Below are 247,963 nucleotides of genomic sequence, written 5' to 3'. Positions count from 1 at the left end.
ACATTATGCCTGTACAAATTACCAGAAATAAGTCCCCAGGTTAAAGTTCTGCCTTTGCCCTCAGCCAGCTTGTGTTTGTAGTGCACCTGGCTGCTGCTCCAGAACTGAGTCCTGAAGTGCAGAGCCAGCCTGGATGCCGTAGAGATCTACACATGTTGGCTCTTAAGATGCAATTAATAAGGTGTCAGATTTATATACAAGCTACAGATTTGGAATTTTTTAAAGGAATAGATGTTGGACATTGATAAATACCTGGCTATTCCCCCTCTTTCTGCCTTTGTACTGCTGAACAATTCCTAGTAATCTCTGTTGTGAAACACATGGCTAATGAATCCATTAAGTACCAGCGAGTTGCTGGTGGGTGTGGCAATCCAATTGGTTAGGCTTAGGAATGGCTGCCCTATGCTTCCTTGCCTTAAGTGTAGTGCTGCAGCATGTTCCCCTTCTTCCACAGTCCTACAGGCAGACCTGTTTTTCATTGTATTTTCTTCTTGTGGAAGTGAGATAGGGCAAACACTGAGAATTAAACCAGTAAACACTGTGTTGAGTGAGAATGGTTGGTGGGTTTTTTCATATAGGAGGTTGAAAGATGTCCATGTCTTTAATAAGTGGAAGTTAACATATGGAGTTAAAATCCTTCACTGTTTGGGAAAGTGGATGGTGAAGAACTACAGGCTTCTGTATTGAGGAAGTAAAAGCTCCTTAGAAAGCAGAAACACCTCAAGTTGAAACTGGAAGAGTTGTACATCAGGGAAATAGTCACTGCCATATTGGCAGACTGCATTCTCAGGATTTTTAAAATGAAATTGTTCTGTTCAGACTCATTATTTTGGTATTGCCTTATATGACAAATGGCAATTGGACAAGAAAACATGGGGCCTTTTCACTTACAGGTAACAAGGAAGAATATATTGTCTCTTATGGCCTACCTAATAATCTCCTATTCACAATAAAATCCTCCCATGGTCCTCTATCATAGGACCAACTCCTGTGTCTAAGTATTTTTAAGTGTAGACAATAGGAGAAGAAAATATTCAAGTAGACCCCAAATTTTAGCTGCTCTGTATGGTAACCAGGGGAGGGGTTGACTGCAAGAAGCACACTTGATTTCAGAGAAAGCTGTGGGGGATGAAGCCTGCTGAAAGAGAAGTGTGCTTTTTCCAGCTGCCTATAACTGAAGTAAATGGATTTCCCATGAAATCACATCTCCTGATAGGAGTAGCTGGGCATTTCTGAACAACCAGGGAACAGGGATAAAATGATTGTCCCAGCCAGAAGACAAAAAGTAGGATATGCCACTTCTCACAGCTATTCTGCACAACTTGGATCTCTAAGAGTTGGGAGGGAGGCAAGATGGAAGAAGTGGGTGTTCCTGTTAAAAACATCATATATCTTATTTGCCTGTTTCTTAAGAAAGAAGATGCAATTATCTCATGGGCATTTATGTCCTTATTTAGAAGTGCTTATATGACAGAATGAATAAATTGTTTTGAGCACAATGAATCCAGGTAGTAATTTTCTAATAGTATGTTGATTTTGCTTCAGTTGTATAGTGCATTTAAAAACAAAAACCAGCTGACGTACAGCAACATGGTTGGGCGCAGTCAGTAGAAACCAGAGCAACTGCATGGTCTTAATATTTGCAGTGGTCTTGAACAGAGGTGTGTCTCAGCAGAAGGACACAGTGGGACTTGTGGGATCAGCTGCCTCAGGGTGACAGCCAGTGTGATTCTCTGTATCTCCAGAAGTGTCATAAGTGGATCTTGAATGACAAATACATGGAAACATTCCAAAAATGCTAGCAAATAGGCACAGGATTTCTAATTTCATCCCTGAACGATGTTTATTTCTAAAATACCCAAACCATAATAAAATAATGGAGTAAAAATTCCTTCTCCATTATATATCTGCTGGCAGGTAGTGTAGCATTAGGTAGTTTTAAAATCCTTTGGAAGGTACTTCCTAGAGAGCAGTACACAAATTTCAGAATAAATGAGAGCCAACAATATGCCACTTTTAATAATAGTACTATACCAAAATAATTTTTAAAACAATATTCAGCTTTTCCAGTTGTTAGAGAAGTGGTGTAGATGTAGACCCCTGCTTGTTACTATATTCATGCATATTTATCAAGTAACTACAGTAAGTGACAGTATTGGTCAAAGCATCACCACTTCTTTTTTCTTTTTTTTTTTTCTTTTCACATGATGTACAGCAAATTATCATAATAGGCTAGAAAAAGACTAATGTTGCTTTCTTGGAGTGCTGTGGGTGAAGAGCTTCTTACCCCTACACCATCTCACACCATGAATATGAATGTGCATGTGTGTGGGAATAGTTACAGCATAACTGAGCTACTGTAACAACAAAGAGAAAAGCAGGGACGTAAAGATGAAGTTACCTGTCTTTTCCAATAAGTTTTTTTCAAAGGCAACACCATGGGGAAAGATCATCAGTGATCTATATCATTATTACACCTCTAACTGAGGGCAATGGATGGCAATTATATAAATTAATGCCGTAACTGTAATAGCCTGGCCATTAGCACCAGACTCATGCTGGAACAGCAGTATTCTTTTTCAGGCTGGTGAATCATGGAATCATTTATACTGGAAAACACCTCCTGAGATCATCTAATCCAACTGTTAGCCCAGCACTGCCAAGTCCACCACCAAACCATGTCCCTGAGTGCCGCATCTACAAGTCTTTTAAATACCTGTAGGTATTAAAATGGTGACTTCACCACTTCCCTGAGGAGCCTGTTCCAATGCCTGACCACCCTTTTGGTGAAGATGTTTTTCCTAATATCAAATCTAAACCTCCTCTGGCACACTTGAGGACATTTCCTCTTGTCCCATGCCTTGTTACTTGAGAGAAGTGACTGACCCCCACATTGGTACAATATCCTTTCAGGTTATAGAGAGCAATAAGGTCCCCTCTGAACCTCCTCAGGGCTAGGATGTTGTTGGCCTTCTTGACCACCTGAGCACCCACTGGCCCCTGTCATGCCAGAGCATGTTTAGCCACTGTCAGCCAGCACACCCAGGTCCTTTAGTGGCAGGCAGATTTCCAGCCACTCTGCCCCCAGGAGTGCCTTGGGTTGTTGTAATCCAGGCCTAGGAAGCCAGAAAAGCTGTAAAAAGGGGAATTAAAGGGTGGCTGGGATTGAAAGGAATGGCTACAGGTCATCTGGTCCAACACCCCTGACCAAGCAAGGTCACCTAGTGCCAGATGCTGAGGACAAAGTCCAGATGGCTTTTGATATCTTTAAGGAATGAGACTGTACAAGGTCCCTGGGCAACCTGTTCCAAGGCTGTCACCCCCACAGTCAACAAGTGTTTCCTGAAGTTCTGTGTTGCAGTTGCCCATTTCCTCTGGTCCTGTCACTGGACACCATTGAAAATAGTCTGGTTCCATCATTATACCCTCCCTTCAAATATTTATACACATTGGAGAGATCTCCTCTGAGCTTTCTCTTTTCTAGGCTGATCAGTTCCAGCTCCCTCAACCTTTCCTCATAGGAGAGATGCTCCAGTCCCTTCATCACCTTTGTGGCCCTTTGTATGACTCTCTTCAGCACGGCCATAGCTGGGGAGCCCAGAACTTGGACACAGCACATGTGGCCGCACACCAGGTGTGGCTTCATTAGTGCTGAGCAGAGAGCACCTTCCTGACCTGGGACCACTCCTCCCAATGCAGTGACAGCACAAGAATAAGGGTAATTCTTGCTAAAAATAGCCATCTAAGAACCAGATCTGAACATCTGTGATCCAAAGACCTTACCCAAGGTCTGAATGTTAGAAGTAGTAATTGAAGGCTTGTTTGCTGCTAGGTTGGTTTCCCAACTAACTCTATTTGAGACAACAACCACTTTGGGGGCTGAGTGTTCCACATGGTGTGTTTTGGACAATAAACTGTCACTGCTGGCGAACAGTAGTTGCTCTAGTTGTCTTTAAAATATAGGTTTTGGATCCCTCATCCAAAGGCCTTGTAATTGCTGGGTAAAGGCAATCTATCACAGAAATGGTAAATCCACTTTGCCAGCAGGAAAAGACAGGACATGTGTCCTTACATACACACATCACGGCATGTGTATTCACACACACCATTCCTTTTTCTTGCTTACAATAGAGCAACTTCCTTTTCCTCCACTTTGGAAAGGTTCCATTGTCTTTGTCAAGTCCATGACCACCTACCCAGCTGGTCTTCTTCAGACACTATCCTATAAGGATATCTTTAGGTAATAAGGTAATATAAGGTAATCTTTAGGAGGTAGGCTCATTAGCAGCCACAGCCACAGCTCCTTGGCATCTCCTCTTCATGCTCCATGAGAAAAGGATTGTGGGCACATCTCTTCATGAAAGTGACATGCTGCTGCAATCTGAGGCCAGGCAGAACGGAAGAATTGAAGAAACATAAAAACAGACTAGAAATAGAATATTAGTTTGACAGTTCATTGAAAAAATGTCTGAATAATAACTGGAGAATTTCCAAAAATTATGATGGGAGGGGAAAAAAGAACTACAGGCACATAGCACAGAACATTCTGAGGTAACACTGTCAGCACGATAAGAATGAGAATTGTTTCAACACTACAAAGAATTTAAATTTTATGCTGCTTTGCTTAAAAAATATTCACCTATATACAGTATTTTAAAAGCCTGTACTAACATTCCTGTAGTATGTAGGCCAGTTCAAAAGGCATAATTTATATTGTTTTGCAATGTGTAGAAATGTTAGTATTGCAGTACTTGTGAGTCAAGTACAATCTATCACTGCAAGAGGGACCCCTTCTGCTTTATGTATTATCTTGATCTTCTTTTTCAATTCTAGTCCAGAGAGCATCAGAAGACTCTTCTCATCTCACGTGTGTTCTTAATGGAGGATTTTTAGAGGGATCTGTAAATAGATAGGACAGATTTTAAATGGGTATTTTGGATGCAGTTCTATAGCAGGGATGCTGCATTTATCTGCTACCCTTGATATATACATATACATACATATATTGGTTGTGCTCTGCAGCCCTTCAGTAAAAAGTCAGAATATACAGCAGACAAATTTAGCCTGACTGAGGCTGCTAGGAAAAGGCATGCAAAGTACCTTAGCATGGAAACAGAACAAAAGGTTAATTAAAAGTTGCAGATCTAATAATACAGAAAAACGGGTTTTACAAAAAGCAGAATATGAGCATGAGATCTTTGAGCACTTTCAACGACCCATTTTCAAAACTGGATAGGTGAATTGCTCTTACAACAGTGACCTGATTCTAAGTTAAGAAGGGAGAAAAAAAAAAATAAAGCAAGGTTCAGCCATTTATCACTTTTCTGACAAAGTTCGGGTACTAAGTCTCTTTGTTATTCAGGTGTATAAAACACCATGCATAGGATTTAAATCAAAACACATAATGGAAGACATGGATCAAGTCGTCTTTCTTTGTGATTTCACAAGTTAGTGAACAAAAATATCAAACTCAAGTCTGTTTTGCAACGTGACTGTTTTTAACATCACAGGCTTTGCAAATTTAGCAATCTAAAAACAGGTTACATGTCCAGCCACATAATTTATTTATAGCTACGACTCTAAAGTAACTTAAGTGCTTTTCATTATATGCTTGGTCCCTGTTGCCACTGTGACAAATCCCATTCCTCTCTGTGCCTATGCTAGCAGTCCAGTTATGCCAATGCTGGTTCACTTCTTTATTTTTTGTCCCCATTTTTAAACCTCTTGATAATGATCAGATCTTTTCATGTTTACATACTTACCTCTGGCTATCTTGCTGGGATATGTTTTCTGAAAGGGTTTGAATTCATCAGGTGGGGGGAAATCTTCCACAGAATGGAAAGTAAATTTTGATTCAAAGTCATCTGGGAAATTTCAGGGAAATAAACATCAGTTGCTGCTAGAGAGAAACTTCAAAACCAAAAAAACCCCAACCAACCCAATAATGTTCCCGCAAGTAATTTCAATTAAAAATGCTGGCTTATTTTCTTATTTTCCCCTGGACTTGATAGTGGCTCATTCCATATAAACCATCTTGGTGAGTACTTCTGTGAGCCATCCAAGTTTTTTGCCCTGATTGCAATCACTGCCTACTATTAAAACTGAAGTTAAGCTTCTGGCTGCTGTTCCAATTATCTGCATTGATGGTATTGTGGTAATAGAGGTATTCCTTAGTAGTTTTCAAGACGTAGCTGTAAACAAAGATAAATTGCCAATTCATCAGACCACAAAAATAATTCTTAGTAGTCTTTGCCCAATAGTAGTGAAGTCTCTAAATGTTCATGATTTGGTTTTAAGAATGGTAATATAAGCACTCTATGGGAACTTTTCATATTTTTAAATAACTTTGCATGCTTTCCTTTTCTGCTGACTGAATTCAAATCCTTTGTGAAAAAGCCTTAATTTTCTATCATTATATAAGGTTGTACAAAAGCATTTCTATTATAATACCCTGTCATTGCTAGGACAAGGTCTTGAGTGAGCTTTTGAGGTCTGAGACACACACACAGGCTTTTCTACTAAAAATATTAACTAAAGCCAAGAGATGTAATTTAATGATATTACCAATGATGTGCATATTTCCATTTTTAAGTGGTGTGTAGGGGTCATGAGCTGTAGCCCAGGCTGAGACTCCAGACTTGCTTGTAAGTTCAGTTGTTGGGGATCTTGCTGGCGGCTGTGGCGGTGTGACCAGCTTCCCAGCACCAGTTCCTTTAAAAAAACCCCAGGAAACCAGCATATAAACATCATCATGACTTAAACCAAACAGTAAACAACACACAGAAGCAGAGGGGGTGTAGAAAGACTGTAGTATTTGGGGCAAACATACCCATAGCCAAGCCTGACCAAAGATTTGTAGCATTAAGTATTAAATTCAAGTCACTATTGGAATTGGCTGGGGCTTTCCATTTCCAGTTCTAAGGAAAGTATGACATTCTGAAGTGTAGTTTTGTCCCCATCTGCAAGGGAAGATTATCCTTCCATTTTCACAAGAACAAGCAGTCTCTTTAAACAAAGGAAATCAACAAGACAGCCACACTAGGGGGTATGTCTAAAAGAAAATTTCCTGACACTTTGGCAGCTATGCAATGGAACTACCATTAGTCTTGTGTGTTTCACTGAGGAGTTGCAAGGGCCATCCAAGTCTACATCTGGAAGACCTGCCACAGGAGCTGTGTGAGGGGGAGGGAGCCCAAGGTCTCCAAGTCAGCAGCCTCTCAAAGGTGCTTATCCTCCTACATGACAAGGGACAGGCAGGGTAATTTTATGGAAAATGTACAAATTGTACCATGAGAAATGGGCATCTCGACATAGTTACAGTTCATCAGAGAGTTCTGAGCAGCATTAATCACCACCAAAGGCACCTGATCTGCTGCACTTACATGGCCTTTCCCCTGGCTCTCAAAGGGAACTAGTAATCTTTCTCCTGACATGCGGCTGCTAAAGGGTACAGAACATTCTCTTTCAGATGTTCCCTGTTAAGTAGCTGTCTCCATTTCTGAAACCCACACAGATCTAGACTAATCTTTTTTATTATTTTCGTTGCAGTAGAAGAGTCTAGTAAAATTTCCTTCTGTCATCTACTCAAGGAAATACAGGATAATACCCCTCTTCCCAACTAGATGGAGAAACCTTTGGCCCAACCACCTTGATCACAGGAAGCACTGTCTGCTTCTCTTTGTTGAACAGCAGAGGGCTGCAGCCAAATTAGCTTTTGCTCACCTGTGGCAGCTGCCCCATATCTGTGTCATTATCTGCTGTACTGTTTCAAATATTGCCAATATTGCTCCTGCATGGGTACAGCTGTAGAAGGATGTCCTGGACAGCTGCTGACCTGGCAGACGCCATGGTGTGTACTTTGCTCCCCCACCAGAGCACTGCTGCAGACACACCAAGGCCAACACAAAAGCGAGAAGCAGCCCAGTGGTCCTGAGACTTTGCCTCCACTGATCAGCACGTCACTTTCCAAGAGTGGCAGCTTGAACTGTAAGTCATGTATGCCTGGTGCCAAGAGCTGCCTGAATATCTGAAAAAGCTGGATGTTTTGGGTGTTCATCACAAGCTGTGCAATCTACAGGTATTCCTGCCCTGTGTGTTCTGCATCCCTGCCCCTCTATGCTCTCCAGTCACCAGCGCAATAGAATGGTTTGGATTGGAAGGGGGCCTTAAAGAGCTCAGTCATTTTCAAGGTCCCGTTCCAACCCAAATAATTCTGTGATTTTCGCAGCTAGCCGCAGGGAGGGAAAAGCCTCCTCCCTTCCTTCAGAGGTGCCGCTCTCACCTGCGCCTCGGCCGGGCCTCTTCTTCCTGGTCTCCAGCACGGCGGCGGGCTGCGGGGGGCCGGGGGTGGGTGGGAGCGGCAGCGACTGGATGTTGCTTGGCTTATGGAACTGGGACAGCACGTGGGGAGACTTGGGGGGCAGCGGAGGGGGCAGGTCGGCAGCGCTGAAAGCCGCGCTGGGAGGAAAGGAGAGCCTGTTCGGGGGCTGGGCGTGTGGCGGCGGCGGCGGCGCGGGAGGGGGACAGTCCCTGCCTTCGGGCGCGGCGGCCGCTGAGGCCTCGGGAGCCCGGCCCGGCGGCCCGCAGGGCGGCAGCGGGGGAGGAGGAGGCGGCGGGGGCGGCTGTGGGTGCGGAGCGCCGGCCTGAGCCTTGGCGGGTTTGTCGGCCTGAGGCGGAGGGAGCGGGGGAGCAGCGGCGGGGGCGGCCCCCTTGGCAGGGCGATCGGGCGGCGGGGGCACGGCGGGCGGGGGCGGGAAGGTGAGGGAAGGCTTGCTGGAGGCGGGGGGCGGTGGAGGCGGGGCGGGCAGGCTGGGCCGCCCGGGGCCGGCTCCCGCCGCGCCTCGGGACGGGCCGGGAGGCTCCGGTGGGGCCGCGGCCCTCGGCCCCTCGGCCGGCTGCGAGGAGCTGCTGCTCGCCTTGGCAGCGGCGCTGCTCGGCGGTGCGGAGGGTCTGGGGGATGCCGCTCGGACTCCGGAGGGCGGCCCTGGCCTCCCTGCTGGAAAACGTACCACATGTTACACACCGGGATTGCGCTCCCGCTCCTCACACCGAACATCGGCAAGGGCGAGCTCTTCATCCTCCCCTCCCCAGTGGATACCCGGAGGGATTAAATTCATTCACCCCGAACGACTCATATCCAACAGGTTGCCCACGCTGTAAAGGGGCTTAGGAGGTGATGTATTCCAGTGGGCACTGGGGATTTTGCTTAGTTATATGAGGACATGCTGAAAGACCCTGCTTCCCTCCCTGTTCCTCAGCTTCTGCAGAATGAAACAGTTTAAGGAGAAGGAACTTTTCTCCAGAGTCTGGGGCTCTTCACACCATCCTCATCTTGCATGGTACAGCCTGCTGGGCATTGAGAGTCCTAGTGAAAAGTGAAATAAACACGAGCGGTTTGACACACGTCAACCAGCAGCCTTTAAGTTAAGTACTTGCTTAGGATCAAAAAATTCACACAAATGTTACAGAAACCTCAACTCCATGGATAACAGCCAAGTTTTTAAAAGCGATGCCTCAAAGGCTTTCTGGAAGGCACAGGTTCTGGTATTTCCTTTTTAACAGCAAATGCCTGAAGACTCTTGAACTTACAAAATGTCTTTTCCTGAGTAAATGTCAAGGATCTATCACAAAGCAAGATGTCAAAAAAGGCATCTCATCCGACACTCACACAGTCTGATAGGCATGGCTGTAGTTTTAAGAACAACTGAAAGTAGTTACTGCCACTGGAGTTATGACAAAAGCCCCATCATATACAGTGCTGTGCATCTTTGGCTTGCCTTTTGGGAGCAAAAAACCTTCAGGTAAAGCCAAGTTGTGTCTTTCCCTGCAAAAACTTACTTTGCTCTATGCTGCCTGAGCAGGCACCAGCTGCTCAACAGTGCCAGAGGTCATTACTGTGACTATAAAAGTCATCCCTCATTTGATGCTGGCACTTCTTGAGGTGAAAGCAGCAGTGGGGCTCCCACATGTGCGTTCCTCTTGTCATTGTGAAGCAACAATACCCTTCTTTTTCAGGTCAGTACAAATTACCTTGCTGGATCAAAGCTATACTTGGTAAAATCCAGAGGGCAAAAATCTTAAATATGAATATTTAAAGTAATACACAAGACTGTAATACCATATAATTATACACTAGTGGAGAGAAGGTAGTATGACTTTGCCATTTGTGCTGAAACTGATAAGCTCAGATTTCAAGACTGTATTCAAGACACAGTTAAAAGTTTTCATTAAAATAATGTAAAAAGCTCAGTTAGAGATCTATTTAATCTCTTTCTTACCAAGTGTGGAAATAGCTTTTTATTTACATTTTAAGGAATAAGGCACCTGAGATCTAGAAGGGTGGCTTCAATCACACTATTAATTGAGCCCTCCATGGTCACATGATGAAATAAACAGAAAAAAACCTCAAACCAATAAAAATCAATCAGTAAAGTTAATCCCAAAGTACTTTCATCCCAAATTTCTGCCCACCCAGCTATGCTTTCATACAAATGAAACCCTTACCTGTCATGTCCCTCTGGCCTGCTGGTCTGAGAACTGGAAAGCCACCAGCAAATAAACCTCCCAGAGGCTGCTGAGAGCCACCTTTATTAACAGCTGGGCTACCTCCATCTCTGTTAGCTCCTTTGGGTTCTGTTAAAAAGAATGAAAAACCCAGGTACATAAGAAAATAATTTCATCCTTGCCCTGAGACTGCTAAGGCTTGGTGCCAACAAACAGCCAAGGCCACACTTCTCCCTGTACTGTTACTACAGGGAATGCCATCCCTCTCTGACCTGTACCTTGGAGCACAGCACCCTCTGGTGCTCTTCAATCTCACACAAGTCATGACACCAAGAAGTAGTTGTGTCAGGCCTAATACTGAATTTACATTTCCAGAAATTTTCAGCATTTTTTTGTCCTTTTAATCTCATAAAGAACAATTCTTCTGCTAGAGCTAACAATTCCCACAATTATTTTATTGCAATGCTCTCAAGGATTTAATAATTCACTATTTATTTTGGAACAAGGGATGCCTGTTAAGATGATAACCAACTGGAGACTAACCATGAAGTGTAAGTCATATAAGTCATTGATTTCAGAGCAGGATGCACGTTTAGAAAGTGTCCCCTCTCTTCATCCTAAAGCCATACGATGATGCAGACCTTTGCTGACCTTCAAACCCGTCCTTCAGTTTGAAACTGTCCATCTGACCCACACCCGAGATGCCAGCAAAGCTCCCCCAGGGCCTTACTGTGGAGCACACACTCAGTGTGTGGAGCACACACTCACTTTGAATCTGAGGAGCATACACTCACTTTCAGTCTGTGGAGCACACACTCACTTTCAGTCTGTGGAGCACACACTCACTTTCAGTCTGTGGAGCACACACTCACTTTCAGTCTGTGGAGCACACACTCACTTTCAATCTGTGGAGCACTGCGGTCGTTGATTTGAGTCACTTTCCTTAGGCGAGTTCCCTGCTGGATATCAGCCAAGAGTGCGCTTCGTGCTTTTTGGTCTTCCTTTCGCAGTTTTGGTATCTCTGAGCTTGCCTGTTGACGATAAGAGCTTTAGATGTGAGGTACAGACAAAAATGCACGTTTAGAAAGGATACACAAGCAAACATGGGGTAGAAGATTTGAAATAAGCCCTCCTTGGCAGCTGTCACTCCCAAGCCTTTGAGTTGAATCAAAAGGAACAGCATTTGGTTGTGCAGGAGGCAGGAAAGCTGAAAGTTTAAATATAACACAAATCTAATACTAGATGGGCTAATACTGTCGAAAGCAAATTAGGAGGCATGCTTAAATTAAATATGACCTCATTTGGCCATTTATGGCTTCTGTCCCACAACTCCAGCTCCAACTGCTTTTGTCAGCTCTTACAATGCTATTTACAGTGCTTTACAGAAAAAATTTATATATCAAATTATAATAAATGTGTTTTATCCACTTTTCTTAGGAAAAGAGATGGATAAATGCATGCTGCATTTATATTTGAATGTGATCATTAACTTATTTAGACTGTCTCTGTACTGGAGGTTAACACCAGTTTAAGTAGAATATCTTTAGACTAATACAATTATGTTTTAGTAAGATTTCTATCCTAACCAAGCACGGTAAATGTAAAGTCAGGTTGCAGTTTAAAATTTTGTAATAAACAAACAAAATTTATTCTTTATTCTTACTTCTTCAAGTTTCTTGTGATATATATGTTAGAAAACCATGTATTAAAAAAAGAAGGATGTTTCACTTTTTAAAAGCAGACAATAAACAGCAAAGCTGTTATTCTTAAACCTATTGCAATTAACAGAGCAATCTAATAGAGGAGAATCTTCACATGAGAGGAGCAATGTTCTGCTTGCTTCCAAAATTCCCAGAGATTAAGTAACTCCCTGAAGACAACGAGTACCACAAATGTTTCCATAGCCCTTAATTTTAGCATCATAGTTGTAATAATGCAGAACATACTGTCACACTTGAAAACCCCCTCAAAAACAATTCAGCTTGGTAATGGCATTCTGAAAGCAAAGCAGAAACTTGAAGATACTTAACCAGCTGCTGAATTAATATTATGTCTAATTCGCTAATCCCAAGTGAAGAATTCTGTCGGAATAATATTCTTCGTGGTTATTTTTGTACTTGCTAAAATAATCCAAACCCCGGCAGCGGGATTTGCCGCGCCCCGCTAGATGGAGCTCCAGACCGCCGCTAACGCCGCCGCATTCCCGAGCCGTGATGTAAAAACTCGGAATTATAGCCTGGCTGATACGTAACCGCGTGTTATTTTAAAATGTTAGGAAAACCCCCACTCTGTTACATTTTCCTCGTTTGAAACAGAGCTGCCTGCCCTCATACTTGCAGAACAGGGAGTCCCACTGACCATTACAAGGCCCCAGAAGAACTGCCCCTGTCAGCGGTGTTTAGACCATGTACCAGCCACAAACCATTCCCACTCGCCTTCTCTGGAAACTGACAGTACTTACTGTGAAAAATGGAAATACCATAACTGGAACAAGGGTGATCCCCTTCCTCACAAAAGCTCTTTACCACTATCTTCAACTTCTTGTCTCTCTCCCACTAATGACTTTGCTGCAGCAGGACTAGCAGGATCTAGAGGGATCTGATCAAGAGCTATGTTTAAAATTAGATCCAGCAGCTGTCTTTCATTTCCGGGTTCAAGTGTCCATCTATTATGCCAGTTGTCCACTTCACCTGCCAGATCTACTTGTCTGGGCAGACAGGCTATTGGAATATAAAGTCTTGATGTCCAGACAGCTATTAGGCTAAAATAACCCACTTGTGGCAACTTGTGGCAAGTGACCCGTGACTTGATATCAATGTAACACAAGCAAGATAAAAACCTGTCACATAAAAAAAGCAGGAATATTGTTCTGCCATTCCATAATGCAGTGTAACAAGCTGCCTCTCTCTTACAACAGATTCCCTCACTCCAAGTGTAACTCCATCATCCCATGCCCCAGCTGTTTCTTCTTCCTCCTCCTGTACATAAGAGATACAATCTTCCGTGCCCAGCCTGATGGAATTGGATGATTGATTAGCTGCCGAGTAGCCTTATATGGATTCTCTTTTTCCATTACAAAGTCAAGATGATCTGGCATGTAGTGTTGCCTGGTTGCACAGTGGTCAGAGCTCCTTTGGATTTCTTGTTTGCCGCCTGCACTCCCAAGGCCAGTGATAATCCTTGCCAAGAATCGTTTGTAAGTATCTCACCCACTCATCTACTGGTGTCCAGAATTTGCAGATTCCTGGGTTTACCATATTGTTTTTGGAGAGAACCTTCCTTTCTTTGATGAAGAGATAGATCTTGGATTCACGCTCATGCTGTGCTTGCAATCCACAGCACAAGCACAGATCATAAACATGTAAGTTCTGCATCAAGAAAAAAACTGAAAGAGGCTGTCAGATCTTCAGCCCTGATCACATGCAATAGAAGTGTTTCAGTAGGAAGACAAATACATTTTAAGTCACAGAAGGAAAACAGCTGCAAGACAAAAGATGTAATTCTTAGGCTACTTTCTACCCCACCATCTGCAGGGCAGCCTCCTTTATTTACAAAAAGAGAAACATCTCAGTATTTCAATGACAATCAGAAGGGAAGTGGAGAAGAATGTGAAGATCATTTGTTTTATCAGATGCCAGAGCTGCCTCAGGTAGCACAGAGTGAAATTAAATTCCATACTTTATTTACAGGAATGGGTAAGGGAACGGTGGGTTCTCATTACCTTAGCAACCACTAGGTTATTCTGCTACTATTTCAGACACAAAGAGCGTCACGTTCAGTACATACTTAGAAACAGAATGGAACAAACCACACATGTAAATAGCCTGAACATAAGAATTACTTCCTTTTCATCACGCCCAACTCCACCACGTTTTGTCTTCAGTGTCCTAAGTTACACACTCGGCTATGATATGCAGTGAAGTATTGGACTGATGTTTAGGCTATCTGTAAGATCTTCAAAATACCTGTAAATAGGAAAATACCATCAAATCATATTTTTAGAGTGATAGTTCAGACTGTAAGTCATCAATGTTGGAAATAAGCATTTCAGAATTTGAAGCTGGTAACTTAGACCAGTGGAGATATGAATGAGGACATTATGAATATAGAGAGAGATCTAAATCACTGCAGCTTGAGACCGTTTGAAAAGAACAAACCAAAACATGTTTCCCCACTGTTGAGGTAGAGGAGGGAAAGAAGGAAAAAAAGTGCACAATATAAAAATGTCAAATGTAAAAACTGAAAGTGACCTGATTACAAATAATGGTCATATCTCTGAAACTAAAGCCTGCATTCCAAGTCCCACAAGCCTGGACCTGGAAGGGGGCTCCAGCAGCAAGGCTGAATTAACAAGTTATGGCAAGGAGGGATGGTACACTCCTCCAATATAGCTCATCCTTTCAGAAAAAACAGTGTGAGCCAAACTGGAATTACAAGCTCAGTTCTGGTCTCCAGATTTTTAAAATTACATTGTAGAAACCTGTAGGTGCAAAAGAGCCAAAGCAGTGCTCAAAACTCCGGAGGAACAGATTTCAGCTCAGATTTCAACAGCTCCCTTTGGACTGTCAGCCCTGAAGTCTATCTGAGGGGTGGTCTGCCTGCACACGACAACCTGTACTGGGAAAGGTGGTGAGGACTCAGACAGCAGAAACAGGCATTTGGTGAATTAACTTAAATTGCAAACAGACAAGCTGCAGACAGCAGCAGATTATCAATCTCTTGATAATACTTAGATCAAGCATGGATCCTCTCTGGCAGAAGTGTTTTTTGTGAAGCACGAGTGAGGAGGTCCTGTGCAGAGCTATTCGGTGATGTGCAGTACCCTGTGGTGGAGGGAGCACAGCCAGTGGTTTGTAACAGCTTCTTCCTGTTGGGAGTTCTGCCAAAGTGGATTGTTCAGTTTAGAAGGACAGCTCTCTATTTTACCACTTTATGTACACGGACCACTCCAGGTTTGACCCTGAATAACTACAAGCTTAACACCCTAAATTGAGTTGTATCAGACAAATTAAGAACTGAGAGACTTTTTCTAGGGAAAACTGACTGAAATGCACAGCAATGAGCTCCATTTCTGGGTACACTCTGCTGTGATATTTGCATGAATGTCACTTTACATCCTGCAAGACAGATGGGAGCATGGACCTACCCTCCCAGCTCCTATGATACTTAAAATATTTAAGAGATGTACGTGCTCAGATATTAAAGTGATGTAAAGCAGAAGGCATCAACCATTTGAAAATGTTTATATTAATACTAATTATAATCTTCAGATTTTAAAGAGTACCCCTGCACACAGAAAAGGGGAAATCCTCTGGACTCTGGACAGGTAGTTCAGTCACAGTTCTTACATACTGTCCCATAAATGGCTTGTATTTACTCTGCTTTTAAATATGCTCTTTAATACATTTTTAAAGTACTTCAGGGTAATACAGATCTACATAAACAGAACAGCTGCAGGAAAAATGTGCCTCTAGCCTTCTGTATAACACAATAGCCAGGCAGTCATGGGCCTTTCTTTCAGAGTAAACCCATCAGGTGATGTGAAAAGATTATCCAGATGTGAAAAACTCTGAATTAGATAGGAGAGGTAAGTAAGATAAAATAAAGCATTATTTCATCCAAAGGCACAACATACTTTTACTCAGAGAACTTAGATTCCCTCTCCTGGTCACATTTTATAGAAACACACCTGTGAAAAAATTATTTATCTGAACCAGATAAAAACCTAAAACAAAAAAAGTCAAAATATATTTAGCTTTTCCCTAATTATTTTGTGAGACATATAATGATAAAATTAAAGACCAATCAATAGATTTGACACCAGAATTTTATTATGAGCAGAAGGAGAGCTCTCTCTTTTGCTGACAATATAAATTATTTCTATACATCTGGTGGCAATTAACCTTCCTCTCTTCCATTACCAGTTTTTCCTCCCATAGACAAAACCCTCTAGATTCAATGCAGAGGTCAAGCACAGGTAATTGGCAGAAGGCATAAACAGCATATATTTTAGTGAAAAAAGAGTTTGAGGACACTCCTTGCTTTCTCATTTTTCTCTGCCATGCTCTGTGTAGCCAAACCTACACAGATCCAGGCTGATACAAGTGATTTTCACCATTGCAGCACGAAGCATATCAGGTTTGGCTTTTAAGGAGGGGAAAGACAGTGCAGCAAGATCAAGACTGAGCAGAAAGCTCTAGGATAAAGGATATTTGATCACAGAGACAACTATTTATGGAGGGAAAAAAAAAAAAAAGTCCCTGAGCCAGTCCTGGCCTTCTCTGGCATCCAATCTGTCATGATTCACAGACCCAACTTAAACTAAAAAATGAAAGAGAAAAAGCCTACAAACCTGGCAATGGATAATTAAAACCAGCCTCTAAAACAGCAGGTAGGGCAAAACAAGCAAGAGCTGTGGAGGCATTGCAGTCAGTAATGTGGTAGTGCTAGGTCTGGTCAAAGAAAATATTTGTCAACAATGAGAGACAACTAAAACATCTGAACCTTAAATAAAGGATGTATAAAGCACGAAGAAAGAGCAGAAACCACTGGAAATATAACAAAATTCTCTCAATATTATTTCTATATTAACAATAACTGAAATTCTGGTGTAAACAAATACTGATTTTTCAGGAAAGAGGTCAAAAAAGGTGAACCTGGCTGTCTAATGCAGTATGTGTGTCATATCAGAGATAGCTGAGGATATGAGAGAAAAACACAGCTTGTTTATGGTTGATAAGCCATCTGAGAAAGGATGATGAGTGTTCTTACCACCCATATGGCACCACAAGACTTTCCAAGCAGGAGAGAATGAAGGGAGAGATGATGACTGGCTTCCTGTCCAGCCATAAATCTACTTGTTTGAAGGAGAGCCAGGCACTGAGTTGGTGCTCACAACAGTCTGGAACGGCACAGATCTTGAATAAGGGGCCTCAAAGGGCATGAGTCTGTTAAAATACCCTGCTGGGACCACTGATGATAAAAAAGAGTGACCAAGAACAGGAGAGACCTGCTTGCAGGCAGCTTACTCTATAGCTTCCTTCCACTTAACCACAAGCTGCTGACCACAACTGTTCCATAAAAAGATTCCTGTAACTATCAGGACTAAGGTATTTAAATGAATTCAGCTCCTCAAAGACTGCATCCTTTTCAAAGGCAGAACCGACAGAAAAGAAAGTAATATTGCCAGTAAGATGCCAGAAAAGTCTAACAAACTACAATGTCATAATTTTTTATTAAAAGAATTAGGTTGTTTTGGAACAAAGTAAAACATGGAAGTTGACCAGAAATCTCACTATAAACTGACCAGCATATCTTCCTTGACACGGCACAGGATTATAAAAGTCATCTATACAGTCATGCCCAGCATGGAATCTGAAATCCCAGAGGAATCTGGAACTTGATTCCAAGATCAGTGCACTATTACTAGTTTCCAATTATGCCAGGAGTTAATGATTTTACATTTGCAGCAGAAACAGTTTGCCCAGCAGACAAGAGCATTGCTTTTACAAAGAATTCTCAAACCAGCAGCTAAAAAATGTCCACCAGGAATGTGCCAAGCAAAGCAGTAGCACAAAAAGAAGGAGCTTATAAAAATAATAAGCCTAGTTTCCAGCACATCACCAACAGGAGTAACACAGAGAAAAAACATTGCCATCCTTCTTGTATTTTCATTACATATGCATCAGGTGTGGTTTCACTCATGCATTGTCAAATACAAAATAAAATAATCAAAATAATCCCCCCTTCCAGTTTAAGAAAAAATCCAGCGAGTCTCAACAACAAAGTAGATTTCTTCTTTTATTTTAGATATTTTAAACTGCTTGTTTCTAAAGAAACTTGGGAGATCTGGTACCTGACAGTTTTGGTTCTGCTCACAAGAGAGTTCCGACCTCTGATTTAAAGCTTTTTAATTATGGAAGACCTCACCACAGTGCAAGACTCTGCCTGCACAGTCACTTGCAAGATCAGAGCCACTTCTTGTGTTTCTGCTGTGTAGCATAGGACAAACCTAATTAATTCTTGGCACCTGGTCTGCCTGGGCAAACGTGGCACTCTCTCAGCCTTCTAGCAAGCTGAGCTTCAAATGCTTCCCATGCGAGGGGTCACTCTCCAGCCAACTTTTCTGAGGGAACCCACACGAGGGGACCTGCCAAATAGCTTCCTGGCAGCTAATGAAATCATTGTTTCAAGAGAATGGCAGGACCAGCACTCGACAATTCCACCTACACCCCGCTCAGTACTGATTAAGCGTGATCTCAGTCTCCATCGCACCAAGTTCTGCCGTCTGAACCTGCCCGGCTGAAAAGGTCATCGAGCAATGTGTGTACTTAGATAGGCTGTGTCTACACCGGCCTTGTTCCTCAGCTCCCAGCTAGGGAAGTAGTGCAGAAGTTGCTAGAGATCTCTTCCTGACAATGTAGCCACCGCCCAGTCCTGGCTTTATTCCCAAATCCTGAGGTCTCTCAGTGTTAGCAGAGCCTGCAGTGCCTGCGCTGCACCTGCTTGGAGCTACCACCACACACAGCAGCAGGGAACAGAGCACAAAAACCAGCGCAGCAGGAGCAACCTTCTTCTAAATCTGTGTTCCCAGTGCTCATCTCAAACACCACCAGAAATCAATGCTACTGCACCCAATAAACCCTCTGCACCTCATGCTGGCACTGCTGTATCAGAAAATATAAAATGTTGTATACTAATGGGTTCAATTGCTCCTGCCTCAAATGGAGCAGTGGGCTTATTCACTAGAGCATACTTAAGGTTTTCCAGCATGAGTTGCTAGATTTCTGTACCTGAATACAAAAAAAGCAACAGAATCAGTTGGATCATTTATACCTGCTGAGCTTTTCTGTGGGTATTTAACTTTCTGACACCCACATTTTAAATGTAAATTCTGACTGTTCTTTCACTAAAAGAAAACATGCAGTAACAGAACCCACCGAAATGGAGGCAGTATAAAATTTAAACTACTCTAATTGTGTTTCCCAGCAGTACAGAAAAATCCAAGTCAAATACAAAAAAATAACCTGAGATCGGCTTAAAAAATTTTTTTGAACATCATCATTTAATTCCTAATTTTTTTCTTGGGATTCAAAGTCACATGATTGTTTCTGCATCAATGAAAAGAAAGAGAAAAGTCTTACATAAACAAGAAAATCTGAGGCCCTGGGATTGCAGTGAAAATGTCAAACAGTACAAGGCTGAAAACATGAATCAGTATCCCTTATTTTGTCTGGAACAAAGCACTTCAAAATTTCAGCTGTGCTTTGTCCAGCCTTTAGCACAGTTTGTATGGTCAGTCGGTCACCAAGATTACCAAGCCTGCACTTTCTCTCACTCTGTTGTGTTTTACCTATCAGCAATAAATATTGTGTTTTAGTATCTCCTGGCCTGGAGACTCCATGACTAAAGTACTAAATATGATCTTATATATCAGATCAAATAAAATTTTAATAAACATTTTCCTATATATTTTGCAATTGGCACCCTGCACAATTCTCTTCCTTCAGTATTACACTTGCATGTCTAGGGGTCTGAATAAAAACTTGAGAGATTACTTTAATTTTTACAAAAAATAATTAGCAAGCATGACCAAAAATTTATGCATATGAGTGCTTATATGTGCACATTCTCTCATACTATATTTGGTAAGACCAAATCAAAATACCATAATTCATCATTATCTTCAGCCAAGATGTTTTACATATGTTGTTTGTTCTCCTTCCAAAGAACAGTAGTGCTAAATGTCATAGGAGCAAAACCAACTCCCACACAACTTCAGATGAGCACTGCAGCTCTCTGAATTTCTTGGGAAGGCTGAAGGAAACAGCTCAGCAAGGTTTTCAATCAAAAAACTGCATGAAGGAGGGGAAAAAAACCATCCCCCCAAAGAAAACTATCAGGTGATGTTTTTCTGAACCTTAGAAATCCTTCTTCTGTGTAAATTATGCTTTTATCACAGCATTATATCATGAGGGATTGCTTTTCTGAGTTTTCTATTATAAGAGTAGAAAATAAGACGAGAATGACAAACTTGGTAAACACTGACAGGTTTATCTACAACAGCAATTCTGTTCTTACTTTTTTTTAAATTTTAATTAAATAAGAATCAAATAATCATTAAGATTCATCTACATGCTAATCTAGCCTTCATCATTATTTCAAGTCTCACATTTCTATCACCAAAGTAAGCATATTACTTTCTCCTCCTGCTATCCTAGTTTCTAGTGTGCCACTAGGCAGCAAATAAACACCTGGTGCTACTTTATGAGCTTTAATCATCTGAACCATTGTGATTTTGGGGGTTAATTTCTATGCTAAGACTTTAATCATAACAATTCTAAAGAGAACAGAAGTATTTTCTTAAACTCCACAAACATGTGAATCATTAAGCAAACATCTCTGAGTAAGGTACAATCCAGCAGGGCTGCATCCACACTTCCCCCAATATGAACATTTTAATAGGTGATGACTGATCTTAACATTACAAATTCATATATACCAAGGCTACACAGCAGCAAGCAGCCCTCACTGCATGTAATAAGTGAACAGCGTTTATCAAAGCAAAATTCTCTCTTGATCCTTTTCTAGGGAAATTAAGTAGAGAAAAAATTTAATCAGTCAGTGGTGACACCTACTCCAGAAAATATGACAAACCAAAACCAACCTTGTTGCCTCATATGCCAATCTTAAAGGCAAGAGTGGTAAAAAAATTAGAAGGGGAATAAAATGAAGTTTTTCATGAGCAGAAAACTTAAAAAAAACCCAAGCCCACCACCCTCTTCCCCAAGACCACCAAGAAAATCTCAATTTAAAAACCCCACTCTACATGACATGCCCATAAATTAAAAGAACTTTAGAACAAACACCCTATGCCTCCTGTCTAAGTGTGCTTAGTTAAGGTGTAGAGGAAAAGGGAACAAGAAGAGAAGTGAATTCTGTAAGCCAGTTCCAGAAAGCACATCAGGGCACAATTTTATTCTACTCACCCCACTCATCTTTATGACCCCCAGAAGGCAGGCATTTGAAGACATGCTCAATTAATCTAATTAGCTATGTCTACATTTTGACTCAGCCACCTACATCTGCTGCAGCAGACACTCCACCATTCCCTCCTGAGAGATCCAGGAATTTGTTTCCTTTTCAGTTTGCTCTAACAGCCAGTAGCTTTTTGGCTGTTGGGCACAGGTGGCTCCTAGCATATCCTAAATGCAATCTCCCAATCACTTTGTATTGCTTTGTAACAACTTTTGTGAACAAAATTCAGTACAAGTACTTACAGAATATCAGCCAGTCCGAAAGTCTTAGAAAACAGTAGGAACAAGGCCAAAAACCACTAGGAAAGAGCTTTCTTCTTCCTTAAGAAGGAGTTAACAGGACAAAAAGCTATGTGCCAACAGTGATTAGAACTTCCATGAAGAAAGGACTGCAAAATTGTTTAGAATCAAGGCTCACAATATTCACAAAGAAAACGGGCAGAGAAAAAGATAATGTGGTGACTACTTCTGCTAAAAATCTCTTGATAGTGAAAGCAAGAGAAAAGTACAGTTCTCATCCATAACTAGAAAAAGACAAGTCTATGGTACCCCTGCAATAGCATAGTGAAAAATGGCAGGATTCTAAAACCCCCATCTACACACAAATACCTTTTGTTTAACATAAATCACCTAAGTTAAACTAGTGGCTCACCCGCATATCAATAGCAAAATAAAAACCTAACTTTTAATTGCTAACATGCAAATCTTACTCTGATTTAATCATACCAGTATAATAAAAATCACTGTGCTGTTTACTCTGGAACTTTTCCAGCTGTTGGCCAAATAATAACTTATTTGCTTTGAAGGTTTTCCTTAAAGCTATATGCCTGTTAAAATTTTTCCTTCTTCCATCCTCCAACTGTAGATCTAACAGCTGTAAAAACAGCTGGGCTGTTTAGCAACCATAAAAGACAAATGCCAATTTCTAGAAAAGGGCTTTCTAGTAAAAGAAAATAGGGTCTGTAGCAAGTTTCTGCAGACCCCCCCAACTCTAAGATTTTACTCTGTAACTTGGCACCAGCTGGAGAGCTTCCTCTTACTCTGCTTCTGCTGAACTCACCAGGCAAACTCCTGATCCTGTCTCTCATTCAGTTTTGACAGGGAAAAATCATTTTGCTCTTGAGAGAAAACATTGTCCTTCCATGCTATTTTATTAATTGGGTTGATTCATATACTCTTTTTAGTATCAAAACTTATTAAAAGCAAGGCTTCAATATTTGACATTAACTAGAAACACATCTAGTATGTATCATGCCACTGAGATTGAACTGACTCTAAATTCTGCATGTCTTATACAGAGATCACCCCATTTGAAACAGAATGATCCAACTACAATATGAAAATATGCCTTCTTTTATCAAAACGCTATCATGGTAGTGGGTTTAGTAATCCCTAGGGGAACTTTTAGCTTTCTCAAGTCATTTACAATTGGCCTATGTTAGAGGAGTCTAAAAATGTCTCTAGATACTTTGCTGATCTAAATTTATTAGGATAAGAACATTTGTAGCTTCTGTTGACTTTAATTGCAGTTGTGAGCATTAAGCTGCTTACAATATGCAGCCCACTTATTTCAGCATCTAAGTATAGGTTGTGTACCAGCCCAGAAGAATTGCTAATTGGAAACACTGCTCATGGTGCCAAAGCTGAAACTGAATGCTGAAAAGAATCAAACACTGCTTATTTCATTTGCTGTCTTTATCCTCCTCCTCTTCATCTCCACAACTCACGGGGAGTTTTACGAAATGGTTCAGCCTGTAAAGTAGCAGAGAGAAACTTGCAAGAAAACCTCCTTCTGGAAAAAAAGATAAAGTAGGAGCATTATGAATAATACCAAACAAAATCAATCAACCTTCCTGGGAATAAAACAGGCAGAGATGCAAGGGAATATAAGGGAGAAATGTTGTTTTTTAAAAAAATAGACTTGAAGTACATTTGAAGTACATTTGAAGTACCATGTATTGTTTTGCTACAGAGACTAACATACTCTGCAAATAGACACAGCAGTGACAGAAAAATATATGAAAAAAAGTCAGGAGAGATTTTATGACTTGAACAAAATCATGCCAGGTTCCACTCTTTCAAAAAAAGTCCAAGAATTTAAATGCAGAAACAGGTTATGACCAACTGATCACAGACTTCAAGGAATTAAACAGATTTTACCTGGTGAAATAATCGATTGTGAAGGTATGAAAATGTATTACCCTGAAAGTTCACCCAGAGCATCCTCCTCTTATTGCAAACATGCTGGCAAGGCACATGTTCTACTTCATGACACACACAGTAATGATCTGTTACAAGCCGTAACTGTTCCTGCACATGTACAAAAGAATATTGTGCTGTATCCCCAGGGAGACACTGTGTACTAGAAAGGGCAAAATGTACAGCTCAACACTGTGAGTCTTAATAGGAGCTGTAAGAAAAAGGATGAAGAAATTAATACTTACCATCTGTACATTACCAATACAAAAATGAATTCCCTTTGGCTGGAAAAGTATTCACAAATGCTAAATTCTCATTATATGCACTCTAATCATCTCAAAACTTTTTGATCATGCACTCCTAGCAGTAACAAAATTTTCGAGCACACACCCCAAGATACATAGGTTTATTTCTTTATAAAGTATACATGTGTATGACTAAAGTTCCAGTATTTTCATTCCACACGCCAATGGATCATCTCACACAGCCCACTTTGGAGACCTCTGCTATAATGAACAGAAGAACCAGTGCCAGCAAAACAAACATCTGCCTGAGATATTTGTGATGAATATCCATGCCAAAATCCTGTGGGCTCTGAGCTGGCTAAGCTAAGCTTTTGATCGTAGAAATGAAAAGTCACTCTTACCAGTGGTGGTGGTGGTGGTGGAGGGGGCCCTGCAGAAGGTGGTGGTGGAGGGGGCCCTCCAGAAGAAGGTGGTGGAGGTGGTGGAGGAGGAGGTGGCGGCGGCGGCGGTGGCACAGGCATCTGCTTGGATTTCTAGCTTCACACAGTTGAGAAAAATATAGCCAGTCTATGTCCTTGAGACAGGAGGAGAAGGAAGGGAGGAGAAGGAAAAGTGGAGGAATAAAAAGAAAAAACAGAGAGGAATGTGTTTATACACTGCAAGCTGAAGATGGGCCAAATATCAAGCTCTCAGCAGACTGAAGACTTTTATACTGCACGGCTTCCAAAGGTACAGTACGAACAGTCTCATTACAGTTATGATGACAACATACATCTAAAGAGCAAGCTCACAGATCTGGACCAGTGCCATGAGTACCAAATGCATAGACACTGGCCTGTCCAACTATTACAACTTGCAGGAACCTAGCCCATAGCCTTGAAATGCAATTCTGCAGAGAACAAATCATCGTCGACCACATGTAGACAATCCTGCTGGGACAAAAACTCTGTTGACTTTAAGCCAGAGGTTTGCTGCTCTAAGGAGAGAGTAAGGGACTTTTTAAGGTTTGGTGGACTTAATGTTTAAAGAAGAAAAAAAGAGGAACAAAACCCCTCATGATTTAGTAACAAATAAAGAAAAAATTCTACAAATTAATGCTTCTATTACCAAATGGTATCATATCAAGGATCAGACATCTCAAGTGTTAAAGTCGTGTCTTTCCTGCCATTTTTAAATGTTAATTTTCACAATTCTTTAGCAATACTCTGACAAAAAGGTGCATATCTTCCAACAAAAGCTATATGCTTTTTCTTTAAATCTTTTGCAGAATGACAGTGCATCACTCACTGATTTTCATACCTAACTGAGCCCTTGCATGACTCAGTCATCATTAAAGTTAACTAGAAAACCCTGTATTTCATTAGTAAGTTTGCAAATGGAAGTACTAGGCGGTGCCAAAGAGAGAGCCCTCTGCAAGCCATACTTGAAATCTTCTTTTGATAGTGACACTTGGATAAATGCTCCAAACACATCTAGTTTTACATCTTGTTCTACATCCATCATGTCACTATTATTTTCTGAGGTTTTTCAATGTCATATGAAACAGCGTCAAAAGGCCTACAATAAAAAAAAATATGTCATATGCTTTGTCTTTTCTTTCTGCAAGCCTTTATTTTAACTAGAAATTACATTGGCTTCTCACATTTACTCTTTATACATCTCTCTAGGCCCTAATTTGTTTCCCTGACTCCTGAAAGGTCTTGAAAACATTTTTCACATTTTAATGTTTTACTAGAAATCGATGTTAAGTTGAAAATACCACCATTCCCAGATCCTATTCCCCTTGCTTCTCCCATCATTTTTAAAAGCAGGCACTCCACGCTTTCCCAGAATTGTCTGTGTAGGGAGGAGGCACCACAATTAAGTCTGGAAACGTTCAGCAGAGAAGATAACATGGAAATGAGGCAAGTTAGAGTCTTGAGTGGAATATCTGGCTATTTTGCTAGAGGGTTAGATTGAAAGAGGCAGTGAAATTTAAACGTACATGCAGACTTGTTCACTAGTGTTCATGAACAATATCCAAATAACATCTGAATATTTTTCTCCTTTTTTATCTTGTAAAATACTTAGTGAGAGATCAGTCAAAAATGAAATACACAGAGCCTCTGAAAAACACACTTTCTCCCTTGAGAGATTGCTGTGCAAAGGGCTGGCATATCAAATCACCCTGATCTGTAACAGCATTGGTTACAATCACTTTAATAATCTCTTAATGAAGCTTTCCAAGAAAGCTGGCATTACAGCATCTCCACCATTCCACCCTCATTGTTGCCCTATTCAAAAACCCATTATCAGAAGATATCTCTTTTCCTCAATTAAGCCATTCAAAAACATGGACATAAGGAGAATGAGTCTTCCCTGCTAATAATATGTTTCGGGTTAGTGTCTTCCTACCCTGCAATACAGGCCTTTTGTCTTCATTAAGGATTTGGAATTGGAAATATGCTCTTAGTCAAATTAGGAAAAAAAAATACAACCCACGCTCCTGTGGCAGACCACATGAATGGCAGCAGGAGGTAGAGCACATTGGAGGCAAGCAGCAGTGGGAGAAAGGAAATGGGAATCAGCTCCTGCTATTTAAAAGTCACAATCTGAAATGCCATCAGATGACTTTTCTATCTGCCTCTCCACCAGTCCCTGTCCTGGCACCTGTTCCTCCAAACGATGCAGCCTAAATTCAAGGACTAGAAACTGTGTGACCATCTACTAAAATTCAGTGCAGAGGAAGGGTTCACCATGTATCCCACTCCCATATCCTCCTGTCCAGTGGCAGCAAGGAAAAATGCATTCTGTGGAGCTATTACGCACAGCCCTTGAATGAAATACTGGAGACATCATATAGCTTTCCTCCCATGATGTTTCAAACCCTCTACAAATCAACCATCTTTCAGAAAAACCTGCTAACGTGTCTTCTTTTGTCTCTTACCGCAAATTCAGAAGCTCGATGTCCTGACCTTGGCATCCTTTTGTGTAAACATTAAATCTCATGGTTTTTATTTCAGCACTATTACAGGGTAATACCTACACAATGAGGAACCATTTTCCACACAGGGGCTCTATTTGTTCAAGAGGGCTTTGAAAGGAGCGCTGCCATCTCACGAGTAGACAATGTATGCTGATAAAGGCAGGAATCTTCAAGCTAATTTATGATAAAAAACATTTGGCTCTTAACATTTAGTCATACCTGCAGAACCTACACTTTTTAATATGTAGGACTGGCTATGATAACCTCTTTTGTATTATTGCAACCATACCATGTGGACTGTATTGAAAGAAAATTATGGAGAAGGCTGCAACTCTTTGAGTATATCCACACACATTACTTGGAGGCCTCTTTTCATTGGTTAAAGGCTGTATTTAATTTGCCTCTCCCCTCATTATGTTTTATATTTTATATATACATATATACAAACACATATATATATTTATATATATATATATATATGCATATAAACTATGGTCAGTAATTTCACACAATAGCTTCAGAACATGCCACGTTTATGGATTTTCACATAATAATCTAAATAAGTTCTGAATTAAAAACAAAAAAAGGAGTATCACATTGATCAGTTCTAGTGTCTGCTAAGAGCCAGGCAAGAGGGAAATGCTACAAGGGATCTCTAAGGCACATGTGCCCTTTCTCCATTCCTCTAAATATACATATCTATAATTGGAAAAGAGGGGTCGAACTATCCCTGAGGGACAGAAATAAAAAGATACAGTTTAAAAGGCTGGCAATAGGTGTAGGGGAGAAGCCTATATGATTAACCTCAGTTTCCTAAGGCAAGCAGCAAGGTAAATCTTACCTTGACTTAAATATCACAGAAGAGAATCAAGCCCAACAACTGTAGAATTTATTGCAAAAGAAAGAGAAGAAAATACCAAACACTGACTTTTCTAGTCCACCTCCCTACCAAAGCAAGGTTGTACATTTTTTTTAGTGCTTTCTGAAGTCTAATTTTAGGTGTCCCAAATAATGTGGCTTTTATTATTTCCCTTGGGAAGCTCTTTCCCAGTCAAATAACTCTTTTAGTTCAGATTGCCTGACACACAGCCTAATTTCTCCTGCTCTTAGTTTGATCCCATTTGCACTCCACTGCAGATGACTCTACCTTGTTCCAAGCAAAATAGTTTTTCCTACTGCTCAGCATCAGCTTTGTGGAATATAAGCACTGTATATATAATTCAAAAGTACACTTGCAAAGACTTGCTATACTTTTTGAGTTCTTTTACTTCTCACAAGGCAGTGAACTTCTCATCAGTCAGAGAAGATTATTACTCTTCTCTGATCTCAAAACAATTGGTCTTCTTTTGTTCTTTAGGTAAGGATAATTCTGAACCTGGTAATTTCAGGTGTCACAGATTGTTCTTTGCATATTCCCACTGTGTGTGCTTGAATAGCAGCTCAGTTTAGAACAAGACTGCGGCCATCAATGTAAGAACTCAAGCTCCAGATTTCTGAAGACCCAAAATAAAGTCTTCACCCAGACTTTAATTTGAAGTGTCAGACAAGACAGAGGAGGTGCAGATCTTTCTTCTTCAGGGACTGATCTCTCAATCTTGTGCTAGATTTGCCTGTGGGAAACTCAAAATCTTTGCCTGAGCTTTTCTGTAGCTTTGATCTCACTTTATCTAGCTACCAGACATGCACAAACTCTGATCCAAGTGCTTCTCAAAGGTCTCCTCCTGAAGTGTCACTGCCACAGCCTCAGTGCAAGGCTCATACTAAAACAAAATCCTGCTAGGAGCAGAGAGCTGCACGAAGAAACAGTGGATTTTGGACAGCAGCTCACACATCTCCTGCCACACTGACATTCAGCAGAACCACCACAGGTGTGCCTGCAAAGATTATTCTAAAATACCTTCACCCATCAAGGAAAGGGAAGGCACGAAACAGCTGTACCTTCAATTTAGTACAACGTCTAGAAGGGGAAAAGACAGAGGTGAAAAAAATCACAATTATTTAAATGTGCATAATACGCATTTATGCATGAAAACAACTCTAAATAGGGGTATTTTTAAAATGGCCAGTGTCCTTAAGTATTTAGGTGGTATAGTCATTAACATGAAACAACACAGAGAGAATTGAAAATCTGACACTTATAATCAAATTGGAGAAAGAACTGCAAAATAACAGATGCATTACTACTGGATTTGCATTTGCTGCAGCTGCACATTCTGAAGTAGGTAACTAGCTTTGGGGAAATGTACAGGTTTTCTTCCTTCAAAGGAAAGGCTGGGGTAGATATTTCAAAGGTGTGTAGGAGAGCTTATCTGTAATATTGGTCTTACTTTCTTGATTAAAAACTGAAGAAAAAAAGTAGACCACAAACTGGGTTTATCTTTTAATCAACTTTTATGTGATCAAACATGATTTCCTGATTAACTGTACTGTTCTGAGTTGTAGCTTTTAAGTCTTTATATTTCAACAGAAAAGTCAAATAATTTCAAAAATACCTGTGAAAAAACAGTAGCAAAAGCATCTGTTCAATTTCCGTGATCTCAAAAGTAGACAATTTGTGTAATTGTGCACCCATCTTCTCCTGTGAAACATCACTGAACAACAAGTGAAACCACTGGTATGAGATCTTCACAGATCTTTTAAAGACAGTACAATACATGAAGCTAGAGGGAAGATTAAAAACAGAGAAGAGTAGATGTGTGTTACACAGATCTACTTTCCTGCTATCACTATCACACAACTGGATTCTAATTTTAAGAGAATCAAATAATTTGACATTTAAGCATTGGATGTTACAATTTTTTTTCTTCTTTTAGAGTGTGAATGACTTTTTGTCTTTAAAGAACTAAACAAGAAAGAATCAAGGTAGACCCTCTGAATATCCTTTTCACTCTGCAATGATAATCCCATTCACAAAATAATTGATAGTCTCTTCTGCATATGAGATATTTAAAAAGTCTGCAGAAGTGTCAAATGGTTGGAACCTTCATTTTGAGAAGGAAAGCAAATACCCATACACATACCCATCTTACTATATATATATTAAGACTTTCACATGTATATTCCCACAGCTGACTAAGAAAACTCCAGCCTTTCTCCATCTCCTAACAGTTGCACACCTGAATTGTGTACAGCTTGAGAGAAATTTCTGCTCTCAGTCACCATTTACACCACTGCAACTTTAGGCAGAATCTGACTTTTTCAATTCCATTGGAATGTGCAAACCTTAATGAAGGGCTTTTTCTCCATCAAATACCTGATGAAACACTTCTAAGCAGCATTTATCTTCTACAGGGTCTGTAGGATTGTCTCACAGCACATAGCAGTATCCTGAACTTAAGCCAAGAACTGTAAGTTCCCTTTAGCTTGGACTATTTCCACCAGGCTTTATGCAGTTAAGGGCTGCAACCCCTTTCTGCCTGAAAAAAAACACAACACTCAGCATGACTCTTATTCTGTCAGAAGCCTGATAAAATTGCCACAAACTGTCCAGTGCTGACCCAGCAGGGACCACAGGAATTTGAAGACGCCTTGCTTCCATGTGTGCTGTGGGCAGATCTCTGCTGGGTTCCCAGTGGTGCTGAGGCCAGAAATTACAGTGTCATGCCCTGACAAACCTCCCTTCAGAGGCGAAGCTGCGCAGATGACTTCACATCCCTACATATGACTATTTCAGGGTGTAGCTTCCTCTGCTCCATGGGGACCTGTCATAAAAGACTGATTGTAAGGGAGCAGAATAAGAGAATTAATCATCTTCTTTTAAATAAGGAGTAAGAGAGAAGAACAACACATACCAAGAAGAAATATGTTGTGCCTACAGTAGTGTTAACCTGAAGTTAGAGAGTCAAAAGACAAATGAGGTAAATTAGAAGTAATTAGGACCTGCACAAAGACGTAACTTTTCAAAGGAAACAATTTATACAAAAGGTTTCCTTGAAATTAATACTGCATCATCCACACAAAGAGAGACATGGCTTGTTTCTCTGCCAGATATACAAACAATGGTGAATTTGATATACAGTCATTAGCAAAGTTAATCATTGGCCTAAGCTAAAGAAAGTGCAGCTCAGTAGACATTCAAGGTCATGGCCACATTCTGCAGACAACTGTTTACTCTTATGCTCCTCAAGAGTATCAGTGTGAGCAGCACGTGATGTCTCTCCTTAGGGGTAAACTGATGTTTCAGGTTAACATTTGCAAGTTTTGCAGCCTCAGCTAAGAAGCTAATTGTATGTTTTCACATAATTATTAATGATCTATTCCTTTACAGTTATTCATATCTTTATTGACTGTCATTTTTATAATACAGAGTTATTTGAAAAGCATAGCTGTACCTAGAATGATTTCTGCAAAAAAAATTCCAAACATTGTTTAACCAATTCCCTTACCAGAAGAAAGCTTTGCTTTCTAATTAAGTAGTTAGCATCAAAATGGAAAATGCAAACAAGGCAGTATTCAGCATCTTGCTCTTCTATATTTGCTACAGACATCTCAAACTTGGTTTTAAAATGCCAGTCAAGTGAGAATTTGTAAACGTGGGTATCGGAAGATTAAAGGACTTTATAAATCTAGTTCTTAAATAATTCTGAAATTTTCACTTTCAACCACATGATATTTTATCAGAGGTCCTATTTTCACAGCTTTACATCTTAAAAAGATAAATTTATAGAAACCTGCATGGGTGCTGTGTCAGGCTGATAGCTATGAGCTTAAAAAACAGTCTAATACTGGCAATGTAAGAAAAATAAATTTTGCAATTCAACATGCACCATGCTTTCCTACAGTACAGCTGAGGCCACAGCATCGACTGTGGTCACTGTATGTGCTAAGGACAATTGTCTTTCACAAGGGATGCAAAACACAATGATCTGATCACCTGCAGGAATAAGTTGTCAGGCAAATCCTTACCTCAAAGAAAGAATGGGAAGATTTGATCCCGGTTTTCAGAGAAATTGTGATTACCTAATTTCCATTCCAGTGATAAAAATGTTAGCCCTGATGCCCTAACAAATTAAACTATAACTTCTGAACATTTATTCTCACTTTCATGCTGTTTTCTGTCAATCCTGTTGAAGGTGCTGTCCCACTTCAGTGACATAATTGATAGCTTCATCTCAGATGTTCTTTACACCAGAGTAAGGCTTCCTTTACTTATAAATACATAACTATAAACACCAATATTATTAAAAAAGCCTGGGTACTGTTGCTACCATAACATTGCATTTGCTATTTTAACTAACTCATTGTTCTGAAAAAATAACATGCTATATGTTCTTATTCTCCCGTAAGTGCCAGAGCTGATATCAAACTTCCTAAGTGCATAAAGGTGTAAATATGCTTTCTTGTACAGAAAATTGTTAGCTGTTTTTAAAGGCAGTGCACAAAGTATCTAGCTCCAATCTTACATCCAGGTACTCAGAACAATGATTTTACTTTGTACAGTGAACAGCAATTTGCAGTCATTTGCAATTGCAACAACAACAACAAAAAAACATGACAAAATTTGTTTTGATTTGTAGGCCTAGTTCTGAATTTCTAATAAAACAAAGTGTTGAGAAAATAACCCATGAATTTATTAAATTGAAGTTTCAGCCCTTTGACTCATTAAAGGTCTTCATTTGTAATTCCTTGGGAAAGGCATTATATTTAGCGAGGAAATTGTGATTGATACCTACCTGTACACATGGCATAAGCAATGAACATCAGGGATTCAAAACTACTCAACTAACTTCGCTGCCTGATGAAGAAAGAAAATGATTCTAGGGATTAAATGGCAATAGAAAATTTTCTGCATTTGTATCCATCATAGACACAAAGGAGAAAAGTGGTTTTCTTTGAACAGCTCCCAAGTAAACTTTCAGAGCAATCAGTATCTGCTCCCATCAGACCAAGCAGTTTAAAGATGAGGACTCACTTGTTTCCATGAATTCTAGTGTCAAGTTTTATGCTGGCTTTGGTCTTCAGCTTTCACATTAACCAGCCTGGATCTGCTCCATCCTCTCTCTTTATTTCACTTTGTGAATATCTCTCCCCTTTCCTAATGGTTTACCAATCTCTTCATTCCCACCCTCCACTTTGCCCTGCTCACCATTCACTGCACCTGCTGCCTGCTGTTGATGCAAGGCAAGGCAAGAAGAGGAATTTCCTTTAAAAGGCAGAGTTGTCTGCCCTGAGGAAAGAACCACTACTCATGGAGCAAGAGTAAGTAACTCTGCATGATGATACTAAAGGCTCAGCACAGGCTACTAGTACTTAGAAAAACAGAAGAAATGCAAAGCTAGGCTAATCCAGCTCTGGAAAAATCCAGAAAATGTGATTCTAGGAGATAGCAGGATGTATATCCTGACTAGGACTGTCAGTATGTATTAGTGCAAATGTACAAAGCCCCATCTGATGGATTGCATAAAAGATTGAAGTATTGGAGAAAAACAAGCAGGTCCGTGCAGAGGAAAGGAGCAAAGTAACCACAGCATACTTACTCATTTTGCAACTACTCCAAGCCTTTGCAGTTCTTGGTACAGTCTGTTCAGAGCAAGCCCAAGTACCCCCACATGGGACTGCATCATTTATCCTACTGTTAAATCAATGTAAACTCATGATCACTTGATCCAAGAATATTTTGTACAATCCGCTTTTGCATAATTTCCTTGCTACTTAGTCATTTCACGGCTAAAAAAGGCTTTCATTCTGCATTAAATGCCCTGTTAGGCCCCACATCTATCACTCACACAGTACATTACAGATGTAGTCTCCACCCCCTCTGCCAATTTACTAATCTAGGGGCTAATCCATATCTCTCTCTCTCTTTTATTTTTTTTAATGCCAAATTTTCCTTTGTTTTCAGTAGAAGTGAGATCAGTTCTTTGGGGTTTAACTCTGAAAATACTCCAAGAAACATGATCAACAGAAGAAACATCACCAATGTGTTAGGCTGCTCACACTCACACAACTGACCAATAAAAGCAACTTTGTCCAAATCCCAGGCAGAATTTGACAGATATTTTTGCAGTGATTTACATATCCCCAGGAGAAGCAAACATTCCCTCTGAAAATGAGTTGCTAAAATCCCAGTCTGTTTTCCTGGTATGTAAGCTTGGCTTGCCTTTTATGTGCCTCATGATTTTCTTTATGCATCTACTCACCTAACACAGCAGATCTATAGATGTTGAACAGATGCAGTGTTATTTATTTTCTTCTTTAGTATATAAAAAATGCGTAACTGACTTGGATAAAAGCCAAAAGCCTGTCAGGACTATTTTATACACATCAGTAGTGTTGCTGCATACATACTTTTCTTGTACACAAACTATGCCAGTTAGGAAAGCAGTAATATAATAGCTTTAAAACAATAGAGTATGAAAGAAGAACGAAAGACCTCAAGACCTCCTTTGTGATGCAGCACCATATTCTGTTCTCCCCTTTTTTTGTTTTTGTTGTTGTTGGGTTTTTTGTCTGTTTTGGGGGGGGTGTTTGTTTGCTTGTTTTGTGTTTTTTTGGGGTCTTTTGTTTTGTTTTGTTACTTATAATGAAAAGAGGAAAACATGATATAGTAACTAGAAAAAGTTAAATGGTACAGCAGTCATTTAGAGACCTGTGTATGGCTCGTGAAAGGGACCAACACAAAGGGGTTACTATCTCTAAACCTATTCATTCACTTCATTCATTTTACCCCTCTCTTATGAATGAAGCAGAAGCACTGTAATTTCCAGCCAACACTTCCATTTATCAAGGCAGGCACGGCAGTTGCCACCAGTGTAAATGGAGGATATAGAATATCCATTACACAGAAGCTGCAGAGCAGACACAGTTTGTTTAGTTTTCTTAGACACTTGTAAGAGCAGGGTCAACACTGAGCAAGCGCTTTCATGCTGAGTTTTCTGTTCTTAAGCTTACTGAACTTAACCATGTAGGGACTTTTGGCCCAGTTTCCCCCCACTTTTCACTTTAACACCTAAACTGTAGCTGTAGCACAGCTGCTGTGTTGCTCTGCTCTGCCTGGGCTGGCTGAAGAGTGACACCATTCACACCACAGAGTGTTATATATCTATTTCTAACAACAGTGAAAGATGACACAAGGTCAATGCAAAGAAGAATTAGGCTCTCCATGCATGATCTTATTGAGAGAGAGATATTTCTGGTACCGAAATCTGTTTCAGCTGTTGTTTCAATTACCACAGCATGAAAACATGCTTTTTGCATCTTGTGAAAATCTTTTAGCTGTTTCACATTCTTTCAAAGCGATCAATAGGCAGCTTTACAGCTGTCATGTATGTAATACTGAATGAGTCCACTTCACTATACTCAGAAGTCAAATTAAGGTGGGTATATTAAAAAAATGCAATTTTGTCTAAAAATACAGATTCTTTCTTTCCAATGTGGAAGCTTCGAGGACATTTTTTTTTTCTGTTTGCAAATATAACATTCTTTTATATCTCTGTTCATCCTGGCTACAAAGCCGCTAGACAACCCTGATGCAGAATGACCACAGATAAAAAAAGCAACTGTGAAGTACCATTAAGGTTTTGCTACTATAAGCCCGTTTCAGAAAGCTTCAGTCTTTCAAAGACAGTAACTACTTTGTGTAAGAACACAGACTAATTGAGGAAGATCTATAAGAACAGTGTTAAAGGCAGTCCAGAAAGCTGCATCTCAAAACTGCATAGCAGCCACTGGTAACTCAGTGTAATGTGAGTACTAAAGACTTCTAGATAAAAGACTTTACTAGAGATCACACTTGATTATTATGATTATTTAGATACTAGTGTAATTTCATTACACTCTGAAAAAGATAAGAATCTTTATTCTGGTGCAGCAGAGCCTAATATCATTTCCCCAGAGCTTCAACTTTTCATCTGTGATCTCATTTATTAAAACTTAAATGAACTGAATAAAATACCTGCATAATAATGCAGAAGATGCTCATACACATGCAGGATCAGTAACTTACAGGGCAAGAAAACTGAGCTGATCCTGTCCAGTCTCACCTACTTTGCATGACTGAACAGAACTTGTCCCAGTCCTAGAGCACAGAGAAGAAAAGCTTTCAAAAAAGCAAATGCTTCTGAAAAAAACAATATAATTCTTATAGGTGAGTTGTAACTTACAAACAAAGCGATTTGATAGCAGTCTTTCCACTGTTTTGTTCCTCTTTGGAGCTGAAATATTTTAAAATAGTAATATTAAACTTTTTAATACTTAATAAAAGGGGGTTTTTTTAATACATATGTGTGTTATTCTAGTAGAATGTGTTATTCTACTTTGGAGTTCTCAACCTCTCTTCCTTAAAATGTGCAAATATTTTTCTATTTGTTATGACTAAGATATTATTTTCTGTTCAAGATCTTCTTTTCAGAGGACAACGAGTTTCCCAAAATACTGACCTCATCAAGCAATAAAATTACTAAGTATAAAGATCATCTATTAGCATCTGGCTCTATCCTGTTAGGACATTCAATGAAAACTGCTGACTTTTATGGATTGCTGAGATGTGGCAGTGCTATGTTTTGATTTACTGTTAAAAACAAACTATCTAAATACTTTCTCCAAGTTCGGATTTAGTAGTCATTATGTACATACTCCAAACACTGACTGTGCATTCCCCTACTGCAGTAACACAAATTGAGATGTTACAGGATCTTTATTTATATTTCCTCTTGTAGGTGTGGAAGGAGTGAGAGAAAAAAAAAAGAGGAAGTTGCTTTGTATGATATGATTTGATAAATACAGTCATGTGTTGCCCTTTCCAGTGAAGTACAATCACAGAATCTGAATTTCAAGTGCATCTCAATCATTTTCAGGCATAGATCCAAACCAGCAATAACTTGAGCACTGCAGCTAATGAATTAAACATTGGATCTGCCCCTAAGCAACCAAAGTCTGTATGCAAAGCTGGTCAAACTATTTATATACCCCTGTCTTTAAAGAATATATATCCTTTATTTTAAAAAGACAAATAAAAGAAGTTTCATACTTAAATTGCGAGCTCCATTCCCTAACCCGCATCTTCTACAGGAAAAACATCAACTCCCACAGCATTCTTTTTGGTTATGAGTCTAACCCACATTTTGTCATCATCACCTACAGCAAAACAGCCAAAGCAGTCTATCAATTAAAAAAAAAACTACACTTACGAAATCTGCTTTAAGGGTCCCACAGTGAGCTCCTCATATGTTATCTCGCACATGGAAGGCGGTACCTGACAGCAAAGCAGGCTCAACCTTTCCACCGCACGCAGGGCAATGTCCCGTACGAGCCGTGGGTGGCAGCAGCGTCTGCACCGCCTGCGCATTCCAGCCGGGACACGGTTTTGGGTCACAGGTTCACGCAGTGAGCGGGAACCATCCCCAAGCACACAAGTGCCTAACAAGTGTCCCAGCTCCGACTGCCCTCACGCAATAAAGTTGTATTTCTTTCCTCGAGCATCTGCCCTGCGGCTTGTCCTGCAGTACAAAGCGCGCGAACTGAAGATGTTAACCCTCATCGCACAAACACACGCCGTGAAATAAACAGGAGCTTGTCCTGCATATACAGATGGAGAAGCTGAAAACACTGATTGTATCAGGAAGCACTTCAAGGACTTGATTCATGCAGCGTGCACAGTAACAGTTATCACTGCTATCGCAATTTCAGCAATATGTCACTGTGTGAATCAGCAGGAGCACTTGCAGACTTTAGCCCATAAATCCAGACTGCCCCAAGACCGTTCTGTGTGGAAATCATGAAATTTTATCTTATATCAGTGTTTCCTCTCCTAAATCAGACTTATTTCGCTATCTTTCATAAATCTTGCTTGGTAATATTCCACTTTCAGGTCCTAAGGCACGCTGGTCTCATGTGTCCTCCCTATTCTCAAACTCCTGAATTTCTTGAGCGACACAAGCCCAGCCCCCCTCCACAAGCCCAGAGATGCAGGCTGTCACAGAACCCATCATCCCTATGCCTTTGCAAATCCTGAGCATATCCCAAGAGTAATAAAAAATCTGCATGTTACCCTTTACCAACACATTCCCTGTCGCGCTGTATTGGCGCCAACAGGCTGATGCGAAAGTCACTAGATTTAGTCTCAATTTCCTCCATGTCAATTATTATTAGATCTTTAAGAACTTCTTTCCAACATTTCTCCAGCATTCCCTCTCCAATATGTACATAAGTAATATGTACACTGCACTTTTCACAATCGCTCAGCCCCGTTTTCTCGGCTGACCTGTGCCAGCACATCTACTTCAAGGACGAGAACTAGGTAAAAACCCCCAAACTTCTCGGCACGCACCGCCGCCGGAAAACAACCCTTGTTCCCGTGCTCGACAAAAGCGAGGAGCAGCACCGCGCACAGCCCGTGCCTGACCTCCGCCGCGCTTCCTTCTCCGCCGCCGGGAGCGCTCCCACCGCGGGCCCCGTGCCCTGGGACTCGGCACCAGCTCTGCCCGCCGAGCCGCTCTGCGCCGGCGGCACCGGGGCCGCCCCGGCCGCGGACCCCGAGGGGAGGCGGTGCCGCGCCCCCGCCCGCCGCTCCCCGGGGCTGTGAGGGGGTCCCCCGGCCCCGCCGCCGCTCCCCGGGGCTGTGAGGGGGTCCCCCGGCCCCGCCGCCGCTCCCCAGCGCGCCCACCTGCTCGGCGCCGGTGCCGTCGGGGCCGCGGCGGCTCCTCCCGGGCAGAGGGCGCCAGGTACGGCGGGCGGGGGGCGGGGAAAGGAGCGCAGGGATCTCGGGATCCGGAGGGGAAAAAGCCCGCCCCGGTCTTCACCGAGGCATAAAAATAAATATATATTTTTGAAAGTAGTAATTTAACACACATGCACACGCGGACTCACCCCGCCCACCCGCGGGCCCCACTTTCCATCCCCGCCCCGGGAAAGCGCGGCGGCTTTGCTGCCAGGGTGATGTCCAGCTGCAGCCTGGAGCACCCTCCCACACGCTGGTGCCTCGGCAGAGCCAAAGCTATTTTTAAAAGCTCAGGTGGATGCCGCTATACTGCCCCATTGCGCGGAAAAGAGATGGCACTACCCTATCCCCCTGCAGAAACACTTCCACCTGCCAAACCACTTCTGCCCTGCGGGCCTTGCACTTGGAACTGGCTGGGCGCCCTTGGATTTTGTACCCCTGATTGTGCACTAGAAGCATCTGGAAAAAAAATAATCTTGTTTTCTTCTGGATTTATTCCAAGGCTGCTTGTAGATAGGAAGACTAAGGTCATGTCCTAATGAGCCTCACATGTTTCTGTCAGGGCAAGGGAGTTGCAGTGGAGCAGCCTCCCAGACAGCTGGAGGAATGGGGCACCCTGGGTTTGTCATGCACGAGTGTCTCAGGAATGAGGATGCTGATGAGTAACTTAAAAATCATAATGTGGGCTCTGGTCTGCCAAGCAGCCTTTTTATGGTGCTTTTAGGTGGCTGAGAGGCAGGCCCATCTTCGCTGGATTTCTCTGGAAAACCTGCTTAGCTGAAGAAATGTAAAATGGTGGTTTTTATTGCCTTGCTTGCTTTTAAAGCAGTCCAAACAAATCAGCGTCACTCGGACCTGAATGATGGCAATGTCAGCCTAAGATGGGCAGAAAGTCAACAGTGGGCTCTTGTGGCACTTCTGCTCATCAGGGCAAGGGCACAAAAATCATTGCTCTAGATCTCCAAGTCCTATCTGTCCAGAGGTGTGAGTTTGATTTATTATTCTGAAAATACCCTCCTGATTGCTTGCCAGACTAAATAATTTTCAGTCTTAGTTATCTGCCCCAGTTGCTTCCACAGTGGTCAGGGAGCTCTAAACCCATTTCCGGCTGGCCAGCAGTTTGAACTTCAAAACACAGAAAAAAGACAAAAGGGTCATAGGTAGTGCTCCAGAAAAATCAAAATGTCAGCATTTACTTTGAAAAAAAATAATATAATACCATACTTGAACACTGCTTTCATTATTCATGCAAATTAGTCTCAGCTGAGACTTGATTTTAGTTTGCTAATGCTAAAATGAACTTTGTCCACCTTTTGGATTAGCTAGAAAAAGAACTTCAGAGGAACAATCTGCAAGGGCTGCAGGAAGAAACTGGTTTTGTCCTGTTTCTGTGACTTTTCTTTCATTTAGTTTCTTTCACTTCCCAAAAGGGTCCACATAATGACTGCAGAATTTGTCCAGTGCAGCAGCAACCATTTCTCTCTGTGGGGCTGGACTGACCCAGTCCAAAGGTTGCACACTGGACTGGTCTGAAATAATCAGCTTTTTCTGTAGGTCACAGTTTGCTCACATCCAAAACACTGCAGGAGATACCACTGCCTCTTGGCTAGTTACAGAAACTTGTCACGCATTATATTTCATTCAGAGAATCCTACTGGATTGCATGCCTAGGAGTTATGGAAGTCTCCCCTTTCTGTTTTGTCTTTGGGAGATGTAAATGAAATGGAAAAAGGAAAGAGGTGTTCCCTTTCCAATGCTGAATTGGAAGGAAGGCACTTCTGGAGCACATGATGGCAGTGGAAGAGGCCAAGGACTTCTGCACAAACTTCAAGGAGTTCTGTGAAGGCCAGTGCACTGAAGCACTCATTTCTTCTGGTTGTCCACATGTAATCCTCCTCCTCCTCCTGCTTGTCTTCCTCCCACTGTATCCAAGATCACAGAAAAGGTAATGCAGCAGGGACAAAACTGGCCCTGCATTATCATATAGGATGTGCTTTTCCTGGGTTTTATTACCACTTTAAGATTGTTTGAAGTGTATTAAATACTGAAAATTTGCCTCAAACATATTTGTAGCTAACATTGATATGTTTTACAATGCATAGCCATAAATGCGGTTTTATTTCCCATACATTCTGCCTGCATAACTATTAAAATTATGTTGTATATCGCAATTATATTTTTACTCTTGACAAATACTTTTTAATATGGATCAAACAATATATTCATTTCTTTAGAAAAAGAGAATCTCTGTATATGTCTTAGACTTGGGCTAGTGGTTCTCTGTAGTTCCTTGGTACCATTTTACAAGCAACTGTAAGGGTTATTTTGGGTTTTGTCACAGGTTGGGAACATGTCTCTGAGTTAATCTGGAGAAGATTTTCTTAGTGGCTGTGCAACATAACAGCCCTGACCTGTAATCTTTGTATTCCAGACAAACAGCTGGTGCTTTTCTCCTACGTTTCTTTCCTTTGCTGTGGCCTGCAGAGCTGAACCCCAGCTGAAGGTGTCTTCAACCTTGTCAGACTTAATGAGAAATGTCACACCCTTTCCATTTCTTGTCCTGGCCTTTATGCCAAAAGTCAAAATCATTCTTAAACATAACAAAAGTGTAGTCTAACAAGAGTACAAATGAATGTCAGGATAAATCTAACCTAAAACAGGAAGAAGCAGAATCTCTACCTTCTATACAAAGAAGTCATGGCCATTAAAGACAGGAGAGATGTGAATGGCTGTGGTGAGCTGCTACAGTATCTGATGGAGACTGAGGGAAATTTAATTTTGATTAATCAATTTTTACCACAAACAAATGAAAATTAGAAAAAAACCCCACATATAACTTTATAGGAGTTTCCTCTCCTTCATAACTTCTTCAGTACTAGATGATGATCATTCTTAGCAAAGATATCATTGACCGTCTTAGTTAAAAATACCTTTCTACACTAGAAATGTGTTCATGACACTGTCTTCTTAAAGACTTGTCAAAATCCCACACAAGAAAATGAAAAATACCTGAAATAAATGAAATCAATGAAACAGAGAAATGTGTCCCAAACAGAGAAAAAACCAGAACTATTTGGCACGGTTACTGATTTTGAGAACAACAATCTGTGAGGCTTTGTTGGCATGTGTCAACATAAATAGTTGCCAAAGAAGTGCTTATACTTATCCTAAGTGCTTACACTTCTTTTCCCCTCCAGACAATATAAGAAAAAGCTGAAAATCTTCTTACAGCATTTGTGCCCTAGTGTTTTGAATAAGAAGCACATGTAGGGCTTTCTCGTCACCACTGAATACTAATAAAAAATACATAACTTTAACACACAAATGAATAACCACTTTGATCAAGGCTAAATATACCTCAAAAAACCACAAATTAGTTAGTATTTATTTGCCTTTGTTTATGCATGCATTTGTAAAATATAATAAAAATACCCAGAGGTCAAAGTGAATAATACAAAAAATAGGTTTTGAATAAAAATGCATGAAACTTACAAGCTTAAGAGCAAAAATGAAAAGTTTCTTCCTTTCAGGGTGCCATTTGATTACATTTCTTGATAGCTTTCAGCATCTGAAAATTGTTACAATAATAGCAATGGTCTCAGCCATTGTGTTTGATGACTTTGTTAGCTTTAGAGCTAATACAATTAACAGAGACATTCTCATGCCTGAACAGAGATATTCCCATATATTTGTCTCCAAATATTTACCTTTCCATTGTTATTGCTACAAATAAAGTGCTTTCCATAGAGAATTAATAATAGCTCAAAACTTTAATTTTCTCTAATACATTTTAGCAATAAATTCCTAAAAGTGCATGAATTTCTTGCTACAGAACAATGGAGCCATGTTTACAAGTGCGGTATAGACAGCAATATTGGGGAAAGCTGTAGACAAACAATTAGTAGAGATGATTTCCCTAGAGAGGGATATGAGTGTTTACTTTTTTTTTTTTTTTCTGTGTTTTTAATCCAAATCCTAAACCCTTACTCCTGATCTTGTTGAGCAAGCTGTTTGCTGAGTTCATTGGAAATGATGTCTAAGTACATTACATTCAGGCTCCTAGTAAATAATTAGTACCCAATATCAATTCTTTCTCTAATTGTATTTCTTCTGCTTATTTCTGTTTGTGCTGTGGGATGTCTTAAAAAGTATCTCCTAGGAAAAAAAAAAACTTTGAATTTTCCTCGGTACTTGGTTCTGCCATTCATTTTCTGCATGACCTCTGTGAAAGTACTTAATCACTTTTAGTAGTGTGAGTGGAACAAGAATGCATTCATTAATATTTGTGAGGCTGCCAGATACTATGCTGTTGCAAGCATTTACAGTACCTTAAAAAAGCATTATAATTGCACTATCCAGCTGGTTAATGTTTATCCAGTTACTGAGCAGCTAAACAAAAAGCAGAGAGGCAGACCTACTGTTTGCTCTCATCGGTATTGAATTTGAAGGGAATTTTTCCATGTTAAAGCTGTGGAGTTAGGCAGTAGATGAAATACCATTAGCAGGCCTCTGTGGAGAATAATGAGCTGAAAGCATGCCCGGTGCTAGTCTGCAATTAGGGTGAAAAGTGAAATAGGGCAAGAATCAGAATACCATTCCGGGCTCTCACTTTTCAGAGCGTGCCCTTTTCATCCCCACCAGGGGGAGCCGACTTGAAGTTAATAATTAGGAGGCACAAATAGCGTGTGTGAAGAAGGTGCTTTCCTTTGCCGCTTTCTTGAAATAGAAAGATACTTTGTGATCTTTGCAAGACTTTGCCCACTCCCCGGCTCCCCCTTCCTTCCTTCCCTCCCGCCCCCCGAAATTCCTTTTGCTTCAACTATCACATTGTAGCAGAGAAGCAGCATGAGTGTTTTTCTACATTCCGGCCTATTATTCTGAACACTTCTGTTTTTAAGCATTGATGCCAAGTACAAGATTTAGCTCAGAGTTTACCTAGAACACCAAGTAGAAGTCTCCTACATCATGGCATGCACAGCTATTAATGCTGCATGTGCAGCTCAGGGTAGTCAAAGTGCAGTGAGAATCCACATCAGTTCATCTCGAGTACAAGTGACCAGATTGTCCTTACAGCTCCTGACGGTAACTCAGGCATAATTCTGTTCTCAGCAAATTATTGTACTTCCTTGTACTCTGCCTCTGGGGTGCTCCTCTTCTCTGTGTAGTTAACCTCCAGTCAAACCTGAAATACTGTTCAACTCTGCAGTCCTTAAAACCATGCTCATACGGAGGGGCCAGTCTGTGTTGTTGGATAGCAGGAGGCATGCAGGCAGCAGGCCTCATGATTTGTTTGCATAAGCAAATTTTCAGCTCTAACACATAGATATATTATTGAGAATCCTTCAGAGTTCCTTCAAAGTAATAATTTGGCCCTTTGTGTCCAAAGAAAATTATAGCCTTGTTTGAAACTAAGATTTCTCTTTTGAAACTGAGAAATTCTTGACTGTGAGGGTGGTGAGGCAATTCAACAAGTTGCCCAGAGAAGTCTTCAATGGCACACGGGGTGTGACTCTGAGGAACCTGGTCTAGTGAGAGGTCCCTACTCATGACAGGGGTTGGTACACAATGATCTTTAAGATCTCTTCCCACCCAAGCCATTCTATGATGTAAATAAAATGTTATTAAATGCCTGTTAGGCATTTCAGCACTTAACAACAAAATCTGAAATTTTATGTTCTGCTGCAGATGAAAAACATTCATGTAATGCCTATAGGAACAAGTGGTCTCACACATATTCTTTAAAAGTGGTGGGATCAACCATTTAATATATGTTTAAAAGCATATTTCTCTTTGAGATGTAGTTGCTGTCTCTCCCAGCCCACTTACAGTACTTTAGATTCATTGTGGGGATCTGAAGAAGGGAGTGCCCTCTGCTGCGCTGTATGCAGATAGGAGTTTCAATCAAGTTGTTAAGGGGGAAAGATTGCACTTGAAGGACTGTCATCAAGTTCACTGTCAATATTCTCAGCAGCAGTTACTATTATTGTGTCACTTTGCTTAAAGTGATATTATTATTTCAGTTATTCAGTGAGGTAAATCCAATAATAATTTATTATCATGAACTACTCCTAAGTGGAGGATTTCTTTTCATATAAAGCAAATAATACAGGTAATGGTGTGGCATTCAGGAAATGTTACTAACAACAATAGGCCAAGACTCAAAAAGATTATAATGGGTAATTTCAGGAGGAATGGCTGGAGAGGGAGAAATTAATGAGGATCATAGAGAATAGAACAGACATTTTGCAATTGGGAAAAAGAAATAGTAGTCACCAACCATAAGCAAGAGAGTTTCACAACTGGGAATACAGTGCCAGGAACCTGTTCCTCCTGGCCTGGGCTGCTCTTTGGAGAGGCACTACCTCCACAGGAGAGAGCCTGTGTCAGTGGTGAGGAGAGCCAGAGAAACAAGCTTGCTGAGCGTCAGAGAGCAGAAATGCTGCTGGACTGGAGTCCCAAAGGGATAGGACTTTTCTAGGTATTCCTGGGAGGGACTTGAGTGGTTTCCCTTTTTTTATGTGGTTACTGAAGGCACCAAGATGGAGGTAGCTATTGGAAGAAGATTGCTGGGGAAGGCGTCAATCAGATAAGCATATGGAGGGAAATAATAATTTCTGTTTGTGTGTTCATTGCTTACTTTTCTTTCTCTGTAGTTGTATCCCTTTCAGGCCAGACCTTCAAATTACAGAGCAAGCAGAAAAATGGAAATGAGGAAACAGAATCTGTGATCAAAAGTATTTCTCTCCCCTACACCAACCTTGAGCTCACTCATGCCGTAGAAAGTGTAGGAAGCAGGGAGATCAGTATAGAGCAATGCATTGGATGTGTTTTCTTTCCACAAAACACTTTGGAAAGTCTTCAGAAAAGGTACCCAAGGCCTCAAATGGGTGACAGGAGCAGTGCAACTGATGTTTTTATCTCACTACTTCTTTAGAATAAAACTTGACAAAATGTTGGCAATAAGTATCAAAAGGAGAGGACTTCACTCTTTTAATTCTCTTCTGTAATTTTTTTTTCCCCTTTCCTTTCTCCTTTTTGTCCTCCCCCCTCTTGTATTTTTTTTTTTCTATTTATGGCAAACTGACACGATAATTTCTGGGAGTTGGTGGTGTTCCCATAGAAACAGCCTTGATTTGATGATATCACTGCAGGTTGCTGCTGTTATTCTGCTGTGTTCTAATTACAATAAAATCTTTGTAGATACATTGTATTTAAATCTTCAGACTTTTTTTTCTATGCATTTGGACTGGTATAATCTCCATTTTTCTTATGACCATGTTTGAACAGGGGCCCAAAAAATTACGATGATCAAGACACTGTTCTCTTTGAAGCAATCTTTTTGTCTCAGTTCTCCAGCATTCATAAAACCCAAGTGGGCTTTTATGCCTAATAATAGTAGTTATAAGTGGCTTTAAGTGATTTGTGGGATAAAAGCTGTAACCGTTACGTGCCACTGAGGAGCTGCTTCTTTTACTCAATGTTTAATACTTTGTAATAACAACTGTTTTTGTTTCAGGATCTCAATGTACTTTCCATTATTATGGACTTAAAGTGCTAATGAATTCTACATTAAAAGCCAGATGTAAAAGTATCTGAGAAAAAAAACTCTCCAGAGAAATAGTTCAATTGCCTGCAGTAACAGTCCTGCAAGTTACAAAAGGCATGGTGTGTCAAAACCACTCTTTTTTATCTTCTTGTTTGCATCCATTCTCCTGTAGGGCATAGAAAAGGCTTAATTGCCAACTCATCTGTTAAAGATACTGAGATGAAAATAAAATTGTGGCTTCTGTCTAGCCTGTGAAGCAAAGGATATTAAAGGACAGAAGGGCAAAGCAGGATTCCCTCAAGTTTGTGTGAGTTTGAGAGACACAATACAGTTTTATTGATGCTGACAAAGACACCTCACCTTCTCTGACACCTCGTGTGAAAACTGCTGTTGCAGGGTTTGCTGCCATCTGGTTTGAGGTGACAAAACACTAAGAATGCAACCCAACTCTCATTCTCTGATTTCTCCACCTGTGGTAACCTAGCCCAAATAACCATAAGCTTTGGTGCTCCTCAGCAGAAGGCAACATGAGTAACACCACAAATTTCACCTCTCCTTAGGAAAAACAAGACTAATAGTCTTTTAGTCTTTTGCAGAGGAGATGTAATTTATATAGATGCATAAATCCCACAAGTAGAAAACCCATGAACAGAATTTGAGGCAAGATCTTTTTTCTGCTTTCTCTATCAGAAACTTGCCATCAAACTCCCTTTTATTTAGTGCTATTATTGTGCTTTGTCATTTGGTTTTAATCATATATTTATCAAGTCACTATGCTTATCCTCAGATAAAGTCTCATAAATAAACAAAATTTACCTGAACATGAGATAAAATGCTTCAAAGCTGAACACATTCTTAGAAAATACTGGGAGATGAAATGTACCAAGGAAGAGATGACATTCTTATTCTGAGGCTAGAGTGTGATGTTCGTGGTAGAATCAGAGAAAACTGTCTAAGGATCCTTGATAGTACAACAGTAAAAGAATATAGGAATATTTGTTCCCTTGGAAAGTGTTGCCATATCCAGAACTGCCCAAACTACTAATCTCATAAGCATAGCATGTACTTCAGCTCAAAAGCTAAATGAATAAACAGAACCAGCTCAGATGAAATAATTTCTAATTGAATTTCCAAGGTTAGCAAAGACAGTGTGCAGAGGAGCAGCTCAGCACTGATCAGGCTGATTATTCTGCTCTTCAGCACGAGAGGGCTATGGAATGGGAAAACCTTCCCTCAAAGCTGCTCAGGTAGCCCTCAGTTCCCTTCCTCTCTAGAAAACTCTGCAGCAGGGCAGGTGCTAAACACCACAGGTGCTCTGGAGAAGGGAACATGGTACAGAACATTTCACCAGCCAAATCAGTCTCGACACAAAGGGCAGAATGACCCCACAGAAAACAAGCTGCTGGCATGCTGTTTGCAATCAGCCAACACCTCTGGTTTGTACCACACTGCCAAGTCTATCCCAGCCAACTGGAAAGTCACTAACAAAGCCCGTTTTAAATGTTTCCAGGCAACAAGGTCACCACGTCTTCCTCAGTTATGCCATTTTCCTTTTACCCAGCAGGCAACCACTTTGACTTAAGAGCTAATTTCTGCCTTGTCTTTGCCTTCTAGGCCTCTCAGTATATTGCATACCACCCTTTTCTCCAGTGAGAGGCAGTTTTTAGAGGGCTCAATAAAAAGGAAGAGATTTTGATGCAGAATTTGCTGAAATCCGAGTTTCCCACCAAGTGGCTTCTACCTCAGCTACTGCTTTTAATGTACTCAGTGATCTCTTTCATGGATCTTTTTTCTCTACTCATCTTTGAGATCATCTGTTTCTCTTTCATCCTGATCTGTAACAGATTGCTCCTTTATTTCACATCTAAGATTTTCCAGTTTATAGTTTGTCTTTTGAAGAAAAGACAGAAAAATCTTTTTGATTGGAATGGAAAACATGACTTTTTTATTTTATAATTAGTAAATATCTTGACAATTGAAGAAAAGTTTTCTTTTTTTGCAGATGGTACCTTTCTTTGTGAGCTTTTGTATATATAGTTTGGAATAAAATGAGATTTATTAGGCAAAAGTGTTACGCTTACACCAGATTCAGCTTAAGGTATCTCAGCAGCATCAGGAAAAAAAGAATTTTCCTGCCTGCAGTTAAAGCCTTGGTTCATTCTACTACAGGAAGGGAGGGAGGGGAAGGATAGGACTATGGAGAAAGTGGGGAGGACAGTTCAGGAGCACCAGACTTGCTGCTGCCAGAGGAAGGGGTGGGGATGGCAGCTGCTTACTCTGAAATGGCTCATTCCCTGCCCTGACCAACAGTCCTCACTAGGTTTTCAGGCTCCAGGTTGGCAAAATGAGAAGCAGGACCACGGAAGTCTACTGCCTGTAATACAGCTCTTGTTGTCTCTGCTGCTTGTAGTTGACCTAAATCCACATACAGCTCTCACTTAGGTTACAGGAAGATGATGTTCAGATCCCTTTCTTGTCTTGTTTGAAGAAAGAAATTAAATTTAGGTCTGATGTTGTACAAGAGTGCCTTGGTCATTGATTTAAGGAGTGTTTGAACTTCTGCTCTTTAAACTATCCACTTTGTTTAACTCTGATCATCAGACTGGCCCTGGAAGACACACACAGGAGTCTTGAGCTGCACTGTTCTTTGCTCTCTGACCTAAAGGACATTTGACCTCTATGCACAAGCCCTGTGGGACAGACTGAGAAAAAGCGTTGTTTCCATGACTCTGTCACTTAACCTGGATGTTGTTCTTGGTTCCCAAAGCATAGATTTGTTTTTTATTCTCACCAAAACACCCATTTCCTCATTCTGATTTTCACCTAGTTAGTTCAGCACACAACTGAAATTTATGTTTAGTTTTACATTATGTTAACAACAACATCATTGACTTTCACTCTTCTTGTAGTGGTTCTTTTCTTATATGTCACACTAGTGAAAGGTTAATGTGTTGGAGGAATTTGAACTGAGTCTTTAAAAAAAAATAAAATCCTGAAGGAAGTGGTTTTGTGTCTCTTCCTGAATCAAATTCTGTTTTCTTTTCCTGCATTTCTAAGTTCTGTGTGTTTTTGTGGAACTCTGCCAATCTGATCTAGTGTGTATTTCTGCAATCTTAGGGCTCACACATGTGACTGAGGCAAGAGAGCTTAAGAAGTTACTGCACATCAGCTAAGCCATGGCAAATGTCCTGTGTTCAGGCTTAGCCCACAGCAAATGTGATATAATGTGAGTTATCTTAAGCCTCTTTCATGACAGACTTATCTCTCCTCTGTATTTCCTGGGAGGCTGCTGGGTGTCATTATTCCAGCTACGCTGATTTGGCTCTTTGGGCTCTCAATCCCCCTATGCTGTGAGTAATTAAATCACCTTGCACTATATATTTAACCTTGAAAATCTTTCCTTTTTTTACTTCACTTTAATTGGCTGTTGCTGCAGATACCTTATCATACTTTGCTCCTCCGTGGAAGCCTGCACTATACACTACAGGCTGGTCAGAGGAAGGTTTCCAGCACAGAGGAGAGCAAGAACAAGAGTGGATGCAAACAAGTCTGTACAAAAAGGCAGAGAATCCCCTTCTAAACAAGTGTCTGCTGTAAAACAGTGCACTCACCTGACTGCTGGTGCATGAGGCTCCAAAAACCTGATCAAAAGTGATGGATGAAGAGAGAAGTGCACCCAAAGAAATGACAGATGCAGGACTGAGGTTTGCAGCTGCTGCTTGGGGGTGACCTTGGCCCAGTCTTACTTTGGTTATGGGGCAACTCTGGCAGGCACTGCCAGGGCTGCAGGCCTCTTGTCTGGTGCATTTGTGTTGCAAATGCTGGAGCTGCAGACTGCAGCCAGGCAGAGGTTAATGCAATGCAACAGGGGCCTGGAAAGCTGCAAGTCTAATCATTACAACTGAGCAACTGAAGTAAAGAGTGCGACTGCTAAGGGCTCAAATACCAGAGGAATGAGCAGAATGTCTGTAGTCCATCCAGGGATCAGGACAAGCCCACCTACAGCCTTAAAAGAAACAGTCTGACCTGAGTACCTGTCACTGCTGAGGCTTGGAGTTTGTGTGCCTCCTTAGGGCTTGGGGAAACTATGTAACCCTTTAGAAAGGCAATGAGAAAAGAGAATACTCAACAATAAGCTGCAAGATACAAGAAACTAAATAAATGTATACAGAAGACATGTGCAGCTTGAGAGTTATGGGATTCCGGGAGCTGGACAACTGACCACTGCTCAACTGACAGTAAACATTTTCTGTTTGTTATCCTGCCTTAATAAAGTAAGGCTAGTCATAAATCTTGTGTCAGCTTGAGCTCTGTGGCTGAGCAAGGCTGGGAATAAATTTGGTTCCTGGGATAAATAGGATTTGAAATCAATTTAGGAGCAGGCAATTGTGGCTTAGCAGCTGCACCCTGGAGAAGCAGGAGCTGGAGTGAGGTCTGCCTTGGGGAGCAGCCAGGGCAGGGTGGGCCTGTGGGAAAAACTCATTTGAGAGTGTTCAGTTCTCATGTCATGAAACATAACGGGTCTGAAACAAGTTAACAGAACTGCTTTTCAACAAACTTTGTCTTATCCACATTTTCAGCCCAACTAACACACAAAAGTGGGACTAAAGCAATCCCAACATTCAAAATTCAATAATGTCCGAACTCAACCCTCTTTCCAAATATGAGCTAAATATGGGCCAAATGTGGATCAAACGTTTGCATCTCAGGGTCTTCCCTGCAGCTAATTCCAGAAATATTCTTCCCTTATCAATTATGTAATGAAACACAGCAGATATTTAGTATCCTCCTCCAAAATAAAGAACAAGACCACCTGGTGGAACTGGGTGCAGCAGAATCCTCCTGCCAAGTCACCAGGAGGCTGCCACACGTTCAAAAGAGATTAGGGCAATCATGGGACACCTACAAAATCTGTCCAGAATATGTGCAGTCAGGTTATTACTTTCTGTAAGAGGTTTTTTTATGCCTTTAACAGATTGTTCATTGCAGTATTGGGTCTGTTAAGAGAAGACAGTTGGCCTATTTCACTGTCTCATTACTTTAACATTAATGAAATTGTATAAACACATTATAATCAAGGGAGTCACACAGCCAACCAAACATTGCCTTAGACCCATGAGCAGATCCCTGTACTCTGAGACAGTTGCCAAAATGGTGACTATTTTCATAGCAACAGGGAAATAAAATCTACAAAAGTATGTTAAATTTTCATTAATGTATATGAATATGTAAAAAGGAAAAGGGTTTGGTTTGACATAAATAGAATTTTCACTGCTGTAGCAGAGTATACATGCACCCAAACACAGGAGGGTGCTGCTAAGAAAGCTGATCCTCGTTTTCTGCTTCAGTCTCTCAACGTGGCTTAGGCTGACAAAAAGATTAATAACCTTGTCACATCACAGAGGTTACAAGTCACAAACTGACACTGCTCCTGTTGCCATCACTGTAGGAATGAGAATAAAGGCAAAGACACTAAGAGACCATTTTGATAGTGGTTTTCATAGCTATTTATTCATTTAACCAGTAGGAGATTAAACACAGCAGTTCACTGTTCAGCCCCACAGCCAAATTTCATCTGCCTGAGGTAGCCAGACTTGGCTGAACTGAAGTGCAAACCCCTTGTGGTGTGTGGTGCAGATCCCATCTGTGCTGATGCACAGAGGCGTTTTACAGCTCACAGCTATGATATCAGTGATCTTCAGCTCAAACTGTAGCAGCACATAGATCCCTGAGGTTTGTTTCCCCAAGGTCTGAGGTTCATTCCTCAATGTATCAGTCAAGGCAGCAGCCTGCACACAGGCTTCCATTGCAAAAAAGAAATTGCATGTGAGACCTTGATATCACTGAGAAGATGGCCTAGTAAATATGATTAGACACTGCCACATCCCAGGCAGCCAAGATCAGCACCTTTCATGTAAAAGCTGTCCACACTGCAGACTGGGACATTAACTTTGAATGTACCTTCACCAAGTAAAGCTTTACACTAATCAAGGGACTGCAACTGTGTGATCAATTTGAAGACGTAATTATTACAAGGTGCATAAATCAGGTATTTTAATCCAGCAACAGCTACGTGAGTAGAGGACAGATAACACACTGATATTGAGGTGCTTTGCATCTTTATTACTGACTGTTGCCCGGTTAACCTCTAGTATTTGCACTATTTAAGCTGTTTCAGCTTAAAACCAAATATAATTAATATGCTAACCATCATCCTGCTCGGAGCTGGTCCCTTGAATTTAGAATTTATTCCCAACCAGTATTCATGTCCTGACCAAAGCTGTTGTCATAATCCAATATAATTCTCAACAATTTGTATGCACAAAGGGAGGATGGGGCTCCTGTGAGCGGTGGAGCCTTATTTCCCACACTCTTTAGGACTCCATGTTGCTCACTGCACAACAAATTTCAACAGCACCCTGTTCCTTTAATCAACAGGAAGCAGGAAAATACAGGTCTGGCATTCCTCTCAAGTTTTAAACAAACACATACCTAGCTACATGGTCTTATGAACATATTCCAACCCTGAGTAATGTTTGCATAACTACATGCATGATAAAGCATTGGGTATTTGAGTTTTGCCACAGTATTTTCAGTATGTGAATTGTAACAGTGTGACTGTGGCATGGTGGCCACATCCTGAGCACAGTCTCTGGCATCCATGGCGTGACTGGAGCTGAACCTCCTTTTCAGGTCTGAATTTCAAAGCCACTGCCATAAGTTTGACTTAAACATGCAGTTGGTCTTGAAAGATTAAGTTATTTTTAAAATCAGCAATCTTTAAGTCAAATTTCTTTTGGATCTGTTCCTGAGAGGCACTTGGTCCTTGCTGCTCAACAGGGAGCCTGTTAGCAGTGTTGGTGGTTTGATGAAACACAAGCCAAGGTTCCCAAGACAAGATTGTCTGTATTGGATCACTGGCTCAAAACAGAGTATAATATGGTTGGTAGGAGGCTCTTTATTCCAGAGAATGAGTGAAAAGTTGTCTTGTGTATGTCTGTGTAATTTTGTCTTTGGAGCTGGTTGCATTTGGTGATGTGTTTGGTCACAGTGCAATGAATCACCAACACGAACATTTCATGATGGTTCATGGATCACTGGAGACACAGAAAACTTGCTTTGTTTAAGAGCCCAGAAAGAAGTCAGTCTTTTGCAATTTTTCTTTCATTTAATAAATCACATGGAACTAGAGACTTGTTCCCCACATTTTAAGTACCATTTAAAAAACCTGAGATATGCAGGAGAGGATTAGTGATTATGTAAACACTGAATTTCTCAAAGGACAGGATCCTAAATGCCCTTGCTTTTGTTAGGTGGCAGAAGTTCTGGATGAAATGGTTTCTCATGAAGTTCAGGAACATGGGAGGGGAACTCCATGGACCAGGAACTGTTGTTGTGATTGTATATTCTGTAGCTGCACCTAAATACAAATTTCCTAAAGATTATGGTTTTTTCTGCATAGCTGGCTGGCTTTTATAACTGGCAAACAATGTTGGACCACAGAAGGCCTTATTATTGCAGAGCCCTCCAACAGCACTGTGGAACACAGAATGAAGGTGGTCTGAAAATACTGTTTAAAGATGAGTTCACTTAAAAAAATTGCTAGTTGTGGCCACAAGAATGGAGGTATTTCAAAGTGATGTCAAAAGGTGTTGGTTTTGCAGAAGAATCAGTGATGGTAATTATTTTGTGTGTGTTTTTCTGACTTCTGTTATAGAATACAGAAAACACATTTGAAATAGCAAACAAATGAGAATAAAGTAACCGCAAAGTTATATTTAGTGGACTAAGCACATTGACCTCTAGACCTTTATGTGGATGTAGCACATGAAGTTCTTGTTCTCCCTTCTTTCAGCACTTCCAAGTTGACAGTTTCCTTCTGTGAGTCAAGAAATTCACTTTTAAGCAATAAGTTTTCATAAACGTTGGTAAGTGGAAGCAGAGCTAGTGCCCAGGTAACTTTCAAATGCCTCCAAGAATGGTGACTCCACAATCTCTCTGAGAAGCCTGTGCCAGTGCAGGTCATCCTCACAGTGATGGCTGCACTAGAGGATATTTAGAGGTCCCTTCCAACCCAAGCCATTCTATGATAATGAAAAGTGTTTCCCGATGTTCAGACAGAGCTTCCTGTGTTTCAGTTTATGCCCAATGTCTTGTCACTTGACAACATTGAAAAGAGATCCATCTTCTATGTACCCTTTGTTCAGATATTTGTATACATTGATGAGAAACCCCTGCCGAGGCTTCTCTTCTCCAGGCTGAACAGTCCCAGCTCTCTCAGCCTTTCCTCACACTCTGCAGCCTGGGATACTGTTGGACCCCTGCTAGCTCGTGTCCAGCTTGTTGTTCAGGACTCGCTATGAATAATTCTGTTCTCCCTGCAATAATAGAGTTTACAAGTAACATTTATTAGGCCAGAAAATTTGTGACTAAATAATGGCATGCTAATTTTTAAGAGACTTAGCTGCTTGAAACCTGCCCAGCTAAGAACGTAGATGTGTTAATGCAATCATTTCTATTGAATTTTCTGAATTTTCTATTTTCATTTTCTGAATGGTGATAAGTCAGAGTTGTGCAGTTCAGGTGGTTCTTGTCTTCGTAATAACCAATGTCAGTGGTTCCAATGAAAAGTTACCTACTTAGGGCTGTTTCTTTAGAGCAGGATATGGTAGTGAAAGCTATGTCATCTACATTTAAATGGTTTACCTCCTTGATTAATTCGCTCTAAAATAAGAACTACCTTTGATTGCACGATCCTTAATATTTACTTTGCATGTGCTATTATGGCGATATTTTCATCTGCACCGTCATTTCTAAGCAATGCCATACACCTGCTGCCTACGGAAGCTGGAAAATGGCATTAATTCCCTTTGCCACTTGGTGGCGATCTCTTAAAAATTATGGAAGCTAAAAGCATCTTGCTCGTTCTTACACTTTCCGTATAGGTAAAGGAAAACTCAGAGATAAGACTTTAATACATCAGAATAGCAATCATGAAGTCTATCTAGAGAAAAACACTATTCTAGAGTCTGCTCTTTAGGCATAAGTCCCAGCAGATTTGGCTATGCTGAAAACAATGTAGTTTTGTAATGTTACCTGTGCCAAAGGTGACAGGTACTACAGAGTTTATTATGACTTCTCACAAGAAACAAAGGGCTTTCTACAGATGTAGAAAGAGATGTAACTCACAGCTTTGAGGAAATGCTTTAGGTATAAATTCTCTCTGACTGGCATGTATTTCAAAGTGATTTGCAGCTGCTTTTCAGTCACTGTTGAGGCTTCTGTGGTCACTGATGCATATACACATATGCAAAACTTTTCTGCTTGCACTCTGAAGTGACTCTGTCATGTCAGCAAGTCCCAAATATTTACCTATTTATTATAAGAATAAATAAAGATTTAGACTCACCCAACTCTCCCAACTCTCCCAACTCTCTAGGAATGCAATGTTAAATTATCTAATTTACCTTTGAATTTGTGTTTTCTTTTATAGGGTTTTGCAAATACTACTGAGAGTGAATGGTGACCATTTTCTTGCAAAACACTGCTGCCTCCTAAATTCAAAGCTCTTCTGATTTTTACCATACTTCCAGTATATGCAGTGCTGCTATGCATGTTCTTTATTATCCTTCTCTGAATTTAACAGTAAGAGTGGAGTATCTGCCCAAAATACATTTCATCTCATTCTCTGATTGCTGTCCAGATTAATAAGTCACAAGGAAGGCCTTAACATTTAACGAAGACCTACCAACTGTGGTTCTGCAGATACACCAATTCCTTTATCATGCCCTCAGATATGAATATGGAGGAGGCAATGTGATCAACAGGACAAAGAAAAATAAAGATTTTTGAGAAACCTAGCAACTAGCCTTTTACAATATACTGAGGGTATGTATTGTCCACAGACAGTGTTTCTAAATGGGTTTACCTCATAGCCTTAAAATGCCACAGTCTCTATAGAAGCATGGCTATATACTCCAATTGCTTTTAATTAGTTGAAGTTGAGTTGAGCTGTTCAAAGGAGCTAAAGGGTTAAATACAAAACTATCAGCTGATCATGCATCCCCTGACAAATCTCCCAGGTTTGGGAAAGTTTATGAAAGTGATACCTCATAGATGGGTGCATTATTTTCTGCATCTATTTGAAAAAGTATTTGTAGTTTAAGGATTATTCTGATCCATGCTGAGATATGATTAAAGAAGTCTTTTATTTATAGCTAGACTTCTGTTGAAGTTTTTAACAAGTGTTTTAAAACTCCAATGATAACGAGCTGCATAGCACTGCAGTCCCTCAGCAAAAAAAAATTAGATTTAAAGAAGGTGACCACTACCTTTTCCTAACTCAGTCAGAAGCCACAAGACATGCCCATTTCCTTTTGACAACAATTAAGTATAGAGATACGGATTTCAGGGAATAAGATAAATAAGTTGAGCCTGGACTCTGCCAACTGCAAACAAAAGCACAAGAGCAAAGGTTGGCACCACACCCAACTACACTTAGCTTGCTTGTTTTCATTTAGTCAGCTTAGTTACAGCTGAACAGTGTGAGATACACCTTCTTCAGTCACAGGACATGCCGGGAACATCAACAGGACCAAATGGACAAGGGGCTTTGGATCATGACAGCTTTCATCTCTTCCTTATCCTAATGAGATAAGAAAAGAAGAGTCATCATTTTTCAAGTTCACTAGAAGTGTTCAAAATATGAAACAATAAAGAAGCAGTATCACAGAAGGCAAGAAAAAGCCCTTAGCCTAGCTATGAGATGGGAGGACTGCAGCTCCTTTGCCAAAGAAGTGTTTCCAAAATGTTTGTCCCTATGTAGCATTATTACAGTAGTCTTTCCTGCCATGCATCTCACAGAGTAATGTCTTCATTGCTGGCTTTCAGATTTCTTTAGGAAATTTAACTCTCTGGATGCTGTGGAAATGCAGAATCACCCTTCTGAGCAACCACTTGGCTTTTGGCCAAGATGTTCTTGCTGTCACTGAGCAAAATGGAAAGGAATTATGACCACAATAAAGCATTCAGCTTACTAATTGCTATTTAATTGCTGCTCAGAATTTCCATTGCATTAGTTAGCAATGACAGTGTTGCATAAACACCTGAAAGCACCAGCTGACTCTTCAGGACGAAGGGAAAGGCAGTCTGGCTGCATGGGTTCATGTGCATGTTTGGAGGCACTGGACAGGAAAAGGCTTCCCTTCCCCACTCTGCATGACATATAGCTGAGAAGCATAGGGATTTCTCCACCAAAGGAGATAGCCACTGCGTCTGGGTGCTTCTTTCCAACAACTTAAAGTCCCCAGAGGCTGTACATACCTTCCAATACAAGAGTTCTCTGACAATGGGTTTCCATTTTCCAAATGGAACTCCTGGATTTTTTGTTTCCACCCCCACTCAGACACACTCCTCTCAAAATGTTGAGCTTCATTAGAAATGCAGTCTGAAAATGCAGGATGAAAAAAAAAAAGAAAATTAAAACAAAAGCAGATAAGAATCATCTACTTCCCTTCTCTAAATGGAGGAAAAAATAGCACACAGGGAGAGCTGGGGGAGGCAGTAGGACCAGGACCATAGGCAGCCTGCAGTGCAATCCAAAGCCAGGACACAATCCATCAGGGGCAATGGCTTCCCATGGGCAGAGTGTGGCTGTGGTTATAGTGGGCTGAGATGTAGCTGCTGGGCTGCATTTCAAATGCTTTCAGAGCAGCACAAATCTTGAAGTGTCCTCAGCTCTGTGCACGTCAGGAGGGCAGACCTGCACTTCCCATGCACTGCACTCTATATCTCTGTTTCTGGCACTGACAGCTTTATAGCTAATTCACATTGTGTGAGTCTGACTTTATTGTCCTCTGCAGGCTCTAATAAAAAGAAGGAGAACTGATCCAGAAATCCCATCAGTATTGTCCCCTCAGCAGGAGTCGAGGTGCCTTCCCTGTGAACTATGTGAGCATTCCCTTTCCTTCTGCGCTGCTCCATCACCATTCTGTGGCACAAAGGGTGAGCCACCAGCACGTAGGCACTGCAGGGACTTTAGGAAGGGCACTCACTCTGTAAGCATGCAACACTGGCAGATGTCCCAGTGAGGTGTGGATGACATTTTGCTTAAGGTAGCACAAAGGACTACATAGATTCAAATCTATTTTCTGTCACCAGCTTCCTGTCTGATTTTGATCAAATTACTTCATCTGCAAAATAGGGCATAAAAATTTTTCTTTCAGAACCTGTCTGGGGTAGAGCCTTTTCTCTGAAACATAGGTAGATTTTATCAAGAGTCTCTTCACATGCTTGTAACATATAATGAAATAATAAAATAGTAGGCATGGGAAATTTTCTTAGTAGCTCATAGATTGAGGGATTACTTTGGTTAATGTATCTGACTTCACATACACCATGAATTAGGAGGTTTTGACAAACATTTTCTTGCTTGAATTATAGCCTTTTATCTAAAAATAATTTTATTACTACCTTAAAATTGCAACGATTTTATAAAAAATTACATCTTATTTATAATCTGGGTTTGCTGCCATCCTGTCCTAGATCTTGTTATATCTTTGTCTGGGAGATGAAGGAGGCTGAGATCAAAGTTTTGTCATGCTGTGGCTCCTTTGTTAAGCTAAATAGATTGAACTCTTCTTGTCTCACACTGAGGTCTATTTTCCAGTGCTTTAATCATTCTTGTATGATCTTACATGATCAGCTTTTTCTCTAATCATTCCCAGACAAACAAAGTAGATGTTCCTTTAGAAGTGGCTACACCAGTGGAATGATGGAGGCAGTATGCCTTCCCCACTCATTCTCACCACTCTCCTGCTCACACATCAAGGTTTATGCTACATTCTTTGGCCGCTGGAAGCTTGTACAGAGGGCTTGCCTTTCGTGGTCTGAATGCCCTATGGTTTCTGTAGGAATTGGGGTTTTTTTCTATGTATTGTTTGATGTGACCAGAAGACCCAGACTGGTCTTTGTGCATGACACCTCTGTTTTATACCCTCTATCTCCAGTCTCTGTGTAAGCTCAAGACTGCAGTAATGGTTAAGACTGGGATTTTTTTTTTCTTGCATGTCACAAATAAAAAATGTTTAATTACACAGGAATAAGAGCCAATTCATGTCAGATTTTACTGGCAACACAACCATGTTAATTTCCTACCAGCAGTGAGATTTTGGACATGTCAAGTATTAACTATTAAAAAATTTTACTTTTTGTTGGTATTCTTTTGACTATTAATAAAATAGCTAGTGTTTTTCCATGAATATTTCTGTACATAACAGTTTCTGTACCTTACCAGCCATACTTTATAATCAAGGAATTTAGGGATCTATTTCTTCCCCTTGCAATTTCTCCATCCAGGCTTTAAAACTGAAATCTAAATATCTTTGAAAGGCAAAGGCTAGTCTTATCTCCACTGTCCTGTCGAGGGGCAGGGAGAATGAAAGCACGAGTATACCTCAGAATCAAAGAACCACAGAACCGAATAGGCTGGAAAAGACCTCTGAGATCATTGCATTAGTTAGCAATTAGTTAGCCCATGAACCAACACCACCTTGTTAACTAAACCATGGTACTGAGTGCCACATCCAGTCTTTACTACCAGGGAAACCCCTCCAGGGACAGTGACCCCACCACCTCCCTGGGCAGCCCGTTCCAATGTTTAATTACCCTTTCTGTGAAGAATATTTTCCTAATACCCAACCTAAACATCCTCTGATGCAACTTAGAACTGTCCTATCACTGGTTGCCTGGGGGGAAGAGACTGACTCCCACCTGGCTACACACTCCTTTCAGGGAGCTCTGGAGGGGGATAAGGTCACTGAGCACCAGGAAATGACCAAATCCTTCTGTCTAGAAGGCAGCTGGACAAACTTCTGATCAGCAACAGTGAGGGCAGCAGGATGCAAGCTCTTCTTGGAGGGGCTGTGCTCCCTAAGGAGCACCCATCTGCAGCTACATCTTCCTGCTTCAGGGACACGCTCCCTCCTGCATGACAGTTTTGGCACAGGTTTACCCAGACAACTTTTAACCTGTGCTCCATCTCCTGCAAAAATCAGAACTCTGTGAAATTTGTTTACAAGGAAGCAGTGAAAGCTTGTCTTCATCTTGCTGTAAAAAGACCCAGCCGCATCAGATGAACAGATGAACCTCCTGTGGAACCAAATGGGTGGCCAGCAAATGCCAGTTCTTGCTCTGTGCTCTGAAACTCCTCAGCCAAAGACTTTTGCTGCTATTTAATAATTGGATTTTTATTGCTAATTGCTAACCTAAGTTGGCAGATTTACTTCTCTGAGGCTGTGTTTGCTGCTGACAGATGGGAATGTGAATATTTGCTGTCTCCTCAGATTTGTGCAGCTCCAGGGTGGGCACTGTGTTTCCTGCTGTTTAAATGAAACATCCAGGGACTGCTGCAAGGGGATGAGCTGAAACATTCCCTCATGTTGATTCATGCCTATTTTAGGGTTCTCTAGATGCAGACAAAACTATCTAAATAACATTTTTGCTTGGTTCAGAAATGAGTTGTTCCAGCTCAGGCAAGAAAAGGTAAATGTTTGTGGACACATTGTGAGATATACTGGGTGAGTAAAACACATGAAACTCAGAATCTTCCCACACTGGTTTGCTGTGGACCTCGGAAACACCTGTGCTCACTGATTCTTGCTGAGATTTTATCTCCTGCTTCTTCATCAGAGCCAGTTGTTCCTCTTAGCATGCACTTTGCATTTATGGCTTCAGATTCTCCAAGGCCAGATGGCTGCAATACTCAGAGTCATTGTGGAAAGGGCTGAGTTTTAGCATTTACAACCCCTTACAAATCTTACTGCTGAGGAAGACCCAATATCATTCCAAATAAGAGCCTTTCCTTTATATTACTCTACCTTCCCATAGTACATGCCAGGTATCATGAAGGTGTTATGGACTTCGCTGGTGTGAAAAATATCCTAGGTCCACACAGGCATTGCAGTTATTCAGCGTGTTTCCCAGGACCAAACAGATGTTTTACGCATGAACAGCTTCATATAAATTTCTTTCCTTGCTGGGAATGCTCCTCCTGTGTCCATAAAACAGCCATCAGAGACAGACAGCCACAATTTCTCCCTTTACGACCAAGTGCTTGGAAGGCTGGAAGGAATCTGAAGAGAACCCTGTCTCCAGCCTCCTGCCCCAAGGCAATGTTGGCTATATTTCTGAGAGGCCCTTATCTTAAAGCTGAGTACAGCAAAGGAAGCCTTCCAACCTTTGCTTTTTTAAATGTCAAGCCTAAGCTTCCACTTTCAAGTCAAGACCTATTACTGCTTGCATTAGCTACCAAGGACACAAGAAGCAGATTATTCTTTCTTACAGCAATTTTATAGGGTTTCAGGATCATTATGTTTCCTGTTCTTTCTTTTCCTTTCTAGATTAAAACCCTCTAATTTCTCTTGTCTGTCCTCATATATCATGCTTTCTAGGCTTCTGCTCATGCATATTAAGTACCTCTCATAAAATCTTTTAACTCACCCTCCCTATTTCTTAATGCCTGAAGGATTCAAACTTGGATGAATACTCCAATTGCAATCTCATCAGTGCAGAACAGACTCGAAGCATTGTTTCCTTGGCCACTCTACCCTCAATTCAACACCTTCTCTGCAACAGTTTAATAGCATTGTTGGTGGGTAAAAAGCAAGTCATGGTGTTTAAGGCACTTCAAGTAAGAGCATGGCATTCTTCATTACAGGGGTCAGAATGCACCTTCAGGAAGAAAAGGACTGAGAAGCCCAGACACATGAAACAATCATTACTTTTCTACATTTTTGTTGTTGTTGACATTGTTTTGCTTTCAAAGAGACTTCCTGCTGTTTCTGCAATAAACTGGAGAACAGTACATCAATGCCTTGTCAGTAAAATTATAGGGATCTTATGCTCATTAAGGATATAGACTCTTCAGTAAATTACTGTCATTCTTCATTTCATTGAGCTGCTTCTGTGATGCAGCTCGTCCAGACTGCAGCAATTCTTGCTGCCCTAGTTGTTACCAGGGCCTGTCATTTGCATGCAATCTTCGCACTACCTCCCTGGTAAATGCCATACTAGAGCAAATCTTCCTAACAGCCATATTCCCATGGTGCCTAATGACAATTTCCCTCTAAACTGATGAATAACCTCCTCCCTTTCTTCCTTCAGTTCCTTAAAACCAGCAGGCTGCTTCATCTGAGGTCAGCTGAAACCTAGAATAGACATTTCAAGAACAGCTCGGGGAATTCCATGCTTTTTTCCCACTGATGACAGCAGAAGCTGGATGTCTAAAACATATCAACATTTTAAACAATTAAGTAAGAATTCTATAATGCTCAGTTGTGAAACATTGCTTGGCCTCTGGATTATGTGAAAGGTTTTAAGATAAATGGTCCATTGTTTTAAAAAAGGATTTTTAATCCTAAAGAGTGCTGTTTGTAACTCCCTGAAAATACTGGAACTCATTTCTAAACATTTTGTCTACTTGCATGAGTAATTGCATGTGTCATTTTACAGAGAGCATGCAGCAGTCACACTATGAAAGGAAAAGGACTTTAAAGAGGAATAGTTCCACATTTTGTTCTTTCTCTCTCTGAGAGAGCCTTCTTTCTGTTGCTTTTCTTCATTGAAGTGTTCTTTATTTAAAATAGAAGACATTGAAACATATCTTGGTACTTTGTGGAGAATATTCTGCAGGAAACACTAAGGCATTTAAACAGATACATGATCACTAACTAGTGCAAGAAGTGCAACTAGTGCAAAAAGCAGTGATTCATGGTTTGGGTACTCAACTCGAAAAGTAATTTGAAGTATTTTCAAGGAGGAGCCCAGGTTTTCTGAGAAAAAGACCTGCCAACAGAGAGGCAGAATTTAGCATTTTAGCTAGCTCAGAGCTTGGCAATTCCAGGATTGTTTTCACCTGCCTTTTAATTTCTCTTGGAAATATCCCATCCATTTACCAGGAGGCCATGTTTCCCACCCACTTTTCAGAACTTGGCAGATGACAAGCGAAATTACTTGGCTCATCAGGACCAGCTTTACCTCCATGCTTTCCTCCAGCTTTCCCTTCTTGCCCTTCTTTTGCATTCACAGGCCATTTCACAGGGGCACTTCCACCGAAATTTTGGTCATGGGGTTATTCTGTTGGTGGGGGAGGTTGTTTGGGTTTTGTTTGTTTGTGTTTAATGTTAAGCAATTAGTTGTCTTCAACCCCAAAGCCTGTTTGCTAAACCATCTCCAGTTACTGGTCCTCCAGCTGAACCAAAACATCCATTTCCATAGCAAAGGGCCATGGCAGACACCAGCTTTGCTCCACCTGAATTGCCAGCTTCCAGCTTCCCCAAAATGCTGTACTCTCTCTCGCCTTTCAAAGAGGGAATGTATGCTGATCCGTGAATAATGCCTTTGCTATTGAAAGCATGTGAACTTAACCTAGAGGGAATATGCCAGAGAAATGAGTGATTTCTAAGTTAGCACTTAGGATTTCAGAGGGTGGCATTGTTGTGAGTAATGAGCTCATGGGAAATGCAGTTGCAGAAGTGAAGTTTGCCAACAGGAACGGGATTATAGAAAGTGAAGTTCAGTTGAGTTGAACTCAACCACAGCTGCAGGAAGGTGTTGGTGGTTGGGTTTTTTTTCTTTTTTTTAATAACTACTGGACTCTCAGCTATTTCTTCAGTAAGTATGTAATCTTCCCTTAATTCAAAGTGCACCATGTAAAAATAGTGTGAAAATATGGCACAGCAGAGACACGGAAAGCTGTCCTCACAAAAATAACTTTTTTGGTGCCTTTTACCAGAGGATTTTTTTTAACCATTTAAATTTTCTTCAGGGAAGTCTTCTCATTCTAAAAAATGAGGCTACTCCAGTGTCTGTCTGGTTCATATCCATCGGCTAACTCATGTTTGTAAAGTACTTTGAATTCCTCATATAATGAACGTTACTAGACAAATGGGAAAATGTGGTTGATCTCTGTTAAAGATAAATCACTCTTTAGTCTGGATCTCTCTCTAATAATGAAAAAAATTCTTTTCTCAGCCCTCTCTAGCACAAGGGTTTGAGCTGTTAATTCACTGAGGTTGGTAATATTTTGTAAACTCTTAGTTCTTTGAAGTCTGATTTATTTTCAGAGATTGATCTAAAACTGTGAACTCCAACGCACCTCAGACCTGCAGTTTAAGCATATCCTAATTTTTAAGATCCTACACAAGAATTTGTTAAACCAGACCAATTGGTAGCAAAACCCTGATCTCAAAGCAACTTGACTATAACAGAGAAATAACCTTTTAAACTACCCTAAGTCCTGGCGCCAAGACTCTGCCATGACCTGTGTTATGAAAATAACATAATCTGTGGCAATATAACAGTACTGAATTAGTATCAATAGTCTGACAGAGCGTAGATAACGAGCACATCGTGCTGTTTTAAAACAGCTCCCTGCCATATATTTACAAGGGAATGATAGATGGCTTGTATACTTTTTATGGGACTCACAAGATAGCACGTATCTTCTAGCACTATCTGATGTACAAACTTAATTTCAGTGTTTGCCTCTCAGACAGACAGATTTATGGCTCCCAAGTGCAGCCACACTGGATCTGAGCAAAGGTCCGTCCAGGCTGGTAGCTGGGCTCTTGGCTGCCAGTAGCAAGTTTTGGGATGAGAGTGCAAGAATAAAGCAAGTGCACAATTCTACTTCCTCTGGTATATCCTCACAGATCCTATCAGACTGGCTAGGGCCTACCCGAGTGAGGGATTTATTCCATATGTTTATATTTAATAGTTCTGATGGCTTTTTTTTTAATCTGCAAATTAATTCATAACGCTTTCCTCAATTTATGCTTTTTGTCTCCACAACACCCTATGGCAAGGAGTTGCACATCTTAATCCACTGGCTGTGAAAAATAATTTCCAACTGCTTTAAACCAGCTTTCTCAAGCTTTTGCATAGAGAGAAAATAATAGTGTTCTCCTCACCTTTCTCTGCTGTTTTTGATTTTGTATAGGTGTGTTATGTCTATTATTATGTTACTTTTTTTGGCCAAGCAAACGTATCTAATCTCATCTCGAACAAAAACCTTTCCAAACTTATGACAGCTTCTTTACCTTTCTAAACACTTGTTCTAGTCCTACCAGCTTTTCACTGAAATAAGGACCAGAACTGCCTTTGACAGACACACTGTGGTCACATCATGAACCTGCAGTTTCATGTTTGCTCTCTGATCCTTTACTGATAAATCTTAACATTTGATTTACCTTTTTGGACTGTCACAGGGTACTGAACTGGCATTCTTGCTGAAAAAGCCAACACAACAGTTTCAAGCTCTCTTTACTGCACAGTAATGATTTCTGGAGTGTTTACCATTGCAAGGGTTATTTTCCTCGGACCCATGACTGTACTGACTTTGGCTTTCATCTGTCATTCTATTTATCAGTTCTTGAGATTGTAGTTTAAACTCTGACTTTTTTGAATAATCAATAGTCTTGTCACCTTGCCCTCCACTGCCTTTTCACTGAGAGCTGCTTCCAGCCCTTGACCATTTATTACCCTTTAAAAGTTTTGTCTTTTAAAATATTATTGATTCATGAGAGGACTATTTCTTTTTCAATTAAATAATTTATTGCCCAAGTAACAAGGGAATAATTTCACTCAGTTTTGATTGCTGTGGAAGACAACTTTTCAAATCCACGCCCTTTTTATACTTACAGCTTCAGTTTTCACACACAAGAAATGAAAGAAATGTCTTTCTTTATATATAACAGCTCTGGATGCTGCAGTCAAATATGTATAATTTAAAAATGCATACAGTGATTGCTGCACACTGAAGTTAAAACATTGCTTTAGCCATATAGTCCTACGGTTCACTAAATCTCTCCATGTATCTACCAGTAATTATTTGTTTTCCAAAGCGCCAGGAAATCAAGATGTCTCTGCATATAAATCTTGGACAATAAAAGCAGAAAGAACTCATAATAGTTCTCTTGTCTCTGAGCAGCCAGCAGGGACTGTTGGTATACTCCACTGAGTATCAGATATCAACAGTATAATAGAAAAGCTTTTCTGTCCTTAGCAGCTTTTCTCAGTTGAGAAATTAAATGTCCTTCCATCCACCAGCCATGGAACAGGATTAGCTTTTGTACATTACTACTTAAAATGCCAATAAAGGATTTGTTAATAGGCCTTGTGTCGTGCTCATAATGCAAATAACAACAAAAGACAGAACGAGGGTCAACCCTACTCCCAGTTGTTAGTGGGCTCTTTTTCTTACCATACCAAAGCAGAGTGCTTGTCCATCACACAACATGCATAAATATTTACATCCAAACCTGTTCCAGAATGGATGTCCCTTCTAAAGACAATTTACTGTCACACCTTGTTCCTTTCTGGCAGGTTTCCCTGCTGTGTCTGTAACCAACACAGAGCACATGGTGTCCTGCTCCTCGGCTGCTGGTCTTCCTGCTCCTTCAACCTTCCAGCTCTGGCACAATTCACAGTTCAAACCAACAGCATTTGTAGCACTCATGGCAAAATCACAAAGAACGAACTGTATTCCCCATGCTCTGGCTGGTGGAGAGACAGCCTTTGCCTTGCAGATTTCTGGCTCCCCCCTCCAGATGCCTTCTTGGACATTTTTAGAGGCATATTGTCAGTGGGTTATGGGTCTTGTGCCTCCCCTTCTGTGGAGCTGGCAGTGTGCATGACCACAGGGTGGGAAACACCCCTTTTCTAAGCCAGCAAAGAGCAGAGCTACTCAGCACATGCAGAGGAAAATGCAAACGCCTTACAGAGAGAATACAGAGTGAAGGACCTTTCACCTACGCCACAGCAGCTACAGATAGCTGAGCAGAGGACAGCAACACCCCACCTTGTGAATGTAGCTACTAGGGAAGGTGGCAGAGAGAGAATAAAAACTGTTTTGGTGCCCACTGAGATTGCTCTGGGCCCAAGACAAAACCATGTCAATACAATGAACTGGTGAGATGCCTATGTGCTCTTTTTGAAAGCTCTCCACCACTTCTGGCAAGAGTGAACCATTCATTCTCTGTAATGCCTTAAGCACTCAGACATACTTTTACACAAGTATTAAGAACATCAGATTAAGTCTTCCTCCCCAAGGAATCTAATAAAATTATAGGCCTGACTTACTTCTGATTTTGCTATATACAGTACTCTTAAATTTAAGCCAAATTAAGCTAATCCTACTGTGTGTTATTAGTTGTGGATAGCAGCTGTAGAAAATCTGTGAAAGTTGTGTCCTTAGCTGGGCCGTCACTGTCAAGAGGAATGTCCTCAAACATGAAAATTAACATTTATAATCATTGCTAATGTATAAAGCTTTAGGATATTTATGTTTATCATAATTAAAAACCTGATTAAAACCTCTTGGAATCTCCTGGTTGTGTTTTCCCTTGACATACCAGTCTGCAGTTTCAGCATGCCTCTTGAGACCTCAGAGAGCAGAGTGAGTGTGAAGACTGATGCATCAAAGAGCAAAAGGTTTAATTGTTATGGAAAGCTTAAATCCTCCAAACAGGATCACTCCTGACAGAAAATCAGAATCAATAGCAGCAGCTATTTTCAGTGCCCAACAATAAAGCTTGTAAACTGCATGTTTTCAAACTCATAGAAGGGTGAGAAAAAAATTTTTGTGAGCAGCAGATTGAGTCTGGGATTCACAATTCCTACAGGTTAAAATCTTAGTAGTTACTAAAAGTCAGTTGTCTGATTTCCTTGCCTCAACTTGGTGATGCAATTTACAATAGCTCCTATTCCAGAGGTACTTGGAGTTCCTTCAAAAAAAACTTTGGATTTATTATTGTTTTCTAAAGAGATTGTGAAGTACCTATGACAGAATAAGTATTTTTAGTGGTTTTTTTCCTTGGGCTTACTACAGTGGTGTAAAAAGCCAGTCTCTGTGGGACTGAGGCTGTTGTTGAGGAACCCTACACAATCACAGAATATTCTCAGTTGGAAGGGATCCACAAGGATCAAGTCCAGCTCCCAAGCGCATGTCCCATAGGGGGTTGAATTCATGACTTTGGCATTATTGCCACCATGCTCTAACAACTAAGACCTAGAAACATAAACTATGAACATAAACTAGAAGAAGCTACTATGTGCCAGCTCAGGAAATGATCAATGTTAAACAATTTTATATACACATGAAAGGGTCAGGTTCACATGGCTGGAACTGTACAGGTAAAATTCTCACTCTTCTTGCAGATTAAACTTTTACCAGGGTGTACTCTAGATCATCTTAAAGTTACAACATAACTTATTTGAAAATATTACCCTCAGTATGTAAGTTTAAAATCTGTGGTCATCAGAAAGAGTAGGTGAGTGTAAAAGCTACCTTCTACTACAAAGGAAACACTAGAGATGACACATCTGGGTATCTCCATTGGGAAGGAGATGAAACCTCCCAAAGCATGTGGGTGAAAAGCCTTTCACATCAGACCCTCCCTGTAGCAGGAAGGACATTTTCTTTTACTGTGTAATTCTGAAAATTTTATTGTTTGAACATTGGACAGTTTAATTGCCATAAACACCTGAATGCCATTTCACCCTGCATATGCCTGGAGCTGTCTTTTGTGATTATTGTTGGTTTGTTTTGAGTTTTTTAAAATGTTGAACATGACAAAGCATTTAAAGATACTTCATGTTCTAGTGCAGACCCAGGCACTCCTGCCAAGTACAGGTTCACCCCTAAGAGCAGAAAGCCACCCCTTCTGTTCATGCAGCTCCCATGCAGAGGAATTCAAAAGCATTTAGGAAATACTATCTGCCTGTGAACAAGTACATGATGTGAAAAAGTACAGGCACAATTAGATAAAATATGGCAAAGTTATAGCTCATTGTAGCAGTTGCAAAAGGTACCTGTTAGGTTAGAACCTGACAGGAACCAGCACTGACAAATGCACCTTTACTGTAGTCTTTCATAACGGGTCATTGCTCTGGTGCAAATTACTTCTGCTGTGATAGCACAGCCATGGTCCCTAATGAATTTCAGTTTTGGGCTCCACTCCAAACTCAAAGCTTAGGTGCTGGGTTCAGGTGAAAGTTCTAAGGACAGCCATAAGTACTTTGTGTCCTACCTTTCTGCTGGATCATGCTTTCACCAAGGCCACCTCCAGAGCCTAGGACTGCCTCTTGAGCCCACTTGCCAGCACCATTTCTTCCACAAAGACACAGATTATTTTCAATTTTTTTTAACAAGATGCACGTTTTTACCAGGTCAGACGGAACATCCATCTAATCGAGCACCCTCTGACAGTAATTGATAGCAAATATTCCCTTCTCATCTGAATAGGATAAACATGGGATAACTCTTCTGCTATGCTCTCCCACATGATGACAAGACATCAACACTAACTGTTCGAGAAATTCCCATTGGGGGGTTATAACCCCCATCTTTGTACTGGAATTTGCCTAATAGTTTTTGAGCCGCATCAACAGCACTGTGGTACCTAACCTGACATTCAAAGCACTTACAAGGAAGGTGGCTCCCTCAATTATGTCTCCTTCATGTCTGAGGGGACTCAGACCTACCTCTGTCACAAGAGATACCTGGGGCCATAAATCTTCCCAGTCTATTGCATGGGCAGGTTTCTCTAACTACCTGATACCACAAGGCATCTCCACCTTCAGGCATATTTTTAATAGCCTCTGGACAGTTTCAGGGTGAAGATTAACAGGACAGGCTAACAGACAGATGAAAGGAAGATTGATTAAAATGGCACACGGGTGATACATTGCCATAAGCATAAGAAGAGGACTGCCAACATGCCTGTCTTAAAACCAAGTACATGAGTGAAAAGTCTGCACATTCTCTGCATGTTGGGATCTCATCTATTGGAAAGGATGAGGAGTCTCATGTCAAAAATCCTTCAGAGTGCAGGCCCTACTGGAGTGTAAGGACACCTTGATCCATCCTTTATAGTCAGCTGCATCTTCGTATAAGATCCTGCCACTCATATTCACAAGAATTTAATGGTTGTGTTCATCAACAGATAGAGGCCTTAGACAAAGGAATCTCTCCCCATAAATTTAGCTCTGTTTAATCACCTAAAAATGACTTTTCTCTAAGTTCTTTCCTTAGTCAAGCCTTCAGTGAACCACACCCCTTCTCAAATCTGTCAAACATTTCCAAATTATATTGCCATGCTACTTAAAGGCAGATGAAAGCAGGTGGTAAAGCTGTCACAGCAATAGGCAGCAGAGACACAGCTCCCACAGGTAGCTTTGATTTGGCACTCTAGCACTTCTCCAGGATCCCCGTGGCACTAACACTGCTGGTAGTAGCTTTTACTTCCCAGTCTGTTGGTTGAGCAAGTTGTCTTTCCTCTTGAGGGACTGCCAAGGTGCTCTAGGAGACATGTGATAGACTCAACCCAGAGCCACTGACGAGTCACATGGGGTGTGCAGGGATGCCCCAATTCCCAGGCAAGATAGGAAGGACAACATTTTTAAAATGTTTCCTGCACGCTGATTTGCACAGGTTCACGTCTAAAAGCAAATCCTTCACACACTCTGGCAGCTGGCATCTTACCAAAGGCTGGGTGTATATCCTGACAATATCCCACTTGCTAGTGCTCACTGGGCATTTGCATGCAGAAGTTGCCAATCTCAAGAAGCCAAATTTGTGCCATCATTTTTGCCTCTTCCCTAATAGGAGGCGCTTTCTGGTATCACCAGTAGAAACTGTTACAGAGCACACAAATGCCATAAAGAACCAGCCAAGCCTTGGCAACTGACCTTTCCTCAGCCTTGGGAACAAGCCCTGAAAACCTTTACAGTGATGGTTCAGACTCAAAAAGAAGTTAAAATCGTGCTGCTGATTTCTACTCTGGATTAAAAGGTTTCGAAAGGTGTCATATGACTGCTGCTTGACATGGGCATTTGTTGAAGCAAATATTTTTAAAAAGAGCTTGAATAGCTCTTAATTAAATGGGTTTGCATTGTGCTGTGTGAGGGTGTGCCCCATCCTGGCTGGCAAAGCAAAACAGGTGAAGGCCAAAGCAGTAACTAACACCAAAACACAGGGAGGGATGGGGGGGCTCCGCACACCTCAGGACTTAAAACCCTCTTCAACCTTTGGTCTTGTTCTCAATGCAAACAAAAGCACGAGAGAAGGTTTCATTGGGCTTTATAAAGAAGCTGTTTAGCAGTAAAAGCTGATCTAGAGGCAGCGGACAAAAGAACAATAACCCTGCCGAAATGCTACACGGGGCTGAGGTTCTGTAAGGAATAATTTCAAGTTGACTGGAAAAGATCAAATAGCAGCTGGAAAGCAAGAATATACCAGGGAGGAGGGGAGAAAGCAGCTACACTGCTTCAGCACAAACAGCTGAAAATACAGAATAGAAAATACGTGTGTTATTAGGCAGGTCTTTTGCATTGGTAACTCCATTTTCATTGGTAAATAAACCAGAATTTTTCCTTTTTTACCTTTTCATCTTTAGTACAATTTTGACAGTTTTATGTAACTACACTCCCTTTTTTAATGGGGTTTTACTAAAGCTTAGAGCCACAAGGGTTCTGAGACACCATTGAAGTAAATGGAATCAGACACCTCAATGCTTTTGTCAGTGTGACCCTTTGACCAGACTGGAGATCTGCAGCTGCACAAGGGGAGACACATTCCCACACAATCACACTAGTTTACATACACATCTTAGGATATAGTTAATTTGGTTTTCCTATGTGTGCAAGGGGGATGCCAATGCCACAGATGCAATTCCACTTCGGCCTGTCTCTGGTTCTAGCTGAAGTCGCAGCCATGTCCTGGAAGTCACTGTGCAGTGATGTGTTAAGTTTAAATCATATTAAAACTCCCACATACCCAAAGGTTCCTCTCAGAGATCTAAAACTTTAGAAAGCCCATTTGACACTCTTGCCTCCACTTTTCACACCTTGGTTTTCTTAGGTACTTTTGGCATAGTCTGATTTCTGTTCTCAGACTAGATGCATAATTTTGTTCACATACTTAGAAGCTTTACTTTAGCCCTATTCACTGCATTTCCCTTCTTGAAAGTAGGGATGATGCATGCCTTTTTTCAGGAAGAAGAAAGGATCAGTTTTCAGGTGAGCTCACTTCTTCACAGTGCTCCACATCTGCAAAGTTATGAATTTGGGTTTAGGTTTATGCATAAATCATAGGTTTATCTTCTAATTTTGTGGAAACCTTTTGCAGGTGACAAGCTTAGCCAAATTCTTGTTTCAGCAGAAAAAAAAGTGAAAAAGCAATCAATAAAACTAGAGAGGTAATACACAGTGTGTAAGAATAGTCATTAAAAAGTAATCTGTATGGCAAACTATTACAGCAGAAAAATAAAAATGTATGAATTAAGAAAAAATAGCCGTCATCGACAAAAACAGATAATATTTTAAGTGCTTCAACAGGTCATTTAAAGCTTCAGCTTCTAAAGCTTATGTAGTTTCAGTCATGCTCAGCAATGTCTGTTGTTCTAATGTGATTCCTCACTTTCTCGCTCTTTGCCATTTCAGAGGCAATTCAGCAGATGTTAATTAACACCTGTGATAGCTAATATATTACCTAGAGGCATTTTCCTATCTACTGTTAGTCAGTGGAGAATTGGGCTAGGAACAAAACATAACTTGCCAGCCTTGCAGGAAGAATTAAACTACCTCTAAATGCTCAGTGCAGTATCTAGCCATGGGCTTGTCTCTTCCTTAAATGTATGCCAGTGTAAAATGCTGTCCTTGTATATTCTGTGCATCTGCCTATTTCATAAATTCTACTTCTCTAGCTGTTTTAGGGTCTAGCAAGAAGATACTAGCCAGATAAAACTGGTATAACAAGAAAAGAACACAAGAATAGAGAAGGCAGAAAATGTGGTTTTTTTCTCCTCCTCCTCCCCTTTTTGCAGAGGTCTGAGCTACAGAATTTCCAGGAAGTACTGTTGGCAGGATTTCCCTTTGAAGTTTACACCATGCTACTAGTCCTGAACCCAATGATGTTAACCAGGACAGGTGAACCAATTCTGTTCTTTGGAAGCTTGTCACTGAAAGCACATGCCAAGATAAACACAGCCAAGAGTGCACAGACTATGAGGCTCCTTCTGTTTCCCAGGTAGTCATAGCTCCAGAATCAAGACTAAGGCTCAGTTCTGCTCCTGTTCATAAAATTCAGTGGGAGAGAGGCCAGAAACAGATCTATTTTAACTTTTCCTCTTCTCTTGGCCACTGAAGTGCTGCCCACTCTCCTGTCACTGAGAAGCTCTTTAGAGATCAGTGGACGGTTTATCTGCTCAAACATTTACAGACTGAGGATAAAACAAAGACCCGGAAAGCAAAATGAACTTAAGTCAGCAGTGGGAAAGAAAGTGAGTCACCACAGTTCAAGTGTACACTACCTCTAATTTTTCACTTCAACAGGCATACAAAGGTATGGTTCCCATCTTCCGTAATGTGGAGAGTAATGCTCTTTACCTCCTTATGTAAAAGGAACTACCACCACGAACAGTAACTTTGGGTGGGGGAAAGACACTGCAAACAGGCAGCAGGAGATTGACAGCATGCACAGGCTCATGTTTGGGAATCAAGCTTATTTCCCACATCCCAAAACATCCAATAGTCTGGTAACTAATACCTTGAAAAGAACCATTCTATCTCATTTAACTTGCAAGGAACAGGATGTTTAGATCTGATGAGGATTTCTCACCAGCGTAGGTTTTTTTGTTAAAATCATGCCTTACAGCTACCATGGAAAGCCACTTGCTATCCCCAAAACACGTATTATCTGATGTTACATTGCTTTATCTAGATAAAATAGGCAGTAAACCAAATTCATAAGCTCCAGCTGCTAATCAATATGCTTTAGTTGAAAACTACACTTAAATACTCTTTCTTAGAGCTACTAGTGAATTTCAGATGTGTCATTAAGGATAAACTACTTCACTACTTCTGGTGTCCATAAAACTGAGCAACTTTCTCTTTTTTGTTGCATTCTGAAATGAAAAATCAGAGCCAGCAGGTTGGCCATCTTATTTACAATAAATTAGAGATGAAGGGGAAAGGTTTGCTTTTCAAAATGGTGAAATTATATGGTCTCAAATATCATTCTATAACCAACCCTCTCTTGTCCCAGCTTTTAAAAGACATCTTAGAAAACACCAGGTTTGGGTTTCTTTATTCTGTCCTACCAGATAGAATCCCAAGAGGAGCAAAATGAGCATCCAGTTTGTGCCTGTATTTTAAACAGCTTGCCTTCTGATATCAGCTGTTTAAATGGGCCAAATTAAATATGGACTTAAAGGTCAAGCATCCAGCTACACTGGCCAGGCCAGGGCCAGAAGTTCTGTCCTTCAGATTTTAGCTTTCATATGAAGTTATCTTGCTCAGGGACAAGACACTTGATATTTCAAATATAAAATTATCACTGGTGCCATTACAGTGAAGAAAGAACTAAGAAAATAACAAAGCAAAAAATACACCACCATTACCATAAAACCCCCCAAAAAACCCAAAGGAAAAAAAAAAAAAAAAAAAAAAAAAAAAAAAAACAACCAAACCAACACCAAGTCTAATGAAAAAACTTACAACCCCTCCCCACCTCCCCTAAAGAAAACCCAGCCCTCCAAACAGTGAAGACTCCTCTCTTCTTCCAAACAGTAAGGTCCCCTCTCCATTCTTCCAGTTCAGTTTAAGTCATACGCTGACATAACAACTGAGGTTAGAAGTCTTGAGGCTTTCAAGGCACTTATTCCAGCGTTTCCAATTTAGGATCATTTTCTGCAGGTGCTCCCTATAATCTTTGTTGAGTTCCAGACTGACCAACCTACAATAGCAGGGAATGATTCACCAGGCAACCACTCAGAGATTTATTTTTAGTTTTGGCAAGAGTAGGAATAAGCAAGCATATACTTTGCAGGTTTATTTGAAAAGTTCATTCTATTTGCTAAATATTTTTTTTTTGCCCCAAACCAGCAATCTGTAATATCTGGGATAATATTAAGAAAATTGCACTGTAACTGGCATAGCTGAGGTTCACCTCATCTGCTTATTTCCATTTATTTTGTCAATATGTCACTGTTTACTTTAAAAATATACAGCAAGTACTTTCTCAGTTGCCGTATTTCCTCAACTTACTTTCTGATCCACGATCTTTATAAAGAAGATGAGAAAAATACCCATACTAAGAGTGCAAACTGCCTCTTAATAATCCAGTGCCCAGAAATGCAATATTGTTATAACAGAGCAAGTATTGTCCAAGACATAAGAAACGATTTCCACTTCAAGGGTTACAAACAGTAATTCAGGTGCTCCATAAAAATGCCACCTTTTTTTTTCTGTATCAGCTTAATTAAATAAAATTTCCTTGTGTACAGATTACTTAAGCTTTATTTGGTGCTCTGTCTGAGAAACAAGAGGCCTTCTCCCTCCTCCTGACCCAGGTACGTGGGTGAGCACTAAGCTGCAGGTATTGCTGTGCACAGAGGGCAAGGAAAGTGAGACGAGGCAGCCAGCCCATTTTCTCATGGATCTAGTTTTTCAGTGGCTGCTATCATATTCATTGAAGCAAGGATTTGACTGAGCAGGAAGATAGAATTACGTCTCCTTCCCACAGCTCAAGGTCAGGATAAAGATGGAGGAGAGCTGTGAGGTATTTTACGTGCGTTTATTGACTTTGTATTCTGACCAAATTTCCAAGATGAAAAGTATCATACACAAGGATTCAGACATGGCTAATATTTAGTCACATATTAGCCAGTATTGATATTGAATCTTAGCAGCAGCCATCTGAACAGCACACCAGACTTCTCAAATAAAACCCAAATAGGGTATTTCTTGTGCCTAGGTAAAGACTTGCAACTAACAAACCTGAGGCATTTCCGAAGAGCAAACAGAGGCTCACTGTAGAACAAGGCAGTTCTGAGGTACAGAAGAGAGAAGGAAACTGTATTTTCACAACAGATAAAGGATTAAAAACGCAGAAAAGCATCTTCATGAGATATATAAAAAACAGTAGCTTGCATTTATTCTCCAGCCTCTGGCTAGTTCTGAGGATCTGATCCTCACAGAACTCACACCAAATCTGATGCAGGAGTTAAGAAATGCATCAATGCAATTTCTGCTTACTTGTTCTTCCATTTTGGGCACACACACACACAAAAACATTTCTTCGGACCTTAGAATACATAAACACAGGCGGACTATTTCTGCCTGAAATAGACATGAGCAGTTTGCCCTCCAAAGGTAGTACGACAACCCTGGCAACAAAGCCACCCACTTCTGCCTCCTTCTCCTCCACTCCCATCCTGAGTTATCTGTAGCTGAAATACGGTGCTTTTCATCCATGTCTCTGTTTCCAGCTTTTAAACTTTCCCCCTTCTCTCTCACCCCCTTTTTTCAAAACTAGGTTTGCTATGGTTGCTTCTTCTCAACAGAATGATTTCAGATATCCCTTGACTGAAGAGGCCTCCCACAAGAAAAGCACCTCTGTGGAGAAAGTTTAAAGTGCTCCCCTCAGCCCACCCCAGAACTTTGCCTGGCCAGCATGGAGTCAGCAAGGCAGTCCAAATCTAGTACCTTGCAGTTTTACTAAATGAAATTAAAAAAGCATTTATCTACACACTGGGTGAAACAAAACAAAACCAAAACCAAAACAACAAAAAACCCGCACAACCAGAAAAAACCCACCCCCCCCACCCCCCCCCACCCCCCAGTTTTCATGGAAATCTGTTTGGTACTACAGTCCCTTTGTCCTTGGGTTCCAGAGTCTGAAGGAGTGAATGACCAGTGAGCACCTCAGCAGCTACGTTGTCTGAGTTTATTGTACAGCAGCTTTCAAGGTTCATTACATATTATTGTGCACATTGAACCATGGGGCACTTGCCCAGCATCTAAGTGCAACATTTCAGTGATTGTCAGTGGCTGGTTTAATCCATATTTTTAACTGGAACTCAGGTCTTACTTCCTTTCCAGTCACTTTCGATTTTTAATTGACTTCAAATGATTAGTTACACCCAAACAAAATCATAACGGCATAATACTCGACTGTAAGGAAATAATTTTCAGTGGCTGCCACTATGCAGTACCTCATATTCAGAAAAAGTCTAAAACTATTTTAATAATATAAAGTATATTGCAAATGCATTTCAAATAAATAAGTCAGTTGTTGCTACATCACCTACTAACAAGAAATGTGTAATTGCCAAATATTTTTAGCTGATTTTGCTCTGTAAGGCACAACACCAGTACAAATCTGGCTTATATTTATTTGTCCAAAAATCCAAGAGCTCTTAGAGGGAGCAGATAACTACTTGAGTGAAAGCACATTATTTCACCAACAGAAGAGATCCTAGAACATTTAACCTTGCTTCAAAAGCCTCAGACATGGTAAACAGTATAAACACTTCCAGTGGTGCCCAAGCCTATTTCCACGTTAGAACTGCAACCCTGCTTGTGCTCTCCAGGGCTGGTCTCATCTCCCATCAGAATGTCTACATCTCATCACACAATTTCTTCATTGGAGCTTCATTATGCCAGTTATCACCGATTACGCAAAAATCAGGTATCTCCTGGGTAAGCAGCGAGAATTGCTAGACAATATGGGCCTCCCTCTGCAACAGAACTATCCCTGTCACAGGACCAGTCTCTGAAACACCTGCTTGGTATCTATCACACAGCAAGAAGAGGGAGAATATCAGCATGGTCCTGCCTTTTTCATATGTAAATGTGATGTGGGACATGGGTGAAGGCAGGAGCCTGTCCCTCACAACACCTTTCTTTTGACCGCACTGGGGGATGGAAGATGTGTTCGTGGCTAAGGGCAGGACAGGTGCACTTTTGGCACCGCCGGAGGTCCTCAGCCCTGAAATTAGGTAAGAGCACTTTGTTCCCCCCTTGGATAAGACAGCTCGGGAGATGAAAGCAGCAAAGCGCCTCCTCGGCTTGAGAGCCAGAGGGAGCTGGGTCACAGGCGTCAGAGTCAGCACGTTGGCTCCTGGCAAGGGCTGTGGGAAGGTCCAGAGACCCCACCATCGGCCTTGGGATAGCACCTTTGAGTCCGCTCACCACAGTATAGGGAGTGGGGTGTTTATTTGCGGGGTTTTTTGTTAAGACAATCACATCGTCCCGTCATCCGAGGGTTTGGTACTGGCGGTGTTCATGCAACACAGCCCGCGATTCCCTGGCCTGGCAGCGGTGCCGGGCTTCCCGCAGTGTCCGGTCAGGGTTTGGGAGGCCGCTGCCTACATGTCACCCATGGGTCCAAGCCCAGCTGTGGGGCAGTCCCTGCCTCCAGCTGCCGATCCCGCCAGTTCTCCGGCCACGCATGCAGTGGCAGCTCCTCGGCGCGGTCCTGCGGGGCTACTCGGCCCCTTGGGCGGCATGGCCTGGGGCGCCGCCGCCGTCGAAGACCTCGGGGCTGTCGGCCAGCAGCGAGGTGCGCACCTTCCTCCGCTCCTTGAAGCGGCCCGAGTGGGACACCCGGAGGCTCCGCCGGTTCCCGACTCCGGTTCCCGCGGCGTCGCTGCTGGCGAAGGGAAGGGGCTGCTCCTCCCGGCCGTCGGGGCTGGGGGTGTCGGCGGGGGTCTCGCTGGCGACGGGGTGCGGAGCGGCTGCCGGCGCTTCCTTGTGCTTCTTGCTGGTCAGCGACTTCCACCAGGGCCCCGCCGAGCCCTTCACGCCGGCCCGAGGAGCGGCGGTGGCCGCGGCGCTGTCCGCCATCTCGGGCTCCTGCGGGGCGAAAGAGGGCGAGGGCGGGTTGGGGGCCGGGCACGCCGCCTCCCCACTCTGTGGGCGCCGGGACCCCCCACTCCGCGGCACCGGGGGCGGGCGGCGCTGCCGGGGCGGTGTTCCCGGCGCCCGGGAGCGGCCCGCGGGGAGGGACGGCTCCTGCGCCGGCGGCCGGGCGGCCACGGGGGGAGCCTTCTGCGCCCCGTCCAGAGCTCGGAAGCGCCGCCCGCCTCCGTGCGCGGCTCGCACAGTCTCAGGTAAGTGACGCCCCGGAGCCGGGCCGCGGGACCCGCTCCCTGCACTCGCCACCCCCCGTACCCAGAGGCAGACCCGAGGTCCGCTACCTTGGGGTTGCTGCCGCCCCGCGGGACGAGGCCGGCAGCCCGGCGCGTCCTGGGGCTCCTGCGATGGGGCTCCTTTCTCTCCCCCCCTCCCTCCTTCCCTCCTCTCCCCGCCCCGCCGGCTCCCTGCGCAACAGGTACGGGAGGCGACACTGACCTGCGGCGCCCGCCCGGCGCTGCGGGAGCGCTGTCCTGCCCGCGGGGAAGCGCGGCCCTGCGGTGCCCGGCGCGGCGGGGAGGGAGGGCAGCGGCCGGCGGGGAGGGCGGCCGGGCGGCAGTGCGGAGCGGCAGTGCGGGGCGGTGCGGAGCCGAGCGGCGGCAGGTGCCGGCCCCGCGGCTCGCCCTCGTGGGCGGAGCGGCGGCCCGGCCAGCCCCGGGGCCGGGCGGCTCCCGCTCACCTGCCCGGCTCCTGCGCCGGACTGCAGGGAGGGGGTCGGTGTCCTCTGCAGGGACACCCGGCGGCGCGGGGACAGGGGGAAGAGGAGGAGGAGGAGAAACAGGGAGCCTCAGCGCAGGTGAGGCAGCGGCGTGAAATCCGGGGCTGCCGAGATGGATGCGGTGTTTGCCAGCGTGCATGGCTGGAACAAAATATCACTGCTTTTTGTTTGTGCACGTGATGGATGTGCGTGGGTGGATATTTTATAGCCTTGAAGAAGATAGAATTGTGGTTAACTCCCTTCTTTAAAGAAAACGAGTGGCGCTGTAGGTCACACGGTGTAGTCTGATACGCGTATTCAAATTGACTTAGTATTGGGAGTTTGACTTTCTGTGTGGTGATGGACCATACAAACGACTTTGAGGTTTTTTTATTCACCAAGAAAGGAGAAAAAAAAATTTTGCTTGTGCCACGCTATATGTTAAAAGTGATGATTTGTTCTTTGTAGAACTATGGCATGTAATTTGCATTTGATTCCTAACGCCCTACCCATCAACTACACAGTCAGCCACTCAAGGATGCCTATGATGGTACCGAAGAGTGTGTGAAAGCATTATATTTCAGCCTCATGTTCTTTTGCGGATCAGCTTCTGCTATTTGCAGCTTCCCTGAATAGCCCATACAGGTAAGAGGTGTGGAAATTGGTGAATGCAGGTTACTGAAGGAGAGGAGCCTGGGGCATGCACTATACGCGTTACTCTGTAGATTGCCCTCTTCAAAGCTAAAGGGTTTTGGATAGGGAAGCATACACACTTGAAAGTACTCCAAACCGTTTATCATACTAATTAAAATCAACAGAAAAAAATAAAATCTGTGGAATAAAACACTAACTTCCAGTGATAAAAGATGGCCTTTACATTCCCTCCTAACAAGTAAGCAACTAACATTTTCCAAGACACAAAGCACCAAGGCATCAGGCTCTCCTTGGGCCAAGGGCAGCAGCAGACCACAGGGTCAAGTTTCTCCTTGTGGCTATGACCTACTGCTTTGCTACTCACTTGTATCTGTAGAGAAAGAGAACACCAGCATCTCTCTCCATCTTGTGTCCCAGGGAGCTGCCTGGGAGAAAAGGAATTTATGTAGAAATAAAGGTAGTTTTTATTTTTAAATGCTCTTTTCCCAAAAAATCATTACAAGTCATCTTTTATAACATTCACTCTGCAAATAGGCTCATACAAAACATTTAGTATTTATTTTCTTTTGATTACCATAGACCTGACCTCTTAGCTCAGAAAAGGCCAAACTTTCATCAAATCACTGTGGTGTTTTTTTTTTTTTTTTTGTTTTTTTTGTGGTTTTTTTTTTTTTTTTTTTTTTTTTTGTTTGTTTTAGTTAAACCTCTTTGAAAGAGTCCTAGAATGAGAGATTTTTTTTTTCCTTTTTGATAGTGTACTGAAAGCAGTCTACTGAAAAGAAAGGCAGGTTGGAAAGCTTTGTAGGAGACGTGGGAGTGGGAAGATGCTGCCTGCATGAGTCTGTGGTGGTGCAGGAGGAGAGCAAAACCTGCTCTGCTTTTGAAAGTCACAACATGCTGTTCCACAAGATTGTCACTAAGGTTAGTGTTTATACAAAAACAACTGACAGTGAAAGTGTACTCTCTCCCCCTTTCTTGCTGCAACAGTACTTGTTGCACTCTTTCAGTATGCATATATTTACAGTGTTTATTTAAACAGGAAAGTGACATATTGCCTATTTCAATGCATGGAAGTTGGATAGCACATTCATTTAATAAGGCTGCTGCAGTTAAATTCTGTCCTGTCTTTGCAGGAGGCTGGGATAAAAAGCAGTGGGGTTTTTTAGTCCTAGGTACGGTGTCTGTGCAGGATTCTAGCAGATGCCACAGTACACTGCAAAATAAAACAGTAAGGCCTTTCTTTATTATAGTGTAATATAATATATATATTATATTACATACACATATATTATACATACATATATATTATATACTATATAATATATTATATTACATATATTATATAATATATTATATAGTATATATATATATATATACTGTAGACTCCTTTTGTATACAGTTAGATCATATTGACAGAAGTTTCTTCATAATTCTGCAGGCTCTCCAAAATTCAGAAATATCCATGTATTTTCAAGACTTACATTCTCAGACTGATTTTAATGTCGGTCCTCAAACTAATCTTATTTACAACTCCTAACTGTTATTGCTTGTGAATGAAAAAAAAAGATAGTGTTTCTTGCAGTTCCCACTGTCCTTTTCCCAAACTTTGCAGACTCTACTGTAATCAAGTTGAAACTGGGCTCTGGAAACTTGGATTGCCAAACCACACCCTTATCTAATTGTGTTGAGGTAACCCATCTCTACTGGCAAGACAAGAGAGGCACCATCCACTGCAGACATCAGCCTTCCCAGCACCATGGAACCCTTTGGCTTCCAAAGCTCTGATATTAAATGCAGTTACAATTCTACCAAAGGGACCTCCAGAAGCATAACATGCACTGGTGAATATTGCTATCAGAGCTCTCATTTACCCCGAAACCCTAGACCGTCAAGCAAATATACTGGACGTTTGAAACTTGGGTTTCTCAAATGCTAACTTTAAGGCCAAGGATGTGTTTCTGCCAACTGCCAACTGAAAAGAGTATATGGCACTGGTACCTATAGAGAGCAGAGCTCTGCTGAGGTCCATATTCCCAGCAATATTCAACTTCTATCTTCAAATTTCAATTAAACTCTTAACCCTGCCCTGATACTCAACTAACCGAGCAATTGGCTCATAGAATAAAAAAAAAAAAAAAAAAAAAAAAAAAAAAAAAAAAAAAAAGCAACACTGATACCTGTTGGCACAAGTTGGCCCTTCAACATTCAGCATTAAAAACAATTTTTGGAACTCCTAAGTATCAGCCTAAGTGTTATGTCAATTTAAACCAATGGACCTCTGTGGTCAAGAAAAGACCACACGAACAACTGCTGCCCATCTGTGTCAAGCTGCCAATTCAGAAGAAGCCAGTAGTAACTTAATTTCTTCTAGATTTAGATTTCCATGTGCTAGCAGCATCTCAAATCTTAGCTTTTACCATAATAACCACAGGAAGGATTCCAGCCATTTTATAATAGGCAAGAACATTTTCCCTGTTGGCACTGGGCTGCTGCTCAAGACTGGAACTGCAGCATTCATTACCAGTCTACATCTGCCCTGCCAAAAAAAACAAACCAGAAAAAAATCCCCAAGAAAAACCACAAATTAATACCAGGGCATGTGTTTTAACCCTGCACCTGGTATATTTAGCCTATTAATGGTGAGTCCCTGTTGTAATTTCGAATCTGGGCCTCTGTCTGTGTGTGCACTGGTCAGGCATTGTTTTAAGGCAGTGGGAGCAAAGGATTATCCCCCTTAAGCAGAATGGATGAAACAATACAAGTTTGTCCCCCTCCTCAGCTTTATTGCAACAGGCTTTGCACTCTCCAATACTTCAGTTCACAACCACTCCTCACGTAACAATCTAGGACATACATCGCACCATAGCCTCTGGGCATGAAAGCAGCAGTTTGATGCGCTGAAACACAGCCCTTGCACAATTTTTGAATCAGTGCCTCTAGAAAAAAATATGAATCTCAAAGGCCACAGGTGACACTGTGGGCCCCTGAGAGGACCTCATTTAAGTAGAATGTAATATGGATAGGGCATGATTGCCTTGACTCCATTTTGTTGACTGACACAGATGTAGCCTTAAGTTTTCTGATCTTACCTCCACACTAGGGCAGACAATGTCCTTATTTACATGGGCCCTAAGGTAGCTCTGTGAAGGGAGCTAGTCCTGTAGTGGAATGCAAGGCATTAGCTTACTGCTAGTGCTCATTCTCATTCAATGGGAAGTTCAGCTGCATGAATAAATCTGTCTCAGAACTCAACAGATTCTGAAACTTTACCTGAAACACCCATAACTACAAGGAAGCCCCAAAACTTAATCGAAACAGACCATAAACACAGCTCCTTAAATTTTCAGTTCCCAGCCAGCCTCTGACACCAGCCCTGTTCTTCCATTTGTATGTCTAGCAGCAGACTCAGTCCAATTCTTTGAATCCCAAACTCTTAAAACTTGTCTTCTCTTTCACCCTTACACTATCTGAAGATAAAACTAAGGTTCTATTCCTTCAGCAGATCAGAAAAATATGGATATATATGGTGACTATTGACACCAGTACCCTTCCTAGCTCTGAAGGCCTTGCAAAAAAGTCTGTTAATCTAATATCCCTATTCTTAACCAGAGAATCCACACACTGTATGGAGAGACAGAGCTGATCATTAGTGATACCAACATGCTGCAGTTTTCACAACTTTGGGAACCACTCAGCCTTTAAGGCTTTAGATTTCCAAGGTCTGTCCCTAATTCCTACTTTAATTGTAACTGTGACACTCATGTTTGAAACAACAAAAACCCCACCAGGAACAACAGCCCGTTACTGACATCATCCCTATTCCTGTTACTGAGGGCTGTGCAGTGACAATACTAGTTCCTCAATATTTGGATTACCAACCTCACCCTAACTGTTACCTATGGATGTTATGGATCCCTATGGAGCCCAGTCTCCTGAAGTTCTTGGGCACCAGCATGGTAATTAATATGGTTTTTTATGCACATTGATCATCATATGCACTCTAGAGTAGAACAAAAATTAAGGTATCTTCAAATATGACTGGCAGCAGTTTGTGCTCTTCAAGATCTGCAGTTCCAAACCCTAGACCTAACCCTACTCCTCATTCTAACATTCCTTTTAGTGCCAAAAAATGGCTCATACTTTCAAGAAAAGAGAGAATATTTTGACCAGCGCCTTGTCAGGCCCTGCAATGAAAGCAGCTTCCAGTGGCAACCTTGGTTTGTGTCATCCCCAAATCTACTGCAAACTGAACCCTGACAGTTTCTCTACTTATAAGCAGCTGTTCATTTCTACTGTAGCTTACAAAGCACTTGCTCCATCTGACACAAGCTTTCTTCCTCTAACTACAGTCCTTAAAACATCCTGCAGTAATCCATGTCCTTCAGGCTTTGAACGCCCAGTCCTGGCATTACCTGCAGCATCAGCATAGTTATATAGTTATATTCAGAACAACATGCCTTTGGAGAAAGATAATGTAAAGTATGGCCCCATATAAGATCCATTGATGCCTGGAATCTGCAGGCCCTAGAGCATTCAGTAATAATCTTAGTTCCTAAGGTTCAGATTTCTGAATCTTAACCGTTTTCTTTAATCAAGGAACTAATCTCTACAGCTAAAGAACGTAAAGTGTATTGATGCTCTCACCCTTATCTCTATTAGCCCTATAGTCTCTTCATTCCCTTTGGATAGCTGTAGGGATAGCAATGTAATTCTGCTTTGAAGATCCAGTTAGATGGCATTCTTCTTGCCTAAGTGTTTGTGAACTACTTCCCTACTCAAAGAGGTTTTGTGCTTTCACTCCCTGGTTACGGGTAGGGGGTTTATTGGCACTGCAATATTTGTCCTCTCTTTTCTGCAGAACTTCACTCTGTACAAGAGATAAGAAGATGGTCAGACAATCTCCTGCAGGGAGGTTGCAGAGGAGTTGGACTAGATAGCCTTTACAGGTCCCTTCCAACCCAAAATATTCTATGATTATGTGATTTAGGCCAGCTATTTATTACTCCAGGTATTCCCAGCTCCAAGGTCTCACTAAGCCCAGAGTTTTGCCCAATACCACACCTGCAATCCCTTCTCCTTCCCACATACTGCATTTCCCAGTAATACACAGCTAGTCTGTCAAAATCCTTGTTTCAGAAGAGACCCCAAACCTGATGCATTCCTTCCCCGAGTGAGTCTTAGGCTAGGTGCCCCTGCAGTAAGACTCAAATGCTGTGTGAGCTTTGAGAACGTTATGTGTGGGAAAAGTGTAGTCTTACCTCTTCTTTAGAAATCAAATTAATGTGGTTCCAATTCACCCAGCGTTGTGCTCTCTTAGACCTGTTTTGTAGCTTGAACTGACCTCAGCTTCCAAAGCGGAGAGTTGAGAACAAAGCTCTGTCTTCTTTGTACTTTGTAACTTCATGTTAAAAAAAGTTTTCCTTACTATGCACTTTGTTTCTCTTTCTTCCCCCTCCCCCCCCCACAAACGCTTCTCCTTCCTCAGGAACTTCTACATCCTTCATCCGATTCCAATAGTATCTGACAGCGGGAGAGAAATAATTTTCTCAGCAACTGGTGTCTGGGTGGAGGAGCCCTGAATTGGTGTCTCATTTGAGGAAATCCTTTGACAGTTCCCTGTCCAGTGTCCTCTCAGGGTGTGTCTGCTTTGGAGTCAGACACAGAGCACACTGCCTTGTCTCCAGCGTGGTGGTGCCAGAAAAAAATTCCTTTGCCCAGTTCCCTGGTGGTTTCCAAACGGTTTCACGTTAAACCTGACAGCAGTGAGTCTCTCAAAGATGAGTATAAAGAAGAGATTTCAACTGTTCCATGGCACTCTAAAAAGCTACCACTGTACAAACCATTAACATAACTTTGATGTAATGTTTCACTGACTGTGGCTAAGACCCTTCTGCTTTATGGAGGGCAAGTTGTCTCACCCCAGTTGCTGTGAGGGTGTACAGAGTGGCACCTAGAACATGGGACTAGGGGAATAGCAGATGGGAGTCCGGAGTGGGTGGCTGCAGGAGGAGACTTGCTGCTTCACCAAAGGCCTTCTCCAATAGCTGGAGGGGAACAAGGTTTGTGCTGAACACCTGGCTGCAGGCAGGGTCCACTGCAGTCAGACACTGGTATCTCACCTGCTCCCAGAGGTGCAGGACTGTGTTCTACTCAAGATGAAATGACTTAACAGGGAAGTTACATGGGCTCACACACAACCTCCTGGAGCATCTTTCAAAGGACTGCTCACTGCTAGTGCCTCATGTGAGACAAGTCATCATGCTCTTCTTGCTGAATGCTTTGAAACAAAGGGAAGGATTTGGTTTAATCCAGTCAGACCCTTTTCCCCCCGTGTACTGGATTATAGGTTTCCATTAAAGGCAAACATGATTTTTCTTCTGTGGCAGCAGTCAGTTTTGCAGAGGAAAGTCTGCTGCCTTTTTACTTCCTCAGATGGTGAAACTGAAATGGTCTGACCTCAGCGGTGCAGCTCAGCTCCCGGTGCAGCAGTGATGGCCACAGCAAGTCCGACACAAGAGAAGAAGCAGGCACAGCACAAGGTGGCACTAATGAGGTGTGGAGGGGACAGAGTCCTTTTACCTCCGTGCTCAGTATGCCCCGAGGATGCTGGACATCGGCTGATCAGTTAGCCAAGTGAAACATCAACAGTTTAGTAGATATTTGTGTTTTAAGATGCAGAATCATATTCATCCCTCTGTCCAACAGATTAGAAACTTCTGCTCTCCAGACACTAAGCATGGGTGCTTCTAGGCACGCTGCCTTGTACTGTCATCAAATCCTTAAGATGGGACATGTGTTGGAGATTCCAGACAGTGAGACAAGCTAAAGCTGTCTATGTGCTACCTTGAAAAAAAAACAACTCATAACGGAACTGACCAGAAAAAAATAAAGAAAACCACAGTTAGTCAAATGTTTGTGTTCAAGGCTGTGGAAAAATGCTCTGCATTGATTCTCGGATATTGATTAGATTTATGCTGGGATTCATTGCTTGCTTGAAGTTTTGCATAGAGGTGGTTCAGGGTGGTCTCTGAAAATAAATGTATGCATGTGCTTGGCTGTGGTAGTATGGACAACCGAGTGCCAATCTGAAACTGCAACATGCAGTAAAACTGTTCTAAATTTCTGAGCAGGAAAGTTTCCAGTAATGTCAGAATGGTAATTAGCAATTGATTTTTGTTTGGCAGCTTGCCGTGTAGTCAGTGACAGACACCAAAACTCTTTTAACACATTTAATGGGATTTTTCCTTCCATTTACACTATCATAAATTACAAAGCATATTTCACTTCACAAAATAAAACCATTTCCAGATCATCTTTATGACAGTATTAAGTAGTACATAACCTACAACAAATAGTCCTGTACAAGGCAGGAGGATCTATGGAAGTATTGGGAACTCAGACTATTTAGCACTTGCTCTGCAATCTGGGTTAATCTATCTAGCCCTTAGTTATTTCTCTAGAAGACGACAAATTTACAGTCATACCCTCTACCTCTCTTCATTATCATAGTTACACATATTTTTCAATTTGAATAGAAACATGTGCTCCCTGAAATAATTCAGGAAACTGCATCACTGAATTACCAAGCATATGATACAAATGATCATGATGAGGGAGAATTAGAATTTTTGTTTGTATTGAAAATTGAGTTTGGTAGTAAATTATGTTGATTTTCTATGCTTGCAGAAAGATCTCATGCTGAGAAACAGTTTTAACATTAGGAATAAGTTGCAGTTAGACTACGAACTCTGTAGGTCAATGTTTGTGAGGGGAAAAAAATTAAAATTTGGTAATAATTAAATTTACCAGCTCCCACATGTCCTACACTTTCTTTCTTTTTTTTTTCTTTTTTAAACAAACCATCAGGAAACACATTCAAGATAAATACCTACAATTTCAGCTGATTTACTGTACATTTATAAATAGAGAAACATGACAAAACATAACTCAATTTTTACAGAAAAACCAAATCCTTCATCATTCACCCAAAAAAGTGCTGACTTTCAACAAGGCCAGAAAATATCCAGTGTCCCAGCATCACGTAACTTATATATTACTGTAATCCAAGAAAAATCTGGCATGTGAAACTGATACTACCACCAGGACTTTTAAAAAATTCTCAAGACTGTATTTTACATGGGAGGGAAAAAAAAAAAAAAAAAAAAAAGAAAATTCTATATGTTTTGGGAAATAGCAAATGGCTAGAAGTGTACAATCCTAGGATGCTAGTGCCTAAATGCAAAGAAACTTAAGGAAAATTGAAATATGCACAAGAAAGGTATTCTCCTTTAAAACACTTGCAATGGAAGAGGTATGTCAGGATAATACTGCATTAGTGGCAATTGTTTTCAATATATCATAGCAAAAATGCAGGAAAGAATTACGTGAAAATAATCAATGCACCGCATTGATTTATAGTTTGCTAAAATAAAATGCCATTCTTTCAGCTAGGTAAAGTAAAAATATCTTTATAATATAGGTTCTGTTTCACAATTGACATATATAATTATGTCTCATGAAGAAGGAAATGTATAGGTGTATACAAGTAACACTGATTAAGTACCTTTTTGCTTCTCTAGCCATATTAAAATACGTTTTGCGTTTCTTAATAAGTTAACAATAAAATTGTTTGAAACTTCTCAAAACAAATATACATCTGAGGCAAGGCAAAAGATACAAGGTAAGAGGATTTTTTCTGACCTTCTTTTTCCCTTCTACAAAGAGGCATATGTCTATGAGACATAGGCTTTCCCTAAACATTTTGGCATCCATCTGCAACTTTGCAGAAATTGAAGTGCAGTCAAGGAACTCTTCCTTTCTGTTTAAAAAAAAAATTAAAGAAATGCTGTTTTTCCTTCAGACTAATTATCTTAAAACAAATGGCTTTGAAGATATGCCTCTCTGACTAGAAGAGAACATCTTCATTTTCTATTAAAATCTGCACAATTAACTTCTGGTACCGCATGTCATTCAGTGTAGCAAGGGTACTGTCCTCTGGAGGTCTCATTAAAGTAGGTCCAAACACTATTCCCAGGTTTTCAGCATTCATAAAATTCTCCTTTTCATGCAAGGTAACCCTAAAATAGAAAAAAAGCGCAAGTAATTAGTTGGTTACTTCCCAGAAAAAAAAAAAAGAACATCTGCATCTTTGGCTGCAGTCTTGCTTCACATCAAGCACTAGTACATAGACATTTTTCAGTAACAATTTGTACTTATCTCAATAAAATAACTATTTCCACAACAAGTACAATGCAACTACGGTGGGACTGTTGATTTTTAGTGCCTTTAAACACCTCTCATGGGCCTCTTCAGTGATTTTTCTCTGTGACGGTCTCTTAGGGCGTAAGAATTAGTGGCAATTGCTTTTTTAAAAGCATAATCATGATTTAAATGATGATGTATGAAACAGTCCTCTATGTAGCTCTCTGGGAGGTTGTGCTTGGTGAGTATCACATAGGGGATGTGGAAAATCACAGATTTTCCTTAGACTAATGACACTCCCAGACATGATTCCAGCCTGAAGGAACCCTTCACATGGATGCTCTGCCTTGCTGCCTGCCTCAGGCTAACCAGGAGCTGAGTGGCTCCAACCACTTGTTCCACTTTAGGAGTAGGCTGAATCCTGCACCTGCCTGGAGAGGTGGCTTGCTTAAATCAGGCTGCTATAAATGCCATCTATCCTTGACACAGAACAGAGGCACTTCAGGGAAGAGCCCAGACTGTTTCGTTTGCTGGCATAGGTCATATAAGGTAAATATAAGAATAGATGGACTGCTTGTGGCTGGAGCAAAGAAAGGCCACCAAGGATTGGCCAAGCTGCAGAGAAGTCAGCCCTGACTGGAAAATCAGCCAGGCCTGCTGGAAAATGCAAGATGTTCTCAAGGTTTCCCTCCAGGTAACAGTGCTGGATGACACCAGTGTTGTCCTGTTTGAGTGGCATATTGAGTTCAGTCCTGAGAGTGCTCTCTGCATTGCAGTGTAGGACAACCCCTTGTAGGACAGTTCCTTGATCCATCATGATCCTTGATCAGTCATGGACCAGACATTTCCTGTGAGAAGTGCAGCCTGGATAGTGTTTCACATCTCCTTCATACAACGACTCTGCCAGGCTGAAGCACATCTAGTTTTGATGACAGCTCTCCTGGCAACAGCTGAGGCCTTCCCTAGCCATTCCCAAGGGAATTCCCAATTGCTAGGGAATTGCCTAGCAATTCCCAGCTGGGCATTGTGAGTGGATTCACTCATGCCACCAGGGGAGCACAATGTGGCTGAAACCAAAAGTATTCTGGTCTTCCCTTGTTTGCAAGTACTCGTGTAACTTGGTTTCGCTTCTACTGTTGTCTCTCTGCAAAGAATGGCTCTGTCACAGAAAAAATGCTGTTTCTCTTTGCTTTCAGGGCAGAAATCCATTAGTGCTCCTACTCACAGATACATTATCATCTTCTAGCATATATATTAGCTGTGCTTTGCAAAGACAAACCAGGGCTGCGAAGCTGAAGCCACCTCTGTGCAAGTGTATGTTTGACACTCAGCTTTCCCTCTGTGCATGTATGCAACACAGATATTCAACAGCTGTGCAAATCTACACAGATCTTACTAGCACCTCTCTTCAGGAGTGTGGGGCTTGCTCACCTGTGGGGGGTGAACACAGAGAAGATTCAGAGCTTCACTGCAATGTCAGTGTGGATGGAGCTGTATGTATTTCATCACAAGGGCACTGCTCATGCATTTCCTTCATTTTTGAGCAAAAAGTTATCAGAAAGATAATTAATTGACTGACAAACTCTTTTTTTTTTTTTTTTTTCTTTTTTTTTTTTTTTTTTTTTTTTTTTTCTGATGTTGTCCTCTGCGGGATTTTCCTGTGTTTTTAACAACAACTGGGGAGTTTCTTTTCAGTTGAGAAAAGCAGTGGTGTAGAAGCTGTGACCCTGCAGTCCTTACATAGACTCCCTTATACTGGTGCAGGAAGAGTCCTATGGGGTTGAAGTTGGAACTATGTGTTTAATCTACAGAAGAGCATAGTCTGAACCTTAATGATTCTTTCCTCTTTCACATTCAGATCTCTCCAACAGATTCTCCATGGGAACTGATGTGCACTTGATTTCCATGCAGACACCAAAAGCTACCGTTTGGGAATGGAGAGGAAGCTCATTGCATGATTTGGAGATATTTGAAAGAGAAAGCCTAACCAGCACTTCAGACTCGTTTTGCCTCATCAGTAGCTCAGCTCAACAGCTGAACCAAAGCCTGGACTGCAATTCATGAAAAGCAGGAAGGCAAGTCCATACATGTCTATTAATAATTTGCTGCCAGGACATGAAAGTACTGATTCTGTGTGCAGGTCACTTTTCTACAGCCTCCACAGGCCTTCTTAAAAGCTAATGTGAATTATCATCAGTTGTCCATGCATATGGACTGACAAATGTGGCTATTTGCACATCTCATTTCCCCCGAGTCCAAAGAAGCTCCTGCATGCCCAGGTAATGTCCCGTCAAGGGGAAAAATTACTCAATTGTAATGACCTGAGCTGATTCAAAATGAGGAAAAATCTCTGCATAATGAGAACATGATAGAGCATGAAATGCACTTCACAAAAGTTCTCTAATGCAGCTTTATGTGAATTGAGGTTCTTTTAGGTTGGCATTAGTAGTGCAGAATAGTGCAGATGAAACCCAGGAAACTACTCCACATTTACAACTGTGTTGCAAGTAGTGGGACAACTAAGAAGAGGTCAGTGATTTTCTGAATAAAAGGTCAGTAGCTTTATTCCTCCCTTATCCCTTTTTCTGTCGTTTCCAAGTAACAAAGTTTAACCAGAGGCAAGGAATAACTTGGGCAATATAGCCATAAATGAAGGCCTGCTTTGAGATGACAGCACCAGCTGAAGCTGTGCTCAGCTTCAGTTTTTAAAAACTTAGAAAGAAGACCTCTTGAGACACGTAAATACCCAAAGCAGCAAAGTAGGTTTAGCAGGGTTTTGAAAAACAGTTTTGCTTGAAATGAGTGGAAGTGATGGACCCTCTCTGCAGCAGTCCTTGATTTTTCTAGGTACCTAGCTGAAAACATGGAAGTACACTCCTAAGTACCTGAAAAATTAAATTTAGGCACTTTTGAAAATTTTGTATGTTTTATGAAGCTTCATGAATCCTCTCATAGATGTGTTATATATACTAAAGAAGCTTTGGAAAGCAAATGAGGCAGAACATGTTTAAAACCAAGAGAGATATAACTGGAACCTGTATTACTTTTACTAGTCATATAAAAATAGGGCCTGCTTCATTCTTGGCTTGCTGTGATGTGAGCAAACAACTCATAAGAGACAGCTCTTTCCTTTTAGGGTTATTGTTCAAGAAGACAAAACAGGAGGTAAGGGAAGGCAGAAACAAAACATGGTCAAGTGCTGCCTCACAGCAGCACATCTCTGGAGTACCCACCATTTGGTATTTTTCAGATATTATCTGCCTCAGAGAAGCGTGACAAATGTCAATTAAATCCTGAAAGGTTGGCAATAATATGCCAGCAAAAGGATCTATGCTATATAAGTGCACAGCTTATATGCACTTATACAAACAGCTTGTCTGCTTATCTGTAACATTATTGGTTTAGTGGCAGTGCCCTAATGGAAGCTTTATTAGGACTTTCTGTAATTTCTCTTTCAAAGCAGAAAATTGTTAAGCTCTTCAAGAATTACCCTGCATGTCAATTAACTCACTTTTTGAGATGAATCATTAGGTATCTGAGTGTCTCGTAGTGAGCAGCAGGGAGCAACATCAACACTTCATGTATTGCTTCTAGTCGTTCATCAGGATTGGAGATTTCTGTAAAAACACCAAACAGGATTAATGTTAATAGGGCTTTCCATGTGTACAGAGCAATAAATCAGGAAGATAACTTATTATTATGGAATCATTTACAAGCCATTGACTGCGCTTGGAGGGATAAATATTGCAGTCAGAAATGTGACGCTTATCAGCAACTTCTGCGTCCTCAAAAAAGAAAGAAGAAAAAAAAAAAGAAATTTCAAAAGAAATCAGAAACAAAGGCTTCCCAGGAGTTATCTCCATGGTCTGTAGCTCTATCTACAGGTCTGTACAGATGCAGTACCTGAGCTTTGTTAAATGCTTCATAATACTATTCTGCCCAGAATTGTCCCTTTAAAATGTTACCAAAAATTACTTCCATTAGCCTTCAAAACTAGATGGGAGTGAAGGTATATGACTTTAGGAGACAATGCTTGAATATACAGGTTTAGCTAGAGATTGAAATGGCATGGAATTACTCCAAGATTTCTCAATATATTTAAATATGTAGATATCAATGATACCTACATATACTGAGCATCAGTGCTCATTTAAAACTGTTTGGCAATCTTTTTGAAAATCTGAGAAGGATTCACACTATTTTTTTATCTTGACATACAAAAAGACACTGAAACCACATTTTCTCATACTAGTCGGTTATTTTGATACCATACATTTACTTCTATTTTTTTAACCTGCATGATATCTCATCTGATGAACAATGAGGCAAAAGCCTCATGTGAATAAAGGACATGGCAGAGAAAGGATGAAGACAGAACCCGTTTTTTCCAGTCTTTTTCTTGTCCTTTCCTTTAACATGGACAGCTTGATGGATGGGAAATGTAAATAAAGGTTGGTACAAATGCCATGCAGTACTTACTTGCTGCCTCTATGAACTTGGAATAGGTGTCATAGGTGATCACGGGAATTGGTAAGTCTCTGAAATATAGCTTCAGCGCTCCAGCAATGATGTTTATGTCTGGATAAATACTGGCAGAAATATCAGCCTTGTCACCATCTAGAAAAGGAGGAAGAAATCTGTTTAAAATCACCCTAATTTTGACGCAAGCAAGGCTAGACTTCTAAGTCAGATTTATTGTGTGCAACCTGACAAGAAAATCAACCTGAAAATGTTTGGAAGGCTTAAATGAGAATATATTGCTACCAGCTTTACAGTATATCAATGAGGAATGGTAGTTGCCTTATGTTTTAGTAAACACTTTATATGCTTACATCTTTTGTAGGGGCTGCATTCATATCTGCAGTGTACCACCTCAAACATACTGTTTTAATGATGGATGAAAAACCATGTTAGTAACATATTTCTTGCATTTAGCCCATTTATTCACTGAAACGAAGATATTAATAACTTATTCTGACATCATATTTTCCATCTGCAGATCGGTGCATAGGGTATGAACCATTTCTTCATCTCCACTCGGGGAAAAAGAGGCATAGAGAAATATCATAAATTTCCAATGACCCTCAGGAGACCAGTAGGAAAAATCAAGAAACAGCCAAATCTTGCACATCTTGTACACAGTGATTAGGTGAAAAGAAAGCTGCCTTATTTTCTGCTATCTTCTAATGTCTTAATATTTGACTTACTTATTTATAGCAAAGATCTGAATTTAAATAGACATGCTAAGGCATTTAGCTATATAATTATTCTGAAATGTGCATTACAATTTTTTAAATTAATATGGATACTTGTAATGGATGAAATGCCAAACAGATGAATTATGCATCTAAAAAGGCATACATTTTGTTTGCCACAATATAACAGTCAGAACTCTTTTACAGAGCACTTTTAAACACATGAGCTTAAAGTGTACAGGTTGCTGGGAAGTCCTGGCTTGCAATGAGTGAAATTACAAAAAGTAGCAGCAGGGCAGGATCATTACAGTTTTTCAAGTTCAAATGACCACCTCTGTTCTGTACTGAGAACTACCTAGTACTCTCATACCCACATTTTTCCTCTGTATCAAGAAATTCTGCTGTCTTCCCGTCCTGCGATCTGTCTATCTTGGAGGTCTTCCAGTAGAAAGATGGTCAAGTAGGGGGTGTGGCTGTCTGGATTTAACCCCCAGCTTTACCTCAGGCTTCCTGGAGATCAGTTATAACCTGTAGTCCCTATTTCCCACCCTTCAGCCAAGAATACTACACTTCCCTCAGGGCAGAGGGTGCAGGTGAGCACCACACAGTGCATGGGGTGATGCAAGGTTCTGCCTGCTCGTACAGCAGAGAGGGGTTTGCTGTGTCTGCCAGGAGGTGCAGGCACAGGCTTGGGCTGTTACCAGCAAGGTGCTGACATGTTGTAAAGCCAATGCCTTGCTTGTCTCACAGTAACAGTGCTTGTGGACATGGCCTGATACAGATGGATGAGTGGGGGTGCTTGATATACGGCATCCAAGATGGAGATAAAGGCTTTCACAGCACAGTAAAAGAGTTTATATTGATTGCAGACATTTTATACAAACCTATGGCATTAATCTTGCAGGGATACGTCCTGTCCAATGTATGCACATAATTCTCATTAAGACTAATAGCACTACATGTTCTCATCAAGAGGAGATTATATGCTTAAGTGTTTAAAACAAACAGCCTTTCTTGATGCAGCTGAGCAGTCTGAATACATCCATCAGCATTTAATTTAATACAGCATCAATAAGCCCTAGGAGGATGTTTACACTGCCCCAATCTTTTGTTTAATCCACACATTCCAGGCACGGTTGCATTAGTCTTGTAAAGCTTTGTGTGGAGAGCTCTATTTAATTGATGGACACTCAAAATGCTCCACTGAAAACAGATACCTCCAAGGAGCCAGCAGCTGCATCAGAACAGATATAGCAAAGCACAAGCTTACATCTATTATCCAGGTCACCAGTACACTAAATGGAAGTGTTATTTATTTAGTAGTTTTACAAAGCAGCCCAGCAAGCTTCCTTAAAGAGGCACTTCAGCATGAGGTACTTCAAACTACAATGTACTTCAAACATACCTCTTATTTACATATGTGCTTACTGTAGGAAAAATTATGAATTCCTGAGTCAAAGATTTTACCCTTCTCTTCAGAGACAAATACACTTCATTGGAAATACACTGAAGTTTATTTAAAAGTGAGCCCAGCAATACATCTGCTATAATATACCCTGCACATTTTTGCAGCAGATATGTAGGGATTAGTGTGTGTACGCATATATGAATTACACGTGGTTTACATGGTACCTTCTGCATTACCACAATAACTTTTTTCACTCTTCAATACAGGAACTTTTTCAGATTGGAGCTGGTATTTTCAGTGTCATTGCAGCATCCATATGGTAATATAGTTTCTGTGTGTGGGTTTTTTTTTTTGGTTTTTTTTTTTTCCTTTTGGATTACAAACACATAGTCAATTCAGCTTTACAAACCTAATTCTACCAAACCCCATAATTTCTCTTTCTTTGTTAGCTTGACTCTCAATGTATTTTGTTGCATTATGTTGAAATTTGAGTATCTCAAAAAAAAATAAAGTTTTTATTCTTTTCCTTAAAGGTTTCAACTGACTTTGGATGCCATCGTAATGAATCAATAGTTCATTACAGAATTAAATAGAATAACTATTACATTCTTAAAGCCTCATCCATGGCCACTGAATACTAAATTAGTTTTTATTTAAGTTCCTTTCTCCTAAATGTTTTTTTAATTGCACAACTTCTACCATGCTAGCATGCTTCTTTTTGCTTTTCCTTGGATTTGGCATTTGACAAGTTTTCAGCTACACTGGCAAAAGAGTATGAATTAGGATGCCTCTAAGTACTCATGTAATATTTAACAGCATAATATTTTTAGCAAGTGTATTGTACCAGCCAGTCGTACAAACAAGTGGGGGGACAGAATGTGGTGGTGACAATGGCAGCTCTGTGGATAAAATGCACAATGGGTGTTCTCTGGATGCCACAACGCCACAGCTCAACAATGCTGACAGAGAGCAACTGTCATTCTACAGCACCAACATTCACCAGATTAAATAAATCCACATTATTCCCCTCCTTCTCATTACAAAAACCACTAAAATGGAACATTGTCAATGCCTCAGAGAGAGCTTAATGGTAATTTACAGTAGGGGCATTTACACTGCTTGGGCTTTGGAAGGCAGTTTAAATCAGATGAGGACCAACTTCACCCTTTTTTAAAACCAACTATCACAGCTACTTTTGGCCCAAGTACTATCATGTGGGATGCTATTCTCTTCCAGAGATGGTAACTTTTTTCTGCTCTTGCTGTAATTCTTTGGAAGCACCAAGTGACTGCCTCTTTGTCAAGGCTGAATTAGTCAGAGGGAGGGCTGGCTGCTCTTCATTGCACCCCTTCAGCTGCACATGAGATCAGCAGGAGAGGTCCCCCACGGCCAAGTCAGCTCCCATGCCTCATCCTACTGTATCCTGCTGTCTTCTGGCCCCTGTGGCTTGGTGAAGAGCTGGGAACCAGAACACTTGATGGCATTATTTGAAGGATGCATCCTGTGCATTAAAATGGGAGGACTCTTTGCCTGTTTTCAAACCCTTTTATTAAACGTTGTATTTCTGGAGATGCAGAAGTGTCCTGGAATTTAATTTTATTCAGGTGCCTGGGGACTGACTCAGAAATGATGGGCAGGGAGGGACCTCTGGAATGCTGAAGTGCAGTGTTCTGCCACTGCAGGCACCTTCTTGTAAAACCTGCCACTTCCGTTTTTAAAACTAGCTAATGTTTTTTATCCCTGCTCTTATTAGAAGGTTGTTTCAAAGCCTTGCTTTTAGATGGCTAAAAAATGGTGCTTAAATTGTTAAATGAAATTTATTCCTGGCCAGTGTACATCCTCCAGTAGTGTGCCAAGACTATCAATTAGATTAAAGAGTCCTTTTCTCTGATTCATACCCCTGCTCTCAGCATCTCCTTTGACTATCCTTTCCCCCCAAAAAAGTTAATTTCCTGTAGTTTTAGTTTTCCTGTAATTTACTTTTTTTTTTTATTATTATTTAAAAAAAGCTAATTTCCTGTAGTGAATGAGGAAATACAAATTCTGTAAAACCATCACAAACTTCACTTTCAGGACAGAAAATTAAATTTGAACAGAAAACTTCCAGGTGGTGTTGAAGACAAGACCTGCCACCTGGCACTCAGATCCTTTCTCTCCCAGCTCTTTCACCTGGGACAGAGAACTGGGATAATCCTCATCCTTGGGATAGTTCATTCCATGCTGCTCTGGTTTCTAGTACTAGAAGAGTTAACAGGGCAACAGAAAAGGAGTGTGTTCCTACCTACGGGGCTGGGATGCAAAAGAGAGGGTGGCATCCCTGTCTCTGTAAGGATCTGACAGGGAAACAAGCCCTGAGCTCTCAGGTTGGAAGTGTCTTGCCAATTCAAACTTCTGCCAGCTGACAAGCACCTTCAAGCTGCACAGCCCAGAAGTCAGAACAAAAAAAACCCTATTTTGTTTTTCTTTGAATTCTTTCCTGTAAAAACTCTCAACTCTTCCTGCTTTTCCACCCCAGTTCAGGGAGAAAACATTTTCAAAACAGGGAAGTGCTGAAAAGTTGTCAGCTTCTGGTCTGTGCAATACTCGAGTCCTCTAGCCCATAAGAGGATTATGTTTTTATTCTCCTGCTTTTATTCATGGCAACATTCTTTCCTTTCTTAGCCCCTCCCCCTCATGAAACTGTTAAAAAAAATGAAGACAGAGATTTTGGTCAATTTTCTGCCCAGTGGTCTTCCCTACAGCCTTTGTATATAAACTCTGTTCTTGCTTTTTCTGCTTTCATGTTTATCCATGCTTTTTTTTTCCTTTGGAAATCCAATATTCTAGTCACATTCCTCTTCCTGTTTCGAGGTGCTGCTGCCTTTGTAAATCACACTTTCTTCCTTGCTGTGGGTCTAATCGAAGTGTGTATTGCCTTCCATTATGCCAGGAGTATACTTAATAAATAGGCAATAAACTGAAGTGGCTCCAGTGGTTCAAAGCATTTGCAAAGGAACTACAGCTGCAGCACCATTGAAGTCATGCTCAGACATAAATTTAAATCTGCTTTCTTCCAACTCTTCCCTCTACAACTTGTGCCTCTACTTCTGGGTTTCATCCAGGTACACTTAGAGGAAAATTAGCACACAGAAAAAAGGTTTTCCCAGGCCAGATCTACCTGCAGGGAGCAGAATGGGACCTGTGAGGACTGTGAGCCTCCCAGGATCATTTCTCCTGTGGCATCATCTGGAGCACTGTCTTGCCATGATAGCAGTCATATCATGGTGCATCTCTCTGGCCCAAAGAATGGCTGACCTATGTGTGTGTATGCATATGTTCACAACTGCAGCATCCAACATATTTTAAAATACGTATTATTTTTTAAAGGATATTTCAGGATGAAAAAAGTCAATTTGGAAATTCCTAGCTGGAGGTGTCTGCATGACAAACTGCCTCCAAACAATAAACATTCAGGCACAGCAAGTGAAAGATGTGCCACCCACAGACCTTGCTAGCCTGTGTAGCCTCCCCTGGAGCCCCCACATCTCCTGCCCATGGGCCCCCAGGGCCCTCAATCCCTGCCTGAGTGACATCACAGCTGTCTCCAGCTGCACCACACTGGTGTGGGGCCTTCCACCACTCTGGTCACTACCCTGACCCACGAGCTGACTCTCTGGCTTGTCCTGGACCTGCCTGACACCCATGGACTTCATGGTCATCACAGGGCTGTGTCTGACCCTACTCCCTACCATGCCAGAGGCAATACATGAAAAAATTAAGTAGTAAGGAAACCACTATTTATGGGAAATGAGAAGAATATTCATGTGACTTCTCAGGTGTACTTGCAAAGGTATTTTCTATTGATGGAGGCCCTACCCTGTGCTCACTTACATACACATTTAAACTTAGTCATGTGTGCAAAGACACTGTGCACAACCAGAACCAACATAAACAGCTCAGTCAGTTCAGAAGGGCTATGAGGAAGGTAATCAGACAGTGTTTTAATTGTTAGTTTTTTCAACATGCTGTACAACTGATCTCCTCAATGCCCCTCTGATCTGTTGTGCAGATGCAATCACGTGTGCAGTGCTTTCTACAAGGCTACATGCAGAAGGATTTCCCAGTTGGAGTTCCTGGTCCTTAAACGCATAAATGGATTATTGTACTGTTAAGCACTGAGTCTATGAAAGACAGGACTAACAACTCTCCCCTGGTACCATCTATGCTCACACTTGAACTAGGACCCTAGGCTGTGCTGCTAGGTTAAGCAATCATCCAGTTCCCCGCTTAAGCTTCTACACACCAATACTTCACATTTAATTATTCCTTCCAACTATGAAACAAAATTTCTTCTTATGAAAAGGACTACAGATCACTTTAAACTCAGAATAGACAGGTTACTTTCTGTACTTCTGCTTACATTACCATGGTACATATATAAACCCTGAAAGTTACGAAATGTCCTAGAATTGAAAGCTTAGATTAAAACTGTACAAGATTAAAAAGTAGTGTACCTCGATCAAAGGCCATTTTCACATCTTCAATGTGCTCAGTGAAGCCTGAAACTCTGTAGAGGCCCTCGGACTTTAAACCTGAAACAAAAAGTTCTTGTTAACTTAGCTTCAGTAACCAACAGATATTGAGGCTTAAGAACAATAAAGGAAGAACAACACACCTACTAAGCAAAGCAAAATGTTATTTGTAATGTGAAACTCTGGAGTAGTTGAGTAAAGATCAGGATGATGTTAAATTTTTTTTTAAAGGATTAAAGCATTTCAGAATTTATATTTCCTGATTTTGTGAGGTACATGGTTGATTTGATTATGTTAGAGAAAAATACTGCAATTTGCTAATGGTGAGGCCTGTGATATTATTATGATTTATTCATTTTATGTAGGAGATTTTCCTGGATTTGGCTATAATTAATAAAGCTTTAGAGGTCTTCCTTTTTTTTACCAGTTGCCTAATGACAAATAGCAATGCAAGTAAAAGACTGCCTTTCCCTATGAGCACAATTCATTCCTGTTTTGCTGTCAGCTTTCACTTACACACAGCTGATAGATGTGATGGATACAGTTCTTCCCCACATCAGTTCATCCCTTCTATAGTTCTTTCGCCACAAGAGATCTCACTTGCACAACGCTGCCCCCGCTGCTCCACACCAACATGAAATGCAGGGCAGCTCAACAGAGCAAGGCAAGTTACACACACATTATTAATTTCAATCCTCAAATCCCTTATTGTAACTATGCACTGTGCTAACCTACTTATAAGTTTCTATATTCTTTGTCTTCTTAAGAACAAAATCAGAATCTTTCATAGTTCTATGGCAATTAAGGAAAGAAAAATAAAGATGTTGAAAAAACGGAGAGCAGGCAGCAGATTTTACCTCAATCAATAAATGTACAAGTAAGTGATTAGATCTCAAATGCAATGTAGCTTCCTGCTGTATCATCAGAGTAAAGCTCTTCTGTCTTAGTCCATACTATTCTTTCCATTTGTCCCTGCAATGATGATATAATCCTGCTAGAGCTTTACAGAGCAGCGCAGGGGATTTACTAGTAAGACTTTGAGTCAATTCAGTAGATGATGCGTGGGTTTGAAATCCCTATGGCTAGTATCAGTGTGTTGCTATGCAGATTACTGGGATGCCATGAATTCAACATTATTAGATTCCTGTGCTGAAGCTGTGACTAAAAGGAAAATTTGGCTTATTGGGCAGCACAACCTGCACATTTGCTATCCAAACGAAAAATACATGAATATTACATGATTATTGAAGGTTTTTCCTTCAATCTGGCACACATCTGTTTACCAAAAACCTGTCACAAGCTTGAGTTTTGGCTGTGACATGCTGCCTGTGCCACAGGATCCATCAGTCAGTGACAGAGCATCATGAGAAACCCCACGCAGTTTGTGTCCTAGCACAAAACACTGTAGCCCCTGACCTCATTGTCTGAGTCACTTCCAGTCATTTGTGTTCTCCTGCCCACAATGTCCATAAAGGTTATTAAAAATGGATTTGATTTAAACTGATTACTCTGAAATTGGATGTGTCTCTAGGTATGTTAAAACAAAGTAATGAAAAAAGACACATAAACATGAACTTAAAAGTTCACTTTAAAGTTCACCCCTTTCAGAAGTGTAACGTAATACATGTTTTGACGTGTTTTCAGAAAGCATTTCAGGGAATTGCATTAAGGAATGCCATGATTTAATTTTACTAGCTAATGCAAAGCAATGCATCACCTACACTAAAACACCTCTTTTCTCATCCTGTTCTTAGTGTGCATGAGCACAGCACCGTTTTCCAGCTCAGCACGTAACTCCAGTCCTGCTCATCTCACAGTCCTGCTCAGTCCCCAGCACACAAACCTCTCGCTTCGATCTCCCGAATGCAGGAATCCACCACCATGGGCCTCTGGGTGTTGTGGGCCTTCACCAGCGTGGTGAGATCGCAGCAGTAGACTCGCTTTATCCTCTTGAGGTCTGGCTGGCAGTCGTTGGGCACGTATTTGGAGCACTGCTTGTGCACGTTCAACCCACAGTCTGCAAGCAGAGTTAGCCAGGTTAACTCATTCATTAATTAATACTCAGGCTGATAGGTCCTGTCTAACAATTTATCTCCCTGGTCCACAGAGAGCAAGGTGCAATTTTCCCATCAGTCAGGAAAGACAGAATGGTGTGGAGGTGAGAGGAGTGAGCATGAGAATGTGTAAAAATCTCATGGTGGTAAAAGTAAACTCTAGCAGGGTTGTCAAAATGCTTTAAAAACTCTGGATGTCCTTTACACTCCTCTGAGCTGAAGGAGACTGCTGGTGCAGTCTGGATCAGTTCATTACTAGACATATAGCTCAAGGTATTGCATTTAAACACGTGAGACTTAACTTCTGGGTATTTTAGATTAGCCATAAATAAAATTGGCGCAGTAGTGACTGTCTTCTGCTGGCTGTCGTGTGGCTTAGCACTGGTCACGGTCGCAGAACCTAAGATTCACCTGAGCACTCCAAGTGGGCCAGTGCTGTGAGCCAGCATGCCTCACTCCCCTTTCCACATTGCTGCAGTGTCACATTTTGGCTCTCTCTGCCACATCAGCAGACTCCCCATCCCTGGCCCATCACTTCACTGGTGACTAAGTGTCCCCTGTGGCTTAGCCTGTAGGTCAGCTTAGGCATATAAAATGCTGTGAAAGGCATGATGTACAAAAGTGATCCATTTTACAAATAGTTCTTGCTGTCTTACTCCAGAGCCAATTACTGCCCTCAGTTGCACAGGTGGGTTTCTGTTAAACCATCAATGCTTCACCTCCACAAATTGAATTTTTCTAATAGATTCAAGTATTCAGCCAAATGAATTTATAAGCTTCAGTAAAGCAAACACCACCACCGTGAGTTGCATTATCTTATATAACTCTGATTCCTGTTTTAATGCCTTCCCAGTCATGCTCATCACTGATGACCCTTTGAGATAATTTAACATTAAGCTATTAAAAATGTAAACAGGACTATTACTTGCAGCACATTTCAATATTATACTCCATAAAATATTAATCAAGAAAAAAATCATAAGCACACCTAAAAATATAATGGAATTGGGTAGGTTTTTGTGTGTTTCTCCATACAGTTTTTACTGCATAATGCATTATTTGTGAAATCTAAACAAATGTGAGAAGCTGCAGTTAGGATCCTTCCTGCATTGTGTACAGTGCTGTTCTCCAGGCATGTAAAGTTAAATTTAAATGCATCTGTTTACTTAGAATTAAATGCTGGTAATTTTATGAGGGAGAGTATTATCTTTCATATTAAATAAATATGCCTTTTCATAAGTTTAATATTTTATGTATGTGAACAAATACAGTGCTGTGCATCAGTGAGGTCAGGTTTTTTGCACACTTGTGTTTAAGATCTAACAGCTTGAAAAGCAAACTACTATTCCTCTTTTTTAATGTCCTTCTCATATTCTTTGTGTTAACACTATTCACCTACAGAATGACAAGATTTAGCAGTAGCTGAGACTGCATTTATTAAAACTGTGCATTTGTGAAAGCTATTTTGATCCTTCAAACTGTGGTCTAAATTAATTTTAGATAACAACCACCTCCTCTGTCTATGAAAGGCAGATGTCAGGGTTGGATGTGTTTGGTGACAGTCTGAGATCAGGAATGCCTGGAGGTCAGGGCAGGGAGAGGTAAGACAAACAATTTTTTGAAGTGGTTTTAGATCCGGAGGAAGAAGTTACAAAAATCCATTTATAATGCACCAAATACTAATTCACTTGCCTAATCCAAAAGCACATGATGTGATGATTCTTTTGTTTTTGCAAGATAATTTTTTTCCACAAAAGAACAAATTAATTTAAAACAGTTAAGGCACCATTAAAATGCCAATACAGACACCAGAAAACTAATCCTTCTTGGAAAATGAAGGCCATATTTTTTGTTTTTATCTTGAGGTGGGATACTTCAGGCTTGCAGCAATGCATGGTATTTTTATGGGAAACAGGTGGCAGTCTTTTTGGAAGACAAGAGCACTTCCCAGAAATTGGTAGCAAAAAAATGAGTTAGGAAGCCTCGTTGCTGGCTGGCTTTGCCATTTCCAGGGCTTGCATCTTAAGACATAAAGACAACAGGGATAACTTAAACATAAAGAACAAATTTGAATGTATACAGCAGGCACAGGCAGGATGAAGGTACTAGTAGAGGATGTAACTCAGCAACCAAGGGCTGATGGCTTCATTTCCAAACCAGCTAACAAGGCAAATGAAAATGCCCTGACTTCTATGGGAGGATTTCCTGCTTTGTTCTTTTAAACAAATCCCAGCCCTCCACTCCTGCAGGGAGTGCAGGATGGGGTGAGACAGACGTTGGAGCATTTCAAGAGAACGACAGAAAATGCTGAAGTGCTACCTGAACACCTCACTCCCTGAGCGATGAGACCCCACATGAAGTTGGCGCAGTACTCACACCAGTGCGGACCTCGAAACGTGTGGACCTGAAATACAAATGGGGGTGGGGGAAAGAAATGGGGTCACTGGGAGGCAGATGGTCTGACAGATGGAGCAACTGAAATGGATAAACAACAGAAGACTCAGTAGGAGTAAATCTTTAGCACATAGTGCCCACATCCTTCCAATGTCTAGATGAAATAAACCATGGGAACAGAAATTTGCTTTGATCTTGAAATTTATCTTTCAATAGGCTTAACACAGCAGAGAACCAGGCTGTGAATGACACTGAAAACAAATAATTTTTGCCTGCTGACATTCTAGCTATAGCAGAGGGGGGGAAACCAGGAGATAAAAAGTAAAACTAATAATCCAAAGAACTGTAGATAAAAGAACCCTTCCCCAGTCTAGTAAGTAATTTGAACTCACATAGGGGAGAAGATGTCAATAGACTCTTTTTCAGCAGATCAAACTTCATTTTGCTACAGTCCACACACAAGTAAATAAAGAATAAAATTATTTGTGTGCTGACAGAGCCCACATCTCCCCAGCCACATTTTGCACACCACTGCTGCTTCCGCCACTGCTTTTCCAAAGGCTACAGCAGAAGATCTTTTTATTTAAGATGTGTATTCTGGTAAAGTAAGCATTTAATTTCCATTGAAATGAAGAGTAAACAGTGAGGTCTATGCCCCTGTGAATGGGCATGGTATGAGCTAGTTCTGGCCAGAGACTTAATTGAGCTTAACAAAACATAAATCATGCACACTCTGGCTGCATCCTTTCCTTCTCTCTGCTCTTGTTTACCCGTTGGGTGGATGGCTGAAAGGCCACTTCCACCGCTGGGATGGGAAAAGCTGCTCTTTGCTTTTCATAGAGTGAAAAAACAGTCACTGGCCTTTTCATATAAACTGTAAAGTTTTAGGCCAAGCATTTTGCATGCTAATGTTTTTGCCCCATTTGTCTGCAGGATCACACTGACACAAGCCTGTACTCTTGTGTCCAGAAAGATGAAGTACTGTGATTTTAATACAGACTTCTCTTCCTGATTTTAAAATAAAAATATGAGCCTGACTGTAAATGGCTCCTGACCACCTACTCACAGTCAAATAATTGTGTTAATAAACTTAAAGCAAAAGTAGTTCTTCTTCCCTTTTTACAGTGAAAGGTCAAAAGTGGAGTGTTCAACTTTTTCTGAAATGGTATTTTACCTCTCAGAAAACCACATGTCTCTGTGTTTACCTTTACCTTACCTGCAAAGATACTTCTTTCTCATTTCAATTCATTTTATTTTGCAGAGTGGGTAGCATGAATTTCACACACAGCTTTTTGCGAGGGTAGATGGCTGTATGCAACAGCTGATGACCTGAGTTTCAGTCATATGCACTATGTGACCTTTGGTGGATACAAAACTCCAGATAAAACTAATTATGCCTGCATCTTAATCATTTATAGACTGAAAGCCACATAATTAGTAGGTCTGCACCTGCACTTAATTGTGGGTGAAAATCATCTGCTGTGGGAAGATAACTAGCTGTGTCTTCTGCTTTGCAGCAGTTTACAAAGGCTAACCTTGTGAGAAGGGGTTGTAAGAGCTCAGCCAGGACTTTTAAAAATGCACCATTTCACAAATAAAGTCCATTGCAGTTGCTAGGATATTTGGGGCCTACTTGCTCACTTTACATAAAGCTTATTTCAACTGATCTGGCTGAGGTTTATTTTGAAAATGGTAGCTGATTATTCCTTGATCTTTCCTGCCATTAATTGGAAAGTCATCAATGCTGACTGAGGGCTCCAATTGAGAAGTGCTGACAGCGCATCCTTCCCTTTCTGCATTCAGCTTGGTGGCCCTCAAAGGTTGAGTTCTCTTTATTCATTCACTTCAATTTTTCACGGATCCGCATTTTAGCTCAAATGGCAAGCCTCCAGCTGAAATACTCTGTGAAAAGCCAGTCTTGGTGGTTTCTGGCCGAGTTGAAAAGGGGAAATTAAGTGAAAAAGGGGAAAACTTCAAAAGTTTCTAGATGAAGGTGCAAAAGTTCCCTTAAGATGCAGTTTTGAACTAAGTCTCTTATGGCTTGTCATTAATTTTAAAGAAATAACAGAGGAAGCGTGTTCTTAGGAGCACAACATTTTTGAATGGTAAAAGGGAATTTTGCCTGCAAGATTGGCCTCATCTCTGTTTCAAACAGGAAGAGGTAACAGCAAGTCTCAGATTTTTGAGATGGAGTTTTAGTTTTTGCCCCATCCTTTGTAACCACATCATTACAAATAGACTGGGCATAGATTTTTTGGAACTGTGATCTGGCACTATTTATTGCTGGTTCCTATCCCATCCTTCTCAGTAGACCTCTCTGTGTACACACAGCATAGACTTGAGCTGCCTGAGCTACAGTTGACACATAATTCAAACTTTTAAAAATAATTTACAGGCAACTATTTCTTAAAATAAGCCAACTCCCTGACATTTCAGACTATACACTGTACTTCTCTTGTTCAGTCTTTCATCTTCTTCCAATGAAAAGTTGCTTCGTACATTCACTGTCTCTTGTCTGCTGGACAACCTCACACAACACTACCCTGCATGTCTCTTTTTGTTGCCTTCCTGTTCTATTTGCCCTTCTCCCCCCGTTGCCCTTGCTTTCAAATGGCAGCATTCCCCCTGCAGGTGCTACCTTATTCACTTCTAGTTTGTGTCTGAGTCATCTTCACAGAGGGGGAAACTGAGACCAAAGTTAAGGAATGCCAGTACAGTGGCTAAACAAAACGATGCCATGAGCAGTACTGCAGAAATGAACAAAAACAATTGTCCTGAATTGAAATGCCTTTTTTTTTTAATTGACATTATATAGTGTTGTTTCTGAGACAATTTTGGTTTTATGTGACTGAGTCTGAAGACTTTTCTATTTGCTTTCCAAGAAAAAAAAAAAAAATTCAGACTTTTGCCTGAATACAGACACATTTAGACTCTTTTGTGGACTCCTGCTGATCATGAGCCATTTGCAGGGAAGAAAAGCTGACTCTGCTGTTATTTTTGTTTAAATGAATGCACATAATCTTCATGATGTCTGTAAAAATGTCTACCCCAAACCCTTTGTCTCCCAGAAGCAGTATTATCTGCAGTGCTTAACACAAGGGTAAATTTACCCCAGAGCCCCTCTCTCCCAGTAGATCTCCTGACTTTTCTGTAATCAGCTGCCTTTACTCCAGTAGCCTGCCTGCAGAAGGGATTTGCCCATGCTGTGGTGGCAAACAGGCACAGTATTGTGGTAAATGCACATTATTCAGCCCTATTTGCCCACTCAAGGCAGCACAGAAGCCCTCTCATGAATTCCCGGCCTAGAACAAAAAGTGTGGAGCATCCCCAAACTCCATGCTGCTGCCCTCAGGCACGAGGTTGACCTCACCACCAGCTGGGACCCCACTGAAGCTGGCAGGTAAAGCACATCCGAAAGAGTCTGCTGGATCCCGACTGGAATGAGATGCAAGAGGACTTTGGGATCCAGTTAGGCTGACACCCACATAGCTAGAGAAATACCTCTGTGTTTTTATAACAGGGCTTCAGAGATTTGTTCTCTTTCCTGAGTTATGGTATGTCTACACTGGCTTATGCAAAGTTGTCCCGCCAGACAGACGCCAGCTCCAAACCTAAATCCGTGTGACTGCGTGGTGTGCTCAAGACGAACACAGCTTAACAAATCAGCCTGGATACTAAATCTTTTTTTGTCCACTTGACTTGAGTGTCCTGAAGTTTGGAAGAGAGGTTGAATGAGAAAGCGTGGATGCTCAGAAGAGCATAAACCTGGTGCCCTCATGCTCCAAACTTCAATGCTGCCTTTTTAATTTTTATATTAGCTTGGCAAGGATGGAGGGAGAGCCATACTTGCTCTGAATTTGTGCCTTGTGCCTATTTCTTCCTTTTGTTCCTTCTCTCTTGCAGTAAGATCTTCGGGACAAGATATACAAAAATCCCATCAGCTTCACTAGAAATATACCCTTCATTTTCTATCTTCTTCATGGGTAAAGGACAAAAGCTTAAGAGTGCCTGTTTGTTCATGAAGAATTGGCCTGTGACAAGATTATGAGGGACACTGTGACACATAACCTTTATCCCTAGAAACTGAGATGAATGATATAATGCACATCAGTATTCACCTAGAAACGGGGAAGACAACTTTTTGAATGTTTTCAAAATAGCATTGTCATTCAGATAAACCCCATGTCATCATAGCCTGAGTGCTGTCAGAAGCCATCAGGCATCTTGCCCCAAGACTCATAAAGCCATTCTTCTTTTTTATCGTGTTTTCTTAACCCTTTTATGTAATGAATATGGAATATATTAAAGTTTTTATCATTGAGCCATGTTTTAAATTTAAATGTTCTGTTCTGAGTATACCATCCACATTATTTTATACTATTAGAACAACTGGACATGCTCTAATATATTCCTTTGGAAAAGCAACTGTATCTGCATAGTGAACATATTTGTCCCTTAAGCAAATGTAACACTTTTGATTGACCTTTCTGGACAATTATTTTTAAAACGTTTGTTCCCTAGGGTCTAGGTTCCCTAAAGGGTCTGCCTTTACTAGGATAGAACAATTCTTTTCTGCTGTCAAGTCTTTGAATACATATCTATTTTAATCATGTGGTTTTCCAGTTAAACTATGACTCTTTTGAAACAGAAAGGAACTGAAACTGTACAACAGCTAGATTGTGCAAACGCAAAGTTAACTGGGCACAGGTCCAGTTATAAATCAAAGCCAAAACAAGGGAAATTTTGAAGAGGAAAGAATGCATGGGTCAAAGTGGAAAGAAGTCTCAGTCATGAGAAAATATTTTCTAGTTAAACTAAAATAGTTTTGATATTCAAATGATAATGAGGGCAAAACCCAGAAAGAATGAAAGTTTGCTTAATCAAGCAAGAAAACACAGAGTGTTTCCCCTATTTCCTTCAGTGCTGATCAGAGAGATAAGTATCGACTTTTCTGTAGACTGGGTCAAGGAAGGGGAATGAGAAAAGGAATGCCATTATTTGCTTTGTTCACTAATATTAAATTATTGATTGGCCAACAACAGCAGAAGCACTGCAGAGGTTAGCAATGTCTGCACAGCAGAGTATGTAGAAAAATAAGAAGTGAAACTTTTTTGCTAAGTGAAATGATTTTGATCAGTGCTTCTCCTTTTTTGACAGGCCCTAGATGAATATCAGAAAATTCTTGTTCTGCTAATGAGTTAAACTATTCTGACAGTGACCCAGATCAGCATCCTCAAGGAGCATTAACTAAACTGGTGTTTCAAAGCTGAGATACATTCTACATTCCTTTCTTCCTTGTTACTGCCTCTTACTCTCGACGCTTATCCCGATAAGCATCAAAACACAATCTGACAGCATTAGCTACGGTAACTGGCCGGCATGCTCTGAAACCAGCACAGATCTTTTGGCAAAATATTTTAATACAAGCTGCCTGGAAGGTCCGTTTCTAAAGCTGAGTCACTTCCCTGCTGCAGTCTGCCAGAGACAGCACTCGGGAAAAGAATCCCTAAGAATCTGATTTCGTACATATAGACAGCAGAGACATGATCCATTTAAAGGTCCCTGTGTTTGCCCAGCGGGTTGTTTTAGTTTGACAAGCAAACACTAACTCAGATCCCTTAGCTCAGTGGGACTCTGAGAACATTTCCTTAGCGTATGGTGGGGGAACAAAAGCAGAGAGACAATACCCACCACTGTGCTTTGCTTTATTGTTAGGAGAACCTGAGCTCTCTCAACTTCTTCTGAAATCAGAAATGGTCCAAAATGTTTGATGGCAAAATCCTACTGGCTTCTGATAATAGCTAGATTTTGAAAAGGGGCCTTTTTCTTATTTAAAAGTAGATACACTTAAGATAAAGACAATAAATATGAAGTACTTTGTTTCTGAAGAAAAAAAGAAAACCAAAGCTGTGAAGAGTTAAATTGTCAGTCAAGTACTACAGTGAGGAGGAAAATTATTGTTTGGATTAAGTGCCTATGTAACAGCATACTAAGAAATCAGTTAATGGAAACACAGAAAGAAAAAAAAAAATTTCAACACTCTTCTTAGAGCTAGTATAAATAGGTGCATGCAAACCTCATCACAATAAAAAACAAAATGTGGGGCATCTCAAAATAACTTTTTTTTAGCTGGAAATAATAGCGAGCTGTGCTTACCTTAAAATTGTGTGCTTTTTCATAGTTGAAGTGGTTGTCGTTCTGAGTTAAGGCTGCTCTTCTGACCAAGGAGGTGATCTGTGAATAGGCAAAGAGTTTCAGAGGTTGCCACAAAAGTGCCCCCTTGACTCCCACCTTCACCCCCAGGGCCACAGCCAGGAGCTCTTGGCGCTTCCTTCCTCGCTTCGACTTGTGAACAACAGCACAGTTTTTCTCATTTTCCAGCCACAGGTCCTCTGAGAACATAGCGCTGGGATCCCAAATCTTTTCCCTGTCTTCCTCGGCGCCGGGGAGCCTGACTGTAGTCAGCACGGTACAGTTTGTCCAAGTGCTTCTGATGTTAGACAGCAGATTTGAAGCAGCTGCAGCCCATTCTGCCGAGACCTCTGGCATGTGACTTGAATGGGCCGTCTTGTGGGACGGAAGGAGCTTCTGCATCTCAATAAGTATCGGCCTGTGCCGTGCAGTTCCTTGAGGCAGATGTGTGCCTCCAACAAAGGCACGGATTCACACACAGAGCAGCCTCCCCCACTGTGCTCCCCGAGCGGGGGTCCCCAGATAGGTGCTGCCGAAACACCGGCTGGGGGACACACAGATTTACAGCTTCACCCCCAGGGGCATTTCCAGGGACAGAGCTCTTCAACTCTGCCGCGCGTTAGAAAATGAACAAACCAAAAGCCCCTGGAAAGCCCACACAACCGAATCCGATGCTGCATCCAATTACACTCAGACTCGGAGACTTACCAGCCAGCAGTCTGCATGCCAGCAGATTAAGTCCTTAAAACCATGATGATTGTTTAATCTTACAGGGCAAAAAAAAAAAAAAATCTTTCTCTCTCTGTCTCTCTCTCTTTTTTTTTTTTTTTTTTTTTTTTTTTTGTTTCTTCCTCCATTTTCTTTCAAATCCTCTACGAGGGGAAAAAAAAAATCCAGCAGCGCTTCAAGCATTAAAAGTACTTTCATGCCATGGTTTAAAGTCAGTATTTTGTCAGTGTGCACTTGGGAGCACTGAGATAGCTCACTACCAGGGAAAGCTGCAAACCCAGCTGGGATTAGGAGGGCTGGAAGCCCTGCAGCCCTATGCAGGGCTTGAGTGACGGCAGCAGGGGAGCTTCACATGGATTCAGGAGGCCCATATGAACAGGCCTGCTTGCAGAAGAGGGTCTTCAAGGTGGCAGGACTGGTTGTTCTTTACTCTGGTTACCTTCATCTATAGATTTTGAGGGGAACTGTTTTCTGATTAACAGCCCAGGGACAGGAGGTATTGAGACCCTGACCATTAACAGCTTTCAGTGTTACTCTGGACATGTGATCCACTGTTTTACAGGCAGGTAGTTCCATGTCCGGGACACAGATGTCTGATACTCAGCATTTGCTGAGAAGCACATTCAGTGCCCCCTCCCCACTGGTTTTCTTCCCTCCAGCTCCCCTCTTCTATTCCTTTACTAAGTATTCCAATCCTCCATCCATAAGAGGAGGGCAGGAGTTACCTGCTTGGCAGAGCACTGAGAGGTTTTAAGTCTAAAGGTGTGCCTACTGCTCAAAGTGCTGCGACAGATTCAAGCATGGTATTCATCCTGATGCCAGTGCTACTGGGAAAACTGCCTATTTGAACTGGAGACACTGAAGACCACATCAGCCTTTTACAGTGTGCCCCTCTTCAACTAACCCAGAAAATATGTGAAATTGAAGTATTTCATTCACTTATATTAACTTGTGAAGTTGACCTTGCATCTATTTTTTTCCAGTCTGCTTTTAGCTCAGGCTGAAAAGTCAGAAGGTTCATCTAATTCACTTACTAACCCCTCCACCACACAGACTGCCTGTGCTTAGTAAAAGTGATGCTCTGCTGATTTGAAAGCCCATGGGGACAGATGGTTGTCCATCAGTAACATCAGGCTGTGCAATTTCAGACAGTACTTTAATTAGGGTTTTCAAGAAATTGTGCAACCTGCAAAATCAGTTTCTCAGTTATAAAACGATGTACTTACATCCATGTGTAGCACACTTAATTCCTTTCTTTTTCAGGTAACTCACAACACCACTTTTTACAAGGTCCCATACTTCAAAGCTTCTGCTCCCCAGAAGGGAGGACTTCCACACAAATCCTCTTCTCCCTGAGCAGTTGCTGCCCATTCAGCCTTTCCCCGGGGCTTGGCACTGTTATCTGACCACTGGTGACAACTGGCTGTGGTGCATGCATGAACATTGCTGTGCCTGCAGGAAATCCCTGCTGCTCTTCCATATGTCCTCTTGTAGTGAGTCCCAGTTTCTGCTAGCTCAGGACCTTTATCTACTTTCAAGCAGATAAGACAGACTATAGCTGCCCAGCTCTTTCTCCATGTGTTTCCAGAGGTAAAAACTACTGACTTTTGCCAGCAGCAATAGCATCAGTTTGGGCCATCACAAATGAAACCTTGGAGTCATTCAAATTTCTTATTACATTCCAGTTTCTTTCCTCAGCGCCATTTAAAATGTATTTATATTTATCAGAAAGAAAACTCCCAAACTAGCTCTAGGTTGTCAGACACCTTTGAAACTACACCATCTAAATCCCCCACTATAAATAAGCTACTTTTTCTCTAACTTCCAGCATAACACATCCAAAGTCAGAGAGAGGTCGGTTTCCTAATAATGCTCTAATATTTGCATTTATGTCACTAGACTGATAAAAATCCCATTATATAACCAATATTTTTTACATAACATGGCAGATTTGATACTCAAGTGACAGGCTTATGATGATACATCTTGGAATTTCAATTTATTAAACTATTTTTGGAATATCACAGTGTCATCCTGGGATCAGACATACAGACATATTTAATGGAAACTCTGCGTGTTCGCACAGAAGCATTAAACTTAATAGGCGTGGGGGAGGAAAACTCAGCCAAACCAGCTCATTTGGTTGCTCGACTAAGGCAGAGCAGTATTTACTGTTTATCATATATGAAATTTTATTTATCCCCTGGGTATCTGCCTTGCTTGGGCCCTGTTTAGACAGTTGTTCAGGGGGTTCATTGCAGACACAGGATGTGCACAGGCGGCCAGCAATGAGTGCATCCTCTGAAGGAGATTTATCAAAGCTGCAACAGGTTTGGTGTCTAAATGATGCTGCAAACCTCAGACGAGCTGGACCACATCTACAACCACTTCCTTCTCTAAATACAATGCAAACTTCAGCAATGACAAATTCTCAGCTGCAATCAGTTCGAATACCACAAGCTCAGCCCAGTGCTCTTATCCCCTTTCTTTTTCCTAATACAAAATTGGCTGCACAAGGTGTCAACTCATTCAAAGAGCATCTCTTGATCAACTTAGCCTGCAGCTAAAGAGGAGAAGGCCAGTGGCTAAGAATATTATTGCTGGCTGTCACTGAATGTGAGGCTAGTGAAGGCTGGAAGGCAAATATGGATTATCTGTGTTTTCAGATCACAGAATTTCTGCCTAACATATAGTTTTAGTTTACTAGTCTCTTTGTAAAACAGATGTGCTGTATGGGAAATTAGGCATTTAGGGACAAATACATGTCAGTGAACCAGAATAATAAAATTAAGGGGCGGAGCAGGGGGGGAAAGAGGGCGACAACTCAGCTGTTGCGCCATTTCCAGCGCGCCTCCGCAGCGTGAGCTGAACCACACCATTGTCTCTGCCCTCAAAGACTGGCGTCTTGTTTGCTAACAAAGGCCTCGGGCACAGGAAAGAACAAATTGCAGTATGAAAAGCTTTTGGTTTTGCACATGTGGTATGATTTCTCTTGCAGTCGTGTGGGCAGCACAGAGGACTTGCTGGAAGCAAGCAGTGGGGGAACTCTGCAAGCTGCCCTGCTTGTCTGTGCCAGCTCCAACGCGGTGGGAAGAGATGCTGTGAGAGTGGTGGCTCCTCTCCCTGAGCTGCCACCATGCCTGACCATGGCTGGCAGGGAGGGGAGATCATCATCCTTGGCTTGCTGCTCTGCCTGCTAAAGGACACAGCTGTGGGGGCGAAAGGAAGAGCACGGGCACGTCTCTTTGGACGACACCACAAGTGAAAAGGAGATTGTTCCATGATGAGGAACCGGGACAAATCCATGACTGATCTCTAACTAAATACACTTAACTCTGCACATAGATACAGTCATAGGTCAAAGAGAGGCCTGTTTCCTTGCAGGCACGGCACACTGGGTTATCTGCCAGACAGATTATGTTTGCTCAATCGCAAACACGTGGTGGAGATGACACACGGAGCAGGAATCTTGCAGCTATTGGGTTTTTCCTAGTTTTCTCCCACGGAGCTCTTCCCACGATGCACTCAGAACACGTCAAAGAAGTCATCTCTTAGCAAGACACAGGGCACAGAGGGGAAACGGTGCTGAAGGCCAGTCAGCCAAAGGCCTTTGCCATACCACAGTCCCACCAGTCCGTGCCTCCCACTGTCACAGCACTGTGAGCTGCCATTGAAAGGCTTCTGTGCTGCTGAAACAGTGGGAGGAAATAAGCTCCAAGCAGAAAACATGCTCAACACAAAGCCAAGAACAGTGAGTGAAGACTGGTGTTTGCCAACCTGCTCTTGCAAAACCCACTTTCCTAAGAAACCCTCTCTCCTGCAGGAGGGCTTTCAGTGTCAGTTAGGTGAGTGGAGGTTGCAGAGCTGAGCAGGGCCAGGAAGATCCACAACATGTGGCCAGGGGAGAAATCAGATTGTACAGCTACTGGGCTGCTGCTGCTCTCTGGTTTGCCTCTTCCCCACCCCAAACCCAACAGTCTCTTGTTTCCAGCAGAAAACTTCCTTTCAAAGTGAATTGTCATTCAGTAAACTGGACACTTAATAAAAAAAAACCCAACCAAAACACTGCTGTTTTTTTTTAATTATTAAGATTTATCTATAATTTTGCTTTTTAGTACTTGGAATTTCAACTTTTTTTTTTTTTTAAAATAACCACCAGTACCTCTGAAAATTATGACTGAGCAGCTGTCAACAGCATGCATAAGTGTTTAGACAGTAGACTACCTATACTGGGCTCCTGTTCTGGAAAGCCTGGCTGCACTTCCATCACCACCATTCACATCTATCTTTTGCAGATAATCCATAGCAAAATAACTGTTTATTTATGAAGACTTCCCAAGTATATGCTATGATGTTAAAGTTATGAAATTTGTAATATTTACATCTCTCTTAAATTAATGTGATTTATTAGCATCTCAGTAACCAGCTGTCACTTATATGCACTTATTTCTGACCACGCATACATTCAGTCCATTCCTCCACAGATAAAAAATATCATTTACCTAAATGGAAATACAAGCTCCTGTAAACTTCAGATCCCCTTTCTAAGTCCTCCTCAAACAGATTTTTCTGTATGCATCATGATTATTTTCCTCAAAACAGTCTAGTAAACCAAACAATACAACAGCCAAAGGTGAAATAGTGTATAATCAGGAAGGCACTAGTGAGACTATTATTAAAACTAATAGTTGCTGTAAGCTTCTTATGGTGTATTAATATAATAAACTATTGTCTATTTTGGAACAACAACTGGAGATCACATTAAGCGGTATGCAATTACATAGTCATCTTCAATTAAAAAATAGTGAGTGGATTAAAAGATTTTATGTAGCCAGGCAATTCTATCACTTAATGCATTAATTTCTGTATTTCCCATCCACCTTTGTATTCAATATTTCTGAAATAGTATTTTGATTACTTATTTTTGACAGCTGTAATAAATAGGCATTGTGTTAGAAATACAATGTCAGTATCATGGAAGAAATAGTGCAGAAATGAGGAAATAAAGGATCTAGGCACAGTACGAACTACTGCAGCAATTCCCTCAAATAACCCTGTAGAGATTAACATGGTAACAGCAGGTCTAGCCTATTTATTGTCTCGACTTCCTTTCCTCCCACTCTCTCCTTTATCCTTCCCAATCCATCTCCATACTTGTCAAGGTTATTAATGACGTTTTCCTGGCCAAGTTCATGATCCTCTCCTCTGTGCTTAATATTCATCACCAAAATGGTAGCAGAGGGACAAAAGAGAAGAGGCATGAGGACTAAGAAGGGCAGATGAGAGCAGCACTGTACACCACAGCCACTGCTGCTGCTGCTGTGGTGGAAGAGGAACACCAGGTCCCCACGGAACATCAGCCCCCACAGGGCTGCCAGGGGCTGTTTCATCTGCAAACAGGGTTTGCTCAGGGAAACCACACTGGATTGATTTCTGAATCACCTCTTGTTCTCTCTGGGGATGCAACACATGTAACTGACTGAATTTGCCTGCCTGCAGTGTCTGTCAATGAGTACTGTTATCACACGTATAGATCAATGTGTATCCATGACACTATCTGGCCTCTAGGCAAATGAAAATTCAAGCATGAAATTTATCCTGATATTTGCAAAATATTGGCAGTGATCCTATTATTCTGTCAATGATGATGGTATTTTTTTTTGACAACAGAACTAAGACAAGTAATTTTCTAACAAATAGACATTTAAGAAGAGGATGGATAGATGGATGCATGCATGCATAGCAGGTGTCTAATCTACAAGAATAATATGTTCTCGCTTTCTAAAGCAAGGAGAAAAACAGAAACCTCCAGATAGTGATTCATTCTCTTCTATGAGAGGTCAAGTCTAAAATGGATGAGCTTGAATTGCCTTCTTTCTGGTCATTCATGGATCATATAGGAAAACTCAATGGCTCTGGTAGAAACAGATATCTTTACTGTAAGATATTCAAAATTAGGTAAAATCAATATCTCTCTGTACTATTTTCTATATCTATTCTTCTGTTAGCTATTCAATTTTAGAATAAATTAAGTAAGGAATAATTTATTTTATCAGCCTCAACCATATCTATAAGTAATTATAGATTAACAACTGTACTTTGTTTTGGTTATCAGTACTCATACTTCAGACTGGCTAAGAATCATGCTCTGGAAACATGGAATATCCAGATTACTACACCATTTGTTACACAGCTGCATGCAACTTTATAGATTTATCTGGGCCCATTCTTTTTCAAGAATTGTAACTACAGAAGGAAGAGTCTATATTAATACAGATTTCTCACACTGACTATGTAGGTAGCCAGTATTTTGACATCTCACCCACAGAGGAAATAGCCTAACAACATAATGAACTTAATATGACATACAATGGCCTCAATGAGTTAAGAAGGAAGTGACTCATGCTGTCTGCAATATACGAGACTATTAGTCAAGAGACAGAGATTTAAAAAAGTAACCTAAACACTACAGTTTTCATCCAGATCCCCAGTGGCTCAGCACCATGTAAGCCATACACCTATACAGCCTGCTCACATTTTTACTGTGAAATTCTTGCTTTCCAAAGAAACATTACTTTGTCTAGGAAAGCCAGCTTGGCACTGATTAAAACCATCACTGCTCTGCAAGGAGACTGCAGAGCTTGAACCAGAGCCAAACCCACTGGGCCGCCACAAAGAAGTGGAGAAGTTAACACTCTTACTTCCCTGTCTGGGAAGAGGCAGGGAGGCAAGAATGCCCCTTCTGAGAAAGACGACTCCTGTCAGTGTGGTGCAGCACCCTTGAAAGGATGCGATGAGTGGAAAAGGAAAAGATGGCAAAAGGTCTGGAGGTGCCACAGGCAATAGCAGACCTGCCCTTGTGCCCTCAAGGCTTGCTCATGTGGGCTTGTCATTAATCATAACTGCTTAATGGAGCTAGCTGGATGTCATGCACAAACACAGGGTTAAACTGAGGACCACATTTTGTGAGACTGCATTAAGTCTGTGTAATATCAGCTTTCCAATAAATCCCAGTGCTATACAGATACTGTGTTGTACAGTGGGCAAAAGGCTTGGATGTTTGACCTTATGCCTCATTATACTCCCTAAGGTACACATGGCACCCTACACAAACACCTACACCCTCACTTTTGGGATAATTCTCATTTCTATGCCTCAAACACTACTGCGCTCTACAGCCAGGTGTTATCCCAAAGAAACACCGTAACTGCCTATCTTCTCCATACACAGTGAAACCTAACACAACAAAAATAAACACAATAAAAAAATAAAAGCTAAAAAGTTCTTATGTTTCTCATTTTGACTTCTGATACTATGTGTTAGTGATAGTAAACTTCTCCTGGACTGTGAGCAACTCAGCCTTGCAGCATATGCTCTGGACTGAAAACTTACAGGCTGCAGTCAGAGTGCTTGCTCATGTAGAGAAGAAAAAATCTGCCCCTCCTGGGATAAAATGTGGAGAAAAGCAGGCTTCATGAAAGTTTCCCAGAAACAACAGTAGGACAGCAATGGTATTTATGTCCGGAGCCACTAACCACCCGGCAGAGCCAGCAGATCTCTGGAGGAGCTGCCAGAATGTAAAGTATGCTGTGGCAGTCTCAGGAACCAACAGCAGCCTCCCAAGTTTTGCCCTAGCTTAAGACAACCTAAAACAAGAGACTTTATTGTGGGTTAAATAGAGATTTATGCAGCCTGGAAGGGAACAAATAATTTGTGAACCAGTGATTCATGAACTGGTGATCATATTGTCTAAAACACTGGCAATCTGTAAAATTCTTCCTGGACAGTAACAGTACAGGAATGGATTCTCAATGGTGTGATGCTCTGTTCATCTATCACTCACAGGCGGACAGGAACGATAAGCAATTTGTAGGGGGGACAGTGCCAACATCATCATCAAGTGGAAAACAGGATTTTTCTCAAGTTTTGGTGGTGTGAAGGAACTCTAAAGCTTCAGTCTCAAACTTAATTCACATGACTGAATTACACTGCTGCTCAGCAGTCATGGCACCTTCAGATAAACTACACAGTACAATGACCTAGAAATGTAGTCATGTGTTTTCCATCATTAGTAATATTTCTCTCCCCTTTTACTGCAGCATCTTGTGACTTTTTCCCCATAAAACAAGCATAAACCCTCTAGACAATGTAAGGTGAAAGGACTTACTCATGCCATTTAAGAAACAAAGCAGGCAATTAGCAAATAAGAACCCAGCATGCCTTCAAGTTGAAAGAATACTTTTTAACAAGCTGGAATCAACAACCCTTAACCAGAAAAAAAAAATGGGAGAAATGCTAGTTTTGTAAAAATGTTGTGCTTTATGGCTGTGGACTTCCATTTCAGTATACTTTATAAACTGCACTGCAAAAAATCAAAGAAGGAAATAGGGATCCATTTTCCACATGCATAAGTGAAACTGTGGCATGGAGGAGATCACTGGTTTTGGGGATGGCCCAGCCACGGCTCTCTGACAGCTTGTCTGAGCTCACTTGCATGCCCATGGATGTTGCAGGACACGTTACCCTGAGAGAGGAGAATACAGTGGTTACAGCTTACCTGTTTGTGAAACATGTGCTTCTGTCCCATTACCTTTAAGGAGTGTCATTAACCCTGGTGACAGACAGTGTCAAATCCCAGGCTGTCATCCCAAAAGAAGTGGTAAGGCTGCATGGTCCCTGGTGTATCTCTGGCTATGAAATGTGTGTTTGCTTAGAAACAGGGAAGGAATCCGTGCAGAAGAAAGTGATGTGGGCTTAAAGAAAAGACAAAAGGCTCTGAACTCAGCCAGGTTCACTTACCTATTTCATTAAACACCTGGACTTTACCCCAGGAATGTATTACATTCCCCCTTGTTATGTAAGAAGGGTTCCTATAGTTTACTCTTGTATCAGTTTCTGTTCTGAAATGGACCCAGCACAGAAGAGAAGAGTTGGGACAGGACTGGCACCACGTATGGCAGAGTAGAAAGACATCTGCAGAAATGGGCAATTTCATTCTATGGGATATGTACCCTCCTCCACCTTCTTCCAGCTCGCCTTACAGAAAAAGCTGCTCAAAGCATAACCAGCTTCTCATAAATGAGGTTTTGAGCACCTCGGCCCTTGTTCAGCTTCCCTTTCCCCACAAAGCAGCAAGGGAATTCCTGTATGCTGCAGACTGCATGTGAAAAACACGGTTCACTGTGCTTTTAGAAGGGCATGTTACAGGATACGCAGACCACTTGAGATCACACTCTTTGAATTTGCATGAAGTACCAGAATGCATCTAAGCTGTTTTATTTTTCCCCTCAAAATAATTGTTTTGTGTCCTATCTGCTCTGCCCTCTGCTTGAAGCTGGCTTTGTTACTCCATCACTCCATGGGTAAGTATCAGCACGGCTATCCTTGAAAACACATTGGCATTCCCATGGCCACTAGAGAAACACTCAGACAAAGGCTGACCCCACTTCTCTGCTAGTGAATGAACACACAAAGGCTGTATAATCCTAGTTTTATTTTTCTGTACAGGTGTCATTTGACCCTGATAGCCCTATAACCCCCTTTGACCTGCAGCCCGCTGCCCTCTGGTATGAAGCAGAGGCTTTTGTTCCTGATGGCACACCATGCACAGCTGCTTCCATCATTGTCTGCAGAGGGACAGATGGCTGCTCTCAGCAAAAAAAGGAGATTAAAAAAAACCTGAGGGAATGACATCACTCCTCAGCCTGTGATTTAATTCATGGGACCTGTGGGGCTACCAGTGGCATGGACTAACACTGCAGTTGACTTGGCCCACAGACAGGAAAATGGTTGCATTTTGCAGAGTAAAAGACATTTAAAAAAATATACAGTTGCCAACACTCTTATACTTTTATTCTTTAAGTTTTTAGTTAATCTGAACATATACTATCCTATCAGCAGCAGCATTTCGAAAGTCCTCTGAAAGCAAGACTGATACTGTACTCCTATCTAAGGCTGTAGTTCAACTGCAGTAACTTGGTTTAAAGCTTATTTATTTTGTTTCACTTATGATGAGGAGTTCATAAGATGTAGCTGGGGAAACATAATACAGAGTAAATGATTTTCACCATAAGGTCCAATCCTGCTATAACACTTGGTAGGTAAAAGATTTCATCCATATGTCATAGACACATTGAAGTCATTTGAATAGAACAAAGGAAAAAAGGTGCAAAGCATTAGTTCTGGAAGTAGTGAGTTTTGTTGTCACTTTTCTGCCTTGAATTCAGTTCCAGATCTATGAAATCACTGAATTCTTCTTTTTGTGATTGCCAAACACCAATGGTATTTATCTGAGTTTATTTATTATCTTAAGCACATTACTTGATTACTGTTTGGGATACAGGAATTCAGCCTCACTCTCCAGGGTACTTGGTGCCATCTGTACCCATGTTTTTCTACAGAGCAGAGATTTTTTGCTTTGCAACAGATGTCTCATTGAAGACCCTTGTCAAAGTGGCCACATTAGCTGCTACCACACTCTTTACGTTATGGCAGGTACTAGATGTGCAGGAATGCTGCAACACGAAGGTGAAGCCATTCCACAAAGAACATAAAGAATAAAAAGCTTCTTCCAGGCATGGGGGGCTTTTTGTTTTTGTTTTTCCCTGAAAGGAAAGAAAACAAGCACTTTCTTCTCTCCTTGAGTGTCTGGGAACATCAGAGATGCACTCCTCCATGCAGCCAGAGCTGGGGCTGGGACCCATGACCTGACAGTGCCCTGGCACAGCTCCTACTTCAGCCCCAGCATCAGGCTCAGGCCTGAGGATGGTTTTGCTCCTCAGTGTGGATCAGCATCTGTGGGAGCCATCACTGCGTGTTTGTGGTTCTGCCCAAAGAACCAAGCAGAGCGTTTTCTTGCGTGTAACCTCCCAGAGTAAGGTTCAGGTTATTCCCTTGGGCACAGCTGTACAAACCAGCTCTGTCTGGGAGACTCCTGCAGGAGAGCTGTGGCTTTCGGTATGCTTGCACAGCGGTGGCCAGAGGAGAGGAGTGCAGAAAACCATGATGCTGATGAGACAAGAGATGTAACAGCTCCCATCCAAACACACTTTGAGTTTTACTGTCTCAGCAATGCTGATGGCAACACCAGCATAGAGTGGAAGGCCTCGAACCAACAATCTATTACACACCTTCCACTGTCATTAATTCAGAGTAGATGGAATTCAGCAAACCATAGAGTTAGACCAGAAGGGATGACTAAGAAGAGTGATGATTGATTTGCTTCATAAAGTACTATCATGTTTTATTTGCTAATCTGAAGAGTAGAACATCTTATCAGGCAGTATGCTTGAACCCAGGGGTGAATTTTTCAGGGAAACAGTTTGTGTTGCAGAACATGTGACTCATCAAACCAGGGACTTTGCACAGGGAAGTTCTGACCAAGAGCCAAATCACGTTCTTTTATTTTAAATGTAGAAACATTTAAGTTAAAAGTATTTTAAAAACCAATTTTTTGTTTCCAGTTTGAAACATTTTGTTAAAAACAGTTAATAAAACATTAAAAGGAGCTGGAACAGTTTCAGTCAATCGAACTTGAATATTTTTCTGCCTTTATCCTGCCTCCTCAGTGCTCGGTCATAAAAAGTTGAGTTTTACTTTTATCGCAAGTCAGACCGAAGTAAAAACAAAAGAGCAGAAATTACCCACTACTGTTACAGCCCTCCCCTACACAGTTTGATAAAATCTTAGTTTCAAAGGTGATGTTCTAATGATGACTGCCAAGCAAGTTGCAGTCCCCTGTATGAGCTCAATACAGAGGCACAAAGGCTTTACATCAATTTTCTCTTCGTTAATCAGTTGCTCCCCTGGGCCCTTTTAATCTGTGGTGAGAGCCTCAGTACCACTGAGAATGCCTTTTCTGCTATTAAAACAAAAGGCACATATCTAAACACTTTGTAATTTCAAGCAGAAAAGCATCCCATTCTCCTAGTTAAAGAAAGCAGTAACAAAAGACTCGTGTCCTAGAAGCTGATGTGAATCATGGCCATCTTCTGCTTTCACTTCTGCTCTCTGGGGACTTCCAACTGAAAGACAGACTTAACCCAGCCAGCAGGGTAAGGGGCCACACCACAGCCATGCCCCTGTGAAGGCTGAGGCAAGAGAAGTGCTCCTGAAGGAATGCCTTGGAAAGGCTCTCAGCTGTTTGCAAAGTATCGCACTTCAGTCCCTGTGGAGGGGCCAGGCACACTTAATATAGAAGGCATTAATGAAGAATTTATTCAGTCAGGACCAGACAATGCAGCAACATTTTAAACATAGAGTTTACAAAAAGCAGACAAAAACTTGCCAGAGCACAAGACAACTGACATCAGACTTCACTGCACTGAGACAAAACCATAGCTCCAAGCATGTCCTTTTGAGCAGTATGTTTTCACATCACAGGAACTGCCTCCATTTATATTACATCAATTTCCAAATAAGATTTTTATAAAATTTCCACATTAAAAATAACAGCTTGTTGGTTCTACATGTAAAAAATAAGCTGTGCACTTCATTGTTCATTCAAACAAACTAAGTTAATTTATCACTTAAATGCATTTTCACTTCATTTTTAAGCCATTTAATCTTTCAGAAGCTTAACAAGGTGGTTTACTATTGCTGTAATACAGAGAGATTTCATTAAATGACCTGTCATCTTCTATCAACATCATTATGATTGCATGCTGCCCTTGTTTAATATTAATTGATAGCAATTTTTTGGTCCTTGCCAACATGGGTTCTTAGCAATGTCACAGACTGGCATGGAAAGCAAGCCAGTTGCCTCCATTTTCCCTGTGTTCAATGTTTCATTTTCATTTCAGTTTCACAGTCATCAGTGCTGCATGGTACTTGCAGGGCATCAAGCCTGGACACTTTCCTGATGTGTAGGATGAGTTCTTCCCAGCTGGGCTTTTTCCCATGCTTTCTGACTTATTTTCTTCATTAATTCCAGCAGTGGCAAAATGTTGGGAAGAGAAAGGTTCCCTCTACAGGCAAAAATTCACAAATTGCCTCCAGCTTTATAGGTTTAAGCCTTTTAAGCATTAACATACTAAATTTGTTTGCAAACCAACAGGCAAAACGTGCCTTACAACACTTGCGTACAATTTGCTCAGCAATGCACAAGCCACCACAGAAGCTCTTGCCCCAACATAGGTTTCTGGCTTGGCTTTTAGGGACAAGCAGCTGGTAGCAGCAATAGGGCAGCCTGTGGTGCCAATTAATGTTTCTAGAGGGAACTGCTGCAATTGCCAGGTTGTTGCAAGGTAGACAAGGAAGTGCCCTCACTAGAGACCACTGCCTAGAAGTGCTGAAGAGGAGCAGAGGGTGCAGCAATACCTCAGCTGCAGACCCCAGTACCATGCCACAGACAATCCTTGGGACTTGAAGGAGCTGTGACCCTCAAGAGACTTCCAGCTGGCTTCACCACATCACCCAGATTCAGCTCTGAGTTATCTAGAACTTGCCTGTGCTGCTGAACTTCCACATTGCTGCCTCCATCTGCAAGATGCATCTGCGGGTGAGGTAAAGCCCTGCACCTCTGAAGTGCCACAGCTGCCTGGCCTCTGGCAGCATGGAGACAAGGGGGAACATCTGTCCCGGGGAGCTCCAGGACAAAGAACCAACACCTTGAAACAAACAAGTGGTCAGCTAACAAAAAAAGCCAGTAAAAAGCAATTTTAGCTGTTTCCTCTGCCAACTGTTTGCAGTGACAATGTGGTCAATGATGGGCTCGACAGTGTGAAAAACATACATATTTACTCATAAGGGGAAGAGCTAGGAACCATCCAGGTATCAGCTCTCTACATCCAGCCAATAAGGACCAGGTACTGGGTTTTGGTAGGGTGCAAAGAAATGGGATGAGGATGGGGAAGCATCACTCCTTAATACCATGGCAGTGCTAAGCACCAAATGGGATTAGAATAACCTTGGAGATCAGTCAGGGATAAGGAGATTAGCTCCTCAGTTTCACATAGACCAATGTCATGGAAGTTTAACCTGCAAGTGAAGAACAGTGGCAATTTGAAAAACATCACCTGAGCATCCAGAGAGTTGGACTGAGCAAACAGAATAATGTCTAAAACATTCCTCCGAAACTACAATGTCAAAGGCAACTTACAACAGCAGCTGTTTTATTTCTTACTTTTGCACAATACAATGTTCCACTTGGAAGGAAGAAGAATTCAGTGAATACTCACTCAAGACTCTTTTGCAGTTCAGCACCAGCTCTAAACAATGATCGCTGCCTTGTCATTTTGACAGACTTTTACCTTGTATATTTTTCACCTTCTGCTTCCTGCCCTTGTGTAATTGCCTGTCTCAGATTAGAAATGGGCCATCCATCCTACTGAACATATTTGGGCCACTATTTTCAATGCAGTTTTACCTATGCTATCCACAACATCAATATTCCCATGATTTCCTGTTCACACTTAGCTGAGATGACTCTGGTCCCACAACTACATGAAGCATCAAGTGAGAAAAATACTTTCTGAGATAATTCAGCTTGTAAAGTTCCATTTTTATTTGTTAAGATGTCTGGAATCACTGCTACACATTAAGCCACTGGCTAAAGAAGTTTTTTTTTTTTTTAAGAAGAAAAAAGGAAGGAAGGCCTTCTACAGTTAATTTTAAGAATTCTTGAAGGAAATTGAGTGATTAGACTCACTGAATTTACAGAAGTACTTAGCTGAATGCTTTAGCAATACTGCAGTTTACAGAGATTTATGCTTACAGAAGCCCTTTAGGGCAGGATCTCAGAGTAAGAATTCTCCTTTGTTTGGCAAATCTGTACAGTCTCACTATTTATTGTTAACAAGAAATGTCATCATATTTACCATCAGCAAATCTTCTAAGGCCTGCAAATTATCAAGTAGCTGCACAGCTAATTTATAAAACTCATTACTACTTTAAATTGTCACTACATGTTAAAACAACCTACAATGGAGAGCATTGCCTTTGACACCCCATTTCCCTCAGTTCATACTTGGGTTAGACTCCAATTGACCGAACAGATTCTTTATTTTTCAGTGGTGTTTATTATTTGCATGGCAACAGTGCACAGAAGCTCGAGCCTTTGACCAGGTCAAGGCAACAGCAACGTGGTACAAACACAGACTAAGAGACATTCCCTGCCCTGGAGAGCTTACACTCTAGAGAGCTGCCCTGTCTTTGGAACAAGCACATTTCTTTTTCACACAAGAAAAAAACAACCATGAAATGAAACATAACCACAAGATATTTAAGGCTGTAAAGAAGAATTTTCATTGGTCAAGGATCCAATAGTAAATTACTAGAGTATTTTAAAAGTGCACTATATGTAATATCCCAAGTAATAAAGTACCTGTCTCTGCTTAAGAGCTAATTCTTGACTAAAATGCAAATGAAGAAGAGTAAAGAAGTATAAATCCCACTTGAATTCAAAGGTTGTTATCCTTGCTGTCCCTGTTTTGCTCAGAATAACCAGATCCCTTATTTCTTCAGGGAATAAAACAGCACAAATTCAAGAGAGAAATGTGTACAACAGTGGCCAGTCAATGTATTCAATGTTTATAAGAACGTACAGTTCTCCCTGAGTATCATAATGGGATGTAGATTATTTTATAACCCAATACTCCATTTTGGAATTCCTGACAAACTCCAATCTGCCCAAGAACTCTGCTATTGCAAAACTCTGCAGTCCACATCACATACACAACAAAACTATTTTTAGAACATCTACTGAAAAATCACAAGTAGTTTAGTTCAAAATGAGCCTGTCTTAGACTTTCCATTAAAATACATCTTTAAAATAACTTTCTAACTTTATAAATAGACTGCAAACTAAACCATTTAGGAGCCAAAAAATACCAAAGCTAAGAACTATCTGAAGAATTCCCCCCCTGCCCTTCTGGGCACAACAGAAATCTTACCTACTTAGAGACAACATATTTAGTCTAATTTGGTGTGTGTGTATCTATATATACACACACATACATATACATATATATGTATGTATTCATAGAGTCTGTCATTCCATGAACATAATAGGAAAAGGAAAATACTAATATAAAGGTGTTGTGGATTAACATGATGAATTATCCTACTGTGAGTGGACTAGGCTTGGCTGAAAAGCACAGGGTTTGTTCTCTGTGAAATTTTTTGCATTTCTTCCAAAATTTTAAACTCCAGGGAAGTGGTGGGCTTTTGATGGAAGGAGTTTCTTGGCAAAAAATGGCCCGGTTTCAGGTCTGCTATGCCTGGGGAAGATCTGCCAGCCAGACTGTGGTTTGGGTTCTCAGCTTAATGGCAGACTGCCTAAGGCCCAGGGATCATTAGCTTTCAACATAATTAGCCCATCTATCAGGCAGATTAAACTGAGGCTCAGGACACCCAAAGAAATACAAGAAAGTAGCGAGGTGTGAATGCTGAGGGTGGAGGTGTGATGTGTGAATACATATGGCCACTTGGACTCAGTAAAATATTATTTTTTTATTTTGACTGAAACATTTCAGGCTCAAATATATCTTTTCTGAAAAATAAAAAAGAAAAGAACCCTAAGTATTGCTGGAAAACTTCCAGATATCTCTAACCTGTGCTCCTGCTGAAGGAGATAGGACTTACTGGAAGAACCAGGACTAATTTAATGAGCAGTGGGCCTACTTTTTCAGCAATGAAGATAAAAATAAATATTGAGCAGCTGCCTACTTGACTATGCAGCAGCCACAGGCTTTAATCCATTTGATAGACCGTAAATCTTCATGGAAACCAAAGAACAGTGAAAGTATTTTATATTTATGAATCCATTATATGCATGTAATGCAACATTAACTATCTGTCCTTAGTATGTCTGCATATGTACATATCTTTTGAAATGCTACACACATACTATATATGCATATAATATGCATATTAGTACAGAAAAAATCTCTATATCTAAATTTAATTAGTTGTCTGTATTTGAAAAAATGTATTAAAGATGAAAGAAAGACTTGGCATGTTAACTGGAGCCATGAACAGTAAATACTGCCCTCATATACCCACAGTCTGTCTCTAAACTAGACAGTATTGTGCTAAATTGTGTATGAGTAAAATATAATAATCAGGATGTTTCATCAGAAATATGCAAATACATAGACTTTTGGATGCACATTTTTGGATATTACCATCCCACACAACTGTATTTTATAGCCGTGGGTATATAGGGGAAAAGTACAGCATTTAGAAAGACTGACCACATTTTTTTCAGATGGATCTAAGTTCATCGTCCAACCAAAAGAAAGCTTTTTTTTTAGCAAAATATGTCATCTATTCTTCCTGTGTATCTTTCAAATGTTATTTTTAGAAAAAGATTGTGCAAGGAAGCATACAACTAAAATAGGAATCTCCAGCAGCTGTGTCAGCAAATGTATTTAGTAAGAACCTAAAGTGTCTACCCAAAGAGGATAAATTATCTTTCCCCAAAATGGTACCAGCGATTAGCAGAATTTATTAGGGCTAGTATCCCCTCTCAGCCATCAGGAGGACTAGCGCCTTACATAATTTAAAATGCCAGTGAGAATGTGAATTTTTTTCTCTCATGTAGACTTGGCAAGACTCTTCCCTGCTTTACCACCTCTGGGGTGAAAGAACTTCCTCACCATTTGCTCAGGAGCAAACCTGGAGCACCCACCTAAGGCTCTGCATGCCAGACTATAGCCACCAGAGCACCCAGCATCTGCACTGGGCTCCCTGGGATTCACTTCCACCTAGTGGTTCTCCATCAGCATTGGAAACTTTGCTTCTCCCATTTCCTTCTAACATTTAAACCTGGCAAGCTACAGAAGCATCCACCTGGATGGGTTTCTGAGATTGGCTGGATTTTGAAGAGTGAATAGCAAGGAAGAGTACCAAGCAAGACTGACCTGCCAACATCATCCTTTTTTTGGATTTTGGTGTTTGATTGGTTGGTTGGTTTCTTTTCTCCCTGAAAATGCCATTCCAGCTGTACGCCATGCTTAGACTCTACTGTGGATCACCTACTACGTTTTTGGGTTTTGTAGAACAAGACCTGTCACAGCTGGGCAGGAAAGATAAATTGTTACAAGTAATAGATAAATAAATACAGCCCAGAAAGATTCATTTTACCCTACTTCAGGCAAATTCCAATTGATTACAAGTTTCTTGGAAAAGTAACTCGCTTCCTTATTTGTACATAAAGTGCCTAGTACACATCAGTGCTACTAAAGAAAAAAAGATAACAATAAGAAGAGAAACTACTAATAGTATTCCTCAGGATATTTATGAGATAAGCAATACCTGCTTCTGGGTGATGAGAAGCAAGTGAGAAACTGAGGGTCACAGTGAACATGGTCTAGGGATAAACTCTCCAGAGAATGTTCTGAAAAAGCTGATTATTTTCCTTTTTATTACAATATTCTGAATAAAAAATTTTTGCTTCAAACACCCATGATGACGGTTGTTACCCTTAGTGGTAAAAATGCTCTAATCAACCATATTATGCTCTTGAAAATCCATCAAGCATTCCCTGTGTCATTTGTTTTATTTGTTTCTTCCCATGACTTCACGGAACAAACCGGTGGCTATTTTTCCATCACACTGACTTGTGCTCAGCAAACAGCTGATTACTCATTGTCACATATGTAAATCTTTGAAGTGCAAAGCAAAGGAAAGAATGTCCCTATTTATTTCTAAAGTAAAATCCCAGCATCCAGCAGAATTTTAAAACTGATTTTTCTAGGGCAATACTTCTTTCATCCTCCCAATGCTAAATATTAAATAAGAGAGATCTGTCTTAATTCAAGCTGCGCTCTGACCCTTGAAGTCTTATGATGCTGTCTGTGTTTACACGAGCACAGACTATTTTTCTCCAAGCTAGTTCACATCATGCAGGTTCCTCTCAAACTCTTCAGAATCCAGAATGTTAATGACCCTCCCTTCCCTCCTGGCTCGTCAGGGAATTGGGAAGCTGTGGAGTCTGGATGCTGCACAACAGTTTTCATCAGAAAGCTGGTATTATTCCTGGTTCATTGACAAGAGGCTGACTCGTTATATTAATCTTTTCTCATTTTTGGCACCTAATTGGAGTTGCAGCTTGCATTTTTTAAATAACATTTAATAGGCTGTATTATTTTCTATATTTAGATAACAGATCCCATTAGTTTCACCTGCACTTACTCAATACTTCTGCAGAATCTAATTTGTGCACTCAGTAGCAGAAGTAGCCTCATTAGCCTCTTAACATGTTTGAACTACTTGCCAACACAAAATGAAGGCTCTGGGCAGGGATGTAATCCAGCCTATTGTGCAACTTTCAACCAGTTTCATCACTGCAGCAGACTTCTTTTTTTCATTTTCATCACATGCCTTTCACTTCCATAAAGAGCTGGGCAAAGCTGCTTGCCCACAGTTACCCACTCACTCACAGCCATGACTTAATAGTTATCAAAAAGTGGAAAGAACTGAAGTAGTAGTTAGCTAGAGCTGTGGCATTGAGGGGAAAGTAAAGTTTGGAAATTCTTCTTGTTTTTAAACTGCTTGAACTGAACCCAGGGAAAGCAGCATGTTTAACTATACAACCATGCTGCTTTAGTGGAGGAAAGGTTCCCCAGTGCACTGAGCGAGGCAGGAAACGCACATGAAAGAAAAGAGATCCTGTAACTAAAACCTCCCCATCATGTAAATGCACAGCTGAGGTTGGACTGGTGACCCTCTGTCAGGTGTTCCTCATCTTAATTTTGTGCCTTCAAAGCTCTTTTAATATTTTCTCCTTGATTTAATTTCTTTGGATTCCTGCAACACTGTGAATCCCTTTCCCAAGCCAAAAGTATGAGTTGGGGTACCCCAATGACTCCAACATGGTTAAATGCCCAGACTGGACAAAAGCTTAAAAAAACAAGGACAGACATCTGCAGCATGAACCAGCAGAGCTCAGCAAGGAGTAGGTAACAACATTGTGGATGCATCAGTCATGGGAAGAGCATAAGGAATCAGTGAATTTTCACTCTTTTTTTTGCTGACAACAGGGCAATTATGCAACCACGGACCCAGGATTTTTAAGTCCTTAAAGAGAGAGTGTCATGTGTTGGCCGACCTCAGACTCCTTCAGGTTCTATCTGTTAAAGTGAGCAATTTGTTGGAGCTGAGCCTCCACTACAAAGAGTTGGTATTTTTCAACAGAAAAATGCTGTGTAGAAAAATTCCCAATGAGCTACATTAGCTGGAATCTTTTGTGTGCTGTCAAAAGCTTGTACTTTCCCTCAACCTCATCTGAGTAGTTTCCAGCAGTCAGAGAAGAAAATCCAGCTTGACACATATGTGGAAACCTCCCAGCCAAATGGCTGAGGCAGAGCAGAATAATGTTTTTTGGGCCTTTTTCAAATGGAGAAAATCACGCATTTATCCCTCTGCACAACCAAGACAGTAACTCACTGGGAGAACAGTCCCACTGAAAAAGAGAAGGAAGCTCAATCTCTCTTGGAATCAGGCCAGTCAGAGAAACAGAGAACAAGTTTTTGAAGTAGCCTAATCAGAGATTTAAAACAAACCAAACCTCAGGATGCCATTTGCTGTATATTTTACTATTGTATTTTTTCTGTATCACTGAGCGCACATAACTCCAAGCACAATTTGGGGAACTGGAGTTTGAAAACTGGTTCAGAACAGATTGTTCTGAATGATTCTAGTGTCTGCTCAGGTAAAAGACAAGACCCACTCTGGAGGCCCTTCTCACCCCTTCTGCAAGGAGGCAGTGTATGTTCCTTAGCTAGGGACATAACTCCATCACAGAGGGGTGATAACCCTTTCACCAGGAGCCCTTATTTTGAGGGAAGGAGATAAAAATGAGAAACTTCTCAGAGATCTCTGATAGATGAAGAAAAGGAAAGGGATTCCCTCAATTTTATCCACTGTAGGTTAAGATAAGGGCTCTTTGCCCCTTCCAAAGCTGCTATTCCCAGGACCTAAAGCAATTGTTCTCTTCCCTTCAGTCCACTTGAAAAGAGAGAAGTCTGGGAGCTAGATGCTACTGAACTGTGTGAAAAACAGCTTGAGTAAAACCTCTTTTTTTTCCTCTACCCCTTGTAAAAACACCAGCCACTTTTAGGAGAGGAAGGACTCACCCTCCTCACAATTTCAAATGAGCAGGTCTCAGACTTTTGGTGAAGTGCCCAACTCACCCTCAGACATTTTTCTTCCAGCAGCTATCGAGCAGTGACAATTGTCGTTAGCTACACCTGTGGTATTCAGGGAAATTCAGATTTATATTTTTTTAAGCCACCTGAAGCCGACCTGTGAAGTATAATAAGTTGGCAAGTCACAAACACCCAGAAGCAGGCTGTGTGGCACTGGTTAAAACCAGCGGAGCCCCGGCAGCCACATATTTTGCAGATAGAAGTAGGTTTACAAAGCCAGGGTGGATCAGAAGGCAGAGGTAAATCTTACCACTACACTTACACTTACAGGAAGGTAAAAAATATGCCTGGAAATTGTATCTATGGAGCTTAAAAATATTATTAAATGTAAAGAGTAATATCAGCTTCAAATTAGCCTTAGAAATGTGATTGCAGTGTATGTTAATCTCTTTTGCCACTTGCCCTGACTATCTTCTGAACCAAGTGGCTGATTTTAGTTGAAACTGATGGAGCAACCGTCTGGGTATCATGAAACTTGGTAGCTTGATTGAGGTGAGAGATGTGGTCTGAGCTGCTTTGCTCTCTCCTGACCAACCTGGCAGCAATGCCTTCTGCCTCCTCTGCAGGTGGTGAAATTAAAAGGAAATAAGGGGAGAAGAGGGTAGAGGAAGGAGGAACGGAGGTGAAGGATGGATGTGTACAAAGTCTGGAGGGATGGCTGGGCTTGCTGAAGTGGAAGTACGGTGTGCAGAAAGATAGAGCACAAATGAATAGGGGAGCCAGGCATCACCAATTCCAATGCTCACAATAAAAAAAAAAAAAATCCCTTTTAATAACTGGCTCCAAGTGTTTTGTGTCAACCAGAAATATCTGGAATTGCAGAGATTTATTCTTTTATGTATGAATAGATTTTAGTGCTTAAAATTTCAAGGCATTGCATATCTTTGCTATGGGGCTCCCTTTAACCCCTTTGCTGCTGGTCCTTCTTGCATCTTCTGTGCTGCGGCAGAAGGTGACAGTTTTCCTTTGCTGTGCCGGTGCTCCATAGGCAGAAACCAGGGTATCTGTGTTGGGATTTCTGAAGCATAAAGTGGGAAAAAGCCAAAAGAAAGACTTTTTCTTGTCCTGGGAAGGCAAGAGGGGAAATAATGAGGAAAACTGAGGGTGGCATAAAGTGGTTTTTAGGATGATACCTTAAACAAAGGGAATTAAAATGATTGAAGGAAAACCCACAAGGTAAGCAGGGAGGGGAGATGTTTCAGTGCACCAGATTGAAGACAAGTATGTTGGTTTCTCACGTGATGTTTTTACAAAAATCTCTCTCCTTAAATTCTTAGAGTGTTAAAGCAAAATTCCTGCTGGGGGATGCTTCTGAGAGAAAATTTTATATAGCAATTGAATTTGTAACCTTTCCTGCACTTTATCACAGCTGACCAGGGTGAAAATTGTCATTTCCTCCAAGATTACTCAGAGCAACACCTGAGAACTTTGCAGTCAGAATCCCAACATAGAATCCCAATCTGAGACCTAGAATGTTGAGTTTCAACATGTTTGCTTGCTGGCAGGGAATGTAGAAGGCTGAGGAGAAACTCAAAGCAGGCCATGCTCTCAGTCAGTCTGATCCTTTTGATTCCCAAAGAACAGGTGTATTTAGGCTTTTTTATTGGAGCAGATCTGAACTGCCTTTTTCCCAGTCTGGATCCCCCTGCTGCCACTGGTCTTTCTCTCTCTCTTCCATGCTCCTCTTCCAAAAAAGCTACACATAAAAGAGCATGCCTCCTGATAGACATCTGCTTAAGGGAGGAGACCAACTAATCTACTGGATTAAAAGCAACTTTCAAACAACTTTCCAGGGCATCCTTCTCCCTAGAGTCTCACAAGAGCCCCCATTTCTACTTTGACTTCTGAAACAAGTCAGCAAGGGCCTGAGCAGCCTTATAGAGACTGTATGTTCTGATGTTGCTCTGATTAATCCTGCTCTGACCAACACACTGTGATGTCCAGAATTTCTTTAATTAATAAGTAAACAGTTGAGATTGCCACACACTTAATGTCAGCTATGAAAATACTTCCCAATGAGGGTTTCCCACAACCAGTCTGGATGACTTGGAAGAAGTGAAGAAAGTGCAAAACCAACACTTTTACTCTATTTGTGTACGTGAACACACACTAAAAAAAAAAAAAAGGTGTTGTTTTTCTAGAAAAAAAATATTATGGAAATGTAATTTTCCTTAAAATTTATTGTTTAAAAAAAAAGTGTGTATTCCACAAAAATAATGCTCCAATTCTTCAATGCCTGTTTTAGGCAGGCAGCTCTTATGCCAGCCTCAAGCTGATACAAGCTGTTGGAGAACCAGATCCAACAGTTTCTTAATATGGAACTTCTGTTGCTTTACATAATTTTCATTTTCATGTATTAGTCATATTCAACATCTACATAATAGTTATGGTATCCATTTAGGGGTCAAAAAGAACTAGTTTTATTTCTTAATCATCTTCTACCTTTGATTAATCATAAGCACATTTATCACAATCCCTGGGTATTTTACAGGGTTGCTCCTAAAAATAAATACTGTAGCTTAGCTGGATCCAACCCTTTATTATATATTATATATATCTGTCTGTAATACACGGCCATTTTGCTCTGAATTTTGAAGACTTCTTTCCACTTGTTGCTGTGCCTTCAATTTCACTTAAAGCTAAGATAAGAAGGCAATTTCTGCATATTCCTCAAAAATTTCCATGTTTGATCCTTGAGAGTTTGTTTAGAAATGTGTACATGTTGTTTAAAGGAAAAGGGAAGTCAATACACACTAAAATCTGCCCAGACAGATATTTATTTCATATTTTTGATGTTTGCTTTTTTCTCATTGCTTCCCTGGAAGTGATGTCACTTGTCAGAAGAAATTAATAATGCTCTGTTCCTTAGTAGCAGCAACAGGAGGTCACGTTCCTTATCATGTGTTTCTCTTTGCAATAGAATCTGGATAAACCTCAAGTCCCATTATACCAAAAATATTTGTCATTTCACCCCTTTTAAGAAATCATGTTGCTAAAGAGGGACTGAGGCTGATCTCCTGTCTTTCAGTCTAGTATCCAAACAGTGGGAAAGATTTGCAAATATCTAGTGGGAAGAGGTATAAATAAAATCTGATGCTACACAGTCTTCCTTCTCTGGGGTTAGGCTAGACACCACAACACAGCTACGATATTTATCATATTTGGTCACCCCACAGAGAAGCAAAGGATGGGACAGTAAATCAGATCTGGGTGCTGCCTCTTCCCAAACACCAGACACCTGAATTTCTTCTCCTAACTATCAGCAGTGGCCTCCTACTGGAGTTCCCCCCTCACTGAAGGGTGGCAGTGGCAGTAACTCAATGTCTTGTGTCCTGGGGCAAACTGGTGGGGACTGTTTGTAGGGGGCACTGTATGGGGCTTTTTAAAAACTCAGTGGTTTCATATTCCTGTTGCCCATCAGCTCAGGAGTGCAGACAGTGCAGTTACCAGTCACTGCCTCTCCTGAACCTCCTGCCTGGTGGAAGAGGCTGAAGCACAGCCCAAGGTGACTGCGGTATTGGAAGACAATGTTCAATTTTATTGCCTATCCCTCTGAATGGAGCAGCAGAATTTCTTCTGAAGTGACAGCACAGCACTTGTATTTTAAGCAAAATATAAAATAGAGAAAAAAAAGATTAATCCTGTGGGAAATATACAGACCACATCTTTAGATTCAACAATAGCTCCTTGTTTTGAAGTATCTCTGTCAAAAGATGTGGAATCTAACCACATCGACAGTTTCAACTTCTTTAGAGACAGTATTTCAAAATCACTGTCCCCAGCTTCTGGTTTGGACGGTTTCATGTCAGAACAAGTTCCCTGGACACCTTTACTACACCACCAAAAGTTCTCAAGCTTGATTTTGAGAAGAAAGTAGTAAAGCCCTGTAAAAGCAAGTAATTAGGCTGAATAGAACGGCCCAAAGCTAAGGAAGCTAAAGCTCAAAGCACCATTACCAGAGATACACCCATGAGGCTTCAGCAAAGTCACAGATGTGGAAGCTGCAAAATGTTTAACTGGAAAAAGAACACTATTTATGAAGTCTCTCCCAAGCACACAATGTAAATTCTTTTCAGGGTTGAAAAACTGAGGTAGTGGGACCTGTTGAACCAAGGGATGAACTAAGAGCCAAAATCTGCTACTTTCAAACCTTTGCTCCTATCTCATTGTCCACAGTTAAAGGCTCACCACATCCCTGTGCTGCTATGTTCAGATGCAAATCACATGCTTGTCTACTCATCTGAGGGAAGATTTATTAAAGCCAGGGGAATTTGGAAATTCAGGCTTTGACAACTAAGCCTGATGAAATCTGTAGCACTATCTTTCCTGTATTTGTTTCATGCTTACCTACAGAGATACATTGAAAATTCTGCAGTTTTTAGATCCAGAAGTCTGAACTATCAAGACATCTATAAAAGTGTAATTAAGGCAAAATGTTTTGACTTTGGCATTGTGCCACAGAAGAACGTTCAAGGAAAAAGGCTGATAACTGAGAACAGTAAGCAATTTTTTCAAAGCCTTTTATGCCATTTCAACATATGCTATTGTTTCTGTCTCTCATGGCTCTGTACTTTCTTTACAATAGCTTCTTTTCTGTGTTTGCCACAGAGATCAAGAAGGAGATGTTAGTTAAAAGAAAATCTGCTGGAGGTTGTACTTTTCTGTTGGGATTTTTCAGTCTTTGGCAGCAACACCTCACTGGCCCTGACTACAATGCCAAAATAGGCTTGGTCTTGGCTTGTCATGGAGACGTGGTTGGGTACAACCCTGACCTTTAGTGACAGTTCCACTAGCATACATGTGCCTCCTTAACATCCCCTCCACCACATGCCCTCCTCTACAGGCCGACTTCTATGAGCTGTTAGGTATACAAAATACCTTGTGCATTAATATTACTATTGCAAATAAAGCATCATGAGACCATATTCACAAAACAACCGAATTACCACAGCCATTGACACATCACTCTTGAACAAGACCGATCGGCACTTCTGCCCTAAAGCCACTGTTTGTGCATCTTTGCTTTCCTGCTTTCCTTTCTGTGAATGGAAGAAAGTGCCACATGTAAAGTCTCTTGTGCAATAGCAGTGGAGATAAGGTCTTAGTGGAAGCCATGAGGAGGGATCTCATCAGCTGCTGAGATTAATTCATGGCTACATACAAAGGGGAAGGGCAGAAGTGAAGAACTTCCCATTCTTTGGCTAGCAAATGACAATTGCAACAACACAATGGGTTTTCAGTGCAGAGGCCCACCAATGGACCAGCTGGGCTGTGTAAAAGTGGAAAGGCAGACAACCAGCTCAGTAATATGGATTCAAGTCCAACAGAATGTGCACTGCCTCTGATGCTCTGTGTGACAGTTACTTTCACCAGGTTCAGAGAAAGCAAGCTGAAAAAACCTCCAGCACCCTCCAAAACGAGACATGCTGCTGAAAATAGAACAGACAGTTCAATGCTCATTACTGTGCATTTTGCCTGCACCTGTGTGTGGGCTGAGAATCCTCTTTACTAAGTTTCTTGCTTTTTAAATATATCACAAGCACACGCATAGACAAAACACGAGGCATAGACCTGTCAGAGGCAGACTAATGTCAGTACTTCAGCCTCCTGGCTGTCAGGTCTGATTGCAAATAACCTTTTGTCTTCTTGTTCCAGCTACTAAATTACAGATCAAGTGAAAAATGTAATTATACCCCAAAAGGCCATGGATAGCATCTTGGAATACAGTGAGTTGTGAACAGAACAACAATAATAAAAAGATAAACTAGTATTACCTGTGGTGCATGGCTAATCCAAAATGCTCCACAGTCCCACATGAGCTATTATAGAATGGTTTCCTATTTGCCAATTTCTCTTTTTCAGGGATACAAACAATTCCTCCCACATCCCCCCACTCCCCTGGATCTTTTTAAAGCCTTGTGAAAAATACATCTTCTCTGTTGCAATAAATACTCAGTTATATTGTTACTAAATTCTACTGTATAGTTTTTTTTTTCCTTGAGGATGATGCAGAACTTGGGTTTTTAAAGTCATATGAAGCTGCAAATATCAAGACTTATTTTCAATGCAGAAATTTATCTGCTAAACTTTTACAGAAGGAAAAAAAATATAAAAAATTATAGGAATATATTATTTTCCCAATTGGCTCTGATGTTATATTAGATTGGAAGTGCTATCAAAACCTGAATTAACTTCTTTTTTCATTTGTTTATTGGAATATTAAATATTCAAGGACTTTCTCTGCATTCTTGCACACATCTCTAAATACACAACTATTCAAAATACTAAATTATTCTTAGCAGCACCTGACAAGATAAAAGTAAGTGGTGGTGTTAGAGTGTAAACCTTCACAGTTGTTAAGCCAATTTACATACAGTCAGAAAGGCTGCTGATGGTAGAAATTTTTAATCTCCTCTTTCTTATCAGTGTCATGATTCTTACCCTTACTCAGGTACTTGTACTCATGTTTTAAAAGGAAAATAGGCAATAAACTGGGAAAGTATTAACCTTTCAGCTACTGCCCCTTTGTCTGCAGTCTTCTACCTCAAATACAACTGCAGAAGAAATCAAGCTCCCCACCTCCATTTGCCAGCACCAAAGAGGATTCTTCTGAGCCTGAGAAGATACAAGTATTTATTACTCCATAGACAGCTCAGGCTGTGCTTGCTCAGGAGGCTGGCTCAGCAAAGCTCCAAGGCACTGGGCCCTGGAGATGTGTATCACAACACACTGGTCCACATTTCTAGTCCTGGGCAGCTCTAACAGGACAGCAATGTGCCTCAACCCGTGGCTATGCAGGCTTGCTCTCATTTCAGCTGGGGCAGTATCACGCCTTTGTTCAAGAGCATCCACTGTGACCTACAAAAAAAGAAAATGCTACAGGTACCTGAGCTACCTTTTTCTTTCTCTCTCTCTCCCTTTTTTTTTTTTTTTTTTTTTTTTTTTTTTTTTTTTTTTTTTTTAAGTGAGAAATAGAACAAAGGAAATCAGAGGAAGTTTTGTATTTTCTCATGAATTTCCGTGTCTATAGGTGGATGATACAGAGCTTGTACACTGCTCGCATGTGGAGAAGGAAACAAACCATGGAATTGAAAGCTCATTAAAAACCCACACATGGCAAAATTCCCTACAAAGTATCATGTGGAAATTATATGAATCCTGCATTGAATGCAATGTCTCATAAAAAGCAAGTTATATCACATGATGACTTGACTCTGTTCAACTGGGATTCTGCCAGCCCACAAAGAAACCACAATCCAGACTTTTCCCTTAATTCCTAGTACTTCGAGGTCTATGAGAAACCAAATCAGGTGAATAGTGTCCTTGAAAAGACTCTCTTTAGTCCAATCTCTGGTAGTATATTTCAATTTCAGCCATTCTGGAAGTGCCTTAAGCCCTGTCTGCAAATTCACTTGGCTTCAATTTCGACAATGCATTATAGACCAGATGGATTTAGGAAAGTCCACTGATTGGATTGATCAAATTAAAGGAAGGGGAAGAGAGAAATAAAACAAAAAAAACTTTTCCTCTACTTCCTAAAATATATAAAGAAATAGAATTAATTTATTTGAAACAGATTCCCAGGTGTCTCTTTATGTACTCAGGTTGCAAACCACAGTTTTATGAATGCAGCCTGGCAGCAATCAGGGATCCAGCCTTGGACATGCAGGACAGCTGCTCACTGCCCAAGCTACGTGCTGCTCTATTAGTATTTTCCTGAGGCCTGCAAAAATAACAGACATAAAACCCCTTACAGAATATGGGCACCAGAACTATGAAAATGGAAACAGGCATAAATTCGTCTTTGTGGTACAAACCACCAAGACTCTCCTGATGCCAGAGTATAGATGCTCTGGACACAATTTTGATGTTCTAATGCAAACTGTTAAAATCATAGAATCACACAATCACAGAATGCCTTGGGTTGGAGGGGACTTAAAATCACCCGATTCCAACACCAGGCATGTCTGGGGCACAGTGTTAAAAGCAAGGAGAGGATCTATCCCCACAATCTTCTTCCTATGGCAAAGTCTATTTTCCACACTCCTCAGCAGTGGCATAATGAGCACACCCATGCACATTTAACTCCCTTTTTATATGGCCAGCTTTGTTTGCACGAGCTCACTCTCAACAGCTAAAACCAGTTCTGTCAACTCAGGTCCATACACGAGTTATGGCAGAGTAGACTGACAGACAATAGGATTCATCCCAGAATTTTGGCTGGTGGGGCATCTACAACTCCATTCAAGGGAGAGTTACAAAAACCTGTGCAATCAGCAAAATGGATATCTCCTGCATGAACAAAGTTTATCTTCACAGTATCTGCAGTTAGTCCAAAGGACTTATTTGTCAACTTAGAGCAGACATACTGAAAGGTGTTTTTTTTGGTAGAGGCTAAGTGCTCTGCCCTGGTGATGACTGTGGCCCTGGCTTTTCTCAAGGTTGAACTGCGTGAAAAGGCTTTTTTTTTTTTCACACAACAGAAGATAGCTGCACTTATTCTTTCACCAACAGAGAAGCAACAGCATACATTTAAACTGCAGCCTGGCTGCAGTAAAACGTGTCACACAGACATGCAGAATAAAAATATATTTTCTGCCAATAAGTAATTAGCCCTAACCGTTGGATGCCATTACTTTAAAATCCCAGCTCTGAAATCAAAAGCTGTGCTTTTCGTTCACAGAAGAATAAAAGTTTTCTTCATTTGAATCTTTAAATGCATTATATATTCCCACATAGGCTTTTTAGATAAGTATAACAAGTAAATCATATGATGTATTTGCATATTAAAACCTGTCACTATTTATGTAAGTCCTCCGAGAGTGGAGCCTTCTGTAGGACCATCTCCATGTACACACCTATTTCCTACAGCACTGCATTTCACAATCTGTTTTAAAACAAAAATGATTTTGAGAAGCTGAAGACTAACTCTAAGGCTGAATTAAGCAACGGTGATGTTGTGCCACGTTTTTTAAGAGCAAGATGATTGCTTTTTGTCAAAAAAAAAGGCATGGGGTGGTCATGTTCCCATTGAAACCACTCATTGCACAAGCACAAATGGGTGTCAGCCGTGTAAGATACCCCAATTCAGTCCCCAGAAACTCTAAAGTAAACATGCCACCTAGTGTTTAATTGTGACAATTTCATTCATAAATCATCTTGATTGATTCCTCACAAGCCGTTCCCTGCAAGAATGTTGTATAGAGCCTAGTCAGAGTTATCTGGAAATGCCTTCTCCAGATTTTCCCCCTTCCTCCCCCACAAAAAGCCCTGTTTCAACTTCTGTTTTGCTCCTGAGAAACTCTGCCAAGTTACATTCCCAGCCCATCCTTCTTTTTTGGGAAGCCTGCAGCTCAGACTGCCATGAGCAATGCAGAAGACACTGAAAACTGACCTCAGAGGGTCATCCCTGCTGTCAAGGTCTCAAACAAACCTGACAGACTTCAGAAAAGCTGCCTTATACCACCAGCCAAACGGCACCTGGCACAGATTTCCAACATCTCCCTGCCTAAAGGTACTGGGCAGAATTATTCTGGGAAGGTGAAGCACTATTTCTACCATACAGCTTGCCAAGTGGATGAGTCACCAAAGCTATAGGTACTGTTTTGATGGATGGAGCCAGCAGAAAATCAGGGAAAGATGCTTTCAAAGTATAACATCTTCAAAACAGGGAAGACAATTTCTCTTAAAGCCATGGCAATCTCCTCCTTCGTCACCTCCAGCCTGACATACCTGGCTTAAATGCAAACAAGCCTCCCCAAGAAGAGCTACTGCCCTTTATGGCTCAGCTCCTTTCTATGCACTTAAAAACTGCCAAATTCTCCTCTTAAAAATTCTAATTAATACTCTTAATGCTTCTGCCATGGATGCTCATTATGCTCCTAGGGATTAAATTTCTATACTGAGTGACATCATAGCACAAACTGTCCTGAGTTTTTGGTGCTGTCTTGTTTGCATTTTTTCCAGATCGATAAAAATTTTAAATGAAACTCCTGTTCCTGCAGTACTTCATCAGCCACTTTCCCCCACCTCATTAAGTTGCTGTCTATCTCTATTGTTTGTTTGAAATTCCTCTACCTATTTTTGGTCTGTGTAACCATGTTCACAAGCCAACCAAATTTGAATTAATGTCAAGAGTGCAGTTTCATGAGAGATTGTACCACTTTACTAAAAATCCAATTATTCTGCATCTGCTGCATTCTTTTCACTCAGTACTTTTGTAAATCTATCAAAAAGGCAATCAAGTCTATCTGGCAGCATTCCTTCTTTATAACCCATGCTGTGCGCAGTCCCACTGATCTCCAGGGCTGAAAACGCACTAAAAGGAAGAGCCCACTGTTACCATCAGTACTTGTCACTCCACGGCATCCTCTTCTCTAAATATGAGCAGTTTCTATAACTGGTTCCTGAACTTTGTAGTCCAACCTCAGCTGAGAACAGTCAACAGCAGGTGCCTCCCTGTGGCCACTACCAGCTGTCCTCCTGCCCAGGCTGCTGCCTTCCCCTGCCTGGCAGAGCCATCAAGCTCTACTAACTGAGACTGTGCCCAGCTTTCTGCTGCTGACCCGACCTAAAGGTGACCAGGGAGATTCCTGCACCTGGATTCCCAGTATCCCAGCTGGAGGATGTGGATGTAGGCTGCTAACCTGTCTCTGTGGTGAGAGGCCAGATGAAAAAGCCTTGGATACCAGGACTGTGGCTGCAGTTAGTGCTTCGCAGGCAATTCTGAACTGAAAGTTGAATGTCCCCTCCTCCCACAGGGAGGAATCAAATAACTGGTCCTTAGCTACTTTAATACATTGTCAATGTATTAATACATTTAATACATTGTCTTCATCTAGCCAAGATGAATCAAAGCCTAGATAATATATTTTCAGACACAGAAAACCACAGAGAAATAGGACTGCAAGGTACTGTGAGATGTTTTTCTCCTGCCTGCCTCAGGTATCCATGCTATCTGTGCCATTTCTGCCAGATGTTTTCGAATATGTTTCTATGCCTTCTGATGAGGGTGATTTTGTCACCCCCTCAGGCACTCTAGCCCAGCATTTCATTATTCTTTCTTTTCTCCCTTAATAGCTAACCTGAAATGCTCATCACTGTATTTCATATATGCTATCATTTCTTGTCACATTCAGCATGAACACAGAGGACAGGTTATTATTTTTTTATAATTACCCAAGACAATGTATGACCTAGACATGCAAATCACTTAAAATACTTATTTTCTAATCAAAATATAAAGGAAAAATACTACTCACAACTTAAATCCTCTCTTTTTGACACTAATTTCGAGTCCTCCACTACTAGAAATTAATCTCTCTCTCTCATATTCAAGAAGTTGAACACTTGTCTTCCAATTTCAAAACATGGCAGTTTAAAGGTGCTTGTAAAATTTTAGTTTCTATTCCTACACAGTGTCTCAAGATTCATACAAGATAATCAAGTATAGATTTTTACTTAAAAAATGCCTTCTCATTTTCCAGCAGCTAGAAAAATGAAATGTTTATGCTGAAGGCTCCATCTTAATCCCTGTGAAAGTTTGTTAATATGAATTTAATGCCATAAAACTGTGTAAAGAGTATAAAACCCAAGATAATATACCCTCATATATGGTTTTATTTTAGTACATCAAACTAAGCATTGTTTTTATGCAACAAACATTTAGCCTAAGTAGAACTACTAATAACATCAAAAGAAGAACATAACCAAGAGAAAAGGGTTAATTTATGAATTTGGTAGGGCCTACCTGCAGATACACAGTCCTGTACTTGAAGAGACAAGTGGCATTTGCCTTAGGAGTACTCTAAGCACTTCTGGTGTATTGAATAATTTTTATTACTAAAGTGAAATTCTCATCTGAGAAAATTTCAACCTAGTTGTGATGATCAAATTGCTTCCTTTTGGCTGTCTTTCAAAAACACTGGATTGGAAAACAGTATGGCGGTAACAAGCTTGATATTTACCTCTGCTCCATATGCTTATTATCAATGCCCTGAACTGCTCCAAGACTCAGTGAAATCCTTGGAGGTCTTCCCCTTAATTCAGCAGCATTTGGATCAGATTATACCCATTGCATCATGTAATTTGTGTGGATCAGTATTGTTTCCAACTTACAAGCTCTCTTCAGGCATAATCACATCACTTATTCTGCTTAAGGCAAAAGCCATGAATTTTAAGCTGACGGTTATAACACAACATAAACCAGGAACCTGGAGAGATGTTAACAGTTCAGGGAAAAATGTAAGCAAATACTTTGCTGTGGAACTTCTCTTTCTCTTAATTCCTTCAATTTTCACTACTTTTATAATTAATAAAAAACTACTCCTCTCAAAAATCCTTGTTTAATCAGGCTAAATATTAGATCATAGTTAGGAGTGTCACTGTAAACTACAAAGCACTATCCATTTTCCTGTGCCTAGACATAGACAGCCAGAGGGAAGAAATTGAAACAGACAGACACTTTCCACAATTTTGCTTGGGTAGCTTTCTTATTTTTATTTCTTATATAGTGTCTATTTCATATTTATGATGCACTAAATAAACAAAAGGCTGCAGAGACATGGCTGGAAAATACAAAAAAATGCCAATACTGAAGGGAAAAAAACCCAAAAAAACAGCCAAATATATTTTTGGTATGATGCTGTTTGTCATTTGAAATACAAATTTATTAAAATATATATGCTGGTAGACCTACTGTATTAATACAAACTCCTCCTTGCTGTGCTGTAATACCAAAGAGTATTCTGGATGGAATCACTCCTGAATTGCTAACAGTTATTTAAAGAAGAGAGTCAGCTATGTAGTTAAGAACTCATGTCAAAGCACGCTACAATTAAGCATGTACATGTGGTAACCTGTGTGTAAAATACTACTCTTGCAGGACAAGCCTGAGTGACTGATGAAAGGAATTCATTACTCTCAGAGTCATTTTGATGCATTAGTTTGTTGCTTCTAGCAGCAAAAATGCCACACATCTTTTTTCACTGCATGTAGTACTTAACCCTGCAGATAAAGGCCACCTTTGTGTACGGGATTTATGTTGTTTTTTTTTATCAGCGTGGTGTCTGAGCATCTTCTGGGAAAAATCAGTACTGCAGGGGAGAAGACCCTTGTGAATTCTGTGGCCATGCATACATGAGTCTGACTGTAACCCCTCATAAAAGACGATGGTGGGTTGTTAAAATTCATGTGGAACTGAGCATTTTAATTTTTTCTGACCAAGCATGCCGCAAAAAGAAGGGAGTTGAAGGCAATGTAAAATACACCATATCAAATTATTGGTGCCTTTCCAGCCCAGAGTCTGCAGGAATCAATGTTTCTGCTCACTACCTTCTAACCCCATGATCTGCTGCTAGGGCAGCACAGTACCCTGCAGCCCTCCTGTGGAAGGAAATGCTCAACATCTGGATAGACATCCCAGCAGAGAATTAGGCACTATCTAGAAACCTGTAATAGGATCATTAGAGGTTATGGAGAGCTGCAGAATGGGAAGAATAATGAATAAATGAAAGACTGAAAAGATTTCTTTATTGTTGGCTAATAGCAGTACCTGTAGAAAATTCAATGAAGAGACAAAAATGGAGTTTTAAGATGAGGCTAAAAAGCCTTCAGAAAGGGACGTGGTGCGAATAACAATGTAAAAGTGTCAAATACCTACAAAAATTGAACCAAACCATAGGTTGTCTTAAAATTGACTGTCTCTTGTATAATTTTGATGTAAGAAAAACAGCAGTGCCCCTAAAAATTTAGTTCCATAACCAGATTACATCTCCAGTTAAGGGATGTTAGAAAATAGTCTTTCCTGGAAGTCTTTCATTTTCTTCTATGGGAAACTGTGTGTGAGCAGCATGACTAATGAGGACAGTAATATCAATTTCTAGCAAAGTTATTCTTTCTTTTCTGTCACCTTTGCCTTTGTAGGAATAGTTTTCTTATCTGTCTATTACTTGTGTGGGATTTTTTGCCAAGGAAATCTACAGCCTCCCAGACTGCAAAATATGCTAATCATTTCTGCTCCTTAGTTCTAGCTGCAGCGTTAACTGTGGGCTCTGTCATTTGCACTTCAATGTCTAGTTATGGGCTCCACCAAAACAGATACAGAGAGGTTACCACGTCAAACAGCAACACAGAGTTTTCTGCACTGTCCCACTGTTAAGTGAAGACTCCTCAAACAGTTCACTCTTGGTTTAGCTCAAACTCTGCACTGCTCTGTACAGACCATCACTGCTAAACGCCTCATGCTGCTTCTGGCATGTACTTGCAGCCAGAGAGCAGAACAAGCACTCCAGCCCAGGCCCCAAGCAAACTCATATTTCATGTACAATCAGTATGTTTGAACTGACTGAGCCAGATCTGACTGGGAGAGAAGTTGATGGGAGCTTTGCCAGGACCCAAATAAGCAGAGACTTGGCACTGGAAAAAGCCTTCCTTAATCTTTACTGCACTTACCAACAGTTTGTCCTCTTTCAGATAGATTAAGATCATTCTTTTTGCAAACACTTGAAGCTCAAATGCCTGCAAGGGTTTTCTTTATCCAGCCTGCTCTTCTCATCAGACCAGCACAGCAAAGAGACAAGTCGTGGGGCACAGCCTTTCTCTGACACAGGGCACTGTGTCACAGCATCCAGGTCTCACCCAAGGCACGGGGTGGTTGCAGTAGTGCCCAGGGTAGGTCACAGTAGTGGGATTGAAAGTGCAAGAGCAGGGAACCAGGATGGCTTTTCCATCAGCAACTGCAACAGCTTTTACCTGACCAGACCATTCATGAAACTACAGCTTGTGTTTACTTCCAACATTTCAATTCTTCAAATATATTTTCCAAATTACACTTGCTGAGGTTGGATTAGAAAGGAGTATGATTTTCTCCCTGTCTGTGGCACAAAGACTGCTGACTCAGTAATGGCAGCATTTGCAGGAAAATGCGATAGCAATAAATGTTTCAGAACTACATATTTTACCGACAGATTACTGCAAATTTTTTCACTCCTAGATGTGAAGATTAATTGCTTACAGCAGGTTACACTTCTCCTACATTCACCATTAACTTGAACTACTGGTAATTAATTACAGGCTGCACCAGTACCAGGACCTTATCGGCCCTACATCCCCTAGTATGTGTTCATTTGCCCCAAGTACAGCATTCCCTAAGCAGAATAAACATAAAGCAGGGAATCTCAACTTGCCCAAGCGGAAATCACAACTCTAAACAGACAACAGGAGATCATCAAATTTTCTTTGCACAAAAAGCTCTATCCAAAATCCTTGTTGAACCTGGATCCTCTTAAAAGGACAATTTGCCTACACTCCTAAGAAAGAATGTGCAGCATGCTGTTCTCCCACAACACTTCATTCCTAAAAATCATTGCGGTTGCTTTCAGGTTAAAGATATGTTAAACTATTCCAGCTAAAATTTAGAATTTGTGCCTACAAATCAAGCACCTCTTCAAAATGAGACAGAAATAACTTTTGGATGAAACACCAGCATTAAGTATCTTGGAGCATAAATGTTTTCTTAGGCCCGACATAAAAACTGTTGGATTAAAAAAAGCATGAACAACAGCTTAATCCAGCCCAATTATCACATCCCCTTCTGGAATGGGCATGGCTCCACTAATTACAACCTCAAAGAATTATCATTATGAGAATAGACAAGTACCCCGGGCAGTACCAAGACATCTCATCCGAGTGCTGGCTGCTCCTGCCAGCCTGTTGGTGGCCCCCCTCTGCCCACCCACCCCACGGAGGAGGTGGCACTGGAGTGACAGAGGCATTGAATAATCCCCGCTGGCACCGTGGGAGGCGGCAGAACGAACAGACTCCCGGGACGGTGTTAACAAACCCACCGAGGAGATGAATGCCTTCAGCTGCACTTTCACACTCCGGAATTAGTTTCAGTATGAAACAAAATCTCACTTGTAAAGAGTCTAATTTCTTAGAAGAGTACTGGTGCTTAACCTTAGAGCACTGAATTCTCATCCTCCTCTTGAGAAATAATGGAAGTTTCTGTCCTGCATGTATGGCTTCCCCCCATCATTTCTGGATCATTCAAAACACTGTAGGCAGCACTTTCAGATAAACCAGCTCATTAATCTTATTTTTAATATTTTACACCTGTTCAGATGGCCAGAGGAAAAAAACATGAATGATTTTTCACGCATTCAGCAAAGAATTTACTTTGCAGGAAAACGTCATACTGAATATTCATTAACTTATTTCTAGGGGCCTGAAATTTACTGGAGTTACTCAAGTGGGTGAAGGTTGTGATTTGTGGGCAAACAGTGGCCTTCATCTAAAATGCTGTACAAGACATTCTAGCCTCAAGCAAAACATCTGATAGAACTCTCACTGAACTACCACTTCCCCATAATATTCTTCTATTTTCGAGGATTTCTAAAGTTTATATGAAAACGAGCAAAAAATTCCCTTTATCCTGTTTTATCTCCATATTTTAGTACTGACAAATGCTCGATAATTCACCAGTTTATTCCAAAGCCCAGTCCATACTTTTATCTGAGGCTACTGTGAGTAACAAAATGGAAGATGACCCCCGAGTCTCTGCTACCAAACCTCTCACATCTTTCTCCAGGAGAATTTGAATCAAAAGCAGCCATGATAGGCTTCACCATACAGACTTCTGTGAGCTTTTTACTTAGTTTCTAATATTTGAGATGATGTAGGTTTATTTTTTTCACATGGATTTTCATGAGAAGATGGAAAACTACTCGTACTGGTAGAGAAGCCCACTGAGTGTCCAAATCATCAATATGAAGGCTTCAGTTGCTACATCAAGTCTTCAGCCTGAGCAGATCCCCTCGTCTATTTAGTCCCACTCCTCTTATAGCTATGATTGCTCCTACTCCTCCTGGCAAGAAAAATATGTTAGAAACAGCTGCTATTCCTCCTTCTGGTTTTCCCCTCAGTGGGAGGAAGGCAGAGAGGGTTGCCAACAGTGTAGTTGCTTAGCTGAAGCCAGCTATTTTTACATGACAGCACAGCCACAGAGCTCAGCCTTGCAGGCTGCTCCTGCCTGCACGCACAGGAATCTAGATGAGCACAAGGACCTGCCTTTCACACTGTGAACCACCTCAGCCACAAATAATCCTCTAAACACTTAAATGTCATTCAGCAGCAACACAAAAGAAGACCTAATATAATTGTTAATGAGGTCCAGAGGTGTGTTTTCACTTTTGCTAGCGCATTACATCAACTCAAAACACTTTCAAGCACAGGTACCTGGAACTAAGAATGCAGTACTCCTCTCACTTTAAGCCAATGTAATAATTTTTGAGCTGTTATCACACAAGAGTCTTGTGCTGCGTTTCCACTCATATGAGGTGGATCAGGTAGCAGATGTGGTAGGAAATTCACTTCTCTTTCTTCTGGCTGAGTCAGTTTTAATCTGGAGCTGTTTGCTAGTGTCACCTATTGTGTAGCTGCACAAAACCATATACCAGTAAAAGGGTGGTGGTGAAGAAGAGAGGCCAGGGGTCCTTTCAGCAATGGTTTGCCTTCTATTGGTCTTAAAGGGTTTTTACAATGCCTGCCTAAAGCTGCCCAGCCTGAAGAATGGCATCCAACCACAAGCACAACAGAAAACATAATCCTTTATAGAATATGTGGTACTAGAGCGAACCCCTGGGGAGCCTTTGAGAGCACTTTGAGAATAACAAGACTTGCTCCTCAACTACAGAAACTGTAAGTAAAATGAAACACAATTTTGAAACTGTATTTTTCTTCGTACAATTCAAATTCTTCTGATTTCCTAGAGAATGTAGCATGGTTTTCAATCGCCATGACTGCTTTGTTACACTACATGCATGTAATAATATTTACAGTCATCCCAGTAATGATCCAGTTCCAGAACACCCTCTGGACCATTCCCTTATATACACAGAAACACCTACATCAAAAAATTTGTCACACTGCACTATATCTACTTCCTATTGTGCCACAAATGAAGTAAAAATTCCCTTTCTCATGCCTGTTACAGCATTTAAAATCACCTAGTGTCCAGTCACAGGAATCAACTGGAGGAGCATTGGATGTCTCAATGGCATCTACTCCTCTCGGATATTACACCACCATCCAATTGAACCAAAAACTACTATCAACAGCAGATTAATTTTGAAATAAAATGTGAAAGGAAGACTTCTTGTGTCATTCTCCAAATGCCTTCCCTGTACCAGTATGCCTTCCCTAAAAAATGTCATTGTCAATGGAATTAATTTGTTATAGAGGATGAATAGGTTTACATGTCAGATCAGTTACTTAAGCAATTATTATTACTGAGAAATCCAAACCAGTAAATGATCAGCCAATACATATATATTAACCCAAAAGACAATTCTGCTAGAAATGCTCTAGAGACACGAGGATACACATAAAAAAAGCTGATCTCTTTCATACTTGCCATGACTACATGACAGCAAATTCATTCCTTGCTTTACAAATAAAAACTGGCTCTAGTTCCCAACTAGCTGGCCAGCACTGAACACTAAAATCAACAGTCACGCTGCACAAGTACGCTTAACAAATGTCAGTAAGTCAATTCAGCACAAGGACCAGACTCAAAAACAAAGTTTTGTTTGACAGCTCTTGCTGCTATACCACCTGGGAAATGAAAATACCCACATGTCACTGCTTACAAGGCTGCTTCTCATATGTAAAATAATTTCTAATTTTACATCTTCAGATGGCTGCTAACTGCACAAAATTCTCAGTTTATCATCATGTAAGTCCTAGTCCATACAATGCTCAGGGATATGAGTGCATAAGAGAAGGAGATTGAGCAAAGCCCACTTCAAATGAGAAGAGCGAGAAGAAATGGAGGCAAATAGACAACATCCCAATTTCAGATCCATGAGAAGGAAAGAAAACACACAATATCCCAATTCGAGACCCATCCACCAAAGGCTTGTCAGAGAGGAAGAGCTTTGAACCACATACAGAAAGACAACAAACTTGAGCTGTGGTGAAGGGTCAGTGGGAACCAGATTCATAACCCTACTGTGGAAAATGCTTGAGGATATACATGGACAAATATAACCTGTGACCAATTTTAGATGCAGCTCCTAAGGTAAATGGTATATACCCATATATTTACAGGGTGAAAACATTTGCATTTGGTACTTCTTAGAAAGTTTTCATCATAAGCTCCAGTCAAATATTAGTTGGGAGCCAAAGTCACATTAACAGGATGTAAACTTTGAAGTGGAAAAGCAATAGTTATTAAAGTATAGGAAATTAGAAACAGTTCTTCAGACAAAACCTTTTCTTCTCAGGTTTGATAGAAAGACTGGAATTAATTATGAAAATTTTAAACTGAATACTTACCTTTTCAACTGGAGTATTTTCCTCACTTGTTACACTTGCTTTTCTTGATTCATTTTTTGTTCTGCTCAGCCTCCGGGACACTTTTTCTCTAAGCAAAGTAGCATATCCAATGTGCTCATATATGGGGTTTGTTGTCATTTTGGAAATATACTCAGAAGCTTTTGTTTCTATATACAGTGTTATCAAGCCATCTGTAACCAGATCATGGATTGATTCAAATCTTTTCTCCCCAACGAAGTGCTTCCCATCATAGAACAACCTGTAGTTTAAGGTCTGATTACCAAATCTGCAAACAACAGAAAAAAAAAAAAAAAGAAGGAGAGAAGAGAGAGAGAATTCAGACTGTGTTGAAGGCTCTTCCATCCTGAAGCACTCTCGAGGTGTAGAAAGCGGATGCTTAACCATATATGGGCATATTTACAGTCAAAAAAGAGATGGACATTTATCAAGTCATCAGAATCCTAAGGGTCAGAATCACACTCTGTCAGGAAGCCAGGGAGACCAAGCTCCTAATTCAGGGCCCAGTTAAATATCCAAAACTAAGTGGGAAAACTCTAGCCCCATTTACAGCAGCTGTAATCTATTGGGATTTTTAAAGTGTTTCAATAATCCAAGTGCTGTAGTAGCACATTCAGTTTTTGACACTGAGGTTGGAATCCCAACACTGATTAAAGCATTCAAAGGACTGTGTTAAATGGTCCTTATATTGCATCAAAACTGCATGTCTTTGCAAATTTTGTTGGGACTTCAAATCACATGGTTTAAGCCTCTTGTTTTTCGCCCATATTTTTCATGTAAAATCCCAATTTATAATTAAATTCAGATTCGATTCTACAAGTAATTATGCAGATGGATTTGGAAAACATATTGTTTCATCAAAACAATAGGCATTTTGCCATAATTCTTATCCTTCATTATTTTTTAATTCTTCATTTTGAAATCTCCTCTAAAACCCTAAAAATTTGTGTTTGCTCTTTTTCAGCTGACACAAATTGGTTTTAATTTACACCACTTTTTAGTTGGCATGACTCACCAGCTTTTCCAGCTTTACCATCTGCACATCAATACAAATTCTAAACATGACTTCAGCACTGTATCACAGCTACTTGGGGTAACTCTTCAAACGATTTTTTTTCTTCATGTCTTACCAGCAGAAGGGTAAAAATGCAGACTTTTAGTTTCTGTATATCTCACAGGAGTAATAATGCTATGAAAATTGCAAAATATTGCCAAGGAGTTTGTTTCATCAAAACCCAACTGAATATCTTGTCCTCTTGCTGCTAGTGCACAGTGTCCTTAAGACCTGAGAGGGCAGGCTTTGAATGGCACAGCTAAACCAGGAAAGGCACCTGTGAGGGACAGTGAGTTTGGAGCTCGGATTCCCACTGCATTTTTCATTCAGTTGAATAGCAGACTCTTCTTTGAGCAGCAGCATCCCATGTTTCACAACGTATTCCTACAAAAAACTTAAGTTCCTACTGGGGAAGAAAACTGCCTGTTTTCAGCTTCTGGATGCCATGATTTTCCAGTTTTATTCAGGCCTATTATCACAGATAGATGTTGATGTTTGCACACAACATGGAGCTCAGAGGACAACTTGGCTGTGCCCTCTACTGGGACGTGTTCCTGTTCTGTATTCACTCTCATCTTTTATAGTCTTGAAGGAGAAGATCCATCTTTACAAAACTTAATTCCAGGTTAAAAAAAAAAAAATCTGAAAATGGGCACTGCTTTTGAAAAAGGACGTCCTAGCCAGGTGCTGAAGGGGAGACTGGGTTGCTGCAGTACTGGGAGAGTCAACTTGCTGACAAGCTGACAAGAGGGTGTAAAAGCACTCTGGTATCACACGGTGTATGAAGTAATGGTGGAGGCAGACTTCACTCAAAAGAGATCCATACAATCCCCTCCATTAAGCACATTTACATTGGAACTGAAAGCCTCTATTAAACCAGCACTCACCTGAGAGCAAGAGTGTAGCAGCCAGGCTGCCGCTGGCTTTCTCTAAGAATATACGCTCCTTCTACACCAGCAAGAATTTCATCTGCCTGCTCCCGAGAAATGATCCCGTGAAACCTGAGGGGAGAGATTTCAGTGACTTACAGAATAACCCAACCAGAAAAACATCCTTATCCACCCCAGAAAACATTTGAAAACTCCTTGAGCATTCTTGAGCACCTTGGTCTAAGCCATCAGGGTAGCACCCAAGGAGCAGGATGGTCACCTGGACTGGACACGTTCAGCGCAGACAAAAAAATTTCAGTGGAAATGCACTTTCAGCCAGAATAAACTCAGTTGTACCCAAAGATTATTTTCTCTAAGTGCCCTGTCTTTTTGCAACTTTTCTCTTTTACCAGTCTATGCCCCTCCTCCTTGTTTCCTTTCTAGTGGCCTTATGACAGAATTGAAAAGTAGGCAAAAATGCATTTAAAAAAAATTGAATTATTGTATTTAAATATTGTTTGTCAAAGATATATATTTATATACATATTTATATATAATTAAAATAATTCTTATTAACAATTTGCTTTATTTTAATATTATATTGCTTTCTCAGATTTGTAAGAAAAACAGAGACAAAAATGGAAACAATTATTCAAAATTCTATTCTGCATATATTAAAGCAGAAGAAGGTACAGAGAAGTCTCAAGAAAAACATTGTTTTCTTCATGTCAAGGAGCTCCTCATTCAGTGCTGGAAAAAAGCATTACTTCTCTGATTCTTTTGTCATTGCTATTTTAAGAAAGAAAGAGGGCCTAGGATGCACAATTAACCTTATGAAAACCAATATTTAGCTGTGATCTCTCCATAGGTACAAATTCAGTCTTGACAGCAGTTTGAGTCTTAACTCCTACGCACATTTTGTTAGCTGATAAGTCTCTGAGGGTCTCTTCAGAGGTTTAGAAAGTTTCTATTTTTGCTGCTGTCTAAAAAAAGGCACTAAAATCTACTGGCCTTCAGCACTTTCTCTTTTCTGACAATACATATGAAGTGGCACATTCCTAACACTGCCTCTGGCTTCGTAGTGAAAGAGAAGAAAAACACGTTGGATGTAAATGCAATTGTTCCATTCTCTTCATGTTGTCTTTTCACTACTAATACATGTTGAAAATATTAGGTTTAGATGACCTTTCCAGTGTGACTTTGTGTTAAAGGTAATGTGAATTGATTCATCTTTTCTCTCTGTACAGGTAGGGGAAAAGCATCCTTTAAATGACATAACTGAAACATGATTTTGACCAGTAAACTCAGGGCAATTCATAATTTTAGTCAAAAATAATAAGCATAAGCTATTCCCCACAAAATACAGCAGACATAAGGTTAGATACTAGGACAAAATATCTGTGATCAATTTAAGAAATCATTTGGATGTTGTACTTGGGGCATCTGTGAAATTTCCTTAACCATGGGCGGTAAGCACTGGGTAATCTGGGCTTTCTTATCGATATTTTTAGTACATTTTTATAAGAGCATGAAAAGACCTTGTATGTGGGACAAGATCCCCTGAACTAATGCCTGCTTCTGACAGCAGCCAACAAGATATGCTTACAGAAAGAGTTCAGGAAGCAGTGACATATTTCTTTCACTTCTCATCCCTGTCTATCCATCACTGCTTTAGACACAATCGTGTCTGATCACTTGTGACCTTACCCTTCATGTATTTGAGAATCTCACTTGTAAACCCTTTTAGATCTTGGTGCTTTAGATCTGCAGCTGCCTCTGGCAATGAACTTGAAAAAGGCACTGTGCACATCCCCTTCTTGGGCACCACTGAGGTGGCCTGTTCTCCTGTGGCAGGAGCTGCATCACTCTGCTCCACCATTGCTGCCCCTCTCAGTACCTGTCTCTTCTCCAATAACCTTGGAGAAAAGGATGGAGGAGGAAAGGGTAGAGAGGACCAGAAATATGTGCACGACTTAAAATGCAGCCACATCACAAGTTTATATAGTAATGTAATGATGGCTTTTTCAGTTTCTTTCCCTAGAAATTCTTGTTTCTCTTTCCAAGTACCACTGAGTACTGAGTCACCCGCCTTTAAAGGACTACCTCAATACTTCTGAAATCTCCTTTCTGAATGATAATAACGAAGGTGATCTTGCCTGGACGGGTTCACCAAGGTGAGGTCCTACAGTTCCTGTCAGCCCTGCTGCTCCACAAACCCAGGCATGTTCCTGGATGATAGACTGCAGCAATGGTTTTACAAGTCCTGCTGTGCGAAGTGTGACGTGTTACTTAACTAGCTGCTGTCTTCAGCTCTGTTGTACTCTAGTGGCTGCATCTGAATTCCCCCTTGGCAAAGGTAATATTTAAAAAAATGAAACTTCAGTAATTAGGGGCAAAGCTAGTGGCGCTTGAGGTTTCTGATGGTAGAAAAAGAATCATTAAACACATTAAATGGCGTGTCTGGGATGGAAAAAAATACAACATGGGATCTAAGTAATTCAGCTAGTGATAAGGGCGGGAGTCTCAACATATTACTCAGCAAGCATCTCAACATACTACTCTAGCACAAAGGCCAAATGCCAAGGCTGTGCCTTTCAACTTCACCTGCCCAGATCTCCATGCTAATGCACAACACAGTCCCTGCCTGGTTATTTACTGGCAAAAAGACTGCTGAGCACAAAGGAATTACACTCTAGTGGTTTGCTATTTTCCTCCAAAGAAAAATACACCTCTTATTTGGGTATTTTGGACCCCATAACTTTAGCAGAGAGAACAGCAGGTGCACAAGCAGCAGCATACACATAATTCCACAGCTCAGTAGGGCAGTGAAAGGAACATACACAAAAAGGCAGTGAGAGAGACAAACTGCTTCTCTCTTTCCCAGGACAGTGCAGAACTCCAGCAGGTTTAAACAACAAATAAAATAAAAGGCAGGAATACCTCAAACAATATTTTTTTCCCAAAATTCTCCTGTGAGAAGTAAAAATAGCATGCAGGCTCACACAACAGCATAATCCAAGGATTGTGACCAGCAGCAATGGACTGTAACACAGCTATATTATTAGGCTTTCATTTTATTTGTCTCCCAGTTGAAGAGAAAGGTGAAGTAAAATATTTTATTAGACCTCCATTGTTCCTTTTTTAAATAGGTCTAGAGTAACAACTTTTGGAAATACCCAAAAGACAATTAAAAGAGAAAAACACTTACTCTCTTCCATAATACTTTGGTCTGTTCTCCACCTAAGTTTTGAAAGAAAGAAAAAAAGTATTAAAAACATAATTTTAAATAAACTACATAAAAATAAATTCCTCTTGATTAACAAGGGGGACTAATGCATTCCTCTAAGCTACAATATTCTGCAGACTCAAAACTGGAACATAACCACACAGAAGAACAGAAAAATGTAAACAGAAGAGCTGGTTTTATTGAGTTATTTCTGGGAGGGAAAACATGCATCAGCAGTCAAAAAATAGAACTATACATAACTGTATGAAATCTGACCAAACAGATAAAGAATATTTTACTGCAGTTTTGCCAAACCAGTATTTATAACATAAAGTAAGACTATTTTTGTTATATACCCTTTGTATACATTCACATACCCTTTATTTACATTACACATGCATTACGTGTATATACTTAAGGAAACTTATATATCATTTATATAAATTTTTTTTGCCTTTATGTGGCGACTGACTGAAAACAAAATGTTTAATATCCTTGGGAAAAAAACCCAGGGGTTTATCTATTTAGACCCAGTCCTAAAGTCCGCGAAGTCTCAAACTTTTGTGGGCCTGACCCAAGGTACACTGGAAGTGGCCGGGAAGACTCCCAGGTATTTCAGAGACCTTTGGCCCAAACAGGGATGCCGGGACATCCCCCACGAGCTCCAGGCACGCGTGTCCCGGCGGCATTCCCCGTGTCCGTGTCCCCTCCCGGCGGGTCCCGCGGCGCGGCCGGCAGGGGGCGCTGCCCGCCCAGCCTTGGCGCTGGGCCGCTCCCGCGGGCGCCGCAATTAACGCGGGGAGCGCTCATTAACGCCCAGGGATCATCAATGCCCGGCGATCATTAACGCCCAGGCATCGTTCATTAACGCCAAGGCGTCATTAACGCCCCGAGCTCCGCTCAGGCGCATCCGCGTGTCTGCAGAAAGCCGCTCCCTCTCCAGCTACAGAGCGCACCAATAGTGGCATCTCGCCGGGCTGCGGCTTCCTTCAGGCAGTGCTTTCATACAGTCAGCGTGTCAGAACTTCATCTGAGATGCACATAAAGTCTCCAAGTCATTGAAGAAGATTATCTGAGCTCTGTATATCTCAATGAAGATGTTTATATGGGTGGAATTACTGCTCCATGTGTGCTAACACATGTATGACAAATTGTGGTTTTGAGACTGTTTCGTTCTTTAGCATAAAACACATTTAGTGATTTTCCCTCAATTTCTGACTGGAAGCAAGTGCTCTTGTTCTTGTTTTCATGAATTCTTATTATTTTGCTCATGAAAACTTTAAACTGGCAAAGGTTTTCTTTTTACTTTTTTTCTGAATAGCAAATGCATAACTGTCACATTTTTGATTCAATAGTCTACACGCCCAGCACTGAAGAGAAGCAGCTGACTTTCTACCCTGCAGTCACCAGGGCTACAACACAGCACAAGATGAACAAAAGTCTGTACAAGATAATGAGAATCTTCAATGGAAGACCTATGGGAGTTCAATCAAGTCCTTACTGTGCTTCTTTCCCAGCTCGGCATTTCTTTTCTAGCACGGCACTAACAATAGCAGTATCATACCCTTGGAACTCCTGCCCAGGAATAATACCTTGATACAAACATTTCTGAGGGGCAGGAATAAGAGAGAAAAGAAAACACAGAAGTGAAGAGAGAACAAAATCAAAGGAATTGCCAAATGCAGGTGCTGTGCTTCTATGTGCAGATATGGGATCTTAGAGAAGAAAGTGCATGAATTCAATTTAACTTTCTATTTTTAAGTAAAAAAAATAATATCAAGAGAAGATGTATTAAGTCTGAAAGGAGGCTGTTCATATGTTCATTGTCAATAGCACTATTCGACTATTATCTTGGAACTGCGCAGACTTCTTGTTATCCTTATAGACCTTAATAACCCTTGAAGGCATAGACTTAGCTGGCAACTCAATTAAAAATTGGGTATTAGAAGCTGGGTTACATAAGACCACCACATGCAATCTTCTCTTTCATGGAAACAAAGGCTACTCAGTACACTGAAAATTGCCAAATAAAACACTTAGACAAAAGAAGTAAAGCATTACTTTCATTTAGTAGTCAGAATCTGCTTCTGTTTAAAAACACTGGTTTACCTTGATTCGATTTATATACAGAATAAACCCCAACACTTCCAATCTACCTCAGAAAAATGAAAGAGTTACTCAGACCCACCTTCAAAATTAGCTTTAAGTACAGGTTCCCCCATGTGTATGTATATATTTATATATATGTATATATATATATGTATGAGGCAATATATCTAGAGCATAAACACAATCTGGAAATAACTCCTTTAACAAAGAGAGGCACATTTTTTCATCCTTCTCACACTATTCATGCAAAAATAGAAATTCTGTGAAATTTTTATTATTTGACTAGCAACTGACCGAACCACACTGGATAATGTGATTTCCACTTTCCCTGCTGTTCATTAGTTAAAAGATTTGCTCTACTGAGAATTCACACAAAGCCTCTCTACTTCTCTCTTCTTCCTCCTATTCCACAGAACAGAAACCTTCACTCCAACATCTTTTAGCATTCATGTGTCTAAAATCACCACAACTTCAGTATTGGCTTTAGACAGGAAAGATACTGTAGTATTGCCTGAAATGAAGCTCCTGATCTGTCAGACCATCCAGGTGCCTCAGAATCTAAAAAATCCCCTCTTGTGCTTACTGCAACCTTTACCCTGAAATAATAATTTCTGTCCTAACCAAATTTACCACTAGGAACAAACACAAGGAAACAAAGTTAAAGCAAGATAAAAGATCAAAAATAACATCAGGGTCTCTACATCAAAACCAGAGTGTTGGACTGAACTTGGAAATAAACCAAAAGCCTGCACAATTGATGAAGCAGAGGCTTAAAAATATCAAAGGAGCCAGTAGGTCTGTTTTGTGCCGACTGCAGACTCTGTAAAAACTTCAAGGGAAATTCTATATATTCCAGAAGGCAAAGGTGACTGAAATTCAGCTGGGATTAGCTTTCCCTCTGCTGTTATAAATGGGCTTGCACACACAAAGTCAAGCAGATCCACCTAAAAGAACTCTCAGCAGCGGAAAGAGCAGAAAATCCACAGGTAGGGAAGTGACTATTTCCTGGTGGTAGGAGCCCAGAACAATCAGCCGTATTCTGAGGACACATTAGGTATTTTTGCATAGATAATGCCCACAAAGAACACTTTCAGTATAGTCCTCACAATTTCCTTGCTGAAAAAGGAGCCATCTTTCCTAAGCAACCATTGGCTCTAATGCAAAACTCCCATGACATGGAGCAAGGGGAGAAATCAGAGGGTTTGAATCATTTACGGGTTCCTATGCTAACAGACAAAAACAAAGTACAAAAATGAGGAAAATTACGTAAGGCAAATTACAGCTCTTCACTAGTGAAAATATATTTTGCCTTGAAGAGCATCACAGCTTGCTTTTACTTCCCCCATACAGAAGACAAATTAAATGGTTTCTCCTTCTCCACTAAAGTATGTGGCAGCTTTCAATTCAAATGTGAGATGATAATTTTTTGGCTTAGAAAAAGGCATTATTGCCAATTTCAAACCGAAAATGTTCTTCCAGAGCAGGCATTTCTGGCTGTTGTTCCAGAAACCATGGGGAATATGCTGAAAACCATTAATGAAATTCATAGTTGTATAAATTGTGAAATACCAGTGAATGCCAAAATTGTTTAAAACTCATGTCACATTGATCAGGAAATGAGATGTATGGTAAAACAACCTAAATCACTACTAATCCAGTAATCTTACAAAGCCAGCAACATTCAATGACATCTAATCTTGATGCATGCTCAAAGAGAAATGAAACCCTGCACAGCTCTCCTGGCACTCTACAAAGGCCTTTGTAAGCTCATGTTTGAGAGACTCTGCATACTCCAGCCTTGACACCCAGCCTGCCAAACCTGATTGCCTCTCCCCACCCACAAAAACCCCTTGCTTGTTCACAGTCTAATATTTTACAATGTTACAGCACATCCTTCAAGCTTGTACTTGGACTTGATGTCAACACTGAGAAGAAAATAAGCCTTCTTAAAATGAACTACCTATCTGAGCTAATTCAATACATAATGTTTACATAATTTTGAAGTTTACTGAATTTCAATGCACTGGGATCTGTGGCTCTCTTCTGGCCAGGATGGTTTAGCCCTAGCATGACATACTCTCACTAATGTACAGATTATTGTATTAACATCCCACACCACTCTGCAAGATAACTCATCACAAAACTACTGGGAATCATGCAGGCAGGAGGTGAGCATCCCCTAATGTGACAGATTTTCATTGCAAGCATTGACATCCGAGCCACACTGCACTCAAGATTTCAAGATACCCTGAAAAATTCTTTCTGTGTAAGTACTACTACAGAAATAAAATAACCCTAATTTCAGAAAAATTTAATTTCTCTTCAGCTTCATTGCACAAGACATATTTCCTTATCCAGCGGCCAGAGCTGAAATCTAGAAATGCTGGAATGAAAGTTTAGAAATCCCCCTAGGACAGCAATTCTCTAAGTCATAAGGGCCAGCACAGTATAACATTGTGGACCCATTTCAGCCACTACCTTAATACATCCATGATGAGAATATAGAAGGGGAAGGGAAACAATAAGGTGGGTAGCTGCACCTGGTTCTCTGTTCTTCAAAATACAGAAAGAAAAGAGAAACAAGATCCACGAGTTAATAACGTTGGTGTGTTTACTCAGCGCAGGCAGTGAGGCATTTTCCCAAAGGAAGTTTAATCTGATATATTTTCTGTTTGGAACAATCCTAATTATTTTTCAGTAACTCTGGTTGACTGGATATAAATATGTTTTTCAGCTCGGTTTGACATAAAGAGAAATAGAAGGGTTGGAAGAGAAGCTTTCAAGACAAGCACAGTAAAAAAACAGACTGTAAAGAAAAGGAGTTTATTGTCTGTATTGTTCAGCTTTTGGCAGATTTATCATAAGCCCACTGCAAACTTTATACCTACAATCAACAACCAAAACAGATTAAGGGAAATTGCAAGCCCCCATTAATGGGATGAAGGAAAGCTATGCTGTATTTCTTTACTCCTATAAAACCTTTTTTTGCCTCTGCATTTTTAAAAGGAAAAATTCTACATAAATCAATTAACATGTCTAAAATTCTCTCCAAATAGGACAAATTATTTCACACCAGTGATTCTTAAGCAATTTGAGAGAACATTCTTTTGGAAGGGAAATATTTATCTTTTTTCTTTTACCCTTTAACCATTTTTTTCTTTATTGCCTTAATCAGGCTCTCTGGCACCAGGTTTCAAAGAGAAACAACTCTTGGTTTTGCAAAATGTTTCCCACCACAAAGCCTGTTGCTAATTTTGTCAGTAGGAATAGCAGCAACACAACATCTCTAGTCCCCAGCCAAGGACAGGCCAGTTATGGAGCTTGCAGTGCACCTACATAATGAAAAGATGGTTTTCTCCCTTAAGATTTTCAGTCAATGCCACGTGTAACTTCCTGAGTCTGCTGCTGTACTTTGATTGTGTGCTGAGGGAGGAGCGAAGGTATTCCTCAGAGAGAAACAAGCCCAAGTCCCTAGAACATATTCCACCTGCACTGCCCATGTGGCAGAAGCTGTCCAGAGAGAAAGGTGACACAAATGGTTTGAGAGTGTTCACCTCCTTTTATCAGTCAGTCCCAGAGCCACGGAGACACTAGCATTGTGGCCACGTGAGGGATGTACATTTAGCCACGAGACAGCAAGGGATTACAGTGCCTCCAAGAAAGTAGCTGGGAGCAAGATGTCAAATCCATTCAAAATACCAGAGGGCCAATGACTAGACAGATCTCTGCAGAAAAGGATCCTGCCATTGTTACAAATCAATAAATGAACTTGAATCAGATGCTGTCTGTAGCAAAAACTGCCAAACCCAGAATGTCACTGAGGTACAAACCCAAGAATGCAGCTGACGACACCTTAGAATAATCCTCTCCTTGTGATGTCCACTCAGAAAGATGGAATACTGACTGTGGGTTTGGCACCATGTCTCAAGAAGGACTGGAGCAAATAAATAGAGTGAGCAGGGATTTAGCAGCCGTGAAGAAAGATTAGCCTAAAGAACAGAAGCTAGAGAGGGGCTGTAGCAGCTAGGTACAAAGAAAGCTGCTTTCCAGAAGAAACAGATTTGTTGTCTGTGCGTTGACTAGATGTGACAAGAAGAAATAGGCTTAAACTGCTTAAAAAAGAAGATTAAACTTAAAAAAATATTAAAAATAATTGAACACTAGCTAAATAAGCAGAGGCAGTCAAGACTTCCTCATGAAGCCTTTTTCAAGGCTTTAAGAAATGGATATGCAAACACATCTTCTTGACACAGGGATGAAAACATCTTGAGTTTCTTCTGGCCCCAATATAGCCCAGTCCAGCCTATTCCTCATCTCTGCCTGGGCTGTTCTAAGGAAATAGGGGTAAGCAAGGAGCAGACTTGAACAGGCTGTAAAAATCACATACAAAAGAACAGTAGTACTCAGCCCACCTTTATGATGGCTCTCAGGAGAGAAGGCAGCACCGAGAAGGCAAGGCACCGAGAGAACTTTTCTGGAGGAGAAAGCCAAGCCTTCAAGTGATAAACTTGTCACCACTTAACTAAATAACAGAAGCCAGATTAAATCCATCATCATTATAATGAACTGCCAAACTGTGTTTAGTATCTTCCAACAAAATAATTCTGAGGAAAAATTTACAGTGCCTGGGAGAAGGTAGGAGTGTTCTTCACCACTAGAAAGAATGCAAACTAATATAAGACAAAAGTGAAGAGCACAAAGAATGCTTTTATTAACTGCTGTTCAAAGCTGCACATCACTGCTCTGATGGCATGCTGCAGCCTATGGAGAAGGTAAAGTGCATAATGACTCTTTTGCAGAAGGATAGCACATAGCAAAGAAACACAGGGAGACTGTTACTGTGGCACTTACTGCAGGTTGATTTACACACAGTCAATGTTATTTCTACCATTTTTAAAGACAAATTATGTTCAAATAATTTAATTCACTTGTTTACTTAGTTGCTTGTACCAAACTTTCAAAAAAACTGCTTTAAGCCATCCTTTCTTGAGGATATTTTTAACTCAGGTTTGTTTCCCTTCTGTGACCTTAAACAAGCTGACCAGCAGCCAATAATCAATATACCAGACAAAACACTATAGACTCCAGAAGGTAACAAAAATCTCTCCCAACATGGACATCTCTATTGCTACTAAACCATAACATATTTCTGTATATACTCAGCTCTAACAGAAAAGATCAAGATGGAATAGGAAAAGAAAATCCAAATATTTTCTCATGCTGTAAAGAAAATAATGGTCTTTTGAACATGAGCTAAAATAAAATGAAATAAATCTTAATCAAGAAGGCTGCTGCTAAACAGTCAGGGGAGACAGGGTCAGGTTCAAACAATTTCAACAGCAAAAGCAGGAGTCATCTATTTTGTTATGCAGCTTCCAGTCACTCAGTAAGGGCATCATTACATGTAAAAGGAATATAGATGTTACCATGAATGCAGGATGAAATATTTGAATATAACATTTAAACTATGCTCCTTTTTTTTCAAGAATGATCTGGTGAGTCATTTAAATGGGAAGAAAAATATCCCCAGCAGCAGCAGATAAATGCAGTAAGCCACATCAATGCTCTGGATCCTTCTCTAACAACCAAGAAGCACTAAAACATCCCCATGACACATGCCACAGTTCTAAAAAGATGTGTGTAACTGGCTGATTTGATCATTCTTGTCTTTAGCTATATACATACACATACAGGAAATATAGGAAGGAAGACAGAGAGATGTGCAAAGGTTCTATATTTATTTGTATCAGGAAATACAAATTCATCAGTCGCTCAATACTCAGTTCCAGGTTTTGACTGGGGTAGAATTAATTTTCTTCACAGTGGTTGGTATGAGGCCGAGTTTTGGATTTGTGATGAACACAGAGTTGGTGACAGAGAAATTTTTTTTACTGCTGAGCAGGGTTTACACAGAACCAAGGCCTTTTCTGCCTTCTCTACTGCTATGCTGGTGAGAAGGTGGGGTGCATGGGAAACTAGGAGAAAACACAGCTGGGACAGCTGATCCCAACTGACCAATGGGATATTCCAGACCATGGGACATCATGCGCAGTATATCAAGTGGAGAGAGGAAGGAGGTAGGGAGAAACATTTAGGGTTATGGTGTTTGTCTTCCCAAGTGACTGTTACACCTGATTGGGCACTGCTCTCCTAGGGATGACTGAACACCTGCCTGCCCAAGGGAAGAGGTGAATTAATATCTTGTTTTGCTTTCCTTGTGTGTGCAGCTTCTGCTTTCCTTATTAAACTGTCTTTATCTGAACCCATGAGATTTCTACTTTTTATTATTCTGATTCTCTCCCCAATCCCACTGGTGGGGCAGTGACTGAGTGGCTGCGTGGGGCTTGGCTGCTGCCTGGGGTTAAACCAGGACAGTTCCTCATATTAAAACTTGAAAAACGATACCAGACACAAAGTCAGAAAAGCAGAGACAGCAAGACTCCCTTCTACAGGCACAAGGAATATTGGCCTAAATTGGAACAAGTATTTAAACCTGTATAAGCACACACACACATATATATATACACACAGATATGTAAACCTGTATATGTAAACCTATATAACTTGTATAGTTTTTTCACCTACACGTAGGCTTCTTGATAAACTTTATCTAGGACGAGATATGAAAGAGGCTTTCATTTATTTTGGCTTGAAAACTTCTTATATTCAACACCACGTCTAAATAAAAAGAACCTGCTTAAAAGAGTGATATGCAACAAGGATAAAAGGAAATAAAAATCTAGGAGAATAGCAAAAATCACAGACTCACACATGCATCATGCACTTCCAAGGAGAGATGGAAGGGAGCATGAAACTGCAAAGATTTCAAGCAAACCCAGAGGGATAATTAGCATGTTCATCAGTCCATAAAGACAGCTACCTACTGTTTGTGCTCATCAAACAAGTCAGAGCTTACCATCATGTCTTGCAAAAAGATGGTTTTAACTTTGCCATTTCACAGTGATCAATAAAGGTTCCAACTGGTTCATACTGTATTCCTCTGATGAAGATGAACACTAGTCTAATTTGCAAATCATAACCTAGACCATTTGTAAATCAAAACTGAGGAGATTCAAGTGAAACAGATAAACCTCTTCTAGTTTTGTTTAGCTGTAACTACTTAAATGAAATATTTACTATCATGCCTGCAAAATAATTAGGAAGCTTTCTCCTCTGTTCAGTAGTCAATGGACTGTTAAAATGAGAATGATGTGGCTTCGTCTGAGTGCTCCACCACCTCAGTATTGCAGCAGAGAGACTGCAAGACTCATGGACTCTAGGAGAGATGAGATTTCCTGTCAGTCACTAAAATGCCTTGGAAAAAAGCACCAGCAAATTTCTGTGATATGATGAATAAGAGGGAATTTTGGGCAAGCAATATTCCAGCCTCCCTTCCTTCTTTTCCTTCAGCTGCAAACCACAGGCATACTGTGGGGTAAAATACACTATGGAGATTCTAAAGAAAAATGACATTTTTCTGTAAATGTTTAAACCCACAATTTAAATTTACGTAGAAAAACCTGTAGGTAGCCAGTTTAGAGGGATGCTGGATACAGTATGTTTTGACATTCCACGGGCCCTCGACACCAGTTTAACTGAACACCTTCCCTGGCCTTCAACTATTCTCAGCCACCACCAGTGCAGCCAGGCCTCCCACTCCCTTGCTACGGGTTTCAGCTGAAGAACTTTCCTCCTTTTGTCATTGTCTATTCAAAACTGCTCTTTAGCTTCGTTTGCCCACAGACTAGTACTGTGTCCTCTTTGTTTCTATCATAAAGAGGATTATAAAAACACAATTAAAGCACCAGCAATATTTTAAGAATTTGAAAATATAGGGTCCATTAAGTCTTATATGTACAAACATTTTCATTAACAAAAACAGTTTTCAGCACTATTCTGCTCATTTTCACTTAATTGCTGGCTAATGGGGTCTCTTGGTGTGTCACTGTGTGTGTTCTGAGGTTTCTTTCTAAGGGAAAGATAATATAATATTCTGAATTATCTCAGATAAGCTCTCAGGACTGACAGTAAAAGACACCTCATGGCAGTGTCTGACTTTTTGCAGTAGAGTGATTTGAACAAGTGCCATGAAAATTCCCATTTACTCCCATTATTTACCACCAATTTTATGGCCAATTTCAATGCCCTATTACAGCTCTCTAGTACTTTACCACAGCATAGAAATTGTTCTTAGAAAGATGAGGGCAGAGGCAAAGAGGAAATATTCAGCTTGTAAAGGTCACTAAGTGAGCAGAATAAGGGAATTCATGGAAGACTTATTGCAAGGATTAAATACTTATTATCCAGTCAGATAAACTATTCAAATATCTTACGAAGGCTGAATTTTAACAACCTTGCTCAAACTTGCACAATCACAAGCATTTCCTAATGTAAAAATATAAAGCATTGTTGCATCTGAAAGAAGGATTGATAAAAGTAACCATTGTTTTTAATATTACAGTTGTTTAAATTATACTCTTCCAATTGCATTGTTCTCAGCTTGAATCCCATGCTTCAGAAGAAACTTTGGGGAGAATTGAGCAAAGATTAATTTGTAACAGTTCAGTTTTGGAAATGCGCAGTAATCCTGTATATTTGCAGCTGGTAATGCACAAGATGGCAACAGCTTTAGAGACCTGCTAGTGACCATTTCAACAGCTATGCTCTATGAAATGCTATTATCTATACGCTTGTTCTGATAAATCTAGGTAATGGATACCCAGAGGGTCAAAACAGTTTCTGACCCTCCGGATGGCTAAAGACTCTCAGCAGGACACTCTAATATGCCATCATTATTTTAATCTCTTACAATGACTTAACCAAAAATAAAAAGGATTTTTTTTTTCAGAGAACAGTCTCTCTTTTGTAATCATATTTGCTTTTAGTCAAGAAACCATAATTTTTATGCTGTAAAGGCAGAAACAATAATCTCTATTGCTTCTGACACAACCTATTTGGAATTCAGAACGACAAGAAAGGCAATTAACTGACATTTTTCTACATAATAATATAAGTTAGGGCTCTAAGGCTTTGTCTACACTAGGGAAATTTAGACAAGTTTCTCAGTGTTGCTGACACTGGCTTGGCCAAGGCACTGTTAGGAATGTGAAAGGTCTAATGCAGACAAATTCACCAGTCTCAAAAATTGCTATCAGCAATTAAGGATTTCTTGGCACAGAATGGGAATACCATTCACAGGTATGAATATTTCTACAAAAATAATCCAAGAACTCATGAGTAAGACTCATTCTTAGTTTGAAAAAAATGTTGAATGTGCCTATTGTTTAACCAAAAATAGTCCAAAGTAATGTCACCATCCTTCCTTAATTCTTTTACTTTGTTAAAGCCTCCATTTAAAAAAAAGATATTTCAACTTTGAATAATCTACTCCTGAAGTACTTCTTAAAATTAAGAATCATTTGACATGTTCCTTTTGAATAAAACAAAGAAGCTGAAAGCTTGAGTTATTTTCTGAGCATGTAATTTTTTCCTAGGCATTTCTGTAGAATAAACCCTAAAAGACACCTTATAATATGACTTCCTTACGACATGGATCAGATTCTTTGGTGCCCATCACCACACCAATATTTAAAAGCTACTCCTCCACCTGAACAGTGCTTTTAAATGGAACTTTTTCTATTTAAAAGCTAAATCATTAAAACACTGCTGGAAGGAATATGGTTACAAATGAGGATATTGGCAGAAATCCAATGTTATTGGGAAGGTAGGATATTCACACTCGTCTGCTGCCAGTGGTGATTAATTAAAAGATGTTGGATACCTGAAGCCCAAATGGCTCATCCAATATGATTCCCATTGCAGGAATGACCTGCTTTTGCTGACAAGATATTTATGCAACCAAAGAAGAAAAGGCAAATCATGATAGCAAAGCTCAAAGACACAAAGATATAAACGTTCATGTTTTATTTACAGTGCCAGCTTTTAGTCTGGTGGTTTACATATCAGGAGAGGTGATTTCTGTCTCCTCAGTATAGTTTATCAAGAAATTTGCACAAATTAGATGATAGAAATGCAGAGCTCTGAGGCTAAAACCCCTGTGACTAAGGAGCAACAGAGAAGTAATGGAAGAGCAAATGAACATGGAGAGTGTGAAAGATGACAATGAAAAAGATGGAGGAATGATGAAAATGTTAAATGGTGAAAGAAAAAAGAATCTACAATCCTTGTTTATGTGTTGTTACAGATTCGGTTTGCAGCAGATGCTTTAATTTCCTTGCAAACAGTGTAGAATTTGCCAATTATGAAAGACATCTTCCCACAAGCATGAGGGATTTCAAATTATTTGCAATTTTTAGATTTGTTTGCATTAGTTTGAATACTAAACTACACATGGAAATACCCTCAGCAAAGTCCACTTCCTATGAGATGCACATGGAGAGACAAATCTTTTCTGTCAGCCACACATCCTGCTGATACCTTCTCTCCAAATACTGGATAAGCACCATTTAGTTGTGTACTAAATAACTATGGTGTTTCCAATTAATATATTTTCACAAACAACACAAAATTAGATTTTGAGATCTTTCTAAGTAACTGGCAAACTCAGTATTAATAAAACACCATCTTAGTGAAGCAAGCCTGTAAAATCATCACATGACACTGGAAATCAAACTAGAATCAAGAAAAACAGCCCAAAACACCCACCTTAAGACTGTGTGCTAAAAATGGGTAGTAGGTACCATAGGAGCAGAGTCCTGAATCTCCTCTTTAAAATAATCTGTGATGCTCTATAAAGCCACTGTGTAGTTCTACTTTAAAATATAAACTGATAATACGAAGGACATATTTGTGTATGTTGACATCCCATCTGCCCCACCTTCCCAACTATATGCAAAAATAATGCACATCAGCAGTGTCATAGTGGTTTTTCTGCTCTTGGGTCAGAGAATCTGTGTTTCTGGCAATCAGGCTGTGAACACATACAATTGAGCTACACAAAGATTTGAAATCCAAGTAACAAGGACCAAAGATCATACTTGTGGGAATTCATACTGCTTTATATACCAATCCCTAAATAAAGTCTCTGTATTTTCAGCTATTTTACTAACTTAAAAATCCAAACAATTCAAAATAGGACTCTGCAGTTTATGAAGTGAGCAACTGAAAATGGTTCATTAGCTAGAACCAGACACAGGCTATGTGAAACAGATATCTTTTGCTTATTTTGTTATGTTCTGCTTTGTCAGTTATGTATTTATTTAATTAATATGATCTTTAGTCTTTAATTAATATTATTAATTTAATTAATATGATCACTTCTTTGGAAGCGACCTGAATAGGCACTAAATATGTATGGTCTTTAAACCTCAGGTAAAAAGGCTAACTCCATTGTAGTTCAAGGAAGTAAGTTAAATACAGCACACTGGTAAGGAGTTCACAGCTGCACATTCACTCTCCTTGCATAGATAATCTCGTTTCTAGAACAAGAATACATTTGCTACACTACTTTTGACTATTTTACCTTGATTTAAATTTTCTCTCATGGAGGCAAAATAGAAAATGCTTACATTTGAGTTAGCATAATATATTTTGGATTAAATTTATACAGATTAACTTGCATTCCCACCAAGATGAGTTCATATTGTAGACATGGTTTTCTAAGCAGTCAGTGTTTATTAATCAGGTTTTCTAAAGAGAAGTTCCTCCTCAAAGTAGTGTCAATATGAAATCTGTAAAATAGATAACTATTATATCAAGGAAAGAAAGGAACTCCTCTAAGGCTGTGCTGGAAGAAAATTAATTGTTAACCTTAATTTTTTACCTTAAAAACTTTATATTTTTATCTGTTACATGATATCAGTTCAGTAAAAACCGTACTGTCCTCTCTTTTTAAGAATACCAACCATAGAGACCTAACTGTCTTTTGGGTTGCATGAGGATTTCAGAGAAGAAGGTCTTGGTAAGACCTGTCAGCACATGCGCAGTGAACTCCCCGAGGGCTGGCACACACTTCTCCCCAAGCCTCATCTTTGACAGGGAGAAAGGATGGCACAAGGGTTCACCCACTCTGGTGTTCTGCTTGTTCTCCTTGGTATCCTGTGTATATGTCTTGGGACCATCCCAAACTGACAGGACTTGAAGACTTTCAGACTGAGGCCAAGAGCCTGCTCTCCCTGCCTGCCACTCGTAGAGGGCACTTGGGAGAAAAATACAGAGCTCTACTCAATTCCTGGCTTTGCAATGGATTTTCTTCATGAACCCAGGCAAGTACCTGTGCCTTGCTACAAAACCTCCTGCCTCACACAGAAGTGTTTTGAGACAGTATGTGAATGTTTGAGAGATGCTAGGACTCTGCTCTCATGGGCACACAGTGTGGGAAGCAGGAGAGAGCTCCGCATAAGGTCTGGTAGTAGAGCTGTATATCACACCAATGAGCTGCAGTTGCTATCTTCCTGCACATCATCTTTTACATCCTGTTTAGTATTTCTACTGCTAGTACTACATGTCTATTTGCACTTTGTCCCTGACATTAGAGAATATAAAGCTATCACAGTTTTTTTTATTGAGCACAGACATCTACATGTTTTCTATTACTATTGTGCCATGCAGGTTGATGAACTGACATACTAAGGCAAGTAGGAATGGAAAAACACAGGAGAAGAAAACAAGGGGACAAGATGACTCAACCAAACCTGCAGCCCTGCAGTTTTCTATATACTCTGTAATCTTCAAAGTCTCTGTGAGAGAACAGAACTCTCTGGCTATCATTTCAGTGTTTTAACTTGAACATAGCACTTGGCAGGAAGCATTCAACAAACTGAAGCTATGTTGAAACATATCACACAGATGTTATTATGCAGTTGCAGGAAGAAAAATACACCTTTATTTTGACAAGGAAATTCAAAACTTGAGGTAGTACACAGAAAAGCAAACTAAACAACGATGGGTAATGAAGGTGCTTCAAGTGGTTGAATGAGGCTGCCATTCCTAATTAGCAAATATTATCCAGCTATAATTAATCAACCTTAACAGAAACGATTATATTAAATAATGGCATAGAAAAGTTAAAGCAAAAAAACACCCACAGACTGTACAAAAGATTTTCTGGTAATCATATGCTGCTGACAATTCATCAGATATAACAAGGTAGAGCAAAAGAACTGACCTCCCGAGGACAGATGATTCTCTTGGGACGTGGTGCCTCTTGTTGCAATTGATACACTGTCAAAGACAAAAATGTACAGATCATTAAAAGATGGCAACATACACAAACTTTTATTCAGACGAGTCTTTTTAGCCAGGGGCTGCAGAGAAAAATGCAAATGTAAAGACAATGACAGCAAAATGAGGTATTTCAGTGTGTCTAAGTCATTTATATGAAAATTGGTTGTTGACTGACAAACTAACTCAAGTTATCAGTGCTTTAACTGTTAGAAGTAGTATCCTTTTGTACTGGTATTTGTATTTCTATACCAGGGAAGACTAGCCAGAAAGACTAGGTCTGTCTCAGGATAAAATCCCACTTTTGCATATCCCATGCTGTAACAACCCAAGAACAGACTGTTTACCAGTAACACTTGCAGGTTTTGGGATAGGCCAAGAAAAAGTTCAATACCTTTGAATGGGTTCATCACAATCTCATAATTTATTTCCAGATCTGCTGGCAATTACTGAGGAGTAGGCAAACATTCCTTTCAGAGCAATTATGCCCTATTCAAATGGCCCTGGATCAATTTTGCAAATCTTCTGAGGGCTGCAGGAGAGAGATCTGAGGCTAGGGGTACTTGCTGCCTGGCCCCCAGACCCTTCACTGCATGTATTTAATGAGATCCTCTCCCTCCCCTCCACTCCAGAGTCGTGAGAAGAAGCTGACATGCAATGACAGTAATCAATTCCAGCACAGACAGACTGTCTCTTCGTAACTCCAGTAAAAATCCCAGAGGTTTGGATTGCCTCCCTTGAGAAAGGCCTTCTGTATGCTGACCTTCTTGTATTTGGAGAGATCATGTCGTGTCCATGAATTTTTTTAAAAGACTGAGTTTCCAGGACACATTTATTCACAACGTTAGTGAAGCTCAGAATTATGCCCAGAAAGGTGAGAGATTAAGGGAGGAATCGAAATGCCTCAAGGTTTGATAAACACAGAAGCCCTGTTGCAGAAAGTGAATTGAAAAGGTAGGTGTTAGCCCTTAGCATCTTTTCCCACCTTCTGCACCTTGTATTTAAATGGGGCTAGAAGCAATGAAATCTGGAAAGTGGGGAAATCCTCAGCTTGCACCCAAGTTTGTCACATAGACTCAATAGCTTTGGGGGCTCTTGCATTCTGCTCATGACAAAGCGGAAAACCCCATAACCTCTTTACCCAATCCAACCTTCATCCTGGTTCCTTGGAGAGGCACAGAAGCACAGTTCATAATTTCTTATATTACCTACCAATTCTGATGCTGGATGTGATCCAGCTCCAAATTTCTACTAAGGCTTTGGATTTACTCTGCATCATTTAGCACTGTCAGATCTCCTGCTACTTTTGCTCAAGATTTTTGATAACTTGATAATATTTTGATGACTCCATGAATAATATGGTCTATTTACCTCTTGTAATTATGTGACTAAGATTCAAAGACTTCTACTCTTTTGTGATCTTGTGTATCTGTATAAAGTGTCAAACAATGCATGAAAGTTTTGTTCAAAAATCACAGATTGTTTTTTAAACCTCTGATTATTCTGGAGCCCAGTATCATGATTTTAGAATTAATTTCTGAATGTCTGAAATGAGCATAATCACTAATTGAGCAAGTTAATGATGCTTAATACTAAACACATCCAAAATAACAACTTTTTCCTTCCTCACATTTCCAGTGGAGAGAAGGAACTATAAAGATTCAAAACATGGGCAGACTATGATTGCTTCTCATTTAAAGTAAATTATCTATTTCCCCAATTAATTAATCTGAATTTTAACTGAAAGATCATACTTCATAAAAATTCTATTTTTCAATAATCAAATCTGTTAAACATTGACTGACACAGCAAATTAAGCTAGTGGAGCTGTTTCTAAGACAGCTTTGATAAGACCGATGCAAAACAAGTTGTTCTGAAGAACACACAGGAAGCCTATCTTGTGATCTGCTACATTTTTGAGAAATGAAAAAAGCAAAGCGCTCTCTAACATGACCAAAAGGATCTCCAAGGCTGATAACACCGAAGAAACAATGGTGGGCAGAAGAGTCAGCATTTCACAAAACAAAGGAAGGAATGATTAACAGGAAAGGGCAGATACACACATGAAAGACCTGAAAGCAAACACAAAAAACTGGATGCTTATAGGGTGTAGTGGGATACATCAGTGCAAGGATTCACGATGAGTGCAAGGAAGACAAATCATCTTAACAACTGTACTTTGAATAGACTGGAAAAGGTTGCTGTCATTCTCAGAGAAAGGCCGATAATTAATCTGCACAATAATATAAACTGAGAAACATATCTGATTTAGAAAAACATCAGAAGAAGACATAGCAAGATTATTACTATACAAATAAATAATTACAAATTATATGCTAAATGCACTGGATGAGTAAAATGGCTCAAGCATGATCAAGACTTCTGTGAATGGTGGTAACCACAGAAAATGTCACAAATTGGAAACGGTTTCCTCCGAAAGACAAAAGATTTGGTCCTATTAACTTTAAATTGATAGTCATTAAACTGACAGAAAAACAAGCCAGTGGAGGGAGATACAGAATCACTAGATGGAGGGAGAAAAGACAGACTGGGAGCAGAGAAAGGACTGAAAACCACCAGTGGCACTGTGGTAGGGGACACTGAGCAGCTCTGTGGGAGACAAACAGCAGAGAACAGACAGACAGACAGACGCTCATCTGCCAAGGAGGCCCAGGACACGCAGCAAGGCAAGGGTGGAGAAGGTAAAAACAACAGTGAAAGTTCAGTTAAGTGGAAAACAAGGAAGGCAGTATCTCACAGACTAAGGCATTAAGGAGCAAAGCCAGTGCTCTGGTAGGTGACCCTACCAAAAGCTATGTTTTCCTTTAGAAAGGTCTCTGCAGTATCTGCTTCAAATGATTGCTATGAGAAAGCCTGCTAATGGGCTATGAATACAGTGCAGTATTATGGCTAAGGTGACTTGAGAAAAATGTGCCCTACAGCTAAGTTCCAATGAGCACAGACACCTCATTAAGTGACCTCATTTTCAGAAGTGCTGAACATCCTGCAGCTCTGCCTGATCTCATTATACACTTTTTCCAAAGCGCTGGGCACTCACACTGAGGCTGACATTGCTGAGACCCCAGCACAGTCCAGGGAATGGTCAGAGATTCAGAAGGCACATGTCCCTCACTTACTTCCTCAAATGACAAACAATCCTTGCCTTTTTGCCTCATTTTCCCATCTCTGAAAATCTTAAAACAGAATTCAATGTATAAGACCATGGTTAAGTGAAATAATAGAAAAACACACTTATTTAATGCAGTGGCAAGCAGTGATTGACATCTGACCCAGTCAATTCCACCATTTAGAACTGACAGGCAGGTTACAGACAAACCCACTGTGATCATAGAAAAGATGACACTCGAACATAATGATGCATTATTATTTTAGCCCTGAGAAAATTAACCCTGTAAAAAGTCAATTGCATGCAAAAAGAAAATGTATTATTACTGCTCTCAGAGAACTGCATCAGACTAGGAGTGTTTTTTTGTTCAGCATCAGATGCAAATGAAATGCACAGTAATAATGCACATGAAATATTAGGCAAAAATGCTGCACTGCAACAGAAAAATGCAGCAGCCTCTATTTGACCCTTGAACATCTTTATACTATGAATAGCTTGCCAGCATTCATAGTATCATAATCACATTGGAACTTACAGTGTTAACAAAACTTAAATTTATTATTGAATTACTTGAGGAACATTTCTTTGAGATGTAAAGTAGCTGGTTAGAATATATCTTTCTCTCTTTTGTTCCCGTTACAGCACGAGTCTTGTCTCAGGGGATGAAATAGGGAAATTCTACAGCATGTTTTAGGAAGACCTGTCTAATTCCAAAATCCAATCTGCCTAAGAAACACACAAAAATCAACACTTAGTCCTTTTTCTGCCAAGGAAGAAGAGCTATAACCTATTTCTTCATACCTTTTTCTTTTTTTCGTTCTGCAGTGTGTTAGGACCTCAAGCTTTCTCCTTTAACTCACCTATGATGAGTGTTCAGCGATGCTCCAGCGGAGAGGAAAAATTCCTATCACCACTTTTATCAAGCAGCAAGGAAACATACCACCTTCTGTCTCAGAATGTTTCGCAGAGTTCCTTAGTTTTACCTCCTCAGCCTCATCTCAGTCAGGCATTTTTTATCCATGTGCTGAGCCTGAACAATATGAGCTGTCCTATTTCTGCAGGATTACTCACATGCTTAATTAGGAACCTAAGTGCTTGGCTGAAACAAAGACTTAATTTCTCACAAAAATGAGTCTCGGACACTGTGCCTATTATTTGATGAAGGACAGAAGGCAGGGAAACTTCGTGAGGAGCTGAAGCATGGCATCAGCTGATGCTCTGTGCCTTGCCACTTAGCTTCCCATCAACACACAGATCTTGAATAATGCAAGCAAACATTGAAGTGGCATTGACACATGACTGACTCAGCACATGCCAATCTCAACAGGGGTAAAAGGAGGAAAAGAGTGGTTTTACATCTCTTCAAAATTCAAGCACGTATGTGCTGAGGCTGGAAACAAGCAAGACTATGCTCTTTCAGTCAAACCGATTGCCTCGTCCTCCCAACAAGGGTAAGCTGAGCAAGTTCTCCTCGAAGAGGACAGTGCAGTACTGGAGCAGGTTACCCACAAAGGTGGCAGAGGCTCCACCCTTGCAGGTTTTCAGGACTCAGTTATGTAAAGCCATGGCTGTTCTTCTCTAGAGCCAGCAATAGTCATGGGAAGCTGGATCAGCTCACCCCAGAAGCCCTGCCAAGCCACATTCTGTGCTTCTTATCTTTCTTTGTTTACTACCTCAGTAATGATAAAATGGCAAAATACCACTTTCTGTAATACTTCCAACATATGGCAGACTACAAAAAGAAATCTGTTATTGGAATCATATAAGAAATCTGTTATTTGTTGATCTTCTTCTCAGGTAAAAATGCAATCAAACCCACTGTCTAGAGACTGCTGGCTGCTAGAAACTTTCCAAACTTTTTCCCAGGTTCCTTCCTGGTAATGCAAAATTATTCTTGCCATTTCTTTTACTGTATGTGTCCCAGGGCTATCAGAAAAAGTCTGAAAAACTTTGTGACCTGTGAAACCTATGTGAAATTCTAACAGTTCTTCACAAGCAGGTAAAGATCTTCTGCATTGAAAGTGTCCATGTTTTCTAAATATAGCTGAACCAAATTTGTACATTTTGTCAAAACAGTAAGGATTGACTTCTGAAAACTGTTGCACTTTGATTAGTATTTGTCCATGGACACGTGCAAGACTGTTTATTTGAATACTTCATCTGTACAAACAGGAAAATCTGGAGTTTCCTTCTAAGCCTTTGTTTAGAAGCTAGAAGGACTGAAGCCTTGATCTTGATGTCAATAAAGGCAACATAGTCACCTAAATTTATCCAGGACATAAAATAAGAAATCAAAACTGTATGCAAAGTATCTTACTAGTATGTTAGCAAAGTTTAAAAGTTACTAAGTAAAACACACTGAAAATCATTGTTAAATAGGCAGTAAACTCTAAGTGTTAAGCATTAAATACATAAGTTAAAACTGTCATGAGACAGGACAGCAGATTGAATCATAGACAAACACTATTGCTGGACAAAACCCCTATAATTAATTTACCAGATCAGAATTCTTCTTGCTGAGTAAAGAAGCATACATCACCTACCACGGCAAAGAAAGATGTTTACCTGTGGCTAAGCAGTCTCAGCAGTAAATCTTTCTTACCCTAAATTATTTTCTGCTTTTTGGAGCTGTGCAACTTTTTCCAAGGTTATTCATGCATGGAATTTAGACAGTGAGGCCCTGATTGTGTCATTACCACAATATTGGCATCCTACATATAGTAGAATAGGAAATTATATATTCATAGACTATTCATCCATTCTGGTTTTGTTGGATTTCTTTTTTTTTTTTTTTTCCATTTAAAAAAAATGTTGCCTTAGACTACATGTAAGCTATCAGAAAAAAGTAGCCAAATTTTTCACTGCATGCAGTGATCTGTCTGCTGCACAGCTGGGGCAACTAAGAGCAAGTTAATAAATGTATCTGCTTATTTCCTGACTTTTAAATGAAAACTTATTGCTAAATAGGAAGTATCTGTCACTTGAAACGCTGCTCTTCTCAGAGTCAATGGGAGCTTTTTCATTGATTTTGAGTAAGCCAGCTTCCTCTTTTTAAAAAAATCACTCAGCTGTCTGCTCCTTTTCAAGTACTCAGCAAAGAATGCTGGAATGGTCTAACACTCTTGATGACTTTTTAAGAGGTTTCTCTTACATGTTCAAAACATTACAACAACAACAACAAAGTATCTAGAAAACAGTTTTCTGAGAAGCAAGTTCTGCAATTTAATGGCATATTCAAATTTTAGTTGAAAAAACCCCAGTCCATTCTGGGGCAGAATGTCATTGTCAGGTAATACAGAGGTAATGTCTTTGAAGTCAGCAAGACAGTTTAACGTGCATTTAAGTGAAGTCAACAAGTTTATTCTAGTCTTTAAAATTACACACGTACGTGCATGTAGCTACTGTGATCATTGTCTTTTTGTAGTTGCATTTTGGTAATGGCACTGTACTGAATTTGCCACAATAAAAGAGATGACTTTTGCTTAGGATAGTTCTGCCTCTGAAAATAAACAGAACAAAACAACTCTTTATACCCAAAGCTACACTCTTATTACAGTTCCAGGAAAGATTTAAAATAAAAGATCAAATTTAAAGGCCATCCTTAATGAGGGATTTAAAAGCCAATATTTTGTCTTAGATCTGTGCTACTCTATTAGAAAATACATTTCGAACAAAGCAAAAGAGCATAAAATATGCAGTTCTGCACTGCACTCTATGTAAATGATTTTTCTAAAGGCAGACAGGAAGGTTCAAAGAGCTGATAATGCTGTCTCCAACTTCTAAACCACCACTTCAAAAATCAGCTTCTATTGCTAAGGATCAAAAATATTATTATCTTAAAGTGATTTGGTGACCCATATAAAAAGACAAGTGTTCTTAGTCCTGACCTTTAATAAACATACAAAGCATTAACCTCTACCTCTGAAATCCTTCCTGAAAATCTCAGCAGAGAAACCATGAAACCCAGGAGCTGCACACTTGTAAAGCAGTGGAGGGAATCTTGCACACATAATCCTGATGCCCTTGTTCCATGGAAATCCACAGAAATTCAAGTTCTGCTGCTGTCCCATAAAATAATTTGTATGAGCATTTAGCACATTTATGACTTTCATCCAAAAAAAACCAACAAAATAGAAAAGACCAAAAGACCTAACAGTGACTGACACCTTGGCAAGGCACTAAGATTATTCAAGTTGCTTGTATACTCACAGTATGATTTCCATATTGGAGGCTGGTATTCTTCAGCATCTAAAATAGAAACGGAAAGGGAGAAAGAAATCAGTCATTTGGCCACTGGGTCAAACTGTCAGCATGCATTTTTCTGCTGAGAGACCTCTACTTGTCAGCAAAATTCACATTTCTTTCCCAAGAGAGATGATAGCCTATTTACAGTACAGTTTGCTATGTGAGAGAAGAATACAAATTTCAACCACTTCTGGATCCAATGTGCTTTTCCCAAGTTTTTCAACTGTAAAAGAAATTAATTTTTTACCAATTTGCAATACTCACCAGTATTTTTAAAATAATTAACTGGGCTGGTAACTACATTATTTGTTTGTTTTACTTGGTATGATAAACAGATAAATCATTACTGGTTTTCAATCTGGTTTCTAACCCCACTAGTAAGATTTGAAAATGAGCATCAATGAATAACACACGCTGGGGCTAAAAAGATGCACAGCTCAGGTTGGACTGGGATGCACAGACCTGACAGTTCAATGAGGTCAATTACACTTCTTGAACCCACTAGTATATGTAACTGGCGTATTTTCCAGAAGCTGAATCAACAAAAACAATATGAAGAAGATAGAAAAGGGAAAGACTGCAAAACCTGCTGTTACAAACAGGTTACATTATTGTGACAATATTGACTAAAGGGGCACAGAGAGTTGGTGTCTTTTGCTAGTGATCACTCCATGGGGAGGTTTCCAGCTCTCTCCAAAAAAGCCAACTGCTATATCCTTCAGATATCCCAGCAGGAGCCAAGCTGGAGCAGAAGGAGCAACATCAGCAACAAAGGGTGGGGTACTGGGCACTAGTTTGGCTCTGAACTGCCAAAACTTTTAAGTTTTGCTGCCAAAAACTTTTAAGCAATTTACTATGGGTATGTCATTAACTTGCCAAAACTGTGCAGGTTAATTAAGGTGTTTGTTATTTACTAAACTTCTACTTAAGTTATGCTAATATAATTCAATTATAGTTGCATAGCTCATGCTCCTTGTCTATTTACATACACACAACTACTTTAAATATATCCCTGCAAAAGTCTGTTTGCCAGGAACGTTAATCACTACCTACCATCTGCCACTTTTAACTCTATTGTTTTAGAAGAGGATAAATCTAGCAACAATCACAGTTAGTGTTGGGAATAGCACCCTACAACAATTTGTAGATATATCATCTGGGAAACCCATTCAGTTTCAGTTTCAACTGAATCCACCTCACAACTTCGACAAAGTTCAAAACGCTCCCGGACTGACATGGTTATAGAGTGCTGTGGCAATCCAAGAGTAATTAGCTTGCAAGTTCGTTATGCAGAAGACTTACTTTAAATTATATGAGGCTATTCATGAGATGAATAAAATTTATTCATAAAAGAACTAATTTTTTCTCTTTGCAAATTATAATGTCTTCTCAAAGTATTATGTCACTCTTTTCCCCCCCATACAACTATTGCTTCACATATAGTTTACCATAACACCATAATATTGTGTATTAAATTATTCAGTCAATACTTCTGTGCTACTGCAAGAGAATTTCTGAATTTCCTTCTTCACTTAGTATATTTTTGCAATAGGAGAAACACTGAGATAATGGAAATATCTTATTATCTATACTTGTGACTTCAGGTAAGGAAATAAGAGGGGGACAAACAATGAAAAACCAAGGAGTATCAGTTGTCGCAAATTAATTATAAATTGCACACTAAATTAAACAATGAAAGCTGAGGTACAAGTGGCCATAAAATGCTTCATTAGCTGGAGACAGACTGATGGTGAGGAAACACTGCAGCCAAGATGGAGAATCATCCAGGAGATAAATCAGGAAATGAAACTCCCAGTGATTGCATTTGATTTGTCACAGTTTTGAATCTGTCTGCCCTGGAAAGCACGGTCAGAACGATTCCTCAATAGCTAAAATAATCCTAAAAGGCAGCACACTCTGAGGAAACCCACATGTCACCAGCTCCACATTCACCATTACGAGGTACTGCTACATCCTCAGTGATCCCTCCAGTTGAAAGCATGTCTCTAAATCACAGGGAACAAAATGCCACGGTGATAGTACTAATAGAGTTTATTGTCAAATGTGTTTTTAATGCATTTGATGGCATCCATTTGTAGGGAAATAAAGAATAATTAGTTTAAATACAACTTGGAGACAAGGGTCATGGTTGAGGATCAGGGAGAGGTCTAATGGAACCCAGATAGAAATCTCTTTCTTCCTTTGTGGCAGGAGGCTGCTGGACCCCTGTCTAGACAACTCTCATCCTTGTATGGTAAAGTCTTAGGATTCCCATCCTGGTAGACTAGATTAGACTGAACTTCAACCATTCTTAAGCCAAAGGTTAAGACTTCAAGGTCAAAAGAAGCTAATCCAGCCTGGGCAGATTTAATAACTACTATTTTGCCCTTTTTGAAATTTCTGTTCTTCTGTATTTTGTTATTCCCCTGTATTACACAGCAGCTTTACTCATTTAATTTACTCCACACTCCATCACTAGACTTTAAGCAGCAGTTCTGGCTCACAGAAGTTACCAATACAAGTTTGGGTGATTGGCTCAGTTACTACAGGACACCTCAACTCATACAGCTTGTGCCTTCAGTTCTGCACATGGTAATGGTCTCAGCAAGGACTACAGACCTCAGTTTCAAGCCACTTAGCAAAAATAGTCAATCAATCAGTTAATCAATCAGACTTGGCACAAATGACGAATGCTCTGCATTGATGTCTCATGAAATGATGTCCCTCATACGAATTTTGATCATAATGACTATCAAAACTGTGACTGGCAGCATGGGCAAAAGGGTTCACTGAGGTACTCTCAAGTGATAAGACAGGGTGTTCCCTATTGCTCTTTTCTCAAAAAGTTCATATTTTCCACAGTGACTTCTTGTCTAGATTCAGAAAATGTGCCAGCTAAGGTTGAAAGCAGTTGTCAAAGGAGAAACTCAGATCACAAGATGAATAACAGCTCTGAAAAACCCAACAAAATATCCCAAGGTCATACTTTTTTGAATGTCAGCATAAGAAAGACTCACTGTAAAAGAATTACAGAATGTCCAGTTAAGGTATTTTTAAAGTTCTTTTAAGTCTTCTCAAAACTGTATCATAAATGACCTCGGTAAAACCAGAAAACCTTGGAGCACTTACTGCAAAGGCTAGAACTGGCATAAAAGCAAGAGAGACTTCCACAAAAAATATTACAGGCAATACTGTTAACTAAAAGCTTTGAAACATACTGGCTGAGAAAGTGAGTATTTATTAAACCTAAAAAAGTACTAGAAGTCAGTTGTATGCTAAACAGAAGGGCAAAAGGAATGCAGAATGCTGACCCTTGAGGAATATTACAGCTATGAGAAGGTTTCTCATAACGCAAAATTGACAAAAAAAGATATTGGAGAAAATTGTCAAACCAAAAATGATACTTGGAACTGGAAAACGGGAGTAAAGAAGGAAAAGGTTATTTCTTCACTGTATTTGCTTTACTCTTCACAGAACAGAGAGGATAAAAAGGATCTTAGGAAAAAATACTTTCCTAAAGCTGACGGAGCACTTAAAGCTGAGTAAGTGTAGAAGGACTACAGTAAAGGGAGGACTCAAAAGGTGGCAAAGCTTTAAGCAGACAGATAAAAAGTAAAACTACGTAAGATTTTTTTTTCAAAGAAAAATGAAGACAGAACACAGTATTACTGCCAACAGTCGGCAGTAAAGGGTTAATACATTACTCAGAGCCATTCTTAGAGCAATTTCTGAGAAATGATCTTACATTAAGTTTATAGTAAGTAGTTACCCATGGACTTCAACCCTTGCTCTTCACTGGGTCTGGCCCTGTACCAAAGTGACACCTTTCTGCATGTAGTTGTGAAAGACATCGGAATGACAGAATTGTTTTTTACTACTTCCTTGTACTTTGTGAAAATGATGATGTAATGCCAACACGTGTAGGTTTGTGCTATCAGCACCGGGACTGACTTGGCTAAAGCAGATCTAATAAGAAACTAAGTTCAAAGTGATTCTTCTGACTATCAAGACTGGTAATGCAACAAAAAGAATAAACTCTGTTTTACAGGAAAGCACACAAATCACACCACACTTCTGACTCATAAGTGGCATTTGTAAGCATAAGGAGAACAGTAACAAATATCCACACTGTAGCTATATGCCATGCCCAGTTCTAGATATGCTAAAAAGTATTAGTGATTCCCATGACAGTAAAGAGTTAAGCAGACTATCAGCAGGACAGCTATCAAAGGGGAACTGTCATTTGCTGATTTCTTATAGTGTCTATGAAAAACAGAGTAAAGATTTTCTCTTTTTTGGCCTTTGTGCTTACTAAAGGATTATAAAAAAAATATTTTGTAGTTCATCTTGGAAGAACTGCCTCAGCCTGGATTCTCTGCCACCATTGTCTGAATTTTGGACTTCCTTTCCAGTAACAACTAATTTTAAAACTATGACCTGCATGTGCAAAGAAAGACACTTGTGTGTGAGGAAAAGCCAATCTGGAAGCCACTGGTTTACTGGCAGTGTGCAGATAAATGATTCACCGGATGAACAAGTCTAGTTACTAATTTTTTTAATCTTCTATTGTTATTTTAAGACCAAGACTAATAATTATGAGTATTTTGATGTCCTTTGTATATTTCCTTTAAAGAGTTTTTTCACACGTTCACCACGTACACTTTCATATTTATTGCTTTTTTCCAAAACATTAAGTTAGCATGTATTATTAAATAAATTTTTCTTACTTTTATATGTGTAATTATATATAGAACAGAAAACTGCTCAGTAAGAGCTTCTGTGAAAGATAAACAGCGTTTGCACTCTTTATGGACATGGGGTCTTTAAAATATTTTTCTTCATACAGACAGAATTTTATTATTCAATTTACTATAATGTGGATGGCCATCACAGAGCCACAGAATGGTTGGAAGGCACCTGTGGAGGTCATGTGATCCAAACCCCCTTCTCAAGCATGGCCACTATAACCATGTCCAGACAGCTCCTGAGCATCTCCAAGGACGGAGACACCACAACCACACTGGGCAACCTGTGCCAGTGTTTGGTCACCCTCACGGCAAAGAGGTGTTTCCTGATGTTCTGACAGAGCATCCTGTGTTTCATTTTTGTGCCCATTACCCCGATAATGTCACTGAAAAGAGCTGGCTTTGTTTTCTTTGCACCCTCTCTTCAGATACTTACACACCTTGCCAAGATTCCCCTAAGCCTTCTCTTCTCCAGGTTGAGCAGTCCCAGCTCACCCAGCCTTTCCTGACAGGAGAGATCCTCCAGCCCTGCAATGCCTTTGCAGCCCTTTATAAGAATCTCTCCAGCATGGCCATAGCTCCCTCACACTGGGGAACCCAGCACTGGGCACAGCGACCCAGTTGTGGCCTCATCAGCACTGAGCAGAGGGGAACAATCACCTCTCCTCTGACCTGCTCCTAATTGCAGCCCACGATGGCACCAGCCACCTTCAAGGGAAGGACACACTGCTGGCTCATTCTGAACTTGAGGTCCACCAGAACCCCTAAGCAGTTCTCCAGGTGGGTGACTCTTGGCATACACTGGTGAACGGAGACTAAAGTTAAAGAGTAATAAGGGGGTTTCTTTAGGGGGCATCAGTTATTTTTCTGACACATAAAACACACATCCATTCCTTAGTTTCCACTCTGTGATTAAAAAAACAGCAATTACAGAAGCTCATTTTCTCTTTATATGATCCCCTACAGGCTAATCTTGTCCTTGTGAAGGGCTGGTTTAACTTATTTTGCTCTCTCAACAATTAATATATATACATACACAACTACGTCACTTTGCAGTCATTTTGCAAACTACTTTAATTTGGCACATTTTTCTATGTTTGATGGCACTCATTTGGCATATACTTTGGACATCATGATGACTTCTATTACATATGGTAGCTACCCTTACAGGCACATCTGACCACACTAAGAAAGAACATTCTTATTTTTAAAGTTGCAAATAATCATACTGTCAAATAAGTCCCCCAGTCTAACTCTTTTCAGTGAAAAGTCACTGCTACTGTGAAGAGTAAAATTAACTCTTTTGCAGTTAATAATTAGCAATGGAGCTGTCGAAATATTTCAGCGTGTCAAAAACTCTTTTTAATGTTTCATTCAGAATGAATAGTTCCCCATTGAGGAGCCAGCAGTTGCCAGCTTTATCACTGAACTTTCTCATCACAAGTACAGGGACAGCTAAAATATGGAATGAGACTTCAGTTCTTGTCTTAATGAGGCACTTTAGCTTTCAGCATAAGGTACAGAAATGATCAAACTGTTTACTTGCAACACAGTATATAATTGGTGTATTAATTCAGATGATGGGAGCTTCCCACTGTGCTGTTCTCTCCGAAAAAAAAATATTAAAAATCAGCAATAGCATGTAATTTAGATGTCAGAAAAAGCTCATAAAAGGGGTGGAGTTCTGTCTCACACAGCAATTAGGATGAAACAGTAAGCTTTTAATAACCACAATATAAATTGACAGCTATTTTCTATCTTTTCCTTTTGCCTACCACAAACTTGGTATTAGAAGCCACTGCTCTGAAGGTAGTTCATTTAGCCAGTTCTACCAATCAGGGTCATTCCAAATTTATGTGCTCTCTCCTGCTTTTGCCTCAGATTTCAAAATTGTATCTTTCCACTAATAGACAGGTAGTCAGTCCCTGGTTACCTTTGTTTAATGCATGTGTCTATTTTACTAAAATGCAGGCAAAAGATCATAAAAGTAGGTAAACTTAATAATTTACAAGAGTTACCAAATATCAAATAAAATATGAGTTTGAAGTAACCAAGTTATTAGGGACTTACTCCAACAGATCACGGGAGATTTGAATTTTTTAAATCCACAGCAAACTTGCAGAACAAAATTATAAGAAGCTATGTTCTGTAGTTGGCGAGTGGTGTTCAGCCAGCTATGACCATTAGATTGGAGCAGTATCCCATTAATTAAGTAATCTGCCTCTCTATTCTGCACAGATTTAAAAATAATTAAAAGCATTTAAAGTATAACTTTAAATTTGGAAATTGAGAAAGAATAATCAGAGTTCTCAATAGGAATAGTAGAAGTGGAAAAAGGAAAGGTATCTGTACAGTTCTAGTTTTCAAACTCTCTTTAGGAGTCTAGTCTTTCTAAAGGCCCAAAAAATAGAATTAAACAAGTTCTTCCAGAGTGCAAATCCAGGAAGCTGACAGGGATCTAAGTAAGCTGATAAAAATATCCCCAATGCTTTAAATATTTCCTGAGAAATATGCAAGATTTAAGAGTGCAGAGGAGCAATCACACTACCTAATCTTAGGTAGGTCCTTTTAAATGCTGTATCACACTGGCTCTATTGCCCCTGGATGCCATTTAAGAACCTCCATAATGTAAGTGTTCTGAAAAGTTGTTTTGTTCCCAGAGCAGTAATGAAGAATTTCCTTACACAGATTAATAAAGATTTGTGTCTAAAAACTAGAAAGGTACACAATGAAAAAAATCGTCAGAAATATCTGCATCCTTCATTGTCAAAAAAGCTGTTTAGTATTAGCTGCCATTAAATTTAATCTGGTCCCTAAAAATTACACCCAGATTATTGTTACCATTCTAGTTTTGACACTAAGGCCAGTGTAATTAAAATCTAACAGTTATTTTGACCTTTTCATGTTTTAAATCTATAAACCAGAGGCATCAAGGCATTAAAATGGGACCATCAGAGCTCTGCCTGACTGAGAGATTTGACATATTTTTAGGAATAAACACATCACATAAGTAAAACATTAACACATTAAATCACATCACATTAGCAGACCTTCTATCTTACATAGATATACTTTAGCTTCTAACTAATGACCAGTTAGTTCCTGGCTGAAAATCAAAACCAGATAATCAGCTGGCATATCTGAGCATAGTTCTGCTGCAGAAATTTTATCACTGTACAGGATATGGCAATGCATTTCCAGTCATTTACCTGCTGCATCCTGAAACTCACCTCCCACAACCTTCCAGCCAATGATCCCTGGACCCAGCAAAGCAGTCCAAGCATGGTAGGAAAGAGCATGTGACAGAAATAACCACAAGAATGCCAAAAAATGGTCACCATGAAGTATTTAAATAGAGCATTTATGTTGAAGTATTGCCAGCACATTCCAGAAATTCACTCAAACCTTGACATGATGCCCCTTTATCTGGCTTATCAAAGGAGCCAGCATAGTCCCTGAAATCTTATTAACCTTTAGCAAAGTCCAAATCATTGCTTTTGGTAACTCTTATTTTTGATATGAGTCATTCTATCATCTTTCTGATGTGCAAGTGTTTGTCTATTCAAGGATGTGAGGTGGTCCTAGTCCTGCAGTTGACTGTGGAGGCTGTTCATCAGCTTTTAGACATCATCCCCATCTGCTCCATGTAGCACTGCACTTCCCCTCTCTGGATACAAAAATGTAAGTATTTCTAATGACTGAAACGGCATACTCAGAATGAAATGGAAATCCAATAATTCATCTCACTCAGCAAAGCCATGGGAATTAGAATTTACACTGGTAGTTTCCAAAAACCACAAAATGTGTTCTATTCAGCATAGGGGCTACACATATCCCAGGGACCTTAATGAACTCTGTAGCCTAAACACAACTTCAAGCCTTGGACACCGGAGATGAGAACTATCCTGTCATTCAGAGCAGGCATAATGATCTGCAGAAGAATAAAAGCTTAGCAAATAATTAGACTTTACTTTGTCTTGTTTTACAGGTCCTGTAGTATTGCTGCAGCATTTGTGTCTATACATGAAAACATGAAAAACAGGAAAAACACCTCCCACCTGCAAAGTACTTTTATCATTCCCACAGGTCTTGGATAAAACTTGGAATAAATGGGATTCCTAGGATGGGAATCAGCACTGTACCTACATATTTCTCCTGTTAGAAAAACATTCCTGTGGGCAATTATAAGTCGATCAGCTACATTCAAGGCCCACTGAATTATTATTTTACGTGAAGTTGGTCTTTGAATCTTCAACTTACCTCTTCTAAGAAAATAGTTTGGATTAAGGTCAGGTGCCTATATTACCACTTTCTTATCAAGCATGTTGTACAGTTGGACAAACACTTCACAGGTGTGTTCTGTTCTATCATCACCCACCATTTAACTGCTGTCCCACTACAGATGTTCCTGCTCTTACTACTGCGGCTTTAAATACTAGAGAAATGTTGACCTTTGTAAAATTCAGTTCCATGAGAGTATGTTTACACTGACAAGAATCTTATGTCTTAGAAAGATCCAGGTAACTACACATTCTTCTCTGCAATTTTAGCCATAAAATAACTACTACCAGTATTTAAAATACCATCATGGATTATTTGCCCTCAGAAGAATATGGTTTATGTATTGTTTCCTTACTTGGGAGGAATTTTAATTTCCTTATGGAAGTCTATAATTCTTCCAAGAGCTTTTTACTACAACCTGGCACTTTGACAGTTGATAATAACTTCTTACAGTATAATACATTTACAAAATACCTTGTATGAAACATTTAAAATACACTTTGGTCTTCCACAAGTTTTATCAAACTAACCAACAGGTCTCTGCAAAATGTCCTGACGCCTGGGCACAGGTGAGACAATTCCTCTTTGGCAACCTGCAATGTTGGCAGCGTTTTCCCCAGAGAGACTTTGGCCAATAGCATGTCTGATGAGGCCAACCCCATGTCTCTCTATCATTTTCACTGTCAAAGTAAAACAATTTAAAACTGGTGCTCATAGGACAACTGTACGAGTGTCTCCAGTGGCATCGAGTGAGAGGACAGAATTTAGCCACCCATAATGTATAAAGAAGGATGTTACTGCAGCCTGGATAATACCTCAGTTTCCTACTTTGCAAATTTTAAAGATGCAAACCACATCTTTAAAGACAAGAATACCATATTAAGGTGTAAATTTCTTTATATGCTGTAAGTAAATCAAATAGGGTGGAAGCAGTAATTCCTATATAAAAATGTATTTTGCTTCTGTGTAATCAGAGATAGGCTGGTTATTTTTACATAAATAAATTACAAAGAAAGGACAAAGCACCATTTTTCTCAATACCTTTTCTGGAATTGTTCTTCACCCTTGTAAAAATAACAAATAAAATTTGTTTCTTACCCCACTTATCTCATAGAAAGACTCAGAAGATGGTAAAGCTAGTGCTTAAAAGCACATCCATCATGTCTTCGATCATAAAACCAGTCAGTAAGGAAAGAAATACCCTCTTCTACCCTGTTATTTTTAAAGATACACCCAATTGCCACAATTTTGACCAAACACTCTAAGTCATCCCCCTGAAACACTTAGTGTAAGGACAATTAATTATGAATAATGTTTTGGCACAACAGTATTTAATATATTTCATTGCAAAGGCTCAAGGAAAAGAAGCAAGTCATCAAAAGCTTTGCAAATGTATTTGCTGTAAGCACAGCAGGTAAATAATAAACAATATTCAATACAATACCATTAAGCAAGTACACTTTCTACTGTGATTTATACCCTGAATGGTAAAGTTTAGACATCAAATATCCTCATGTTTTTGGTTTTTTTGTGGGCCAAAATCAGCAGCTGATCTATATGATCCAGCACAGTCTTCTCTTTAACAGCAAATGAGTCAGAATTCTTTAAATGCCACAGCATAACCACAGCCTTTGACGATGAAACCTGGCCAAATGCAAGGCAGAATTACAGAAGCTGTTTTGTCCTTGTACCCGAGCTCCCAGGGCTCATGCGGAGGTACCAGTACTCTGTCAGATCAATACCTATGGACATAAAGAAGATGCTTTCCATCAGTGGTTTTCCAGTAATGAAACCAAGGACAGCTTTGTTGTCCTGATAACATACTGATCTTCATCCAAACAAGGTTCACGTTCAAGCATTTCATTACTCCTGAAGGACAAGCGTGTGTCTACATGCTCAGAGACTCAAAACTGACTAATGTTTTGCTGGAGCACAGAGAGGAGAACAAACAAATTCAAGCCTTTCCTTTGGAAAGATCTGGCAAATGTCCAAAGCAAAATTATGCCATTTTTTTGAGCTAAGGGGAAGGGTTGTGCTGAGCAAGAACTGCAAGTCTTAGTAGCAGCCACCGCTCTGCAGTTCTGCTCTCATCCTGGGAGACACAAAAGCTGGATAAAAAGATGAGCTAATTCACTCATGTCCAACATCACCAGAGCTAGGATGGGTATTTCATCTTGGAAATACACCAGTACATGAGTATCTTTTTCAGAAAAGTTTTTCCTGCTTTTCCTGAATGTTCGTTATATCATACAGGAAAGCCTGTCAGAGCTTGTCAGACCATTCTAGTAGGAAAAACTCCCAAAATACAGATTGCCTTGAGAGCCCAGAGGATAAGGTTGCTGGTAGTCTGTGAGTTTATTGGCAACATCAGTTGTAACTAATGACTGAGACAGTGTGCTGCCCAACAACTCACTCCAAAGGAAGCTGAGGTTTTGCCAGGTTTTTTGCTTAATTTCTTCAACATAACTTGGTGCTCACAAGGGAGATAGTGAGCAACTGTGTCAGCTTTGTGCACCGAGAACTATAAAAATATTCAACAGCTGTAAAATACACATGTATTTTAAACTTTTACTTCCTTTTTTTTTTTAATTGTTTTCAAGGATAGTTAAAGATGTACCAATCTGAGCGAGTAAATATGCCTGCCTATGACAGCAGAAAATAGACCTGAATATTAAAAAAGAAACACATCTCAAGAGGCAAGGGCAGTGAGACTTAAATCCAATTTGCAAGATAAAAGCTAACCAGACCACTTACTATTGCCATCTGATAGCATTCAATATTGCTTGAAATTCATTAATAGGCTAGGTAATGTAAGTACAGTGCATGTATACAAATTTAATTCTATTAATTTCTACATTAGAAACATCTAGTGAAAGTGGAGGAGAATAATTATAAGGCAGTCTTACCAATCTGTGGAAAAGGCACAGAAAAACCAGTCTAAACCTCAGAAGAATAATTATCCCATGAGACTTCTACTTCCTGGGAGTGCCCATTATTGTGCCAGGGGAACACAAAACTGACAGCTATTCAGAAAGACCTCCAGAGCAATTTTGGCTTAGCTCTACTGCTTATCTGACCTTGTCATCTTTTTAGGATATCTACAAGCTTCCAGCTAACTTACCAATATTGTATTTTATTTTTACAAGCAAGCAGTAAATGCTTCTTTTACAGCATGTACTTTACTTAACAGTGTAAACGTTGGAAAAATGCTTATGCATCTTAAATAAAAGGTCATTCAAATTTAAACAGCTTTATAGAGTAATAATATTTCATTTAGATCTGCCTACTAACTGCTGATTGCTTAGTCAGATTAGGTGGAACTCTTAACGAAAGAGAAGCAAAGCATTTTATTATCATTAAATATTCCCATTATGGCAGCATTTGGAACCCAAAATCAGGTTTGGTGTTATGTCCAACTGCTAACAAGTACAGTTTAAAAATGAAACACAGCAGTTGCTGACCTAAAAGTGCTTGTGATTATAGTGTGTGGCAAGCATCCAACAGATAAAAGGAAAAGAGATGGAAAAGGAATAGGGTAACAGGTGTGCTATCCATGTCAGCCATAAGTAACAGTCACAGCATCCTCCCCTAATTATTAAGAGAGTAGTTTCATCTGAATGTAATGAAAAGATAACTAGAAAACAAAAGAAGATGTTGGTAAAAAAATGAATTAAGCAGCACAGAGCATCACATAAATACGCTGGCAATAACTTAGGATAAGCTGATTTATTATTACATGAGAGAGGTTTGCTTATAAATGTTAGGAAAAAATGGTGGAGATTTAGTTTCTTCTGAGAGCACAAGGAAAAACAACCTCAATACATTTATGTTACCTTTTTATAGAAGTGACACATCACATAAATAATAGAATTATTTTGGATCAAGGTTTTATGATAACCTATCTCTACTGAAGAGTGAATTATTCCAAAGAAAACTGCAGTTCACCCTGGCCATATCCTTCCCTGCTTAAGCTGCAACAGAGAACAGCAGCTGACTTCATTGTATTTTCAAAGACATGCCTATAGCCTATTGCTCAGCAGTTTGATTTCAATACATCATTTCATCTGATGCCAGTCAATTTATTACACTGCTGCTGTGCAAAGTGTGGTCCAGGGTCCCCAAATGGTAAATATTTTTGACTGCTAAATGCTTCTTTTCTGAACCTAATTCATTCATAAGAACCCCATTTCCTCCCAGCTTCTCACTCATTAGGGCCCAAGCCTCAGTCAGTCCCTGGCGGAATGAGGAGGCCAGATTTGAGAGCAGTCATGTATATCTGATGAGGTCCACGAGGCATCCGATTGGTGCCATTAGACAGTGAAATCTAGGAGAATGCCAAGTCCTGCCGCAGGCAATTTACGATGACATAACCCTTGGATAGGAGGAGATGTGAAATGCAAGCTTCCATCAAGCAACCCAGTGGTTGTGCACAAAAGGACTGGAAGAATATTAACATGAGGTGGTTCTTCATGATCATTAGCTGCAAATCACACATCCCCAAGAAATGCACTGCAGGCGCTTCTAATACAGCAGGAGAGCCTTGTACAAATGCTGTTCTCCAAACACTCACTGGAAAATGCTTCCATGTTTTTATAACAATGAGAGAAACGAGTGATTAAGTGCCAAAATGGTTGATACCATCTCTGAAGAAAGGCTTTGCAGCTCTTAGGATTTCTCTTAAAGCAGTTTCAACTTTAAGTTGCAATGTCCTTCAAAGTACAAGTGTCTTTTTGTACTGGTTCCAACAAGGATTTCAGAGCTGAGCCCTGACTGCTCCTGCTGTTCTACAGAAGTGTTGTTTTTTGCATAACTGGTGCTCTATATTCCTGCACTATTTATTCTGCATCTCTCTTATTACATTTATTGTCTTCTGGACAATAGGTAACAAATCCTTGCATGGTTTACTTAAAAAGTGCCACAAAATATGTATTAGCTTAAAATCTATCAAAAAAAGGACTTAGGTGAGAAAAAGTAGCACAATTAGTACTGAAGAAGCATCTCCTAAGAGAGAAAAAATGAATACAGCCTACAACTGAGACCTCCATGATGTTTCAACTCAATAAAAAGATTTATATCAGAGATTTCCAAAGTTTGATTTATAAAACTTAAAACTGCTCCATTGATCTCAGTAGGGTGAGAGTGATTTATTTCAGCCAGAGAGCTGACCAGAGTTATATATAAGCATTGTGAGTTTAGAAATCCCAGTGGTCATGGTGTTAAACTGCAGATGGTTCTTATGTTCTTTTGGTAAGCTCAGTACCAGTGACTGCAGTATATTCTACTTACCTTTACCAATTACAATAATTGTATTCATGCACTAGATAATGCTAACCAGAGCCTGCCACTGTCATTACCCCTTACAGTCTTGTAAGGACTCTTGCCACTGAAAAGGGACTTGATCTTTACATGTCCAGGTCCACTGAAGTACTCTCCTATGACAGAATTTGCATGCACTGCTAAAGCAGTAAAGATTAAAAGCACCTATGGAACTACAGCAGTCTATTAATCGAACTACACACTGGACAAATACAGATTCCACCAGTCACTGTAAGAAGTGTCCAGCCTGATGGAAAAAAACCCAAACAATCATTAAAAACCTCTTGAAAAGCTAAGCTAAAAACTACCACGACCCCAAAATGGAAGCAGTATCCAACACTTTTTGATTCAAATCCTCTTTAAGTCCATTTCCTTCATCCTTAAATATTGGCAAGATAACCTTATTTTAGAACAGAAAGCTGAATCTTTGCCTATAATAAAAGTAAAAGGCAACACACATGACCAAGCACCAGTGCTGGACAATCAGATACTGAAATGGGTGTGCTTGCAATGATTATCCTAATGTAGATTTAAAAGTTTATTAACATCCAACTTTTTTTTCGAAATATGCTCATATACATTTACCAGCATATACAGACATAGATTTTTCTACCATATATACTTATTATTATTTTGTCTTTATTTTTACACCTATAATCAGTGTTCTACATCCTTCTCACATGCTCACTACACCTCTCTTGATTCCTTATTGTTTCACTGGATTTTCATAATATATGAGTCACTAAGTTTTCTTCTCTCTTTGCACTGACTTCCAAAATAATTTTGTGGTTTTACCAATTTTTTATTCAGAGTTTCATAGGTCCAGCTAGACAAAAGACAAACCAGTGACAGAGTTCAGGGATGTAAGAGGAGGGAACACCCTGACATCTAGAAATTATAAAGAATGGTTTGCAATTAAAGGACAGTACTCGATCTTCCGACATTGAGTTCAATTTCTAACTCTTCCAAATGCTCTCTGGGTTATACTCCATTGCTGTAAGAGAGAGAAAAACTTCCTCTTTGAACCTTCTGGGGAAAGGAGCCACCTTATCCCAAGTCTTGTGCAGCAGCAGAATTCCTGTTCAAATCTGGCCTTTAGACATCATCACAAAATGAGGCATAAATACATCTGCTGCCTCAAATAATAGGACACATTTCAAAAACAAGCAGCTCTCTACAGCAGAAAAACAGAAAGAGAGGGAGACTGAAGTAAACAAATCCAATCTTCAATGCAAAATTCAGCAGATTGGACATTTCTAATCTGACAAAAATAACCCTGTGGTGCTGCAGTGCTCAAATCAGTGCACAGAAATCTGTGGCAGCAGTTGAGAGCATCATTGAAGCGGGGCACAGGGAAGGAAACTGCTGTTGTATTTTGAATCAAAATGTGTCTCAGGAGCTTTCATTCAACATTCCTGAACAGAGATATCCATAACAGTCAGCAAAAGCTGGATTCTCTTCCTCCACTCTGGTTTTATCTGCAACCCTGTCATGGTAGAGGAAGTAAGAATCTGAGTGTGTGGGTGTGGAAGGAAATCAAGAAGGAGCTTGAGCTGGGATAGTTAGTTTTCCTCCTTAGTAGCTTGTACAGTGGTGTTTTGGATTTAGGATGAGAATAATGTTCACAACACCTTGATATCCAGAACTGGCCAAAGGGGTATTTCCTACACAGAGTATCATGCTCAGTATGTCAACTGGGGGAAAATGGCAAGGAGCTGCCAATGACTGGTGACACATTCCAAGATCTGATGGCTTTACACCTACCCAAAGCACAGCAGGAGGGTGAGGAGAAGGAAAGCAGCTAAGAAAACCACCTGCCTTGATTCCCTGCCCTCACTGTGGCCCTGTGAGAGGAGCTGCCTGTCTGTGTGGGCTGGCAATGTGCGGTGCGGAAGAATCTGCTGGATCACACCTGCATCTACCAGCTACCCTCTAACAAGTGCTTTAATGTGGTTTTGGCTCTCTTGTACAACTTGTTCCGGACAAAAAGAGCAGGTCAGGTTAGACAAACCTGCTGCTGAATACTTATCTTGGCAGCTCTTTATTTCTTTATTTATTTTTAGTACCACAGTGGGCCTTGGTGGGCACCACTGCCTTTTGGGCTCATCCCATAAGTGCTTCTGCACACTGGACTGGTCCCATCTCAGCCTCTCCTTCTGAGGGCCTTCAGTTCTGACTGCTGAGGTGAGTACTTTCAGCCAGCAGCTTCACTACATCAAACAATTACTATCACTCTGAGCGCTCTTTTCATTAGCCAAACATTTCTCTACACTCTTTTATGCTGAAACCACCACTTCTACTTAATAGAACAGCAATTAACTTGAAATACTTAGCTTTTTACTGCAATGCATCACTCTTTCCCAGTCTGATATGCTAATAAAAATTGTATGCTAACATAATGTATAAAATATCATCTCTGATTTTAAACTAAACCAAAATTTATCGGCTCCAGCAGTGCAATACTGATCTACCCAATGAATATTAATGTAATAACTTAGGTAGCAGACTCTTACGACATCAGGGAACTAAATCAGAGTGGAGCAGACCGTACAATGCACTGAAGAAAATCTCAGTTTTTCTGTTTCAGTAGAATTTCAGTTCTACTCAAACCTGAATGCAGCTCCAGACTGAAGAGTAAACTTGAAATGATAAGGTATTTTTTGCCACCTGTCAGCTCTCATATCCCATAACATAGGCCACTGACCCCACAGCAAACAGACTAATTGGCAATCTTGTGAACAACAGTCCCAAGTTCTTTTACTTCTTCTAAGGCATCATTAGCAATTGTAGGATGCTGGCAGGACAAATTGTATTCTCAGTTATATTTCTATAACCCACCTCTCTCCTGCTTATGTTCTTAATCCTTACCCACTTCCACTGAAAATGCAAATCTGTGCAATTATGACTGTAGGGATAATGGTACAACATTACTGCAGTAAAAATGCCCATTTACCTCACCAGTGCTCAAACTCCAAGCCTCACATTGGCATGGATAAATATAAATTAACTGCTATGTTTAAATGCTTAGGCTAATATTGAGCAATCACCACCCAAAACCAAGAGAGCAAACAGCACTGCTAAACTCCATAAGGAGTTACACCCATCCATTTCATCTGCAAAAGGAAGCTGATGCAATGCAAGATGACATGAGAAAGTGATGATTGCTTTAGTTCCTCATGAATAACAAAGTACTCCCTAACTCCACAAAGAAGCAGATAAGTGCAGGAAGTAACTGAGGTACTGAGACAAAAGTTACCAGCAAACAAAAACCCAAAAGATCCTCCCACTCCTCCCACCAAAAATCATCTAAGTATGTTAGAACAGACAGAATTATCCAGAGAAAAACCTAAATCTCAAACAGCTGTACAGCTCAGGTGTCTTTTCTGATTTCAAGTAGTGCACTTTTTTTTTCTGTTCACACTGGACATGTTCTACCTTACCCATTTCTAAAACTTATTGTTATATATCCAATTCCAACTCTATTCATTATTCATTTACTAATTTGGAATTACATCTTGCAAACAAGCTGTTATTGAAAATCTTTCAAGAAGTGTCTCTTGTGACCTTTGAGATGTCTTCTTAAAAGAAACATAATTCTGAAAGACAATTGTGCAGCAGAGCTTGCACACTGATGTCTCATTGAGTAAATTAAACTTAATTAACATAAAAGTCAACTGCTCTTTTGTTACTTAGATACTAGAAAAGAGCCCAGGAATAAGCCATTTCAGCTTGAATAAGAAATACAATTAGTGAAATAGTGGATATTTGAGCTGCCATTAATGCATTAGAAAACACATCCACTCAAAGTTTGACCTGAAAAGCTTTCACAACATTATTTATCTATCCACCCTATTGACAAGTTGTAGGTACCAGTAAAATGTACTAGAGAACACATTCACTCAAACTAAATATGTACAAGAGAAAGTTTAAAGTATCAAGATGTGAAAGTCATGAGAACAAAGAGGTGGCAACACTAAGGCAAGACAAACTGCCTGTCTCAGCCGACAGAGTTTCCAAAGAATGTGAGAGTAGGACAACCAAACTGAAGGAGATTTCTTCCCACATGTCACCATCAGAGCTCCATCACACCCACTCACTCTGAAGTGCTTTGGACATAAACAATTCCGTGGCATACATCAGCATCCATATAGAAAAACCATGGACAAGGTTTTACACATGCATTGCTTTACCTCTGCTTCAAAATACAGATTCTATCAAGATTGTACCATTATGTGGACTCCAAAGTAAAAAGTAGACAGGTTCACTTCCTATATTTCAATTTTATGGCACTTTAACTGCACTGAATTAAAAAATGGCAGCAGTGCGGTGTAACTGGAAAAGTATTATGTTGAACCGGAGCAATTCCTCTGAACAACATGGCCATTTACAGCACTATCCCAATATAATACATATGTATAATAGAGTGCCTGCTGAGATAAATTAGTCATACTGCAAATAGCCATCAGGGATATGGAAAGTAATAGTTTCTCATGACCTGTTACACGTGTACAAAAGCAAGCGACTGAAATGATGTAAATATTCAGATGGTATCTTTAGCAGGCACTCCTCTGCCCTGGAGGGAGAGTGACGGGAACACCGTCTGTGCACTCACAGCTTCTCCTTCCCGGCGCTTCAACGAACGCCCAAGGTGCAGGCACACGTCCTGGCCAACAAGCAGCTCTGCTGGGTAAAAAGGCACCACAGGAGGAGGATAAACACATTGCTCGGTCACTAGGGGTTAACACCAGGAAGGTCAAAGGCCAGCTACAGCTGAATTAGCCAGCTAGGCAAAGGGAAACAAGAAGGGCTTCTGCAAGCAATGCCAGCAGCAAAAGGAAGTTCAGGGGAAATGTAGTCCCTGAGATTACTGAAGCAGAATCAAAATATGGAAAATCTTGCTCCCAGACCCCTGCATGGACCACTACAGTTTTAGAAAGTTTGGGCAGTTGACAGTTGGTAAGTAACTGGTTATGGACTCACCAGCAAAATTCAGTGTATTTATTCCAACACCTGGGACTGGAGGGGATTCATCCAGGGGTGCCAAAAGAGTTGGCTGATGGGATTGTGTGGCCATTATGTATGAGAAAAGGCACGTGAACAGAGTAAGTCCCCAGAGCTGAAAAAAGACTGATATGCCTATTTTAAGAAAAGCAAGAAGGAGGAACAACTGGTCAGTCAGCACATCTCAGTCCTTGTACAGGCAGGAAATATATTCCTGGGACTTTACTTCCAGACACATAAAGGACAAGAAGGCAATCAAAAAGACTCAGCACAGGCAGACCATACTTCATAGAGCTGACTGCTTTCTGTAACAAAAATAACCTGCTCTGGGGATGAGGAGAGAGAGGTGGATACAATATATCTCAGCTTATTACACTTTCTGACATTGTGACTCTCCCATATATACTTGAGAGTTGAGAAGTGAGGGCTAGAAGAACAGATTCCTGGGCCTGTTGAAAACTTGTTTGTTTGGCCTGACAGTCCTGAAGGGACTTTACCACTGCTCTGGTCATCAGCATAGTACCGCAATATCAGTAGCAGGCTGATATTGTTCCATATCTTCATCAGCTACCTGAGTGATGAAACAGACCCCTCAGCAACTTTGTGGACAATCATAAATTACTTTTTAGCTCAATCTCGCCATAAGAGATCCAACTGAGAATCCAATGAGGTCCCAATACGCCTCAAACTGAGGACAGGGACAACAGAAACTTCATCATGTTCAACTACAAGTGTGAAGTTTGGTTTCTGAGCAAGCTAAAGCTATACATCACTGAAGCCTGGAAATTGACTGCTTGTGTAGCAGCCCTGCTGAAATGACCTGGGGGTCATGGTGTGCTCCAAATAAATAGGAACCAACAGTGTGCCTCCTTCACAAATAATACAAACACCACACAGAAGGCATGTGACCCACAATGAAAGGTTAAGGGAGCTGGGGTTTGTCAGTGTTGCAAAGGCAAGGTCAAGAGGCAATCTAATAGCAGCCTACAATGGTTTAAAGAGCTTCTGGAGTGCTGACAGACCCAAATACACTTTGGTAGTAGAAGGAATACAACAAGTGGTAAACATAAACTACAGCTTGGATGCTTCAGATTTGACAAATGTGATTAACAAAATTCCAGACAGCAGTGGAACAGGCTGTCCAGTGGGATGGTGCAACATTGATTCTTGGAGGTTTTCAAGACTAAGTTGGACAAAGACCAGGTTCATCAGAGATAGTGCTGGAAATGGTTTTGATTCACGACTTCCAAAGGCCGCTTCCATCCAACTTTTTATGATTTAATGAAAAAGATTATTGTCCAGCTCAGTCACACAGCCCCCCTGCCAGATCATAGAATTCTAGAAATTTTAAGGTTAGAAAAATCTACCAAGATCATGAAGTCCAACCTGAGATTCCTCACCCCACAAAAGTACATCAGGAAGGGTTAAACACAGACATGTTTTCCAGGCTGCATAAATTAACCAAGCTTGTTTTGGATGGAACAAGGTCAGGAAACATCTTAAATAAGCATATCTGTGGGAAGATCTGAGAACATAGTTACTTGTAGCACTACAGCCATGATAAGAAATTGAGGATGGGCAGGAAAAAAAGCTGGAACATGTTTCAGAGTAGGCAATAGCTGCTGTGTAAGTAGCTCTACTTCTTAGCTTCTGCCAGGATTGCTCTCTATACACCAGGAACTCTACACTTGCCTTACCTTCCCACAGTGGCTCTACAAACAGCTGCAAGAAGTTTAATGTCTTGTCCTCTTTTTTTCTGATTTCCCATCAAACAGGCAGGTCCAGCTCACTGACATTACACTACACTCCTCAAACAGTACAACTCATCACATCTGGAATTTAAAATTTATTACGCTACATCCAAGCAGAAATTCCAACCATGCTGACACTCTCCAGACATCTCATCCAAAGGCCTCCAATAAAAGCAGTTTAAAAGCTGATTAACACAATCCAATTAGCTGATTAGTCAAGATCCAGTGCATGCAAGTATACAGAGCAAAAAGCTAGTAAATGGTGTCATGACAATGGATAAAGAGGTAAGAACTGTCAAAACTTTAGCTAATGGCTTCCAATGGTGTGACATTGGCAGAAATAAACCAGTGGCTGAAACCCTGTCAGGAGTCACAAAGGATAAATCGCAGACAACACACTGATGTTGTGTTCAGTATATTCTTTCCAAAGATGATAAAAGCAACGCTACCTTTTGCCTGAGTCTGCCAATGAAATGATGGTTCAGACTGGCATGTCATTTATACTTATTTAAAACAGGTTAATCTGATCTATTTTCTACCAAACTTCAGATACACCTGTGCATTGAGACACCTGGACACAAACCCACGAATTACTAGTAGGCTGGTAACCAAACTGGTTTGGTTCCTCTGTCAGGGCTCAGACTGTCCAAATACTATGTCTGGACAGAGTGAGCACAACAAAATATTTCCAGGGCTTTGTCTCAACCTGGCCACCTAGAAGTTGTGCATCAAGGTCTCAGCTAATAATTTGGGCTACTTTAAGTACCAGTCTAAAGAGAAGCTTCCAGGTGTGTTTGAGTCCTGTGCAAGATGAATGGAATAAACCTCTCTTTCACTCCCTGCTCCCACCAAGGGAGCTACATTTCTCCACCTGTGCCATGGGGAAGAAGCCATTTCTGAACATTCTGACAAGTGGGCTATAATGGAGGAAGTTTTGAGATGATTTTCATCTCTACCTCTACAGCACAGAATCTGCTTATGCGACTGTATGCAGAAAGAGAAGATAGAAGGTAAAGACTAGATAAAAATACTGTTTAACTAAATTTTTCCGCCTCTTGGAAGTGTGATTCTGAAGCCAAGAATTTATCATCCAAGGTTACGAAGAGATCCTGAACATGTTCATGCATAAAGGAGATACAGAACACATATATGCATATGCACAACCTTATCTATGTTGCTCAGAGCAAGGTTGCACATTCAGATCTCTAAAACTGAAATGGTGTTCCCCGTGTGAATTAAGAGAATGCTGACAGACAAAAGACCTCATGCGATCAGTTTCAAACTAAATTCAGAGCAGTGCAAAATTTGCCCCTCAAGAGTTTTAATTTATGTGAAATCACCACTGGAAAATTAATTTCCAATCCACAATATAAAATTTTGCTATATATTTTGCTGTTGCTATGCATCAAGCTTCCTATTTACATCAGGACCTCTGAAAAATTGTCAAAGGAACTGAATATATCTAATGTAAAGAAGACCTCCAAATACCAAATACAGCAGCTCAGAAGTCACTATCTGTATTTTATAAATTAGCTGTTGGCTGCTGTGTAGCTCTGCTTAAAAATTATCTGCATCTGTACTTATTCCACCTAAGAATTCTTTCAACCCTATCAGACCTACCATCTGTATTTTATAAATTAGATGTTGGCAGTTCTGTAGCTCTGCTTAAAAATTATCTGCATCTGTACTTATTTCACCTAAGAATTCTTTCAACCATATTTAAAACAAAGGTAGGAAATGGGAAGAGAATTGTAAATAATTAAAATGATTTCTTTTGACAGAGAGACAGGAAATCACTGTTTTAGTTTCTAAATCCTGAGTTTAAGGAGTTCCCTTCATGAGGAACATTCACTCATTTTTTAGTGGGCACATGCTTCAACAAAGAAAATGGAAAAGGGTGAGAGTAAACGGCATTTAGCAGCACCAAGTTTGATATCAGAACATGTTTTTTTCCTCAAATGAACAGTGACAATAATTAAGTTTTACTTTTTCCTCTCATTTGCTGATGATGCTGTCCTCTCCATTCCCAGGTCGGCAGAAGGTCAGGCTGCTCTCACACAGATGGCTCTAGAAACTAGAACTGTCATACGACCCATCAGAACCCATAAAGTCATTATCAAACATTGGCCTTTCCCCAGACTGGATGCTTGGGGCTGCATTTGTGGCACAGTTTTCATTTTATTTTCTAAGAGGAAAGCTTCAGTGAAATAAAATTCACCTCCCTGTAGCTTATTCTACAGCCCAGAGAGGAAAATAAAAGGAAATGCGTAATTCTCCTAAAAGCCATTCAGCACTCAAAGCCCGGCTAATGATAGGGAAGGAAATAGAAGATTATTCTAATTCATGACCCAGAGTTAGCTTTAAATGACTAGGATGGCAAAAATAAGAAAAATTACAAGCTGCTTCACTTGACATGTAACAGTTCAACTCTGCAGCAAGAAAAAAATAGAGAAAATAAAAAACTAGAGGTTTAAATACCAGGTATGACTGACAGCTTTCTTCTTCCAGACCCATCTAACATTTCTTGCTATGTCATTCCTATTAAATATAACAGTCTTCTAGTATTTTGTAGAGATCAGTATGCAGGGGGCAGAGGTCAAGACGCAGAGTAGACACCATTAAAAGTCTGACAAGGTACAGAATGTGTAAGACCATGAATTGCTCCTGCAACTGGTCATTTTCAGATCTGAGTATGGTTTAAATTGAGGGTATTTAGCACTTACCAAAACTAAGGCTGAACACAAGAACATAGCACCGCATTTAATTACAACACTCAGATCTTTCTGGGGAGGGTGCTAATGATCATGTATTTTGTAATTCAAACTATGTCTCCCCCCTCCCAGGAGGCATCAGCTGTACTTCCTCAACTGACCTTTCCCTGCAGCTACTTTTAAAGAAATGAAATGGCCATATACCTAAGCAAGAAAACTCCTCATAGCAATAACAACAACAACAAAAATTATTTTAAAAAATTGCTATGGCTCCTGCACTGTTACTGAAGCATCTTCCTCATTATTAAAATTAGTGCAGTAAATGTTACACCTCAAATTCCTGTAATCTTTTCTGAAAGCCTCTTTCAGAAGAAAATGAATTCAGAATAAAGAAAATGAATTCAGAATAAAGACTGGCATTTTAAAAAGTTCTTGCAGTTGCTCTAACAAAAATCAGTATTATTTTTGTAGCCATTGAACCCTAAAATACCATTTGAAACATTTTTGTCTAACCCTTTGGAAAAGCCCATCTCCCTCCTGCTTCCCCTTCTTCAATCCTGAGATAATCCTAAAGCCATAACATTTTAGAAAAATAGCATCACACACTTTGCTCTGCATGCATACCGCCACTGCCATTCATTCAATTAAAGAAAAGCAAATAATTATTGTGAATTGCAAATAAAACTGTAATTTAACCCTTCCTCTCTTGGATTTTCCATGCTGTTTGCCACTACCCTTTTCAGTATCATGTGTGTACTAATTAGTAATGCTCCTTTACAAATAAAAGCATTGGGAGATGATAAGAGCTTTAGAAGACAAACATAAAACATAAGCCATAAGAGAAAGGTTTAGACTAATTCTCATCACGAGTTTAACCATTGCATTACTTTAGTACTCAAATAGGTCGGTGTGTAGAACTGGCACTGTAACACAAATTGCATACAGGCTTTTTGTGGGAAAGTTGCTACATTACTGTCTTCAGTCAAAGGGATCTGGTCATTTTATTAAGCTTCAGAGGACACCAGGCCTGAGACTATGTAATGTCCTATATCAATCACATCCTTATTTTTCGTACTATTTTATGGAAATGCACCTTTTTGAGAAGTGTTCAGTTTTGACTGGAAGAAATCAAAGGATAGACACTGCAACATGTCCTTGCTCATTCATTGTTTCTCACATTTAATTGAGTACCTAATTTCTACTTTGAGCTTATCTTGTTTCTGTTTATTACTATGACTCATTTTCCACTAAATTAAAAAAGCCTTTAGCACTCCATATCTCCTCTGAGGAGGAATTTGTACTCTGTAATCTAGCTCTCCCTCAAATTCCTTTATGACAAAATAAGCCTGATGTCTTTTTTACATGTATTGTATAAGACTCATTCATTACTCAGACCATATCTCTGGTGTCCCTCTTGTTTGCTGTTACCTTTTACAACTTCCTTTTTGAAGGAGATGAGGACTGACTCAGTACTCTAGAACCAGCTGTACCAGTGACATGCATACTGGAAGTCTTTGGTCTATTCCTGATAGTTACTGCCCTACTTACATGCTCCCAAAGTTTATAAGTTCATTTTGTAAAAGTCTCTCTCAAGGTGTGTTTTCACTATCAGTCTTCAAAAGAATACCCATCCGCTGGGACCCTGTAGCCCCATTCTGACACAGTCAATCAGAGATCACCCTTTAAAGCAGGAACTGCTTTATAGGTTTTTGGGGTTGGTTTACATAAGCATACAGTTCTGCACAACTGCCTTGTCCTCATTTTATACATCTGCTAAAGACATTGGCAGCAATTTAATGAATTTTAAGATTATTGATCGAATCTTCATTCCTCTACAACCCAAAGAGCCATGAACCCAATTCAGTCTTTATTCCTCATAAGTACTTTCTGGTAAATGTCATATTATTTTTCAAATCTATTCAGATCACCACACTATCATCTGTTTCCCTTTGAAATTACACTAAAAAAATCTGCAGAAAATCAGCAAGGAAGCACAAGTAAGGCCAATCCTGTTTCATTCCAGCTCTTTTCACCACTCAGGCATTTTCAAAAGCCACAAAAAAAAAAAAAAAAAAAAAAAAAAAAAAAAAAAAAAAAAAAAAAAAGCAGAGCTCATCAACACTCACCAAGTGACTCAACTGTCACAGAACATAAAGCAAAACCAGGGAGAAAGAGAAATGCAACTGTGGTGTACTGAAACAACTGCCAGAGCCACAACTTTCACGACAGATTAACTGTGAAGTTTTACTGCAGCTAAAAGCACGTTGTGTGGGAAGACTGTTCAGATTCATCTTAGTATTCTGTGACCTTGCAAATGAGCATTTTGCAAATCCTTATGGTCACAAAACCACACAGAGTGCACCATTCATATTATCTGACACAGACATATTAAAAAAACCCCTTTCTAATCCATTATGTAGCACTGCAAACAAGTTACCAAAGAAGTGACAAAACTTAAAAGCCCATCAACAAATATATGACTAATAGAAGAATAACTTTTTACTTTGCTCCTTAGCTTGTATGATTTAACCAGGAGTTAATCAAGGGCTTCTCTACATCTTAAGCAGTAGGGATTTTTAAAAGCTTCTGACAATCCAATAAAATTTTAGACTTCAAACATCTCAGATTTTTCTTTCCCATCTAAATAGTGTGGCTACAAGTGTTTTACATGTCTTAAGGCTCACATTGTATCAGCTGCATTCTCAAAAACAAGGGTTAAAATTTACAACTCATCAATCTGGGGAAGGCCACAGAAGGGATTTAAGAGTTTGGTTTGTTAAATTTAAGAGCAAAATGTAACTGCATAGCTGGCAGTCAAGGGAGCATGAGAGGAGGAGGAAATATGACAGGGAAAAGAGTACAGGGGACTGCTTTGAGGTAAGGGAGACCAAAGAAACTGCAGCTGCAGATACTGGAGAGAAGCTCAAGGTGAGGAGGTTAATGTTAGGGACCCACAGCAAACCAGATTTCATTGCAGTTCTGCTCATGGAAGAACTTGTTCTTGATCATGATGATTGCACAATTGAGGAAGTATTATATTCATCCTCTCTGGTGCCAGGCATAACTGTACATCTAGCCAAAGACTCCATTCATTGTCCTTTTATTCCTGCAATTGTGAATCATCTCCGCCTTTGCATATTCATGCCTAAGCCTGCAATTAATCTGCCAGCCATGTTACTCACAGGTAGAAATTGCCAGGTTCCTTTCTTACTATTTATTCATTTTTGTTTGGGCAATGAAGATAGGGTAAATGCATATAAACTTACATGGTATTTTATATACTCTCTATCCTATACCTGATTATTAAGAGCAAATAATCTTATCACACTCAGATACAAAGCTAACATCCTATGAGAGAACAGCATATCTGAATCAGATACTAAAAGATATTAAGACTGTCTTAAACTTTGGAACCAAATAAAAGGAAAAACAACATGCAAATCTTTTACCAAATAGTCTGTGTTACAAAGAATGAGTGTTTACTAAGCAAAACACATGTAAATACCTGTGTTTAGGTATCAAATATTAAAAATGAAGTTTTCTGCAAGTTCTGTGTTCCTATCAGCATCAACACGATGCCAACTGCTCATACTTCTCAAATACTAAGAATTTGGCAGTGCAAATTTGAGGTTAGCTGGGGCATTGACCCTGTTTTCAAGAGATTTTGAGTCCTAACTTTTCATCTTTATAAACTTTCAACCAGGTGTTCTTAGACTACAAAGCTGCTCACCTAAAATTTGAATAGACTAGTTATCAGTTGTTACTGAATCACTGCTTTATGTAACATTTTCATCTCCTTTTTGTGAAGTGAAAACCTCCACATATCTATACAGGGCTTAGCACTGAAGTTCTCTGTTGCACACCCATGACCCTAAAAGTTTAATTGCTTATTTAGTCTGAATACGCAAGCAACACAGTCCCTGCAGGCTTGCCAACTGCCTCACCTGGGATGTTCCACACCACCAAAGTCTACTTACTTTGTATTCTCTGTTTCCCTTTGATTCTCTTCAACCTTTTATTTCAGTCATTTTGCATTACTGGGGACAGTCTTGCAGTGAGGTGATTTGAAAGGTACAACTAAGGTAACACCACACTTTTACACTACCAATGGACATTTTGACAACAACCCCAACAACATTCTCATAAATCTTTTTGCTACATGGAGTTGAAAGAACCTGAATGCCTGTGTTATATGCAGACTAACACTATGATGTGCAGACTGAAAACAAAGAACAGCTTCAAACAACCACACTGCCGGAGGTAGAAAAGGCAGAGGGAGGCTCCTCTTGCACTGAAGCACCTTTGAAGCTAGCAGCATTAGTGGCAGGTCTAGACTAGCATCAAGCCCATAAAGTAAACAAAAAACATGTAGGTAAAATTTGGGATTGTCAGCCTTACAGGGTCTCTTAAAACTATTATTTCATTGTTGATACGCTTTCTCCATGGCTTTTGGAATCATACCTCCTATTAAAAATTCTCACATTTAACACAAGCAAAAGTATACAGGAAGTGGTTTTATATATATATATAGTAATTAATAGCTCTGGGTTGCATATTTCACAACACTTTACACATCTGATTTCTCAAAGTCATCTAGTCATGTTTTGCTTCCTTATAATAAACATTAGAACAAATTATAGACTTAAAAGTAAGTGATAGTTGGGACATGGGATTGAAATCCATTTATTACTGAAAGTGTTGTCCTGACTGCATTGCAAGAGGGTGGAAATCAAAAACTTCACCTCTCCTGTTAACACCCTACAAAGAGGCAAACCAGAATTAGAATGACCTAGTTTCAGTGTATTACTATAATATAGATTACACAGATTTTAAATTTTAAACCACAATTGAAGCATTTATTTCCATTTCTCATGTCCAACAAAGAAAATTACTTAGTACTTGGGCATTTGTCATGACCTTGGCATCTTATGCAAGAGACTCATAGTAGTTATACTGTTGTGGCTTCTCATACTGCTCAAAAATAGTAAGCAGGTCCCTCAGTAAATCATCCCTGAGCACAGGATGAAGCCATGCCAAACTGTTTTGAGTTAGGTTATTGAATCTGGAATGCCTGATTAAGCTGAGGCTTCTGCTCAGAAATAGGAAACCACTGATCTCTTTCTGCTCAGTCTTTAGGTGCAACAGTATATATGAAGTAAATTTTAAGCAGTTTGTAAAAAATATGTAATGAATTCCAAATTATTTTTCAAGAAGTTTTAAAATGTCATTTTGAGCTTGCATGAACAGCCTCTCCTTGATGAAAATTTTGTTAATATTGAAGCTGATTATACCAGGCTTATTCCTTTAGGCATTTGACTGAACTTATGGAATAAATACATTTAACATAAAAATCACTTTCCACAGCATGCAAATGTATGTTACTGTATAAAACATTCAGGTCTTCTTTCATTAAAAGGAAGATAGAGTCTAACACACCCAGTTCTAACAGGTTGTCTAAATACAACCTTCAGAAAGGATCTTTCTATTTTGAAATGCAACACTCCTTGTCTCTTTTGCCATTTCCCAGTGTTACCTACCACTCTATGAATTATGTTCAAAAAGCTGAAGGCACTTTCTGTTTCTTCCCTTTTCCAAGCTATGTTCATACAGTGCTACTTCTCCACATTTCTAGGGACAAAAGACAAAAAATTTTTCTTCAAATTTGTCACAAGACAAAAATTATTCTTCAAATCCCACCACTCTTGTCTGGATTGCCAATCTGTTCAACAACAGGTCAGCAATGTTGTCTGTAGGTCCAACTAGATCATACTGGGGAAGGCTGCATAAACATAATGATTTCTGAAGTGCCCTGGGGTCTCCAATGCTCTGGATGGACAACCCTAACAACTTCTCTTGGACTCCTGTCCTCTAACAGTACTTAAACTTGCTATTGGATAAATGTTCTCAGAAATCACTGTATTTTTTCATACATGTAGTTACCTAGTTACATCAAGCCCAACTAACATCCTTCCCAAGAGCAAATTTGCCAAGAAGTGCTAAGTCCAAAACCTAAATACCATCCATATGAACTAGACAGCTTGCCTTAGCCAGCAGCTTGCTAACCTCATTCTAATTCTGAGTATGCCAATGATGACTGCAGCTTTCCACAGACCTTCAGTGTTTTCTCTCCGTGGAAATCTGATTCAATGTTTTATGTACTTGGTCTGTAATAAGATCTGTGCAAAATGGTTCTGATGTATATTCCTTGCACTCCTAAACCTTCTACTGCTACTCACAGTCAATCCTGGAGGACAGGGGACACAGGAGCAGTATCTAAACAGTATCTTAACACACAAAATCATATTTTTCATGGGGAAATAATGCACAGCTTGTGCATGTGAGGAGAAATCTCAAAATATTCCTTGGTTTCAGTCTCATTTTTGAAAAGCCTGAAGCATTTGGTAAATAATCTCTTTCCTCAGCTGCAGCATTATGATTCTGAAGCCACACTGTACCGTTCATTCCCAGCTGGTTTCACTGAGCAGAAGGCAAACAGGAACCAGAAATTGCATGAAAAGCACATCCTTTAAAATGGTGTTTTAACATCCTTAAGCTTGACCATCATTTCTGCAACAAAAGTATTCTGTGCTACACTGGACATAGATTGAGTAAGATTTTCTGAAGTGGTAAATGGCAGCTTGTGGGACGAGGTTCTCAGTCCCAGTTTGGACATTATGGGCACTATGGCAATAAAACATCAGACTATAAACATGACTAGTCAAGAAAAGCTACATGCATTTAAAAATATTTATAAACAAATCTAGAATACCACACCTTCCAAGTTCTGTTTTTCTGTGAAACATTTAATCATTACCCATTTACAAAACAGGATATGAACAGTTTAAGAGGGGAGTGAAAGCGTGCAGGGCTGCATATGATCATTTCCTCTGGGGCTTCACCAGCTACTTCTGTGACCCTTGCTAATCAACAATCAGAGATAGGAAATGCCTTTCAGAAGTGTTTCACTACAGAGAATTCAAGGCAGACTTTTATTAACAAAACCCACAGCAAAGGTATTTATCCTGGATTCCAATATTTTATGAGGGTCCTCCATATCACTAAAAATTTATGCTTTTCCCCTCCTTAAGATTTCTAGTTTTATAGAATTCGTTGAAGTCTTCATAAAAATTATGAATTTTGAACACTTGGGTCTTCTGGATATAGTTTCATCAGATAATTAAATTTCAGTAAACTGAATATTTTTCTGAAGATTCTTTTCATTATGGAGGATTTTCCCTTCAGAATTTAATCTGTAATTTGCATTGGACAATTACTACCGTATATGCTATTACTACTATATTGTCTTCCTAAAAAAGGGGGAGACATATTCATGGGGCACACATTCTAATCCATGCTTTCAAATTTGATTTGAAAGCTTTCTTTTTTTACCAAGAAAAAAGAAGCAAATATCCCAGGAAGTGCCAAGGTATTCCATTTAGCTTTTTTCTCTTGGATAAGATGTTATTTTCTCTTTTATTTTTTAGTTTCTTTTTCAATTCCATCTGTGTTACAAGAAACTTCAGAACATAAACCAAAACACCAGCATTTTTTTTCATCAACAGTCTTGCAGAACAAAGATGACTAATGTCTGAAAGGCATAATTTCCCAGTTATTCCCTTCACTGCAGTCAGGTTCTACCATCAAAATCTATCACTGAATTCTACCAGTGCTGGGTGGGTCAATGCACTAAAGAAATCCAAAGAGGTAATTCAGCTTCCAGGCACCTACTCTGACTCAATCTGGTACCCCTCTGATAGTGTTGCTTCAACCCCAACCCATAAGATTTTGCATGTATACAGCCTAATGCTCCAACAGCTGCTCATGTGAACAACACAACTAGTGGATTTGCATATTACAAATATTGTTTTTCCAGAATAACTCCTCTCATCTTCCTGACACTGAACAATGAACTCTATCCCACATTACTGAGCACTCACCTTCACTTTTTAACTCTTGTTATGCATGAGAGCAGGGCCACTGCAACTCTCTCTTGCAGCACATTCCCTAAAAAATCAGAACTCGGCACAAAGGGACATATAAAACTTTCAGCTAAAGTACTAACAGGCAAAGTTTTTAGAGGCAAAAGTAAGATGCTGAAGACCTCCATACAGAAAAAGTCAGGATGGGCTTGGTATGCTTTGAAAATACACACCAGCTTCCTACCTATGATAAGTTTCTTCTATCAATTGGGTGAATTTACTCTTTTCTGCTACTACCCAAGTGTTCAAAATTTCCCTTCTTGCCCACCTATTTTCTCCCTTTTCTATACTTTCTCTATTGGCCTTTTCTTCTACAGGCTGTTATATCAATTCACAAGTAATGTTTTTCATTTTCCTAATGTTCAAACTCATATGTTCATCTTTCACCCTTCCATACCCCTAGGTCTGGACGAACCTTTTCTCTTAAATTCTTCTGAGAGCTGGTGAGTATACTGGCTCAATGCTGCTGCTGGAAAGAAGCTAAGAGAAATTAAGGAGCAAAATTACCCAAGTTTGAGCATTCCCAAAAATGCTGTGCTTGTTAAGATCCAAGTAACGCAAAGGTAAATGCACAAGTTCCTTTGTTGCATAAACAATAGGAAGAATGCATGAACATTAAGATATAAAACAGGTATCCCTGAACTGCTACAGTTTACAGTATAACCTGAAATTACAATCAGAAGAAAGAAAAAGACCTGGGACATGATGAAAAACTGCACAAAATTCAGTGAATTCCACCTGGAAAGTGGGCCATAGTTCCGTAACTTTTCTGCACCCTCAGTGTTTCTTCTGCTCAATTAATTACATTCCAAACTCCAAGTTTTGGCTAACACATTTGCATACTCTTTGTACTTCAAAGGCTGACTTGCTTATTAGCATAGCCTAGTTCCTGTTACTTGTATAAATAACTATGAACAGGAGTCACATTGATCTAGCTGCACTTCATTTCTATTGTCTGTACTGGGAATTCCTCAGATTCAAGCTCATGGAAATTCTTGTTTGGTTTGGTATAATCAATTTTTGATTATGTGTTTCTACAGGGGAAAAAAGTCTCTCATTAATAGAAGAAATTAATTTTGTTTGGGAAGTTACAGATGTTTGTGGGCTCAGTGGAAGGTAGTAAAAAGTTGATGTCAAAACAAATGAACTGAAATACAAGGAATACATACAACATATTAAATACAAAGACTAGAAGACAGAATTTGATCCAATTTTCAAATACTTTGGAAGACAGACTTCATAGACATGGAGTTTTCTTTAAAAAGAGCCTGATTTTAACAGAGTTCACTTAATACATTTGAAAAAGTATCAGAAAGTTTACTTCATTTCAGAAGATTTTTTTTCAAGTAGAATAAAACTGTTAAAGTATAATCTATGGTACACGGGTCAAGTAAGGGGCATATACAGGCTTGTTCAGTTCTAATCCATGGCAATACCTAGGGCCCCACAGCTAAACTTCAGTAAGTAAGTAGTAAGGTAAGTATTACGGCCACTGAGAAGCTGCTGAATCAGACCTTTTAAAATGTCCTTTAAAAAAACACAGTGAGGATTTCACCAGTATTTTTCTGCCTCAATCTATTCCTTGTTTGAAAAGGATTGTTTCCTCTGAGAAACTGAAGTTGTGCTTTATTTCTGAAAGAGCAGGTACTAAAAGTTTTCTAATGGTATCACCACATCCTGCCATTTACCACAACAGCACTTTAAAAGGAGATTAAACATCCTCCTGCAGGATGACCAGAACACCTCATTCTGGCCAGCAGAACAGAAAAGAAAGTAGAACATTTTCTCTTGGGGTGTGCAGGATAAAATTAATTTTCTGTGGTTTTGGTTTTTTCTCTCTGACAATGCATTTACACACATCTCTGAATTTTTTCTAGAACCTCTCTGGAAATGTCACCCAGTTGAGGCTTACTTGGAGTCATTGTTCAATGATCTTGTAGACACTGCCTGCCTTTCACAGGAGAGCAGGAAGGACAGTGGACAGACGTGACAGGGCCTATGCCATCTGCAAAGGCTCTCAGCATCCTCATTTCCTCAGTGTATTCTGACCAGCTGTGGCCCCAGAAAGTCCATTTGGATGAGGGTGATCAACTCAACAAATCAGGGCATGTTCTCTCTTTGGTAATGTAGCAGGCAAAAGTCTGGGCAGAGCTTGGTGTTTTGAAAAGTGTGCTTTCAACTTTCCTCTAGCCAGAAAGCAATGGGCATATACTCATTAATTTTAATACCTTTTCACCTAGTTTGTATAAACCATATATCCCTCGTCAAAACAAGAACAAGGAGGAAGTTCCAGTTTCTTCAGAGCTTTTATTGAGCCCTCAGTCACCACCAGCCAGCATCGTCATGGAAATGATGCATCCTTCTGGAGATGCTTAGACAAACACCTCTTTGAACTGAACTCCAAACTCAAGATGAGTAATGGCAACATGCCCAATGTCTTTGTGTGCTAAGCCACTAAATGAGCCTGTCATCCTTGCATTATCTTCCATGCCATAGTCCCCTGCGCCCTGGCTTAAAAATGATTTATTACTCATCAGCTGAGAAGATGCATCAAGGAGGAAAAAGGAGTAAACTTCAAGTGTTCAGAAATTAGCACATACATTGCCCAAATGGCATCACCTTTTCTGCTAATCCATCTATGGGTTTTAACAGGAAAAAAGCCTTGCCCAACATATAATTCCCTAAGTTTTTAATTACAGCTTAATTTTTATATGCCAAATACTGTCTTCAGCATACATATGTTCCTAGTGCTCTAGAAGGAGAAATGGAAAATGATATTTAAAAGGCAACAAAAGACTGAGGACCCAAATACAAGAAATAGCAGAAGTACAGATGGATGTAACTTTTTTATTCAGTTTGTCTTTTGTGATATATCAAGTATATTAAATGAGATTTTTTCCAATCTTTTTTTCCTAGGGAAGGGCAAAACTGCTTTAAGAAAACAAAAGTGTGCAGTTTTTGACTTGACATTATTTTGGAAACTTGCAAAAATATACTGAGGGGATGGATTGTTTGTTCCTTGACTAGCTTGCTGCATAGCAACATATGCAAACAGACCAGAAACTCAAATCACTCTTAAGATACAGGAATTCTTGTCATATTAATATTTCCTACATTATAATTTAGTCATCACAGCCTGTTAGTCAACTTCTAATTTATTAAGTACATGTTTACAAAAAGATTAATTCCATGAAAAATTCCCATCAAAATGTTAATCTGTCAAAACAAGTAACATAGAAATAGCTGATATAGCTATCACATACTCATAAGAACTATCAGGGGGAAGATTGCGTTCAGCTGCATTTTGAAGAGAAACACACTCCAGTCTTTACTATTACACTGCCAGATGCTCAGGTTTCATTTAATGGAGTTAAGTGGAATAAATTTCTCAAAACATAGTTTTATATATGCTGAACCAAGCATTCTAGAAAACACTGCATTTTGTAAGAAGTTAAGACTTGGCTTTCCCCCCCTCCTCCCCAAACCAAAAATGCCCAAGTCAGGTTTTTTTAAAAATACGTATTTCACATAAAATAAACAGAACATTATACTTGTAAACTGAGATTTTAGTTCACAGGCTTTTTCAATCCATTTGTCTTAGAACGACCAATTTACACACCTGACTTAACAAAACTGAATTTGGATTTTTAATTTCTCCTGCAGTTTCAACACTACTTTCCTTCAAAACATTGATCACAACATCAAAACCTTTGTTTCTCCCAGTAAAGAGTAAAGCAGGTGCGTTGCTCACACACCTCACAGATTTTACAAATTAGGTAAAATGCTGTTTTGGTAAAGGTTTTCACAGCCTTCACTGAAATATATGTGAAAAAATAGTACTCTTTTAACTGTTAATTTGTACTGATGTTGAAATGATACCAGGCACTTAAGAGATTCTGTGAGGTCAGGCCTTGCTTGGACAGAAGGTTGAGTGCTGCCTGCTCCAGGCTCCTCCACTCCCTATGCTGCACACTAAGGTCCTGGCAATCCTTCCAGTCCCTGCCGCCTTTTGTCATAGAGGTTTTGGCTAAATATACCCACAGGCATTTATCCACCCTTCAAACACTTCCTCTTCAGATCAGTGCTTCACTGCGCACAAGGAAATGTTTCCAGTTACATCCTGCCCCTCTGTGAACTTGACTAGCCTTTACCACTCCAAGCCCCTTCCAGTATAAAAAGAAACAATAGGAGCAAGTTCTCTTTCTCTAGTGCCTTGCTCTTTGACAAAATTGGATGAATAGTTTTGAAATGAGACATGGCACTCCCTGGCAGTACCCTGCAAAAAAAGTGTACAGAACTCAGGCACCTCTTGAACATACCTCCCCATCCTATATCCTGCTGTACCATCCCAGCTGACCCAACCACCTCAGAGTGTGGGACTGGCATAGATTAGACTTTGAGTCAAAGTGCTCAAAAAAATGTCACTTTTCAATCACCCATCACACAGTGTCATCTGCCAGGGCCTCTTGGCAGCAGGCAGAAAATGCCTTGTCTAGGGCCCATTTCATACCAGATGAATCCACAATACCCAAAAACCTTGAAGGACTCACATCTTCCTAAGGACAAGCTCTCCTAAACTGCTCTGAAGGTGTTTGATCCTGCCACTTTTAAATCATGGAAAAATGTAGACATTTTTGTGGTCCTAGAAAAGATGATATTGGCATTTAATACTCAAATAATTGCTGGACAGCAAACAGGATGTATCTCATGGAGGAATGTGAAGTTTGGATCCTTTTTTCTTATGTTTATATTCAATCCTTGAGCTCAGAAGGCATAGATGTTAAAGGCATAGATGCTTCTGGGATTTCTGTCTTCCCTCACACCATTTCTACTGAAGAAAAACTCAATACCTCTAAGGCAGAAACTTCAGCACAAAAGCAGCAGGCTGGGGTTCAACTATGGATGATCTCTAGAGTGGAAAAAAAGGCATTTTAGAAACATACAGCTACTTAATCATACAAACCCATATATTAAGTACTAGTGCCAAGAAGTAGACTTAATCCTGAAGTCCTTAAGATGCCAGAGCTCAATGAAGCTGAATGCTGTGGACCCAATTAGTAAAAATACTTATGCACAAGCTTGGTATTAAGCATCAGTGTAATCCAATGAAGTTTATGAAAAGCATGTTGCCTCAAACAAGCCAAACTTGTGTTGAATACAATGGGAGTTCTGTTTATGCAAGGTGGAAAGGCTACCTAAAACAAAAATCCAGTATGTGAGGGAGTAATACTGGGGTTGAATGACTAATCTCTCTTACTCACATAAACCTTATTTGCCTGCTCAGAGAATTCTGTCCCACCTTTTAAGGTGTTTTTAGTCTGATGGATATAATAAACTTAATACTCCATCCATAAGGTTTCGGGACACGAGATGTGGAACATTTAATTCTATTATGGTTTTATCAAAAGAAGGTCTTTTCATTCAGTTAAGGATCAGAAAGAAAGCACTTCTAATCCAATGACTCTTCTAATTTTAGTAATGGAGACCTAATTTAATTTTAGACATGTAGATAAAAGAATACTAAAAATGAGACATATCAATGAAGGTGTTGTTACAAGTACTGGTAAACAATTGCCTGTTTTCTCTTATTGTCTTAAAACCCCATGAGAAACTATCTTCACTGAAACTGGTTCCTTCAAGAGCATGCAAATAATGTAAAAACAAAATAAACTTCATGATCCACACTCACAGTCATAATTTCAAAGAATGTCAGGAGCAACTACCTAGTTTGTATGAAATCTTTAAAAGGAAGAGGAAAACAGTAGTGCTGCCTATGAAATTTTAGCGCTCATTTCCCTTTTCTACGTATCCTACTTGCAGGAGACCACCTCCACCTGCCACTGCCATCCCAAGCGAAGAGAATTTTTGATGCAAATTGGATTCCCCCACACACATGCACAGAGGGCAGAGGGGGGCATAGCACTAAGCACATGGCAATACATCACGCTGGTTGCTACGCCTCTTGTGTTCATCAAACATGTAAATGTGCTAAGAATGCACTAATTACTGCTTCCCCAAGATAATTTCCCCTGTTAATATCTTCAGTTTGCACTGTGGCTACTAGTTGCTGCAGTCTCCAACACAGCAGCAGCAGTAAAATGCATCAGTAGTTTACCTGGGAATTTCTAGGGTACCAATACAATTTTTTTTGCATTTTTTGGCAAATTTGTACTATTTCACCACTTTTTTGGTACATTCAAAATATCCTAGCAAATTACTTACATCCTGCATTTAGACATTTTGTATCATAAAGTTTAAGTTAACTAAGCACTCTCAGGACCCAGCCAATTTCTAATTATGGTAAACTCAGTAACTTGTCAACAGGAATTGGCTTTCCATGATTAAAATCAAGAAAACAGTCCTTATCAGAGCAGATAACAAAGAATCTGATCTATTTTCTAGCACAGCATCAATCTAAGATAAAGCCAAGAGCAGGAAAATAGAAACTTGTCTTGCAAGTAGAACAATATCCTAATAAACAACTATTTGAAAATTTTCATGTACTTCAGATGTAAGTATTTATATACATTACCCCAGAGTACTCATTTAAAGTAACAAATTTGCTCTTAGAATTCATACGGCAGTAAACAATCCAAGTCTGTATCTGGTACTACAGAGCCAACCCAAGTATGAATTAAAATTCTTGCCTCATAAGTATTTAGATTCTTTTGACAATCAGTAAGAGGGAAGGAAGCAACTGGTGATATAATATGTCAGATTTGGATTTTTATACTCTGCTGTAAAATCATCTTTCAGTATTTTTCAAATTTGCAGGAAAAAAACTTTCAGCTTCCCCTTAACTGCTGCTACTGAATGATTTTACATCTTTTTGTAAGCCTGCACTTACTCAAGCTGACTCTCTGCATTCAGTGGTGACTAATAAGGAAGGACTAATGAGTTTAATTCCCTCTTTCTTTTATGCTTCTAAACAAACAAAAGCCCATGCTTTCTTCCTTCTTTTGAACAGCAGAAAAGGAGGGGAGCAGCTCAGGGCCAGGGTAAGGACAGATGAGAGACTGGCAGATGGAAACCTAATCCTTAGCAACCTTCTCCCACCCCTGCCCCCCCTCTCCTCCCCAATTCTCCATCCCTCTCTCCTATTAAGACCTGCTGAAGCTGACAACTTGCCTTCAAACATCTCCTTCCCTCCCATCCAAAAATGCAAGGCTGGGGCCTCAGAAGAGAACAGTGGAGGCAGAAGGCCCAGGTGAACACTGCAATTTCAAACAGAACAGAGAGAGGAGAAAAGGCATCCTGGCAGTGGGACAAAGGGAAAAGACAACAGCAGGAAAAGGAGGCAATGATGGGTGCTTACTAATTTCTGAGCAGACCAGAAGATTAGTGATGAGAATGTGGACAGAATAAGGGAGCGAAAATGAACTTAACACTAAAGTTGATAAAATTATTTGAAGATTGATAACAACTTGGTATAGAGCTACAAAACGAATGTTTTCAACTAGGTAGTAACAGGTAATTGGCATCAAAATATGCTCTAGTTCTATCAAAGAAAACACACTTTTCAAAATACATAGTAACATCCATTACCCTTAATACCTTTAAATAATATTGTAAGGAATTTGCCAGGATGCTGAAACATACGGCCTTGGAGAAGAATAATTTCAGAAACGTCACCCCACCCAAACATCCCTTCAAATGGCCTTATTTTACATAGACATTTGTTAAATGTACATAAAGAATAATTGGAGGGAATAGCCAGAAAGCAAGTCCACTCCCCCTCTGTGGGCCATGGCTTCACTCTGCTTGTGTCTGTCAATACACCAGGCCTCATTTTCATCTAAAATTGGTGTCATGCTGCAAAATGTAGTCATTCACTTCAAGAACTGCAATTATTGCTGTGCTCACATGCAGCAAAGCACCATCTGGCCTGTTCACAATGCAGGCACAATGCAGGAAGAGAGAGCACTGATGTAAATGGTTTTCTAGTAATACTGAATTCCTCCATAAAAAGCAAGTACAGTTGTATTTCAGTAATTACTCACAGAATCAAGCACTCTTAGATGTCAATGACTACTCAAACATTTTTGAATGAACCCTGCTATCATCCTCTGTTACATTTCAGTCAATATTTCAGGGACCTGAAGAATCACTGAATATTAGAATTTGTATCTATCTGGATGAATTTCCAAAATTTCTGAAAAAATGCAAGACTGGCATTCCCCTAGGCATATTCAGGTATATTCCTATTTTTGAGTCAAACAACCTATGGATTTTTCAAACACACAAGAAAATAGTACCAATCCATGCGGTCATTTCAGAAATAAATTACACTGCTATTAAGTGCTTACCATTTTTTACAACTGTTAGCATTTAAATATACATGATCTAATGCTCAAGCCAGCCTTTCAGCTATGCCTCTATGAACAGCAATAATACCATTTAAAATGAATAGCCTGCTATAGTCACAGAATGCATTACTGAGCATATGATGAATGAAACTGCTCACATGGATGGTTGTTCCTCCTCTATCCTTCTCTCCCCTCCACTTTGGAAATAGATCAATAGCGATGTAATAATGCAGGCAAAGTACAATGAGAAGCTTTAGTTTGGGCACAGACTTTGGTGATTTTTACACCAGAGTTTAGACACAGATCAAGCAACTGCTTCAGTAGCAAGAGCAACCCAAGTTGCAAGGAAAGGCGATAACGCTAAAAATTAGCTACTTCAAATTAGTAGAAATCTCATATAATTATTTATTCCAAAGACATCATTTGCTCTTACACTGAGATGTGGTAAAAATCACTGCTCTTGGCAAAGCCTGATGCCTTCTCAACCAGAACAAGGAGACAAATACTTTGTGGATTTTGGATTTTTCCCAGATCAGAATGTTGGAGTACTTGAGAACAAGGTTTCAGTTTGGAGCCAAACCTGATTATAATGCTTAGCAGAAAGCAAGTGGCAATTCACTTACCAAGCTGCCACATTTCAACATTTTGTTATAAGGAATTAAACTTGCAAATTTCAGCATGACTGTGCAGTAGAAGTGAAAAACAAAGTGATAAGGACTACCAACCACAGAAAATTTGTGTTCAAACTCAGATTCAGCTCACTTAGCCCAAGCCATCTGACGCTGTTGCAAAATCATTGAACACAACTCTTAAAGAAATGAGAACCCTCATGTCAAATACCAGGGAACACAGATAAGACCCCAGCTGTTAAAAAGCTGGAGCTCGAGGCTCCAGGGGAGAAGAGAAAGGAGGGAGGGACCCAGGGAGTTCTGTCTGTGCCAGCCTTTCTTTGTCCCTAGAGAAAACCCAGTTAATGACTATTAAATCACAATACATGCCAAGGTACTCAAAAAGATCTCATTTGATAGAGGAAAGAAGCCAGGATTAAACTGAGAACAAGTACAACAAGGAATGGACTGGGGAAATGAATAGGAAATTTAAAAAGATAGCACATTATTTGTTCCCAGAAGCACAGCATAAGATGTTGGATAGAGCAAGGATGTCCACCATTGTTCAAATGATGTCTTTGTTAAGAATGTAATTTAAGTTTTTGTGTAGTATACAATATATAACCAAGACAGATAAATGAATTTTATATCACCCAACTGAATAGTCTGCAACCGGAAGTAATATAAAAATTAAGCTTGTACAGATTGCTTCCAAATACTTCAAGAAATATTTACACATTTTAGAATGCATCTATTAAGTCAATGAAAAGACAATGAAAGCCAGTAAAGTTAAAAAGGCCATTTAAAAATATTAAGAAGGCCATTTAAAAATACTAAGTACTTTTGGAAAAATGGTAATACATCTGGCTACGTGTCAGTGTGTAATAGTGACAGGGAAGAGTTGCTTGTGTTTTGCAGCAAGAAGGCAGCCAGTGCATGAAGTCCAAAGGATGATTTACAAGTGTGATCTTTTATAACCATAAAAGGAGGAGAGGAAATCTAATGGCCAGAAATAGAACCACTGTAAATTAAGTAGGAGGAAAAAAAATGCTAGAGAAGCATATGATAAATGAAATGGTAAGTAAAAAGATGGGCAGGTAAAAACAAGGCCAAAGAATGAAGTATCAACATGACACACAGGGATATCATGCAAAAGCGTTCTGTAAAGGATGGTGTCAGGCATGAACTGACTGCTGAGGTCAAGGAACCCCAAATTCCTGTCCTAGCACTAACTGACTCTCTGTAAAGGAAGAGAAGTTATTTCATCATGCTATCTTGCTCTGCAAATCAAAGGCAATGGTAGCTATCCACCCACCTATCTCCTGGACATGGCAACAGAGAATCAATCAATGTCCTGACAGTACTTCCAACGCTGCATGTGAAACCCTGGCTCTGCTCAAGCCAGTGGGATATTTTAGTGCTGACTTCAACAGCACCGGGAATTTTATTTACAATTTGCTATCAAAAATGTTGGCTGTTATTATTTAAAAGGATTTTGAAGCCTTCGTTCTTAGTTACTTCACAAATCAGAATTGCTCAGTCTGTGGGTCAGGAAACAAATGGGGATGTGAAAATCTCACTCCCTTCTTCCTGACTTGCCTACTGCTGCTGTGAGCAAAGAGTCAGGAACTGACCTGAACTGGCAGTTTTGCTTCTTGTGCTAACAGAGAAGCACCCAGTTCACTGTTACACAGCTAAGATGGATGTTTATGTTAGCACTAATAGAAGGGTTTCAGACACAAAAAGTTGGCATTTCTATGTTGCAATTTTTCCTAAAACAGCTATTCTTCAATATCTGCCCCAGAGAACTCATTAAAGATACATAAAGGAGAGGGAATTAAAAAAAGAAATACAAGATCAACAAAAATTATTTCCTGCTATCGTTATCCTTTTTATTAGACATATCAAAATGCGAAAGAAGCTGTCAATATTAACATTATAAATCTAAAAACAAACATTCAGAAAAACTGAAATTACAGACAAAAGGCAAAGCAGTTTCCTGTGCTAAACAATGCTGCAAAATAACACTGCTGGCACTGTAACTGGAAGATAACTTCATGCCAACATCATGGCTTCTCCATATGTCAGCTAAGAAGACAGAAGTTGTTAGTGAAAACTTCCAGAGCTCTTTACAGAAACTAGGGGGAGGGGGAAGGAAGAAAAAATCCTAACATGCAATATATATATATATAATTTTTTTTTAATGAATAATCCCTCTCTGGAATATATGGCATGGAATCACAGAAGGGTTTCATTTGAAAAAGACCCCTAAGGTAAAAGTCCAACCATTAACCCAGCACTGCATAAGTGATCATTAAACCATACCCTGAAGTTCGACATCCACACAGTTTTAAATATCTCCAAGGGTTGGCGACTCCACCACTTCCTTGGACAGCCAGTTCCAAGGCTTGACAACCCTTTCAGTGAATAAGCTTTTCCTAATACAGAATCTAAACCTCTCTGCTGCAACTTGAGGTCAAGTTTCCTCTTGTCCTAGTACTTGTTCCTTGGGAAAAGAGAGAGGTTTCCTCCCTTAAAAGGATTGATCTCTCTGCTGTCCGATCACACTTTGATCCTAACATCTCCAGTGCTAAAGTGTCAAGGGCATCTCATTCAAACTTTGTGGAAATCCTGGTTCACTACAAAAGTTCTCCTGAAGACTGAAAGTAATTCTTATTACCAGTTTGAACCTCACTTTGAACCTGTGCTTGTCAGATATACTAGTCTTAACATTTGCAAGCAGGAAAAACTTAAGGAGAGAACAAACTCAGCCTTGCAGCAGTTACTGCAATGGAGTGCAAATAAATTTTGTAGTACAGTGAAGCCATTATCCCTTCATATTCTTTTTAGCTTGGAAATTGAATGGTATTTTTATTGAATGTGGAGCTTACATGGTCAAAGGCTAATATTTTATAAATCACTCTTCATGCTTCAAATGTATTTGCAAAGAATTAAGAAAGAGCTTAGAAATATACATAAAATTAGTAACCAGGAGCTTCAGTAACAGTATTTATCATTCAACCAAGAAGTAAAAGCACAGCTTTGCTGTGGGGGAAGAAGGCATTAGCTCACACATTAGCAAAAACCACTGAGGTCTGTTTTCATGTGTCCCTGTCATAACCTTTATGGTTATGCAGTCTCCTCCCACCCTGACATCAGGATGCTATCTGCTGTATTTCAATTTTTACAAATTTATGTTCTGTAACTTCAAGATGCTGCAGCTAAAAGCATGTCTAGACAGAAAAATGTGGCAGATTCTACCTCTGCTGTTTAAACCCATGCATTTTCAAGTCCTAAAATGTAGCTACTGTGTGATAGACTTTGATGATAATCACAGCTGCTCATGAAACATCTGGAGTGAGAAGTGCCAAGTCTGTGTCTTTGGTTTGAAGGTGATGATAATGTTGTCCTTTGGATTTGCACTGGGCTGATCTACCGTGCAAACTCCATGTGTTGCCTGCAGTCACCTTTTAGAGAAAGTCCATAAACCAGCCCAGTGAATTGTTCCATTTGTGACTAATTTTACACCAGCAGTGGCAATGACTTCACTCTCAGTGCTAAGCTCCCCTTTGGGGTGCTTGCAGCTCCATCCCTTACAAACTCCTTTGCAGCAGCAGATGCTTTCTAACTTCCACTTATGACCTTGCTCTGTGCTGGAAGTCTGTGGCAGCACTTAACCCCAAATTCTTCTTTTAGTGTATTTGAGGCAGTGAAGAGCTTTAATTCCCTGACTGATTAAATGTCTTCCATGAACATGAGGTATTGGCATCATCAATCAAACCAGCTGGTAGTGTTTTACCTGGCCCCAAAATTGACATTCTTGTGGAAATGAATGGATGGACTTAACAACAAATCACTTTTCAAACAGATGTAACTGGAAGTTATTTTAAATTATGGATACTTTAATTTAGATCTGTCTAAAAATATAATTACTTCTTATTGTTAAGGTAAGTTTCAAGATGAAAGGGAAAAATTCTGACTTGAAATTAACAGGAAGCTGAAGTTTCTCAGTGTTTTAATTAATCACAAAGGTTATTAACACTGATATTGTTTCATTCACAGTCATCAAACTCTAACAAATATATTTTTCCCCTTTTTTAATGTATGTTACTAATCAGACTGAAAGGAATCACATTCAGTCACTCATATACACACAGCAAAGCAGCTTTCACATTTCTGGAAAGTTGAGTTTTGACTTAGTTCCAAAATGACAGTCCCTGATTTTCCACAGGCAAGAAAATGTATTGTAATTCGTTGCCCAATTACTATTCAATTTAACAGAGTGAAAAATCTACAAGACACAATGTTTCTGTAGGTTTATGTGGCTGTGAGACTCAAAAGACAGGGACAACTCGAATACTTTAACACTGATAGTGTTAAGAGAGCAGAACTCCACTGGGGATGTCATTCTGGAGACACACAGACAACCCCTGACGGGTTGCACACATTTCCTGACGAGTATGTGCACATACAGCTGGAGACTAACAAAAGGATGGGGTGACTTTTGGCCAACCAAGCCCAAAAATACTTCAAGAAGTAGCTTACAATTTTAGGAGGAAGTGGAAGAAATTAGGTAGGGCTGCAGGGAGATGGACAGAGGGGGAAATACGAGCACATGAGAGGGGAAAGCAGATAAGGACAGTGCCTGGAGCGTTACAGCTGGGGTGTCACACACATCCAACTGGGATCTGCTGTCATGGTAGTGGGTAGCTTAGAGCATTCAGGATGAAGAGGGCTAAGATGCTCAACTGTTCATGGAATTCCTTATTTAATCCTCATTCCCCAAGTTGTCCACTAGAAACTCCCCAGAAATTGCTGTTAGGACCAAACAGTTCCATTCCAAACCAAAGCCTAGGCATGTGTTATCGCAGACAAAAAACAAACACTGCAAGAATAACTGGATGAAACACAATTGAATCAGCTACCAGAAACAAAATATTCACAGGCTTTATCCCCATGATCAAGAATATCACACAGCCTTTAGCTGACCAACTGAGACATGCTGTCACTTCATTTTGATGATGCAGTCAGCTCTACACAGCTGATCCATGTACTGTGTGAGGACCTGCTGATAGAATTGATGTTCTGCAAAGCAGAAATGCATAGCCATATGGAGCTCATTGCAAGAATGAGCCTCTCTTTACACTCCTGGTTGAATTTCTCACATATCCTCATTATCTGTTATTGAGCATTTGCAGGGATCTAATATTCTGAACCACGGAGCCAATTCCACTTCACTGTTCTCCAAAGCATTTCTACTCCACCAAAGATGTTTTAGAGACCTAAGTGTAAGCGGCATTTACTCCCTGTTGAAAAGATTTGAAAGTTTCATGTTTTTCCAACTATTTTTTCCCAGAGTTTGAACTAATATCTGTGTCATCTCTGAAATTCCCTACATAGCTATTTGATTTATAACGAGTTGCTTCTCAAGATTCAATGGGACCAAAGTGTTTCATGTGAATAAAGATTTTATGTTCCTTGTTTTACTATCATGTCACTTAAGCCCATCATGCATCTGAAAACTTAAACTTATCAAGTTACTGACAGGTTTGCAGAATGTGTTCAAGTTAGAGGAATCTGTTTCCTAAAATGATACAGTTTGATAATCTCTCTGCTTTTAAAGTAATCTAATTCTCAGTTGCAAAATATTTCGTATATGAAAGAAGTTATTAATTCAGCATTTAAAAGCTGCAGTTGAAAAAAATCTCACAGTAAAATACACCCCAGTAAATGTTATTTATCTTAAACTGCTCAAGAGACAGTTTGAGTTAAAAAAAAGAAAGCAACACTGCAACGATTAATAATTAACCAGTTTCTAGTAATAGCTTTATTGAATTGGAAAGAAAAACTGTCAGCTGCACAGAAATTCACAATATTTTTATCACCCAGGTAGCATGAAATATTGAACCTGAAAATTGGCACTATTTCTCCAGGCAGAAAAGTTTTCTTGGAAGTAGCCCAAGTTAATATAATAGGTCAGAGAAAATCATCATTTCCAGTCTACAGTTTCAAAGGAACAGGGAAAAAAAATAGAAAAAAGACTGCATCCCTAGGAAAAAAAACACAAACAAACAAAAAACAAGTCTTTTCAAGCAGACAGCAAAGCAGACTCTAAAATGTTCATGCATGAGTTCACTTCTTCCTCCTTTTGTTTTTTTCTTTTTAATCCTTTGGTGCTATAGGACTATTGCCACCTCTGTTTAATAAGCACATTTCATTTAAATAGGTTTCTTGAGTTCCAGCTCAACCACCTAATAAAACACACTGTGTTTCAGAGATAGGGTAATATTCTAAGCACAAACTGTGTGACTTTCTGTTTTGCAAAGTAACTTTACATCATATGGCTGATAATTACATTTTAATATTGATGTCGACAGTAGCCCATGAAAATGTGCACCTAGACTCTCAACTTGGAATTTTACGGTTTATAATAACTTGGCAGTAGATACTCTTTAGCACCATTTTTGCTTTGTTTTTAATGCAGAATATTGTTGGTTTGCCTTTTTTTTCTCAGAAACCTCCCAGTATGGTCAGCTGTGACGAAATTCAAAAAAATATCCAAAGACGCCCTATTAAAACCTAAAAATGACTCAGATACTAAGGAATTAGCAAAATCCATGTACAATTGATAAGGTTAATATTGTTAGCTACATGAAAGGAATGATACAGGCACTAAAATGTTTTACAGTTCTGAATGAGGGAAAGAAGGGTGAGAGGCAAGATGAGGAACTGGAGAGAGAAGACCTGGGCATTTTGGAAAGCCTCTGCAAGCAAGGCAGTCAGAAATTATCAACGCGCCATGTAAAGCATATGAAGAGAAAGAAAAAGCAAATTTAAGGAGAGGAGACCATTGCTAAGCAGAGGCCATAATGAGATTTCTGCTTTCCACTGTCAGCCCTGCTCCTCAAGCGGTGCCGGCTGCCAGCTCACAGAAGGACAAGAGGAGTGCCAGCGCCGCGAACGCATGGCAGCAGGAGGAGCAGGGACCAGGAGCAGGCAGCAGGCTGGGACACCACCTCTCTCTGGCACCATCAGCATGCTCAGCCTGCTCAAGCTGCCTCCTGGATCTTCACACTGCGATCCCACTCCACACATTTCATCCAGTGCTAGGGATTACTCTGAGCAAGGTGAAAAGGATTGCCATCATCAAGGTGAAAATGGAGAGCCACAGCTAAGATGGAGGGGAGCCCACACAGAGCATGGCAGGTGTATTCAGGAGGAACATGCTCCCTAAGGAGATGCCTCAGGAAAGGGAGAGGTGAGGACACATCATCCCAGTCAGAAGGAAGCTTCTAGGGTGTTATTTCTGCTGCTTAGGGAATAGACCTCCCTAGCCATTCACAGGAATATATTTCAGTGTCAGCTTTTCCCTGCTTAACATAGAGCCCCACCCCTTACAAGCATATTAAAAAAGTATGTATAAACTACAGAAAAGCAACCTGAAACCACACACCCTATACCTCTTTGTGTCATGGGGAAACTGAAAGGTACTGTGACCAGCCAAGAAGAGGTGCTTCTCAGAGAAGGGTATTTCCAGGCTGCTCCATCTCTGCACATTACTCACACAGCTGAACTGTTCTCTTGCAAGGTCTAAAAATAAATTTGCTTTCAGATAAAGCTCAATGTTGTAAATTTCAAACACACGGAGGAAGGTTCAGAAAGTCAGCATGGAAAAAATTGTATTATCATAAAGAGAGCTCACATTTGAAGTTTAAAGAAGAAAGTTCACAGAGCAAGCGCTTCTTGTCTGGAACAGGTCAGATCAAGATTAATGGCTGGGTAACGTGACAGCTCCTGAGTACACGTATCTGTAGTCTACCATTAAATTTAAACAAACCGCATTATTCTGGTTTAAAGAAGAATGTCTGCTCACTGTTTTACCTTTTCTGAAATTCTTTTACCTTTTCTTTTAAAATATTTGCAAATCACTAGTTCTTCTCAGTTTCTCTATCCTTCAAGCAGCAGTGTCAGTGTTGTTTTATGATGCAATCCAATTACCCCTACGCTTCTGACTCTCCAAAAAGCTTTTTCATCAAAAACAATACCACAGCTAAATGTCAGGACTTTACTAAACTTGTATGGACTACATCAGCCCACACTTACTTAGGCTCTTCACTAACACTTGTTGACTCCTCAGCTGGATTTATCACAGTCAGATGTGACAAAGATATGCAGTTTCAGGGGAGGCCTCCAGATTCGTCCCAGAATAAAGTCTTCCAACTTTGGTTCCAAAAAATGTATGTCTAATTGTACAAGCAGTCTTGCTAAACCATCTCCATCCAAACTCCAAACCACAGGAGCTCAAAACCAAGATCTCCCTTCCCAGACTCTGGGTACAAAGGCAGCTTGGCTGACCCTTAGGCAGCCACAGGTGCTGGAGCCGGCAGCATCACATCTGAAGAGACAGCTTCTGCTGGTTTAGAGCCTGGTAAAAACAAACAAAACCCAGCTTTGACTGCCTGGATTCTACACTTAGAATTATTCCTCTTGTCAAGAACGATTATCTGCTCCCTATCTATGATGAACAGACACACACGCTTACACAGTCGCACTCAGTTCTTACAGTCTGGATTTTTTAATGGGTGTATAACCAACTGTAGGTAATGTTGATACACATACCAGGAAATTTTGACAGGACTGATAAAACCTTCAAAATCTGATTTTTAAGTTATCCTGGAGGATACATTAAATCTTGCTACAAGGAAAATAGCTAAATAGGGAAGCTAAGAGAATTAAACCTTCCCAGGTAATATGATAAACAGGGATACCATGCTGGAGGCTGAGTGCAAATACATGCCACATAGCACAGAAAGATCTGGGAAAGTGGCAAAGCAAGCCAGTGTATCTGAACAACAGGGTATGAAAGGCTGTAAGAAGCAAACAAATGTCCTTCTGGAAGCTGGAGTCATGTGCAAATGAAGGAAATAAGAAGACTCATGACCTATTGTTCGCTAAATAAGTTTAAAAAAAATCAACCCAAAATGAAAGCAAACTTAAACCACAACTGGGTAAGTCAAAAGACAGTTTGAGAAATGACTATGAGAAGACATAAGAACTAACCACAACCCCTTTTTCACATCTGAATGCAAAACCTGCCAGTCTGGCCAACAGATGATCAAGGGATAAAAGCAGCACATAGAGCAGAAAATAAGGATTTTGAGCTCTGCATATACCGAACCTAGAACCAAGAGAAGCTGACATGTCAGAACATTTCTTTATGAGACATTGATTGGATCATCCATTTTAAATGGCGATTTCAGTGGGAGAGGCTACAGGACAAACATATGAACAATAACAATTTACACAGATCAGAAGATACTATGAAAGCATTCTTAAGGAACTAATGGATGAAACAATACTGTGTGTAACTGTCTCTTTTAAAACTGCCTCAGAATCAAAGGACTGCAAAATGGCTTACACCATGACCATTTTATAAAGGGCCCCAAGAGAAACACAAAAAAACCCCAGGTGGTCTCAAACTGATAGAAACTATTAAAAAAAACAGTACTGGCAGACACACAGTAATATGTTATATTAGGCAAGTCAATACAACCCTCATAAAAGCATGAAAATACCACAAATGGAAAAGGAAAGAAAATACTAAGGAACCATGAACACATCAGAACTTCAGTGGAATAAATATAAAATGCATCCATCTCGTGATGACTGTTTTAATTTCTGGCTCATTTTTACAAGATTACCTGAGGACAGGTAAAGAGTATTAATGTGGATGACCAGACAGGTAGGCTATTCCAAACAAGAAATTGTCAAGTACCCTCTGATTCTTCAGGCTGGAAAAAAGTTGACTGTGGTATAATGATAAAGGGCTTTATGCTGCTTCAGATTTCACATGTGTATAAAAAATTAATTTTCACTGTTTATTCAAAAAGAAGTGGTATGTTCTATGAAATAAAACTAGCCATATGAGTTCAAAAGCAACTGAAAAAGGCATCTTTTTGCATAATGTATTCAAAGTCTGGAGCTCTTCCTCACAGGATGTTCAAAGTTTATATGGGTCCATGAAATTTGGTCCATTACCAAATTCATGACATCAAATACAAGAATAAAAAAAAATATATTTTAAACTTCAGACCCCAGCTTTTTGTCTCAGGAAGTTTCCAAGCCACAGATTTCAAGATGCCAGTGGAATATTCTGCAGGAGTTTATTCCACACATTTTCCCTATCCTTATGCAGCACCGGCTGGTGGGCACAGGTGGAAGAAGGACACATGCTGTAGCTGAGCCTGTGGCCACTGCTGCAGCTCTTCCTACACAAACAAGCTCTAGTGGCTGTTCTGGCTGCTGTGCCACAGCCAGCTGCCCAGCACGGCCTAATTTCCTGCAAAGGAACCCAGAACAGGGAAAATAGAATGAAGACAAGGTCACCCAACAGGAATTGTGTTTGGCCCCCTTCATACTTTTTTGGCTCACCTACCTTCTTGTACATTTATTCTACTGTTTCCCAGGGTAGGGAGAGCAAGGACCAGCATGAGCAAGACATTTTGACTAAGTTCAGCAAATGGTTAGAGATAGTCTCCTCTTACTTTTATCATTGAAAGGCTGATTTTTATATTCCTATTACTAAGCCTGTCCAAAGGAAATGTACCCCTGAAAATATATATACTCCACAGTCTAAATTCAGACATTTATTAGCAGATCTGGTTTGATTCCCTTTTGCACTGCCAGGAACTGAGCACTGCTCTGTCAGGTCAACTACTAGGACTTAACTTCTCATAGAACACTTACAGGCAGACTCTCTAATGGAAGGACCCAGCTGATTGTCCCCAAGGTTTGGTCTCTTAGGATTACTGATTATAAACCCTGGTGTGTTTACTAGGCAGAAGGGTGGAGGTCTGGCTGGTTCCGGAGGAGCAGTGGAATGAACACAGGCTGGTTAAAATTTGGTTGGGTTTCAAGTAATCTCACTACAAAATCTGTTTTTTCTCAGCACTTCAGAAACTTGGTCCAGGCCTGAAGGTGAGTTTCTCGTTCTTTCCTAGAGTCCCCTCAAATGAGAGCTGGCATCTCCCATTACATGGACTGTGGGCTCCAATAAATCACAGGATACAGCAAACTGAGCTGACTACTAAGTCCTACCCATAAGATCATATTTCTTTAAGTTTGTCACAACTTGGCAGGTAATCAGAAAGAAAATGCCCTTGCTCCTGAACTTATGGGAGCCCTAGATATACAAAAATTCCTGAAGTCACTCCTGCTTGACATCACACAAACAGACTCAGTATCTGCAAGCACGATAAACATATTCATGGTGGGAAAAAATCTGTTAAAATAAAATATGCAAATGCTTTCAGGCTTGCATGTCGTTGATATTTTGGAAAGGTTTTGTGCGCCCACGATGTTTCTCCTTTCAAGGATGGTAGGGGACATGTCCAAATTGTTACCTCAGCAGCTGCTATTCCAAATGGTGTTCCACAGCCCCAGAAATGAACAGCACCAACTTCTTTAAGTACGTAGCAGTGAATAAATCTGTTCTGAAATGTTTACTCCAGAACAGTCTGATCATCAAGGATGCGGAAAGTCAGTATCAGACTAAGTAACTGTTGGAACACAAAATCCAGGACAACACTGTTCATGTCATCGACATTTCCTGCAGTTACTTAACTGGTGTACGCATAAGCCTACCTAACCCCGAGCCGAAGCATAAAAAAGCTTTACATCTGGGGTAAGACAGTACATATGAGAAAGGAGGAATAAGCAAAAAGAAATCGATCTAAATTTTACTGACACAAAGCATGTCGTAAACTGATTTAATTAAAAGAACCAAAAATGTGTAAGACAAATTAGAACACACTATTACACAAAACCAAAATAAGGTAAACTATATGAATGGAGGGGAAAATACATCCTTTACACAAGGTAAAGTTCCCAATGAGGTCCAAGGAGGGACTGCAATTCATTCGCTGATGAACAAAGAATGTTTCCTGATGGATCTTTTATTTTTATTCTATTTAGACTTTAATTTTATTCATGATAGTAGCTGAGTGGTTCCACTTTTCTGCCTAATTTCTTCCCAGTTGTGAAACAGGTGCTGTGAAGATTATTTAAGTATTTACAGGGTGATGAAAAGAAAGAGTTTTTAAAGAAATCCTGCTGTTACCAAGCTTTTAATTATATATTATAGTATTTCCAGTACTTTTGAAGTTAATATACTTCTTACCCTAGACAGTGATGGAGTTTCCTTCTATAAAACACATGCCTCTCAGACAAATTTATGTACACTTATGCTTTCTAGATGCTTTGGACACTTTCAATCAATACACTACTGCCAGGAGCCAGTGTGCCATTTTCTAAATCTGCTTAAGAGGTGGAGCTGAAAGCCTTTTCCTGTAAAGTGAAAGTAAATTACACTACTCAATTACACTTACAATTATTTTATATTGAGTTTTTTCTTACTCAATTTTTGAAAAGTCTATTTTCATAAGGTTATTATGCATATTGATAAGTCAAATAAATTCCTTTTTAAAGTATCAACCTGAACCAGACTCTCCCTCATTTTCATCACTTAGGCGTACTTGCCAATAACTGTGAATAATATAAATTTTAAATTACACTTTTCAGTGAATGTATTTATTACTGTCACATCTGAGCAAGAGGAAGCAATTGCAAAACCAAGTGATGACACACACTCATCAAACCAAAAGAGATCAAAGGTTCTAAAACAAACACAAGACAGAAAAGGTTTTCCACGAGCCAAAGTTCTCTGCAGTGACTCTTTAGAGACAATGTGCCTCCTTCTTCTCAGTTAACAGAATTAAAATAGAAATGGCTCGTGGGGGTTGGGGAGCAAATCCCTGCTGTTTTCCTAAACATTCTCATTCCTTTTAGTTTCTTAAACATACACACACATTTGCATACACTTCATTAGCAAAAGTGTGCCAGTTCTTCACCATTTTGACCATAGTTTACACACACTACCCTCGTGCTCCTAGCCTTTTTCAAGTTACAAGATTTTTGTTCTCCCAACAGGCATTTATTCTATATTTATACAGCTATCAACTGCTCAGTTGATAGTGGCTTTTTCAGCTGATTTCTATATAAATGCATTGTCAGCATAAACGATACAGTAGTAATTATAATATCCTGTTCAACAACATTCAGCAAAGTAGACCTCCAGCCCTGACTGCACCTCTCACATGCCTGTGAACAATTTAAACGAATAATGACCTGTTTTGTTTAGCAAGGTTTTTACTCTGAAATTAATCATCTTTATCTTCTTTTCATCCTTTTACAGCTAAACCATCATGTGATCAGCTCCTGGGCTAAACAACACAAAACTAAATAAAAGAAGAAAAAATATCCTTGAAAATGGCAGGTTCAGTTTTAAATTTCTGATGCCAGGAATGCATTCTGTCTCTGAAAAAAGGGAGCAATGACTTCCAAGAATATATCCAGCAGAAAGGAAAATGAAAGATGAGAAGCTTAGTGTTACTCAACAAATGAGTATAATTAATGCTGTATTCCTACACCTTTTACGTCAATGATTCACATTACTATAACATAACTGAACAATGTTCAGGAATAACTGTTCCAGAATAATTATTCAATAATATTTCCACGTCTGAAAATATTTTTTTTCAATGTAGCTCTTACAACTTTTTTTCAAAACAGCTTTCATGTGCAAACAAGCCCATATACAACCTGTGCACATTTGCTGTATTTTGTAGAGCTAGAGGAAATCACACACTACGTGTTGATTTCTCAGGTCGCCAGTGCTTAAAGATTTACTGTTACATTAATCATTAAAAATAATACACTTGACTCTGGTTTTGCACTTATACTTCATTTCTTCAGGTTTATTTTTAAAATCAATGGTATAAGGCAATTTAATAGATTTGGGAGGAGAGTTTCATGGGTTTTCTTTCTTGGACCTTATTGAAGGAACTAATCCATCAATTCTTAAAGGAAATAAAACAACTGTTTAGCAGTTTGCAAAAGCACTAGCCAGCCAGGCTACCCAACAGCATGCCCAGAAAACCTCAAGTATTCACAATACTCCTTCAAACTGCAGGAGAAATCACTCAAACTGCTATAGGGAAAACCACCAGAGTGGTCACTCCAGCCACCCTGTGGATGGAAATGCAGCTCTTGGAGAGTTCCATAGGACCCTGAAACTTCATATCATAGAAATGCTATTGTATCACATGTGTACCTAAAATGCTACCAGAGCACAAGGTAATTCTTCCCTTTGACAGCCACCTGTCGGTTCAGTTGGAGGAAAATGGGCTACAACCTAAGCTTTTGTGGCCAGTGACTGATGCTATGCCTTAGAGCTCATCTGTTCATGCACTCACTCAGAAACACCAGGTAAGGCCCGAACCCAGCATTCAATATTTTGTATCAGGCTTTCTCTCTCCCGTGCTTAGGTGTGCTATCACCTACTACCAAAATGACCAGCCATTCTACATTAAAAACCCCCCATAGATTCCCATACATTTACAACCTGCTTTGTAAAGAGAGGTCAGGACCCTGATTTGCTTTCTGTACAACCAAAATAAAAACACCTATTTTTTTTTTTTTGTCTACATAACTTTGTGAATACTCACCAATATAACATCTACTTACGTCCACCTTCCAGCTAACTTTATTCCTCAGTGGCTTACTGATTTAATGCTGTTTTTAGTGTCATATTGGAACAGGAGAAAAAAGCACACCTGTCAATCACTATTTCCATGGCTTAATATATCTTCCAGCCTTAAATTTCATCCATGACAGTCAGCTCTATTTCGTTATTTATAGTTATATCTAAACTTATGCAAAATTTCCAACATACACCAATACATTAGAGATGAAGGAGGATGAGGAAGCTTAGAACTGAAATTTGTCTATCCTTTTTTTATTAAGACATCAAAGGGTTCAGTATTCTTTCAGTAAATACATTTGTCAACATGAAACATTCTAACTACATGCTTCAGTTTGCAAAATAAAACAAATGGAGAGCTATCACATCATGATGCTAAAAGCTGTCCATCATCTTGCTTTGCCTGGCAGAAGATCAGGAGTGATGGAGAGTATGCTCCCTCAAGAAGCTGGTATTTACAGAAATTACATATAATTTAAGTCTTGTACATAATCCTTGTAAATTCATCACCAATGAAGTGACACGTTATATATATATATATATATATATATATATATATAATATAAATCAATTGAGTATTAAATAGGTTATGTACTTGGATGAGGGAGTTTTACTACAAAGCTTATAATAATTTGTCCTATCATAACAGCAGATGCTAGTTTAATGGAAACTGCATAAAAATATTCAGAAAAGCAGCTACCCCATCCAGTAGCTGCTGATTTACTAACTCAGTGAAGTGGGAACAGAAGGGACCAAGCAGCTTGAAGGGTCATGACTTAACACCTTGTCTTCATAAAGGGTTTTTCATTAACAAACCAAATCTTCTACAAATAATCGATTTAGCTTTATTACACTTCTCTGCAGTACAAAAATTTGATTGCAACATTCAGGTTTTTTGTAAAGCCTTAAATCTTGGAGCTGTGAGGAATTTTATATGAAAAAATTCTGTTCTAGCTCTTGAAAGTTCATTAATTGCTAGCCTTAATACTGGAATCAGAAAGAATGAAATATGATCCAGCTGTAGCTGGATCATAAATCCAGCTGGTTCATGTATTCACATGGCAGAGGAGAAGAGGGAAAAAGCCTTTCAATCAAAAGAAGAAAGGGAGCTTGAGACAAATTTATATACTTTTCAATACAGCACATGATTAGTAAGATTTTCCTGTCAGGTCTCCTTGTAACACAGGTGCAGGTTTTGGTTTTGTTTTTAACCTGTAAAACATAACGTCAGCATTCCGTTTTTTAAACTCATCCCTAATTTCCCCTCTATTTTAGGAGCCCTTGGCTTTAGAACTCAGGACCTAGAAGTGAAGGTGTGCTGATTCAGCAGCAGTAACTCTACAAGCCCGACAGATAAGAACAGCAACGACAGGTCAGATCAGTAGATTATGTCCCACAGTGACTATCAGTGGATACATAAGGAAGTGTTAAAGAATACAGCAGCTTTATAGTGTACATATTTCACCAGCTTCCCAGCTTACATACAGCTCGGGGACTTCAGGCAGAGCTGGTATCATTGTGCTTAACAGCAGCTGATGGATCTTTCTCCTGCTAAGTTATCTAAATGTGCTAACAGCCTAGGTCAGCCACAAGCATCTCTAATTTTCCATGCCAAAGAGGTCCACAGTTAATGTATGTCTGTGTTCTAGGCAATGCCTAACCCTCAACACCTTGGCAGGAGAGGATATGGTTTGCTGTTAAGTTATACGTGCTTACACACACTGTAACTGCCTAAAAATGGGACATACAAGGGCTGGCACTGTCTGTGCAGCCACAGCACTGTGGAATGTGCCAAAAAATTACAGGGCTACATGCACAGAAAGGCAGGGTTCAGCCACACAAAAAGCATCACTCAACTGGCTTTAACAGCAACCATTTCAATGCCTTGGGGAAGCTGAAAATTGAGAATTTGATGTGTCTCTCAGGAAATTGAGAGTCTGGGCCTCTCATGGTCCCCCCATCCTTTCCTCTTTCATTTGGGACAAAGTGATTTAGTTTATTGGGGAATTAAGGTGGAATCAGTGCATCTTCACACAGCAGAAAAATGTGACAGCAGATATGCATGACTTCTGATGGCAAAATTAATGCTGAAAGAGCTCTTAGGCCTCTTTTGCTTTTTGACCACAGCACACATCCTCTGGCACACAGCACACTGCTGGAGGAGAACCACTTCTCCAGGGAACTTCTACCTGCCTTTGCAATCAATGGCTGTGCCCCGTGAACCTATACATAACATGTACTTGCCATTTTTCTTCCTTGCCACACATGAAGCCAAGCATTTAACCAATTAATCTGTCAAGATAAGACAAACTTTTAGCAATTAAACATCTGCTCAACAACTGAGCCTCATTTACAAACTGAGGTCTCCATCTCTTCTAACATCCATTTTTGTTCCACGATGAAATACAAAGTGTAACACCACTTTATCTAAAAGCTACAAGTGATGTTTAAGTAGCCAACAAGCAGATGAGAAGGAAGGAGAGGAATAGCTACATGACAAGCTTGTAAGAAGAAACTGAGAAATGTGACTTGAGACACAGGTGACACGTGATTTACTGATGATAAGAAAGTGCCCACCTAGTACTTTCTACACTGTCAGTAATAGCACCTACTGGAAACACCTTGTCTCTGTGTACTTGGACTGCCTGATAAAGATATCCTCAGAAGAGATGTCTTATTTACTGAGCTGATTCTTTTGTGATGACCTTGATCAGAAATACCAGAAGCAAGGCATGTGATACTTGTGTATTCTTCTGAGTTTTAAAAACCCTTTAACCTTACCAAATACATCACTCTGCACTGTCAAGTTTCACTGGCAAACTTTGAAGTGTGTTAATGTTATGAGAGCACTATTGCAACATCAGTTTCCCTCTGCAGGGATACACGCACCCTCCAGCCCTGGGATGTGGACTATTGCTGAATAAAACAGGGTGATGAAACTATTATTGCTGAATTCTGCATGATTCATAGTTGGTAATAACCACCTCCAAATGCAACATTCAAATTTACATTCTCATAATCAAAGGTCAGAAAAAGACAGCAGAATGGGTCATTATTCACAGCAGTTAAAAGTGTACATTTACACTAGATACTGTATAATTCTTAGACAAACTGTGACTACACCTGTAAAAAATGTGATATATATAGAACTACAGATTTATAGCTTCTTGTATAAATCCTCCTACATTTCCCTGCAACAAAAGCTTTTTCATGCAAAATTAATGTGCCATTTCCTAACACAGAGTTCTCCAAATATGTAATCTCCTCAGTATCTTTCTTCCTTTGGTAGAAGAGAAGAGCAAGTGACAACCGACTGGCTGCCCAGCATGGGAACAGCTTCTGCCAGCATTCAATGCTGCAAGCGAGGCCAATCCAGCCAGTGCTGCCCTTTAGCCAAAGGTATGTATATAAACTAACTCTGAAAAAAAGGGTGGTGGGGGGTTGTTTGTTTGTTTGTTTGTCTAAAACACCAGGTTTGAGACTTCCCTATGTACCACAGTAGCCAAATTATTATGCTTTCAGACACGTAAACCATTATGGTCACGGGAATACGAGAGGACTCATTATAACACTCACCAATGTAAAAATATTCCTATCACTCAGCATTTGGCATATGTAAGCTTCCTCAGAACCATGAAACAGGAGGGAAGAACTCCAGTGGAACAGATATCCAAAAAGGTCATCAGCATGACAGCATGAAAGGCTGTTCACCTGATCCTCCACATATGTCTGTGAGATCCTTAAGAAGAACAGGGCTTTTGCTTTACAAAGCATGAGTGCTCATAAGCTAAACTGTGAAGTAGACATGCACTGTATCAGTTTCCAGGCTATTTTATTCTCAGTAATCACTGATTATGTTCAGTATGAACATAATCTGAAAAAGGAACGTAATCTGAAGTATGAACATATACTGAAAATGTTCAGTAACTAACTGTTGAATCAATCACTACATCAGAATGGAGTACTATGGCATTTTTCCCTATTGAATTTTTATTATTTTTAAAATGAATGGTGAGTTCTTTGTAATCATCAGATACAAAAGACTTCAGCTTTAATTTAGAGCAAGAACACCCTGGCCAACAAAAGCTTGGCATGAAGAACAGAAATAATAAAAAAAAAACCCTTATTGCCCTTTTAAATATCAAAAGTAGCACCTTATCAGCATAATGACAGCATGATTTCAATGGCTTTCATGCGCCAATTTCACAACACTTTTTCTATTAAATCATTAAGAATAAACATCTATTTTCATTTACTAATCTTTTTCCCAGTTAGAATCTCTCTGAATCTCTCTACAATAGTAATTTCATTTCTTCCCACTTGCTTGCATCTTAATTAAAATCGGTCCATGTTGACTTTCATTTTTATAATACATCTGCCTATTTCACATCATAGCACCTTCATGACCCCCAGAGAGTCATGAGCCTTTAATATTTTATTTTGACCTTGTTAAGTTACTGGAACCATCAAAGATTTTTCTTCTTTCCTTGATAAGCATTTTTTAATCCTTCTCAAAATGTAGAGGTTGTGTAAAAACACATAGCAGAGAACTATGCTTTCTTTAAATAATTCATGCACATTTATTCTAAAAAATCCAACAATTTGTTGTCTCTCAATTTATTGCAAGTATTAGTTTATGAGACATAAACTTAATTATTAATTAAATAGGGACACTACTTAAATGATACTAAAAGGCCTTTTTCTCTGAGCTTCAAGACAAAAAAATCTTTGATTCTCAATTGAAAAAAATACCATCAATAATCAGTGACTTGACTTTGCAACAGTTTTCTCTACAGTATCTGAGTTTACAAAAACGGGGTTGTGGGGGGAATCAGCTACCTTTTATTAAAGCAGTGGACCAAGCTGAAAAGTAAAAATGCCCTGACAAAACACACAAACAAGCCCTTCTCGGCCTAAAGTAGAAAGCTTGCCTATGTGTTTTAACTCCATCACCTGCTCTACTGACAGGTATTACTCAAAACGCTTACAAAGCACATGAAGAAGCACCAATTCAGATGGGAAGCAGAAAGGTGCTGAGCTATCCCTTCAGCCTAACACCTGCAAACTTTTCTTTGGGGCTCAAAAAAGAAACAAAACACTGGGTACACTGGCACAAACATCTACATATTTGCTTGGGTTCTCACCCAAATTCTTGCAGTGTTACCACTCTCACAGCACAGGCTCAGGCTTATGCAAAGGTTTTGGCACAGTCTGAGTCCTGCTGTCAGAGGCAGCCTGATCACACGTTATCATTTATCAGGCTTGTATTTGCATTTACCTTCGGCAGGGACTCTCACCTGACAGACAGCCCAAGCTATCTAACCTATCCACCTGCCACAGGGAGGGTATCTGCCACAAGACTTCTCAAGCAGAAGGGCAGCTTTAAAAGCCAGCTGACATTTATAGCCACTTTGTACTAACTTTGGTTGGCAGAACTGCAGGAAGAAGTACAGTGCCCAGAAATACCACTGCACTCAGCCTAGGTGGGAAACATGCTGCATCTGTTGCTTCTTTGGGAAGTAAAGCAGGCACAGCCACAAAGGTCTCTTCACTCAAGCTTCTGTTTACATTCCATAAAGTCGAGTCTCAAGTTCATCAGTTCTGTATAATCAGTATTTGGCTACTGGGTGGAGGAAACTGGAGGCAGCTAGTGACAAAGTGGGAGAGGTGGATTGTTTGCCACGAAAAAGCTGAGAAGTTTTAGTAACAGCAAAAAAGTTTTAAAAATAAATACTATAATGAGTGAGAATAAGGGTCAATACAAAGATGGGCACTGGCAAGGGAATGTCTGTTTTAAGGAGACTGCAGCATGAAGGAAAGCATAAAAACATGCACAGTTTTCTTTAGAGAATAGGAGAGAAAGAAAAGATGCTGCTTGCGGTTAAATCAGCACATCGTCTAGGGAGAAGAACAAAATTTAGAGGTTTGCAATGAATACAGCTAATAGATCACCTGGGTATGTGTTAAAGAAGAGATTACAGGAAAGTAAACTGGAATTCCCTGTGGAAGTAATTATAATTTCAGCATTTTATATGGTGTGCAGATTTATCCAAGGTCCAAAGAAGAATACTTAATGTAATTGCTTGCCATGCCCCCTTCTTTCTCCCCTAGCCTCTTCAAACACAACAGCTGGCATTCAGGGCAGCTTAAGTTCTGTTACCAAAAGCAGAGAGCTTGAAGAATTGATATATGAAGAAATATAATACAAATACCCATGGCAGTCCTGTAGATTTTGTTACCAGTGAGTGCCAGCTTACTGAAAAGAAGTCCTTCATAAGCTTCTGTCAGATGAGGCCTGTAACAAGTACCTAATATTATTGAACCTATAATTAGCAGCCTCACAGCGGCTCTTGAGATGCATACACAGACCACAGACATAAGCTCTGAAGGAGGGACTGGTCCTCCAGGGGTGAAATCAAAGGAACAACAGCCTCCTAAGTGTGAATATTTGCTTTACCATTAGTGGGTAGTCGAAGTCATAGCTCTCCATGCATGTTAGCTCCCTACCTGTACAACAGCTACAGCTCAGCTCTCTTCCATGACACCTGGCAGGTAGAGCTTATCAATAACCCCTGCAGAACAGAACCATTCTGACCTCTAATGTAGACACAAGTTCAAGTGTATCAAGACTATAAATCCCACTTGTACATTTATAGAAATATAAGTAGGCAAGCAGAATACCTACACCATAAAATTCTTGGCCAGCTTCTTCACAATAAATATATTTCAATGGTTTGTTTAACTTTCTCATTGATACAAATTGGCAGGAATTGAAGCAGAAATGCTACATCACAAATGGTCACTTGTAGTAACACATTCTCAAGCTTTGGCAGCATTCATAAGTAGTGGCAGAGCTGAATTCTGCAGCGTGGTATTCTGCTATCAACCTCAAACTTCACTTCCTTTTTTGTATCAGCAGAATGTACTGTGGTAGTATAACTCCTCTCTTCTGTGGAATAGAAATAATTATACTATTTGGAAATCTTTATACTGGCATGTTAAGCATACATATAAATTCTACCAAATTAAATTTCAAGGCAAGACCATTTGTTTAGACCATGTAAACAAAATGCTGTCAGACTTGCTGAGTTCTGAGAACTTAAACCACAGACAGCCAGAGTACAGCTGCACATAGTCAGATATGGTGTGTCTGCTAATATTGGCAACTTTATCATGCTGCAGCAAATTTAACTGCTGGTTCGTATACACATAGAAGAAATATAGATTGAATAAACTGGAACAAAACCAAAAATCATCCCAAGGTCATAAGTTACGAAAGTCAAGGGCACTCAGTTGCTTTACAGAGCCCTTGACAGTATTTATTAGTTGTACTACTGTGGCACCTAAGAGCCCCAGGCATGGGCCAAGGCTCAGCTGTGCTCACTCTTGCAAAAATACAAACCAAAAGATAAACCACAAACTGTTGTAGGCCATAGCTAAGGGCTTCATACAAAGCAGAGTACTGTCAAGTGTCAACTCCTGATGTACATCTTTTAATGATGTACAGCTAAAGCCTATGTCTCAGTTCCTTGACTGGATGTTACTTTTGGCACTAGATACACCTGGTGAGCAGGAAGCCACCTGCAGTTGGATGACATCAACTGCTCACACCAAGGATGCACCTGAACTTCCACTCTTCCCTGCATTTCGGGCATTTGAACCAGCATTGCCGGAGATGCACATCTCTCAGTTCACAAGACGGGTTCTGAAGCCCAGATTTAGTAAAGCCAGAGGGGATTCAGAGGTATGTGTTCAGTATCCTTCCACAGACACTGGAACAGTATGCAAGAAATGAGATTCAAGGAGCAAGGGAGCTACACACTTTCTCCAAGCTGGGGACATGCTTCTGCAGCTTAATGGTTAAAGCACCAAGGAAGAGAGTCACAGGTGCCAGTCTGGGCTTTTAAAGTTGTTTCTGGTTTTATCACATAACTTAGATGTAAAAATATACAAATGATGTGTAAAATAAAACCACATTGCCCAAATGAGTACCTTCACTAATAAGCCATAAAGTTGGCTGGGTTCTTGCTTATTTTCATTCTGGTCTTGCAACTCTTGCATCGTGAATGTGAAAACAAGGCAGAATTTCTTGCGCCTACTTCTTTCAGGTGCTTTCAAGTTAAGGCAATAAGAGCTTGCAATATTTGTGAGTTTTTCTTAAAAATGTTCAAAAAAATGTTTTTAGGACCTAGTTCCTTCTTCGGATCTGTGTGTAAGTGTTGTACACTGGAACAGTGGCATAGAATATGCTGTGTAAATTACATACATTGTCTTTTAAAGCAACATAGTTGCTCATTGGCCTTTACATTTATTTATATTTTGCTAGAGTTGTACTGATAGTCAGAAGAGCTTGTCTGCTGTTCACAGCACATATTGCTATGTTTAAGAAACGCTCTTAAAAATCTCAGTCTGGCACCTCAAATAAAACACTGAGTCACGAGTCCCTTGAACCCCTAAGTTGTTCAAGCTTCTATTTACTCCCTCAGCCCACTGAAATGCCAGGATGTTACTCTCAGCCAATTTCTCATAACTTCAATATTACAGTAACTGCTCGTGAGCTAAGCAGCAGGCAGTGGTACTCTCGTAACACCGCTTTCAATTTCAGGCTGCCTCGGTTAAAAACGCACCGTAACTTTTCTGCCTTCCTGCGGGTGTGCAGCGCAGCCAGCCCCCCACCGTGAGCGGGGCAGAGCGCCGCACCGCACCGCCTCCCACCCAGCACCCCCAAAACCCAGAGCAGCCACAAGCTCCTCACACCGGCGCCCGAAACCCTGGAGCAGTCTCTGACCCCCACCACCTGGAGCATTTTTTTAAAATCTGGACCGGGAATTTAATTGTTCCCAGTCCTGCAGAAGTACTGAAAACGCGAGGTGTGCCACAACACTCACCGAGTGGCACGCCTGGCAACCCCCTCCCGCCCCAGAGCATCGCCGGGGCGCGATGCGGGGCCGGGTCCCGTACAGCCGGCACCAGGGCAGGGGACGCGCGTTGGTCCTTGAACGCCCTCCTCGCCCCCAGCCCCGCGGCGGGAGCTCCCGGTAACGCGCCGGGCGCGCCCCTTCCCGAGCCAGGAGGGATGCTGCTCCCCCGGCGAGGCAGCCGGCCGCGGGGCTCCCCTCTCCCTCACCCCACACAAAGGCACGGCAGGGCGGCGGGGAGGCGAACCGGGCCCCGCAGCGCTTCCCCCGTCCCGGCTTCCCCCTTCGATGCCGCCTGAGGGATGGCCGGCCCCGGGCAGGGGCACCGCCACCCCGGGGGAGCGCCCGCCCGGGGCTCGGGGAGCGCCCGCCGCGCGGTCGGGGCGAGCGGGACGGCGAGGCGCTCTGCAGACAGGTAGCTCCCTGCTAAAATGGAGGGAGGAGAGAAATGCGGCGCTCGCTGGAGAAACTTACCGGAGGAAACCGACGAGCCGGACAAACTGGAGTTGCTGGATGCGGCCATGGTCCCTCCTTCTCGCCCCTTAGCTGCGAGCCCCGCGTCGGCCCCCGCTGCTGTCCGGCCGCCGCTGCCGCCAGCCCATCGCAAAGTGCCGGAGCCGCGCCGCGCCGAGCCGCCGCCGCAGCCCGCGCTCGGCTCCCCGCGCCGCCGGGGAGCGGGGGGCGGCGGCGACCCGCCGAGGCGCTGCCGGCCGCTCTCCGGGGCTGGGCGAAGCCGCTCGGCAGGTCAGGCAAAGGGCCCCGCGGCGCTTCCAGCGCCTCTCTCCGCCCTGGGGAGCAGGGCTTACCTTCTGACGGGGACGCGAGAGCCGCCCTGCCAGCGCCTTCCCTCGCCTCCTCCCTTCCCGTCCCTTCCCTTCCCCGCCTCCTCGCGGGCAGCGCTGACAGCCCGCCGGAGGGACCCGCCGCGGCTCCCCTCACGCACACAAAGGAAGCGGCGGCGCTGCCGGCCGGGCTGCGGGCCCCGGCCGAACGGGCAGGGTGGGTCCCGCTCGGGCGAGCCCCGGCGGCGCGGCAGCCCCGCCGAGCGGCGGCCAAGCCCCTTCCCGGCCGCCGCCGCCTGGCACGGGGCTGGCGGCGAGCGCGGCTCCTGCCATGTGCCGGGCCCGTCCCGGCGGGGCGGCAGCGCCTGTTGAGCGCCTCGGCCCGTGCCCCCTCGGTGGTGCCGCAGTGTGGGCTCCGCGCTCGGCTGCGCACCGCCGCCCCCCGCCCGCCGGGGACCCTTGCTGCCGCTACGGCTGGGGCAGGGCTGCGCCCCTCGCCCTCGCTGCCCCTTTGTCCGTCTCCTGCCCCAGAGGGCTGCCCACCGTTCCCGCGGGGCTCTCCCTCCCTCCGGGCAACCTGCCACCTTCGCTTTTTTTCCTTTTAATTTCTTTTTTTTTTTTTTTTTTTTTTTTTTTTTTTTTTTTTTCTCTCTCTTCTGACATCCCTTTTTCTTAATAAAAACCTAAAACTCAGGCCGATACCAACACTGGGTTTTGCTCTGCCAGGTGTACAGCGAGTGTGGGGCTTCGGCCTGGCCACATTTTGGGTTCGCCCTCCCGCCTCCCCCCGCAGCGCTCCCGGCCCGAGGGCTCTGGCGGTACACGCGGGGCTGCTGCCAGCATCCAGCGGGGGCACGGAGGGTCTGGCCGACCAGCCGGGTCCGCAGCCCTGTGTCTTGGTGTGCAAGTGGGAAAGAAGAACCGAGAAAGCATCACTTGGAGGCTTCCTCCTGTTGGCTGCCCTTCTCGTTCCCTTTTCCAATGTTTTATCGCCAGCCGAAGCTTCTATCCACTTTATAAAACCAGGGTGGGAAGCCTACTGGAAGGTGGGCACCCAAATGGCATGGCACACAGTCTTGCTGGCACGGGATCTGTAAGAAGCTTAAAACCTATTTGCCATGACGCTGATTTATGAAAGCCTTCCATGTTTCGTAACAGGGAGTCTCTAACACAAAGTTACTTTGGGAGCGAGGAAGCGCATTAAAGTTTCTTTGGCAACCCAAGCTTTACCCACCCAGCTGCTCCGCGTCCCCAACCAGTGTACAAACCGCCTGCCCGCTCTGTAACCCGCGCCCAGCCCCTTCCCTTTTCTCGCGGAGCCAAACTGCAGTCCGGGCTGCCTGGAACCTGCAGCCGGTTCCCGGTTTTTCCTCGGGAAAGCGGGTCCCGAGTCCCCTCTAGCGGCGGAGGCGGCAGCGGCAGCGCTCCCCGCCGTGGCGGCTGCGGGTGCCGCTTCCCCCGCGGGGTCCTGCGGCAGCGCGGCCGAGGCCGGCTGGCTCCTCCAGGTTTTATTTCGTAACGCCGGCTGCCTCCGTGTGAGGAGGAACGAGCTTTAAGCCAGGCTTTAGCATAACTCCTATTAATCTGTAAATTGCCAGGTAGGGGCATAAAAGCAGGACAGGCGTGTCACTGCTTTTTGGTCTTTGGCCAAATATTTCGTGTCACGCGTTTTGAAGACCGGATGTTAAGGACAAAATGAGAAAGGCAGATAGGTCATAAAATCAGGCTGATACCTGGGGTGTAGGAAAATACTACAATAATACAGCAAACACCAAAGACTGTCCGAGTAAATTGTTACTTGCAGCACGTGTGATGTTCCAGATAGTCAAATGGGATTCATTTGTATCCTATGTGGTTGTTTTTTCTGCTCCTCCTGCTGTATCTCTTGCCAGTGTTTGCCTCCTCCTAGTCTGTTATGTCTTCAGTTTTCCCTCCATAATCCAGCACTCTCTTGCCCTCATCTCTCTCCAGCAACTCTTGGAATTGTGTCTCATATGATTGGTGTAATATGGTGGTGTCAACACCATCAGAATCTGCAGGGACAGGAATAAATAACCTGAAAGAGAGAAAACACCCTCATACTGTTCAGACTTGGCAGTCAGAAAAGAATTTCCTTAAGTAATCTTAAATTATCTTTCCACCCATATATCTGGATAAATCAAGCGAGTAATTTCTTCAAAGAATGATTACTCCAGATATTCCAGTAATTGAAAATGGAGTATTTTCTATCCAAAACCAGTGAGTATGGACATGTCTGTTTATGAGTGTGTGTACTTTTTAAATTATCAACAAGCAATTGTTGATAATTTTTGTGGTAACAGCAGGTATGAGGTTGTGTAATCTCAGTTTCTACTGAAAGATAAATCAATAAAGTTAAGTGAAATGCATTGTAGATTAAAAGAAACTCACATTTCAAGGCAGGATGGCCTTTTTTTGTTACAAGCAAAAAACATAAAAGCCCTGAAACTAGAGGGGAAATTGCTACATCAAAGGGGAAGCAAATTTAAATGACACAAAAGTAGCCTTGTTATGTGTAAAATGTGCAAAGTAAAGACAATGCAATCAAATCTCAGTTCTATTTTATAGAAACTGTGAACAGGTTCTGCCCTAGTCTAATTTGGCAGAGCCCGGATATATGCATTACTAATGATATAAATACTTAGTATCAAGAATAAATTTTAAATTGTAAACTCTGATATAAACTATTCTTGGG

The 247,963-nt window shown here is 40.3% G+C and overlaps 3 protein-coding genes across 7 annotated transcripts; all 3 read right to left on the bottom strand.

The window, feature by feature from the left end:
* Positions 1–4,264: 4,264 nt before the first annotated feature.
* Positions 4,265–37,409, bottom strand: WIPF3 (WAS/WASL interacting protein family member 3). 5 transcript variants are annotated; one of them, XM_066319411.1, is made up of 7 exons: positions 24,385–24,710; positions 11,402–11,534; positions 10,504–10,632; positions 8,282–8,995; positions 6,565–6,711; positions 5,763–5,864; positions 4,265–4,899 (listed from the first exon to the last, which is right to left on the bottom strand). In XM_066319411.1, exons 1-7 carry the CDS (start codon positions 24,502–24,504, stop codon positions 4,859–4,861), a joined length of 1,386 nt encoding a protein of 461 aa, XP_066175508.1. In that variant the 5' UTR covers positions 24,505–24,710; the 3' UTR covers positions 4,265–4,858. The 5 variants fall into 5 exon arrangements, with proteins under 5 accessions (XP_066175508.1, XP_066175501.1, XP_066175492.1 ...); XM_066319404.1 differs by lacking the exon at positions 4,265–4,899 and adding an exon at positions 37,067–37,409 and having other exon boundaries at positions 5,716–5,864; positions 24,385–24,550; XM_066319395.1 differs by lacking the exon at positions 4,265–4,899 and adding an exon at positions 26,100–26,161 and having other exon boundaries at positions 5,716–5,864; positions 24,385–24,557.
* A 39,511-nt stretch (positions 37,410–76,920) lies between these two features.
* On the bottom strand, positions 76,921–79,393 carry PRR15 (proline rich 15). The gene is made up of 2 exons (XM_066326125.1): positions 79,343–79,393; positions 76,921–78,844 (listed from the first exon to the last, which is right to left on the bottom strand). The coding sequence occupies exon 2, from the start codon at positions 78,833–78,835 to the stop codon at positions 78,476–78,478; it is 360 nt and encodes a 119-aa protein (XP_066182222.1). The 5' UTR covers positions 78,836–78,844; positions 79,343–79,393; the 3' UTR covers positions 76,921–78,475.
* Positions 79,394–87,470: 8,077 nt separating this feature from the next.
* CHN2 (chimerin 2) lies at positions 87,471–245,243 on the bottom strand. The gene is made up of 13 exons (XM_066319370.1): positions 244,943–245,243; positions 180,218–180,256; positions 172,826–172,881; positions 157,573–157,604; positions 154,383–154,496; positions 152,424–152,709; positions 111,175–111,252; positions 104,944–105,028; positions 102,414–102,587; positions 100,553–100,630; positions 93,936–94,073; positions 92,968–93,073; positions 87,471–89,332 (listed from the first exon to the last, which is right to left on the bottom strand). The coding sequence occupies exons 1-13, from the start codon at positions 244,989–244,991 to the stop codon at positions 89,161–89,163; spliced, it is 1,407 nt and encodes a 468-aa protein (XP_066175467.1). The 5' UTR covers positions 244,992–245,243; the 3' UTR covers positions 87,471–89,160.
* Positions 245,244–247,963: the final 2,720 nt, after the last annotated feature.

Source organism: Sylvia atricapilla, chromosome 1 (genome assembly GCF_009819655.1).
Source record: "Sylvia atricapilla isolate bSylAtr1 chromosome 1, bSylAtr1.pri, whole genome shotgun sequence".
NCBI lineage: Eukaryota > Metazoa > Chordata > Aves > Passeriformes > Sylviidae > Sylvia > Sylvia atricapilla.
The sequence above is the reverse complement of the archived record's forward strand: the minus strand, read 5'-3'. Positions and strand labels throughout refer to the sequence as shown.

Bases quoted from the DNA above. Each gene is read 5' to 3' on its own strand.
- WIPF3 (XM_066319404.1), bottom strand. From the start codon at position 24,504: ATGCCTGTGCCACCGCCGCCGCCGCCACCTCCTCCTCCACCACCTCCA. The intron at 11,535-24,384 runs GTAAGAGTGACT...TATCGTCAACAG, and splicing joins CACCACCACCACCACCACTG to GCAAGCTCAGAGATACCAAA. The intron at 8,996-10,503 runs GTAAGGGTTTCA...TACGTTTTCCAG, and splicing joins AGGCCAGAGGGACATGACAG to CAGGGAGGCCAGGGCCGCCC.
- PRR15 (XM_066326125.1), bottom strand. From the start codon at position 78,835: ATGGCGGACAGCGCCGCGGCCACCGCCGCTCCTCGGGCCGGCGTGAAG.
- CHN2 (XM_066319370.1), bottom strand. From the start codon at position 244,991: ATGGCCGCATCCAGCAACTCCAGTTTGTCCGGCTCGTCGGTTTCCTCC. The intron at 172,882-180,217 runs GTGAGTATACAA...TGTCTTTGACAG, and splicing joins TCCAATATGGAAATCATACT to TGTATCAATTGCAACAAGAG. The intron at 157,605-172,825 runs GTCAGTTCTTTT...TTCAAAACTTAG, and splicing joins GAATCATCTGTCCTCGGGAG to GTGGAGAACAGACCAAAGTA.